This window comes from Fulvia fulva, chromosome 3, assembly GCF_020509005.1.
Source record: "Fulvia fulva chromosome 3, complete sequence".
NCBI classification, from domain to species: domain Eukaryota; kingdom Fungi; phylum Ascomycota; class Dothideomycetes; order Mycosphaerellales; family Mycosphaerellaceae; genus Fulvia; species Fulvia fulva.
The window spans coordinates 4,482,384-4,760,922 of NC_063014.1; the positions used below are offsets into that span (position 1 = coordinate 4,482,384).

The 278,539-nt window shown below is 48.0% G+C and overlaps 66 protein-coding genes across 66 annotated transcripts; 28 read left to right on the forward strand and 38 right to left on the reverse strand.

The window, feature by feature from the left end:
• Positions 1-24,323: 24,323 nt before the first annotated feature.
• Positions 24,324-26,467, reverse strand: CLAFUR5_08397 (Heat shock protein 12A; the record flags this gene model as incomplete). The annotated part of the gene is made up of 6 exons (XM_047907545.1): positions 24,324-24,535; positions 24,588-24,723; positions 24,775-24,973; positions 25,026-25,132; positions 25,183-26,267; positions 26,323-26,467. 6 exons carry the CDS (start codon positions 26,465-26,467, stop codon positions 24,324-24,326), a joined length of 1,884 nt encoding a protein of 627 aa, XP_047759109.1.
• Positions 26,468-26,798: 331 nt separating this feature from the next.
• On the forward strand, positions 26,799-28,382 carry CLAFUR5_08398 (uncharacterized protein; the record flags this gene model as incomplete). The annotated part of the gene is made up of 2 exons (XM_047907546.1): positions 26,799-27,615; positions 27,667-28,382. 2 exons carry the CDS (start codon positions 26,799-26,801, stop codon positions 28,380-28,382), a joined length of 1,533 nt encoding a protein of 510 aa, XP_047759424.1.
• A 615-nt stretch (positions 28,383-28,997) lies between these two features.
• CLAFUR5_08399 (Vegetative incompatibility protein HET-E-1) lies at positions 28,998-30,635 on the forward strand (the record flags this gene model as incomplete). Its single annotated transcript, XM_047907547.1, has 1 exon — positions 28,998-30,635. The coding sequence occupies one exon, from the start codon at positions 28,998-29,000 to the stop codon at positions 30,633-30,635; it is 1,638 nt and encodes a 545-aa protein (XP_047759698.1).
• Positions 30,636-32,678: 2,043 nt separating this feature from the next.
• Positions 32,679-37,032, reverse strand: CLAFUR5_08400 (Chitin synthase 4; the record flags this gene model as incomplete). The annotated part of the gene is made up of 3 exons (XM_047907548.1): positions 32,679-33,172; positions 33,227-36,668; positions 36,745-37,032. 3 exons carry the CDS (start codon positions 37,030-37,032, stop codon positions 32,679-32,681), a joined length of 4,224 nt encoding a protein of 1,407 aa, XP_047759312.1.
• Positions 37,033-38,954: 1,922 nt separating this feature from the next.
• CLAFUR5_08401 (Chitin synthase regulator 2) lies at positions 38,955-41,154 on the forward strand (the record flags this gene model as incomplete). The annotated part of the gene is made up of 2 exons (XM_047907549.1): positions 38,955-40,857; positions 40,910-41,154. The coding sequence occupies 2 exons, from the start codon at positions 38,955-38,957 to the stop codon at positions 41,152-41,154; spliced, it is 2,148 nt and encodes a 715-aa protein (XP_047759843.1).
• Positions 41,155-44,883: 3,729 nt separating this feature from the next.
• Positions 44,884-45,570, forward strand: CLAFUR5_20259 (uncharacterized protein; the record flags this gene model as incomplete). The annotated part of the gene is made up of 1 exon (XM_059463095.1): positions 44,884-45,570. One exon carries the CDS (start codon positions 44,884-44,886, stop codon positions 45,568-45,570), a length of 687 nt encoding a protein of 228 aa, XP_059318939.1.
• Positions 45,571-45,766: 196 nt separating this feature from the next.
• CLAFUR5_08402 (TIP41-like protein) lies at positions 45,767-46,585 on the reverse strand (the record flags this gene model as incomplete). Its single annotated transcript, XM_047907550.1, has 1 exon — positions 45,767-46,585. The coding sequence occupies one exon, from the start codon at positions 46,583-46,585 to the stop codon at positions 45,767-45,769; it is 819 nt and encodes a 272-aa protein (XP_047759299.1).
• Positions 46,586-46,822: 237 nt separating this feature from the next.
• Positions 46,823-48,063, forward strand: CLAFUR5_08403 (Serine/threonine-protein kinase ark1; the record flags this gene model as incomplete). The annotated part of the gene is made up of 2 exons (XM_047907551.1): positions 46,823-46,924; positions 46,978-48,063. The coding sequence occupies 2 exons, from the start codon at positions 46,823-46,825 to the stop codon at positions 48,061-48,063; spliced, it is 1,188 nt and encodes a 395-aa protein (XP_047759301.1).
• Positions 48,064-49,071: 1,008 nt separating this feature from the next.
• Positions 49,072-52,743, reverse strand: CLAFUR5_08404 (Histone deacetylase HOS3; the record flags this gene model as incomplete). The annotated part of the gene is made up of 1 exon (XM_047907552.1): positions 49,072-52,743. One exon carries the CDS (start codon positions 52,741-52,743, stop codon positions 49,072-49,074), a length of 3,672 nt encoding a protein of 1,223 aa, XP_047759841.1.
• Positions 52,744-54,999: 2,256 nt separating this feature from the next.
• On the reverse strand, positions 55,000-56,207 carry CLAFUR5_08405 (uncharacterized protein; the record flags this gene model as incomplete). The annotated part of the gene is made up of 2 exons (XM_047907553.1): positions 55,000-55,568; positions 55,631-56,207. The coding sequence occupies 2 exons, from the start codon at positions 56,205-56,207 to the stop codon at positions 55,000-55,002; spliced, it is 1,146 nt and encodes a 381-aa protein (XP_047759012.1).
• An 816-nt stretch (positions 56,208-57,023) lies between these two features.
• CLAFUR5_08406 (uncharacterized protein) lies at positions 57,024-57,968 on the forward strand (the record flags this gene model as incomplete). Its single annotated transcript, XM_047907554.1, has 1 exon — positions 57,024-57,968. One exon carries the CDS (start codon positions 57,024-57,026, stop codon positions 57,966-57,968), a length of 945 nt encoding a protein of 314 aa, XP_047759422.1.
• A 527-nt stretch (positions 57,969-58,495) lies between these two features.
• Positions 58,496-60,183, reverse strand: CLAFUR5_08407 (uncharacterized protein; the record flags this gene model as incomplete). The annotated part of the gene is made up of 3 exons (XM_047907555.1): positions 58,496-59,233; positions 59,305-59,430; positions 59,497-60,183. 3 exons carry the CDS (start codon positions 60,181-60,183, stop codon positions 58,496-58,498), a joined length of 1,551 nt encoding a protein of 516 aa, XP_047759292.1.
• A 288-nt stretch (positions 60,184-60,471) lies between these two features.
• Positions 60,472-61,747, forward strand: CLAFUR5_08408 (uncharacterized protein; the record flags this gene model as incomplete). Its single annotated transcript, XM_047907556.1, has 2 exons — positions 60,472-60,591; positions 60,644-61,747. The coding sequence occupies 2 exons, from the start codon at positions 60,472-60,474 to the stop codon at positions 61,745-61,747; spliced, it is 1,224 nt and encodes a 407-aa protein (XP_047759844.1).
• A 233-nt stretch (positions 61,748-61,980) lies between these two features.
• Positions 61,981-63,004, forward strand: CLAFUR5_08409 (uncharacterized protein; the record flags this gene model as incomplete). Its single annotated transcript, XM_047907557.1, has 2 exons — positions 61,981-62,221; positions 62,244-63,004. 2 exons carry the CDS (start codon positions 61,981-61,983, stop codon positions 63,002-63,004), a joined length of 1,002 nt encoding a protein of 333 aa, XP_047759845.1.
• A 244-nt stretch (positions 63,005-63,248) lies between these two features.
• CLAFUR5_08410 (uncharacterized protein) lies at positions 63,249-63,974 on the reverse strand (the record flags this gene model as incomplete). Its single annotated transcript, XM_047907558.1, has 1 exon — positions 63,249-63,974. The coding sequence occupies one exon, from the start codon at positions 63,972-63,974 to the stop codon at positions 63,249-63,251; it is 726 nt and encodes a 241-aa protein (XP_047759956.1).
• A 308-nt stretch (positions 63,975-64,282) lies between these two features.
• Positions 64,283-67,678, reverse strand: CLAFUR5_08411 (Chitin synthase 2; the record flags this gene model as incomplete). Its single annotated transcript, XM_047907559.1, has 1 exon — positions 64,283-67,678. One exon carries the CDS (start codon positions 67,676-67,678, stop codon positions 64,283-64,285), a length of 3,396 nt encoding a protein of 1,131 aa, XP_047760042.1.
• Positions 67,679-68,619: 941 nt separating this feature from the next.
• CLAFUR5_08412 (uncharacterized protein) lies at positions 68,620-69,819 on the reverse strand (the record flags this gene model as incomplete). Its single annotated transcript, XM_047907560.1, has 1 exon — positions 68,620-69,819. The coding sequence occupies one exon, from the start codon at positions 69,817-69,819 to the stop codon at positions 68,620-68,622; it is 1,200 nt and encodes a 399-aa protein (XP_047759958.1).
• A 376-nt stretch (positions 69,820-70,195) lies between these two features.
• Positions 70,196-70,866, reverse strand: CLAFUR5_08413 (Bis(5'-nucleosyl)-tetraphosphatase [asymmetrical]; the record flags this gene model as incomplete). The annotated part of the gene is made up of 2 exons (XM_047907561.1): positions 70,196-70,735; positions 70,789-70,866. 2 exons carry the CDS (start codon positions 70,864-70,866, stop codon positions 70,196-70,198), a joined length of 618 nt encoding a protein of 205 aa, XP_047759957.1.
• A 2,070-nt stretch (positions 70,867-72,936) lies between these two features.
• Positions 72,937-73,773, forward strand: CLAFUR5_08414 (uncharacterized protein; the record flags this gene model as incomplete). Its single annotated transcript, XM_047907562.1, has 2 exons — positions 72,937-73,068; positions 73,117-73,773. 2 exons carry the CDS (start codon positions 72,937-72,939, stop codon positions 73,771-73,773), a joined length of 789 nt encoding a protein of 262 aa, XP_047759953.1.
• Positions 73,774-74,603: 830 nt separating this feature from the next.
• On the reverse strand, positions 74,604-74,945 carry CLAFUR5_08415 (uncharacterized protein; the record flags this gene model as incomplete). Its single annotated transcript, XM_047907563.1, has 1 exon — positions 74,604-74,945. One exon carries the CDS (start codon positions 74,943-74,945, stop codon positions 74,604-74,606), a length of 342 nt encoding a protein of 113 aa, XP_047759952.1.
• A 2,227-nt stretch (positions 74,946-77,172) lies between these two features.
• On the reverse strand, positions 77,173-81,033 carry CLAFUR5_08416 (ATP-dependent DNA helicase mph1; the record flags this gene model as incomplete). The annotated part of the gene is made up of 1 exon (XM_047907564.1): positions 77,173-81,033. The coding sequence occupies one exon, from the start codon at positions 81,031-81,033 to the stop codon at positions 77,173-77,175; it is 3,861 nt and encodes a 1,286-aa protein (XP_047759911.1).
• Positions 81,034-81,406: 373 nt separating this feature from the next.
• CLAFUR5_08417 (uncharacterized protein) lies at positions 81,407-82,124 on the forward strand (the record flags this gene model as incomplete). The annotated part of the gene is made up of 2 exons (XM_047907565.1): positions 81,407-81,867; positions 81,929-82,124. The coding sequence occupies 2 exons, from the start codon at positions 81,407-81,409 to the stop codon at positions 82,122-82,124; spliced, it is 657 nt and encodes a 218-aa protein (XP_047759954.1).
• A 243-nt stretch (positions 82,125-82,367) lies between these two features.
• Positions 82,368-83,027, reverse strand: CLAFUR5_08418 (uncharacterized protein; the record flags this gene model as incomplete). Its single annotated transcript, XM_047907566.1, has 1 exon — positions 82,368-83,027. One exon carries the CDS (start codon positions 83,025-83,027, stop codon positions 82,368-82,370), a length of 660 nt encoding a protein of 219 aa, XP_047759961.1.
• A 253-nt stretch (positions 83,028-83,280) lies between these two features.
• Positions 83,281-83,976, forward strand: CLAFUR5_08419 (uncharacterized protein; the record flags this gene model as incomplete). The annotated part of the gene is made up of 1 exon (XM_047907567.1): positions 83,281-83,976. The coding sequence occupies one exon, from the start codon at positions 83,281-83,283 to the stop codon at positions 83,974-83,976; it is 696 nt and encodes a 231-aa protein (XP_047759317.1).
• A 475-nt stretch (positions 83,977-84,451) lies between these two features.
• CLAFUR5_08420 (uncharacterized protein) lies at positions 84,452-85,033 on the forward strand (the record flags this gene model as incomplete). Its single annotated transcript, XM_047907568.1, has 1 exon — positions 84,452-85,033. One exon carries the CDS (start codon positions 84,452-84,454, stop codon positions 85,031-85,033), a length of 582 nt encoding a protein of 193 aa, XP_047759214.1.
• A 1,606-nt stretch (positions 85,034-86,639) lies between these two features.
• CLAFUR5_08421 (uncharacterized protein) lies at positions 86,640-88,825 on the forward strand (the record flags this gene model as incomplete). Its single annotated transcript, XM_047907569.1, has 4 exons — positions 86,640-86,882; positions 86,936-87,256; positions 87,458-87,878; positions 88,563-88,825. 4 exons carry the CDS (start codon positions 86,640-86,642, stop codon positions 88,823-88,825), a joined length of 1,248 nt encoding a protein of 415 aa, XP_047759215.1.
• A 36-nt stretch (positions 88,826-88,861) lies between these two features.
• On the forward strand, positions 88,862-89,344 carry CLAFUR5_08422 (Putative ribose 5-phosphate isomerase; the record flags this gene model as incomplete). The annotated part of the gene is made up of 1 exon (XM_047907570.1): positions 88,862-89,344. One exon carries the CDS (start codon positions 88,862-88,864, stop codon positions 89,342-89,344), a length of 483 nt encoding a protein of 160 aa, XP_047759216.1.
• A 479-nt stretch (positions 89,345-89,823) lies between these two features.
• CLAFUR5_08423 (uncharacterized protein) lies at positions 89,824-90,238 on the forward strand (the record flags this gene model as incomplete). Its single annotated transcript, XM_047907571.1, has 3 exons — positions 89,824-89,901; positions 89,956-90,083; positions 90,145-90,238. 3 exons carry the CDS (start codon positions 89,824-89,826, stop codon positions 90,236-90,238), a joined length of 300 nt encoding a protein of 99 aa, XP_047759217.1.
• A 2,263-nt stretch (positions 90,239-92,501) lies between these two features.
• Positions 92,502-92,756, reverse strand: CLAFUR5_08424 (uncharacterized protein; the record flags this gene model as incomplete). The annotated part of the gene is made up of 1 exon (XM_047907572.1): positions 92,502-92,756. The coding sequence occupies one exon, from the start codon at positions 92,754-92,756 to the stop codon at positions 92,502-92,504; it is 255 nt and encodes an 84-aa protein (XP_047759209.1).
• Positions 92,757-93,190: 434 nt separating this feature from the next.
• On the reverse strand, positions 93,191-95,773 carry CLAFUR5_08425 (uncharacterized protein; the record flags this gene model as incomplete). Its single annotated transcript, XM_047907573.1, has 1 exon — positions 93,191-95,773. The coding sequence occupies one exon, from the start codon at positions 95,771-95,773 to the stop codon at positions 93,191-93,193; it is 2,583 nt and encodes an 860-aa protein (XP_047759211.1).
• Positions 95,774-96,669: 896 nt separating this feature from the next.
• Positions 96,670-97,884, reverse strand: CLAFUR5_08426 (UPF0744 protein; the record flags this gene model as incomplete). Its single annotated transcript, XM_047907574.1, has 1 exon — positions 96,670-97,884. One exon carries the CDS (start codon positions 97,882-97,884, stop codon positions 96,670-96,672), a length of 1,215 nt encoding a protein of 404 aa, XP_047759212.1.
• Positions 97,885-98,657: 773 nt separating this feature from the next.
• CLAFUR5_08427 (DNA-dependent metalloprotease WSS1) lies at positions 98,658-100,097 on the reverse strand (the record flags this gene model as incomplete). The annotated part of the gene is made up of 1 exon (XM_047907575.1): positions 98,658-100,097. One exon carries the CDS (start codon positions 100,095-100,097, stop codon positions 98,658-98,660), a length of 1,440 nt encoding a protein of 479 aa, XP_047759213.1.
• An 822-nt stretch (positions 100,098-100,919) lies between these two features.
• Positions 100,920-104,415, forward strand: CLAFUR5_08428 (Hybrid signal transduction histidine kinase J; the record flags this gene model as incomplete). The annotated part of the gene is made up of 2 exons (XM_047907576.1): positions 100,920-102,538; positions 102,612-104,415. The coding sequence occupies 2 exons, from the start codon at positions 100,920-100,922 to the stop codon at positions 104,413-104,415; spliced, it is 3,423 nt and encodes a 1,140-aa protein (XP_047759779.1).
• A 1,241-nt stretch (positions 104,416-105,656) lies between these two features.
• CLAFUR5_08429 (uncharacterized protein) lies at positions 105,657-106,991 on the forward strand (the record flags this gene model as incomplete). Its single annotated transcript, XM_047907577.1, has 1 exon — positions 105,657-106,991. The coding sequence occupies one exon, from the start codon at positions 105,657-105,659 to the stop codon at positions 106,989-106,991; it is 1,335 nt and encodes a 444-aa protein (XP_047759780.1).
• Positions 106,992-107,631: 640 nt separating this feature from the next.
• On the reverse strand, positions 107,632-109,467 carry CLAFUR5_08430 (Choline transport protein; the record flags this gene model as incomplete). The annotated part of the gene is made up of 3 exons (XM_047907578.1): positions 107,632-107,858; positions 107,909-109,013; positions 109,144-109,467. 3 exons carry the CDS (start codon positions 109,465-109,467, stop codon positions 107,632-107,634), a joined length of 1,656 nt encoding a protein of 551 aa, XP_047759768.1.
• Positions 109,468-111,214: 1,747 nt separating this feature from the next.
• On the forward strand, positions 111,215-112,440 carry CLAFUR5_08431 (putative alcohol dehydrogenase; the record flags this gene model as incomplete). The annotated part of the gene is made up of 2 exons (XM_047907579.1): positions 111,215-111,248; positions 111,308-112,440. The coding sequence occupies 2 exons, from the start codon at positions 111,215-111,217 to the stop codon at positions 112,438-112,440; spliced, it is 1,167 nt and encodes a 388-aa protein (XP_047759119.1).
• Positions 112,441-112,713: 273 nt separating this feature from the next.
• On the reverse strand, positions 112,714-113,946 carry CLAFUR5_08432 (uncharacterized protein; the record flags this gene model as incomplete). Its single annotated transcript, XM_047907580.1, has 1 exon — positions 112,714-113,946. One exon carries the CDS (start codon positions 113,944-113,946, stop codon positions 112,714-112,716), a length of 1,233 nt encoding a protein of 410 aa, XP_047759763.1.
• A 615-nt stretch (positions 113,947-114,561) lies between these two features.
• On the forward strand, positions 114,562-115,704 carry CLAFUR5_08433 (Decarboxylase yanB; the record flags this gene model as incomplete). Its single annotated transcript, XM_047907581.1, has 2 exons — positions 114,562-114,711; positions 114,817-115,704. 2 exons carry the CDS (start codon positions 114,562-114,564, stop codon positions 115,702-115,704), a joined length of 1,038 nt encoding a protein of 345 aa, XP_047759762.1.
• Positions 115,705-116,512: 808 nt separating this feature from the next.
• Positions 116,513-117,961, reverse strand: CLAFUR5_08434 (Acyl-CoA desaturase; the record flags this gene model as incomplete). Its single annotated transcript, XM_047907582.1, has 1 exon — positions 116,513-117,961. The coding sequence occupies one exon, from the start codon at positions 117,959-117,961 to the stop codon at positions 116,513-116,515; it is 1,449 nt and encodes a 482-aa protein (XP_047759123.1).
• A 1,323-nt stretch (positions 117,962-119,284) lies between these two features.
• Positions 119,285-119,806, reverse strand: CLAFUR5_08435 (uncharacterized protein; the record flags this gene model as incomplete). The annotated part of the gene is made up of 1 exon (XM_047907583.1): positions 119,285-119,806. One exon carries the CDS (start codon positions 119,804-119,806, stop codon positions 119,285-119,287), a length of 522 nt encoding a protein of 173 aa, XP_047759122.1.
• Positions 119,807-120,610: 804 nt separating this feature from the next.
• Positions 120,611-121,255, forward strand: CLAFUR5_08436 (Chromatin modification-related protein EAF6; the record flags this gene model as incomplete). The annotated part of the gene is made up of 2 exons (XM_047907584.1): positions 120,611-120,964; positions 121,040-121,255. The coding sequence occupies 2 exons, from the start codon at positions 120,611-120,613 to the stop codon at positions 121,253-121,255; spliced, it is 570 nt and encodes a 189-aa protein (XP_047759121.1).
• Positions 121,256-121,899: 644 nt separating this feature from the next.
• CLAFUR5_08437 (Feruloyl esterase B) lies at positions 121,900-122,790 on the forward strand (the record flags this gene model as incomplete). Its single annotated transcript, XM_047907585.1, has 1 exon — positions 121,900-122,790. The coding sequence occupies one exon, from the start codon at positions 121,900-121,902 to the stop codon at positions 122,788-122,790; it is 891 nt and encodes a 296-aa protein (XP_047759120.1).
• A 1,166-nt stretch (positions 122,791-123,956) lies between these two features.
• Positions 123,957-125,231, forward strand: CLAFUR5_08438 (uncharacterized protein; the record flags this gene model as incomplete). The annotated part of the gene is made up of 1 exon (XM_047907586.1): positions 123,957-125,231. One exon carries the CDS (start codon positions 123,957-123,959, stop codon positions 125,229-125,231), a length of 1,275 nt encoding a protein of 424 aa, XP_047759293.1.
• Positions 125,232-126,001: 770 nt separating this feature from the next.
• CLAFUR5_08439 (uncharacterized protein) lies at positions 126,002-126,688 on the reverse strand (the record flags this gene model as incomplete). Its single annotated transcript, XM_047907587.1, has 1 exon — positions 126,002-126,688. One exon carries the CDS (start codon positions 126,686-126,688, stop codon positions 126,002-126,004), a length of 687 nt encoding a protein of 228 aa, XP_047759291.1.
• A 604-nt stretch (positions 126,689-127,292) lies between these two features.
• Positions 127,293-127,643, reverse strand: CLAFUR5_08440 (uncharacterized protein; the record flags this gene model as incomplete). Its single annotated transcript, XM_047907588.1, has 1 exon — positions 127,293-127,643. The coding sequence occupies one exon, from the start codon at positions 127,641-127,643 to the stop codon at positions 127,293-127,295; it is 351 nt and encodes a 116-aa protein (XP_047759627.1).
• Positions 127,644-127,940: 297 nt separating this feature from the next.
• CLAFUR5_08441 (Peptidyl-prolyl cis-trans isomerase-like 1) lies at positions 127,941-128,819 on the reverse strand (the record flags this gene model as incomplete). Its single annotated transcript, XM_047907589.1, has 4 exons — positions 127,941-128,106; positions 128,198-128,339; positions 128,482-128,557; positions 128,622-128,819. The coding sequence occupies 4 exons, from the start codon at positions 128,817-128,819 to the stop codon at positions 127,941-127,943; spliced, it is 582 nt and encodes a 193-aa protein (XP_047759628.1).
• Positions 128,820-129,690: 871 nt separating this feature from the next.
• Positions 129,691-131,775, forward strand: CLAFUR5_08442 (Fumarate reductase; the record flags this gene model as incomplete). Its single annotated transcript, XM_047907590.1, has 4 exons — positions 129,691-129,724; positions 129,787-129,855; positions 129,914-130,151; positions 130,212-131,775. 4 exons carry the CDS (start codon positions 129,691-129,693, stop codon positions 131,773-131,775), a joined length of 1,905 nt encoding a protein of 634 aa, XP_047759625.1.
• Positions 131,776-132,092: 317 nt separating this feature from the next.
• CLAFUR5_08443 (uncharacterized protein) lies at positions 132,093-132,824 on the reverse strand (the record flags this gene model as incomplete). Its single annotated transcript, XM_047907591.1, has 1 exon — positions 132,093-132,824. The coding sequence occupies one exon, from the start codon at positions 132,822-132,824 to the stop codon at positions 132,093-132,095; it is 732 nt and encodes a 243-aa protein (XP_047759626.1).
• Positions 132,825-133,035: 211 nt separating this feature from the next.
• On the reverse strand, positions 133,036-133,734 carry CLAFUR5_08444 (uncharacterized protein; the record flags this gene model as incomplete). The annotated part of the gene is made up of 1 exon (XM_047907592.1): positions 133,036-133,734. One exon carries the CDS (start codon positions 133,732-133,734, stop codon positions 133,036-133,038), a length of 699 nt encoding a protein of 232 aa, XP_047759631.1.
• Positions 133,735-137,524: 3,790 nt separating this feature from the next.
• On the reverse strand, positions 137,525-137,722 carry CLAFUR5_08445 (uncharacterized protein; the record flags this gene model as incomplete). Its single annotated transcript, XM_047907593.1, has 1 exon — positions 137,525-137,722. The coding sequence occupies one exon, from the start codon at positions 137,720-137,722 to the stop codon at positions 137,525-137,527; it is 198 nt and encodes a 65-aa protein (XP_047759632.1).
• Positions 137,723-137,809: 87 nt separating this feature from the next.
• On the reverse strand, positions 137,810-138,409 carry CLAFUR5_08446 (putative enoyl-CoA hydratase 2, mitochondrial; the record flags this gene model as incomplete). Its single annotated transcript, XM_047907594.1, has 1 exon — positions 137,810-138,409. The coding sequence occupies one exon, from the start codon at positions 138,407-138,409 to the stop codon at positions 137,810-137,812; it is 600 nt and encodes a 199-aa protein (XP_047759629.1).
• Positions 138,410-196,169: 57,760 nt separating this feature from the next.
• CLAFUR5_08447 (L-galactonate dehydratase) lies at positions 196,170-197,571 on the reverse strand (the record flags this gene model as incomplete). The annotated part of the gene is made up of 2 exons (XM_047907595.1): positions 196,170-197,471; positions 197,527-197,571. 2 exons carry the CDS (start codon positions 197,569-197,571, stop codon positions 196,170-196,172), a joined length of 1,347 nt encoding a protein of 448 aa, XP_047759630.1.
• A 687-nt stretch (positions 197,572-198,258) lies between these two features.
• On the forward strand, positions 198,259-198,972 carry CLAFUR5_08448 (Mitochondrial inner membrane protease atp23; the record flags this gene model as incomplete). The annotated part of the gene is made up of 1 exon (XM_047907596.1): positions 198,259-198,972. One exon carries the CDS (start codon positions 198,259-198,261, stop codon positions 198,970-198,972), a length of 714 nt encoding a protein of 237 aa, XP_047759622.1.
• A 19,245-nt stretch (positions 198,973-218,217) lies between these two features.
• Positions 218,218-218,558, forward strand: CLAFUR5_14689 (Ecp24-1; the record flags this gene model as incomplete). Its single annotated transcript, XM_047913837.1, has 2 exons — positions 218,218-218,373; positions 218,436-218,558. The coding sequence occupies 2 exons, from the start codon at positions 218,218-218,220 to the stop codon at positions 218,556-218,558; spliced, it is 279 nt and encodes a 92-aa protein (XP_047759856.1).
• A 689-nt stretch (positions 218,559-219,247) lies between these two features.
• CLAFUR5_08449 (uncharacterized protein) lies at positions 219,248-219,784 on the reverse strand (the record flags this gene model as incomplete). The annotated part of the gene is made up of 1 exon (XM_047907597.1): positions 219,248-219,784. One exon carries the CDS (start codon positions 219,782-219,784, stop codon positions 219,248-219,250), a length of 537 nt encoding a protein of 178 aa, XP_047759623.1.
• A 531-nt stretch (positions 219,785-220,315) lies between these two features.
• On the reverse strand, positions 220,316-222,559 carry CLAFUR5_08450 (uncharacterized protein; the record flags this gene model as incomplete). Its single annotated transcript, XM_047907598.1, has 4 exons — positions 220,316-220,795; positions 220,859-221,175; positions 221,341-221,969; positions 222,042-222,559. 4 exons carry the CDS (start codon positions 222,557-222,559, stop codon positions 220,316-220,318), a joined length of 1,944 nt encoding a protein of 647 aa, XP_047759064.1.
• A 427-nt stretch (positions 222,560-222,986) lies between these two features.
• Positions 222,987-223,664, reverse strand: CLAFUR5_08451 (uncharacterized protein; the record flags this gene model as incomplete). Its single annotated transcript, XM_047907599.1, has 2 exons — positions 222,987-223,268; positions 223,320-223,664. 2 exons carry the CDS (start codon positions 223,662-223,664, stop codon positions 222,987-222,989), a joined length of 627 nt encoding a protein of 208 aa, XP_047759063.1.
• A 363-nt stretch (positions 223,665-224,027) lies between these two features.
• On the reverse strand, positions 224,028-224,666 carry CLAFUR5_08452 (uncharacterized protein; the record flags this gene model as incomplete). Its single annotated transcript, XM_047907600.1, has 1 exon — positions 224,028-224,666. The coding sequence occupies one exon, from the start codon at positions 224,664-224,666 to the stop codon at positions 224,028-224,030; it is 639 nt and encodes a 212-aa protein (XP_047759066.1).
• Positions 224,667-224,714: 48 nt separating this feature from the next.
• On the reverse strand, positions 224,715-225,143 carry CLAFUR5_08453 (uncharacterized protein; the record flags this gene model as incomplete). Its single annotated transcript, XM_047907601.1, has 1 exon — positions 224,715-225,143. One exon carries the CDS (start codon positions 225,141-225,143, stop codon positions 224,715-224,717), a length of 429 nt encoding a protein of 142 aa, XP_047759065.1.
• A 633-nt stretch (positions 225,144-225,776) lies between these two features.
• Positions 225,777-226,055, reverse strand: CLAFUR5_08454 (uncharacterized protein; the record flags this gene model as incomplete). Its single annotated transcript, XM_047907602.1, has 1 exon — positions 225,777-226,055. One exon carries the CDS (start codon positions 226,053-226,055, stop codon positions 225,777-225,779), a length of 279 nt encoding a protein of 92 aa, XP_047759068.1.
• A 2,385-nt stretch (positions 226,056-228,440) lies between these two features.
• On the forward strand, positions 228,441-230,399 carry CLAFUR5_08455 (uncharacterized protein; the record flags this gene model as incomplete). The annotated part of the gene is made up of 3 exons (XM_047907603.1): positions 228,441-229,569; positions 229,616-230,256; positions 230,313-230,399. The coding sequence occupies 3 exons, from the start codon at positions 228,441-228,443 to the stop codon at positions 230,397-230,399; spliced, it is 1,857 nt and encodes a 618-aa protein (XP_047759067.1).
• Positions 230,400-230,551: 152 nt separating this feature from the next.
• Positions 230,552-231,946, reverse strand: CLAFUR5_08456 (Outer mitochondrial transmembrane helix translocase; the record flags this gene model as incomplete). Its single annotated transcript, XM_047907604.1, has 1 exon — positions 230,552-231,946. One exon carries the CDS (start codon positions 231,944-231,946, stop codon positions 230,552-230,554), a length of 1,395 nt encoding a protein of 464 aa, XP_047759070.1.
• A 198-nt stretch (positions 231,947-232,144) lies between these two features.
• CLAFUR5_08457 (Thymidylate synthase) lies at positions 232,145-233,161 on the forward strand (the record flags this gene model as incomplete). The annotated part of the gene is made up of 1 exon (XM_047907605.1): positions 232,145-233,161. The coding sequence occupies one exon, from the start codon at positions 232,145-232,147 to the stop codon at positions 233,159-233,161; it is 1,017 nt and encodes a 338-aa protein (XP_047759069.1).
• A 227-nt stretch (positions 233,162-233,388) lies between these two features.
• On the reverse strand, positions 233,389-234,724 carry CLAFUR5_08458 (uncharacterized protein; the record flags this gene model as incomplete). The annotated part of the gene is made up of 3 exons (XM_047907606.1): positions 233,389-233,590; positions 233,651-234,509; positions 234,574-234,724. The coding sequence occupies 3 exons, from the start codon at positions 234,722-234,724 to the stop codon at positions 233,389-233,391; spliced, it is 1,212 nt and encodes a 403-aa protein (XP_047759062.1).
• A 712-nt stretch (positions 234,725-235,436) lies between these two features.
• Positions 235,437-235,823, forward strand: CLAFUR5_08459 (uncharacterized protein; the record flags this gene model as incomplete). The annotated part of the gene is made up of 1 exon (XM_047907607.1): positions 235,437-235,823. One exon carries the CDS (start codon positions 235,437-235,439, stop codon positions 235,821-235,823), a length of 387 nt encoding a protein of 128 aa, XP_047759061.1.
• A 25,232-nt stretch (positions 235,824-261,055) lies between these two features.
• CLAFUR5_08460 (uncharacterized protein) lies at positions 261,056-261,495 on the reverse strand (the record flags this gene model as incomplete). The annotated part of the gene is made up of 2 exons (XM_047907608.1): positions 261,056-261,367; positions 261,418-261,495. The coding sequence occupies 2 exons, from the start codon at positions 261,493-261,495 to the stop codon at positions 261,056-261,058; spliced, it is 390 nt and encodes a 129-aa protein (XP_047759675.1).
• Positions 261,496-278,539: the final 17,044 nt, after the last annotated feature.

Sequence of the window (278,539 nt, forward strand, 5' to 3'; positions counted from 1 at the left end):
CTTAGTAGATTCAATGTTAGAACATTAAGACCTATATCACCTCTAGGCTAGTCCTTAAAGAAGTCTATATATATGTGTTGCTTAACAGCTCTTATGTCTGGTTCCTAAAAGAGCTAGGCTTTAGCTATGTTTTTAATATACCTAATAAACACTACTTCTTTACCCCTATTTATCAGCTTGTTACTTCTTACCTATTAAGGTTAGGATCTTATGTCTATATAGACAATAGCTTTTTATCCCCAAACTTTTAAATGGTTGATAGTCGGTTTGATACTATTAAAAGCCTTATCTAGTAAAACCTTGAACCTATCGTAATCTAGGCCATTTAGTAGTTTGTTCCTTATATAAGTTTAGGCCTCTAGTCCTTTAGGCCAAAATTCAACCGGCATCTTAGCCTCTTTAAGCATTGCCCTTATAGAGTCCTCTAAGGTTTATATTGACCTCTTAACTAGTCTATTCTATAGAGAGTTGTATGCCTTAGTCGGCTCGAGCCTAATCCCTAAATCCTTCTCCTACTGCTTTACTAATGTAATAAGTTCTTTTATATTGTCATGCCTTACTACTTTTAGCTACGCTAATAATTTCCTGTCTGCTTTGATCTTCTAGTTCTAGAGAGCAACTAGAGCATCTCCTCTTTTCCTAAGAGGAAAAGTCCACTTCTTCCTAGAGAAGTTGTTAACAATCTTAAGGTAGCATTTGAATCCTAGTCTTAAGATCAGTAGCGGGCCATATATATTAATAGATACAAGGGCAAGTCTTTTAGGTCTTCTCTCTATAACTTTGCCTTTATACTTCTTCATCTTTACTATTAAACATACTCTGTACTAGTGAAAGCTATCCTTAGGGATAGGAATAGGTTCTTTTAAGTCTATTACCTTATAAAGATTCTAGAGCAAATTCTTCCTAAAGTGTACAAATCTTCTATACCAAAGCTCCTACTACTTTAGGTCGGTCTCTAATTAAGTAGTCACGAAGGAATTCTCTATTAGTAGTGCATATAATGAGTAATGTTACCGTTCTTATAGGAGAGGAGAAATCTCATTATTGAATAGAACCCCCCTAAGGAGCTTTGTCTAGACAATAGTCTTACTAGAGGGGGAAACAAGAGAAAATGATAGAGGTTAAACACTAAACTACTTGCTAAACTAGTTCTATAAAACCAGGTTTACTCCTAGCTTGGGTACAAGCAGGACATCTTCTAAAACAACTTTCCTACTAGCTCTCCTACTTATCTCTACATTCCTAATATAAGTGGCCAATAAAAACCTACCTCCTACTTTGATCTATTTCTTCCTTATTAAGGGAGTTATAGATCTAAAGAGGCAGCTTTAGTCAGTTATATAGGATAAAGCATAGGAGTTAAGTAACTACTCTAACGAGGGGAACTTGCCTTAGACTTCTATAGTTAAGTAAGCCACTTTATCATACTCATTATCATTAGACATTGTCTCTAGGGATGAGCTATATAAGTTACGTAACTCTTAGGCAGAAAAACCTTTTCTAGTCTTCTTTACTTTAGAGGTATAAGACTAGGCCTAGTTCTTCTAGAGTGACAGTATGTTAGAGCTAAGTTTCTTTACCATTTTCTTAAGTTCTTCTATAGAGGACTTCTCTCTTAGTGTCCTCCTTAAAGTGGGTAGTAGAGTTCTCTTCTTCTTAACATATATAATATTCTAGGAAGATAGTAGTTAGGAATAAGATCTAGGGACCTTTCTTGCCTTAGGTAGACTAGGGCAGTCCTTGATTAGATGATCCTTCTTATAGAGAAGGCAGGAGAGTGGTCTTGCTAGACCTAAGGGCTTGACCTAGGTGGCTACTATACTATACTCAGCCTTAGAGGGATCTAACCTAGCTTCTTAAGCTTTAAGGATCTTTAAGGTCCTTTTATAATCTATCTTTAGCTAAGCTATGATAGTATCCCTAGCTATATAGTAGTTAGGTAGTAGTGAGCTTAAGAGCTAGGTCATCCTTACATTAGCTTTTCTATAATACTGACCCTCTAGGTTAACATTAGTAATCCTTTTTCTAAGAGAAACTAGGTGTGTCTATATAGATCTAATAATGAACTCTCTACTTATCTCAAAGGTCACAAATTGCTTTATAAGCTTATATATATAGGTTAATAGCACCTGACTATACTTATTCTAGAGATATACCTACATCTTAGCAGCTCTTCTAGATTTATATAAGCACTTAAGCTCAAATTTATCTTCTCCTATAATCCTACTAAGGATACTAAAGTTGTATACTATATTATGTCTTGTCGATATTAGCGTATTAAGGATCTCTTTAGTTATAGCCTCTTAGAGTTTTAGAGTCTTACCCTTAATGTTGTCAAAAGACACTTCTATTAGGTCATCAATTGTAAAGAATGCTGATTAGCTCTCTATCTTATATCTCTAAAGGTTAAACTATCTCTTCTAATTGTCCCTCCTAAGAATTAGGATTTTGCCTCCCTTCTCCTCTATCTTCTCTTAGTATAAATCTATAATAAATTGGATGTAATGAAACAAGGTGTGTATGTTCCAAAGTAGTGGCTTAGATCCTACTAAGGCTTCTAGTATAGAATAGGAAAGTTCGTAGGTATAGATACTAAGGCCTACTTAGTAAAGTAAAGAAGGAGCGGTATAAGGTCACGGGGCTAGGACATAGGTCTGTCTCTCCTAGTAGAGCTTCAAATAACTTACTTAAAGTCCTTCTTAATAGTATCTCGATATAGTTCTGCCTATAGAGTATCTTTAAGGTATTGGCTTTAAGTAAGCCGTATAGAGTCCTTGTCTAGGTTACCTATTACTTAGTATCGAACTAAGCTCCTTAATAGGATAGACGGGGTAGACTTCTGATTCCTAGATGTTTTCTACTACGATAGTAAGGGAAATAAGTAACCTATACTGATATAGGTTGCTCTTATTCCTATATAAACCCGGGCTTATAACCTGTTAAATAGATACGGGTAGAAAGTAGCGGAGTGGAGTAAGAGATCAATCTTTAACTGACTAATAGTACGAGCATATAGCAATATATCAGGAACTAATATGTTGATTATGTTAGATGTCTATCTAAGCTAAAGGGGAGAGAAGGTGTCTCCCTATAAGCTAAGTTATCGTAGATACCTTAGGCTACTAGATCACTTCCTAATTATTAACTCCCTTTAAGATGCTATATCTTAATAATAATATCTATTACTACTACCGCTACGACAATAAGATAGTTACTACCTATACGAGTACTTATATTTTATACGTACTTTACGCTATCTTTACCCTCCTCTTAGAATATCGTATTCCGCCGAACGACTACCCGCCGGTACCTACCTACGTAGGGTACCTCGTTATACGAGCCCGCTATCGATAGCCCTACGACCGACTATACTTATCTACCTATAATTTAGTATTAGTTAGAGAGGGTACTAGTCTGTAGTAATAAGCTTTAATTACGTAGTAGTAAAGATATCGTATATCCTATTAAGAATATATAGGCCGTAGGACAAGTATATAGGTGTAGGTATGTTATGTAACTAGATTACGTAACTAGGGTTTACTAGCCTATAGGCTAGCAAACATCCGGATACCTAGCATCTACCTATACTAACACTAGCGATACTATATATAGATATATACTATCCTATTAGGTCCTTCTTCGTCTTTTGTATAATCCGCTGTCTTCTACTACTACGTAACTCGTACCTATTTAATAGGTTATAAGCCCGGGCTAGTAACTCGGTGTTTTACCCTCGACAAAGTCGTATTAGTGTTATTCCTCTTTAGAACAAAGGGAAGGTAGACTAGAGGCCGCACCTGCCTTATATAGGAAGCTATAGCCGTACTATAGGTATATATAAGACGTAAAAGAGCCTAGTAAGGCACTATTAGACTCCGAGTTAGGGAGCCTATACTAATACCTTAGACAAGTAGGCGAGCTTACTAAGAAGAGTCGCTCTCCGGACATCGCGTTCGTACCGACTAACTGTTTATTCTAAGAGAGCCGTAGTGTCTTAGAAACCCCCTCTACTAAGAGAGTTACGCTATAGTATCTTAGTACTAATATAATATAGTGTCTTAGTACTAATACGATCCTTACCGACCGACTTTCCTCCTCTTCCCGGCGGATAGCTATCCTCTCCGCTATTAACCTCCCGTTCGGTTTATCCCATTTCGATCCGATCGCGTACGACCGAATATATCCTTTTACCTAAGGGTAGCTAACCTGTCCCTTAACTTATAAAAAAACAGAGAACGAGACTAGGTTTATAAGAAAGAGAGTAGTACCTGTTCTAAGAAGAGAGAACTACGAAACATAGTTCAAGCTAATAAGAATACACCTAGTATTAAAGTAGCTTAACTAGGTTCTCGAAGACATTATTACGGACATTCCCGCTACAACCCTATCTATAGCGACACCCTCTATACTATCGGAGTCATCCCTTCCTTTAGATTAAGCGATAAGGAAGGCATCGTATAGACGGTATAATATAACGGCCCTATATAAGATGTATATCTGTCTGTCGATAGATAACTAAGAGATAATATATAAGATCCGGTATACGAAGGAGTTATAGGAATGGGCTGAAGCCAAATATAAGAGAAGACTTCTCGCTACTGGAAGAAGTTTGCTTCAGCAATACACCAATTTCGTGATGACAGAGGACCAGTCAATAGATGACGCCTGGCAGGAGCTTAGCTCAATTGCAAGGAGGGCTGTTTCAATCTCGGCTCAGTTCCAAGACATCAAGACTGAGGACAGAAAGATCCAGCAACTCTTAGCAGCTCTGCCAGACTCATTTGGCTCAATTCGCGATGCAATTGATGCCCAGGTGAATCTCTCACCACAAGACATTCTTGCAATCCTTAGGGAGAAGCAAGAATCAATGATTCATCAAGGGACAGCTATGTTCGCTAAGAATGGTTTCTAGGGCAAGCTTACGTACTATCTCTATAATAGTGACCATTTTATAAGCAAGTGTCTACACCTTTCTATAGCTTAGTAGGCTGTTAGGAATAAGGACAAACTAGCTAGGGTTACCTACCCTACTAAGAGACAACCGTTACTACCTCGTAGGAGGTCATTATTACCAAACCTTCGTAATGTCCTTAAGGTAATAACGGACCTTATAAAGTAGATAAAGGAGAGCCGTAAGCCAAAGGCCTCCTATAGTAAGAAGCCTATAAGGGCCTATACGACCTAGGAAGACGTATTAGACTCTAAGATACTATTAGAAGATAATGATATTGATAAGGTTGCCTATTCTACTATAGAAGCTAAAGGTAAGTACCCCTCGTCCGAGTAGTTACTTAACTCTTATACATCATTATATATAACTGACTAAGATTTACTGTTTAGGACACTAAAGCCTCTTTAAAAGAGGAAGTAGATCAAGGTTAGAGGTGGCTATCTACAAGCTATATATATAGGAAGTGTAGTAACAGGTGGTCCTTCTAGAAAGTAAATTGTCTTAGAAAATGTCCTGTTTGTTCCTAGCCTTAGAGTTAGTCTTGTTTCGTGAAATTAGTTTAGCTAACAGTTTGCTATCTAACTACCTAGTTTCACCCTAGAATCCTTGTCTAGTAAACCCGTTATCTAGACTAAACTTCGAGGAGGAGTACCGTTAATCTACTCGGTCTCGGAAATTTTTAAGCTATAGTATACTAGTATACTCTCTTAAGAACGTAACGGCACCGCTATAGCTAATACTAAGTCCGAAGATTAGTAGGAGCTATAGTATAGAAGATGTATACACCTTAGTAAGGGACTGCTAAGAAACCTATATAGAGTCACTAATAAGAAAGATCCTATTCCTATTCCTTCTAAATACTAGAACTACAAGGTCTGCTCCCTTATAAACATAAGGAAGTTTAAAGGACCTACTATAGAGAGGAAAGGGGAGAGGCTGGCCCTCATCTCTATTAACATCTATAGGCCTTTTTAGGGCGTAGTCTCTAGGCTAGGATATAAATATTAGCTTAAGATTGTAGACAACTTCTCTAGGAAGAAGTAGGTAATCCCTTTAAAGGCTAGGAGCGACGATCCTATAGCCCTACGGGATTAGAAGGTCTAGGTAGAATAGTAGTCAAGGTGCTTTCTGTCTACGATCCGTAGTAATAGTACAAAGGAAATTCTCGCCTTACTAAAAGAGTAGTAGAAGGAGTTTAGCACTTAGATAGACATAACTAATGCCTATAACTCCCTTCAAAATGAACCTATAGAAAGGTCAATTCAAGCCTCTAAGAACATAGTCCGGGCTATACTTAAAGACTCTAGTATACTAGTTGAGTTCTAGCTAGAAGCTCTATAAGTACAGACTATGATCAGAAACAGACTACCTAATAGTCCGATCATTAATAGTATTGCTCTTTTACTAGAAGAAGCCTTTACTAGCTAAGTACCGTCAGTCGACTATTTCCGCGTCTAGAGATATAAAGCTATAGTCTATATAGACCTAAGAGCCTAACCTTAAGGCTTAAGGAGAGATAAGTTAATAAACCGAGGAAAAGAAGCCGTATTTATAGGCTACTTAGAAAACACTACAAAATAATAGCTATTCTAGGATCCGACATAAAAGCTATAAAAGCGTATAGTAACGTCGACTAGTTTAAGAATAAGAAGGGAGGAGATATAGATCTTGATATCACCTTTACTAACTAGCCGAGTCGAGCGCCATAGCGTAATCCTATTAGAAGGAAGCCCTTAAGGGCGAAATTTTCCGATAGGGGATTATTAGAGACACCGTTACGAAGGCTAGGAGAGAATATTAAGGCGGTTTTAATACTATCGAAGGCCGATAACGGTAGATCTATATAGAACCTACCTAAGTTATTAACACTATAGTAACCGCTGTTTATATAACTTCCCCCTCCCCTAAAGGACATTAGGGAATACTAGAAGTTTAGAGACTAGGGTACTCTAATAAAAGAAAAAGAAGATGTCGTTTAGTTCGACCTATCCGAACACCTAGCGCTACCTTAGGTTATAGGTAATAAGAGGTTAAGGGGGGACGGAGATAATAACTCTAAAGAGTATAAGGCTAAATACTATAAGGATCTTATCGCCTAGATGTTCTATCTAGACCCTATAATAAGCTAGGTAGAGGAGATTCTAAACGACGTAGAAGAATATATATTTGCTACTATTAGGTAGGCTATAGCCTATTAGTAGGAAGTGCTAATCCTAAAGTCCTATAAGGTAGCCGTAGGAGACCCCGAATAGGGATATATATAGAGAGAGGCAATCGAGAACAAACTTATTGCCTTAGTAAGCAATAATACCTAGGAAGTAGTTATACCGCTAAAGGATACAAATCTAATTACTTCTAGGTAGGTCTTTAATATGAAAAGAATAATTAACGTACTTTACTACCGAGCGGGCTATACTACTAAGCGGGCTACTTTTGCTAAGAACTATACTACTTCTACTTTAATTACGACGGTATCTTAACACGACGACATCCTATAGAATAGTTACTAGGAGGACAATTCCTCTTCAGATTCTTCGCTATCTAGCGAGTCTACTTGATAAGTACGTACGTTATACCCCGACTCGCTATATCGCTTATAGCGTCGTAGCCTTAGTACTAGCCGAACACTATCTAGCGACTCTCTACTCACTTCCTGCCTCCTAGTATCCTCTAGAGGTATTAATTGCGACGCCTTATCGAAGGTTAGAGACCCTCTAGACTAAATGTACTTGCGCTTTCGTGCTTTCCGCTATATAAGGGCCTCGTTAGACTTAGGTAGCTTACTAATCTTGCTTTATATAAGAGCTATCTAATACGCTATCTCTCTACTCCCTCTCTATTGCCCTATTAAACGACCTTCCTCTTTCTACTACGCCTTTCTAAACCCGTAATAACGCTCTAAGACGTAATGACACCTATTATAAACCCTATCTCGTCGAAGTTATAGGTGTCCTAGTTAAGGATACTATACTTCTCCTTTATATTACGTATAAGTAAGAACTACCTCTCGATAACGTCTAGATCTTCTATTAGGGCTCGCTAACGATCATATCTACGTGTTATACGAACCTTTAGCTCACGATACCGCCTAATAAACCTGTCTGTCTAATTAAGACTAGCGGGCTTAAGACCCTTCTCTTATAGTAATGAATCGGCTATTACTCGTATACTAGCCTTTAATAGCGGGAAACCTCTAAGATCTAGCTCGAGTATATACTTAAGTATCACCCTCTCTTCTAGCTCTATAAGCTTCTTCGAATTAGGCTCGTAGTCAGCCCGAGGAGGTCGTCTATTCAATCGATACCCTAGTATAGTTCGAGACGCGTCGTATACCTTTATAGCAAGTCGATTCGTAATTATCGCGTCGCGTTTCGTAGCCTAGACAGCTAAGGTCAGTTTGGCCTCGTTAAAAGACAATATACGCTATAATAGTAGTTATATAGCTACATCTATAGAAGTGGTACAGTTCTTAGCAAAAGTGGCCCGCTCGGTAGTACAGCCCGCTCGGTAGTAAAGTACGTTAGTAGAGCTATTAAGAAGTTCAAGGCAAGACTAGTTATAAGAGGGTTTTTACAGAAATATGGGGTTGACTTCGAAGAGACCTTTGCACCTACTGTTAGACATGATACTCTCCGAGTATTGATAGTAGTAGTGTGTAAGAGAGATCTCGAGATGTACCTAGTAGATATAAATAATGCTTTTACCTAAAGTAGCCTTCTTAAAGACATCTTTATAATCCTACCCCTAGGAGTTAAAGCACCTCTAAACATAGTGTTCAAGGTCCTACGAAGCCTTTATAGGCTTGAGTAAGTAGCTAGAGACTGGAACAAGCTCTATATTACGAAGCTAGAGAAGATTAGATTTACCTAGTCCTAGGTAGATCTATGCCTACTTATCTATACGGATAGAGACCTTATAGTCCTTACCTATATAGATGACATACCTATTATAGCTCCGAAGCTATTAGATGTTTAGTAGTTTAAGGCTAAGCTTAGAAAAGTGTTTAAGATTAAAGATCTTAGTAAACCTACGAAGATCCTTAAAATAAGAATTATAAGAGACAGGTCCTAAGGCACTTTGAAGCTTAATCAAGGACACTATGTCTACGCTAACTTAGCCAAGATGAATATAGCTAGAGAGAAGGCTACGCTAACCTACTCACCTATAGAGAGCTACGAGCATTTAGTGCCTACGGCTCCTATAGATAAAAGGTGTAACAAACAGGATTACTAGAGCTATAATAGTACCTAGATATAGCTAATGACAATGACAAGGCCAGACTTAGCATTCCCCCTTAGAAGAATTAGCTCATTTGTTACTAATCCCTCGTAGTAGTATATAAAGGCTTTAAAGAAGCTCTCCCGATACCTACGGTTGTACCTAGACCTAGGTCTTATATATAGAAAGGGAGGGGGCAATCTCTAGGGATGCTCGGACTATAACTACGCTATAGACAAAGTGGATAGAGTCTCAATTCTAGGATACGTATAGTTCCTTTATAGATCACCTATGTCCTAGATAAGTAGGAAGTAGAAGTCTATTACAACATTAACAATAGAAGCTGAGTTTATAGCTATAAACGTAGCCGTAAAGTAGTCACAATTTCTTGCTACTGTCCTTAGGGAAATGGGGTGCCTAGAACTAGTAGAAAAGAGCTCTTTCTAGCCGAGTATAAGGGCAAGTAAGGGCACTGTTAACGAGCTAAGGCTAGTCAAGCTTATAGGTAATAACTAAGCCGCTTTAATACTTATTAAAGATGCCTATATATATAAAAGGTAAAAGCACATTAATGTTATATATAACTATATTAGACATCTCTAGTAGTAGAAGAAGATTGTAGTGGACTACTACTATATAAAGGACATAGCTACTAATAGGTTAATAAAGCCCCTTAATAGCTAGTAGTTCTAAAACTTTATAAGGTAGCTCTAGCTTACGTAAAGGGATCGTAGGAGACTATGTGGCCTAAGTAGGAGTGTTAAGAACATATAGGCCGTAGGATAAGTATATAGGTATAGGTGTATTATATGACTAGATTACGTGACTAGGGTTTACTAGCCTATAGGCTAGTAAACATCCGGACACCTAGTATCTACCTACACTAACACTAGCGATACTATATATAGATACACGCTATCCTATTAGGTCCTTCTTCGTCTTTCGTATAATCCGCCGTCTTCTACTACTACGTAACTCTTACCTATTTAATATATCTATTACCTTCGGTCTACGTCTATTTACCGTAGCTTAATAAGGTCTCTCGCTATAGCGTCTCCTACCGTATACGCTTATTAGATTTCCTTAAACGTTAAGTAAGTAGGCTCTATTAGCTCGTTACTTAGTTAATAAGGATCTATATACTTCTAAATATTTAAAGACTCTATATAGAGCTCTAGCTAACGGTTAAACTTATCCTATTATATATAGCTCTTTAGAACTACGGTACTCTAAGGTAGGGTACTAGTTACTCCGTTTTTAGTAGTTACTAAAACTACGGATAGGGAGGCTAGTAAAAGTTCTACGCGGGTTTACTAGGCCTAGGGGTACTACTATACCGGTTTTAAAGTATTTTAACGATATAAAATCTGATTTAGGGCTTCCTTATCGTAGCGAATATTAGTAAGCGCTAGTCGGACTTATAACTATTACCTTATTAGTATAGAAAGTTATTTTACGGGCTTATATAGGGTGTTTTAAAAGTAGGTTATATATAATATATATCTATCTAGAATAGACGAGTATTACTTCTAAAGAGACTATAGGTAACTAATTCGTTATCTAGTTCTTAGCGTACGTAGCCTTAAGTTTTAATAATAGGCTATATAAGGGCGCGTATACTATAGGGTCCAAACGAGAGAGTTGTTGTTCTACGAAGCTACGAAAGAGGAGCGCGAGGCGCGGCAAAGTTTTAAAGTAAAGCTAAGCCGCGCTAACCCGATATAGAAGGTCCGCGGTTTACCCGGGCCGACGTAGCTATAGTAAGGGGTCGCGGGCTGCCCGTAATAGTACCCCCTCTCTTAAAATGCGTCTTAGTCCTCTAAGCGTTATCTATCTTATACGGCCACTTGCCCGTACTACTCTATAACCGTACGAAAGTCTAATTATCCTCTAATGCCTTGTTTTCGTCTAGTAATATTTCTATATCCTACCTATCTATAACTAGCCTATCCGCGACCGGCTCTCTTTAAGAAATATACTACCTAGTTAGCTAGCTTACCCTAGACCTAAGTCTATCTTCGGCTAGTACTCGCGTATAATCCTTATAGCTAAGGTTAGGTATTATTATAGGCTCTATAGGGTTTACTTGAGTATCGGTATAACTACCGGTACTATCGTAGAGCTAGGGGTAGTAGGTAATACTAGAGTCCTTAGTTAAGATAGTAGGCTTTCCCGTAACCTAGCTAGTATAGCGGTACGTAGTAAATATATACTAAGTAGATTCTATTAGAGGTATAGCTCGAGACAACTTATTCGTAACGGTGTTACTATTAACCCTAATCGTATTAAGCCCGAGTACCTTATTACTTAGGAGGACCTAATTAGATAGAGCTACGAAGCCTATAGGCGTAGACAACTCCGGCCGGTTATAGTAAAAGTCTATAATAGCGGCGGCCGTATGTTTAAACATATTCTTAGCTGGTCACTAGGTCTTACTATCCTCCTTATTCTAATATCTAAGCCATTTCACCTTATACTAAGTGTCTACTTTGCGCTTCTACCCCTTCTTTACTTTACCTACTCGCTTACGGGTATATATATCTAAGATCTTCTCTACCCTTTATATATATAGGTATTACGACTATATTAGCGACTATATCGGCTTCTATAGTATCGGGCTCGATAGTTATCGGCGGTAGTAGTACTAGATACTAGCCTTCGAGTAGTAGGAAGTCGGGATGATCGGCTCGCTAAAGTAACGAAGTATAAAAGTAGTTATCGAGTCCTACTATAGCGTCCGACAATCTCAGTTTATATAAGAGCTTAGCTAGTATAACTTCTATAATCTAGTACGGGCTAGCGTATCTTCTATCGAGCTTCTTAGATAGTCGAGTCGTACGGATATTCTTAGTACTTAGGTATACCTAGTCGCCTACTTTATAGTCTAGTAGGATGCTTCGGTAGCGGTTTACTACTTTAGCTTAGAGAGCTTATAATATCCGTATATTTTCTTAAAGGTGCTTATAAAGGTCGTAAATCCGGCGTATAAAGGCTTTAGCCGATTATATATCTAGTCGCTAGAGAGTAGTTAGTCCTCCCTCTTTTCTAGTACTTAGGTCTACGCGCTCTATAAACTTAGGGTTATAGCCTAAAGTAGCGTAGAATAGCGACACACTAGTAGTTTCAGAAAGGTGGTTATTGATAGCGAACTGAGCTAGACAAAGCTATTCTACCTAGCCATCTTGTGCCTCGTTAGTAAATATACGGAGAGACTATTCTATTACTTAGTTAGTACGTTCCGACTGTCTATTAGTTTCTAGGTAGTATAAAGAACTTAGCTTACGACTTGTACAAAGTATCTTATAAAGGTTCTTCTAGAAGGTAGTAACCTATTGTTTGCCGCGGTCTAAAGTAATAGTATTAGGAAATCCGCGTCGGGAGAATATATACTTAAGGAAAAGTCTTGCCGTATTCTATATAGTTATCGCTCCGATCGGAATTAGCTCGACTTCCTTCGTTAGCCTATCTATTACGGTCATAATATTATTATAGGTTATACTATCGAGGGTGCTATTAGGAAGTCCGACTACGAAGTCTACCGCGATATACCTCTAAGGTCGGTCCGGTACTAAAAGTAGGTATAATAATCTAGGTAGCTAGGAGTATAGAGATTTTGTCGTACGGTATATACGGTAATTCGCGGTATATCTACGTACTGATCTTACTAAGTCAGGCTAATAGAATTCTCGTACTACGAGTCTATAGGTTCGAGCTCGTCCTAGATGTCCTACTACTAGAGCGTTATGATTTATTCTAATAAGCCGAGTCCGTAGGGCCTAGTTATTAGGTACCTATAGGCTCTAACTATCGTACTAGTTTCGTATATACAATGTATTACTATCTACCTTATAGTACGTAGGGTGTATCTTCGCTTTCTATAAGAGTAGAGAGATAGTACTATCTTTCTATAATATCTTAATTGCCGCCTTAAGTTCTTAGTCTAGGGCGTAAGTAGTCGTTATACGGTACTCGAGTTTAGCTTCGACTTCGGCTTTATTCGTAGTCTATACTTCCTAAGCTAGTACTAGCTATATTTGTAGTACCTATTCTAGTTCTAGAATGAACTCGATTGCTTTAGGATTTAGGGGAGTCGTCTCTTCTTCTTCGGGCGTATCTTCGATAGTAGCTCGTATAGAGTCGATCTTAAGGAATCGCTCTAGCGGAAGCAATGTCTAATACTAGTACTAATTTCTCGGATCGTCTACCCCCTACGGAAGGTCCTAGCTAAAGCTCGTTAGGCTATCTAGCTTCGTTCCTTATATATACCTAGGTGGTATATAATTTAGAAGTTAAATTGTAATAGAAATTCTACCTATCGCGCTTATCGGCAATTTAGCTACTTCGTAGTTATAAAATATTCGAGGTTCTTATAGTCTGGAAACACTTTGACTAGATCGCCGTCCTCGTCTACTTCGTAAGTAAGCTCCGGGCGCTACTCTTTAAATACTTTAATAATCGCGAGGAGTTCCTTATCGTAGATCTCGTAATTATACTCCTAGGGGCTCAGCTTCTTCGAATAGAAAGCTATAGGATGTAACACTCCCTACTCGTCGTATTATAAGAGCATACCTATATTAATAAAGTCTAAGGAGTGAGTCTCGACGACGGTCTACCTACCCGATATATAGTAGACTAGTATACCCGCCTTACTAAACGCTACTTTTAACGCCTCGAATGCCCTCTAGTAATTATTAGTCTATATATTCTACGGTTCTTATGATTACTAGGCCTATCTAACTTTGTCAGGTTAGTCAATAGGGATGTAATACGAGAGAAGGCCTCGATTAACCTACGGTAGAAGTTTACGAATCCTAGGAAGGCTTAGATATCCTTAAGATTAGTTAGTACTTCCTCGGTCTATATACATTCTAATTTCTCCGGGTCTATCTCGATGCCCTAGGGTGTAATAATAAGGCCTAGATATTTTATACGTTCCTAGTAGAACTCGGATTTTCAATATTAATAGTAAGCCCGGTATCTCGTAGCTTAATTAATATCTTTCGTACGTATTCGACGTGTTCCTCTAGAGTGTCGCTAAAGATAAAGACGTCATCTAGATATACTAACACAAAGTTATCTAGATGTTCCTATAGAACCTTATTAATGTATAACTAAAGGGTTACGGGTCCGTTATAGAGGCCGAACGGCAATACGAGGCATTCGTATATACCGTAGTGTATTACGAAAGCTATTAGCCACTCGTACCCTTCCGCGATACGTAACTTATTAAAGGCTACTATAATATCTAGTTTCGTAAAGTACTTCTTTCCGTATATACGGTTAAGCGTTTCCTATATTAATAGAATAGGATAGCGATTCTTAATAGTAATAGCGTTTAGCCTACGGTAGTTAATATATACTCGTAGCCCTCCTCTAGGCTCTCTTACTACTAATACCGGTGCCGGTGACTAGCTTGTTTTCTAACCGGCCTTACGTACCTTACCTTTTAAAGTCTATTCGAGTAACTATTTCTTAACGGCTTTATTCTCCTTCTCGGCTAGTCCGTATAGCTTTCGATATAGCGGTTCTTAAGGTCTACCGGGTTTAATATAAATCTCGTAGTCGATACCTAGTCGGTAAGGTAGGAGTTCCTTATAGTCCTTTACTAAGAAAGTATCTATAATGTCGTAGTATATAGGCGGGAGCTTCTCTTTAGGATTGTAGTTGAACTGCTTATTTAAGAACTAATCTAGGTCATTAGCTACTATCGCGCTTAGTTTAAGGCCATTATCGTTATTATCGTTATCCTTGCGCCCCGTAGGTATAATATAGAAGTACTCGGCCCTAGGCCGGTACGCGTACATCTCCTATACGCGCTACGAGACTTCCTAGTAATCCACCTCTTTATCTACCTCTAGAGCGGACATATTTAGCTCCGCCCCTCCGGCTATAAATCCTACTAATTCGCTAGTAAAGGGCTTTAGTCTATATTTCGTTTACTAGGTTCTACCGATATAGTTTAGAGATTGTACTATTATCGATGTCTTATTATATAGATAGTGACCGAAGTAGTAGTTAGATCTAAACGCTACCTCGCTAGTTTCCTAGAAGATGTTCGGGTTATACGCGGAGAGCTACGGTAGTCTAAAGACGATGTCGTATTCGAGGTCGGTAACGTAGTATAGTATTTGCTCGTAATAACCGCCGATAACTACGTCTATAAGGGCTATATATATGATCTGACGCGCCGTAGCCGATCTATCTCCTAGTATTAATCGTCTGTTCTTTGTTAAAGGGATTAAGGGGGTTATTTATTTACGTATAAATTTCTAATTAAGAAAGAGAGAGGTAGAGGTAGAATCTATAAGGCCGCGAGCCTTTTTATATTATATTATTACGGGTAATACTATATAAGGGTGTATAGCTAGTTGTTGTTTATCTAGTATATATATCGATATCTTAAGCTCCTTACTATAGTCTGTCTCTTATATTCTATATCTCTTAATCTTATACTCTTTCTGTCTTAGAAAGTTCGGTTACTAACCGCTATATACTACGCTTAGGCAGCGGTCGTGCCATTTCCCTATTACTATAGGTCGGTAGTAAGGGAGCTAAGGTTCGGGTTAGCGTTCGCGTTATTTCGTAGACGTAGAGGGCGGTAGTCGCCGTCGTAACTATATATCGGGTATTCGGGGTTCGTTAATACGTACGAGCCTATACGGTAGCGGTAGTACTTACCCTACTTCTTAAGGTCCTTACGCTACTTACGGTTTAATAAAGGCAGGTTCTATAAGTAAACCGGTAGGTCCTCCTTCTTCTTTATACCTACGTATTATAGTAGTCGCTAGACGATTATAGCGGTCGTACTAGTAGCTACGGCGCCTACGGTATTACTACCGCCCTATACGCCGTTATTGTTCGAATTAGGGTTACTACGTAGACGCTCCTTCTATAGATATAGTCGGTCGGTCTCGTAGAAGCTCTTATCTAATACTGTATATTCCTTAATAACATCCTATATATCGTATAAGCGTCTATCTACTTCCCTATTACCGAAAGTCTTAATAAAGTACTTACGGTTTAGGCGGTTACGAAACAGTATTAGCTTAGTCTCGTCGGTCTACTCTATCTAAGTATATAGATTCGAGTAGCGAGCGTAGAAGGTAATAAAGGTCTCGCTCTACTCCTACTCATAGGTAGCGATATTAACTATAGCCTTAGTTCCTTCGTTACGGGTACCGTACTAGCGCGTTATCTAATCTAGTAGTTCTTTACTAGTCTTGAACTCGTTAAACAATTGTTGTCTAGGCACGGGAATCCTCGGCTTAATACTTTTCTAAGGGTTACCCTATATCTATCTATATATAAAACGTAGGCCGTCTACCTCGGAGCGGAAAGTAGTTGTTGAGAATATGCAGGTCATAGGGTCAACATTAGGTGCTTAGGGGGATTAGTAATCAGGGCTTGCTAGTCAAGTCCTGAGTATAGCTGTCCCTCCTAAAACACCTACACCTACACTAACACCGGCGATACTATATGTAGATACACGCTATCCCATTGGGTCCTTCTTCGTCTTTTGTGTGATCCGCCGTCTTCCACTGCTGCGCAACTCGTACCTGTTTAACAGGTTATGAGCCCGAGTTAGCAACTCGGTGTTTCACCCTCGACAAAGTCGTGTTAGAGTTATTCCTCTTCAGAACCAAAGGAAGGCAGACTGGAGGCCGCACCCGCATTGCACAGGAAGCTACAGCCGTGCTGTAGGTGCATATAAGACGTGAAAGAGCCTAGTGAGGCACTGTCAGACTCCGAGTCAGGGAGCCTGTGCCAATACCTCAGACAAGTGGGCGAGCTTACTGAGAAGAGCCGCTCTCCGGACATCGCGTTCGTATCGACTAACTGTTCATTCTGAGAGAGCCGCAGTGTCTCAGAAACCCCCTCTGCTAAGAGAGTTACGCTATAGTGTCTCAGCACCAACACTATCCTTACGACCGACTTTCCTCGCTTTCTAGTGGACAGCCATTCTCTCCACCATCAACCTCGCGTTTGGTTCACCTCCTATCGATCCAATCGCGTACGACCGAATACATCCTGTTACCTAAGGGCAGCCAACCTGTCCCTCAACTTACAAAAATGGAGAACGAGACTGGGTTCACAAGAAAGAGAGCAGCACCTCTTCTGACAAGAGAGAACCACGAAACATGGTTCAAGCTGATGAGAATACACCTGGTATCAAAGCAGGTTGACTGGGTCCTCGAGGACATCATTACGGACATTCCCGCTACAACCCTAGCGACACCCTCTACATCATCGGAGTCATCCCTTCCTTTGGATCAAGCGATAAGGAAGGCATCGTACAGACGGCACAATGCAACGGCCCTGTATAAGATGTACATCTGTCTGTCGACAGATGACCAAGAGATGACATACGAGATCCGGCATGCGAAGGAGTTGTGGGAATGGGCTGAAGCCAAATATAAGAGAAGACTTCTCGCTACTGGAAGAAGTTTGCTTCAGCAATACACCAATTTCGTGATGACAGAGGACCAGTCAATAGATGACGCCTGGCAGGAGCTTAGCTCAATTGCAAGGAGGGCTGTTTCAATCTCGGCTCAGTTCCAAGACATCAAGACTGAGGACAGAAAGATCCAGCAACTCTTAGCAGCTCTGCCAGACTCATTTGGCTCAATTCGCGATGCAATTGATGCCCAGGTGAATCTCTCACCACAAGACATTCTTGCAATCCTTAGGGAGAAGCAAGAATCAATGATTCATCAAGGGACAGCCATGTTCGCTAAGAAGGGTTTCCAGGGCAAGCTCACGTGCCATCTCTGCAATGGTGACCATTTTATGAGCAAGTGCCCACACCTTTCTGCAGCTCAGCAGGCTGTTAGGAACAAGGACAAACCAGCTAGGGTTACCTACCCTGCTAAGAGACAACCGTCACCACCTCGTAGGAGGTCATCATCACCAAACCTTCGTGATGTCCTCAAGGTGATGACGGACCTTGCAAAGCAGATGAAGGAGAGCCGCAAGCCAAAGGCCTCCTCTAGTAAGCCTGCAAGGGCCCATCCGACCCAGGAAGACGCATCAGACTCTGAGATACCATCAGAAGATGATGATGTTGATGAGGTTGCCCATTCCACTGTAGAAGCCAAAGGCAAGTACCCCTCGTCCGAGTGGTTGCTTGACTCTTGTGCATCATCACATATGACTGACCAAGATTCACTATTCAGGACACTGAAGCCTCTTCAAAAGAGGAAGTGGATCAAGGTTGGGGGTGGCTATCTACAAGCTACACATATGGGAAGTGCAGTAATGGGTGGTCCTTCTGGAAAGCAAATTGTCTTAGAAAATGTCCTGTTTGTTCCTGGCCTTAGAGTTAGTCTTGTTTCGTGGAATCAGTTCAGCCAACAGTTTGCTGTCCAACCACCCAGTTTCACCCTAAAATCCTTGTCTGGTAAACCCGTTGTCTAGACCAAACTTCGAGGAGGAGTACCGTTTATCCACTCGATCTCGGAAATTCTTGAGCCACAGCATGCTAGCATACTCTCTTAAGAACGTGACGGTACCGCTATGGCTAACACTGAGTCCGAAGATCAGTGGGAGCTATGGCATAGAAGATGTGCACACCTTGGCAAGGGACTGCTAAGAAACCTGCATAGAGTCACTGACAAGAAAGATCCCATTCCTGTTCCTTCTGAACACCAGAATTGCAAGGTCTGCTCCCTTGCAAACATGAGGAAGTTCAAAGGACCTGCCACAGAGAGGAAAGGGGAGAGGCTGGCCCTCATCTCCATTGACATCTGTGGGCCTTTTCAGGGCGCAGTCTCTAGGCTAGGATACAAATATTGGCTTGAGATTGTAGACAACTTCTCTAGGAAGAAGTGGGTAATCCCTTTGAAGGCCAGGAGCGACGCTCCTGCAGCCCTACGGGATTGGAAGGTCCAGGCAGAACGGCAGTCAAGGTGCTTTCTGTCTGCGATCCGCAGTGATGGTGCAAAGGAAATTCTCGCCTTGCTAAAAGAGTGGGAGAAGGAGTTTGGCACTCAGATGGACACAACTGATGCCTACAACTCTCTTCAGAATGGACCTGTGGAAAGGTCAATTCAAGCCTCTGAGAACACAGTCCGGGCTATGCTTGAAGACTCTGGCATGCCAGTTGAGTTCTGGCCAGAAGCTTTGCAAGCACAGACTGTGATCAGAAACAGACTGCCTAATGGTCCGATCATTGATGGTATTGCTCTTTCACCAGAAGAAGCCTTTACTAGCCAAGTACCGTCAGTCGACCATTTCCGCGTCTAGGGATGCAAAGCTGTGGTCTATATAGACCCAAGAGCCCAACCTTAAGGCTTGAGGAGAGACAAGTTGATGAACCGAGGAAAAGAAGCCGTGTTTGTGGACTACTCAGAAAACACCACAAAACAATAGCTGTTCTGGGATCCCGACATGAAAGCTGTAAAAGCGTATAGTCACGTCGACTGGTTTGAGAATGAGAAGGGGGGAGATATGGATCTTGGTATCACCTTCACTAACCAGCCGAGTCGAGCGCCACAGCGCAATCCTGTTAGGAGGAAGCCCTTTGGGGCGAAATTTTCCGATAGGGGATTATCAGAAACACCGTTACGAAGGCTAGGAGAAAATATTGAGGCGGTTTCACCACTGTCGAAGGCCGATAACGGTGGATCTATACAGAACCTACCCGAGTCATCAACACCACAGCAACCGCTGTCTGTGCAACTTCCCCCTCCCCCAAAGGACATTGGGGAATACCAGAAGTTTGGAGATCAGGGTACTCTAATAAAAGAAAAAGAAGATGTCGTTCAGTTCGACCCATCTAAACACCCAGCGCCACCTCAGGTTGCAGGCAACAAGAGGTTAAGGGGGGACGGAGATGATAACTCTGAAGAGCATGAGGCTAAACACTATAAGGCTCTTATCGCCCAGACGTTCCATCTAGACCCTACAATGAGCTAGGTAGAGGAGATTCTGAACGACGTGGAAGAACATGCATTTGCTGCTGTTAGGCAGGCCATAGCCTATCAGCAGGAAGTGCCAATCCCAAAGTCCTATAAGGTAGCCGTAGGAGACCCCGAATAGGGACATATGTGGAGAGAGGCAATCGAGAACGAACTTATTGCCTTAGTAAGCAACAACACCTAGGAAGCAGTTGTACCGCCAAAGGGTACGAATCTAATTACTTCTAGGTGGGTCTTTGATATGAAAAGAATGATTAGTGGAGCCATTGAGAAGTTCAAGGCAAGACTAGTTACAAGAGGGTTTTTACAGAAATATGGGGTTGACTTCGAAGAGACCTTTGCACCTACTGTTAGACATGATACTCTCCGAGTATTCATGGCAGTAGTGTGTGAGAGAGATCTCGAGATGTACCTAGTGGATGTGAATAATGCTTTTACCCAAAGCAGCCTCCTTGAAGACATCTACATGATCCCGCCCCTAGGAGTTGAAGCACCTCCAAACATGGTGTTTAAGGTCCTACGAAGCCTTTATAGGCTTAAGCAAGCAGCTAGAGACTGGAACAAGCTCTGTGTTGCGAAGCTAGAGAAGATTGGATTTACCTAGTCCTAGGTAGATCTATGCCTACTTGTCTATACGGATAGAGACCTTATGGTCCTTACCTATGTGGATGACATACCTATTGCAGCTCCGAAGCTGTTAGATGTTCAGTGGTTTAAGGCTGAGCTTAGAAAAGTGTTTAAGATTAAAGATCTTGGTGAACCTACGAAGATCCTTAGAATGAGGATTACAAGAGACAGGTCCCAAGGCACTTTAAAGCTTGATCAAGGACACTATGTCCACGCTAACTTAGCCAAGATGAACATGGCTAGAGAGAAGGCTACGCCAACCCACTTACCTATAGAGAGCTACGAGCACTTAGTGCCTACGGCACCTATGGATGAGAGGTGCAACAAACAGGATTACCAGAGCCACAATGGTACCTGGATGTGGCCAATGACAATGACAAGGCCAGACTTAGCATTCCCCCTTGGAAGAATTAGCTTATATGTTGCTGATCCCTCGCAGCAGCATATGAAGGCTTTGAAGAAGCTCTCCCGATACCTGCGGTCGTACCCAGACCTAGGTCTTATGTATAGAAAGGGAGGGGGCAATCTCCAGGGATACTCGGACTCTGACTACGCCATGGACAAAGTGGATAGAGTCTCAATTCTGGGATACGTGTGGTTCCTTTGTGGATCACCTGTGTCCTGGATGAGTAGGAAGCAGAAGTCTGTTGCAACATCAACAATGGAAGCTGAGTTCATGGCTATGAACGCAGCCGCAAAGCAGTCACAATTTCTTGCTGCTGTCCTCAGGGAAATGGGGTGCCCAGAACTGGTGGGAAAGAGCTCTTTCCAGCCGAGTGTAAGGGCAAGCAGGGGCACTGTTGACGAGCTAAGGCCAGTCAAGCTCATGGGTGACAACCAAGCCGCTTTGACACTTGTCAAAGATGCCCATGTGCATGAAAGGTCAAAGCATATTGATGTTGCATATAACTATGTCAGACATCTCTGGTGGCAGAAGAAGATTGCAGTGGACTACTGCCATACAAAGGACATGGCTGCTGATAGGTTAACAAAGCCCCTCAATGGCCAGCAGTTCCAAAACTTTGTGAGGCAGCTCCAGCTTGCGTAAAGGGATTGTAGGAGACCATGTGGCCTGAGTGGGAGTGTTGAGAACATACAGGCCGCAGGACAAGCATGTGGGTGTGGGTGTGTCATGTGACGAGATCACGTGATTAGGGTTTGCCAGCCCATGGGCTAGCAAACATCCGGACACCTAGCATCTACCTACACCAACACCGGCGATACTGTATGTAGATACACGCTATCCCATTAGGTCCTTCTTCGTCTTTTGTGTGATCCGCCGTCTTCTACTACTGCGCAACTCGTACCTGTTTAACATATCTTAAGGCTATATTACTAGATTAGGCCTTATTCTATCGCTAGATCCGCCGCTTTCGCGTCTTATAGCTATACTATTAGCGCCGAGGCCTTCTTACCTTCTAGCCATTTCCTATAGAGCCAAGTCGCCTTCTAGATTAGAGAGTTAAGAGTGACCGGGTTATCCTCTTAGAGAGTACGTAGGTGACCTTAGTTAGTTAGGTCGAACTCCTTAGGTATATCGTAGACTAGGATCGTAAATTGCTTTGTTAAGACCTTCGCTAATGCCGTAACCTTAGATACCTACTATAGCTATACCTCTAGGTACCTCCTAGTAGTAGTAGAGCTAGTATAGATCTATAGAGTACCGTTAGACTATTAGTTCACTACGACTACCCCTAGTTAATTAATTCGTTAGGCGAGCTCCTTATTTGATAGCTTCGTAACGTCGGCCTAGTCTTCCTTTGCTATAATACGGATCGTAACTATATCGTACGTTAGGCGGGGGCCTAGTATCGATACCGCGACCGATACCTAGCTATAGGGGTGTTGATTCCGGGTGGCCTTATTAATCGCCTAAGACGTCGTCCTTATTTCTTATTACCCTCGGTAATACGATAGTATAAGCGCCGTATGTAGCTAAGTGATCATCACCTATAGAGACCGGTATAGGAGCTAATCGTTAGTTTCTATACTTTTTGCGTCCTCTATAAGTTGCTACTAGTTGTCTTAGGGGAGCTTCGCCTATAGAGCCGTAGGCGCTAGTAGTGCCGTAGCCTAGGCTACTATTACCTAGGAGTTGCCTAATGTAGCTAGGCACCTCCGCGGCGTTTAGAGCTAAAGAAATAGGGTGAAGAGAACTTTAAGCTATCTAAATTAAATAAGGTAGAACTCCCTTAATTCTAGGGGTAGTGGCCTACTTTATAGATCGTTAGAATGGCCTTAATAAGAGCTTTCGAATGTGTCGTGTTTAGCGATATAAGGCGAAAATCCCTCTTTAGCTCTCCTATATAAGGCAGATCGAGATGTACTAATACTTCCTCGTAGCTATATACTTATACGCTAGTTACTACGCTTCTTATCTATACCGTATTCCTTAGGGAATAAGACTAGCTACCGATAGTAGTTATTAAGGAGAGGTAGGATATTAGTAATCTTTAGGTTCTTTTTATCCTATTAGTATAGTATACGCGCCTTCGTTCCTAGGTATATATTAGGGGGGCCGAAGTACTATTATCGATCCTTAGGGTCGATATAATAAAGCCCTCGTATAAGGATAGATTTCTAGGCCTAATAGTCCTTACTTATATAATCCGAGTCTCCGTAGTACTGATAATACCTATTTATACTCGGAGCTATATTAGTTATAGATATTATTAAATAGGTACGGATTAATAGTAGCGGAGTAGAGTAAGAGATCGATCTTTAACTAACTAATAGTACGAGTATATAGTAATATATTAGGAACTAATGTGTTGATTATGTTAGATGTCTATCTAAGCTAAAGGGGAGAGAAGGTATCTCTCTATAAGCTAAGTTATTATAGATGCCTTAGGCTACTAGATCACTTCCTAATTATTGACTCCCTTTAAGATACTATATCTTAATAATATACGCTATATTCGAGTATTTTAAGGAGTAGGTTCTTCTAAAATAGAGTCGTATCCTCTTTCCTCGAGCTTATCCGGTCGTAAACGCGCTCGTATATACATATTACGTAATATATATTATATTAATATAATAACTAACGTTATATAGATTAGAAGTATATATCTTCTACTTTATTTAAGCCGCTATAGATATGTTTAGGTGGTATATAACATATAGTAAGGTTGCGAAGATTTATTCGAAGAATTAGTAGAGTAAACCCTAGTTGCTGTCTCACCCTTTGTTTGTCAAGGATAGTAATAGGAGACTCTCCTTGGCAACAGCTTACACTCGGCAGTCATGCAGCACTGCCGCGTGATAATCGTCTCACTTCTGACCCGAGAGACGGTGTCGAAGCATCTCAGCAAGGGAGGGAGAGCTTCTTTGCGGGCATGTTGGCGTCTGCACAACTAGCTCACCGAGCGTGTTGGAGGGTCGTTTCATGAGCCAAGCTCTTCAAGGTGGAATATGAGCCATCATCGCTAGGAACATGGAGGAGGAGAAGATATTGAAAGAAAGGACGTTGACGATGTTGTCCATTTCATCTATGTCAACAATAGCTTAACCAACCGGACATTCTGGCTATACCGCCCCTTTGGCTCCTTCATACCCGCAAACGCCATATACGCCACGTTGGAACGCTTTCAAGAGAATGGACACAAGCAGCATTAGTCGAACTTGATCTTGGCTGTCCCAACGACTGTGCCATGGACAAGAACGCTCGTTTCGATGGTCCCGCTCTTAGCACCGAAGTTGAAGTCGACGTCGAAATCCACTTTCCACTCCTTCGAACCCACCCAGCCATATTTATGACGGCTGTCCATCCTCTCGAGCTTCTGCTTATCGAGCACAACTTTGACTCGACCAACTTTGTCGACACCTGATCTCCAGTATTAGCAACATGTACTTCATGTCGACGTTGGACTACCCACCTTCGGAGAATGTCCAGTCAGGCGCTTCATCAGCGGGACAGCTGTAGAGATTGCATGTCTCCCGAAGTTCTGTACCCTCTGGGAACACACGAGAATATTGCGTAGAGCGCTTTTCATCTGCGCCGAGTGCGGTGCCCTGTGCAAAGTCAGCATCGCAGTACGACGTGGCGAAATACCCAGACGAGACCTTGTCTACCAGCCAGTGTACCCGGTCCTTACACATCTTGCTGCGGTCCCAAGGCCATGTGACAGATCGATCTTCCGGATCAACATTTTCGCGGAAAGGCAGGGCCAACCCAATACCATAGTGGCGGCGACACCTGCGCACACGAGGCGCGGTGCCTTCGAGACCGCGTACCGCTGCGCCGCGCAGGATAGCTGCTTGACTGCAACAACATCAGCGAAGTCTTCAGAGTTGTCACGACTGGATTTGCTCACGGATTCGCTCCCACCAGTACACTAATGTCGTCCCGCGATCTGCACCACTCCTTGATGGTTTCCTGCAGATAGTGCGACTCTGCAAAACCGCCTACCAAGATCAGACGCTACACATGATGTTAGTGCTGACACATTGATGCGAAGATATTTCGCTTACATTTACTCGTTGTTGCTTGGAGGCAACCTGTTGCACCTGCTCGCTGATGAGGCCGATTATGCTCTGCACGACTGGCGCAAATAGAGATTCAATGTCTTCACTGGTCAGGATGACACTACCTTCCCCGGGGTCGTACCAGTCAGGCTTGTCGACACCAGTCATGTGAATCGGGCTGAGCTCTTCCACTGGCGCCTGGCTCAACGAGTCGAATCGATAGGAACGTTTGACACGGTCCCAGGCGGCCAGGAAGAGCCCGCGACGATGTAACGGAACACTCTCGTATGCGTCACCGAAACGCTTGACCATGAGGAGGTGAAGGTTCCTGTCGATGAAAGTCGAGCCACATTTGGCTCCTTGTCCAACTACGACCTCATCAAACATCAACGACGGGCTGGTCTGTACGATGTTATAAGTTGTGATGTCGACTGTACCGCCGCCACAATCGCAGATCAAGATGTTCTCGCCCTGGCTGGGCGGGTTGGGTGCATCGGGCTTGATCCTTTCTTTGAAGGTCGCTATTGCCGCTGCTTCTGGCTCCGTGATTATGTCGATGGTGTCGCCAGATTTCGAGCCAAACCCGGCGAGCTTGGCCGCCGCTCTGGTGTCCATCTTTGCTCTCTCAGACCAGGACGCAGGTACTGTCAGCCAACATCTCATTGGTGTAGCGGCGAGGAAGTCGCCTCCCATCTGGGCAGAGACTTGCTCCACCATATGAGCATAAAGTTGGGCAAGAAAGTCCTGGCAGACCTCTTTAGGTGCTCGACGAAAAGCGCCATCAGGGATGTGCAGGATTCCGCTGTCAATGGCACTCTGCAGGTAAGGGTCATCGTGAGCCATGCGCTCTGATTTGGAGTCCAGTAACAGCTTCGTCCAGGCACATGAGACCATATCTGCACCGACACCGAAGCCCCAAGCATCTCTCGAGGGCAACTTGGGCGGGTTCAGGTTTTTCTTGTGCGGGTTCTCCTTGCCGTAAGCCACTCGTGTTGGTACTTTCCATGAGCTCTGGTTTGGATTTGAAGGCCAAGAAGATATCACCTGAACATCATCGATACTGGACTTGTCGGTTGTGACGAAGCTAATGCCTATGGTTGTGTAAGCAAGTGCTCGGCAGCTCGGATTACCATCAGGAGCATCTACCTGAGAATGTTGTGCCATAATCGATACCAACGACAAGTCTGTACCTGCTGTTCTGTTGCGGTTGCGTCGATCGTTTACTTCCCGTGGCAAAGGAGACATGTCGATTCCCATCCGAACGTTGCATGGCACTCTTCGTCGGTCGCATTGTCCAACACTAGCAGCGAAATGGTCGAAAACAACGAATAGGAGACAACTCAGTCGTGGCAGACGTCGTATGGTTCGAATGAAAGTCAGGCAGCATTCAAGTGCGATCAAGCTCATGTTTTGCAACAGGTATTGGGGCTGAGCGCCTGAGGCCGCCCGCACTCCACGCTAAGCGCTTACAGTCGAACAGCTGAACAACCGGCCAGGGCTTCATGCAGCAGCCACTCTAAGCGAGCGAGCTCAGCCTCCTGAAGTCGCCTCCACGTTGACAATCAAAACGAGGCGCTTCGCCCTCTCGCTTTTGGGGCCGTACGCACGGCTCTCCACCTAACATGTCTGTCAGTAGGAGTCCTAGGCCTCCCTTAACGAGCAGCCCATCAGGATCAGCACAATATGAAGTCAACACCCTTGATACCGTCATTCACCAGGAGGGACAGACGCGAAGGACCTACCAGTACCCATCGGACCCACGAGCAGTCGTGATCAACCCTCGCGCAGAACGCACATCAGCTCCATCTAGTCGGCATGGTTGGAGCAGCAGCAGGAGCGCCAGCCGCAAAGGCTCTGCTCACTCTGATGGCACGATCATCATCGACCACAACCGGAAGCATGATCCGCGAGTGGTAGAGATGCACCAACACACTCGGAGCCTGGAAGAGGAGAACCTGAAGCTTAGAGAACACGTTTTCGAGCTAAGCGCCAAGAACGACCAGCTCGAACAAGAACTGCAGTACCTGCAGGAAAGTCGCTTTCAAAGGATGCCTGACGCACGTTATACACCGATCGAGGACTCCAAGATCCAGCATGAACTCGAGACCTTGCGCGCTTCTGTGACCAGGACTGGCAAACGCTACGGGCTCACAAAGGTCGATCGGTCCAGCTTCAAGTCCAGAAATGACTTACAAGATCTCTTCGAGGCTGTCACGGACGTAGCCTCGACAGCAGGAGGATTGTCTGATAGCGTGGCGTTACTAGAGGTTATGGAGCAGGATGCAGCCCTTCCGAGGCTGCTGTTCACAGCTATGCTCTCGTGGTTTGTACATCACGATTTCATCCAGGATCCATTCTTTTTCGCCAGCGAGGACAATGAAGACGATAGCACAGACTGGGCCGACTTCTTGTCCGATGCGTTGATGAACGGATGTAAAAGTAAGTTGGCATCTGCCCTGCCGGACAGATTATGCCAACTAACGCGTTCAGCAAACCTCTTGCAGGCGAATGTCTGGCGATCAGACACATTACGTCACTTATTTCCAAGTAACGACACCGACAGAGGCTCGCAGCGCCTCCACGAACAAGGCGACGCTCTCCTAAGACAAGCAGCTCGATCAGCTGCGGTCACATTCGCGCAAGGTCCTGCCAGACTTCTTCTGCATGAGATGAGCGATGCCGCAGCCAAAAGCTATCAAGATGAACTGGTGTGCCTTTTCGACAAGGCCGCCAGATTATCAGTGATGCTCTGGCGCGAGCGGCTCGCCTTTGAATGTCACTACCTTCACGACCTCGCGACGCAGCGCTTCAGCATCGATGGCAGGGAGATGCAAGCCCATCCCAGGCACCTCCTCGACGATCCGACTGATCATAGACTTGATGGAAGGCGTGTTCAGATCGTGGTACACCCTTCCGTGGTGGGCCTAGGTACTCATGATGGTGATCGATATCAGACGACGTCGAAGGTACTTGTCAAGGCCGTTGTCTGCCTCGACGAAGCAAGTGGCGACGACGAGCAAGGGGCCAACAGCACCCGAGCTGAGGGAATTCCCGCAATGCCTGTGCCAACGATTGATCGAGCGTCATTTGTGAGGTCTCCTCCGCCACTGCCGATGTACGAGTTAGATACGGCCCAGGATGAGTCAGATCGTTGGTGGTCACTGAGCAGCAGGAAGGAGAAGAAGAAGAAGAAGCGACCTACGTAGTCAATATCGATGACAACTTCTTTCAATCGACACTTTCAGCATACATGTAAATTCATGTGTTGGTTCTCCCCTCCGGGCGGAGCTACTAGCACAGCCACGAGCAATATCGGGAATGCCTGCTATCTCGAGACTCGCCATCGAGATGTGAATCTGTGAGATGGCACATGCATCGAGTTTGCCGACATCGTTGTAGACCAGAGGCATCGTGGTAAGTAATGAACGAGTTCGTGACTATCGGCGAGAAGAATGGTCCGGTTGGAAATGCCAAGCAAGCACCGGAGCTCGGCAGAGGTGAGTTGGCAGTTGGCTTGCTTCACCACTTCTTCTTCTGGTGGATACATGCACAACATGACAATGTTCTTGTCCCAGCGTGAGAGGGAAGGTGTACGTCTCTGATCCGATCGTATCGGAGCAGCACAATGATGACCACGATCCCATATCTGCACGTTATGTCCGGCTCGAAGATGGCCCCACAGGCTGTGCATGACCATGAACTCAGCCGCTCGGTAAGATGTAGGATGACAAAAGGTAGGAGACGGGACAATGGCTGTCAGTTGCACGATGATACTTGACCTGGGAACGATTCTTGACCATAGACCATAGACCATCGCGACCATGTGGCTCCTCAATGCCAAAACACGAGAGCTGGAACAGGTCATGGATGACAGGCTGACCATCAACAAGTACGCGATCCTTTCACACACATGGGAGGATAGACAAGAGGTCCTGTTCGAGGAGATCGGTACGCCTGCAGCGAAAAGCAAGGCAGGACATCAGAAGATCGAGTTCACCTGCAAGCAAGCAGTGCGAGACAACCTGGACTACGTTTGGGTCGACACCTGCTGCATCGACAAAAGATCGAGCGCCGAGCTCTCGGAAGCCATCAATTCCATGTACAGATGGTACAACAACGCCAGGAAATGCTATGTCTACCTCGCGGACGCTCGACTCCCAAACCTGTCCGACGATGAGAAGCTTGGGCGGATCTTTCAGGACTGCAGATGGGTCAAGCGAGGCTGGACGCTACAAGAGCTCATAGCTCCCAAATATATGGCCTTCTACGATCGAAGATGGAACTACATGGGTGACAAGGTCTCCAATGCAGAACTTCTCTCTCGTGCCACTGGCATCGATGTGAAGGTCCTGCGAGACAGAGATCTACTCCCACACACCAGCGTTGCAAAACGCATGTCCTGGGCAGCCCGACGTACGACAACAAGGGTAGAAGATGAAGCATACAGCTTGCTCGGGCTGTTCGGCGTCAACATGCCTCTACTGTACGGCGAAGGTCGACGATCATTTCAGCGGTTGCAAGAAGAGATCATACGGACGCAGGCTGGTGAAGACCACTCCATCCTGGCCTGGCGAAGTACCAACGGCGATCTACTTGCGCCATCGCCTGCCTCTTTTGGCTTTGCGAGCAACATGAGTAGCTGGTCACTACCACAAGGCGGGACGTTCGAGCTATCGAACAAAGGTCTTCGCATCGGCGCTCTCGTGAAACCACAAGAGGATGGCGATGAAGATGACTGCATGGTCATGGCATTGGAGTGTACAGCATCCGAGAGACGCGGCACACAGCAAGCGCTGGCCCTGCGTCGACGCCCGCAAGTGGTGCATCCAACGCAGGTTCGCGCGGCTACAGTAGCGAAGCAAGCTGCAATATATGATCGGCTACCGACTCTCCAAACTATCACTCTCGACGACATGGAAGAGTTCGAGAAGCAGGAGATCACGATAGGCAGGACAATGTTCCACTTCCCTCGAAGCCCGCAAGTCCGTATCACACACTCCGCTGACCTCACAACACGGCACAAGCGGACCATGCCCACAGACAGCGCCCTCTGCGTACCAAGAGGAGACTGGAACGCCCAAACCCAGATATTATACTTGCGTCCAGCGACTCGTAGCTTTACAGCAGGCTACTATGCGTGTCTCGAGCTCTACAAGCCTGGCGCGAGGCAAGCTCACTTTCCTTTAGCCATGAAGCTAGATCTATCGAATCCTGGCGTGGACAGCAATGCATCGCCAAAGCTTTATGCGGAGAAGTTCAATGCGTTGCGCCATCTGGACGAGTTACAGGCTTTGGTGGGTGAGGCGAAGAGTCTTCGAAGTGGTGATGTAAGAAATATCGATGTTGGGGATGAGAGGATGGTTCAGGTCATTGCACGCTATGTGATGGTAGCGGGTGAGGTCATGTGGAACCTGCACTTTTCGTTCAGTAAGACAGAGATTGTGGATCCGGTTGTATGAAAACAGGAAAGGTTCGCCGCAGCATCTTGCGTTCGAACCATTACGATGCAAGGGTGGTGAGCTGACCTGTCCCTGGGTATGGCAATAGCTGTTTGCAAAGCGCCTCCCTCGCTCGTACTGCCACTTTCTTCTCAAAGCACTTGCGCGTGGTTGGGTTTGAGCAAACGCCACGAAGCGTGCAGCAGCAATGGAGATTCCCGCTGTTCATCGAGCAAGAAGGGGATTGTGGACTTTGCATCTCCGGATTCTAGGAGCTCTGCTATGTGACCAGGTCTGAACACTTGACGTACGATGAAGCCACCACTGCAAGATCTCGCGAGTACTGAAGAGTGTAGAGACAGAACGACGCGATGTACCGGCCACTTCTTCTGGCCACATGTGATGGTGAAGTCGGAGAGATCCGCGCTGCCGGCAAGACGTGCGAGGCCATCGCTGAAGGCCACCTTCGGACCAAAGTCTGCTTGTGCCGCCATCGTGCTCCGGACGGTGGTCGTGCTATTTGAGTTGATGTGGTCGCTTTCGTTTGTTAAGCACAAGTGTAGGGGTCTTTGGAAAGTGGAGAAAGAGCTCAAAAGTCAGGGGTCTGCGCTAAGCGAAGGGCAAACGGTGTATGAGAGCCAAACGCTCACCAGGAAAGCAAGCTCTTGCCCACTGTTGAACCATGCAGCAGTCCATCACCACACGACGCGCTACCACAGAACATAGCAGCCCACTCAAGCACCCCATCCGCTCATCAAGACGCACGTATGTGTGGTGGTGTATCACTGTTGGTGGTGGTGATGGATGTTGTTGTCGTCGATCTTGAAAAGCATCCAGGTCGAAGCTGCTAGATACACGCACGTCAATCGTAGTGAGTGCGACCAAGTCGCAGCCAAAGGGATCGACTTCGCCATGTGATTGATCACAATTTTCGAAGTGAGCACCGTCTATACGACATCCAACATGTGATAGCGCGTGGCCTGAAAGCATGATCAACTCTGGAAGTCAAACTTCTTCCAGGCACCCTCCGGACAAGCCATATAAGCCACCTCCAACCTCCTGTCCTTCGAGCAATCAGTGCCAGCCCAACAGCCTCCAATCTGTCCCTCCATGGTGCAGTGGTATGAAAAGCAGGTGCCGACAAACTCTCTTTTGCAGGCCAACTTCGAAAGGCCTGGCAAGGCGAGTTCATAGATATCTGAGCATTGTTGGGCTGGCGTCGATTGTTTTGCTTTTTGTTGGCCTTGGAGCCACATATCTTGAGGAATGCATACACCCACTTGGACCAACCCATAGTCAGACGATGCGTGATCTCGTGCCAGCAGTGTAGACGACAGTATGGTGGAGAGGCAGGAGCTCAGCCCTTTTTGATCCAGTTCCGACTCCAAGCAGCATGTGAATGTCTACGCCGGCCTGACACCACACGAGTACTGATGAGCTTCCGTCGATGATTATGCTCCACTCTTCTTTGACGTGGTCCTCCTGAGCAAGGTATATAGCCACTGCCACTTTAAGCACCATTCGATGATCAGTGACATCTCAACAGCCGGCAAGTCTGTCACCATGGGCGGGTTAGTCGTAAAGCCAGCAGTTGCGACGGCAGACTGAGACCAAGTCGAGTCTCTGCGTCGTGTGTCGTGTAGCTTAGGCGCTGTTGAGCTGTCATCAATCGTTGTTTGCCATTCCAAAGGCCTTAGCCACACTAAGAAATGCATATGTCTGCGCGAAGATGTCGACCAAATAAAGACATACTATCATTAAGCCCCTACGGGCTACCACACTCGCGCTCGTGCATCAGCAGCTTCCTAGCCGTGCCCAAATTTTCATCTGTCGAATAATGCACATAGAACCCTTTCTGCTTTCTCTGTCTAGGACTTGTAACCCAAAGCCCAGGCCAAAATTCCGTAATCGCCATTGATGCAACCATAAAGATCAATAACCATCATGAACCCATGTCTACAACTTCACTGTTGAGAAGAGTAGCAATACCAAAACATCAACATGCATACCTGCATACCCTCATACGACGCCCTGTTTCGCGCCCATCCCTGTCTCTAATCTCACTCAAAGCACCAAACTGCTCGGTTTCCTCTCATGTCCCACTCCATACACTCCAACCGTGCTCGCATCTGTCTGCTGTGGACTGCCGTAGCCTCCCGCGCCAGGACCATAACTTCCATAACTAACATTGCCACCCCACTGTGGACCCTTCAGTCGTCGTTCCTGCTCGAAATCGTGCCACCTCTTCATCGTAATCTTACTACTGTCGAACTCGCCCTCGCCGCCGTGACCGCCTTTGTCAGCACCCTTCTTCTCGCCGTCGGCTTTGCGGGTGTCGCCCCAGGAGAAGTCGTCGAAGTGCCAGAAGGCGTATATGGGGAGGACGAAGTTCCAGACGGGGAGGGAGAGCAGGTAAATGAACATCCAGGCGACGTAGGAGACGCGGTGGGCAGTGACGACGATCAGGACGCCGGGAAGACCGAGGATGAGGGCGAGGAGAATGAGGGGGATGACGGGGGCGGCGGTGTTGGTTATGGCGGCTTTGATACCGAGGGCGACTGCAGAAGTGTTAGCGGGCTGACATGCGGTGCAGAAAATGGCTGTTGACTTACTGACGTAGATGGTGAAAGCGATGGCTGCTGGGAGCACCAAGGTTCCGACCAATTCAATGAACAGCACGAACTGCATGCTGAAGCAGAAGGTACCGCAGAGGTCCCGAACCAAGATCAGTTCCATGAGGTTGTGCACTGTCGAGTTGATCCATCGTCGGCGCTGCGAGAGCAGAACCTTGAAAGTGTCGGGTACTGTCGTCTTGCAAACGGCTTGCGGAATGAACATCTGCTTTCGCTTCGGGAAAGTCTTCAACATCAAACTAGAAAGGTATCGATCCTCTCCCAGTAGTAGCAGGTTCTTCTTGTGTAGGGTGTCGACGACGTTCTCCGAGTAGTGCTCGACGATGTCCGGATTGGCGAGGATTGGCACCCAGTAGTTCTGACCACCCTTGGGCGTCTTGATGCGGTACATGCAGAAACATCCTGGTAAACAAGTGACACCACCAAAAACGGATTCGAAAGCCTTGGAAGAGTGATGCGAGATGAAGTACTCGAAGACCTGAATCATGGACACCCAAGAGGCAGTCTTGTTGGCGATTTTCGTTTCACCACAAAGACCCATGATTTCGGGATCCTTCACCATGGCAGAGACCATGTGGGTGAGTGAATCAGGGAAGACCTTGGTGTCTGCGTCCACCATGAGCACAATCTCGTAAAAGTCCGGTGAGATGCCGGTAAGCTTCCAGATTCCGTTGAACATCTCGTACTCCAGCTCAGTCATACGCTCATCGAACATGACCTTTTGCAGGAAAGACATCAGGATGATCTGAGAGTCGCGCTTGCCTCTGTTACCTGGCTTCGCTGCGTTGGCTTCGGCAGGAGACCCGCACTTGACCACGGTGATCATGGGCACACGTTGCTGCTTCTCGAGAGGGATGATGCTGTCCGGACCGTAATCGTAGAAACCACAGTAGACCTTGGCCATGTTGTGACGCTTGCTTCCGCTTGCAACAGCAACATAGGAGAAAGGCTGCACTTCTTCCGGTGCGATCGAGAAATCCTTCATCATGCTGACACAGGCCTCCGGCGTGGTGAGCTTCTCACCGGCACCCTTGACGAGGCCGTCACAAACCATGTAGATCAGCTTGTGGCTGTTGGGATAGTCGGTCATGGCGATGGAGTCGAGTGTGGTGCGAATACCGTCCGGACCTTCTGAGTAAGCTGTGACAAGACATATGGTGTGGGCGAGAGGAAAGCCGAAGGGTTGCCACTCTGGCGGCGGTTGAGGCACGACCGACTCGTGGATGAAGCCTTGCGGTCCGCTGGCATCGGTTTCTGGGTGCATCCCACTGCTGTAGCGATGCGAGCCAAAGTTGTGAGAGTCCATCAGGCTAGCGCGGCTTTCGTTACCCATCGCTTGCAGAGTGGCCTCAGATCTATTGGTGTGTCCATACATAGCGGCAGGGTTGAGTTTAGCAGATGAGTGCTGGGAGACCATGGTCGTGGGTGGCGCTCGGTCTTTGTTCATGGTCCTCTCGATGGCATACGGGCTCGTGAATCGTGAAGTCGTTGGCAAGAAGCTACCACGCTTGCTGGTCCGATCACTACCACTGCCACTTACCGACGCCGGGTCAGTGATTTTTGGTGGTGCGCGGTAGATATCGTCTGACCACTCCTCGATCTGCTGTTGTCGCTTCTTCTTGTCTTTGGTCATGCTGGTCTTTGGCGCAGCATACTTGCGACATAAGAACCACTGGAAAGCCAATGCGAGGACGAACTTGATGAGTACGATGCCCAGAATAAAGATCAAGGAGACATAAAGGACGACCTTGGAAGCAATGCAGCCGACAGTCTCGGTATCGATGGAGCCGACCTTGATGATCTCCTGGAAGCACTGAGCAATTTGCTTGTCCTGACCAGATGAGAAGGCGAGGGTGACATCCTTGCCCTTGACAGCAGTGTTTTCCCAAATTTGGTCGAACTTGCTAGGATAGGCGACTTGGCTCTGGTTGAACCACCTTAGAAGGTCGAGATCAAGAACGTCTCCAGAGTACACCATAAGATTCCTGGACTGGTTCCTGATGTCGTCCCAGGTGAAGAAGACATCTCCGGACGATCTGAGACCGTAGAAAGCATCGCGAGCATTCCTCGAAGTATGACATGCATAGCCCAGATAGTAAGGGATGGACATGTTGGGCTGTGTGGATCCATCCTGCGCAAACATGTTACACGGGAAGTACCATGCCAGATCGCCATTGTTGTCGGTCACAACATCTGAGTTCGGCTGAGCGGTGATGAGTCCCTTGCACGCTCCGTTGACGTTCTGGAACATGAAGCTGCCGTCCATACCCTTTCCAGGCGGGTCAGGGTCGAAGAGTACATTGCTGTTCTCCGGCACACCTCTCGCCAGAGGATGTTGACTTCTGGTGAGATCGTATGCCTTGCCGTGGAAGATCATGTACCCATCTCCAACGTTGTTGATGCGCAATCTGAGCGGACCTCCCTGTGGGCAGACGGTCTGCGTGAAGCCGAAAGTGAGGTATCCGACGAATGTCATGATGAAGGCAATGACCGAGATCAGACCAATCTTCTCTCGCCACGCGCGCTGCTGCTCCTTCTGCTTCTTGCCAAAGCACGCAAGGATCACATTCGGACACCAGAAAGTGATGACATGGCAGTAGGTGCTCCAGAGACTCGGTGTGCCACTAGCTTCCTGGATCTTTTGTTTTCTGCGCTCCTTCTCTTCATCCTCGCGGACCTGCTGGGTCGCCTTGCGCGATAGCTTGTTCGGATGCTTCTTACTGCCGCTTCTGGTCGCTATGCTCTTGCCGCGCTCAAGATTGGCCTTTTCCTGCAATGGGTCTGATCCATGTTTCGTCGCATCTGAGCTCAACGTCTGAAGATCGTCTTCGACCTGGGGATCTCTTCCGGTCGTCGAAGGCATGACATTCATGTTCTGCGCATGCTTGCGGTAGTAGTAGTCAGGTTCGTCGGGATCATTGCGCCTGCGCTCTGGCCTGACCAAGCTCTTCTTCCGATTGAGATCGGCGTTCCTGCCTGCCTCGAGCATTGGATCACGATCGTTGGCCGAAGGCGTGTAGGGTGACGTCGCGCTGTCCCCGTAGCCGTCTGCTGACAGTGGCAATTGGGTCACGCGCACTTCTGGACGTGTACTGTAGCCCCCTCCCGACTTGTCATCAAGTGGTCGCTCGAGCCGACTCGCCACTCCCGGCGTTCTATGCGAAGAGCTCCGTCTGCGAGTGCGCTGCGCTGCGTGGCTGTGAAGATGTCGTGGGTTGCGACCGGACTCATCCCGTTCTCGCCGAGCGCTGCTGTTTCGTCGCGGGCGATGTGGGTCTGAGGTGTGTTCGCCGGAAGATGCAGGGCGATGTCGCGAGCTGGACGAAGGACGACCAGACGATTGGCGGCGGCGTTGCGGTGTTCGTTCGCCTGTTGGGGCAGGATCCCGTCGATTCTGATTCGAAGACATGGTGGCGTTTGGCTACCTATGCAACAGTCAACACTCACATTCCAGTGCAAGTCCAGGTCTCGGGATATGTTTCGCCGTTTCGCCGCACCTTTGATCTTCTTCTGTTCCTCCAGGCCACCCGGCCGACTCTCACTTTCGCCCAATTACTTCCTCTAGAAGATGATGTTACCAATGGTGCAAGCAATGGTGGGGCACAGCAGTTTTGTGCAACCAGAATGTGTCGAAACAGCGGCACAGCGGTTTGGTGGGTTGGTACTGTACTGCGTTGCTCAGGCCCACGCCTCTGGGATGCTTCCACGCGGCGCTGCTGCAGTCGCGCCTTCTGTCGGTGGTCTATGCGATGCTCTAGCGAACGGTCGTAATCAACAAGTGCCATGCATAAGCGAATGGCACAATCAACACAGCGAGTGACTGGAAACAAGATATGCACACTGTGGCAGACTGGCGGCAGTGGCTGTCCGTCCGTGTGGTTGCTGGGACGAAGCAAACGAGTGTCAGGCGTCCAGGATCAGCGGCGAGCGCCCGCCACGAGCGACCCAAGCGCCTCTACCACATCAGGGGTCAACATCTGCGGCTCAGGGCTGGCCGACTGCGGCTAGATGCTAGTGCGTTGACGTCGCTGGGCTTATTAGCGTTGAGAGAGCGCGGCAGCGACTTTTCCCTCCTTGTCCTATTTTTGGACCTGCATAACGACGGTCGAGAGGACAGCGCGCACACGATGAGCCTCACATTATTGCGCCACCTTCACGTCTGATTCACTTCTTGGACGGTGTTTCTAGCGATGCTCATCTGTTTCGGGAGGCTGAACAGCTCCCCTGCCTGGTCTCTCCACACTCCTGGTGAAGATCGAGGTCTGTGACACGCCTGCTGACATCTCCACTCAACCCAGCACATGCGCCGAACATTCGCTCTTCCCAGCAACAACATGATCGATACACTCGATATCGTCACCCAGTCGCACAAAGCAATTGCCATTGCATTGATGCGCTGCTGTGCCATCATCACCACGTTGTCTACATGTATGTATGTTGCCCCGGATCTGTCGGGACGAGGGTAAGCAGAACGTGCGCATGTTGTTAGACGCCCGTGGACCGTATAAACAGTAGAACAGCATGGACCACACCTTGATATTGCCTCCCTGTCTATCGATTGAGCAGGATGCTAGCAGCTAGCCTATGCTCCATCAGCAACCATGCAGCTGTCAGGTGAGCAGCCGAGCCTGTCGCGCACCCATGTCGCACTTGCATCGGAAGGACTACATACCTACGTAGGTGCCTTATTGGCGCACAAGCACAAATGCACATCTCGTCAAAGTTCGGTGGAAAGAACTAGAGTGTGTGCATAAAGTCATGCATCCCTTTCAATCTCACTCATCTCGATTCTCAGGAGTCAGCAGATGAGGCTCCATCGACGAGGTGGATCTCCGAGACCCTTCCTCTTCCTTCAAACTCGACGAGCGTGGGCGTACGTAGTCCGGCGGCATGAAGCTGCGCTGCCCTCGTCCAACACCTCCCTCATCACACTGCCCGGCCACGTCCATACATGTAGCCCCTCCTACCACATCATCACCGATACCCACCACTTTAATAGCTCAACCACCCATCGATTCGGCCAAGCGTCACATCAAACTCTGCGAGACTGCATGCACTGATTCGGTACGTAAGGTTCGCAGCTAACCGCATCAGGGATCTCAGGAAGAGGCCCAGCAGTTTGGCGCCTGCTCACTGTCATGAATGCTGGGCTGTTGCATAGAAGTGCTGGGCGGACGGCGACGTGCTGTTTCATAGTTTCATACTGACCCATCCACCCATCGCGTGCAGCAACAAACAAAGGAACAAGCATTACCGTCATTCGTACTCGGTCGTGTACGGCACAGCACATCCCGGGGCCGTACACCGTCGCCGTCGACACGAAGAGCCTTCCACATCCAGCTGAATTCCAGCAGTTGCAACGTCCCAAGGAGCCGTGCCGTCCGAGACGCTGACGCTGACGCCCTCGTGCTGCCAAACGCCGATCAAATACATGTATTTGATTCATCAGTCGCTAGACGCTGTCCCTGCGTCGTGCCGAACGCTTTATTGCATCTCTGCATGCATGCCACTCTTTCCCCACGTGCCCAGCTAGAAACACATTCCGCAGACTCTTGGTGGTACAGTACGGGCCTTCTGCCTTTGTACCATCGTTCTATCGCTAAGCGGGGTCAGTGTTAGTGATAGCCAGCGTCACCTCACCACACAGAAACATACCACCGCTCGCTGTGAAGGCAAAGGTCACATCGAAGCAGGCGTCACCGTCACCATGGCGCAAGCAGAGCATGCCCCTCACAAACAGCACTCCTTCACACACTCGCAACCACCCCATCTACCCGTCAGTCCGACATCGCCTGGACAAGAGCATTGGGATGGTACATGTAGGCAAGAGGCATGGCAGGCCAAACAACCAACACGGCCAGCACCCGCGACACCGTCGAGTGATGTCAACGCCCAATTCGACCACAATCGAGAGCTCTCCGAAAGCAGCATCCAACAATCGCCCAGCAGTTCACCTCCACGCGTGTCCGGATTAGCCAAGAGGAAAGCAGTGCCTTCGACTCTCATACAGCATGGGCCAGAGGTACGGGTGCAAGGAACCCCGGCCAGTCCCGTCAGCATAAACCCGCCACACTTTGGTCTTGTCGAGGCTGAGACGGCATCCATCAACCAGGCTCTTGAGGACGAGTCACGGCGGAACTCCAGACACTCGCAAACACCAGACTCTGCGCGTATGGGACATTCCGTCGCCGCACTACCCATCCGGACCGCAAGCAAGCAGCCTCATGGGTATCATGAATACAGCAACTCGCACAGTCGGCACTCGTCCTTCAACAAGTCACGAATAGACGAGGATGTTGAGTACCATACGCCGCAAGAAGGACTACCAGAAAGTCCAGGACTCCAGTACCATCATGCGAACGAAATCAGGCCGAAAAACCGCGTCTCGCAGATGACAACGCAGTCGGGTTCGAGCTCGTCCAGCGACAATCATCGTCGCTCACAGTCGGGCTCGGACAAGCTTGGTGTTCCAGCACGCACTGGACTTCAAAGGCCTGCTTCTGCGTATACCCTCGGCTCGGATCATCGCGGTCGCACCTTATCACCATTTAGCGCACAAGGTTCAGATCAATCACCTGGCCCTTATGGTCGAGATTTGTCCTCGTCCCGGAGATCACCCTCTGCCAGACCAGTCAGCTATGTCGACTTGCTCAACAACCTGCCATACAGCCAGCAGATCGCACCGGGGCCCCCGCGCAACAATGCCTCTCTCCAGAGTGCTGTCGGTAGTGCAGCCAGTCTGCTGGACACGAAGAAGACGCTTGATATGTATCGAGCGAATGTGAAGAAGACAAAGGATCCGGCCATTCAATATGAGTTTGCTATCTTCATGATCAACGCCGCATCAGAAGCAATGCCCGGGGATGAAATCGATCCGACTGAGCTGCAAACCGAAGCCAAGCACATCTTGCAAGGACTGGCTAATCAAGCGTATCCTTTCGCGCAGTACTATCTGGGAGATGGCTACTTTTCAGGTATGTTCAACAAAGGCAAGCCAGATTACGATAAGGCGTTCCCACTTTTCGTAGCTGCATCAAAACACGGACACGCCGAAGCAGGGTATCGTGCAGCTTTGTGTTACGAGTTCGGGTGGGGCACAGCGAAATCGTATCCGAAAGCTGTTCAGTTCTACCGTAACAGCGCGTCGAAGAACCACCCGGGTGCAGCCACGAGATTAGGACTGGCATGCGTGAATAACGACATGGGCTTGAAGAACACATACAGGGAAGGGCTCAAGTGGTTGAGGCGAGCGCAGGAAAGTGCGGACTTTCAGTACAATGCGGGACCGTTTGAGCTGGGAAAGATGCATTTGAAGGGCTTCGGAGATGACATCTTCAAGGACGAGGCGTACGCGGCACAGCTGTTGACACAGAGTGCGGAGCTTGGGCACGTACATGCCAACTTCTTGATGGGACAGGCGTACGAGAACGGGCTATACGGCTGTCCTCGCGACGCGGCGCTCAGTGTCCACTTCTACAATGGAGCAGCGACAAGAGGGCACGTCGGTGGTATGATGGCACTTTGTGCATGGTACATGATCGGCGCAGAGCCAGTGCTGGAGAAGGACGAGGCAGAAGCTTTTGCGTGGGCGAAGCAAGCTGCTGAAACAGGTGCGTCGTGACATACATGCCACATTCGTAACGTCTACTGACATGACAATAGGCGACCCAAAAGCTGAATACGCCGTCGGATACTTCACAGAAATGGGCATCGGATGCCGCCGGGACCCTCTCGAAGCAAATATGTGGTACGTCCGCGCCGCAGACCAAGGCAACGACACCGCAACGCAACGTCTCGCCATCATCCGCGCAGCCGCATCCGGTGATCCAGGCATCCCAATGGGCAAGACGGAAGCGCGAGCGAAGGAGCTCAATGGCGGGAAGAAGAAGTTTATGGGAATCTTTTGAACGCTAATGAGGAAACATCGGAATCGACCACGGCTACGACTACGACATTCGAAGAAGGATATACTTACACATCGCGCATCGGTTACACGCCGGAAACGACCAGCTACTTGGCATGAGACTAAAAGGAGGCTTTCGGTCAGGCTGGATGATATTTTCAGGGTGGCTACAACGGCTTCAAAAACATCGCCTAATGCGAGACCGAAAAGCGTGCATTTGATGCAGCGTGAGAGGGAGCCGTATAGGCGTCAGGAGGTGCGTTTGGGAGATGGACAGACTGTGTCCATCATGAAGTGATGCATTTGAGTTTGAGCGATGGAGAATGGTGTCATGGTTGATGGTCCCGGGTGTGACTAGGTAATGGGTGCATGATTGATGTTTGCGAGCGAGTCAGTCGACAGTCAGTCACTCCGGTGGGGAAGTGCATAGCGAAGAAGTTCTTTTTGAGCCAGCATTCATAAACTATATGTTAGACTTTACAGAGTACCTAGGTCCATCGTTTCGTAAGGGCTGCAAGCCAGTGCATATTCTAATATGAAAAAAAAACGCCTGTGAGTTGAAACCACAGCCGATGGCTGGTGACAAAGTTGATCGCCGTTATGCGCTTCGGCTGATTATCGAGGCGAGGGCCTTTGCTTGAGCACACTAGCATGTGACTAAGTGACGAAGTTATATCGACACAGTCGAGCTTATAGCAAGTTGCCGTATGTTCAACCCACTCATACGCTTCCCGCCAGCAGCTCTTCAGAAGCGAAGGCGACATTCACGCCAGCGATATACGTCGGGTGGTATACCAAGGATCGGGACAGAGCCTCGTGCTCTCATTCCAGTGGCGAGAAGTAGGAGAACGTTTCTGCCATGATATTGACGCCATCGTACACCGCGACAGTTCCCATGGTGGAATGCGAGACATGGTGAAAAGACTGCAGGGTGTTCGTCTCTGCAGGGTGGTCGTGATCTGTGCAGACGGACTGAAGTTGGTATGTATGTGCGAAGGTATCCTCGTGAGGGTGTCCGGGTTGGTCCTCACAGGGGTTGTGATTGATACACTTGGGCCGCTTGCCTGACAATGGCTTAATCGATGATCTTTTGAGTGTCTTCTATGGCTGATGTGACAGTCCTATCTACACTATTGTGACACTGATGAGTGAACGGTCTTTTGTGGAGATCCTTGAGTATGACACCTGTACTATCCTGAACTTGTCCTCGGCGGTAGGCACTGGTCGCAGATAAGTTATGGTATTATTGATGCATTAGTCCTCGGCCCGTAGCAAGGCACAGATCACGTCGCCCTCGTCAACGTTGTACAGTGAGGTTTGCTCATTCGCGGCTGTGGCCATGCTACCTGGAAACGGGTCCTGCAAGGTTTCGATGACAGAGGTCTCGTGCTCGTCGTCGTTACGGAGTTGATCGAGCGATGTCCCCAAGAACAGTACTTCCGCACATATTTCGCAATCGGCTGCGATTGTTATTTGGACAGGAACCTGTACACACTCGCTAATGTGGTCACATTGAAGCTTCAAATCAGGTACCCACGAAGGAAGCCCACTCGCTCGCGGTGGTGCGATTGAAGGGTCTTGGTATTGATGCGACAAGCTGTAAAGGACATCCAGGAACTGATCTTGCTGTATCAGCCATTGAGCGAACCATACACAAGTCTGCTCGTACGTCAGGCTATACGCGCAGGGGAGCTGTAGATCAGGGTCGAGGCTGGCTAGAGCATGTAATCTGTCTCTTGGACCAGAACACTCGAGGTGGTGGAAGTGCCCCAGCAACTCCAGTATTGTTGGGCGGTTGGTCGGAAATCTTGCCTCATATATTGATTGAGTGTACGACCACTTGAATTTCCTTGTCATTAGATCTGCAACATGTGTTGCTGCAATGCGAGTCTTTCTGAAGATGTATTGCGTGACGAGCACGAACGAAGTGTCGTTCTCTGGAACGGGGCGCCAAAGTCTGTCCTCCACCCCTTCTAACTGTCGGAGGATGAATGTTTGAAGTTACTTAAGCTGTCGAGCCATTGGGGTAGCGATATCGTGTACGGTCCCCATGAGATCTGTATATCGTGTGGTAGGCCAGCTGCAGCTCTTGGACAATCCAGCGTCTCGAAAAGTATCTCCTTGTTAGAAGGGATATCAAACTAGTGCAGAGCCGCCACAGATCACTATAGAGCTTTCTGTTACGCGGTACCATGATGCAGTCATTGAAACAGTCTCTCTTGCCTATCAATGACAACAAAGTCACTGGCGCTTCGCATCGAACACATCCAGATCCTTGGCATGTACAATTCTCTCGTCTCGACCAGTGGATTTGATTGACGGTGGAACGTGTTGGTATTGCTTTCCATATGAAGGATTTCGTCAGATTTTGCAATATTTCGTTGCCTGACCGTCGGGCAGAGGCCACTGCACATGGGCTCAGCATGACACTTGGAGCAACAACTGACCATCCATTCTGTAGACGAACCCGCTTGATTCTCTGGGTACGGTGCAGATTCGCCAAAGTATCTTTATCGTTATTGGCATGGAAGTGCTGCAGGACCTCGTAAGCTTCTCGATCATGTTCCTCGGTAGCGCCTTCGCCTAGCCAAACGATGACGGATCTAGCAAGAGAATAGATCGAAGCCATGCAGGTAACCTGGGCGTTTCGCTCTTCGGTGTCGTTCTGATTGATGCAGATAGCATCAACCCAGATCCTCACGCTACCAGTGGCCGATCTGATTCGCTTGAGGCCTTCGAAGAGGTTCCTGGACACAGCCAGAGACCTTCCTTTCACCGAGATTGAATGGCACTGAGATACGTCTCCATTTTCGTTCATACTCCAGCAATAAGACAAGGCCCTGTAATCTGAGGTGTTGTCAAGCAGTGCCGTCTCGAGACGACAGTGCAGCGAGTCTCCATAGCGCTGACTCGGATGTAAAGTCAGGATGCGAATGAATTGTGACCCAGGCAGTCGCTGATATTCATAGCGTGCCATATCAGAGGTCTGTCGACTGAGAATGAACCGAATGTTGCTTCCAAAGGTCCCATACGACTATCAAGCTTCACAGCCGGGTCGTCACCATCAGATATGTTGGAGTTGCTTATCGCTACACGAAGGTAGCGGTGCAGAGTCTATGCTCAACGATTTGCCTTGTGAGACCATGTCAAACAGAGAGGTGGTGTTCGCCTCGGGGAGGGACATGGGCGACAGGAGATCCGCCGCTGCGAGACCAACAGGAAGACGTTCAGTTGTATGAACGCCTTCTGGCTGCAGCTGAAAGTTGCCGGCAGATACCCTTGTGCAGATAGCACGACACCTATGCAAGAACGTATAGGTGATTCTAAAGCCTGCGATCCCGGTGTACAACCTAATTTGAGCCTTTCAAGCGCCCGTGTAGCCCGTCTGCAGCACACCAGGTGGCTAGGCGAAAACAGCAAGCAAGAAAGAGCAACTATGTTGGCGAAGATCCCTGGTAAGGAGCAGTGTGACTTCTTAGTCACCAGCAGCGAGTAGATACCACGATGGCCGGTCGCCAGAACCCTTGGGTTGCGGGACTAGGGCCAGGCGCAAAAGGCTGTATTCCTTTAGTGGTGACGTTCGCGACATGTGATCCGCGCCTCCATATACGCTGAGAGTGAAGTGAAGTCACCGTGCACAGGATGGACAGCACCACGACAAGTACCCAAGACCTCATCTTTTGTTGCTGTGAGAATTACTTTTAATCCACTCCATCAGCATCCATTCCACATGATGGACGAACACCACCGCAAACTCCTCGAAGCCGCTAACGAAGGCTGTCTACTGCGCCAACTACCAGCAGAACTGCGCAACGAAACCTACTACCTCGTACTTCCGACCAACACTGTGATCGACACACGAGGCGTGAAGACCTACGAGAAGCCAGACCCGGAATACCTAGACTGTCGGCATGTCGAGGCTAAAGAGGGCTTCAGTGAGCCCTATTGGAACCAGGTTGGCATAACTCAAGCATGTCGCGCACTCCGCGGTGAGAGTTTGGGCATCTATTATGGCACCAACACGTTCGTCGTCCACATTGGGTTCCAGGGAGGGTACACAACTTCATGGCAGCTTGACGAGGCGAAGTACTGGATCCGGAGTCGACCACAATTGGGCATGGCCGCGTTGCAAGAGGTTGTCCTGAGTGTGCCGCGTGTCAACAGGCATGGACCGCGCGACATGAGGCACGATCCGTTGGAAAACGAATGCTGCAACAGCCCGATTCGTGTGAGCATCAGCGCCTGGAGCGCAGAGCGGAACCGCTATCAAAACACGTGCGATGACTGCATGATCGGGTACAGCGAAGACTGTAGCAAGTACTTCGAAGGCGCGAGAGGTTCCGAGGCAGACAAGCTCATGCAGTTCATCTCAGCTCTAAAGGCGGATGTAGGTGCCGTAGATTCTAGCACATCGCGATAGATGATCGGTCCCAGTATCATCAGGATTTGATCGCTGCAGCCTAGATAGCAGCATGCATGGGATCGGGCTCAAAGGAGACCACAGAATCAGCTGCAACGCCGATATGTACTTGGACGAAGCCGTTAGGTGGTAAGAGGTGCGCTTGTTGGACTTGGGGTTTGACATTCATCTAAAGTCAGGCCAAGTCGGTGGGAGCTCAGTCCACCTCGAAAACCTCGACCTTGTCTTCGACTGTCCTCAACATCGGCGCCAGTAATGCAGCATCTCGAAACGCTTCCGGTACATTCTCTCTCCTCGTCTCCAGCTCTTTCTTCAGTACCTCATACTTCTCCTCTTTCGCGGTGTACTGCCGCACGATCTTCTTCCCGCTGTGCTCCACATACACCCGCGTGTCTCGTATCCTGACAATCACTCCATCCAGTCGCAGGAAGAATCTGCTCAGCACCAGCAACCTCTCCGGCATCATGCGTACTTTGATGTTGACCAGCGCAGTACCGTTATCCGCCAGCTCATCCTCGTACAGATCCACAGCATCGAAGAATAAGATCGGGTCTTGCCTTGATAGTAGATCTGTTCTGATGACCTCCTCCTTGCCAGCCAGTCTCCATGTGCCATTCTTCGCATGTGTTGTGCCAGCGTAGTCTGTACTGTAGCTCCAGTCAAAGGGCTTCACCACACCCTTGACGCCTAGTCCCAGCACTGCATCGGCATTGCCATCGAGTTGTCCCCGGCGATCCTTCTTCCACTCTTCTGCGACTGCCACCTGGAGCATTCCTTCTTCATTCTTACTGACTCGATCTAGAGCATCTCTCGCATTGAAGTCCAGCGTCCATTGTGTAGGCAGATGTGTTACTGCAACATAATTGTCACCAAAGATCATCTCAGGAATCGGGATGCCGATGTCATTGGAAAGTGCTTCGATCGGTTCTGCTTTGAGGATGGGCTCCTTCCGTGTTGTGATTCTCCATGCCAGATTCGGCGAGGTATGTGACTTTGTGCCATACTGTTGCGCCATGGCTGGCGATGTGCGGTTAACTGGCAAAGTGCACGTGAAGCTGTCGGAGGTGGATCGATGAAGTGGGGCTGGCGGATCGAGATTGTTGCTGTGGCGATGAGTCTGAATCTGAATCTGTTGACGAAGCTTTCCATCCCTCAGCTTCATGTTGCTTCTAACCACTTTCGCAGCCACCTCACTCCGCATACTTCACCACTGCTTGCACCTCTCGACATTCATTGGCAGTAGCGGGACATCATGGCAGACATACAGACGCTTGAGCAGCGCTTTGAGGGCATATCGGTGCAGGATGAGAACCATGATAGTGCTGCACCACCACAGCCGAAGCATCAGCCAAAGGTATGCCAAAGCAAGTCATGATGGCGGCGACAGAGTACTGATCTGCTGTGAAGAGCTCTCTCAGTCATGCCATCTCCCTATCGAACCTCGGCGCATCAACGACCACAGCGCAATCGCGCATGAAGCTGCCTCTGCAAAAGCTTGCACCTAACGCTGGCAGCAAACCAACACAGACAGTCCTCACCAAGATCACTCTCCCATCACAAGCCGCACAACGACCCTCCACCGAGTCAAGACCTTCGGACCCGCAATCGGCGATACAGCGAGAAGCACCAAAGCCAACACCCAAACAATGGCATCTGGGCATGTTCGAGATTGGCAAGCCATTGGGCAAGGGCAAGTTCGGTCGCGTCTACCTCGCACGAGAACGCTCCTCAGGCTTCGTTTGCGCTCTAAAGGTGCTACACAAGTCAGAGCTGCAAGCCGGCAAGGTCGAGAAACAAGTCCGCCGCGAGATCGAGATCCAGTCCAACCTCGCCCACCCAAACATCCTTCGCCTGTACGGCCACTTCCACGATACGAAACGAATCTTCCTGATCCTCGAATTCGCCGGCAAGGGTGAGCTCTACAAGCACTTGCGAAAAGCACAACGCTTCCCCGAACCACAAGCCGCCGGCTACGTTGCGCAGATGGCCAGCGCGCTGAAGTATCTACACAAGAAGCACGTCATGCATCGGGACATCAAGCCCGAGAACATCCTCGTAGGCCTCCACGGGGAGATCAAAATCTCCGACTTCGGCTGGTCAGTCCACGCACCCAACAACAGGCGCAACACAATGTGCGGTACTCTCGACTACCTTCCACCCGAAATGATCAAGCCCGGACGGGAGGAGAACTGGTACACCGAAAAGGTTGATCTCTGGTCGTTGGGAGTGTTGACATACGAATTCTTGGTCGGAGAGGCTCCTTTCGAAGACACGCCAGTTATGACCCAGCGAAGAATCGCGAGAGGAGAAATGACAGTGCCGAGCTTTGTCAGCCCTGAGGCTAGGGACCTCATTAAGAGACTGCTCGTGCTGGATCCCGAGAGGAGGTTGAACCTGGATGAGGTGGAGGTGCATCCGTGGATTGTGAAGCATTGTGCTGGGAAGAAGGAGAAGAAGCAGAGTAATGAGGGTGTGCAGTTCGTTAGGGGTTGATGTTTAAGTGGTGATGGCTTGGGATGACAGCACGAGTTTCGTATCTTCTTTTTGCTTCGTGTGATGTTTTGAGAGCGGGTAACGAGCGGTGCATTGGGCGGAGTCTGGAGCAAATGGACAGGATGTACCATGGTCCATACAAGAGAGAGAGAGAGGGAGCAATACATGCAAAAGCCTGCGCGGCGTACTACAGAGCCCTGTCCGATCGATGTTGACAGTGTTGCAGGACACGAGTCCCGGCGACGCTGATTGGTCGAGATGCACACCACGCTAGCTCCCGGCTTCACAACCTTAACCCTCCAAAAAAGCAACTTTCGCTGGAGCCACAACTGTCGACCATCACAACGAAGGAAGAACAATATCTCAACACGCCAAACTCTCGCGATGGATGAAGTTTATCAGGAAGATGCTTGGATAGCTTGAAGAGGTGATGACAAAGCGGACGAAGGAGGCAGTGGCGATGCCGAGGTGGCAGATGAAGGATATCTCAGCTTTCGGGCCCGCCGGCACGGCTGCTCTGAGTATTGAGACAGGGCACAACACTGGCCTCATTCTGCGACGACATTGCTGTCGACTGCTTCGATGGCACGGCAATCAGCGAACGTGCGGCGGTACGATGTGTGCCCATTCCAACTTAGAGTCCTGCTACGCCACCCACAGAGTGAAGGTCGATTGATTGTTGATCTGTATCGATCTTCAATTCTACGTCATCATGTGCAGGTCCCGTCCGCCCGACGCCCTGACAAACCCAATTGCAAGCTCTGTCAGCTAGCTTTCTGACGGCACCTGCAGGGTTGTGCGGTGAGAAGGTACTGTTGACAAAGATGTATTCCGAGAAGTCATGGTATCACAAACACTACTCTACAAAGCACCACTCCAAAACAAGTAAAGGGACTACGCGACACCAATCGTCTATGGGGTATCTTCGTAAAAGCATCCATGATCCAACTGAACGCCATCATTTATAATCAATCAACGTAAAGAAAGGAAAGAGAATGTGCGTGATGCTCATTTCGCTGGAGTTTCCGGGACGTCCCATACGCTCTTCACGTCGTCGGTGCTATCGTGAACGTTAGCATGTTGTGAATCGAACATCGACTGACCAGTACCATTGCCGTTACTGATGCCGTGTTCTTCGTGTCGGTCGTGCTTCCAGCTGGGCTTGGGCGGACCTTTCGGGGGCTTGCGTGGGCTTGAAGGCAATTTGCCGAATGGTATAGGTCCCACGCTGCTCCACACAGGCAGCGTATTGTTGCCGGACTTGCTTGGCGACAGTGGTGCTCGCTTCGGTGTAGCTGAGCCAGTATCGGTGTCGGGCAGTGATGGAACACATTGCATCTCATCAAGCCCTGGCTTTTCAACCCATGAAGCAGAATGATCTTGTGGCCTGGATGACGATGATGGTGCCGTGGATGCGATGCTTGAGCCGGGATATGAAGTAGTCTCCGACTTGAGCGTGGGCGATACGCTGCCACTACCGGTGGTGCCTACATAGTCGGATAGCTCAAGGTCATTTGTTGTGGCGCGGATTGGGACAACTTGTTCGGACTGTTGATTTTGCAACGAGGATAATGTTGCCGGATCATAGGCCACGGGCTGTTGTGGGGGTTCCTTGGTTGTGACAGGGACAGCAGGCGCCGCTATAATCCCATGGGCACCGACAGGTGGACCTGTCATGCTCATGGAATGATGGCGGCTTTGCGCACCGGACGGGCCTTGTGCTACTCCAGCAGGCGGGGACACTATCGCAGTTGGGGCCTTCTTCGCAGCAGCATTCACTTTGCGCGTTGCCGCAGCTTTGACGGCTCTTGCGCTGCGATCGGCGGCCAGCTTCTCCCTCTGCTTCCGGTCATGCTCTTCCTTGGAGTCGCTGACCTTCAGTGTGATCTTCTTCATGCCCGAAGTAAGATTGTCAAGATCAGATGTACCCGGTGGCGGTACAGGAGTAGGAACACCACTTCTCGCTGTTGAGGAAGCCATGGGTGCCCTAGCTGATGTTGCTGGTCTGGCAGGTGCGGCAGCTGTGACAGTGGTCCGTGGCTTAGAAGGTGCTCTGGTCTTCTTGTTTGCTAGGGCACTGGATGCAGGCACAGGAGGAGGCTTCATCACGCCGGTGTTGCTTGAACCGGCGGTAGGCAGCTGTGGAACTGGAGGCACTTCAGCGTCGACTGAGCGACTCGAAGACAAGTTCAGCGCGCTTCCTGCGCTCAGACGTCGGCAAACTCGCCTCTGCTGAGGGTCTACGTCGTCTGATGGCAACACGTCTATTGTCTCTCGCCGGCTGGAGCGACTTTCCGCTCGACTGACAGCGCGAGATTGTACAGTCTCGTCACTGTGCGCACTTTGAGCATACGCGGGCACCTTGGCTTTGCGATCACGCAGCTGCCTCGGCTGACCAGCTGCTTCGGTCGAGATTGCGGACACGCCGCTCTCCCGCTCTTTCTTGATACGAGGGACCGCAAGGTCCTCCGCTGTGCAGCTCTTCGTCTGCCTGTCGAAAGGTATTAAGAGCCGAGACAGCTCCTGTGTGGCCACTACCCAATCAACTTCTGGCGGCGGAGGTGTCGGTGGCCGCGTCGGCATCTGTCCTTCCCGCATGGTACCTGAGATGTTCAAGGCGAACCTTTGCGGATCCACAACCTTGTACGCGAACGACTCGGTAGGCGTAGCATAGGTCGGCCTAGGTCCAGTACGGACCTTCTTCGATTGCGGTGGTGGTGGTGGAGGATTGATCTTGTGCTCCAGTGCAGTGAGGTTTGCATCGGACCACCAGTCCTTGTCGTAGTGCAATGATTGTGGTTTGTTCATGCCGCCGATACCAAGTCCGCGCATTTGCGAGCTCAGGTCGGCAAGAGCCTCGACAGCATCTGTCTTCGTGCCTACGGGTGTCGCGCATAAGCCTGAGAGATGGCTAAGAACACCGCTGCAAAGTGCTCGGTCACTGTAGCCACCTTCGAGCACACTGATGACACGCCCTTCGCAGCCGTCAATGCTCTTTGCCAGCTCAACGACATCTCTCGTGAATCTCGCATAGAACTCGGTCGGCACGCTGACCTTGTGTCGCTGCATGCCCGAACCTTCCCACTCGCTCGCATCGAAGCCTGCAGAGATGAAGATGGCTGCCTTGGGTTGTACTTTGCCCTCAGCTCGGATTCTCTTAACGTGGTGCTCCAGAAAGTGCTTCGCCTTTTCCAGCAAAATACTGTATCGAGTATCGTAGAGGTGCCAGAACTCGTCTTCAGTCTTCCATGCCTGAAGATGTACGTTCCATATGGATTGTCCATGCGCATTCTCGATACAAAGACTGGCAGCTTGCAATTTCTCATCATCTCCCATCTCGCATGGGTAGCTGTTGATGTCGTGCAGACTATAGTAGCCAAGATCAGGATTCAGCTTCAACTTGCTGTTAGGCTTGGCATTGACCCGCTTCTCGTTGTTCTCGCTGTTTCGTGCCCATGTGATGGCCTGGCTGCCATCTCCGTGATGCAGATCGAAATCCAGCATAGCAGCGTGAGTTAGTCCGTAGGTCTGCGCAGCGTACTCGATGCCCACATGGACGTTGTTCAGCCAGCAGAACCCACTGGGATGACTCGCCGAGCAATGGTGACCAGGAGGCCTTACAGCTACGAAGGCTCGTCTGGTGGTTGTATCAGGCGCGAAAACAGCATCAACAGCTTCTGCAACACCTCCAAGTGCACCCTCAAATGCATTCAGAGACTCGGGTGCGAGGTACAGATCACCTTCGTGCAACTGCTGCTTGTCAGGCTGGCCCGGAACATTCGAACGACTTAGCTCCTTGGTCCCTGCCGCGAGCTTCTCGGCTGCGGTGTGGCACATGCCTTGGAGCTCAGCCATCCATGCAGTGCCGTGAACGTTGGTCACAAACGGAGAAGTAATGTCCATACTCCGGCCAGTCCGGCGAATCCTGAAAGGTGGGTCTGATAGCTCCATGTGTTCAGGATGGGGTGGTCTCTTCCCTTCAGCATGATGTCCACCAAGCCGCACGTACGCTGTCGATGCACCAAGTACAGTGGCATGAATCCGCTCAGGCCGCTCGACAATCATCGACAGGGTAGTTTTGGTAGCCTTCAGCCGCGAGTACCTGTGTCCATAACAAGCATCATGCAGGATGACCGCAGTCTCTGCCTCTGAATCCGTCCGCGAATGACTGAGAAGTTGCCTGGTGAAGTGATCGGTAGCGATCTGAGCGGCAGTGAGCGGTATGGGCTCTTCAATCGACTCCATAGTCGACTGCGCCTCTCTAAGGCCCGATATGAGATTGGAGATGGAGCGCTTGGGCGTTGGCCGCTTCTCTTGCTCCTCGGACGTGCCGCCAAGCGACGAGGGCGAAGTCTTGCGCATGAGCCTAGGCGAAGGCGGGGGTCTGTTCAGGCTGGCAGAACTGGAGGCGCGACGCGATGGTGCATGTTGCTGTGGGCGCGGGGATTCCCTGCCGATTAAGGGGGAGGTCGGGGGTTGTGAGGTCCGTCGCGCGAGTGGTGTTGGAAGGTTTGGTGTCGCAGGCGCCGAAGTGTGTTGAGTGCGTGTGTCAGAGGTGGCAGCCGTTGCGACCGACATGTGTTTCATCGCGTTGTGTAGGTCGGTCGTGTTGCGGGAGATGTTCGCGTCGTGTCGCGCATGCGCCGGCGGTTCCTGCGTCTGCCCGGATGTATTGTCCATGATTGCATTTGTTCGTGGAGTATTGTGGATCGGTCTCTTGCGTGTGGTTGTCGACTAGCGAGCATTCACTTGTGTTACTCGGTCAGGTGTTTGTTGATGTATGTCTGAACGCGGACCAGGGTGAATAAGCATAATGCGCGGTGATGTCCTGCAGTTGTTTCACGACATTCGCACGGTCCAGTCCAGAGCCGCGAAATTGACCGCTAAGCTCGAAACAGGCTCCTCAGCTTCGACAGTGCTTTCTGCGTTCGTGTGGTCGCCAGAGATGGCTGTGACTGGTCGTGTGGGTTGTCAATCCGCAGCGCGTCAAAGTCGAAGTCTTCCACGGGTCGAATGCGATGCATCGCCGCTCGCTGCGTCGTCTCGTAGTAGGCCGATCGTCGCTTGCGCGCACGCTCTGCCGCGGCCAGATGCGTAGAAGTATGCATTGGCGATGCAATACAACCCATCTTTTTCCTCCTGCTCGTCTCTCGCCGACTGTCGCTGTGACTCGTGAGAAGGCACCCGTCACGCGGACGCTTCAAGCCGAGTCCACTTGCAGGTGCTTTGCGAGGTGCTGCAACGACGGGACCGATCGAGTGCTCTTCGTCCTGCCCATCACCGCCGGCCGGCACGCTCCAGTCTTCTTAACAGCTCGGCCTCTTGCTCCGCCAACGAGCCTGCTGATGTCATTCAATCTATTGAAAATGCCCGATCCAGCCAGAAAATGTTAGTGGCCGTCGACTACACTGCATGCAGACCGGAGCTGCGAGGCGGATGCGCAACACGACGACGTTATCAAATACTTTCACGCACCACTTGGCTGAGGGGCTCATCACTTATTACTGTACCTCTACTGTACATCCCCCAACCCAACAAAGGCTCGCTCCCTACGCTACAGTAGCTTCACCGACTGTTTCTGACACCACACGACCCCTCCCGATGCCGCCCGACCAACACTTCCTTGCAAACTATATCAACCACAACCATATCATCCATATCAGGCCACACACTCACACACGAGCAGCTCACACGACTGCCACTCGCTTCGCTTCAAGCATGGCTATAGTTGATGCTGCACACTCTGCAACACGTCTGGAACACACTGATCGGCGCCACTTGTCGGTGCCACCTGGGTCCTGACTCGAGCACGGCGCCCAACTTTCACTGCACAATCTTTCAATCCATACTACTATTATTGGGACGGCCTGCAGGAACGTATCAGGTACTCGACTATCGATTGCTATATGCATCGCATTCATCCGAGCAGCCTTGAACTGACACTGCAATTTACTCACCAGCCCTGCTGGATTTCATCAAATGAGATACCTTCTTGAGAAGACCATCCAGATCGTCGGGACTGGCAGAGCTACAAACAACCAGACCGGACATTACGCCTAACCTAACCTGCTGCTGATCGTCCTGCAAGCGAGCCGTTGGAGGCTGCAATACAGTTTGCAACGGCCAAGATGGCTTGCGCGGCCCAGAATATTGGGTCCGCCTAACCACGTGCGGTCCACAGCTCGAACATCACACTCAAGCCACGTCCGATGGCTGCGGCAGTGTGGATGCCACATTCTTCCCATGTCTACGGTCCACACGGCGAGAGATGTATCGAGGGGCAGTTGAGGCGCTGATGGCTGATTCCATCAGGCTTCTCATGATGATCACGTCCTTCCTCACGGCTTCTCTGAGGCAAGTCACCGCTAGCTGTGCAAGCCTGTTGAAATGCATCGCTGGGCATGATACTTTGTTGGTGATGACCGGCACTGCAAGATATGCATCTTCATTCGTAGACCCACGTTGTTCACTTCGAATGGCTCCAGGATATGCTTGCGATTGATTAGACCTACGCTACTCTGGATCACCGGGTCATTGACTGCATACGCAGCAATCTTTTGATACCCAGCCGAGGTTTTGGCATGGTCTGGTGTTTTCCATGCCTCGATGACAGCTCTTCTGCACCCCAAGTATGCGGGAGGATAGCATACTCAGGCAATGACTGTCCATATCCGACGCCAAGCCAAGGTTGAGGAAGGGGCGGCTTCAGTATACGTTATCCTCATTATGAATCTCTGTGGTGCTATGGGTAGTCTTGTAACATTATACACTTTTTGAACCAGAGACCGTCGTTACTCATACTTTTTCTGCCGCAATTGCCCGTCCTCGCGTCACAACTGCACATGATTCCCATCCAACGCCTTCGCCATGTCGTACGAACGTCTATTCTGAAGAGCGAGAAATTCCAAATGAACGGCAGAAGATGGCCTGGATCGCCTAGTTGTAGTCGGGAGGCGATGCGGCTCCGGCACTGGTGGGCACCTGGCCGTGTCCGTTGCCCTCACGCATGACTTCCAGAGTGTTGGGAAAGTATGGCTCAACGCCCCAATTGCGAAGGTATGCGCCCGTCTTCTCGATGCGCTTGATCTCGCGTTGTACGCCCCAGCTGTCGCCCTCCTCTCTGAAGCGGCCCTTAGCCACATCAACCATGGCGTCGTCCAGGCGACCGTAGAACGCTCTCCGCTCACGCAAATCTTCCTCGTCTCCATTCTCAAGCCCTCCATGTGAGTTGAGGTTGCCTCCCAGCTTCAGGAGCAGATCGAAAGCGTAGCGTGGTCCTGATGGAAGAGAGCTCAGTCGGCCAATGTCTGGCAGGAACTTGAGCATGCATGCTGAGAATGAGGGCGTAGGTAGCGAGTCGTTGAGGTCATCTTGTAGACGGTGGAGGTCGAAGTTCACGATCGTGATCTTGCGGTCGAGCTGTGCGTTCAGTGTCGCGGCGGCGTGGGTTGGCGAAGCTTGGTGAGAGGATTGGTCCATCACTTGCGCGATGCTGGCCGGGACGTCTTCGAGCGCATTAGTACAGACCCACCAATGAACGGTATCAATGCTGAAGATATGATCTTACCTGGCCTCAGACCTCGCTTGTCAATCCACGCATGCACTTCACCCCGCTGCCTCTCCAATGCATCAATGTACGCCTTCAGGTCCGCGACCTCGCCTTCCAAATTCTCAATCTTATCAGAGTATGGTCGGATGGCCTGGTTGAAGGCCTGCAGCAACAGATCTGGTGCGCCTGCGGTGCCTGTCTTGTGCGCACTGCTTGGTGCACTGTCGTATCCCCCACCTGCGCTGGCTCCGTAGCCGTTCGACATGTTCTGTCTTCCTGTTGACTGATCCCGATACTGATACCGGTCCTGGCTAGACACTTCTGTTGGTCGATCTCGCCTCGCGTACATGTCCTGCGACTGCGACGTATCCTTTGGCACTGGGTCGGCCAGTTGCGGCGGTGCGGCGTTGCTTGCGCTTCTGATGGGTACACCTTGATCGTGCTCGAGATCTGTGGGACTCTGTACCTGCGGTGCGACGGCGTACTTGTCGTCGTAGGACGCTGAATTGGTCTTGGAGTCGTGGCGGGAGTCGTAGCTGTCGACGTAGGATTGGCTGTTACTGCGGCTGCGGGAGAGGCGTTTGAAGAAGACCATACTGATGGGAGGAGAAGGAGGGAACAGGAGCGGAAGTATGCGGGCAATACCATGAAGCGCTTAATAGTTTCGGTGGTAAGAAAGGATGTTGGCGTGCTCTGACCCAGCCGTCAACTTGGAAAGTGGTATATGGGGTGGTTGGTGTAATTTGAAGCTATCGTCTAGTTCTAGCATTGCGTGGCAGCGTGGGAGGCTGGAGAGGTACATCCTAGAGCACTTGAACGCCTTCCCGGCTCGTGTCACGTCTGTGCAACCACGCATCGCTGTTTCGAGACATGACGGGATACAGGAAGACGCTATGCAGTACCTCTGCAGCCATACGAATTAACGAATCTGGATGGCTGGCAGGAGCCCCAACTTTTCATCTCAGTTCCCTGCTCCTCTTCTGCCATGCACAATTCGATTGTTGGCACTTCACTATACAACAGCAGACTCCTGCGTGTTTATCATAGCACTCTGGCCGTTCTGCTGACCTGCTGCCCGCTGGGGCATGTCCATCATGTCCGCCAAACAACAAGTATTCTCCAGACAACAGCCGTCAAAAGCAAGCTATGCATACCTGACATGCAGAGTTGACATATGGTACGGACTGTGTGAACGACTACTCAATCTGTATCAGTATCATCTGTCTTCTGTTACTCATGCTTCGCTGTCAAACTCGTTGGTCAGAAGCTCTCGCCTGTTTCATACCGTACGCAAGTCTGAGGACAGCGACATGTTGAGGACATGTCCAATCTCTACACATGTCTCCCGCTCTTTCCCATCCATCATGCCTATCACACAGCCAAAATCTCCCATGCATATCACACAGCCAAAATGTCTACACCAAGCTTCAGAGCCGAAGTACGCACACCATACCGCTCATACACCACTCTCCGTGAACCACCAACCCCAATCCGAATCCCAATTCATAATGACGCCAGCAAGATGGCGCTCCCGGACAAGAAGACCTTCCTGGACCGACATATCAAAAGACTGGGTCGATCCGTGCCCGACCTAGACGACTGCTCCATCTGTAGCGAGGAAATGTGCTTCCCAGCCGAGCTACCCTGCGGCGGCAAGCACGTCTTCTGCCAAGACTGCATAGAGCGCTGGTTCAAGCAGGCTACCACGTGTCCGCTCTGTCGACAAGTACTATTCAGACAGAAGCTCAGGCTCCCATTTGGTGTCCCGTTGGAGATGCCCAGGCGCCCCGGCCCGTCCACGATTGAGCTCCGGGAAAGCCTCCGGGTTCCGGTCGGAGAGACCGACCCAATCTTCACGCGTCGGACAGGAGATATGCAGTACTCACAGGATCGTCCGCCGCCGCCGCCGCCGTTTAATCATGTCACGGAGATGCGGCAGCATGTCGAGGAAACCTTTGAGCCGAACGTAGCCGGCACTATGCTGCGAATCATTGACGCAGCCGGCGAGGCGGCCATGAGGCTAACAGAAGGCTTGTGGCCAACAGAAGGCTTGAGGCCAACAGAAGGCTTGAGGCCGACAGAAGGCTTGAGCAGACTGGAGACGGTGCATGAGGAGGATGAGAGTGAGCAAGAAGAAGAACAGGTCAGGAACTGGGACGGAGGCCTTCTCGGTCCACTTACGAGGGCGTGGGAGTCTGCTGCCGAAGGAGCGGTGAATTTGTTCGAGTATGTGCGCGACACTGGCTTGCACGAAGACCAGGTAGGTGATGACGGAGATGAGGCTTTCGGAGGAGGATGGATGTGGTTCCTGTGTAATCTTCCGCGGCCACGATATCATCAGTCACGGCTCATGTGAGGGAGAAGGGAAAAGAAAGAGGTCGGTGCAGAGAGCCAGAAACATCCGCTTCTCGGTCGCAATACCTTTGCGTCCCTCATCTACCTTTGAGGCGACAGGCTGCGTTGCAATGCACGTTTTGCCCACCCGTCCTCCCTGAGAAAGGGGGACCTTGGATGTTGGATTGGATATATTGGTGGATTTGGATAGCTACATAGACTGCTGCTACTGCCAAGCAAGCGAGCAATTTAACACGTGTGCAGTGACTCTTGGGTTGGCCCTGGGCCTTTTTGCAACCCTACAGGCTCGCTGCTACGCGCTTTGCAACCCCCAAACATTCTCATTGTCTGACAGTGTGCAGAGCGAAGAAAGCACAGAGAGAACTTTATACAACGTCTTCCATTACCAACCAATTAGACAATCCTGATGCGCATCATGTAGCGCATTTCTAGCAGTCCTGTACACCAAGCGCGGCAAACCTCATTAGCAGCGCGGTATCCATCAACTCCAGCGAAACCCAAGTACTTTTCTTTCCAGCCTCTCCCATCTCAAACAAACTTCACCTTGTTGCAGTCCTTGCACGGCCGCAGAGCCCCCATGTACTGCTTCGACTTCTTCAATTCATAGACGTAATCAGCCCACCTCGCCGCACTAGCAATCCTCAACGCCATCAACCCACATCCCTTCGTGGAGCCATGTCCATACTGACTATTGTGTCCGTTCAATCCAGCCACCATCTTGACAAGCTCACACTGACAGATAACCTCTACCGTAACAGGTGGCCGCACCGCCGCAACAGCAGCAGCAAGCTCGTCACTCATCGTGAAGTCCTGATGTAGCGCCCACTGTCCCGTTGCCGAAGCGGCAGGCGTAGTGAGGGTGAAGTTATACGTGGCGTACCCCAGAAACTGCACCCCAGCCCAGCAAGGACGCACCATGTCGAACTTGTACTCCTGAATCAGGTCGATGTAGGAGCCTAGAGTGGAGAGGTAGCCGACTGTGCAGCGCTCGGCGACGGTGCGGTGGTCGAAGTGGAAGGTCTTGTTCTCGGCGCAGAAGATTGGCATGATTTCGTGGCGGAGTTGGCGGCAGGTGTTGGCGAGGCCGGGGACGATGTTGGGAGCTTCGCGGTGGGTGCATTTGCCTTGGTCACATTCGCCGGTCTTGAGGATGATTTTGATGGAGCCGGAGGGGTTGACTGCTACGAGGCGGTATATGGTGTTTCGGAGTTCGCCCGGCAGCTTTTGGAGGGTGCCAATGTCTGATACTGGAGCTTGGTCGAGGGACTGGATGGGAGGTCAGTACAGAGGCTGGTATGATTGAGGGTGCAGCATGTGTGATAGGGTGGGACACATACCTCGTGCTGGGCGGACAGCGTTACTCCGAGATCACCCATGGAGAGTACTGACGTCCAATCGTCTGACTCTTGCTTCTTCTTCTCACGCTCAGCTTTGATCTTCACGACAGCCGTCTCAGCAGCTTTCTGCGATCGTGTTAGCTCACACTCGAGTAAAAAGGTCTTCCCAAGGCGAGTGCGAGTTCGACTTACACTCGGGAAGTCAGGGAAGACTTCATCCATGTTGTCCATATCGCGTCTGACGAAAGCGCTCTTGGCGGCTTTCTTGAAGATGTCTGGTGTAGGAATGCGTCCCAGACGGGCTCCACCATCATCATACTGCGGTTGCTTAGAGAAGTACTGCTCGACCGAGTCGAGTGAAATTGATGGGTCAAGCGGGATCTGGAAGGTGCCCATCTGAGGCACGCCACGACGAGGCGCGATGTTGGGATGGATCTCCGCCAGTGGCTTGCGGTGTTGTGGGCGGTGGCCGCGGTCTTGCGGCTTGAACGGATGGAATGCTAGTGGAGCGGGCATAGCATCAGTGACCAGTTTGTGATTGTTGTGCTGGTAAGACGGACGGGAGGCTGGGTGGTCCTGGTGAGGTGCTCGAGTGGCGAAGGGAGCTACCACGCGGTCTGGAGCCATGTCCGGGACAGTCGGTGGTGGCGGTTGACGGGACAGTGGAAGCAGTGGTGGTGCTAGAAGCGCCCGCAGTGGTCGAGGGGCGGGATTTGGTGGTTGAGGGAACACTGGCGGAGGATGTGATGGCGGAGGATATGCTGGCGGTGGCGGCGCGCTCTCCTGCTTCTTCTCGTCTTCGCGATTGCTCTTGATGGCCTTCATCTTGTCGTGTAGCTTGTTCACCTGCTTTTTGATCATCAGTATTGGGGCGTTCATCCCGAGCAGGAACTATCTAAGGCGGGCGGGACAATGGCTTGGGCTTTTCTGCACGGGCAGTTTGCAGCTTGTTGTGAGTACGAGTGAAAGTGAGAGCAAACCCGAGCTTTTCTCGCGCAGCGGAAGCTGTCGATATAAGGTTCCGCTAGCCGTTATTTCAGATGTTAGCCGAGCGTGCGTGCGGATCACGAGATTCTTCTCCCAACAGATGAACAGATCAACAGATCAACCACTTCTGTTCACTGACTTCTGCTCGAGACACCAACCCGCCGGAACAAACACGACAGCATGGCAGACAATGCAGCTCTTGCTGCGCAGCTAGCGCAAGTGCAAAGGAAGAGGCAGCAGCTTCAAGAGCTGATGGATCTTGAACGTCAGGAAGCTGACATCACCGCTGCATTGCAAGTTGTAGGTATATCAGAGTCTTGAGGCATGACATACGCTGACGACTTTCGAGCAGCCGGCGCATCACACGGGTCGAAATTTCTTCAACCCGCTGCCAACACTGCCAGCGCCACCAGCTCAGCCTGCGTTCGTGCAAGACGCAAAGCCCCACCTAGAAGGCTCAAGAGAACAGCCCATTGCGCTTGATGAGACCCCGCCACCATCGCCACGCACAAGGATCAAGCGTGAGGAAGAGGAGCATTTGGCCCTTCTGGGTGAACTCGACTCCTATGTACAGCAGGTCAGGTCCCCAGACATGGTTCTTGAGAATGGGCCCATTCCCAAGACCGAGGAGCGCAAACGTGGCAAGGCTTGCGCCGAGTGTCGAGCACGCCGAGTGCGTTGCAAGCACAGGAATCGTGAACCGATTTCTCCAGAAGCAGAGACCATTGCACCAGTGTCCCCTCGTAAGGCAAAGTCCAAGGCCAAGGCCAAAGCCAAAGCCAAACCACTCGACCAGGCGCCAAGTAAAGGACAGTACAGCTCAGTCAGTGAAGACGCCAATTACGAGAGCATCATCAAAGCAGTCGACAGCGATGACTACGTTGAGCTAGCATGTCCTTTTTGCCAAGCTAATTGCTACATCAATCACCGAAAGAACCTGTTCTTTTTTCGAGGAGCAGCGGGACTTGTGGGCCATATCTCCATATGTCATGCATCGCAGAAATGGGAGGGATTCAGAAACCGCTCAGTCGCCGAACGCTGCGTTCGTCGCACTCTAACCGCCGAGGAAGCCGATGCTGTTCGCAACGGTCGGCACGATGTCTTCGTGGTAGACCAAGTCTTGGCGAGCGGTGCTGAGGAGGGCTCGCACGTGAAGAAGGAGCGTCGAAAACGGAAACGTGGAGAGATGGGAGGCCGGGTACTTGACGACACTATTGCCGGTGTAGAAGAGGACGAAGTGGCCGCGCCACCCATCAGCACTGAGCGGAAGTCGCCGTCGACACGAGCGAATTCCACCAGGCTGGTCAAGGAGCCAAGCAGTGGAGCTGAAGATGTTGCAAAGCTCAGACATGGCCATGCCATCCCTGGGCCAGAGACGAGAGCGAGCAGCATGGTGACCGACAACGGCAAGCGAGCGCGAAAGACTGCTCCCGGAGGACCTCTGGGTCATAGGTAGTGCACCCCTCACTTTGGGTGCGACTGGGCTTCACATGCTCGTGCAAGTAGCAGCTCGTGCCTCCCCTCATATGTAATGCAGCCTTTCCTTGGTTACTTCTCTTTCTTCCACCTCTTTGAGACACCCTTTCATCACTTTGAGACATACATCCACCACGTGGGTGAGATATCCACCACCACAATCCATCTCACCACATCATTCATATCATCTGGGTCATTGACAACAGCACCACCATGGCCGATTACAATAGACAGCAACTGAAGCGTCGGCTAGACGCTATCGACGAGCAGCTCGAGCTGATGAGGGAACGACGGCGCATAGCTGATATGCTCGCCGAGGAGCCGGAAACAGTGCAGACAGCAAAGTCGGAGTTGCCTATCGCAACAATCTCACTTCTTGACGCCGACGATGAGGATTTGATTGTGGTACAGAGCCCAATCAAGTGTGAGGAGGATTTCGAAGACGCCAAACCACGTGTCACATGCGCCGTTCCCAGCTATGCCAACCTCGATGCCCTTTGGTGGTTCGGCAGATCCGCCTGTGCACGGCATCTGCCAGACTCAAGCTGGCCACGCTGTTCTTACGAATGCTGTTGTCCCGGCTGTGGACTCGACAGCGCCAGCACCTGCGCTGGTGCTAACGCCGTCTCCAGTCCAGGTACAGCAGCAGAAGGCTCCAGCTCATCCCGCTGCTTACAGAGACATCAGCATAACTCACCATCCAAAATTCCTGACTCTTGTCCAAAAAGGCAATGGCAACGGCTATTACGAGCTCCGCTGCTGGCACTGCGGCGGGAACTGGAGTCCACTTAGAAAGAAGTTCCTCGATGGGGTTGGGGGCATTCGACGCCACGTCACTAGTTGCCACCAGGGACAAGCTCCGGCGAGTGGCATGACAGATCGTCAGATCGTTGAGTCGCCCAAGGTGCGCGAGCTCACCGTCATGGAGGTGGACGACATGGTTAAGCGAAAGAAATGCGCCTATGTCATCCCGGAAATGCCACTTGCTCGTATGCCAGTATCCGCGGAAGGCAGACCCAGAGGAAGGCCAAGGAAGTCTGTCGAGAAGAATGGCAAAAGTGCACGCAGTGCGTCAGCCACTGTTGTCCAAAAGCGCGACAAAGCCGGGCGCTGGAGCAGACCTGCCAGCGAGACAGAGTACCATCCGAGAGACACGGATGATGAGGATCAGCCGCCACGCTCCGGTACGTCGATGGCCAGACTGGAGGCCGCGAAGAAGTATCGACGTCTCAAGTAAGAAAAATTCGAGAGCATCGAGCCGGCCTCCAACGTCGAAGCTCTCCATCACACGAAGATCTCTCGGCCTGCGACCTTTCCACCAATCCAGCAGAAACTCAGATGTACGATATAGCCTTTGCTTTCGGCTTCAGCGGCATTCGACTCCCGACGATGTTTCTGGTTCCGGTTTGATGCTTGAGCGTGTATCATAGCGTGCGACTTAGTCTTAAGCAGCAATGCATCTCTGGGTGCCTTCTACCTTCTCATCTTTCATTCTCAAAGTTTGCAGCCTGTCTCTCTGCCGTCTCTTGCACTCGTTCATGCCGAATCTCGTCCTCCTCCTCCCGGATATACTCCCTCAACACCTGCTCAACATACTCCTTCGGCATACCTTCCTTGACGGCATCTGCAATGCCCTGGTTCATTCTGTAGACATACTCCTTCTTGATGTCGCCCACCTTCTTCAAGTTCCGATTGATGTAAAGCAACATATCTATTTTCTTCGATCTCTTGCTGGGATCTGGTCTTCCCTCTTTACTGTCGTTATGCTCAGCTTCTGCAGGCCAAAACTCACACCCGATCTGCTCTTTCTGGTAAGAAACCGGCACACCCTCATTCCGGTCAAGTCTCTTCTCATCCTCTGTCTCTAAGCTGTAGACAAGACCCCAGACTTCGTTACTGTAGTCGTGCTTCTTCTTTCCGTCTGCCTCCTCCTCGATCTTGCGCCCATCGTTCGTATGCTCCTTCTCAATGACATTCGCATAACCTCTCTCGTAAATGATCCACTCATACCCCTTGAGCCTCGCAAGACCCCAGTATCTCGAAGTGGGACAACGCGTTCGCATTTGTTCGCGCCAGAGATTCGAGCCGTAGGCGAAGTAGATGGTCTTCTTTGTGGAGGATGAGGAAGGTAGAGGCATTGCAGGGAAATGGGGATTGGAGGAGCAAGAAAGGCTGATGTTGAGGGAGGAGGAAGGAGAAATATCCATAACGCTGGTGGTTGACGACTCAAGGCTGTGATCTTGAGAGGAGAGTGTATGTCTTACATTTTGTCTAAGGTGTATGTTGTGAATGAAAACGCGATCCGATGTCGTCAAGCACGTCACGTCTCAGGTCCGAGGTTACACCACAATACGCCAAGACAATTACATTGACCAGGAACTTGAAGGCAAGAAGGGGATCCTGGTTGAACATTATAACGCTCATATACATCATTTACCGCATGCACGCTCATAGCTCTATTCGTACCGATACAGTCATGACCCTTCAACGCCTTTTACCCAACGTCAAACATCAGCTATCGTCCAAAGTTGCTGCCAATACTGCTCGGCGTCCAACTGCTCGCCTTGCTACTGAGCCAGCTCCCTGTACTGCTCATCCAGCTCGGCGTACTCAGTTTACTACTCCAGCCTCCTACGCTTCTGCCTCCACCAAGACTCTTATTGCTTCCGCCAAATGCAGACGATGCTTTGCTGGACCACTTGAGCTTGCCGTCCATGATCGAGTGGATCATATTGATGATCAGGAAAGCAGTGCTACCAATGGCACGGAAGAGCGCAAGACATGCTACACTCCACAAGATGAATTTGAGGTAGTAGTTGTCAGCGACGTGCGTGTTGCTGTAGATCTCGCTGACGCCCATAGCCAAGATTGCGTTCATTGCCATCCAGACGATGACGACGTATGTTCGCACAGACTTGTAGTAGTCCTCTTGCATTTGACTCTCTGATACTCCTGGTGCTGGAACTTCGATTCTGTCTCGCAGATTCCGTAGTGCCTCGTCGTACCCAGAATCGATGTCGAGCTGTTCGGATGGCATCTCCAGTTCCACAGTCCCGTTCTTGTTGATCTTCGCCACACCCAGGTCCTTGTTGATAACATTGTCACCCTTCGTACCCCATGTAACATCGTGAGCGTTGCAAAAAGCGTAGACCTGAAGGGTGCAGACGTATGACGGCAGTAGTGCGAAGTACTGCGCTGATGAGGTAAACATGTGCCACGGGTCCAGGTACATGAAGCTCATCAGGAAGTACAGTCCAACGGTCGATAGCGTGGAGACAATCAGGTTCGTGAAGACATTGTTGCCGAAGCTGATATCACTCCCCTCACTCAGTTGTCGCGCGACGATGTAGATTGCTGCAAAGGTGTTGTAGACCATGATGATCGAGAAGACGATCAAGGAAGCCAAGAACATCTTTTTCGCTCCTTGCGGTCGATTACCCATGGATAGGATGAACTGGATCATGATGGTGAGTACACACGTGTACCGTAGCACAATGAAGATGAAATTTCCGATGCCGTGTCCGAAGGGGTCGACTTTCTTGTCTGCGAGCGAGCCAGCGATGAAGTAGAAAGTCAGGTAGAAGTTGCCAAGCGAGAAGAAGGTGAACAGTAGCTGCACAAACTGATACAAGAACTCGACGTGCAGGAGAACCTTGCGGGCAATGGTGTGATCGGTCGTCCAGATTTGCTTGAAATGCAGGAGGGAGTACACAGCGGCGAAGAAGGCTCCGTTCAGCCATCGACGACGTTGTGAGATGAACTCTGGAACAGCATCCGGCACATCGGTCTCTCCGGTAGCTGTGCGCACATACTTGAGCACCCATCGCTCGTTACGCTTTGCAACAAGCTCCCAACAAAGAATACGATCCTCAGCAAGATACATGTTTGCGGTGAAGACGTCCGCATCTTGACCGTGTAGTGTCTCGCCCTTGAAGTACTGGCTAAGCGGTCCATGGCCAGTCTCGTCGTTCTGCAGGGCGTGGTACCGGTATGCGCTGAGTGCACCAGGCAGGACGGTGATGTATCCGAAGACTGACTCTAGGGGCTTGTCCAGAATATTCGACATTTTGTATTCGAAATTTTGCGATGCGACGAGCGGGTTCAGCAGCGATAGACCCATTCGTCCTTTGGCAGCCTTGATCTCTCCTGCTGCACCAGCCACGTTCGAGTCTCGATCGAATGCCTTCCACAAGTGATATAGCGAGTCATCGCCAGGCCTTGTACCAACATCGAGCAGAATGCAGACGTTTGGAACTAGAGCTCTGCCAAAGGCATTGAAGAACCAACGATGACTGTTGAGCTTCTTTGCATTCTTCTCCTTCAAACAAAAGATCATCTGACACGGGACAATACCCTTCTCAGCGCCTTTGAACTTGAGGTCGGAGTCGAGTGAGACCTGTGTTGTGTACTCGTAAACGTGGGCTGTAACTTCTCGCTGGTTCACCAAGTTCTTTGCGATACCAGATTGGTAGCAGCCCATTGCTGCGAGTGCGTCAAGCGTCCTAGGATGTACTTTCGCTCGACCGTCGGAAATGACACAGACGACTATCTTTTGCCAGCCATCTTTGCCCCATGTCCTTGACTTGGCTCGACTGCAGAAGTGTGCAATGTTGCGCATCACACCATGCATGGTGCGGGTGAAATCTATCTCGTTCTCGTTGTACATTGTCACGCAGATGAACAGCTCCGTCTCTCTCGCTGTCTGGCCGATGTTCTGTCGAAGCTTGTATCCACGGTCCAGGAAGTCATCCGGATCGCACGTCACGGCTGTGTACCGCATGTGCGTGAACTCGACATCATCGCGTCGAGGTAGGAAAGAGTATAGAATTGTCGGGATCTTGCACTCTAGGATCAGTTCGCCGTTGATCAGTCTGACCTCTTTCTTTGCCATTTGTGCTTGTCGTGCTCCTCGTCGCTCTTGCTTTCCTGACGGTGCTGGACCGTACAGATCATCATCGTCTTCCAATTTCGCTGAGTACATCCCATCACCATCTGTGAGCGTCGAATCCGACACGAAACTATCGCGCGATTCGAGCACAGGGCGTTCATCGGTGATCTCGCTCTCGCCTGTTGGCAACCCGAACACATCATCAGGGCCATCGATCGGAATCTCGGTCATGCTAGGCTCTTTCTCGCGATCAATGTCCATTGAAGGAGGTCGCCCTGCAGCGAAGAGTGGTGCTGGTGGCAGTGGTCGCTTCGGCGAGCCACCATATTGTGATGAAGGTGTACCTGGCCGAGGACCACCGTTGATATCTGCTGGCTCGAATGGAATGTTCGTGGCCGGCGGTCGTGCATATTCTCGGGAGCCTCGCGGTGTACCGAAGTGCTTCGATGGTGACTGCGAAGATCGCGATGATGGTCGATATGGATCGTAGTCGTTACCTGGAGGAGGCATACCAGGAGCACCGTCCAGAATAGAAGGTCCTCTGCTCCCAGGTCTGATGGGTGACGGTCTGATTGGCGAGGGTCTGATCGGACTCGGCGGTCTGTTGAAAGGAGGTAATGAGCCTAGATCACTTGCAGGAGTTGCAAGGTCGTGTATGTTGTCTGTACTTCTGTCGCGGAAATGGACTTTGTATCGCTTCGTTCTGGGGGCCGAAAGTCGGGAGGAGGCAAGATCGCTCTCGACATCACGCAACAGGGAATTGAGCTCATCTTGGCTCTGTGTATGCTCAGGCTGGATCTGAGTGGGTGAAGGGGGAGGTCTCTGGTGTGCGCCGGATCTCAATCGCTCCTGTGCTCGCTGAAAGAGTTCCTGGGGAGACGCTCTGGGAGGCTCTGCGTAAGGAGGTACTGACGCTTGATATGAGAGGTCATCTGTGCTCGCGAGGAGGCGCATTGTTGCGCCATTCTGTGAAGTATCGTCATCGTAGCCCGGCGGTGGCTCATAGCCATTAGGCGCGGCCATGTCGTGATCGTTTACTGTCGTAGCGAGCGGAATGCAGACTCGAGGAATGCAATCTTGTTGTTGATCGTGTCTCGTCTATGCGCCGAGCATATTTCGCAGCGACTACTTATGCAATAGCCCAGGCCGCAGAATCAGTGCGAATTGGAGCTACTGATGAGTATGATGTGCAGTAGTTCGGCCGTGCAGTGGAGATACCTGTAGATTGCTTGACGTGAGAAGCTGGTTGTGGTGATCCGGGCGTTGTGTAGAACTAAGATCGTCCAGGTCGTCTCCCCAGCAACAATCAAGATCCGAGGTCCGAGACGGTTCACTTTCACTTCTTGGAGTGTTTGTTTTTGAGATGGATCAGCAAGGAACGGTACTAGTCGTTACCTTGGTTTTGATAGATGCTCGTTGACGCGCCAAGTACGTTGGTAGACTCCATGACCGCTGCCAGCCTCCAAGCAGAGACTGAAGTCGCACGACAGGCCATCTTGCGACAGGCTCCGTCACATCTCCTGCCATCTTCTGCTACCACCCGCAGAAGGCTACTGTATGCCTCACTGTACGGTCGGCGGCAGAGTCAAAGATGACGGAAATATTAGCGAGATGATGGTGTGCTGTGAAAGAAGACGATCGATGTCCACCGCAAGTTCTGCCAGGCGCCAAGCCATTCTCACCCACGATTGAGGACATCACTACACATTGCTCTCGACCATGTACCATGTGCGAGAGTCTTTGAGGCGGCCGGACAGTTACGAGCAGCGAGCTGCAGTTATAAGCACCAACAATAAATTTGACAAAACTACATGTAGTCGTAGCTCCGAACCCTTCCGAGAAGGATCCGCGGCCAGAGCATCCATAGTAGAAATAACGCCCTTGCCCTCACATGTCACGCCCATCCAACAGCAACACCCTCAACCACCCCTCTCGCAGTAGCAACTAACTCCAGGAAGCTCACCCTAGTTGCGCCAAGATGCTCCGACATCGACGTACTGCAGCCCGTTGCATCGCGTGTTGCACCATCCATCCCAAGCCGTGACCGGGTAATCGACAGTCCTCTCGCACAGCTTCTCACACTTGTCCTTATTTCCCCTGATCACCGAGTTCAGTCGGGGCATTCCATCAAAAGGTGGGAGACTGATGCCGTAGTCATCCTCAGCCTTGACCTGCTGGGCAAGTCTGTCGCATCGGAGACCACCATCGCCGCACTCATTGCAGTACTGCTCGCGAACTTTGGACATTTCCATTTCGGGGGAGGAGTAGCAGAGTCCGTCATCAATCACTCCGGATCCCTTTGCCTCGTCGTTGGCGGGAAACCCGGTGGACGTGAAGACAGGTCCGATAGATCCGACCGAGGGCCAGGCCTTATCGTCACGAATCTGGTCTAGGTAGAGACTGCACTGGACGACCTGCTCAGAAGTGAGAGTGCCATCTGCAGCGCCGGGACATTTGTCGCAGAAGTCGTGCCGCGCGCCTGGCCAGACTTGCTCGTGGTCGCGGAGGCACAATTGGTTGTAGGTACCCATCGGCCAGAAATCATCAGGTGCCGTAGTTATCGGGGGAAGAGGCTCGTGAGACATAGTCTCGACATCGCGTTGGACGAGCTTGTCTTCGAGGGGATCGAGCTCGGCTTGGACGTGAGGCATATCCTCAACGTCGCGTCGTCGCACCGAACTGAACGCATCACGGGCCTCTTGATAAAGGTACTGGGTGTACTCGTTGTCGTTGTCCTTACACAAGGCGGCAACGTACTCGCCTACTTCCTTGACTTCCCATCCCTTATCGCATTTCTTCCTGCTGTCGTAGTAGCTTCTCACAATGTAGTAGTTCTGCTCGTGCACTGCATCAGAGCGCCATTCAGCGCACGCGGGGGCGGCGGTCTTCTTGATAATATCGGTTTTTGGCACCGTCCACTTGTCGCAACGTTGTCCAGACCCGTTCAGAACGCCCTCGGCCCAGAAGAAGATTCGCCCCGCCTTCCTCTTCTCGAGGCTCTCGTGGCCAGTAGCTGTGTTGAGAGCGGTGGGATCGACCTTGGAGTTGAGCATCTGGAAATCTACAGCTTCAGTCGCATCTGGGCCAGCCTGGTGTGGCACATAGGCAGCGTTGACAGTGGATGTCAAGGCTACCGTAGCAGCGAGCGCTTGTCTGGCCTTCATGGTTGGTATGGTGGTCGTCGATAGTAAAAGGTGATTGGGAATAATAGTACTAACACGAGGGATGTGAGGAACTTGGGAAGGAAGAAGAAAGGCATACCTGGAAGGGATATATGAAGGGATTGCGATTCCATGCTGAGGACCGATTTGAGGACGGGTGGACACCCATGTGGAGCACAGAAGACGGCATAGCCCTTCTAATCACATCTTGACTGCAGCTACTCAGACTTCTGTGGCTCCCGAGTGGCGATGGTCAGCATTGTGTGAGCGGGAAAAATGAGGACAAGCTGAGCAGCTATCAAAGTGCAGCTTACCAGCGACAGCGAAACACCGGACCAATGAACAACGCATAATTACAGCGCTTCCCCTTGCCAGCTGCTCAATGATACTTCTCCATATACCTCAGCGCCTGGTCGTCCTCGTCGATGCCTGCGTCTTTGGCAGCAGCCTTAGGGTCCAGCTCGTCCTTCTCAATCTCCTCTCTCAACCAACGCGCCTCCTTGTCCATATCTTCCTTGCTGCGTGGCCTCCTCTCTTCATCCTTTGCCCACTCGGCCGCCCTCTTCGCTGCCTCTTTCTGATGCTTCCCAACATTTCCCTCCTCACCCTCGAGCCACTCATGCACCTTGTCACCCTCGCCCGGGTCACCTTTAGTCCTCGGAATCACATGACAATGTACATGCGGCACACTCTGTCCCGCTGCCTCTCCATCCTGAACTGCAACGTTGAAAGCTTCAGCTTTGTAGACGCGCTTAAGTGTGCGCTCGATGCGGGTGACAGTGTTGAAGAGATCGCTGATTTCGTCCTTTGTGAGATCTGCGAGACTAGGCTTGACGCGGAGAGGAGAAACGAGAATGTGGCCCGGGAGGAGAGGTTTGAGGTTCACGATGGCGAAGGAGTACTTGGTGATGTGAAAGACCTACCGTTGGCTTAGCCGGGGTGTGATGTGGGCCGCATGTAGGAGAGCTGTACTTGAGATGTTACGTCGAAAGCTGCGAACTTGATAAGATGGCCCGGGAAGGACATGGTGTCCGATGGTGGGGCGCTCATTGAGGGTGTTGGACGGTGCTGTAGAAGGGACGATGTTCTGCTGTTCCGCTGTCGAGGTGCATGTGATCTTCGTCTCGGTATCGGGTCATGACGTAGCTGACAGGGGTACCACATGGAATGTTTATGCACATGCATATCTCGATATCCACGTCTACACCTTACAACATTATCCACCATCTCACCAGTGAGGAGGACAGGCGTCGTTACAACACCTTCGTCTTTGATCTGTGTGTAAAGAGTTTGTCTTGTTCATGGACATTTGGAGGAGTCTATACACGCTTTTGGAAAGCCCTTTCGAACGCAAGAGCGAGCCATCATGCTCAGCCCGGAATGCAAGCGTACTCGACGCGATGCAAGGCAGCCTTGATCACGAGTGATGGAGATGTTTACCAGATATCTCGAAAGTCCGTGACATCGCATTGGTCGTTGCAAAATGTCCCCGAAATTTGCTTGCTCAGTCATCTAGTGTTGAGGTAGTGTGCTAGAAAAAGCACTGGGACGACGACAACATCGTCGGTAATCCTCTGTAGAGTCTTTACAACACAGTTCCAGGCTTCATATGATAGTAGAATAAGTTTATTGGTGATTTGTAGCGGCAATACGCTTCTGGTGACGAGACCACCGCTGACGATGTTCGAACTCGTCGGTTTTCGACGCTCGATCGCTTCAACTTCAACTCTCAAAGCCACAGCTTGGACAGTGACAAGACGCAGCGATCGCACGAACATGAGTCGGAGGGGAGGTCTCAGCTTGGAACTGATGGGCCGTCTTCTCACACGCAGAATGTCATATTGCCTCGTTGGAGATGTGAGACGGCAGACCAAGAAGTAATGTTCTGGAGTGTGTGTAATGAACGCGCCGTCACCGCAAGAGGCACTTCGGTAGTGACCATTGCACCTCTGCTCGTCTGCTTCAACCAACGGCTGTCATACGTAGAGGTACTCACAAATCACCTACCCGTGAAGTGCTGTATGCTGCTCATGTGAAAGGGCACCAAATGTTCTTCGCAAGGCATCAATTCGATCGTCGCAAACGTCCCACGAGATTTACAGTCGAGTGTCTCCATCGATTGGGTGGCAAATTGCACATGTTTGCCACCGAATTTTCATTCACTCCGGTGACTCCGCACCTTCCTCACTCTCAATCTGTCACCTTTCTCGCCACTATTGCGACTAATAATGCTGGTCTTGTAGGGCACAGGCCAGCGGCGCGCAGACATAAACCTCCAGACTGATTTCTCCACGCGTCCTCTCCCTTTCTTTCCTCTCTATACTTGTGAGCATTCCACCTCCCCACCCCTAACCTTCACTCCAACTGACATCTTCTCAGACCTTGTTGGCCCGAGGACGCTCACGAATGTCCAACGGTACATGGACCGGCTGCATTGCACATCGCGGACCGGGACATGTATGCCTCTCCTTCGGGGGCGGCACTGGCGCAATTTTTGCTGGCAACCCTTTTGCGGACATGTCCTGCAAAAGCCTTTTCATCAGACATCAAGCTCGAGGGTTTGACGCTGGAGAAGAGTATCGAGTTATCATCATCGCCATCACCACGACGCTTCATCGTGTCTCAGTCGTCGCATCTCCTCGATATCGCGCCCTCCGCCCTCCGCCCTCCGTGGCACGACCGCTCAGATCTCCGAAGCCGACTCGATGCGCACACCTGCACTTCTGCCATCTTCACCACCTTCAATCGCCGCGCACACGCATTTACGATCGCAAGGTGGGAGTTGATGGTGCTGCGCTTCCGTGACGCGACTGCACTCTTGTCGCGTGTCCGGCCCACCTTTCAATTCGACCACCTCGGCCAATTCCATGCCAACACCTGCAATACTCCTGTCTTCACACCTCCGATCGCCGCACGCGCGCCCGTACGACAGTGATGATGCGTCGGCCGCCTCAGTGGCATGGAACGCAAATAGAACCGGGCGCGTCAGCTGGGGCTGAAAGATGCATCTTGTGCGATGCTGTCTTCAGCGCTTTTGCTGCGCCAGCATAAGCTCGAGACGTTCAAGAGCATGGAGCAAAGTGAAGCGAGAGACATTGTGGTCTGTTGACTACCCCGAAGATGTTCTGTCGCGGATACCTGCCCACCGGCTTGAGCTGTAACGGCGTCTTCTACGACTTCAAGTACGACTGGCTCAACGAGAAAGAGCGGGAATGCGCTGAGCTGTTTGATGGAGATATTGCTGGCATTGGTGTGCGTATACAATCAAGCATGAGTCGGAGCTTTCCTCATGATACCTAGGTCATCCTCTCGGTCGTCATTACCACGACAGCATCAATATGCGCCGCGTTCATCGATTCCCGGGTGGGCACAAAGACCGGGCTGATACCACTGAGTTCGCGGCTTCTTCTCGCGACAGAGGACCGACGCGTCTTGCGACTGAGGATGTGGCGCAAAGTACTGGACCGTCTCATTCTGGGCTTCGCAGATCAGCAAATTGTGACCGGCTTTGCGCTTCTCATTATCGCCTACATCAAACTCACTCCACGGCATTACAGATTGCTAGGCAGCGGGAACGAATGGCTCGAGATGGCTAATGGCAACTTCGCTTTGGTCGTGTTTCTGTGCATCGCATCAAGCAGCTCGCACTTGGCCTGTCTCATGGTCCTCAACGACTACTTCACCAAGCACAAAGCGATGGCGTATCCGAAAATCGTTCTCGTCGCATGCTTTTCGGTACTACTGACAGTGGCAGTGGCTATCGCATCGAGCTTCACAGGATACCTTTATATGATCGCATACTACGCCGTTACCTCGTTGCCCGGTGATACTTCCAAGAGAAACATGCGGTTGATCATCGATGTTGTGTTGGGTGTTCCGTTGGCCACAATGTTCTACCTCTTCTGGATATGCACTTTGCAGCTGCTTCCTGATGTCCGTGGGTGGCTTCGACAATAGTTGGCAACGAAGGTCTACGCTCCTCTGTACCGCCGGCTACGACTCGGGCGGGCATGGCAATGGGCGACGACGAGACTGGTGTCTTCCAAACGTGCATCGTTTGCTCATAAGCTGAAGTTCATAGCATGGACTTGCGTTCTAGGCAACCCACTATTGGTCTACATCATCTAGCTGGCGATGGCTGTTCTGTCTGTGACTGGGAGACTGCTTCAGCGATTCTCCGGTGTCCCGCAAGGTCATGACGAATACAAGGAGCTATGCTCGATGAGCGAAACTGCCCGATCACATGAAGTGTGGTCTTTTGTGCAAATGCTACCGCTCTTCCTTCTGTCGCTGCCATTGCTAGCTGCATGGGAGCTTTATGTTGGTATATCGCAAAGCTGCCTCGCTAGGGACGATGTACTGATCTGTTGCTTCAGAAGAAAGAGAGAATTTGCGATTGGAGCTGCTCATTCAGGATACTAATCACCCCGCACATTCGAACACACCTGGGATAAGCTCGCAGGCTCTCGGTGCTGGTGTACAGCTAAGCGCGTTCGCGTCGGCGTCCGATCAACATCGCAATATCCTCGGCGGGCCTATATCAGTGGTGCAGAGGATACCAGTAAGAAGAGATGGGGGTGCCAACCATAAGAGCCATGATCATCCCGATGATCCCGTCTAGTATGATTACCTTGGCCATGAAGAAGTGTGTCGAGCGTTCCACGACACCTCATGCTCTGCTGCCGGCAACAGGTCCTCGAGCACACGGACTTCAGCACATGGAGCAGACAACACGACTGGAAGTGCCATCGATTAAAGCCTGCACCGTCAACTCTCCTCGGATGCGATCATGCACGAGGGTCCTCCGGCCTGCGGTCAAGAGTCCGAGGATCCGGGGACGGCGTGATATGGAATATGCCAAGCTCAAATCCCTTATGAGTGAGCTCTGCGGCTCTTGCAACAGCCATGTCGTACAGAGCATCCCAACTTTTGCAGACGTGAGTGACGCCCCAGCCTCGAGTGCCATTGAGACCTGCGTCACCAGGATCTGCACCCACGAGGGCTGTATCTCCATAACACATCAAGGCCACTCGAACATAGTCGAAACAGTGCAGGATATGCTCTTCATCAACGTTCTCGGGCTGATCGCCATCGTACTTGTATGCCAGGTACGATCGAACCATTTGCATCTTTGCTTAGGCTGTTCCGAAAGTGTCCCCAAGAGCTTTTCGTCTTCATCTGAATGAAGAGAGCAAGAGCGCAAAGGTCTATACATTTTCTCGTTCTGTGCGCCAAAGATTGAGGTAGAGATGCAATGCGACTACAGCTACCGCTCTATGCCACTACCCAATAGGTTCTGCGCAGCTCAAGGGCAGCAAGCAGTGTGCCTTGGTATATGGTGGCAATTGTTCGGAGCTCTACGGTCCTGGTAACCGACTGACTCGAGTAATTGCACACATAGAGCATGTTGGAGGTCATAGTGGGGCTGCATGCTAGCAGCACCATACTGGCACCCAGCCAGTGATGTAGTCAAGGCGGATAACCCTACCTTGGGGGTCTAATGTTGAGTAAACCCACGGCCGGTAGGCTGGACACGGTGGGGTCGGCAGTCGATTCTCTTGGGCATACGACCACTGGAGGTCTGGCAGGTATTCACTGGTCAGGCGAGTTCTGCGTGACTTCCAAGTCTCGTCAATGCCAACAATGGTATTCTCCGACAGCCTTCTACCAAGAGCAATAATGCCGGCAGCCGAACAGTGGCAACGGCCGACTATACGAGCATGTGCGTGCAGCCTAACTCCATAGTATGAATGGATCAGAACTCTCACGACAGCTCACTTTCGTGACCCTGTTATGGGCAGCAGTTGAATCAGCAGATTCACACGAAAACGCAGGAAGTAACGACAGAGTTAGGTTCCCTGGCGCATGCCAGCCGTGGACAAAGCCACAGCAACCAGGTTGGTCCTAACTCGGGGAACAGCCAGCGATCCAAATACGCGTCAGCGGATCTTCCGCGATTCATTGAGAAGTCTGAAGTGCCGAAGCTGAAGCAAGCAATACAAGAATCCTTCACTCAGTGGAAGCAGGTAGACAATGATCGTGTCAGAGCACAGATTGTAACGAGTGGCATTGGTACCAAGCGACTACACCCTAAACTAGTCCCCTCCATCAGGTTCGATGCACTTTATCGTCAGCCATCAGGTGGTCGCTGTTATCGTTCAGCCGGAGCTCTGACATATCGAAACATGCGGACCTACCTTCAGTCACACCCACTTTCGCCGCTTCATCAGCACTCCAGATCCAGCCTGCGCCCCAGGTCTTTGTATTGATGGCTACGATATGTCAGTATCTGTGTCCCAGCAGCCATGAATAATGCGATGAACTTGATGAGCTGCATTGTTACGGCAGCAAGTCGTTGGATTTGTTGAAGGTGTTTGAGATTGAAGAATTGAACTTCGAAACGGCAGCCTCTGCTTTTACGTACTGCTACGCACCATCTTGAGGTCCTGGACAAGACACTCGTAAGCATCGTGTTACCTTGCCGGGCATACTTCGACCCAACAAGTGTCTTGTAGCAGATCGTCACGCCATTGTGGAGGTTGATGGGACGCGTGAGGAGCAGAGAAAATACAGTGCACCCTCGTAGAATTGAGGAGGCTGGCACTGCGTCTTCCGTGCGTTGCAATCGTATTGACCAAAGGCGCGGACTGATTACCAACGGAATTAGGATTGTAACAAATCGGTCAACGTCCACGAAGTGATTCTAACGCACAAAGACGCTGTGCAATAGACTGGAGTAGTAGGAGACTTTGAGCTCCTTGCCATCCTCACATTAGGCTCAGCTGGAGACACTCGGCTGCCAAGGCCGTGCTAAGAGGAGTATTCCCTTTTGACCTATCACAAGGCTACCGACGTTTGCTCAAGGTTGTACATGTGCATTGTAGTCTCACGTCCTACATCTCCATCCAAGGTGTTGGTAGAACTGAAGCCTCAACGGCAGCGACCATATTGACAAGGCTCATGGCAGCAGCCCTGTCACTGTCCTTGATCCCATGAAGCACCTCCCCTAGCAAGCTAGCATGATGCCTGAAGAGGCATCCTTTGTGCTTAGCCCAAATCGAGCGGTGGGCAGTGGCGAACACATGGCTAGGATTGGACAAGGCTTGCCGAAGCCCATTCGGTACTGCTCCTTGGAACGAACATGAATGCAACAAGAAACTTCCATTCAGTCACTCGTATGCTGGTTCTCAGCGTCTGCTTGCTCCGATGCTTCTGGAGGTGAGTGACTATATTTCATTCATGTATGGTCGACCTTGCCTATGATTCAAGGCAGCTAAAGCTAGAACTGTCTGCTATGTGTGTACTCGCGAGGTTCTGTGAAGCAAGCGAGCAAGTAATTGCATTCGTGTCAAGTCATTACTCATCTGAATCATCACTGTCAGCCACGACTCTTTTCCGCCTTCTGACCACAGGCTCATCGTCGTCATCTACAATCATGGCAGACTCCTTGTCACTTTCATCGATATCCTCTACTGGAAGTAAGGTTGCTGCTGGAGGCAGGGTTTTCTTCTTGAGACCACGTCGCTTCTGAGTGGCGGGAGTGGCGGGCTGTGAAGAGCTTGCCATCTCAATAGGGTCGCTAGTATGTGCCATGAAAGCCAAGTCGTCGCTGTCGGGTTCTTCCTCGTCATCCTCGCCACTCGTGTCGTTAGAGCCAAGGTCTATGCCTTGTGTGCCAATACGCATATCCGCTGGTGTTGGTTCAGGACTCGAATCGGCGCCTTCGCCAGCAGCAGAGCCATACGACACAGCGCGCTGTAACGGTTGCTTCTTCCTGGGTCGGCCTCGGGGTTTCTCGACCTGTATTGCAGGCGGTGCGAGTGGAGGTGGTCGTGGTAGCTCGGGTTCTGAGTCCGATGCCGCTGGATCTGGCGGTGGTGGAGGAGCCTTCCTAGGTCGACCTCGAGGCTTTGGAGCAGTGGCAGACAGCCGTACACGAATAGGTGGTTTCTTCCCGGCTGTGATGTCTGGCACGATGCGAGCTGTAGCGGGTCCCTCGGGCTCTGGACTGACTAGACGTACACGGGCGGGTCCCGCATCTTCGAGATCACTCATTTGCAGAGCTGCCTCCATGCGGCTCACACTTTCGGCATCAACGCCGTGTATTGCCTTCATTGCATTTTCTACAAGTCGAGCGGCACGGCCATGTCGAACATGCTTGGTGGGCCCAAGACTACGATACTTCTCTGGGAAGCGCAATGCGTTCGGGGGCGCGATAATGCCATCGCCCTCCACCCCAGCTGTCTGAGCATATCGTTCCAGAAGCTCCTGCAGCAAACCATCCTCCAAGAAGACGCTAGGAAGAGATGGCAGTGTGGCAGCTTCTGGCTCAGGTGATGGCGACGGCGAACGAACCTTGACGAGGACTGACTTCTTCCTCACCACCTTCTTCCCCGGGACAATGAAACCTTTCCCCGGCTCATCACTCTCCGAGTCCAGCTTGGAGGCGGTCACAAAGCCTGTTCGCACGTTATCAGGCATGTGGAACTTCTTCGGCGGACGCTTTGCTTTGCGTCCACCTTTCGCCCGTCTACCCTTCTCGTTCGGGTCTACTGCTTGGCTGTTCTCGACCGGGATCTCGACAGGTCTCTTATCGCACACTGGCTTAACTTCCCTCGGTAGGATGCGTGGGCTTTGGTCATCGCGATATGCGTACTTTGTTGCATCCGCGATCGACTTTTGGATGTATGCGTAATTGTCCTGAGCTTTGGCATAATCGTTCTCTTCCTTCTCCTTCATCAAGAGAAGCACTACACGCCCAACTCGCTTGCGGCCAGTACGGCCAATACGCTGCAGCATTCGTATTGGTGAGGATGATGCATCGTAACACACAATCAAGTCGACAGTTCCAATGTCAAGACCTTCCTCGCCAATGGATGTAGCCACCAGAGTGTTAAACTTGCCACTCTTGAAGTCCTGAATCACAGCATTCTGCTTCTTTTGGTCCATGCCTTCGGATCCTTTGGAGGCTGCTTGACCAACAAAGACGTGTGGTCGTATCATGGGTTCGTTTCGCTTCAAGACGCGCACGATCTCCTCCACACTGTCACGATAGCTGGCGAAGATCATCACTCTGGTCGCACTGGGAGGCACATCGCTGCCCTGTCTTCCTTCACCAGCGTCCAGGAAGTGATTGAGAACGACCTCACGGACATATTCCAGCTTGGGATGGCCAACGAAGTTTGAATCATTAGTCCATGTTCGCATCGTCGTCATCATTGTGCTGAAATGTTCGGAATGGGCAATGCCAGTAGCGGTCTTGCCTTTGGTCTGGCCACTCTCTACCTCCTTTTGAAATGCTATCACACCGGAGTAGAATGGACCAATGCCGTGGAACTTGAGCAGACCAATGCTGTGTGCCAAGCTGGACAGCACAGTAAAGATAGCGTTCATCATACCTTTGACCGGCTGCGGCGCCTTTCGGCCTGCGTCTGACTGCATCCATTTCTGACGGGCGGTCGTCAATCCGTAAGCAGTGAGCTTCATCGGATCCCTCGACCAATATGCGTTTTGACTCGAGAGCTTATCCACTGATGGTTTCAATGCTTTTGCGAACAGTTCCATTATACGTCCCTGCTCAGGACTGAAGTCAAATACTTCCGTCTCGGTCTGCTTTTCATGTGTGTACTGTCGAATGTCGAGTGATTGTTCCGTCCGTAGTTCCACGCGAGCAATGCCGAGGTTGTCAATAACAGCCTGGACAGCCTCGACCTTGGAGCCTGGTGTAGCGGTCAAAGCGAGTACTCGAAAACTGCTGTTGAAGCGTCGCATGAACGCAATGACCTCAGTGTACGCGTAGCCTCCAGTGGCTTTGTGAGCTTCGTCAACCACGAGCAGTATGAGCTTTTTCGGGTCGCAAATGCCAGTCTTGAGATCGTTGATCACTGTTTGAGGCGTCATGAAGAATACTCGCTTCTCCAGCCACTCATCAGCACGCACTGCCGGCGTTGTCTCTCCCGTCATCAGTACTGTGTCGCGCTTTGGGATGCCAACGATACCATAGCAAGCTTCCATCTGTTGAGCAATCAACGGCTTGGTGGGCGCCATGAACACTATTTGAGCGTTCGTAGTCCAGCGGTAATAGTTGAGCATGACCGTCGCCGCAATGAACGTTTTTCCCAAACCTGTGGGCAAGGCCACCAAAGTGTTGTGGAACAAGCTTCGTGATACAATATTGTGCTGGTAGTCACGGGTAGTGCCAAGATTCGTTGGATACACCCACGACTTCATGGCTTCTTGGTCGAGCTTGTGATGGGTAGGGGCCTCGTCTCTCGCTGCCAATGGCCAAGCGTGTCGTTTTGCTGCTTGCTGCGAAGCAGTCAGATCCTGTGTAGCAGGCTGGCCAAATATCGTCAATTGCTTGAGCCCAGTCTGCGGCCCACGAAGGCCGGCCGGTCTTTGGTAGTGCGCCTGCGTAGGCTGAGACGATAGCTCTATTGCGTTCTTCCTGGGCGACTTTTCGGGGGATGAGGATGAGAAGGCATCGGAAGGCAAATCGTCCAGATCCTGGGTCATGTCATAAAGTGGTCTGTTGTCGTCTCCTCGCCGCCGGGCCAGAGCATCCTCCTCTGCCTGCAATCGGGCAGCAAGTGCAGCATCGTCCTCTTGGCCAGTGTGCGCCGCGCCTTGAGCTTGAAAGTAGCTGCCAATGTTCTTGAGTACTGGTCGTGGTGCGACCGACTTCGCAACGCCATTTGCATTTGCTATACCGCCGAGATTCTGCTGGACAGGAGCAGGAGGTCGCTTCCAGATGGCGCCGCGGAACTTGGTGGGATCTTCGTCGAGGCCATGTTGAGTCTGGGTGAAGACCATATCGGGATATTTGCGACCGTTCTCAGGAACATGGATTCGGTACTTGGACCGCTTCGATGTATTCTCTTCGACGGCGAGCTCGCCAGGAAAGTACCGATAGTCCTCGCCGGCTTCGTCACTGGGTTTCTGGGTCGCATCTGCCTGGTCGGGTGCGGCGGTGGACTGGATATGTGTCGAAGACGAAGACTTGGGCGGACTGGGAGCCTCATCGTCCGTCTCGGAGCATTCCACTTCCCGAGAGCTCGCCCCATCGAGGTGTGGTGGACCTTTCCTTCTCACTCGCCGCCGCTTGGTAGGGCGGGGAGATGGCGCGAAGCCATTGTGCTGAGATGCCTCAACTTGTGTAGCTGCAGCCAGAAACAGCGTGTCGTCTTCGTCGATACCGAAGTCGTCGCTGTGCGGCATTGTATGCAGCGTCATGCATTAGGTGTGTCGAAAGTCGCGTACATGTAGTCCTACATGCGAAGTCGGGTGGCAGACACTTGGATGGAGCACGCGACGGCCTTCAACGCCAGAACACGTGATCAAGAGAGTGAGTTCCACCCCACCTGAAACCTGAACGACACCATCTCCTCAGCAGCTCAGCAGCCATGACAACGATCGCGTCGACGCAGTGATATGAGCTAAGTTATGTAGCTCGCCGACGATCTGTCAGCACTCCCGCAGCAGCCACTGCGTAGCCGCTCAGAGTCACATCAGCTCGGTGAGGAAGAGGTCAAAGGGAAGATGAAGTGCGGAGCTGGAGGTCTGGAGCTGCCGTGGTGGTCGACCTACGTCAATGTGGCCGACATCGTCACGATTGCTCTTCACTTCGTCTCATATCATCACGCTGACCCTACAGAAGACTTACTTGAACAGCTCACCAAGGATCCTCGACACCCAGTACTGCAACAAGCGCCTCCTCACCTCAACACCACCAGCCACAATGCCCAGAGACCCCACTGGCGACCCGAAGCAGCAGAGCGAGGACAAGTTCAGAGATGGCATGTCAGGCTCCTGTCTTTGCGGCAGCATCACGGTCCACATCAAGGATTCCCAGCTCTTCTCCAAGAAGCGCGGACATCTCTGCCATTGCCAGAACTGCCGCAAAGTAGCAGGCTCGTACGTAGCGTCGAACTTATTGATCGAGCAAGAGAAGGTCACGATCGATGATCGCGATACAACGTTGAAGACATACGAGGACTACGAGACCTTGAGCGGGAATCCGGTGTACAGGAGCTTTTGTGGCAAGGATGGCAAGTAAGTGCAATCACTACGAGGTAAGTCATGGTGGGCAAAGAGCTGATCATGATACTATCAGTCCGATCAAATCCGAGACTGCAGCATATCCAGGCAAGGTCATTCTGAAGATGGGCATTTACCCTCGGATTCCACAGCCGGAGGCAGAAGGGTTTGGGCTGCATAAGCATCAATGGCAAGGGCAGCACAATGATGTGGACACATATGAGATCAAATGGGCTGGACCAGACAAGAAGTTGTTGGCGAAGGGCGCATAGAGCAGTAAGCTTGGCTTTCTCGTATACATCGACTTCAATGAAGTCCCAATAAGCATTTCCATCTCGATGACCTTGATGGTCAATCCGCTGTCTGCTGATGGAATCGTCCAGTAGTTTTCGATCCTTAGCTGCTCAACCTGATGCATCGTTCTCATGCACTGCCAAAGCAACCCATGATCCACAGCTCGTCCGGACTCGCGATCCTGCCCCTCAATTTAGGTGGTTTGCTTCTATGGCCTCCCGCTACCTCGCATTCCACTGTGCATCGATGATCTGCTGGGTGACTGTGACTGCACCTGATGGCCAGACCCCCGGTGCCATCTCTACGAATAGCGCTAAAACCTCCTTGATATATCTTTCCATCGAAGCGCTTCGTGTTGGCAGGTGGAAGCTGAGGGCGCCAGCATGAAATGATAGGTCCACTAAAACGTGGCAAGCTGGTGCCATCTGACAAATCCGATCCGCGCCCCTGCTGGCAATGTCGAGTTGGTTCTTGGCTTCTTCAGCCGATTCCTCCGATCTTGGGTGTGGTGGACCTGCATAGACGGGCGTTCGTCTGTGACTTTCGATGTGGATCTCGCGGACTGCGAAAGCATTGACTTCGCCGATGCTCTCCAGGAACCCGAGTGCGACGTTCAGTGGATTGCCGAAAGCGGTCTGACCGGGGCCGGCGAACGTGAATAAGTTGAAACCGTAGAACATCTTGGTAGACTCTTGTCGGAGAAGGCGGCAGGTCTGGGTGATAGCGATCTCGAGTCGACGCGAACGGTGTGGATCTTGTTTGTATTTGCCATATGCGCGGCTGGTCTGGATGATGTATACTGGCTGGTCTTGTGCTAAGACAAGCTCATAGATGCGGTTGCGCAGCTCCGGTGCGAGGCTTCCAAGCGGCGATTTGTCCATGGTGATAGTGGCGGTGAAGAGGTTGTGTGATGTTCTGGTAGTTGGTAGTGTGTGGTCGTTGGTAGTGTGTTGGTGAGAGGCGACGGCAGCTTGAAGTAAAGACAAGGCGCAAGTTTCGCGTCGCGCTAGCGCTGTCGCTAGCTCACGGACATGGATGCCGTCTGAAGCACATGCAAGCACGGCAGACTTTGCCTCGCTTCACTTCACGCACGCGACAGCCACAACACAATCGCGTCAAGATCACTCGAAAGACATGGACAACTCGCGCCTCGCAAAACTACCGGCTGAACTACGCAATCGCATATTCAAACTCGTCTTCACATGCGCCAAGCCTGTGAACATCATCGTCGACACTTCTTACCCAGGCTCGTTCAAGCAAGATGCATCCACCTCACAGACGCTACCTATCGCCCTGACACAAACATGCCGGACCCTCCGACAAGAGACGACGAAGATGTTCTACGCCAATGTGTCTTCCGCTTTCTCTGTGCCACCAGGCGCTCAAGGCGTTCACATGTGGCCGGATATTACAGCACAAGCTTTCCTCCTCCACCTGGATACCACCCAAGCTGCTGCCGTACGGACGATCATGCTCGGCTCAGCACCAAGTCTCACCATGGTATGCGCCATGCAACTCCAGGCATTGGAGGTGACAACGAAGCAGGCACTCGCGGCTCAGCTGCAACATGGACGTACGGTTGCAAGACATTTTCAGGTGGAGTCGCCATTCTGCAAGGTTTGCATGGAGCTCTTGTTCCGAGACAAAGTTGAGGGCGATGCCACCTTGCGGTTCTGGTTCAAAGGAGATGAGATTCTTTGGGACAAAAGCCTCGACGGTGTTGAGGAGATGATTGCACTGGCTGAGGAGCAAGGACAGGCAGGCACGGTTGGTCTCTATCGATGGTTGCTGGGTCTGACAAGGGAGGTGAGGGATGAGAAGCGTTCATGAGGTGGCGGATCGACTTGTGTCAGCGAGAGCGATCAGAGCCTTCGAGTGCGTGGGTGCCTGGACGTCAATGATGCCGTGGCGTCGAAGAAGATGGCTGCCACATGCACAAAGCAGGGGGTCTGTGGCTGCCAGTTCGATATGGTCTCGACGATGCCTGTGAAGCTCAAATGGATTGATCAAACGTTCAAAACGTTCAAGCATTGGGAGGTGGAAAGTAGTAGATGCTCTGCTTGGAAACGTGAGGTCTAGAAGTTGAACAGCAGTGTAAGAATTGTATCTTACTCCAACGTGAGGCTTGGAGAGTCTGGTCATTTCCTGCCCCTTCCTCACACAATGAGCCATGTTTGCTGGTGGTTGGCGGATCAATCTGGTTGCCTCTGGTCCGCCAGGGAGTCACGTTATATAACTTTGGCACCCGTAATGTTCTCCGGAGGCTTCACAGAGGAGTGGCACGATAGCGTCAACAACAGATAACATGGTCGAAGAAGGACTTCTCAAGATCACACCAGGGCTCATCCAAACCCTCCAAACAGCGCGAGCCAACTCCCATTACTTGAGAGGCATGTCCACGTATGCAGCTTATCCTCACGTGGATAGAGCAAGCCGCTTCCAAGTGGCTGCAGGGATGATGGTCTCTATCGAAGTCCGTGCAATGGAGCACGAGATCGAGCCATTTCGTACGAAGTACTGGAAAAAGTCCGTCTTGGTCCTCCCACACGATTTCCCAGCGGGCGAAGTCCTGAATCACTTCAAGGCGCAATTTGAGTGCGTTGCTGATACGGACTTTGATGCCAACGCCGTCTATAGCGATATCGCAGCTGCCGCTGAGGACAGTATAGGTAGCTTGCCGGAACACAGCCACAGGGCAGGTGAGGCATTTGATGTTATTGCTGTGGCCGGTTCGATGAGCTCGAAGGACGATGCGTGGCTCGCTAGAAAGCAGCTGGACAGAGACGCGGGTTGGGGCTGGGTATGTATGCAACATTGTGTTGTGCTTGAGGGAAGTGGATGGGATAGAGAGGAAGTAGGGAAGAACCACTTAGTCGAGGAGAGATGATCTTTACAGATGACCTTGTTGTTTCAGACATTGAGGCACACGCAAAGACCAGTGCTCGTGTATACAAAAATGATACCGTTGAAAGCCGGCAGAGCCTTCTTATGAGATGAGCGAAAGGCGCCGCACCCGTCGCTTGTGCGAGTAATCGCTCTCGTCGTTGTTGCTGCTTCACGTGCACGGAGCAAGATTTACCGATCCGGAGCTAGCGGGCTGTCCTAGCCAATTGCGACTTTTCTAAACCTTTTTCGACCAATTAGCGATCGCCTCGAATTTGGCAGCGATGCTCGTTATTCTAAAAGCCACCCTTACTGAGCACAGGCCACCCGGACGGGGCGCAAGCGCATTCACCTCTAGGGCTGCACCTGCATACCAATATTGGAAAGGCTGATTGTTATTCTCGCTCCGGGGCGCTTAGAGGGTCTACGCTCGGGTCTCGCAAGCTCGCACGTCGCTTTGACCCTCACCGCGCGCCCTTCGCTCAATGATCTGATTCCACCTATGGCCAGTCAAAGTCTGCCCCAGTGCTGGTGACAAAGCTGATTGCCACCGAGCGCTTCGACTTGTTATTAGAGCAAAGACCTTTGCTTGAATACACTAGCGTGTAGCTTAGTAGCAAAGTCGTAACGATGTAGTCCGGCTCTCAGCGCGTCGCCGTATGTTAAAACCCCAGATGGGGCCTTTGAACAGCATTCTAGAAGTAAATTCGACATCCAAGCCGGCAAGACACTTTGTCATCAGACTCTACATGGCACTGATGTCGACAGCTGCTTGGATTGATCATTCGTCCTAATGCTGTCTTCATCACCCACTCACAGACACCCCATTCCAGAACTTGACCTTTGAAAACGCACGCGCTCTTCCCACTATTCCACTTTCTAAGTCTGCACCAACGCACAATGCTTCTCCCAGATCCAGTCACACTCTTTCCAAGTATCACCCGGACGCTTCGCCAGCCAGACCTGAGCGCCATTCGAGGGAGGCCACTTCGCAAAGGCAACGACCTCGAACACGTCGCCTGGTGCATAAGTCAGCCACCTGAATGCTCCGATGGTGTCTTGATAGTTAGCATGAGCAAGCCACTGTCTGTTCGGAAAGGTCTGGAAAGCGACTACAGCGACGCATTTCGAAGTGTTCAATGTAGTCCAGTGCAACGTCACCTGGCCATGTCAGTGGTAGACTTAGCATCGTCCACCTAATGGATCTGGAATCGCCATATCTCCGTGCTCCTTCGGGCAGGGTTTCTACCAGGTGGGATTCCTCGCCGGCGTGCTGCACTATGTCGTGGATGATCTGCTGATCCGGGATGGTTCAGGGATGGAGGAGTTTGTGTTGATCGATTTCGCGTTGCAGTGATACTGTACTCGAGCCTTGTTGATGAGTCCGTGGTCGATTGAGCCCATGATCGCTGGTAGTTGTAGATCTGTGCTCGGTGAGATGTTGCTGCAAAAGTCATCCGCTGTCATATGTGGGCGCTGTAGCAATGGACAAAGAACAGGCGTGGTTTGCTGCCAACATTAGGCTCATGGTCATGTCGTTGGGCCTACCGGGTAGATGTTCAAGAATCCTGATGGCAACGGTGCTGCAGCCTGCAAACTGCCGCTAGCCGATGATCCATGCTCGAGTGCTTGCCTTCACTTCTTCCACTCACCGATACCACCACACACCTACTCTCGCCATCACCGCCAACATAACGTCCGAACGCGATCTGATTGCATGCCTCGAGCAAAACCATAAGCTGATGAGCGAAAAAGAGCGGCTCGAGAGCGACATCAATACACTCAAACATGAGATAATGGACAAGCAGATGAAGCTCCGCGATGTGGACGACAGGATCGCTCGCAATAGAGAAGTGCATTTTGCAAGCCCGACACGCGTATCGCACCTCCGCTGACCGTGTCGAAGTCGTTGCTCCTGCGATGCTCCTCGACTGGCTCAGATAGCTCACACGCTGGATTCATCGCCACACCAGCTATCTCCGGAACGCCCGTCCCCAGACACAGCGTACCATACTCGGTAGCTACAGCTCGTCGGCTTCGTGGTCGTCCTGCTGAAGTCAAGGATGCTGCTGCACTGGAAGATGCAGCCGGAAGCTCCCAGATGACGAAGAAGTCGGCTCGCTTGACGATGCTCACGGATGAAGCCTCTAGTGTCGTCGAATTCGAGGAAGGCTGGGCTGAAATCTCCTGCCAGATCTGTGGTGCCAATGCTGGTCGCCAGACCGGCGTCTACTTCTGAGGCACTCCTGGTCTGCACAAGCATGTCTTAAAAAGCCATCCGACCGTCCACATATCAGAGCTGGACGTTCTAGCTCAGTGCAGCCGTCGATATCTTCGCGATAATGAGGTACGCACCCTTCAGCGTGGCATCAGTCAAATCGAGAAGCGCTTTGGACCACCAGCTGAGGGAGTTTTGATTGCCGGACAGGACGCCTATCAAGAACAAGCAGACGTACGATACAATGACTCTCATGTCGGCAAGATCGAGCCTCCAGTGCTGAAGAAGGAAGCGCCCGACAACGATACCGGGTTCACGGTCGCCTCGCGCTGCTCATGCCCGGCTGGGATGGAAAATGTCTCGACACCATCATATCCTAGCATCGAGAAACGCCAAACCAGAGGCCTTGCTCTTCCACGAACACGATCGCCGCTGGAAGAGGTCAAGAGCGGACTCATACTGCCAACCGTCAACAGACCTGAGCCAGCTATGATACAGGCTGTAACACAGCGTAAGCGGAAGCGTACTCCGTGGAACGAGTTCGATCCAAACGCATTGGCGAATAAGGCATCCCGGATCAAACGCACGCCCGACACACTGAAGGTGCAGGGCTCGCTGGAAGATGACGATGGTACGGGCGCTGCTCTGCCTGCTGGGAAGGACGATGAGATCGTCCACGTCGAGAGATCAGACGATGAACAGGCTTAGAACGTCTCTCCTCCTTCGATGTCTGTGCGATCAAGCGAGAGCAGCATTGCTAGGGGTATGCACGAGGCATTAGTGGACTTGCTAATCCTTACGTGAGGGAAGTCGTCGTACATCTGTGTGGACGCACATCGGTCTGGGACCATATCATCAGCTCACGAGAAGCAATTAGATGCGAAACATCCTCCCATGTATTGCCTAGGTACTGCAATATATCAACGAGACATCGACATCTTGCAATGCTTGCATATACTTCGCGTTGCCTGTTCTCAAGCGGTATGTATACGCATTGTACTGTCGAGCACTTGAACGCACCTTGCTGTTCAATGCATCTGGCTTAATGCATCCGCCCTCACGCGATGGCGTTGCTGACCTCTTCAGCGATGGTCGTCCGTCAGGTGAGGTCTCGTTGAAGAGAAGAAGACCAGCAACTCCAAGCCTCGTCTCGAGGTTGTGGACCATCTGGAGAGGCGAGATTTACCCAGAAAGGCATCCCGGTGTCAGCTTTCACTCCCCTCTTCCAGCTCCGAATGACGCTCCCAGAGTCTGTTGGCTAAAGTGCTTGCCGCCCCATCAGTCGCCGAAGATGGCGTCTAACAGGCGTATAAAGATCTCTTCGAGCTCGACTATCCAGTCCGAGAACTACCCCTCTTCAAAGTTACCAACCACAAAACCGGCAAAGCGAAGATCGCTGAGAAGCAAGAGCCAGCCAACTGGGAGAGTACGAAGACGCTCATCGGCAACCCAGAAGACCCTGAGAACTACCACAGCTCGACGAAGAGCAAGAACGAGCCACCTGTGAGAGAGTTCGAGATTCCAACGAAGCCGATCGTCGCAGACCCATCTGAAGAATACGATACCAGCCAGCTTTGAGCCACCGCACCAGCCAGCGTACCAAACATCACCACAATGTTCCAACAAGGCCTCCGAATCGCCATGGGCTGCGACGACGCCGGCGTAGGCTACAAGAACAAAATCAAGGCCGACCTCGAAGCCGACCCGCGTGTCGCAAAAGTCATCGACGTCGGCGTCAACGACTCCTCCGACAAGACCGCATACCCACACCCCGCTGTCGACGCAGCCAAACTCATCAAGAAAGGCGAGGCGGATCGTGCGTTGTTGATCTGTGGGACGGGGTTGGGAGTGGCTATAAGTGCGAACAAGGTGCCTGGGATCAGAGCTGTCACGGCGCACGATAGTTTTAGCGTGGAAAGAGCTGTGTTGAGCAATGATGCGCAGGTGTTGTGTATGGGGGAGAGGGTTGTCGGGGTGGAGTTGGCCAGACGGTTGGCGAAGGAGTGGGTGGGTTATAAGTTTGATCCGAGTAGCGCGAGTGCGAAGAAGGTGGAGGCTATCAATGAGCATGAGAGGAAGAACTTCGAGTTGTCGTGAAGGAGGGATGTGTTCGTGAAGATGGAGGAGACCGAGTCCACTGCGAAGCTACAGTGGTCATGTCGATCATGATATGGAATTGAAGGCACTGCCTGAAGGGATTCCTTCCAGCTCACCATTGGGGGGGTTTCGACTTTTCTTGCGAAAGTACGAACGAGGGGCTGCAAACGCCGACACAACGATCGATCGTGTGTTGGTGCCGGCAAAACTGACGACGCGTGTCGCATGACAGCCACGTTGGACTGTTGTATGGTCTGGTAGTAGTACGTAAAAGGCGTTCCATCGGTGTTGGTTGCACCTGCACATTCCAGCCTCGCACGTGGCTGCCATGATCGTCAACAAAGCTCCTTCCCTTTGGAACAAGGCAGGTACAATAGGTAACCACACCCACCTACGCAAATTCCTCGCCTTTTATCCCACACACCTCACGACCACAATCACGTCTCGCAATACATGTAACACCGCAACACCTACCAATCATGAAGTTCACACTCATCATCGCGAGCCTGATGGCAATCATCACATACAGTATGGCAGTGGCACCTGCTGTTCTCTTCGTAAGTCATCGCTGCCGATCTCCACGATCTCAATCGCGCTGACTGCCATGGCAGCAACGTACACCACAACGCTTCCAATGCTACCAAGTCACCTGCTACAAGCCGAACTTCGGAGACGATCAGTGCAAGAGAGACTGCGGAGGCATTGAGTGCTCGGCGCAGACCAACAAATGCGTGGCTGGGTAAGTTCGCCATCAGCGGTATCACGGAGAGTAGATGACTAACAGTAATTGACGAAGATAGTTCGAAAAACGGCACCAGCACCAGTACGAGCACCAGCACGAGCACCAGGGCGAGCGTCAGGGCGAGCACGACATGCAACGACATGCTGCTATGAAGTCCACGGCCGAGATATGATAAGACTACCTTAGTTCCTCTGTGTTGCACTGTAACGACTTCCGACACATCACTCTTCTCTCATAGCGACCCTTCTGTTTTGACCCTCATCCGACACCACCAGCCAAGGTGCGCACATACAACCATGACGCCGGTAGCCACACTTCCGATGAAGTTGACCCTTTGATGTCTCTGGTTGTGCGTGTTGGTTGCTACGTTAATATGAGCATCATCGAGATGCAGCTGTATGGGAGCACTGACACAGTAGAGAACGTTCCCGCTATCTCCTATATCAGACCGCTGCTGCACTCGGTGCGATGTGGTGTTGAAGTGAAGCCACCACCACTCCGAGCTTGCGAGGTGCAAGCTACTGCACGGAGTGAAAGCCTGACTTGGGAGGTAGCGTTCCCGTGCATGCCCATGAGTTATATCAGGGCACGTCCGATGGCCACGAAGAGTGAGACTGAGACTGAGCAGCAGAGGCAGGAGATGGGCATCGCGCCGTCAGTGTCTTCCAGTGTGCCGCCATGTTTGACACCACGATTATCTGATGTGCTCTACAGATCCCTCGAAGCTCTACACGGTCCCGCAGACCATCATCACCCACCGAGCCCCACCACACAGACTCCTCAGTGCGCCATGCAGTGATACTCCGATCATCGCTGGCTTCTCGTAAAACGCCCAAAGCATCCTTCCGCCATCCCGTCCGTCCCCTTGCGCGACATGCACGTGAGCGCGAGCTATTCCAACAACAAAACACATCCGGCAAGAAAGCGATCATGATACTTGCGACCTGTGGCCTTTGTAAAGAGTAACGCTATCATGAGAGACTAGTGGACGCAATCGACTCCGAGCCTACGCCAGCTCTAGCCTTCCACTTAGTGTTTCGTTTCCGCTCCCAACAAAGATTGTGGAAATCAAAGTCCCATTGCTTAACCCGAGTTTTAGCCCTGTAAATCTGTACACTGTCGAGTGTCTTGAGGAACTCCCAGGCCTTCGAGTTGAGCTCTGCTCGAACTTCAGTCGCGAATTCCTCCAGATCCACAACGCTGCCACGATCCCAGCAATTGATGCGTAGTGTTGAGTGCTGGAGACTATGCATCCTTCTCACGAGACCTTCCATCAGTGGCCTAAAGAAGATAAGATAAAATCCAAGAGGAGCAGCGATGTTGATCTGTAATCGAGCCACCTGATATGCCGCACTTCTGAATTCGAGCACGTTTGGGCTAGCACGGCACGAGCAACGAAAGAACTCGTGCCAGGTTATGCAATGAACAGTGCCCTTCGTAGGACAGGAGCGACCGATCCCGCTGATTGTCATGAAGGTGCGGTCATGGTACTCGCTGCTGAATTGTTTCGATACCTGACGTATTTGCCATGGTATGCTCCCGACTTGTGCCTTAATGCAACAGTACTGGGTATCGCGAATTGTGAGTGCATGGTCATAGATCAGATCTCGGAGCTCACGAGGGAGATCGAAGAATGGGAAGATGTTGGATTTTGTTGTCGCCATGTTGTAGTTGGTAATCTTCGTTGGGAGTATGGGTTGAAGCGATTTGTCCTGATAGCCGGGTGTGGTCAGATGTCAGAAAAGGACCGCAAGAAGCGTCCGGTCTGGAGCATATATAACATGTAGGCGTACCCTCTGGTGAGACAGACCCGAGACAGTAACAAGGACATTCGGCGGAATCGGCGAACTGGTGAACTTCAAGAAAAAATGTTTCCAAACAACAAAGAGAAGAAAGGACCTAGTCCAAGTTCCAGAGTGCCAACGAAGACATGTCGATAGCCTTGAGTTGATCATGTCTGGAACATCGCATTCTTTCATCATCTCGTTGAATGTTTCGAGAATCTCTTCGGACCGTCTCGACCGGTCCACTCTCGTGTGAGTACCTCGCATGCAGTACACGCTTCTCGAACCTCCAATCAGTAGCGCCTCTCAGGGGCACAGTCAAGACCCCGAGCTGTATCAGGCGCGGATGCTTGGTCCAGAAGCTAGCATTGAGAGCCTCGCGAATGAATTCCGCACGATGGACCACCTCTTGAGCCTGGTGTAAAACCATAGGCAGTGCGAGGTTGTTGAATTGCATCTTGACCTCTCCGACCGCATCCAGGCTCTCCAACAGTGGCTCAACCCACTTAGCATGCAAGATGAGATGCAGTGGTAGTGTGACCATGAAGTTGAGCTGCAAGGTTGCGAGGGTGCGCGCGGATTACGGAAGCTGGCGCTCGCAGTGGTATGGGTCGTCGAGTGCTCGTTTGATTCATTTCTTTTCCTCGGTGATGGTGATACTGGTGTGTTTGGTCGCATGCGCTCGGCATTCGTCGCTGAAACGTTTCGAGACTGACAGCAGACTCAGTACCAAGAGTTGACCTTCTAGCTTGAGACAGCGGTGGTTGGTGTCGACCACGATCAGGGCCTCGTCGTAAACCAGGTCTCGAAGCTCCGCGGGAAAATCGAAAAAGGGGAAGATATTACTCTCTCGCAGAGCGGCGTTGACGACAGTGGTGTCGCTCATCTTGCTGTCAACCTCAGCTGGTGTGAGTAGACAGAAGTTTGCAAGGGCGGGCAGGCGGAGGTAGTTTACTGCAATGTTCGAACGCACGCGAGTCCCGGATCTGCTACACGGTGCCGAGTCAGAAGTCGAGATGACGGGCTCATTCACTTATGGAGATGGCGGTGCCTTATTTTGAGCTGAACCCTGGAAGGGCCACGCCGAAGACACATTCACATGATGCTAAGATGCCTTTCTTTCTCGGATGGCTATCCCGAAAGTCTCCCCAACTGCCAAAGCTAACACGATACAACGTACAGTAGAGACTATGAGAAGCCTTCAGATAGTATTCGTGACAGCCGATGCGGCTTGGCCATCAAAACCATGCTCTCATCGGTGCAACGTTTCCGTATCCCGTATCTGGTCAAAAAGACCCAACTCCGATACGCTGTGTCATTTCATCTCAACCTGAAATATCTCAACTCCTCTTCTCCATCTTTCAAAAATCTCAATCCGCACTCCAAGTCCCTCAAATACTTCTGCCTGTCCTTTGTGAATCCATCCATCTCATCTTGCGTGTACACAACCATTTCTGGGATCAAATACTCCGTCAGAGTCAGGTGGCACATGTGACGCAAGCCCATCGCCATCACTTCGACCTCAAACATCTTCTGAATGTCACGTAAGGCTTGCTTGACTTTCTTCATGTTCCAGGGGCGGGTCATGAAAGGTTCGTGGTATCTGAGGACAGCTCTAGCAATGGCGCAGAGCAATGTTGGTGAGAATTCCGACTCTGGTATGATGTGGCTTGTGTATTGATGCTCAATGATCTGGCGGCTTGGGTATCTGTCGTTGGAGGCAAGTGACGGAATGGAAGGAGAGGTCTCCCTAGCCTGCCAGTATTTAGCGTAGCCTAGCGAGAGCTCGTGAGCCATGCTCGTTGATGTACCGCCATTGGTGGAGATGATATCTTGCAGTTCGAGGCCGATGGCATGTAGTACTGTCGACTCTACTTTGAGTCCACGGGTCTGGCTGCCGGCCGCTTCCCACAGCATCTCATTGATCAAGAGATTCGGCTGTGGGTATTCTGTCTTGAGATGGGCGGGCACTTTTGCTTTCGACTTGGTCGCGTAGTAACGGCTGACGCTGGACAGGATCAGATGACACTGTCCGACCAGTCTGTCTGCCGCCGTGATCTGCCGGACCACACGCAATAGCTGGCAACTGGTAAGTCGACCCGTCTTGGTCCAATGTTCAATCAGCGCATTATCTTGAAGTTTCCCACCTAGCCTGGTGTAACGCCGCATGCACTCGTAGAAGAAGGTGCTTTGAGGCTTGCTGATCAGTTGGCGCCTGTCGGAGTTCCAGCAAGCATCCATCTCCGCCAGCGCGAAGACGGAGCGATCGATCAGTCGATAGGCCTTCTTCATGCTGACTGAGTCTGCCGGACGCTTTGGATGGTGCTTCTGGGCTACTTGTGCTAGCGGCACACCCATGGCAAGACAGTAGCGCTTTGCAACATCGCGAACAGTGTTCTCGCCCTCGCGATACATTGTACCCTCTGGTCTCACTTGACGGGCAATGGCAGTTTCCATGTCTAGCCAAGGTTGGTTGAAGGGTGATTGCACGGCAGTCGCTTTGTAAAGATGGGCGGTCGCCAGGACCGTCGAGTTGCGATTGGCCAAATTTACGCCACAGCTCTGCCAGTCTGAGACGACGTCGAAGGCCAGCCTACCACACAAGATCGGTAAGGTGGCAAGCACATTGGCAGGGACGAATTGTGGTCCGAACGAAGCGCTGACGCGCTTTATGCCGTGGGCTTCTGAAGCGTCCAACAGCCAGCCTTCTCTACCATCAACCTGATGTGGCTTCGGCAGGGGGCACAGCATAAGTGCGGTGCTCGAGAGTGGCGAACCCATGCGCTGTCGTACTTTTACGAAGTCCTCCAGCGAGTCTTGAGTCATGCGGTAGGCGGCAGTCAATTCACGCAGGCCCTGTTCCAATTCTCCATCCAAAATATCATAGATGTCCATGTAAAGTTGGACAGAGAAGACTTGCGGCGTGGTGAAAGAGGTTCCTCCTTGCGCAAGCCACAATAAATGCTGGCCCAAAGTGTCGGCGTACGCAAAGAGTGCCTTGTAATCGCTGCCTTTCTGAACCATGGAAACAAGATCTGCGGTGATATTGAAGAGGGCTTTGGCGAATGGGTGACGTGGATGGACCACAACAGGCCTGTAGTCTTTGCTGTCAGGGAGCATGTCGTGGCCTTTCGTGAGCCAGGTGATAAGATCTTCCATGTCGTGTAGCGGCGACCATGCTTCGAGCATCATCGTGTTGGCGAAGCATCTGGGCGACGGTCCATCGTGTGTATGATCTGGTGATGTGCAGTAGCCGCGCCCTCGACTTCCACATACGCAGATTTCCCGTCCCACGAGGTCGATGATGGCCTCGTGCCCGATACATGTAGGATGATCCTCATGGAAGGATATCAGCGCAGCGTTAGCTAAGACAGCAGTTTTTTCAGTGACTTTACAGGCGCCGACGACGAAGCTGATCTCGCCTCTCTTGTATGCGAGCCAGGTCTCGCGTGACTCCTGGCGAATCTCCTGCAGATCTGACAGGAAGCACCACACAGCGAAGCGCAGGTCATCTTCTGGGTCGGTGTCTAGCTCAACCCGCTGTGTTTTCTGCACGGGCTTAGAGCTCGTAGATGCCGGGAGATTGCCACCGGCCTCTTGTTCGATAGTCGTCGGATCTTCGAGCTCCAGATGCCTGTACAAATTGCTCAGGTCATTGAGATCTGTCGCGAGCTCCACCTTCTTTTTGCGCTTCGGTAGGCGGCTCTTGTGCTCTTTTCTCAGCATCTCGAAGATTTTCTCCAATACTTCCAGGAAGTACACGTGAGTTTTGTCCGACTCTACGTCGGCGGACGGCGCACCTGCGTACCAAGCTGCGCATTTGCGTCGCCCTGCGATCGTGTCCTTTGCAACATCCAGAATATCAACAGGAATGTCAATTCTCGGATCAGTCGCATTGACCATCGCCTGTATACACTTGAGGAGTTTGTCAGTCGTCACCTTCTTGCTTGGTTGTCGCTTTGTCGTATGTCTTGTCCGAGCGCTGCCCTAGGTGGAGGTCTTCTTTGTCGAGGGTGCCGAGTCGTGAAGCCATTGCACTACCTTCGAAGTGCCAGCTTTATATCGCTTATATGTCTCCACGAGAGGGGTGCCTTCCATCTTGTCTGGCTGTACGAGTGGTGATTCGGTGCTGTCCTTATGTGCGAAGTACAGAAAAATGGTCGGGGGACGATGCTGTGACGACTTGGCGAGGAGGCTTAAAAGGGCGACTTCGAAGTGTTGGTGTGACTCGGGCGGGCCGCTCCGTCACAACACATGGTGAGTGAATGGAACAGCTTCGAGTTCATCTCGAGCATGCGAGGGTGTGAACGAAGTAATTTGTGATCAAATAGCTCGTGATCAGGCAGATCGCCGCTCACGAGACTGTAATGAGCAGCTACATAGCCTTTGCTACCCGAGTTCGATCAATCCAGGCTCGATGGGATCCCGCAGTGCGCTGGCGCCTCGCGCAAGTCGTTAGACTCTACACATCGCCCAAGCCCGCTGCCAGGTTCAAGCAACAACGTTTGTAGCGGAGAAGGCGACGCGCTCGGCGGCAACGAGCTGCGTCCACGGCCCTAGGTCGAAGTCGTGGCCTGAACTTTCTTCCCGAGAACAACGTCCTGGGCCAACAGTCGAGCCAGAATGCTAACATGTACTGTACGAGACTGAATGAACGTGATGTCGCAAAAGTGGATAGCAGCATGTCGAGCAATAGTCCGGTCGTTACCGTCGAAATCGAGATCTGTAATGCTGCTGTTGATGAGTGTGGTATCTTCCGAAAACGCCCAAGGTCATAAAGTCATCAACGAAGCCACACCTCACTCCTCTTCGATCTTCTCCCACGTAATGCTCCCAGCACTCGCGCTCAAACTCTCATCGCTAGCATCTCTCACAATCGTCGGCCTCTTACTCGCGCCCATCATCCACGCAATGAAAGTAGGCGGCAGCAGACTCCCTATCAGATCATAGGCCAAGCTCCCCCGTCCCGCCCGAATCGTCCTCCACGGCCTTCGTGCCGTAAGCGTATCGAAGACAGTATCATGCAGCTGCCTCAACGGCGTAGGCTTCAACTTCGGCAGCGGCACTCCATCCCTCCTCTGCCTCGCCGTCACAGCTGGGATCTCAATATGTCCCAGCTTAAGATGGCTCACCCGCACCCCATCCTGCCTCAACTCCGCCTCCAACGTCTGCACAAAGCCCTGCAGCGCTCCATAAACCGTACTCTCAATCGCATGCATCGGCAGCCTCAAAGCCGGCGTCACACTCGGCGTCAGCATCAGAACGTTCGCCTTGTGTTCAATGACAGCCGGCACAAGCATCTGCGCCGCAACAATCGTGTTCAAGACCTTCGCATTCAACGCATCGCTCCATTCCCCACTCGTGATGTCCTCTACCCTCGCCGGCGCAGCCTTCGTGTCCGGGACAAGGACCAATCCTTTCAACTGTAACTTATGCGGCTCCGCGCCATCGAAGGCAACATGTGGCCTGCTCAGCAATGTCTGAAGTTTCGCAAGCTGCTCTTGAGCTCTGAATGGATCTGACAAGTCCAGAGATAGAGGAATGAGATCCGCGCGACGCTGAGCGCGGACGTAATGTTCATCCTCCCTTGTGCTGGCCACGACGTACACCACAAACCCCCTTCGCTCGAGATCAAGGTACAGCGCGCTCGTGAGCGGATTCGCAACTGCACCTGCAACAACCACAACATCAGTCCTCGCGCCCGACGCCGACTTTCTAGCTCTCCGTTTCCTGTTCAGGCTCTTGCTTCGGATGTAAACGAACGTGCCCACCGAGCCCGTCACCACGAACGCGACTATCGCAGCTGTGAGAGCTTTGTTTCGCGAGACCCATCGTTCGACCTGTTGGAAGGTTGTAGGTGGAGGAAGGCGGCGTTTTGGCGGGGGGAGAGGTGCGGAGGAGTTGAAGCGGTCTTTGAGAGTTCCGGCGACTTGGTCGAAGTGGCGTTCTACGTCGGCGGCGATGGCGTCGAATTGAGTGCGGGCGTAGTTGATGAGGTGTTGGGCGTCTGTCATCGTTACGCTGCAGCTTGATGAGGAGGTGGAGGAAGAGGGAGAGAGGATTGTGGTGGTTGTGGTGGTAGAGGTCAAGGTATGATGAGGTGGGGTGGAAGCGAGATCGACGAGATCCACTTCGCGCTGGTCACGCGCTGCACGTGTATGTCCTTGTACTGTTCAATGCTGCTGATTCAAGGCACAGTCGACGTTCGCTATGGTACGATGCTGAGCTTTGCGGTCTTGACAGCTGGTACATGTAGTCGCTTGGTCAAGACTCATGGCTTGCTCTATGCATGCTGCAGCGCTAGCTAACCCATTGTCGAAAGCTTTCCACATGTATCTTCCTTGCGCGGAACCAGGAGCGTCACCCTCTCGAGACAAGACACCACTGGTAAGATACCGTCATGCTATCCCCTGCTCTTCGCCTCCGTTCTGTTCGCGTCGCTCCCAGGAGGAGCATCACACTGCTTGGGAACGAACGACCCGAGACTCTCCCACTCGCTTCAGCTTCGCCAGAAGTCTTCTTCACCGGACGGCAGACTGTTGATCTTGAGCCTCTCTCCGATCCTGCACAGCCGGAGCCCTCTTGATCGGAGGTATAATCCGTCGTTTGGAACTATGTTGCGTTACGGCTTCCTGAAGGACCCACTCTCTGGTTGACTGCCCAGTAGGCGCGGTGCCCCTATCTTGGCAAGCCTTTTAGTGGTGGCTGCCAGCTAGATCTGCGTCGCATGAAGTCGGGTGAAGATGCAGTACTCTTTGGTCTTCGTTGACAACATTGGCTTGATGTGTCACGACGAAGGCTTCATGTTACCACAAGCTGAGCAAGTCCACCACTTATGTTCCATAAACGCCCCGCAACGACATTTCCAGCCTAGACTCTTCTTCTGTCGAGTTGAAGGTGGTGGTACCTCAGATCGCACTGGTTTCTTCAGGTTTGCAGGCTCCGACTTGACATTCTTTGCCTTTCTTTGCGGTCGTTCGACACCACATGCTTCGCATTGGAGATATTGGAGAGGGTTAATGCAGGTGCAGATCTGACATGCCCACTGGTCGTCTGTCACGCTGTCCGGAGGTCCTGATATTGTTGAGAGATCGATGAGTGGTGGCGACTCTGCTTTGATGCTCTTGCTGGGAATCATTTCGTGCTTGATAGACTTGACCGGCATCGTGCTGCTTGAAGGTGCTGCATTGCGTGTGCTCTCTTGCATGGCCCACCTCAGCTGCTCCTCTTCGCTGGGTTGAGGTTTCGTGGGTGGCATGCTCATGTTGGAGTCGTATAACCCCTTCTCTGGACTCCACGAGAGACCAGCGCCTGGCTTCGAAGCGCCCTTGAAAGTTCCGTTCAGCTTTTCAGCTTCTTCTTCTTCCATAAGTTCGTACAGCGCCTGGGCGATAGCGCGGTTGTTAGCATCGTCCTCTTCGGCTTTCGTGGAGAAGGTGTTCTTGGCTGCATCATCAGCAAGTTTGCCAGCATCCTTTCTGCCTGATCCACATCCTTCCTCGTTCATCGTGTTGCGGCGAATAACTTGGTCTGCAATGATACTCCGTACATCGGCACCGCGATGGAGTGGAGTGCCACCGAGCTTTTGACCAGAGCCATGGAAGAGCGTGCCTTGGTTCTTGCGCTTCTCTGCACTGGCTCGTGCACGCTGACGCATTTCGTGAAGTGGTGGAGGTCGCCCGTAGCCACTCCCTCCAAGCTTCTGACCTTCACCCAGAAAGCCTTCACCGGTGTAGCCCTTGCGAATGAGTGCTTCGTGCTCATCGCGTAGCTCGTCCCATAGCTTGTGGAAGTTCGAGTCGTGTTCGCCCCAGACATTATGAGAGAGCTCGTGGAGCATTGTGTCACAAACTTGCTCAAATGGCAGAAAGAGATGCGGGTTGTTGTGGTAGCGTAGTCGAATGCAGATCTTGTAGCCTTTGTTGATATTGATTCCTAGCAAGCTTTGGTCCGTCGGCAGGAACTCTGCTAGTACTTGCACGCGCCACCCGCGTTTCTTCATGATGGGCTTCACAGCAGAAGCTACTTTGCGTAGAAATGTGAGGGCCGAGTCAGTTCGAGGAAGTCCTTGCAGGTGCTCATACGTCGTGAACATGGGCTCATTCTCCTTCAGTTGAGTGGCGGACGATCTCTGCACACCCGAGGGGCCTCCATTTGCAGCTGGCCGATTGCGACCAGAGAGATCAGCGTGTGGGTTGTCCATGGGGCCTCCGGGACGGCACGACATGATGGACGTGTGGTGGTGATAGACCTTCCGTCCGGTGCTTGGTGGTGATGGTTATGATGGCCGATGCAGTCGTCTTCACATGAAGGAGAGCTAGTTTGGTGAAGTTGTGCTAACGTGGCGCGCCACAAGCACCAAGCTAGGTGATCATCTACGAGGAAGTGTTGTGCTTACAGTGAATGCAAATCGTCTACTTGTGTGCCATGAAGATGGAGCTGCTGTGGTCATGTGCCCGTGTTGGGTGGCGACTGACTTTTGATCCTCTGCGCTATTTTCGACATTCGACATTCGACATTCGACATTCGACATTCGACATTCGACATGGCAAGGGAGGGCCAGCGCTGACATGGCCAGACCTACAGTAGCCTGTAGGGGCACAAACCCTCGAGCTTCTTCCTTCCACGAGGAACTTCCCGTCTTCTTCTCTCCTTCTAGCGCCAAACCTTCGCGGCCACGCGTCCTGCAGCCCTCGAGAGAAGGCGTGAGGCGCTCTCAAACGCCTTGGGAAAAGGTTCAATATTGTCATGCGTTCGCGGTCCTGCTAATACTCGACTTTTCACATTCGAGTGCCCCCTGGTCAACGATATCATTGAATTTGCAGTAGACATTGTGTAACACAGGCATTCGGTAGTTCTACCACCGCTTGGCGCACCATACCTGGCATCATACAGCATACCCACCCGAAGAACAGCCTATACAGCTTCCCAGCCCCGGCTGCTGCAGCTCCTCTTGCGAATGCCGATCCGGACTTGGCGTGTGGTCGTCGTTGCGGTGCAAGGCGAAGGGCAGTGAGGTCGCGGTCCGCTTGCTGGACTCGCGGCCGCCATGGAGCATCAGCCGAAGCGTCAGCCAGCACGCTCGCGCGTGTCGTTCCAAGAGCTGCACCTGCAGAGAACATGCTCGGGCACAGATCATTCGCGCGACGACTACTTCTCGGCGGATGGCAGCGAGGACGAGTTCGAAGATGGGACGGCCTCGACCATTTCGAGACGTCGCGCGTCCCTGTCCATACGCATACCTCCTTCGCAAGCCAGAGCTGACATGGCCTTCACGGCGCTGCAGTACCTACCCATGCCAGTATTGGTCCTATCGAGCGCAAAGACAGTCGTACTCGCCAACGAAGCTATCGGCAGGCTGCTCGGCATCGACCCCGAGATCGAGCACGACGAAACTGACGAGGGAACGAGCCCTCTCGAAAGATCGGCAAGCCGGGAGCTCAGGACTGCAACAGACGCTCTGTATGGCGTCACACTAGGTCAGCTGGGTCTCGACCTGTTCTCGGGCGGCAATGCTGTGTTCATGGCTTGGGAAGAGTTCTTGAGTACTGTCGTAGACGATGCTGCCAAGGCGCAAAGCAGCACGACATGTTTGAATACACATCTTGAGAAGTCGCGCGATCAGGATTCAACTCCCACTGGCTCTCACCACAGACGTTCCGTGTCCACCAGCAGCTCCTCGCAGTGGAGCTCTTCCACCGCTGGGACGCGCACCGAGGTCCACGACGCTATCGTGGATGTTGTCTTCTCGACACACCGTGATGCAAAGACTGGTCTCCCGCTGACAAGCCGCACGCAGTTGGCGGACCATGTACAGGCGCAGATGATCGTGTCCGTATGGGCTGCGGAGGACGAGCAATACTTCACTCTCACGTTCACTTCTACATCTTCGAGTCCGCCATCGTCCGAAGGTAGCAGCACGAAGACTACCAGCAGAACCGTGTCTAGAACACCAACTAGCTACTCCAATAGCGTGCCCTCTGGCCTTAGTTCTGGATCCAGCTCGTCCTCGCACCACACTGGAAGACCACAGTCTGCCCATGTACGAAGCCCACCTATCTCAACTTATGCCAGTCCTACCACAATACCTAAGATGGACTTTCCACCTCGGGGACCGCCCGCCAAGGCTTCTCAATCATCAGCGCCCACCATCTTTCACAAGACCACGAAGCTCAAAGAAGCTTTGTTGAACAGCATGAACATACCGGCTTATGCTATGTGGAAGGATGAAACTTTCGGAGTCCCCAACAAAGCAGCCATCAAGCTGATCTACCCTTGGATAGAAGATGGCAACTTCGACTCGAATGAACAGGCACGCGACTTCTTATCACGGTACACACTTTACAGGGGAGACTTCTCGGAAGAAGTGCCTCTTGACGACTTTCCCATCATCAAGCTGATGCGGGAGAAGGAGCGCTTTGAGGGCTACCGTATTGGGATGTACAGCGTAAAAGACGGAAGCCGAATGCTGTTCGACGTGAGTGGCGAACCCATTGTGGACGATAAAGGAGAGTTCCTCGGTGGTCTGGTTTTGTTCCACAACGTGACCGACTACGCACGCATCATCTCTCGGCAGCAACTCCAGAATGAGCATCAGTTCGAGAACATCTGCAACCTCATCCCTCAGATGATTTGGAGGACCACTCCTGAAGGAGCCCACGACTACTAGTAAGTGAAGTTCGCAGAATCTTTAACGCCTCTCTCCTTAGATTCAGCTCAAAGCTAACACGACGATATTCAGCAATGACCGATGGTACGACTATACTGGTCTCACTGTAGAAGAAAGCGGAGGCGAAGGCTGGCTCAACGCCTTCGATCAAGATGATCTTCAGGTAGTCGCTCCAATTTGGGAACACAGTCTCGCCACTGGCGACGAATATCGAGTCGAATACCGCTGCCGGCAGTACAACGGGGAGTATCGATGGATGCTTGGCCGTGCAACACCGATGAGGGATGAGAATGGCAAGATCGTCAAGTGGTTTGGAACATGCACAGACATCCACGAGCAGGTCGTCACACGCGAAGAAGCCAAGCAAACTCAAAGCCAACTGTCACAAGTCATCGAGCATGGTCAAATCACTCTTTGGGCCGTCGACAAGGAGCACAAGTTACTGCTGGCCGAGGGAAAGCCCATGCACACGAACGGTGCGGTCGATTCCTACCATGGCAAGAACGAGTGGGTGGGCAAGACCATGTGGGACATTTTCGATGCTCAAGGCCGCACCAGTGAGCGTGAAAGCTTTGAGCGTCCTGTCCGAGACATCATTGCTGGGAAGATTGCCGAGCACACGTTTGAATCGCAGATTGTCACAACGGGACGCTGGTACAGGACCCGAATGTATCCCTTGTTGCGACAAGAGCGGACAGGCGGCATCGAAGGCGAGGACTACATCGATGGCGTGGTGGGTGTCAGTATGGATGTCACCGAGCTTCGCGATGCAGCAGTACAGGTTGCTAAGCGCAATGAGGAGAACGCTAGACTCATGGCCCAAAGCGTTGCTGCCAAGGAAGCAAGCAAGATGAAGAGTCAGTTCTTGGCTAACATGTCGCATGAAATCCGGACCCCAATTGCCGGTGTCATCGGCATGTCGGAGCTACTTCTGGACGACGACTCTGGCGAGCTCACCCAGGAACAGCGCGAATGTGCTGAGAATATTCAACGAAGCGCGAACGGCCTTCTCACGGTGATCAACGACATTTTGGACTTCTCCAAAGTTGAGAGCGGCCGTCTAGATATCGAGGAGGTCCAATTCGATCTTTCCGTTGTGATTAGAGACGTCAACAAGATGTTGAGCTTTGCCGCCGAACGGAAGGGTTTGAAGTACATCGACGACATTCAGCACCTGAAGTCGTGGAAAGTGATGGGCGACCCTGGTCGTTTGCGACAAGTCATGACGAACCTGTTGACGAATTCGATCAAATTCACGAGCGAAGGCAGTGTTGCCATGAAGGTCAAGGCACAAAAGGAAACCAGCGACATGGTGGAAGTGCGTTTCACTGTTGAGGACACTGGCATTGGTATAGAGGAAGAGGTGCGGAAGAGGTTGTTCAAGCCATTCTCACAGGCTGATAGCTCGACTGCCCGAAGATTCGGTGGCACAGGGCTTGGATTGACCATTTCAAAGAACTTGGTGGAGCTCATGCACGGCCAGATCTCGCTGACGTCAGAACTTGGTTTGGGCACGAAGGCGACCTTCTCGATACCTTTCAAGAAAGCGCCGTATCAGAGCAGTCAATCGCCGCTGGTTGAAGTGGGTTCGATTCCAGACAGGCTACAGTCTGAGGTTTCTGTCTCAAGGCCAGCCTCTGACCACAGTGCGCCAACAACACCAACAACGCCCAAGCTGCAGCTTCATCGACGAGAACCATCCATACCTGGCATCCCTGGATTTTCCTGGCCAGCAGGTAGGTATACGGAGCAGCAGTACCTCACGGAAGAGGAGCGCCAGTCGGTGAATGTCTTAGTCGTTGAAGACAATGCCATCAACCAGCAGATTGCGCTCAAGACGATCAAAAAGCTTGGCTTTCCGGTCAGAGCGGTGTGAGTAACTCTGAAGGGCAGAAGGCATCATCTGTCTGGAACATGCGCGCAGCATCCCTAGCTTAGTCGCGGTTGCTGAGACAATGCCACGTGGTGTTCGAGTATGGCTAACACCCTTCTGTTTAGGTGGAACGGCCAGGAGGCTATCGAGTATCTAACGGCACCTCCCGAAGATCAACCTCGACCAGATATCATCCTAATGGACGTGCAAGTAAGTCTACGACTGTCTACTACCCTCATCAGATGTATGCTAACAGTGTTAGATGCCTATCATGGACGGCTACAAGGCGACGTATACTATTCGAAATGCCCAGCCATTTGTTCATAACCCAGACATGCAAGGCACACCGATCGTCGCCATGACAGCGTCCGCCATTCAAGGTGACAAGGAGAAGTGCCAAGCTGCAGGGATGGACGACTACCTCGCGAAACCGGTGAAGAAGCCCAACCTGGAGAAGATGCTGGTCAAGTGGGCTATTGAAGGCAAGAAGAAACGTGCCGAGCTGAAGAAGAATCCACATCTTATGAGGACACCCAAACGGCCGGACAATCCTCGCCATGGCTCGTCATTCACATCCTCGGCCACCTCAGAAGTACCATCCCAGGAACTCTTGAGCTCCGAGCTAGACAAGCTTGAAGTGTACGCCAGAACTCTGGAATCCCAAGCTGAGAGCACAGCAGATCGCGCAGATCGTCAACAGCGAGCTGAAGAACAGGCGATCGTTTTGCGTGACCATGAACTGATCGAGGCAGGCGAGGATCCGAAGACAAAGCTTGGGAGAGGCTTGAGCGATGAGTCAAGCCCGGCCAAGCCCGAAGAGCCTGTGGCAGCACTCACGAAAGAAAATATGGAACGCTTTGCAAAATCGGATCGGGTCGCAAAGTTGAAGCGTGAAGGAAGCGGTCTACAGGACGAAGATGACTCCAGCGCAATGGCGACCGTTGCCGATACAGCAAAAATTGAAACAGCCAGCATGGCTGTAAACAGAAGTAACGCGCCGAGTCCGAGCCCCGGTGGCTTATCGGAGCCTACTAGACATATACATCGACGGAGTCAACATGGCAGCAATTGATAGACGACCTGTAGAGGACACCTAATGCATAATGGTTATGATCACCATCCACTTTGTACCACATCGTCGGAATGTAAGTCGCGTCAAGCAAGGGGTGAGCGCGTCTCTTACTCTCGGCTTAATCACCTTCCTCCATCCCGACCACGACGATGGAGATGCAAATCCCACGAAGATGCTGATCACCAAGTGGCAGATTCTCAGGAGCCAGCCGACACATGTGTACCTAGTCCTTGTACTCGTCACTGCACTGCCACTCTACTATGGCTCCTACCAATACCGTCTCCGCCATCCCTACGGCTCCCCCACACAGTCATCTGGAAGGATGCCAACAGGAAACTTCGTCGCGGACTGGACGGACACTCAGGTCGTAGCACCCTTCAACCAATACCCAGTCGCCTCCTTCTGTAATCGTACCACACATTGGCGGCCCAACCTCGTCTTCAATTTGGCCAATGCCGATGGCCAGATCGCAGATGTCCGAGGCAATGTCCTTGACTTCCTATTCTACGCGATCGAAGCCGGCGCCAGCATTATGCTTCCTGGAATTCCACAGCAGAACGAGGGTGGCACGGGTAATGTCAACGCGAGGAAAACGGACTTTGCAGAGTTCTTTGATGAGAAATGGTTCCTGAAGACCATGGAAGAGACGTGTCCGCAGATGCAGATTTACAAAATGCAGGAGGGACAAGAGTTGAAGGCTGCGTTGCCGGACTACTACAAGCCAAGGACTAGGAGGATGGATGAGGGCTTCAACAACAATCGCAAAGCCTACCTATCAGACCTCGAGAGCTGGCTCCAAGCCCGCAGAGTCCTGGACGATAAGTCTACAAAGTTTACAGTCGTGAATGTCAAGCCCACACTCTACAATATCGACACCCGCAGCCTACCCCACGGCCTGCGTCGTAACTTTGGTCAAGTCTTGCGCGTGAATCCAGAAATCAGACGACTGGCCGCTATGGCCGTAGAACAGCTCCGCATCCAATATGGCCTCGAGATCGATTCGACACAGCCCATCCCACGCAACGCCTTCTACGCCGTCTACCTCCCTGACCCCTCCGACACCAATCTCACAACCGCCTACCTCTCCCACGCCAAAGCCCACAACCTAGACACCCTCTACATCGCAACCCCCGACCCCTCCGACCTCTCCCACCTCAAGCTCCTCGGCCTCTCCCAACCCTCCCCGCTCACCCTCCTCTCTGCCTCCGACCTCCTGCCCGAAATCGAACAACCTCTATCCCCCGCGGAGCAAGCGTTAGTTGACTACTCCATCACCCTCCGCGCCAGCGTTTTCGGCGGGATGGTGAAGAGTAGTCTTAGTGCTCAGGTGGCGATGACGAGGAACCAGTGGGTAGAGGATCGGGGTGTTGTGGTGGATCCGGAGAGGGTGAGACATGCTGAGGAGGGGATGTGGTGGGATGATGGGTGGAGTCGGGTGGTGGGACGGATTGATGAAGATGGGAGTAGGGAAGGTGCGGAGGGCTGGGGGAGGGGGGTTTGGCCTTGATACGGGGAAGAGATGCATGGGATTGAATTTGTCGAGGAGGAGGGAGGACCGGAGCAGAAGTGGGAGAGGATGTGATTCCCCGACGGTATCAGATAATGAAACTTTGATGACTCTCGAGTTTGCTGTCGAAAGAGTGCCGTGTGCCATGGAGTGATAACGAAGGCATCGGTAGCTTCTTCCGTACCTGCATAGCATGGGTCCGCAACTCCCACATGGAGGGCTCGGAAGGGCGGCATTCTGATTGGTAGCAATACACACAGCATGGGACAACAGTCACAAGCCTAGCCAGAAGCAGATATGAAGGACGAGTATAGGCGACGAGACGTCTCGGCTGTCACGATCATCAGTTGTTGTGGATGCTCCTCGCCTCATGCGGTCTTCAAATACGTCGTAAATCTCGCCAAGACTGGCGGAGAATCCTGGTCGGGGTTGCATGCGAGGTGAGACCATGCATCTTAAGACCATAACCTGTTCCTGCTGGGTTGCTGGACTCTTTTGCTTCTGTCTTCTTTCACAATCCCCAACATTCCTATCGGATCATATCATGGCAAAGGTGGTATCACATTTCGAAGCTGGTACGCGCAAAAAAAAAAGGTACATCTGCAGGCATTCATCTGGCTACCTCGTCTTCCATGCGCACTTACATCTGCCTCGTAGCGCTGACCGTACTTATCCTCCTCGCAGTCATCTCCTCAGTCGCTTCGGTGACCTTGGGCCCGGCATAGTTGCTCCTTCCCCAGACGACATACCAGAATCCAGCGATTGCGAAACCGCCGACGAAGACGCATGAGGCATAGTTCATTGAGCTCATTGTTACTGGTAGGGCCGAAGGCATCGAGAAGAGGGGGATGGCAAAGGCGCACCATGCTGTCAGGAAGTTAGCAGGCCATTCAGGATTCGAGATGGGGCAAACTTACCAATGGACACGGCATTGGCGAACCAGCCGAAAGCTCCAAGGTTGAACTTCCCAGCACTCAGTCTCTTCCTCCCACCAAAGAACGAAATGGCCACAGGGATGACATAGCTCAATGTCAAGAAAATGACGCCCGATCCGTTGAAAGCGTTGAACGCCGCGCTGGAACCAAGGTAGATCAGTCCAAGGACCGCCTGGACGACGAAGCAGAGCAACATGGCGTTAAGCGGCAGGCCGAACTTGTCGTTGACGGTGTCGAAACCAAACTTTCTCGAGCCTGGAATAGCGCCATCACGGGCAAACGCCCATGTGCATCGTGACGCTGCAGTCGTGCAGCCCGTACCGCAGAGGATTCCAAGGATGATGATTGGGACCGTGAGCACGAAGGCACCGACTTCATTGCCAATTGCGGAACGGAGGATGACTGGTAGCGGCTGGCCGGATGGATCGGTAGCGATGACTGTCAGATCCTGGATAACGAAGCAGACTGGGATGAGGAAGACCAGTCCGCATGCCATGTTCATGAGCAGAGCACCGACGATGGCTTTGGGGACCTGAGTGGCCGGCTGCTGTACTTCCTCGCACATGGAGACGACCATACCGGTGGCGGAGGTGGCGTACGCGCCGTGGAGCAGACCGATACAGAAGGCCCATCCTGGTGGGTTCCATCCGGATGTTACCTCGAATCCGCCAAAGACCCAGCTCGCTCGTCTTCTGCCTTCGGCTGCGATGGCGAGGATGCAGACGATGATCGCGATCACACCGAGGAAGGTCCAAATGACAGCAGCAGTGTCGAGGTGATGGAGCCACTTGTTTCCGAAGCACGAAATGCACGTGCAGAGGATCGTGATGCCCAGGAAGATCAGGTAGGTCTGGTATGCTTCGACCTGGAAGATCCCGACAGTGGCGCCGGTGCCAGTACCGTCGTCGACCTGGAAGACGTTGATGCAGCCGATCAGGAAGAGGGTGGTACCGAAGTTGACAGAAAGAGTGATGATGATGTTGCCGAGGGTGAAGGACCAGCCCGTCATCCAGGCTGCGAGTTTCCGCCATCTGGGTGAGGCCAGCATGAATGTTTGGTAGTAAACTCCTCCTGCAAGGGGGTACACCTGTGAATGGTAAGCCTGACATGCTTCTGAGTCTTGCTGAAGACAGGCGCAGAGGTGAGAGGGCAAGGCATGTCGCTGCCAGACGAAAGCGTCATGTCATTCAACACAGCACACGAGTGAACCAACGTACCGAGGTGATCTCACCAAGCGAAGCGGCGACACACAGCATCAACAGACATACGGCGACCCATCCCCAGATGATGGTAGTTGGTCCACCTCCAGTCAGAGGATATATCAGGGTCGTGGCCAGTCCATAAGGCACCGAGGCCAACACGAACGACATGAACATGACATTGAGAGTCGATCGTGAGCGCGCTAGCTGCTGTGTATATCCGAGCGCTTCGAGAAGGTCATCAGCTGGTTCGGAAGATCGTGAGTCGCGTGGCAAGGATTCCTTGGTGTTGTAAGCGTCGACCTTCGACTCTCGTCGGTAGGTGCCATAGTTGTCCGCCATGGCTGAGCTGGATGCCAAGGCAGTGGTTGCGGTTGCTGAAGAGGTCCTGCTGTGTTGAAAAGTAAGTCGTCTCTCACTTGCACCAGTACTGTGTTGAAGGGCTGGTGTGGCGCTTTCGGTGATGGTTGCTGTGGGCTCAAGGCACTGGTCCACGGTCTCGGCCTATCTCTCAAGGATGTCGCGTAGGGCTGTTATCGTAGGTCGCTCTGGGAATTACGGCTGTTCTGAGGTACCGAGTCCCGAGCGGGCTGTCGATGATGATGTCGCTATGGGCTCGAGTGTGGTGTTGTCGCTTTGGGGCGTGCAAAGGTAGTCAAGATGGTGCTCGTGGGGCCTCGGTCGATGGTTGACAAGAGATGGTAGGGATAGCTGAGGGGCACTGGCACTGCAGGTGGCACAAGAAAGCTTGGTTTCCTTTCTATACAGCTGCTCGGCGGTACACGCAGTAGTGGAGGATGGGATGGGATGTGCGGATGGTGCGGCAGGCGTGAAGGGAAAGAAGCACGTGAAGTCGTCGGCAGGAAGGGCGTGTCGCCGGTGTCGCGAAAGACGGGGGTTTTTTGTTTCGACGACGCATTGTTTCTCATTAGTATGGGTAGCAGAACAGTCCCGTGGGCCGTCGGTCGGCCAGAGATGGGACGCCGTCACGTAACGTAATGAGTCGCTTCGGCTACATGCACTGATGGAGATCTGCTGCCAAGCAGCAAGACAGAGACTTCTTGCGCTAACAGGGTTTGGCAGTCGCTCCGTTGCATGCTGGCGGCCACAATCGATGAGAGTGGTTGCAGCTCCGTTCGCTCCGATGAAAAGGCTTCTCGCCTGGCTCTGTGCAGCAATTCCATGCGGTCGTAGACCAGGTTGCGATCCATCGCCACGCGGGCATTGGCGGGTTCCCACGAACAGGATGCAGCCGGCGTTCTGGTACTACCGTGACTACCTCCTACTATCTCACACCTTGTTTCACGATGGTTCGCTGCGATAAGATCCGTTGAGCATCACTGCATGCGAGAATTGCTGGGCATCATCTCCTGAAGGCTGAATACCAAGGACGGCATCTCGAGTGGTCTACCTAGGTAGGCTTTTGGAAGCGACGCCTGCTCGCTCCAATAGCCACGTGCACCTGCCACCGCTCCAAGAAATGGGCGACACACGTGACACGGGAGACTGCTGCTGCAGGTCTGCAGGTGCCCTCGGTGGTTCATGCATGCACCTGATCTGATCTCACCTTGCCATCCATGATCCATGTGAGTAGAGGTGCACCGTGCGAGAGCTGCGGCATGGCATTGAACTCGACTTGCAACACAGCCATGGCCCACATGCATCACACATGGGCCATGGCATCACCACGATGCTTGGCAACACGTGCTCGCGCGCAATGAGGCTTCCATGCCCGCCATATACTGATGACATTACTCACCTACGCGGCGTGAACATGAAGCTCATTCCCAGCCCCACTCTTGGGCACTTCTCGGACAGTAGCTGAGTAGGTCATCATACTCCATACCTCTCTCACATCAGCCAACGTCACAGCGACAGCGACAGTGCAGAGCGATGTCAGGCACTGCGCTGCTACATGTATGCCGGTCGCAGCATCACAGCGGCTGTCGGCCGTCATTGCGTCACGTATCGCGGGGCTTGATTACATGTACACTGACAGCTCAATGTCCCTCTATGCGAAGGTTAGCTATCACCACACGGGAAACAAAATCACGACAGTTACATAGCATACTGCGACCCAACACCGGCCATGACGCACTTCGACTCCATAATCGCTTCCGTAGGTCAGTACCATCCCTCGACGTTGCCCGCGAGACGAGACGATACAAATCCAAAGCTGTAGAATCGTCCCAGAACCCACTCTCTGGTCTGTGGAAGCCGACACACCTCCGGCGGCTGTACTATGGCCCGAATAGCGTGAAGGAGCACCTGCTTGACTGCCTTCCTACCGAAACATCCAAAGCCTTCATCCTCACCGGTAACTCGCTGGCCACCAAGACTGGCTTGATCAAGCAGGTGGAAGAGCAGCTCGGGCCAAGGCATGCAAGCACATTCAGCAAGATCGGACAGCATGCGCCGGTAAAACAGCTGGACGAAGCCACAGAGCTCGTGCTCAAAGATGAGAGCATTGACACTATCATTAGCGTTGGAGGCGGATCACCTATCGATTCAGCCAAAGCCATCAGCTATCGTCTGAATGAGAAGAAGAAGGGGAGGTGGTTGTACCACATCACGATGCCTACAACTCTTAGTGCTGCCGAGTGCACATTGGGCGCAGGCTACACCAACGAAGATGGCATGAAGACGGGAGTCGCTCACCCCGAGCTCGCACCTCATGTCGTCATCTACGACAGCAAGTTTGCGCTCGAGACACCACCTTGGCTGTGGATGAGCACCGGAATGCGGTCGATGGACCACGCCATGGAGTTGATGTACCACCCCACATCGACGGAAATGCCATGCCGCCAGCTGGCGCTCTCGGCTGCAGCAGGTCTATTCGAGAATCTGCCCAAGTACAAGCAGAACCCCAAGGACGAGCAGATCATCACCAAGCTCCAGCTGGCGGCTTTCGCTTCACTCGGCTTTCTCGCATTGAACATAAAAGGAGCCCTAGGTCTGTCTCACGCCCTTGGCTACGCTCTCGGCTCCCCCTACCAAATCCCACACGGCATCACATCATGCTTGACACTCGGCCATGTCGTGAAGCTGAAAGCGCAAGCTTCAAACGACGATGCTGCACAGCTTGCCCGGATGGCGCCGTTCATTGGAATCGCCAAGTCTGGTGATGACAAGAAGGATGCTGTGGCTGTTGGAGATGCGATCTTGAAGCTTGTCGAAGATCTTGGCCTCAAGACGACGTTGACGGAGAAGAATGTTGGGGAGGATCAGGTTCATACTATCACGAAGCTGGCGACGAGGCAGGAGTCGGGGCCGCAGTATGATGCTGTTAAGCAGCTTGTTGAGAATTTGTACTAGAATGGTTAAAGCCCCCTACTTGCAGTGCATTTATATAACAGGAGAGAGTCTCAGGACTTGCGGATGTATGCTCAAGGGTATGAGAGACGTAAGATTGCAAGCAAGGCGAGTGCCCAGATCTCATGATGACACCGGATTTGCTCTCGCTCCAGTTCATGTGCCTCGATGCGGGAGCGAATGCACCGCCAGCATCACGCCTCTTGCACATGGACGTACCGCTTCTTTCAACACATCCCATCACCTCCCCGTCGTCGCATCTACCCTTCCACATCCCTATACACACCACAGACCCTCCCCTCCGTCCACACCCCCCCTCAAATCCAACATACACTCCAACCCTTCCAACGGATTCCCCTCAACAAGCACCAAATCCGCCCTCATCCCAGCCTTAATCATCCCCCTATCCCCAAACCCAAACCTCTCCGCATTGACCCTCGTCGCCGCCTCAAGCGCCTCCTTGGGCGTAAACCCACACTGCTCCACGAGCAACGCCATCTCTTGATGTGTCGAAAGACCGTAAGCGGTCCCCACCGCTGGACCAGCAGCGTCGGAGCCTACCAGGATCGGAACGCCGGTTGCTTTGAGTTGGCGCACGGTTTCGTAGGCGTTGGCGCATTTGGAGCTGGAGGATTTGGCGAAGGACATGCAGTGGCACATTTGCTCGCGCCCTTCTGCGGAGATGAGGTGTTGAACTCGTGGGTCGTGTGCGAAGCGCTCTTGGGTTGCTAGGCCTTCGGATGTGCCGGAGCCCATGGCTGCGAGGGTGGGGTTGCAGTGTGCGTTGTTCTTCGTGTAGGCGGCGATTAGGTCGGGGGTTGGGGGCTGGTCGATGAAGGTGTGCGTCAGACCGTCGACGCCTAGGGAGAGGATTTCTAAGGTGTCGGAGAGGCAGGTGGCGTGGGCTACGACGAAGAGGTTATGGGCGTGGGCTTCGTCTATGAGGGCTTTTTGGAGGTCTAAGGTGGGTTTGTTGAAAGTCTGACCCATGACTGTGCCGGATTCGTGCATGAGTTTGATGTAATCGACGCCTTCAGCTAGCCGGTCGGAGATGTATTGCTTCGCGTCTGCAGGAGTCTTGAGTTTTGGCCAGGTTGCGACCTCGGCTTGCGTTTGGGGTGACGGATCGTGCATGAGGACAATAGGCATCGGCCAACCCATATCGATCGTTGCGGCGAAGCTGGTCGTTTTCAGGTCTGCACAGTCACCCCCCTCGCGTTGTTTGTGGAGCTTCTGGATGTTGTACCATTCGTTGTGCATGTCGCAGACTGTGGTGACGCCGAAGCGGAGAGCTTGAGGGAGTGCCACTGGAGTACCGCCATTGGCGTGGATGTGGACGTCTATGACGCCGGGTAGGAGGGTGTGGCCTGGTTTGGATATGGTGGTGCCGGAGAAAGGAATTGGGGACGGGGAGACGTGGGCGATTTTGCCATCCTGAACCAAGACTGAGCCATTCTCGATTGTAGACTCGCCATCGAAGATGCGCACGTCTTTGATGAGGAAAGGCATCTTGGCAAGAGGGCTAAAGGTGAGCAATGAAGGCAACACAATGAGAAGAAGAAGAAGAAGAAGAAGAAGAAGAAGATGATGATGATGATGATGATGATGATGATGATGATGATGATGATGATGATGATGATGAGGATCTTCCTGCGCAGTCCATGGTGGAGAGCCGGAGGCCATGTACTTACGATGCAGCGGCGATCTCGTACTGTATGTTGAAGGCGTCGCAGGGCATGGAGAGTGTGGTCGCGCTTGTGCTCTGGTGCGCCGAGAATCCCAAATCCTTCGCAATGGTGAAGGTGTATAGGGTCGCAAAGTGCAACGACCTCACCAGTAACAGCGTTGAAGATGAACCATGTCGTGATCCTGACTGACACGCTTCGAGCGACACTTCGGCCCCCCTTCTGTGCCCAGCTGCTTCCACCGAGCAGGATACAGCTCCGGGCGGAATCGGGAATCTGCAGCGTACAGGTCACCTTCGAAGCGGGAAGGTTGCTAGCTATCATAAGGTATCAGCACGAACGCCTGCTGATCCGCCGGCTCGGAGTCCAAGCTACCTTAGGCTTTTCGTCGACTCATGTTATTGTTATGCTTCTTCACGTTCTTTTCCTTGCCACTGCCATGGCTTCCCACATGCCCCCAAAGATCGACGTCCACTCCCATTTCCTCCCCGACTTCTATCAAGAAGCCTGCCGCAAACATGGCCACGCTAATCCTGATGGCATGCCATATCTCCCACGCTGGAACGTGACCTCGCACCTAGCCCTTATGGTATGTAAGGTACTGAACAACACTAAACGACAGCAGCTGCGAAGACCTACCTGACCACGTGGCTCTCGAAGTATATCCAGCTAACACCCTTCTGTCTTACAACAGGACGAACTCGGAATCCAAAAATCCATCCTCTCCATCTCCTCCCCAGGAACACACCTAGTCTACAACAACAACACCCTAGCCCGCTCCCTAACCCGCCAAGTCAACGCCTTCGCCTCCTCCCTCAAAACCCGCCACCCTACCCGCTTCGGCTACTTCGCATCCCTCCCCCTCCCCGACATCGAAGGCTCCCTCGCCGAAATCCCCAAAGCCCTCTCCGAAGGCTGCGACGGCTTCGTCTTCCTCACAAACTCCCACGGCACATACCTAGGCGACTCCATCCTGGACCCCATCTTCGATGAACTAAATCGTCAAAAAGCGCTAATCTTCATCCACCCCACCACGCCCAAAATCTGCCCTCACTCCGTCTCTGCCGCCGCCGCAAATGCCAGTCCTGAAATCCCCACTGCGGCAACCCCGTTCGCAGTCCGTCTGCCAAACCCCATGCAGGAATTCCTCTTCGACACCGCCCGCGTTGTCGCAAACCTCTTCATGTCCGGCACCATAGCACGCTGTCCCTCGCTCAAAATCATCCTCCCACACCTCGGCGGCGCCTTTCCTCCTTTACTCTCGCGCTGGACGGGGTTCTCAGAGCTCGTGCCAGGGGACTGGGAAGGCGTTGCGGAGGGCGTGGTGAAGGAGGCGATGGGGAAACAGATCTGGTTTGATATGGCGGGGTTTGCGTTTCCGGGGCAGATCAAGGGGTTGATGTTGGGGGTTGGGGTGGGGCATGAGAGGTTGATGTATGGGAGTGATTATCCGTTCACGCAGGCGGAGGGCGTGAGGGGGTTGATGGGAAAGATGGATCAGGGGGTGAGGGCGTTGTTTAGTGAGGGCGAGGTGGAGGATTTGTATTGGGGCAATGCGGAGAGGTTGTTAAGGATGCGGTGAGGATGAGAGCTGTGGGAGGGGGATCCTACTGTACCTGCCTACGAGTTGGTGGGGGTTGGATGATAGCCTTTACCTTGCGCGATGAACCACACCGTTTGATCTTTCTCAACCCCTTTCTGCCAACAGCCGCATCCCATCCCATCATCATTCGCCATGCAACGCAAACTCGAAGCAAAGATCATCAGCATCAATATCTCTTCTAATCGGACTGGCAGCCCCGAAGTCTAGACCCAGGCCGATTTATGCCTTTCACAAAGATAATACCTTACCTTACGGATCCTCAATCTGACGTGGCCCACCGCTCACATCGACCACCTTCCCGACCGGGTGGTGCCTATACATTCTGTATTCACCATCATTGCGTCCTTCTATCTCTACATAGCGGTACTTCGCAGAGTCTTTTGATGCCGGGAGACGTTGATGCTGGATCACTATCGAACAACTTCAATCGTTTGTGCTTCGTTGTCCTTTCCCGGCGTTCCCCGTGGGACGGCCGCAGGGCGTAACCACACGTCATCCCTCGTCTGTACCAGCAATGCAATTCGGGGGTAGTGAATGGCGCATGAGGTAGAGTCGTTCGTCTGTACAGGTGGTACATTTCGGGTTCCTTGCTAGCTAACTATACTGACTGTATACAGCAGCTGCATGTGCTTCGACCTCGCCGTCTACGATATATTGCACAGCGGTCGTGAGAAGAAAACCCCAATCTCCATCCACTTGATGAAAACTCCTCCCATCCTCTAGGATCGCTAAAACGCACCAAATTGCTAAACGCTCATGTTCGCATCACACAAGAGTGCCGACAGATCTATGCCGCATCGGCGCTGGCCGGTGGGTTGATCACCTTAGTGACCTGTGCACCAGCACGGACGATACGGTTGCCCTTCTCGTCCTTGTAGATCTGCGAGCCTTGGCTCTCGGATTGGCGCTTCCAAATTTCGACCTCCATGCCGCCACGGATAACACCGATTCTCATGGTCGAGAGCAGGTTGTGCGCGGCGTTGCTGTGAAGGTAGACACCGCCGTTGAACATGGCGGTTGCGTCTTTGCCAATTCCGCTGCGGATCATGGCCTTGCCTCCCGGGTGGTCGTTGACGAAGTCGCTGACATCGTGGACGATACCGGCGACTGCGATAAGGGAGCGGCCGTTTTTGGTCTGGTCGACGTAGTCATCCCACTCCATGACTGGAAGCTGCTCAAGTGGCACACCCCAGTCGAGCTTGGAACGCTTCTGGTCGAGCTTCTTCTGTTGTTGCTGGAGACGACCCTTCTCGATCTCGTTGGAGCGGAACTGCTTCAGGTCGTAGGCAAGGCCGAGCTGCTTCATTGTCCAGATGAACCACTTGGTTGGGTCGTACTGGTGCCACTCGATGGCATTGCGGTAGTCGGATGGGAACTCGTGGTGGAAGTTGTGGTAGCCCTCGCCGAGCGTGACCAGAGCTGTTATGACATGGTCACGAGGAGAGTTGCGGTCATCAAATGGCTGGTCGCCGAGCCAGTGAGCCAAGGAGTTGACGCAGAAAGTGGCCTGCTGGACGAAGAAGATACGGAGGATACCGGCGTAGATGAAGCCACCAAGCCAGTCGCCCCAGCCGAGACCAGCAACGATGCAAGGGAAGATCAGACCCATGAAGAGGACAACCTTGAGGTAGTTCTTGTGCTGCCAGACGACGACAGCGTCATCGTTGAGATCGGAAATGTCGGTGCGTCCAATTCTCTTTGGGTTCTGCTTCATCAACATCCAGCCAAAGTGTGAGTAGAGCAGTCCCTTGCGGACGCTGTATGGATCCTTGTCGGTGTCGGTGTATCGGTGGTGAGCACGGTGGTCTCTGGCCCACCATCTGACGGAGCCCTCAACGGCACCGCCGCCAACGGCAGCAAGGAAGATCTTGAGGGGTGTTGACGCGGAGTACGACGTGTGTGCCCATAGTCTGTGGTATCCAGCTGTGATTCCCAGCCCCGTGGCGAAGTAATACAGCACTGCAAAGATTGCCGTTGGCAGTCTCAGTGGTGTCCAGACGGCGGTGATTAGACCCATGACCGGAATGCCAACAATGAGCACGACGTTCAACCAGTTCACGTGCTTGTACCAGTTCTTCCTCGTCAAAGGTGTTTCGGTGATATGTGGCTTCTTCGGGTCGTACTTGGTGTTTCTCACCGGCTCCTGGGGAGCTGGGTTCGACATTGGATCGGGCTGAGTCGACAGGAACTCCGGCTTGACTGCGGGCATGCCGCTCGTAGGCTGATGCGAAGGCATGTCGGCGGGTAGGTGTGCCTGTGCTTGTGCTTGTGCTTGTGCTTGTCGCTCTCGGCGATGTTCTCGAGGGCAATGGCGGTCACGGTCACGCGGAGGTGGTGAAGCTCGTTGCGTTGAGCTGTGGCTGTGAGCTACCTCTCAGTGAAGGAGAACGAGAGTCTGAGGTGGATGTGTGAGGAGCCTGCGGCTTGGAGGTGAGATGGTCGAGTGAGCGGGCAGGCGGCGGTTAGAGAAAAGGCAAGTGTTATGTATGTACGGAGCCAAGGAGCGCGAGAATGTGTGAAGTGTGAAGGCGATTTCGTTGTGGGGTTCACTTCAGACCTAAGCTTCTCAACGACAACGACGGACAACAAATAGCAGCGAATGGCAACAGCCAATGCATTCCTACTTTTCACGATTCGTCTGCAGTCTGCAGACCGTCTGTCGCTCTCGCTTTTGCCGGCTGCGCTTGCACAAAGCCGTTACATGATCCCAGCAGCATCATAGCATGGCACGACAGCTCCACGCGCCACCTGCAAGTGCATGCTTGAATGCAGGCCGTGCAGGCGTGGCAGGCACCGTACAACATGGAGCATCATCTCAACGAGAACGACACCTGGGCAGCGTACAACAATCGTCTCGCTCGCAATGCTCGGTGTCCTCCTCCAACGCCTCGCCTCCATCACAATACATCTCCTCACCGCTCGCACGACCACGATCATCTCGGAATCTCTAGAGTCTAGCCGAAAAAGATAGACTTCCAGGGAATGCGTCGAGACTCGAGAAACGCTACTAGTACCTAGGTACCTAGCAGAGCCCCTGCCAGGGACCAAGCTCGGCACACGGCACACTGCCGAACGCTTGCTCGTTATCGCATTCGACGTCTCACACCTTCACACCCTCTCATCCGCATTCCCGAACCACATCGCCGTGCTCTCAGCAAACAACAACGTCAGACGTCGTGAGAGCGAGCACATGGCTGCACATGCGTGCGAGGGGCCCTCTTATGTGTCTTCAAGCAGATCTGAAGGATCCTCAACCACATTCTCACCATTCATTCTGTCAGGGGGAGCTGTTTTGTGTTGGGAGCGAATGACGTCGATGACGTTGGCGATAAGCTCCATGTCTTCGACGTGCGTGACGGTGCAGGAGCCATCGACCACCGGCCGAGACCAATGTCTAGAAGGCCTCTGCTGCTCAGCCTGCTCTGCATTCGAGGAGTAGCGTGGCACGTGAGATGAAACGGCGCGGCATTGCGAAACTTGTCAGCTCATGTGATGGCAACTTCACACAAGCATGATTGATGGTAGGTAATGTCATCATAACATCGTTACATAGCCATACTCAAGCAAACGCCTTCAAAGCCTCCTCAAAGTCCGCGTCAACCTTCGCCATAACCTCCTCACCACTCTTCCTAGTCCCCTCCGGCGACTTCGACAAAAGTACCTCCCCAAGCTCCCTCGTCAACTTCCTCAAATCCGCCATATCACCACTGACAGTCCCCTTCAACCCCGCCTTCTCCAGCTCTGCCTTCTTCTCCTGCAACGCCGTCATCGTCGACCTGATGCTAGGCTCGATCGTATCGTTCAGATACTGAATGATCTCTTTGGCCTCATCCTCCGTCACGACTTGAGCGGCGTTAGCGTCGGCGATGGTGTGGCGCATGTCGATGCTGAGCTTGGCCTGGTCACTGGAGATGCCGGAGGCGGCGAGCAGACCACCGGCGTAGGCTTTGAGCGTTGCGGCGAGTTTCTCGACTTGAGTGTTGATGGTTTCGAGATTTTGCTGGGTAGAGGCGGCATCTCGAGACGTGAGGGCATTCTTTGCGTTGGCCGCCATCTGGGCGAATTTTGAGAGACGGAGCATGTTGAAGGTGTTGGTCGGTCGTCTTGTTGGTTGGTTGAGAAGCTGGTTGTCTCTGTATATGCCTTGGGTAGTGTTCTGCTCTTGCTGATATGTGTGGTTATGGGAGAAGCTGTGACAAGTAATGGCTCGTACGGTGCTTGAATGTGTTGAGGAGAGTTAATCGTCCAGTGGTTACACCTACCTCGCCTATAGGTATACCATCGCTATGCACATGATATCTCGCTGCCTGCGACCTCAAAGAGGAACATCACCATCTCCGAGGCATGCCAATGGTATAGCCACCACACCGAGCACGTCTGGGGTGAAAAGCTACCAATCTCAGGCAGTACTTGCAGCCTCACGGCACAAACGTCTCCAGGCTACAGAATTGTCGCAGATGGAAGTTGGGAGCGATTGCAACGTGCCGAGGTTTGGATAACCACACTTCACGTGCTGTGCCGTCGGCACGTCCCCCTGGGCTGTGTCTTATGGCTCCTTACTCCTCTTTCATGCGGCACGAGAGGATATTCAGTAACGTTGGAGGACACGATGTTGGGAGTGGAGGATGTGTGTCATCAGCATGCCCGGGGGACATTGTGGTCGGTGTTGTTGACAATGTAAGCAGCAAGAAGGAGCGAACGACTTGAGACTTGAGACGGTGTTTCCGCTCAGCTCAGACCCCGATCTGCCTAAGCCAAAAGCGCTTGAGCTGAGGCCTCAGAGGTAAGTCTTACGTGATTGCTCTGTGCTCTGAGATGATATTCGCGACCGAGAGAGCGATAACACGCGACTCGCATGCAACAGGATCCGATCGCGCGATTGACCATGGCGCAAGAAAACGAAATCGTGGCTCCCGGATCAGCGCAAACAGCGAGTGCTTCCGCGACAGCAGACCAGCCCGGCCGACCATACTACGAGTCTCTTCGAAGCAGCCTCAGGCAGACGCTCGAGAAGAAGCGACGGCTCGACGAGCAGCTGGCCGCTCTCGAAGAGCACATCTATAAGCAGGAAGGAGCGTATCTGGAAGAAACAGCCAGCTCCGGCAACATCGTCCGTGGATTCGACGGATGGGTCAAGGGCGTGTCGGTGGGGAGGAATACAACCGACGAAAAGCGCTACAGAGGCAGAGTGAGGGATGAGGATCGTGTCTTTTCGCGGAGTAGCGTGGGCTGGATGAGGGCAAGTCGTCCACGTCGTCCAAGTCGTTCCGGATGACTACATTCCGCGCATCGACACTAATACCATCATGTGCAGGTCCAAGAAGGCACAGAATCGAACACTCCATCACATGCCCCAACACCAACACCAACGGGCTCCTTCGCGCCACAGCTTGCAGCACGCGAGTCGAATGCGGGCACACCAGCCTCCACCGGCCTCAAGGCCCCGAACAAGAAGAAGCGCCCTGCCGACAAGGACGACGACGACGACCCCAAGACGAAACGAGGCAAGATCTCATATGCGCGAGAGTAACGTTTGACAAGTACGACATTGCATTGCATGATTCGGAGCCTTCAAGCAGGGCGTCGGGGAGTGACAATGCGACATCTGCGCGCAGGGCATCACAGTACCTGCGGCCGCTCATCGTTCTTGCCAATGCTTAACAATGCTTTGATCACGGTGACACGATGGCAGAGAACGTCTACAACTTGAAGACTTGCGTGCTGTGAAGCGAGGGCGCGACACTCTTCCCACCCACAGGAGCACATTTCTGCCTCTTCACCACCTCGACGCATGTTGTTCGATGGACATCGCTTCATTGTTGGGTCCGTGGTGCGCGCGTCTCATGAGAATCCTATCAACTTGGTCGGCATATCGCGGCAACAACTGCAGTCCGTTCACTGACGAAGTGCTGTAACGTGGTCTCACTTTCTGCAATCTTATCCTGCATCTAGCGCCTTATCAACGTGTAGACGAAGATCTTCCGGTGGCAGAACAACACAAGAACAGGCACAAGGCGGGATGGCGCCGTAGCACATGACTCTCACCATTGCACTTCAGCCACCTTTCGACCGCTCACACTGATACTCACCAGCGCGCAGGTTCTATTTCGTCTCCCGAACCAGCATCGATCCAAGCGACGGCCTTGAAAGCGAAGGCAAATCGAAAGCGCAGTCATGGCGGCAGCTCCTGGAGTCTTCGCATTCCCGCAAGACACCTACACGACATCTCTTAACACACTCGCGAACATATTGGCCCCTGCAGCGAAGAGCGCAGGATGTGGCGCAGATCTGCCCAAGGATCTTACACCAGGTGGCAGCTCAGTCAACATCACCATCCAGTCGCCGCTTTCTCCACCAAACACCACTGTGCACCAAAGAGAGTACCTGATCCACATCCCGGAATCGTATCCCGAATCGAACGACAATCCACGCCCTCTAGTTCCTACTTTCAACGGCCAATATCATTGGACAGAGTCCATCGAGCGCTACACTGGCTTCTCGACATCCGCCTTCAACCCTCATAGCATTGCTGTCTACCCTGCAGGAGTCGGCAATCAATGGCTCGGCGATGTGCTGGCACCAAACTCAAGCTATATCAACGATATCCAGTTCGTAAGTGATGTGCTAGACGACCTGGAATCCAAACTATGCATCGACAAGAACAGAATATACGCGGCAGGCCTATCGAATGGAGGAGGTATGACTGGACTTCTCGCATGCAACGGTACTGTAGGAGGACGCTTCGCCGCGCTAGCAGGTGTAGCTGCAGCATACTATCCCGACAAGTCTCTACCAGAGCACCTTTTTGGCGAAAAGTGTGGTCTGGATCGTGACGAGGGTTCGCAGATCCCTTACCTCGAAATCCACGGCACAGAGGACCAAGTCGTACGCTACAACGGCAGCAACACGCCAGACCCCGATACGTACAATATACCAACATTTCTGTCGAAGATCGCGAAACTCAATGGCTGTGCCGCGGATGCAGAGCAGAAGTCGGGATTGAACCGTTTGGAGACCAACTCTACTCAGACCCTGAACGGCGGCAATGTAACGAAACACAGCTAGACCTGCGCAGGAGCGCAAGACGTTCTTGTCCACTACAAAGTTGAAGGCCTAGGGCACGGCTGGCCAAGTACCGTAGCCGGTGGCGGTATCTTGGATGGATTCCGACTCGGGCCAACAAGTTGGAACGCAAGCGAGGTAATTGGGGAGTGGTTCGGCAGGTGGAGTAAACAGGGAGCACAAGCAGATGTCTCTGCAATTTTGACCACCTTGACAGGAGCCTCAAGCACGGATTGAGAGGGAAAGCATAATCCAGTAAGAGTCATGCGAGAAGCTGCCGTTCAAGGTCAGTGTTCACCGAATTCGACAGGTCGGCTAGCAGAAAGTTGAGTGCGCTGCACTGTTTATAACACCCCTGTTGCTATACTACTCCTTTTCTACGCTTACTTGACCCTGCATGTCCTGGTTGTGCGGCTCCTGGAGTTGCCTCCCATGCCTGGAGCTGTCTGCGCTAGCAAAGTCAATGGCCGTTCCTCATGAAGGGATATCCTGGCTCAACGTGCTGCTTTTGCACTTTGCACGCCGCATGCTTTTCGTGCGACTATTCTCGGGCTACGAAAAGAAGAACCGCAGCAAGAAGCAAGAACTGTAAAATGATCGGGCATACACTCGTCCAAGGAATCAGAAGGACATTTACATTTGGAGAGCCATCGGTCGATGCATCGAAGCACATGCTGAGCTTATAGCGTCGTCAGCACCAACCCGTCGGTTCCCGGGTGAGTTCTCGTCGGCACGTTGTCGACGACCAGGAAGGCTTCAGGTTGCGCTGCCACTGCAAGATTATCGGCAGCGTTCAGCAGGCTTCTTGCTGTTTGTAACCTCGTCTCTCCGCATCTTCCCACCTGGCGATGCTTGCTCTACCTTTCTCTGACAGGGCGTTACACCACACGGGACCCAACAGCAGGTAGCCTTTAGCGACGATGGGCTGAACCGCAGGGCTCCGGTACGAAAAGACAACCACGCAGCAAGTATACTCAAATGAGGGGCGCCGAGCCTATGCAGGCCTGAGCGAGAAGGGCGACTGTTCTTTTCTATCATTCTTACTATACCGTACTCCTGTTTTCGGAATTACTACAGGCCATTCGTTCGCATCACCCTGCTGTACCAAGAGGTCACCAAGAGAACACCAACTGCTAAGGCGGTCGAGCCTTGCTCCAGGTGTACGGAAAATGTCCAATGACATGCTGAGCGCCATGGCGCAATTCACAGACAAGACTGGAACATTAGCACCGCTCGAAGGCGACATCCGCCGCGGCCTGAAAGCCATCGCAGTAGCGGCCTTCATGTCCATCTCGAGCACCGTCTTCCTCTTCGGCTACCTCTCCTGGCGCCTGATCACCTGGAAGCAGAGAGGCTACGCCCATGTAAATCAATACGTCGCCATCCTCCTCAACCTCGTCTTCGCCGACTTGATCCAAGCTATCGGTTTCTCCCTAAGTCTACACTGGCTCCGCGACAACAGCATCACTGCCGACACATCTGCATGCTGGACGCAAGGCTGGTTCATCAACGCGGGCGACGTCGGCGCCTGCTTCTTCACCCTCGCAATGGGCGTGCTCCTCTTCTGCGACATCGTCCTCGAACGCCGCATGAAACGCTATCCGGTCTTCCTCGCCATGATCGTCGGAATCTGGACGCTCGACTTCTTCCTCGCATCCATAGGCGTCGCCCTCCATCCCGCAGACTTCTACCGCCGCGCCGGGATGTGGTGCTGGGTAAACGAGAAGTACCTCGACGAACGCCTCGCGTTTCACTACATCTGGGTTCTCCTCACAGAATTTGGGACCGTAGTTCTCTACACCATAATGTTCATAACACTCTGGCGCCGGGTGCGGCAAGTTCAATGGGACGGCGAAGACGTGCGCCTTAGACGACGAGCACAATCTGCGGCATGGAGCGTCATCGCCTACCCAATCGTCTACGTCCTCTGTACCCTTCCCGCCGTCATCGCCCGCTTGGGGATCATGACAGGCCGCAAAGTCGGCTACATCGAGCTCTCCGTCGTGGGCTTCATGCTCACATCCAACGGATGGCTGGACGTAATCCTCTACACCACCACCCGCCGTAGTCTCATCACGGGCCCTCCTATGCGGGACCAGGAGCTCCATGCTCTGGATACGTTCGTGATGTGTCGTGGCGACGGCGGCACCGCTCCCAAGAAATCAGCAGACCAAATGAAAAAGTCGGAAATCATCGAGACAGAACGACATGATGTCTCAGTTGGCGACTCCTGGAACGACGACGATATCAGTCGTGAAGTCATCATTGAGAGCAAGACGAGAGACTTCACCGCGGAGCTGGATGCAGTGTGGAGGCCGCAGAGTATGGAGCCTCCGCCAGGCGTCAGGGCGCACCAGGCGTTAGATTGGGAGACGTTTGAAAGGGTATGTAATGAACATGGCAAGCACCGCGAGGCCTTTGAAAAGATTGGTGAGGCGAAGTGATTTGGTCCCTGGTGCTTGTTTGTGAGTGTGAAATGATGTTGTTGGTGAATGAGTAATGACATCTTCTTCTTCGCGGTAAAGATTTCGGCTGTGAGCCCGACGAATAGCTACTGCCCGCTCAAGAGGAAGGGGACGATGTAGCTACGCCTCGGCAACGCTGAGGAGGATGGAAAGAATAGTGTTTTACAAGAAGCCGCCAACGCTACACACAAGCCGCTCGAATATATCGAGCGCCCAAGAAGACTTGCCCTGCCCGAACAGTGCCCGGATAGACGAAAAGTGAGACCTGACTTCTCTGCCTATTAAGAGAAAATGTTTCAGACTGCATACTTTACTCCAAGGACAACGGCTTCGATTCATTTTGTACATACCGAGAGTCTATCAGTATCCTCGCAAAGCAAGCCAAGCAACATCAAAGTAACAATGCTTCTCTCTCTCGATGACCACCTTACCGTGGTAGCAGTGGCCTTGGAAACGATCTGTGGTCGCCACTATTCGCTAAAGGTCGTGCTATACACTCGCTCGACGACAGCGTAGGGACCTGCGCTGGTCGAGTTCGGCGCAGGCCGTTCTGTCGAAATCAGGAATAGAGCCCCCGGTAGCCGCACGCCGAGTGCTTCTCCTTTGCCGTTGGGGTGAAGAGTGGTGAGGAGTTGAGCTCTTGATCGTCAGATTCCCTGGCCAAGACAGACTTCCCGACCAGCGTTGTATACCAGTGACACGTCGGTACGTCGATACCTCGACAGTCCAAGCTTTTATACCTGGCCAATCTACCCAGTCATCTCAACCTCATCCACCCCAGAAACTGCAACGATTGCACCGACCAAAGCATCGGCCGTCTCCTCTGTCAAAGCCTCGCCATTGTCTTCGTCGTTTCGCAGCATAGTCGAAACTCGTAGGTACTGGCCGACGGCTTGACACAGCGCAGTCGATTTCCTCGCCGTGTACATGTCCATACCGCCCTCTTCGGCTCCCGACACACCCTTACCAGTCCCCTCGACTCCGTACACAGGCGCATCCAGCTGCCTGAGATGTCCTCGCCCATTCACATCCGCTGGCCAAATCCTCTCCCCAAAAGTCTCGCCGAAGTTGACAGCGATGTACTCCAGAGTATCCCGAACATTGAGATCAGGAAAAGACTCAGCACCAATGAGGGCTGCAGTCTCCGCCCTTTGGTCCTGGATACGGTTCATCTCGTCGCCGAGGAAATGTCGCGCGAGCAAGTAGAAGTTTTGATGACGATCCTCGGTCATGACGAACCCTAAGTCTGCGAAGACTTTGACAAGGTCGGCTTTGGCGTGCATGTCCTTAGCAGATAGGGGTCGCACTGTCGAGAGCTGCAGGCCCTCGAGGAATGTTGCCAAGAACGCAACATTGGGATTGCAGACTGGGGTCTCGGCGTGAAGTGTCGAGTGTGTGGCCGAAGGCATCGTGCTCTGCTGGCGAAGTCCGAGCATTGTCGCGTAGCTAGGCCGGTGTTGTTGTGATGGAGAAAGGTGCTGGTTGAAAGTCGATATATATTCTGTTTGGTGATGCAAAAGGCTCTCGTGAATGCTTCTCGCTTTTATCTTGTCGTTATCCTGGTGAGCCCGGATCAAAGTGTCGCGAGTGGTCAAAGCGCTGAAAATTGGTTCACTTGCTGTCTGGGTGTGGAAAGCTCGGTGTGGTTTACTCGTGATTCGGCTTGGTCGTGATGATTTGGAAATCTGTCCCGGTATGACATGAGACACGCATGCTAGGTATGACATGAGACAAGCATGCTAGGAGAGGCATGCGCATGCAGTCATGGTTGTCGACTTTCCTCTGTCCTTAGACTGCCTGTGCCACGAGTGGTTCAGATGTTTCACTCTCAGGACTCCATGAGGCCGGCCACCTCGAAAGATCAGAGGAGCGCAAACCTCAACAGCGCCAGCGCAGGTCTCGCACAAGAGACACCATCTCACACCCCTCTGACACTCGAGAACCTCGTACAAACCCACGCTCCCTTGAACCAAATAAACTCTAACAAACTAACCATCTCCATCACCACCCCCTCCGGAAACCCGCGACACTCATGATACATCAACACCCTCCCGTCATACAATACCTATCAACCTGTGCCGTCACATCAATGACACGCTCATGGAAGGTAGGACTGCTCTCTGCATAGTGCTGAAGCCGTTGTCGAAAGACGTCGCGGCTGATGGGCTTGTCGTGGCCGGCGGGTGGGTGCGCCATGACGACGTTGAGAATTGTGCTGAGGAAGGACCAGCCGACGGATTCGGGGTTGAAGTCGCGGGCGTTGATGGCGGCGGTGAAGGAGCGGGCTAGGTGTTCGAGGTGGGTTGCTGCTTTGGTTTGGGCGGATTCGCCTGCGTCGTGGGGTGGGGTGGTGGGTGGTTCATTTTGGGGGAGAGTCAGTACGTGGGACATGGTTCGGCTGGGTTTGTTGTTGGTGAGTGTGCTGTGATCGGTGAGAATGTGACAGAGGGAGGTATGGTTGCGAGCTGAGGTGCCACCCTGACGTGTGGGTCTTCAGGTTCAGCTCGGTCAGTCAGCTCGCGAGATGGCCTAAAAGCTTGTCAAGGTGGTGAAGAACCACGAACAAAAGATGCTTGACGGTAAGCACGCAAGATTGTCATTCCGGGTATACATCATTAAGGCTGCGAGAACTTGCATGTAACAACAATGGGCATAAGCCACTGTAGGGACGGTCGCTTTGCTGCAAGATCAGTTGACGGTTGCGTTGATGATCTTGACCTCACTCTTTGGTCGATCACCGCTGTCTGTAGCGACAGCACCAAGCTTGTCAACTACATCCATGCCATCGGTGACACGGCCAAAGACGGTGTGCTTGCCATTGAGATGGGGTGTTGCTGCCAAGGTGATGAAGAACCTGTGAAAGTGTCAGTCTCGTGGTTGCCTGTTTATCTCATACATGTACATGACTATGCGCAGTCAAGAATGACGAGGTTGAGAAGACATACTGGCTGCCATTGGTACCTGGTCCAGCATTGGCCATGCTGAGTGTACCCTTGCCCTCATGCTTGAGCGAAGAGACGAACTCATCCTCAAACTTGGCTCCGTAGATAGAGCTTCCGCCACGTCCAGTACCGGTTGGGTCACCACCTGCGAAGGGTGTTAGTATACGTGTGGTGGTTTACCTTCCGTTCTTGCAAAGAAGACGCATACCTTGGATCATGACTACAAGCCAAGGGTTCAAGGTCAGCAGATGTCTCACAGACACGCAAAGATGCCTGGCACTGCTTACAGTTCTTGATGATGCGATGGAAGATGACGCCGTCATACTTGCCAGTCTGAGCGAGCGTGGCGAAGTTCTTGCAGGTCTAAAGCCATATAGCATCAGCGACGCTGCCTACATGTATGGGGCCATTCTTTCGAAAGACTTGCCCTTGGCGTCAGGTCGGAGTACATGATGCAAGTAATATCACCTAGAGTGGTGTGCAAGACGACATTGTTTGGGTGATGCGCGTCAGAACTACGGGAGGCAGCGCTTGCCGATGGTGCTGCTGCTGCGCTGGACGAGCGGGTCGCTGCTGGCTGGTCGGTGTGCTTGTCACCACCGAAGAGTTTCTTGAGCTTGTCCATGGTTGTTGGCGGGTGATTGTGATAGTGATTGTGTTGGTTGGTGGTGTGATGTGTGATGTGTGATTGATGGGATGTTTCATGTTTCAAATGGCAGACTCGCAATGCACTGGACGGTGCTCGGTGCTGCCTTGAATCTGTGCAATCGTCGTCATGGCTCTGTGACGCGCTAGTACCCCGAAAACATGTGACGACGAATCTATAGCCTGAGGCATCGGCATCGACCATTGTGCCGTCTTTGCCGCAACATGCTAAGCCTATTGCCGCTTCATTTCCAGCTTCGATGGTTCCTCAATATGTTGACATTGCCAGATCGAGTCGGCAGTGTGCGAGCGAGAGAGTCTGGCCACAGATGATGATGCCTCAAGCAATATGGAATAATACATGTACTATCATGTATGCAGGAGACGTGTCAGCATCTCGTTCGGCATGTGATTGGCGTGGGGTTTCAGTGTGGAAGCTGACATTACAAAGAGCTGTGATTCGCTGATGGGATATACTGTACCCCATGGGCCATGGGCATAGCGCAGGCGTTTGCCTCGGATCTCTTTCACATGCATGTGGTTCACATGTCAAGCGGTAATGGGTACCGACACGACTAATTGATTATGGAGCTCCAGCCTCTGCTCGAAAGCTACATGTATAGTGCAAGCTCGTCGTTGCGTTTTCGCTGCATGCGTCCAAGGTGCAACTCGTTGCCACAGTGAAGCTACAACTAAAGCACACTCTCGCCGAGGTCCATTCTCGGAAGCAAAGACGTCGCGTCGCCGTTTCTTCTTGCGACCCCCGACCCCCGACTCTCCCATCTTCCTCACACACTGCTTGACTGCCTGTTGTCCAGCGAGCGAGCGTATCCGTCCTCGTCACCGTCATCATGCCGCAGAGAATCATTGTTGTTGGCGCCGGCCGTGAGTATCGCGAGCGCATGGAAACAGCAAGCGAGCATTGCCCGTGGCTGACCAAGACACAGTTTCCGGCCTGAGCGCTGCTCACACCATCTACCTTGCCGGCGGCAATGTTGTGCTTCTCGACAAGAACAGTACCATCAGACGCTACTGCCATGTGCGCTGACAGGTGACGGCTGACGCTTTCGGCAGACTTCATGGGTGGCAACTCCACCAAGGCCACCTCCGGCATCAACGGTGCCTTGACCCGCACACAGACCGACCACAAGATCGCCGACAGCGTCAAGCAATTCTACGACGACACCATCAAGTCGGCACGAGACAAGGCCCGACCAGATCTCGTCAAAGTCCTCACATACCAGTCGGCGGGTGCCGTAGAGTGGCTGCAGGATGTCTTCAACCTCGACCTCACCCTGGTTTCGCGCTTAGGGCATGTATATTGGGCAGATACCCGACATTTGCGTGTACACGACCGCTGACAACCCCCCAGAGGCCACTCCTACCCACGAACGCACCGTGGCCACGATGCCAAGTTCCCCGGAATGGCCATCACCTACGCCTTGATGCAGCGATGGGAAGAGCTATGTGAGAAGGAGCCGGAGCGAGTCGAGCTGGTCAAGAAGGCCAAGGTCATGAAGATCAACATGGACGGAAACAGGGCGACTGGTGTTACGTACAAGTTCGGCCATGAGGACGTCACAGTCGATGGCCCAGTCGTGCTCGCGACTGGTGGCTACGCCGCTGACTTCGGCGAGGACTCGCTCCTCAAGAAGCACAGGCCAGACACTTTCGATCTGTCGACCACCAACGGCAACCACGCCACTGGTGACGGTCACAAGATGCTCATGGCCATTGGCGCAAACGGCGTCGACATGGAGTCTGTCCAGGTCCACCCAACTGGTCTGGTCGACCCCAAGGACCCAACCGCAAAGACCAAGTTCTTGGCAGCAGAGGCTCTCCGTGGCGAGGGTGGTCTCCTGATCAACAGCAAGGGTGAGCGATTCGTCGACGAGCTGCAGCACCGTGACTTTGTCTCCGACAAGATGTGGGAAGAGAAGAAGAAGGGCAACTGGCCAATCCGCCTTTGCTTGAACAGCAAGGCATCAAACACCCTCGACTTCCACACTCGCCACTACTCTGGCCGTGGTCTCATGAAGAAGATGACTGGAGCCGAGCTTGCCAAGGACATCGGCTGTGGCGAGAAGAAGCTCGGCGAGACATTCAAGGCATACAACAAGTACGCAAACGGCGAGGAGAAGGACCCATTCAACAAGAAGTTCTTCCACAACTTCCCCGTCGAGGTCAACGATGACTTTCACGTCGCACACATGGAGCCCGTGCTCCACTTCACCATGGGTGGTATCGAGATCAACGACAAGTCAGAGGTCCTCAACTCAAAGGGCGAGCCTTTCGAGGGACTCTTCACTTGCGGTGAGCTGGCAGGTGGTGTCCACGGTGCCAACAGACTCGGTGGCTCATCTCTGCTCGGCTGTGTCGTCTACGGTCGCGTGGCAGGTACCAGCTCGAGCAAGTACCTCTTCCAGGAAGTCCTCAACAGCGAGGGTGGCCAAGCAGCATCGCGTGCCGGCCAAATTAGCCTTCACATCGACCCCAGCACACCAGGCAAATTCACCGTGGAGTGGGGCACCGGCTCGGGCGCAAGCTCCGGCTCCAGCGACAACACCAGCAAACTGCAGCAGCACGGCCAGAAGTCCGCGGCTCCAGTCATGGACGGTAAGGGCGGTGACCCAGGCAAGAAGCAGGAGACGAACGACGTCAAGAACTTCAAGGTGCCAGAGGACGAGTACTCTCTCGAAGAGGTCGCGAAGCACAACAAGAAGGAGGACCTGTGGATCGCAGTCAAGGGTGTCGTCATGAACGTCACCGACTGGGTTGACGAGCACCCAGGTGGTCCACAAGCGCTTTTCTCACACATGGGCAAGGACGCGTCGGAAGAGTTTGAGATGTTGCATGATGATGAGGTCATTCCAAAGTATGCTGCTGGTATTGTGATTGGCAGAGTGAAGGGGCAGGAGATTACGTTGGAGTACTAGGAAGGGAGGATGAGCATATGAGCATAAGAGTTCTTTCTTCTTATCTGGCGTTGATGCGGCACGAAACTACCTATGCCACGAGGTAGGATGTGCGCTTTGCATGTACTTGTGTATAGTCTTGTTCTATGGAGTGGTTTTGATGAAGCCGCCATCTCACAGTCTTGCTATTAGTCTGGTACACCCAGCAGTACCAGCCACGCCAGACACCTTCGACCACGCCATCACCAGAAGTCAAACTTCCGCATGTACTGGTGTACGGCCTTGTTCTATCAAGCCACTTTACGAGCCCGCATCACCCTATCGACCACCAGCTCGATCTACTCAGCAGTCCCGTCACTCTCCTCTGGATCCTGTGCAGGCTCGACCCTTCCAGTCTTGTTCGACCAAGCCATAATGAGGTTGCGAGTCTCGAAGTCTGGCAGTGCGTCCTCCTCTCGATCCACATGGAGTTCCAGACCCTGCAGATGCGGCAATACGGTCCAGCAGCCAGCATTGAGCTCCTGCTGGATATCAAGTGCACGCTCTTGCCATCCTTGCTCTACAAAGAATTGGTCCATGTGGCGCTGTCGAATGTTGAAGCGGAGGGTAAACTTATGAACTCCGACCATGTTACCCGTCAAGCGCTCCAACCATTTCTTGACTTGTGCCAGGTCGGTATGAGATTCGAGGTTCATGTCGAGATGGAAGCTTTGGAGTACTATTGCTGGAATTTGGATCTGGCGGATGACGTGGTGTGCAGCCCAGAAGTCGCGAGGACAGAGTCTTCCTTCTGCACTATGGCTTGGAATGAGCATGCGAGCGTCTCGATATTTCTCGGCTCCGAGTTCGGTGATTGTCACGGTGGGTTCTGCCCGTGAACTGTACTCAGCGCTGAACTGACGCGATACCAGTAGAGGGTTGACGGTTGCTACCTTCGAGACAGTGATCTTGAGGCAGCATCGGCGGTACTTTTTCGTGTGGAGCGAGTGGTCATAGATGTCGTTTCGAATCTCGCCGGGAAGATCGAAGAAGCGGAAGATGTTGCGATTGAGGGCAGGAGTTGCTTCCATGGTTGGGGTGGTCGTGTTGCAAGTTTGGTATGCCATGGATGGTGCTGGAAATGAACGAGAGAAGGCGCTGGTTTTATCGTTGGCAGAGGCATGTGTCGAGCCTTGGATGTGCACAAAGCGGATGAGTGAATGACCCCCGCGTGAATGCGCTTCGACTCGCTGACGATGATGTAGCATTCACTTGGCGTCATGCTGTGTGAAAGCCGTGCCTTCACGCAGTCATGTGGCAGTCGCTATCGTGGGCTGATGCACACCTCGTCACAGCTATCGCACCCTCGTCGCAGTACTCCACTTTGCCTGTCTCAGCAGAGAGACTCATATACAGATTATCGAAGCCAAAGTTACGGAACTCCGCCTCGTTCTTTGCGTAGTGCACGTCCAGCGTGGTCGTGCATACCAGTCGCATCCAGGTTATCTCGTTCAGCTCGAGGCGGATCTGCTCGATGGCATTCAATGCGTCGCTTTTGTTCTGGTTGAATATCCGGACGTTGACCCGAATGTCGATTGCTTGCTTGAGTCCTCGCATATGTGGGACCAACCTGGCCAACCATGCTCGATGCGCATGAATGTGCGCGAAAAGAAACGCTGTGAGGTTCAGCTTGAGGTGCGTGGCAGTTGTAAACAGGCGAGACAGATCCAGCTGCTTGTGGCCCAGAAAGCACGGTATGGCGTCTTTCGAGCGACCTTTGGCTAGGGTCTTTGTTATCGTGAGCCGAGATACTGATTTTGCGCGACTCTCCCGATACTCTTTGGCGAACTGGCGCGATACTGTGACAAGGTCTTTGGCGAAAGTCTCGAGGTAGATATCCATGCAGCAGGTTCTATCATCCTGTCGCTGAAGAGTATGATCGTAGATCATGTTCCGAAGCTCCCCTGGGAGGTCGAAGAATGGGAAGCTCTCGGCCATCATAAATCGATGATATCTGAGACGCTCGATGAAGTATTAGAGCAGTGTATCAGCTTTAGCAGTCTGTGCTATGTAAGAATCTGCGAAGCGGAGGAGCAAAATTCGCTGCTGGCAATGTGGGCCGGTGGTGAAACTATTGACCACTCGAGTTCAAGCAATAGAGCTATGGCAATGAGCAGCTCTTGCTTGAGTCACGACTCTCGCCGGTTCCGGTCTCAAATCGTTTGTGTGGTGAACTGCGTTGTGGCCCGCCTCTAGGTCGCAGATCACCAGCTGAGGTATGGCATGGTCCCGAATGGTTCTTGTGAGACTCTGGCAGATGGTTCGATTTGACCTTTGAGGCTCGAGTTCAGACCTTTTCGATCATCCCGGTGGCCTGCTTTCTCTCTATGTACATACTCTCAAAGCCAAAGTCCCAGGATGTTGCCAGACGGCCCCCATGAGATTGAGGGGAAAGGAGAACGTCGGCGAGTTGATACGAATCGAAAGTTTCTCGAAATATCGCATGCTCTTCGACCCCTGCAGTAGTTTGAACACGAATGGCTCGTATTGAACCAGATCTGTAGTTTGACCAGCCAGCATATTGATCTGGAGCCGTACGACTTGATACGCGGCCAGCGGCAGGCGTAGTGGGACTGGACAATAAGGACATCCGCCACAACGACATGACCAGCACGTATGTCGACTCGCACACTTCGGCTTTGGCCCAAAGAGAGATCTCTCTGAATGCCAGTCTCAGTCATAGTTAGAGAGGTGTGAGGAGACGCGCTCTCGCGAGATTCGGCCCCAAACTGCCTGCACACCAGCAGCAGATTCGCTGGCATCGTCTCAGCCCGCATCGTAATGCAGCCGGTGAAATACCCCTATGTCCCTTATTGTGTCAAAAAGTACCGCCACGTCCCTCTTATGTTAAAAAGTTCTCCCGTAGCCCTTACATTGTTGCAAAACTACTGCGATGTCCTTCGTCTATATGTAGTAGTCGCAGCATCGCGGGAACAACGCTAGGGTGCGTAGAATATACGTTTTAGAGGTTTTGCGAGAGGTAGACCTAAGAAAAGTATATAGTAATATAACGTGCTTCACCACCGAGCGGGCCACCTTTGCCAAGAACTGTACCACTTCCACAGATACAGCTATGCAACCACCATTACAGCGTGTATTGTCTTCAAACGAGGCCAAACTGACCTTAGCTGTCCGGGCCACGAAATGCGACGCGACAATCACGAATCGACTTGCTGCAAAGGTATACGACGCGTCTCGAACTACACTAGGGTATCGATTGAATAGACGACCTCCTCGGGGTGACTGCGAGCCCAATTCGAAGAAGCTTACAGAGCTAGAAGAGAGGGTGATACTTGAGTACATACTCGAGCTGGATCTTAGAAGTTTCCCGCCATCAAAGGCTAGTGTACGAGCAATGGCCGATTCATTGCTACAAGAGAAGGGTCTCAAGCCCGCTGGTCTCAATTGGACAGACAGGTTCATTGGGCGGCATCGTGAGCTAAAGGTTCGCATGACACGAGGATACGATCGTCAGCGAGCCCTAATAGAAGATCTAGACGTTATCGAGAAGTGGTTCTTGCTTGTGCGTAATATAAAGGAGAACTATAGCATCCTTGACTAGGACACCTACAACTTCGACGAGACAGGGTTCATAATGGGTATTATTACGTCTCAGAGCGTCGTTACGGGTTCAGAAAGGCGTAGTGGAAAGAGGAAGGTCGTTCAACAGGGCAATAGAGAGCGAGTAGAGAGATAGCGCATCAGATAGCTCTTATACGAAGCGAGATTAGTGAGCTACGCAAGTCTAACGAGGCCCTTATATAGCGGAAAGCACGAAAGCGCAAGTACATTCAGTCTAGAGGGTCTCTAACCTTCGATGAGGCGTCGCAATTGATACCTCTAGAGGATACTAGGAGGCAGGAAGTGAGTAGAGAGTCGCTAGATAGTGTTCGGCCAGCACTAAGGCTACGACGCTATAAGCGATGTAGCGAGTCGGGGCATAACGTACGCACCTGTCAAGTAGACTCGCTAGATAGCGAAGAATCTGAAGAGGAATTGTCCTCCTAGTAACGATTCTGTAGGATGTCGTCGTGTTAAGATACCGTCGCAATTAAAGTGGAAGTAGTACAGTTCTTGGCAAAAGTGGCCCGCTCGGTGGTGTGGCCCGCTCGGTGGTGAAGCACGTTAGTTATAGATTCAAGAGAAATTAAAAAAGTCCAAGAATCGCAAGTTTAGATTATGCTAGGGTTATAGCAGTACTTTCTAACACAATAAGGGTCATAGGAGTACTTTCTTAACACAATGTAGGGACATAGCGGTATGCTTTTGCTATAAAGCGACACGGTAGTATTTTCCGACACAATGAGGGACATGGGAGTATTTCACCGGTAATGCAGCAGTTGCGTGATTGGTGTTCCATCAGAGGTATGGAGTCGTAGATCATGTCTCTCAGCTCGCGAGCCAGCCTGAAGAACGGGGGGAGGTTTGCGTCGGTCGACTCCATGACTGCCGATCTGGTGAAGTTCTGTCGTTCAGATACAGGAAGTCGTAGGGAGTCGGCGTTTGGACGGTGCTGCGATTTCCATATGATCTTGAAGAGGCCACGGTGTCTCAATCGATGAGCAAGTGTTTCTTGAGCCATTGGTTCGAGCGGCTAAGGGACTGTCGCTGTGGACGATCTCGGCCCGATCATTGGGATCGCAGCCTTGCCGGAGGCAAGATATTGGCAGCCCCTGACACTGGCCAGCGCCACTCAGCACAGTCCAGGGTTACTGCAAGCTGTGGATCAAGAGTGGTCGTAAGACCAGTTCCTTCGATGGCAGTGGTCAGCACAACCTAGCATATTCCAATCACATTTGCAGCAGTGGATCGAGAAAAGCACGCAAGACAATCATCTCCTCCAATGTCACTGGTCAGAAGAGCTCCACAGACAGCTGGTCATACAGATCATATGCGACTGCAGCATTTCGCCAGCTGGCCCGTGCTTCAGCTCAAGAATGACCTGAAGTTCTCGTCCCTCTTTCTTCCTCTTTCCTTTCCTCCACTGCAACAACCCGACACACCTGTCGCCTGACATATCGTCCCGAGAAGACGCTAAACTCGCTCCGGCGAGTCTAAGTAGTCGTGATGATGCGAGGGGGCAGGACAGGAGGAGGTATGCTGTAGGCAGGGAAAGTTCGAAAGAGGAGGCCCATCAGCTCCTAGGCCTTTGCGCCTGGGACTGGAGGGCTTCCTGTTGTTGTTGTCGTCATCGTCCCGAGAAGACGCCAAACTCGCTCCGGCGAATCCAAGTTAGTCGTGATGATGCGAGGCGGCAGGACAGGGGGACGTATGCGGGCGGCAGGACAGGAAGAGGTATGCTGTAGGCAGGGTCAACAGAAAGAGGACGCCATCAGCTTCCGGCGCCTACGGGCCTGGGACTGGAGGTCACCGCTGCTTGCAGCACATTCTCGGAGAGGTCGTCCAACGGTAGGACACTGAGGAGCCCAATAATATTGTCGCTCGTTTGACATGCCAAGGGCGGCAGACTCGTCATGCCTGCCAGTGCCATTCAACTCAGAGACGGAGGTTCAATTCCTTCCCAGCTGCCTCCTCCCGTCGCTGCCGTCGCGTCCTATGCACTTGTCACGCTTGTTTCTGTCTTCCAGTTGTCGTCGCCGTAACCCGCAAAAATTCTCATCGTCGCCGCCACCCCCTTTTTGTGATGCATGCCTCTCCCCACACCCTCATCACTCGTGATGCCAAGCAACACCCCCTGCCTCCCACCTTCCCGCCCATCTTCCGCCCCTTCTCAATACAGCTCCTCGATAATGTTATCGCTGATATTCAGCTCCCACTCCCGTGACTGATCATGCGACACTTTCACTATCTCTTGCACATTCGATGCAACGAACGGCAACGCCGCCAAGTCGCTGAACCTCTTTCGATCTCGTGCAAACACTCCCTTGCTCGGTGCCTGCTCAGCAATACTCTCCTTCGTCGCTCGCATCGTCTCGACATGGAACAGCGCAATCCCTTTCGCCAGCCCATCAACGTGTCCCCTCAACGCCACCTCCGTCGTGAATGCTCTATTTACTCAGCCAATGCGCGCAGCCTCTTGAGCATCGACTTGAGCTGATGAGAGCATGTACTCCGCAGCGAGTCCAGGACCGACAAGCTGCACGAGCTGCTGCAGGCCGCCGACGTGAAGTACGCCGAGCGATGCTTCTGGCGCACTGAATTGCGCGTCTGGTCCTGCAAAACGCATGTCCATCCGCAGGAGGTGCTCATCGCCGCAACCCCAGGTTCGACCGTTGACTTCGGCGATGAAGATGGTTGGTAGAGACACCAGGAGTTCGATGTTGTCGTAGTACTGGTCAAGGACTGCAGTACTGTTAATCGCAGAGGAATTTGTACTGCCGTCCAGGAGGTGTAGGTCGAGATGAGAGCCGAAGAAGCCTGGCACGGAGCTTGAGAAGACAACGACTTTGGTGGACGTGTTGGTACCACGGAGCGAGGTGAGGAAGGCGTTGATTTCGGAGATGGAGGGTGCATTAAAGAGATTGATGGGAGGATTGTCGAAGGAGACTCGTAGCGCACTGCAGTCTTTGTTGATGCATGAGCGTTGCAACAGTCCGGCGAAGGCGAGAGCGAAATATCCGGAGACTAGGAGCAGGAAGCTGGAAAGACGATGCATCTTGTTGACAGATGATGCCACATAGACTGCGCTAGCACCGTCTTTAAGAGCGTGCCGGAGACATCAGCACGTTGCATAGCACGATCACTGATTAGAAATAGCTGTTGGCCATGAGATGCGACAGTCAACGCCCTATGCGATTGACGGCAGTGAAGTATACACATATCGAGCTGAGCGGCGGCATTACTACTGCTAACAACATAGCCAGACAGGATGTCTATAAAAGCTGACAGCTGACGTTCGATGGTACTATGCCTAGTATGATTACTAATACGCACGATTCTTAAGATGAGCTGACTGCGTCACTGGCCGTCTAACGGCTCAGGCGGCGTCAGAAAGACATTTTGATGCCGATAGGTAGAGTCTACTAATATTAGAGCACATATCGAGCAACAGCTACTAAGGCTAGATATAGGGCGACAATGTCCCCCGAAGGGTAGATAATAAAGACTTCGTCCATTTACTTATATAAAGCCTAGCCCGGTATAAGCTATTCGAAAACGCCTACAAAGGCCGAGCCTTTAGTATTAAGCACTAGGGTAGGCCTGTACTTCACCTTAGCGTCCGACTACTCTAAGTCGGCCTACGCTAAAAATCTCTATACTTCCGTATCTATTAAATAGGTACGGATTAATAGTAGCGGAGTAGAGTAAGAGATCAATCTTTAACTAACTAATAGTACGAGCATATAGTAATATATTAGGAACCAATATATTGATTATATTAGATGTCTATCTAAGCTTAAGGGGAGAGAAAGATCTCCCTATAAGCTAAGTCATCGTAGATGCCCTAGGCTACTAGATCACTTCCTAATTATTGACTCCCTTTAAGATACTACATCTTAACACTCCTACTTATCTCGTATAGGAGGTTATAGTCTGCTCACTTCCTATTAATAGTACTTAGACCTTTTTATAACAGGTTAAGCTAGCTTATAAACCTCTAGAAGTATAGACTAGTCTTTAGTTTTATAAACCCGTCTATAACTATCTTAGAGGTTAGGGTGTACTTAATAGCAATAAGCCTCCTCTACTAAAGTTTCCTAATAGCGTTATAGGCAATATTAATGTGCTTCGACTTGTTATGAATATATACATCTTTTACTAGGGTAAGGATAGCTTTATTATTACCTCTTAATTAGACTAGTCTCAAATTTGATATAGTCTCCTAGTTTCTAGTGATTCTTAGTTAATAGGAACAGTCTCCTACTAACTCTAGACAATCTATTTCTCTTAGTAGTGAAGCTAAGAATTAGGACTACTTTGTACATATATTTATAGCTATAATTATCGTTCTTAGACGTTATCGGCGCTATCGCTAAATACGACATATTCGAAAGCCCTTATTAAGACTATTCTAACGATCTATAAAGTAGGCTACTACCCCTAGAATTAAGGGAGTTCTACCTTATTTAATTTAGATAGCTTAAAGTTCTCTTTACCCGGTTTCTTTAGCTCTAAACGCCGCGGAGGTGCCTAGCTATATTAGGTAACTAACGAAGAATCATCGCTACTATCGACGAGGATTATCTATTCGACAGCCCTTATTAAGACGAGCGATCTACTTAAGTAGTAGCGACCCGCCTACGCTAGCGGCGGCGTAATCGTAGTATAAAGAACCCTAAAACTAAGGTTCTGTTCCCCTAACGGTAGACCCTAGAGTTACGGAGTTACGGAGGATAACTACCTAATTAGGAAGCGCGACCTCACCCCGAATAGTAGCGAAGGATAGTAACTAACGAGAGCTATAGCCTTACGAGGCTAACGATAAACAATATAGCGTAGATGACCCTATATACGGAGGCGGAAAACTTGCTAGGGGATAACGAATACCTAGCCCAGGTATATAAGAATACTATAGTATAGCTACTAGGAGCGCTAAAAGCGCTATTATACCAAATCCTAAAGACAATCTAATAAGTAATATAGAAGGTAGCCTAGAGACTAACTATATAGGTAATAGTAGTAGTAGGTAAGAATTAACCCCCTACGAAGGTAAGTAATACGGTACGCCTATATATTACTAATCCGGCGGAGAAACAAAAAATCGTAGCCCTAATAAGCAAGGAGATTGTCGATAGAATTGGCTAAAAGGAGGTAGTTAGAGCGAAGGTAGAGGTAATAGGCGTAGTGAGACTCTTTACTATCGTATAAGAGTCTAATAGACGAAAACTAGAGACCTATAAGGAGTAGACTACTAAAGTCACGAAGTCGGCGCGAGTCTCCTACTAATAGTATACCGTTATTACTTACGGGGTCCCTAGGACATTTAAGGTCGAAGACCTTCCCTAACTCTAAGTATAGAACTAGAACATATCTCTAGGAGTACGACTAACGAAGGCGGTATAGTTATATAAGATAGTAGACCGAGAGAAGACGTATTTATCGCTTATTATCTAGGTAGAGACAGCGGAACAAGCTAACTAGATACTAGACAATAGGCTATTCTAGAACTACGAGAGAATGGATACGGAGATCTATTAGAGTAGCTATAGGGTACTATAGTGCTTCTAATACTAATAGTACGGTTATATAGCCCTAAAATACGGGGAGAAGACCCTAAGGTGTCCTTACTACGTAGGCCTATACTAGGGAAGGGAATGCCTAAAAAAGGAGAGTAGGTATATATACTATAGTAGAAGGTACCTAGCGTACTTAAACTAATGCCTAGCTAGAATAGTAGTATAAGAACGAGCGAGATAAGTAAGGATCTCTATACTAGCTAGGTACCCCTAACGATAGTAGGAGGGACCTACCGTATATAAGGGCTTCGAGCCGAGTAAGAGGAAGAGGGTAGAAGAGACGAATAAGGGAACCTAACCCTAAACGTATCTACCTCCCGGTAGGCCTCGACACCTTAACCGGGCTACTAACAAACTAGGCTAAATACGAATCTTTAGGGCGCCCTAGCGGCCCTAGGGCTAGCCGAATAGCGGGATATAGGCTTAGGAGATATAGTAGGCTAGTACGGAAATAGACCTTACGGATAACAAATAATACTATACGACGACATTACTATCGTATAGTATAACGTAATTAAAAGTAGGGACAAGGTCTAGCGCCACTTTCTATAAGAGCTAGACCCGCTATAGTACTACGTTATTACGGTATAGGAACTATAGATCAACCTCTACGTAGGACTCCTAGCTACTTATAATGACTAGAGATACTATACCGTAATCGCGGGCGAACGAGGCGTTATCCCGAGGACATATATATACGTAAGTAAGACTATAGACCTTAAGTCGTAGAAGGTTATACTACCGTAATAGGGTAACCTAGGAGACATAATATTAATCTAGATCGATACTATATAAGGCTCTATCTAGATCTATAACGTTTATAACCCGCTATAGCGGGGTCGGACGAGTAGGGAACTAGGAACCCTTGTCTACCTAGAGCGGACCCTAAGCTAAGACACGAAGTAAGTACTCCTCGGCAACTTTAACCTCTACTACCTATAGTAGGGATTCGACTTCACCCCCCCGTACGCGTTTTTAGGGGGAAAGCTACTAGATATAACCGTACGCTACGGAATGGCCTTAGTAATACTAAAGGGAATAGAGACGTAGAAGGCCCGTATAAGTATAAGTATAATCGACCTATACTTTCTATTACGAGAACTTAAAGAGAGACTAGTCTTATACTAACTAAACTACGCGCTAGAGGCCTCCTTAGACTATATCCCTATTTAAACGATACTAGAGGTAAAGGCGATAGAGGAGCTAATAAGCGAACTACGCCGTAACTAGAAGAAGGTACGCTAGGACAATATAAGAGACTTCCTAATAGCAAACCTACCGTAGTATAGGGAACTCGAGACGACAGCTTAGCTAGACTAAGTAGCGGAACAGATTACCTTAGTTATATAGATAGATAGATATTTCATTAAGCTGTTGTAGTGCCCTTTGGCCTATGCAGCTATGCTATCTTGTTTTTGTATATATAGAGGGGAAACCGTGTTGGTGAAAACCCCTCCTCCTTCCCGCCTGTCTTTTCCTCCTCGTTGTCGTCTTAAATTTCCCTTGTTAGGGGTACGCTAGTGTCATGGGCCTGCCCTGATGACTACCCTATCTGCAACCCCCCTCGCTTCCGCCTCTTGTCTATCCACTCCTCCGTCTCGCTCGCGAGGCTAAACTGCTGGAGGTATCCCTGCTGTAGTATCCACCGAGAGATTCGGCGAATGTTGCCTTTGTCCCTAATAATTGACTTGTAGTCTCTCCTTCCCGCTTGGTGCCTCCAAGTTCCCCTGCCTCTCGCCCACTGCGGGCATCGTAGTAGCATATGTTCTGGGTTTTGCGATGGGTAGCCACACTGGCAGGCTGGGCTATAGATGTCTAGTGCGCGTCTTCTGAACAGGTAGGCCCTTAATCCAATGTGTTCGGACCTGATTTGGATCGCTATGCTTGCTTCGGCCCTTGTCAGGTCCCTATATAGCTGGTAATTGTGTCTCTGGAAGGCTCGGAGCGCTATCGGGCCTGTTGTCTTAGGGGGCTTCCTTTTCCAGTCCTGCTCCCATAGGCAGCTCGCTATCTGTTCCGCTAGGTTTTGGGTCTTAGCCTTGCTCCCGCCGGCCTGGCGAGTCCTACGCTCCTCCTCCTTTCGTGCTAGCCATTCGGTGCTTGTCTGTACGGCCGTAAAGGTCGTAAGGTCATCCTCTTTTTGGCTTGTCCTATATCCTGCCCCTCTCCGGTAGCGGCTTTCTATCTTATTCTTTGCCTCCTGGATCGTGGTTTGTGCTAGGTAACCTGTCGTCTTTGCCGCGTATTGAATTCTCATTCCCCGGATGTACTGGCCGATTGGTGGTATTCCTGTCTCCATTTCTACCGTGCTTGTTGACGTTGTCTTGTATGCGCCTAGTACCCTACGTAGGTTGCCTGCCTGTGTCCTGTTTAGGGGTTGCTCTATCCGTTTCGGGATCGGCTTGCCTGCGCCTCCTGTTCCCCAAATCTGTGCCCCGTACAACATAGCTGGTCTGACGATCGCCTTATACATTACTCTTGCCTTGTCGAATGTTGCTCCCCATGTAGATGCCGTAAGCCTCTTTATCGAGGCTTCATTGACTTGCGCTCGACTCTGGGCTTTCTTAATCTGTACATTCCAGCTTAGCTTCGGGTCGAGCCAGATCCCTAGTACTCGTAGCTCCGCTGATGGCTTGGTCTCGTAGCCTTGGATTCTTACCGCCGCCTTCATATTATGGTGTGTTCTCGCTTTACTGAAGTGTATAAGTTGGTACTTTTCAGGGGCGAACCGGGCACCATGCTTCTTTGCCCACTCCTCGCATTTCTTGTGCCTATCTTCAAGGAGGCGACAGTTCTCTTCTGTCGAGTCTGACCAGGCTAGGATGTTTGTATCGTCTACGAACCCCGATGCTGAGGTTTGCGGAGAGGTGAGTAGGGGGATTAGATCCGACATAAATATTAGAAACAGGATAGGGGAGAGAGTAGATCCCTGAGGTATTCCAGTCTCTGCCTTCACCGGGTCGGACGTGTACCTTCCTAGGACTAGGTATGTCGTCCGTTCCTGGAGAAAGGAGAAGACGAACGACGTTGCCCACTGGGGGATGCCTTTCTGCTGTAGGATATGTATTAGCCTTTGGTGTGAGACGTTGTCGAAGGCCCCTGCGATGTCGAGGGATAGTAAGGACGCCGCTCGGTTCCTGCCGTAGTGCCAGAGGGTCTGGATTTGCTCCGTAATTAGCTCCATTGCTGTTAGTGTCGATCGCTGGCTTCTTCCCCCCATCTGTGTTGCTGGGAGTACGTGGTTGTCCTCGGCAAGCTGCGTAAGTCTCTGGGCTACTATCTTTTCTAGGACCTTCCCTATCGTATTTAGAAGTGCTATTGGTCTGTACGACTTGGGCTGAGTATAGTCTTCCTTCTGTGGCTTGCGTAGCACTACTGTCATAGACTCTCTGTACGGCTTCGGGTGATACCCTAGCCGTAGGCACGCGGTAAATAGGTTTGCAAGGCTCGGCGCGATCTCTTCTCTACACTCTTTTAGCAGTACGTTTGGTATCCTGTCTGGGCCTGGGGCTTTTCGTCCCTTTAGCTTACTTATGACTCCTGTTACTGTGTTAGGGCTAACCGCCCAATCCATGTCCAGGGGTTCCGGGTATGTGCTCGGGTCGATGTCCGTAAGGTCTGCCTCTACTTGCGTCGAAAAGAAATGGTCGGCTAACGCTTTTGCCTTGCCCCGGGGCGTAGCCTGGGCAATCCCTTCGCGGTCTACGATTGGGGGGAAGTGAGGGGCTTGTTGCTCTTCAGGTAGTCGTGCCCATTTAGCAAGTCTCCACATCTGTTCCGGCAAGGAAGGAATCGTATTTAGCAAGCTAGCTACGAGATAAGGTGACAAGTCTTAACCGCGCTTTCCCACTCATCTAGCACCACCGTGTAGCCTCGTTTCGAGAGGTTAGCCCGGAGCAAAAGCTTCCCTCTACGCCCTCCCTCCCTGTTTGCTCCTTAAGCCAATATCCACCTCCATAGGCCTAAGCCCTTTAGTGCTCTCTATTGACCGACATGCGCATCCGTCCTCTCGGGCTGTACAGACAGTGTCAGCCGTCGCTGCCAGTGTACACCACGCCCCAGGTTTTGACGCCCTTCGCGTTACCGCAGCCTATCTCTAGAAAGCGGCCGTCCATGCCTCGCAGGTTTGCTCGGGGCACACACCACGCCGGGCAGCGTACTCCTTGCGTTTCCACCTACTAACCAATATGAAGTTCCTTATCACCCTGCCCTCGATCCTCCCCGATCACAGAACTAATCCACTTGCATTGTACGTCTTTTCCCCGTCCTAACAGCCGTCTTTTCCTTGCTCAGGCTATCGTCTTTTCCTCGTCGCAATCTACCATGTCAGACTAGGTGCGTTGTGTAGCGGGACAGGCAGTGCCTTAGGCAAAACCCTCGTTCCCATACCGGGTGTTCAACAGGCCCTTATAGGCTTCGTCGCGTGTCCACCTACCCACCGCATTGCCCGCTGGCAAACACCAGATTGTTTCGTAGTCCGCTCGACGCCGTTGCATAGTCCGCTCAGTTGTTGTTCTGTAGTCCGCTCGTCCAATGTTCGTCGCTCAGCCCGCTCGGTTTGCGGTCTCCGGAGGTGAAAATTCTGCACTCATACCAGAGGTGTCCTGTCGAGCGTATAGGCCACGGTTCCGCGCCCTTCTTACACGTAGAAAGAAGAGGGACTCGCTCCCGACACGAGTACACGCTCGTCGGATGGTTTTCATACCCGTTTTGCTGGTAGTCCTCTGTTCGCCGCGGCTTCGCCTACGTTGCGCGCCCGCCGCGCCCACGACGCTCCAGCGTGAGAATACTTGGCTCTCTCGTAGCTAGACGAGAGGTTCGTAGCCGACACCACGTACAGGTGATTCTCGTCGTCGACCACCTTAGTTATATAGTAAGTAGCGGAATAATATACGCCGTTACTCCGGCCCTTAACGTAGTAGAAGGCCTTCTAGACCCCTAAATACTCTACGAAGGTAAAGGAGGCTAGAAGGGTAAGGCGATAGTAGACGAAGGAGTATACCTAAGAGACGTAGGAGCAATACTATCGCGCGACATAAGAGAAGAAGGTATAGATAAGACGCGATAAGCTATAGGACTAGAGAGTAACGATCGGGCTCGTTATAGAAAACCCGGAATAGATATAGAGACTAGCTAAATAGGTACGACTACCTAAAGAGCAACGAACCCCTTACTTCTCTTTAATCGTAGACCGCGAAGGGATTGCCTAGACTACGCCCCGGGGTAAGGTAAGAGTATTAGCCGACTATTTCTTTTCTACGTAAGTAGAGGTAGACCTTACGGATATCGACCCGAGTATATACCCGGAACCCCTAGATATAGATTAGGCGGTTAGCTCTAATATAGTAAAAGGAGTTATAAGTAAGCTAAAAGGACGAAAAGCCCTAGGCCTAGACAGGATACTAAATATAATACTAAAAAGTATAGAGAAGAGATTGCGCCGAGCCTTATAAATCTATTTACCGCGTACCTACGGCTAGGGTATCACCCGAGGCCGTATAGAGAGTCTACAACAGTAGTACTACGTAAGCTATAGAAGGAGGACTATACTTAGCCTAAATCGTATAGGCTAATCGTACTTCTAAATACGATAGGGAAGGTTCTAGAGAAGATAGTAGCCTAGAGACTTACGTAGCTAGCCGAGAATAACTACGTACTCCTAGTAATATAGATAGGGGGAAGAAGCTAGCGATCGATACTAATAGTAATAGAGCTAATTACGGAGCAAATTCAGACCCTCTAGTACTACGGTAGGAACCGAGCGGCGTCCTTACTATCCCTCGATATTGTAGGGGCCTTTGATAACGTCTTATACTAAAGGCTAATATATATCCTATAACAGAAAGGCATCCCCTAGTAGGTAACGAAGTTTGTCTACTCCTTTCTCTAGGAACGGACGACATACCTAGTCCTAGGGAGGTATACGTCCGACCCGGTAAAGGTAGAGGCTAGAATACCTTAGGGATCTACTCTCTCCTCTATCCTATTTCTAATATTTATGTCTAACCTAATTCCCCTACTTACCTCTCCGTAAACCTTAGTATCGGGATTCGTAGACGATATAAACATTCTAGCCTAGTTAGACTCGATAGAAGAGAACTATCGCCTCCTTAAAGATAGGTATAAGAAATACGAGGAGTAGGTAAAGAAGCATAGTGCCCGGTTCGCCCCTAAAAAGTACTAGCTTATATACTTTAGTAAAGCGAGAACATACTATAATATAAAGGCGGCGGTAAGAATCTAAGGCTACGAGACTAAGCTATTAGCGGAGCTACGAGTACTAGGGATCTAGCTCGACCCGAAGCTAAGCTAGAACGTATAGATTAGGAAAGCCTAGAGTCGAGCGTAAGTTAACGAAGCCTCGATAAAGAGGATTACGGCGTCTATAGAGGGAGTAATATTCGATAAGGTAAGGGTAATATATAAGGCGATCGTTAGACTAGCTATATTATACGGGGCATAGATTTAGGATATAGGAGGCGTAGGTAAGCCGATCCCGAAACGGATAGAGCAACCCCTAAATAGGACTTAGGTAGGTAACCTACGTAGAATACTAGGGGTATATAAGATAACGTTAATAAGTACGGTAGAAATAGAGACGGGAACACCTCTAATCGGCTAATATATCCGGGGAATAAGAATTCAATACGCGGTAAAGACGACAGATTACCTAGTATAAACTACGATCTAGGAGGTAAAGAATAAGATAGAAAGCCGCTACCGGAGAGGGGCCGGATATAGGATAAGCTAAAAAGAGGATGACCTTACTACCTTCGCGGCCGTATAGATAAGTACCGAATAGCTAGTACGAAAAGAGGAGGAGCGTAGGACTCGCTAGGCCGGCGGGAGTAAGGCTAAGACCTAAAGTCTAGCGGAATAGATAGCGAGCTACCTATAGGAGTAGGACTAGAAAAGGAAGCCCCCTAAGATAACAAGCCCGATAGCACTCCGAGTATTCTAGAGACATAATTACTAGCTATATAGGGACCTAATAAGGGCCGAAGTAAGTATAGCGATCTAAATTAGGTCCGGATATATTAGACTAAGGGCCTATCTATTTAGAAGACGCGTACTAGACATCTAAAGCCTAGCCTACTAGTATAGCTACCTATTAAAAAACCTAGAATATATACTACTACGATGCCCGTAGTAGGCGAGTAGTAGGGGAAATTAGAGGTACTAAGCGGAAAGGAGAGACTATAAGTTAATTATTAGGGACAAAGGTAATATTCGCCGAATCGCTCGGTAAATACTATAGTAGAGATACCTCTATAAGGGCGCGCGTACCGTAGGGTCTAAATAAGAGAGTTATTATTCTACGAAGCTACGAAAGAGGAGCGCGAGGCGCGGCGAAGTTATAAAGTAAAGCTAAGCCGTACTAACCCGATACGGAAGGTCCGCGGTTTACCCGGGCCGACGTAGCTATAGTAAGGGGTCGCGGGCTATCCGTAATAGTACCCCCCCTCTTAGAACGCGTCTTAGTCCTCTAAGCGTTATCTATCTTATACGGCCACTTGCCCGTACTACTCTATAACCGTACGAAAGTCTAATTATCCTCTAATACCTCATTATCGTCTAGTAATATATCTATATCTAGTCTATCTATAACTAGCCTATCCGCGACCGGCTCCCTTTAAGAAATGCTTAGGGGGACCTAATTAGACAGAGCTATAAAGCCTATAGGCGTGGACAACTCCGGCTAGCTATAGTAAAAGTCTATAATAGCGGCGGCCGCGTATTTAAATATGTTCTTAGCCGGTTACTAGGTCTTACTATCCTCCTTATTCTAATATCTAAGCCATTTTACCTTGTACTAAGTGTCTACTTTACGCTTCTACCCCTTCTTTACTTTGCCTACTTGCTTACGGGTATATATATCTAAGATATTCTCTACCTTATATATATATATAGATGTTACGACTATATTAGCGACTATATCGGCTTCGGTAGTATCGGGCTCGATAGTTATTAGCGGTAGTAGTACTAGATACTAGCCTTCGAGTAGTAGGAAGTCGGGATGATCGGCTCGCTAAAGTAACGAGGTATAAAAGTAGTTATCGAGTCCTACTATAGCGTCTAATAATCTCAGTTTATATAAGAGCTTAGCTAGTATAACTTCTATAATCTAGTACGGGCTAGCGTATCTTCTATCGAGCTTCTTAGATAGTCGAGTCGTACGGATATTCTTAGTACTTAGGTATACCTAGTCGCCTACTTTATAGTCTAGCGGGATGCTTCGGTAGCGGTTTACTACTTTAGCTTAGAGAGCTTATAAGATCCGTATATTTTCTTAAAGGTACTTATAAAGGTCGTAAATCCGGCGTACGAAGGCTTTAGCCGATCGCGTATCTAGTCGCTAGAGAGTAGTTAGTCCTCCCTCTTTTCTAGCGCTTAGGTCTACGCGCTCTATAAACTTAGGGTTATAGCCTAAGGTAGCGTAGAATAGCGACATACTAGTAGTTTTAGAAAGGTAGTTATTAATCGTATTATAGTCTCCCTATAGAGTATATAGAAGGTAGGGACAGAAGAGCCTTAGAGTGCTTAGAAGTCGTTAAGAAGTGAAAGTCTAGCTTAGTATATAAGCGCTAAGAATTATATACCCCGTAACATTTACTACGGGACCTAGCCCTCCAAATTTACTACTCTACTAAACCTTAACAGATTCACTTCGGCTCGTAGCTATATAACTTACGGCACTCCCGCTAGCACCCGCGACTACGCTAGACCCTAGAAGAAGTACGTAGAAGACTCGGAACGTAGGGTAGGTTAGAATAAGGTTTTGAGCAAAGCTACTAAGCGCGGCTTCGTATAGGTTAGCCCTATTAATATAGGGACACGTACTCGCGAGGGTCTAGCCCTATTAATACGGGGACACGTACTCGCGAGGGTCGCGTATAAGTATCCGGCCTTCCCTAGGCCTCTCTTACTTTCTTCGTCTTTCGTTTTATATAGTAATTATACTATACCCTTTATATCTACACTTCGTACCTATATTCTCGCTTTTACTCTTATATCTTATAGGCTAGGCTCTCGCCCTAATATTATAAAAGACTAACAAACTATTAACTACTCGAGTCATCCTTATAGGTGACTACGCTACCGATAAAGGTGTTAACCTCGATAACTAAGACACCCTATTCCACTTTAGTAAGTAGGCTAATATCCCCTTCTTAAACGCCGCTACCTTCGATACCTAGGTAAACGCTAACCCCGATACCGCCTACTATTACGGGTCTAGGCTACTCTTAGTAGGTAAAAGGGTGTCGTAGCTAAGTAATCGAATAAGTTCTACGGAGAAGAGAAGTTCTAGCTAAGGCGCGTATCGAAGATAAGCGCGACGTTCGCCGAGCCGAGGCGTTACGTCATATTCACGAAGTCACGTAACTCGTAGGCCGTAGGCCGTAGGGCTGTACCGTGACACCACTTCCCTTCTTAAATCGCCTTAAGCGCCTACGAGGCGGTATCTATTAATTCAAAATAAGCAACGCTCTATAGGGTATATCTATCTAACTCTATAATCTAAAACTCCGGTATATATAAAGATACGACTATAGACGAGCCTAAGCTACGAGCAAAGCGACGTTACTAGCGGTAGCGAGTCCTAGGCGTAGATCGTAGAAATGAAGTGACTGTTTATTATGCCTTAGTACGCCTTAGGTTGTATCGTGACTAGTACTTAGCGTCGGCGGTAACGGTCGCGTCGTTATTAGTATCGCTAGTACTGTCCGCCGAGTCTATTAGCTCGGTTATATCAGGCTCTAGTGCTTGCTATCCGCATAGAGGTCCTAGAGCGCGAGGGTTCTTATGATAGTAGTCTACTACAAGTTCGTCTATAGTGCCTTTCAAGTTGATATAAGGTTCTTTAGTATATAACCTATCTACCTATTTAATAGTATAGCTAATACTCTTCTTTACTTTTCTAGTCTAGCGACTATCTACTACTACTACGGCATCGTACTATTCCTCAACTTCGCTATCGACTTCGGTAAGCGTAGGTTCGTACGTCTATAAAGGGAACGGGTCTTCGGCGGATAGTCGTAGTATGTCGGTATAGAACACGTAGTATATTCTTATGCTCGTAGGTAGGTCGAGTTCGTAGACATCGGTCCCTACTTTCTTTATAATCGTAAAGGGGCCTACGTTCTTATGATCAAGCTTCTTCGCTAGTCGTTTAGTACAAATATTACGTAAATTGAGCTAAACCTTGTCTCCTACCTTATAAGACCGCGTAGGTCTCCGGCCATATTGCTAATAGTCGGCTTTAAGCTATGCTTATATATACTTAAGGTAGTTAATACAATATATATATACACGGCTTATATAAGTTACGAAAGCGTCTATATCTTGTTAGCTAATTTTCTACGTAGCTAGTAGTACGTCCGTACGGGTAGGTCTACTAAGAACTTCTATTCTTAGGTTTCTTCCTAAGGTTACGAAGAACGGTAACACGCCGGTAGTACTTTTTATGTTGTTCAAAGCAAACTCCGCTATTAGTAGCTAGTCGTACTAGTTGTCTTAGGCGTAATTAATGTATATACGTAGGTACTACTCTATAACTTAGTTTATACGTTCGGACTAACTATTAGTCTAAGGGTGCTATGCCGTCGACATCTTATACTTAATGCCTAGGCGTTTATAAAGCGTCTTCTAGAAGCGACTTACCTACTACGAGCCGCGGTCTAAGTAGATAGAGCGGAATAGGCCTTGATCCTTAATAACGTAGCGGATGATTATATCTATAGCTGTCTCGGGCTCTATGTCGACGACTGGCATAAGGTACTTGCGCTTTGTAAGACGATATATTAAGGTAAGGATATTGTTGTACTTGACGCCCTCCGGGCTATAGCTGTCTAGAAGTGCTATAACATAGTCTAGGGCCACTTCCTCGAATATACCGTTAGGTATTAGGATTTGCTTAAGGTTGCCCTAGTACGTATTATAGAAAGCCTTGGTTCTAGTATATATATAACAGTTCTTTATATATCGTGCGATGTTAGCCTATATACTAGGCCAATAGTACGTACGAGTTATTAGCTCGTATATCTTCTTACGCCCCGGGTAGCCGGCTATAGGGGCATTATAACAAGCGGCTATAAGTTCTTTACGGATATTACTACTATTAGGCACGTAGAGGCGGCCTTGAATATAAATCAGGTCGTACTCTAGTTCGTACTCGCTAAGATTGATATACGTGTTTAATTTCTACGGTAGCCGACTGTCGCTAGCTTATAGGCCTTTCTTAATTACTACTACGAGCTCGTCCTGATCGTAGGCGTTCTAGATCTCTTCCTTAATAGACGCCTCGTTCGCGTTAAGTACGGTAAGCGCGAGCTAATATTAGTCGCGAGCGTTCGTATACGTTATTATTACTAATACTCTAAGAGACTCCTATACTTTAGGGGCGAGGTTACGTTCCTTTAAGACCGTTTGTTGTCTATTCTTGATATCGTCTATTACGTCTATGTCCTAAGTACGGCGTATTAGGGCATTAGGCTTACCGCCTAGCTTACCTAGTCGGTATTCGATCTAGAAATCGAATCCGGATAAGAATTCACTCTATCGTACTTGTCGGCGATTTAGCTACTTAGTGGTTATAAAGTATTATAGACCGCGGTGATTAGACAATACCCTAGTCTTACTACCTATTAGCTCTAGCCGCTATTCCTCAAAAGCTCGAACGATAGCTATAAGCTCCTTGTCGTAGATCTTATAGTTATACTCGGCTAGATCTATCTTCTACGAATAGTATATAACTAGGTAAAGCTGTCCGTCTTCTCCGATCTATAAAAGAACGCTACCGGTATATCTATTAGAGGCGTCGTATTCGATAACGTAAGGCTTACTTAGGTCAAAGTGCTATAGTACTAGTTACTTCGTGAACTCCGCCTTAAGCCTATTAAAAGCTTACTAGTACTCTAGTGTCTAGTTCTAAGTGTATTTCGTAGGTCGCTTTGACTTGTCCTTACTACCGACCCCCTTCGTAAGAGTAGTTATAGGTAGTACGATATTCGAGAAGCCTTCTACGAACCTTCGATAGAAGTTCGCGAGGCCGAGGAAGGAAAGGACGTCCTTTACGCTTCTAGGTATCTCCTACTCGAGGATCGTCTTGATCTTCTTTAGGTCTATCTTGATACCTTCGGTAGTAATAATTAGACTAAGGTACTTGACTTCCTTCTAGGAAAACTTGCTCTTCGCGATGTCTAATAGTAGTTTAGTATCGATGAAGTAGTCTAGCACCTTAAGTATATGTTCTATATACTCCTCTCTTATGCTACTAAAGACGATCGTATTATCAAGGTATACGGTGACGAAGTCGTTAAGGTAAGGCCTTAGGGCTTTGTTAATATAGGCCTAGAAGACGCTAGGAGCGTTATATAATCCGAAGGGCACTACTAGGTACTTAAAGGTCCTATACCGTAAGGTGAATATAGTCTTCTATTCGTCGCCTACTCGGATACGTAGTTTATTAAAGGTAGTAACGATATCGAGTATAGTAAAGTATTAGTACCCGCTTATTCGCTATAGTATCTCTCGAACCTACGGGATAGAGTATCGGTTCTTGATCGTAATAGCGTTGACTGCTCTATAGTCTACGTAGACGCGTAGTCCACTACCTAGCTTTCTAATAATAATGACTAGCGATATGATACGTAAGGTGCTTTCTCTAATTTTGCCTTTCGTTTTCAAGTCGTCGATATACTTCTTTACGACTTCGAGCTCCTATAGGCTCATTAGATATAGTCGAGCGAAAGGCAGCTTAGCACCTAGGTCAAAGTCGATAGCGAGGTCGTCTCCTTTACGGTAAGGAGGTAAGGTATCGTCTCCTATACGTAGAACGAAGGCCTTACGTCGCGACTTAAATTCACGCGGAAGCGATATATCTAGGTCTACTTCGTCTTTGCCTTTTATATATTATTAGAAGTCGGACGCTACTATAGCGCTGAGCTATATACTAACTTCTTCTATAGCCTCCTCCGTAGTTATAGGTAGCGCGTCGTCATTCTACTCCTAAATTAGGTAGCCTTCTTATAGTTATTAGCCCTCTTTAAGCTAATCTTCTAGACATTCTACGGCCTCCGTAGTACTTATAGACGAGATGTTAATGCCTATAATTGCCGCTACGTCTGTCCGATCGGTACGCTATTACTACCGAGCTTATACTTGTTTTTCTAGTTAATAGCGCACCGTCGTTAGTATTCTTTCGTAATAGTCTCCGTAGTAAGACGTAAACGTAACGGTGTCCGTCTAGTTCCCGAAGTCTAGTAGGTGTTTCTATACCTACGGTATACTAAGAATAAAGTTATACTTAATACCGGTAACAAAGTAGTTCAATTCTTCGACGTGACCGTTTAGGTCTAGAGTCGCTTTTACGTACTCCGTAGCTTCGTTCTTCTTAGACGGGTCTACTATACCGATTCTAAATAGAGTAGACAGCTTTGTCCGATTATAATCCTTTATAAACTTCGTGCTACAAAAGATCGACTATACGCCTAGATCTACTAGACATCTAGTAGGCTTGCCTTTAACGGTGCCGTATATAATAAGACGATCACTACGTAGCGGGATATCGACTTTAATTGCTCCGACCTTTATAGTCTCGATATCTATGACCTTAGGTATGTCTACCTCCGAAGTCTGCCGCTATAGTAGGTTGACCTTTTTGTTTTGTTACTAGGGCATTAGCGTAGGTTCTAATATCCTTAGCGGGCCTTTGCCTAACGGATATATGCTCGGTTCTTCTAACGTAAGGTGCTCGTAGATGTTCTAAGGAGGATCTTTACTAGGCGCAATGTTAGCTATAGTAATAATAGCTACACTCTAAACTATACGCCTTAGTCTAGAGTTGCCCCGTTTCCCTATTATTAGGGTTCGAAGTCGATAAGGTTCTAGTCGACCGTAGTAGCTACGTTACCTCTAGTATTACCCTTACGGAACTAGAGCTATTCGTAAGATCGGTACTACTAGTTATAGTCCGGGCTCTTATATACGTAGTAGAACGTCTTATCCTTCTAGTACGCCGCTTTATCCTTCGTAAGCTTACGATATGTCAAGCTAGCACGCTTAGCGGCTACTATATCGTACTATTAGTACACCTTCTCGTCTATACGCTCGCTACGCGGCTTGCCTTTAGGTCCTCGACCGCCGCCGCCGCCGCCGCCTCTAGTACTACCGGAGGAACCTAGTCGCGCGTTACCTTAGCTACCGGTCTGGCCTCCTCTACTTAGCTTCTTACCGGGTGGTTACTACTACTAGCGCGGTATATTATCGAGGTCGATCTCGATATTACGGAGAGTATCTTCTATCTCGGTTAGGCTCCTAAACCGTATACCCGTAATCTTCGCGCGTAGACGTAGAAGAATCTTCTCCTTAAGGTTCTCTATTAGTTCTTCGCGCCCGTCCTTAGTAGTATGCTTCCTAAGGTAGTGCGTATACTCGGAAAACTTCGTATAGAAGAGGTCAAACTTCTTACCCTACTTCTATTCGAGTTCGTAAAAGGCCTTACGGTAACGACGCTTCTCGAAGTAGTCGCTATACGATGAGTCGAGGATCTCGAGAGCCTTATTCTAATGCTTAATAGTGGGCTTATAAGGTCGAATATAGCTAAGAGCGTTCGTACCTACTAGGCCGTAGAACATAATATACAATTCGGTATCCGATCGATTAGGTTCTATAAGTAGGTACTCGCTAACCTTCTTACGCTACTTAATGTAGCTGACCTTGTCTTCCTTTAGGTCGGCGTAGAAGACAGGTAGGACCTTAATAGGGTTCTTCTAAGATGTGTTAATAGACTTTATAGACTACGTACCTAGAGTTAGGGTAGGGGTGAAAGGACGCGCGTATAGATTAGGCGTATTATTAGCGTCGCCGAACCTACCGAGACCCCCTAACATAAACTAGTATAGAGTCGATGTACGTATATTGCGGATGCTATCGTTATAAGCGGTCTCGAAGTCATTAATACCTATAAATTCGACTTCTTACCTACGCCCGCCTAGCGCGCTAGCCGTACGTTATAGTAGCGTAGTTCCGAGCCCTCGTAGTAGGACTTTCTCTATATACGTATTGACGCGAACACCTAGAGTATTTCCTACGTCCTTCTTTCGTGAATCTAGGAGGGCGCGTAGCTTAGAGGGCTGGCGAGCTAGTACCGTTAGTCTCTCCGGCTATTACTATTACTTCTAAAGTACTTCGAGCTCCTTAATACGCTACTTTAGACTCTCGACTAACCTACGCTAAGTATTATTATCCTCTTATAGGCTCTCGATTTCTGCTATAGTATCTTCCGTATCGCCGTCCTTAGTCTATACCTTAGCTTCTAGTTCTTAAATTCGCCTATCCTTTTCCTCGTTCTGAACGGTCAGACCTTTAATAATACCTACCGCTTCTTCCAAGTCCTCCTTTTCTTACTAAAGGGCTACCTCGAGGTTGAATTTCTTACCCGTTAGGTTAACAACTCGGTCGCGAGAGTTCTTAAGTAAGGCCTTACTATAAGTATATATCTATATCCTAAAGTCGAGGACATTAAGCTAAGCTTTAGGTCTCTTTTTAACTAACGCCGCTAACTCTTCGTAGGTATATAGCTTGAATGCTTATAGATCGTATCGGAACTAAGCGCCTTTACTATCTTCTATAGGATCTAGGGGCATAGTATACGATAGGTCGAGCGGCGCGTACTAGCCTCCCTACCTATCTACTCTCGACGATATACCCTGTCCTCTATCTTATTAGTAAATACGCTCACGCCGGTCGTACTTAGTCTTAAGAGTCGTGTACGTGATTTCCGTCTTCTACTATTAACCCGCCGTCGCTTATTATATCTAGTAGGTCTAATCTTAGCTATCGACTATAGTCTAACTTCTGTTATTCTATTAGGTCTACTACGGTTACGGTTCGTAATTGTCGGTAGCTATAGTCGCGGCTATCTCGAATCCTCGACGGTTCGGCGGATATTAATATTAATCCTACGTGTCTCGACGAACCCCTACGAAAGTGTCTACGACTAACTATATCGTATCCTCCTCTTCTATACACTTCCTACGTATATAGGACACCCGATTATACTACTATAATCCGCCTCGAACTCGGGGTCTTATTCGCTAACTCCTATTAAAGTGTCGTAAACCGGTCGGTAATGTCGCCGATAATACGCGTACTTACTATAGAGGGATTTAGAGTAGTAGAACTTAATGTTACGGGTCTAGGCTACTCTCGGTAGGTAAAAGGGTATCGTAGCTAAGTAATCGAATAAGTTCTACGGAGAAGAGAAGTTCTAGCTAAGGCGCGTATCGAAGATAAGCGCGACGTTCGCCGAGCCGAGGCGTTACGTTATATTTACGAAGTTACGTGACCCGTAGGCCGTAGGCCGTAGGGCTACACCGTAACACCTACGCTCTTATTAACCGTACCGTCTCCTCTTTCCGCGAGACCGCCTAGTAGGTCGAGTAAGCAAACAACTAAGTAATATACCTTTAAGGTATTATAAACACCTTCTAGAACCTTATACCGTACGCCGACGATAACCGCCGCTAGCACTTCTCTAAGAAGGTTAATAACCTAGACGAGTTCGACGGTAATAAGAGTAAGTTCGAGGCATTTAAGATTTATTAAACTTTTTAAATACCAATGCTATACCGTTATTTAAATTAGTGCTTATTAACTAAGCTTCTAAAGTTTTATCGAAAAACTTATGTTCTATACTATTAGCTTTTTTTAGTAAACTAACTATTTTGGATTTCTATATTAAATCAATGTTTTCGGCACTAATATTACTTATATTACTATTACCCTCCTCTTATTGATTATTTTCGTAATAACCCTCAATTATTTCCTTGTTCTATAGATGTTTATCACTTAGGTTGTTATATAACTAGTTTTGCTATAACACGTGTATCTGATGTAGACATGTTTACTACAAAATTAGTTAGCGGTAGGTCTAGGACGATAGCCCCGCTAGACCTTCTAAATACGAGACGATGCCTATATCCTATCTCTCTACTATTGTCGCGCTATACGATCTTGCTACGCCGACGCGACCGCCTACTACGCTCTACTACTACCGGACGCGGTTATGCTATTAGCGAATAGGTTCGTAGGACGACCGGACAGGTTAACTTGTCGCGGACGCCGCCCGGATCCTATAAATGTCTAATACATCGCGGTAATAGCGGGCGGGTAGCTCACTATTAAGCTATTAGCTAATGCCGACCACTTTCCGTAAGAGAAGGATAAGGTTACGTACGTCTTCTCCCTCCTTCGGGGAGACGCCGCGGCTTAGGTATAATACTATATCGATAACGCTACGTAGACTATCGGCTACCCGGACGTCCTTACCTTAATATAGGACCTCCGTGCTACCTTTAGTGATCTAGACCGTAGAGCTACCGCCTAGAACGCTATCTATAACCTCCTCTAGAAGAACAAGAGCTTCGCCGAGTACCTCGCGGCCTTTAACCGTAATATTAGGTTTACCGGCTATAACGAAGAAACTAAGAAGAGTACTCTCCGCCGTAGCTTATTAGTAGAGCTTCTTCGAGCCCTCGAGGACAAGGACGTCGGTACTATAAGCTTCCGTAAGCTCGTCGAGACCTACTAGCGCCTCGACTCTAATATAAAATATACCGCCTCTCTCCTCGCTTCCCGTTCTTAAGGTCGTTAGCCTCGTAGTCCCGGAAGCTACTTCGCTACTCTACTAGGCGCCGCCGCTCCTACGGCTCTCCCTCCCGTCTCTATAGGTAATACTATAGATCTTAGCGCTAGTACCGCCGTCTCTTAAGTCTAGGGCCTCGTTAACGGTAAGCTTACTCCCGAAGAGAAGCTTCGCCGTCGCTAGGCCGGACTCTATACCTACTACGGCGGTCTAGGCTATATCGTAGCTAACTGTCCGTAGCTCGCTACCCGTAACGCCCGTAACCCGGTTCGCGGCGCTATCGGCGCTATCGAGCCTACTCCTACTACTCCCGCTAAGTAGGAAAAAGCCTAGGTCTTCCTTATCGACGCGATAAAGACTAAGAATAACGTTTACCGAAAGTAAAGAGAGGAAAGAAGTTAAGGATCAATATAGTATAGCTAGACCTATACGACGAGACGGGTAAGGACTACGCTTATAAACCGTTCGTTATAAATATAAATATCGGCTTAAAGAAACTCTCTTCTTCCAATCTTACTCTTATAGACACTAGCGTACTAGGCGAGTCTTTTATAGACTATAAACTCGCGACCTCTCTTAACTTCGAACCCTAGGAACTAAAGTACCCTCGTACCCTTGAACTCTTTAACGGTACGGAGACTACTACTAGTAAGATTACTTATGTTATACACACGTTAATCACCCTCGGAGGTAAGCGTATGTCGATTACTAGCTTCCTTACGTCCCTACCGTATTAGAAGTTTATCCTCGGCCTCCCCTAGTTTAGACGATACCGACCTATTATCGACTAGACTTCCCTTACTATTAGCTTCCCTCTAGAAGTTCCTCCGGTACCTCCGCCTTCTCCGCCGCCTTAGCGCGGTCCTAAGTATACTAAGATCTTCTAGGTAAACGCCGCTACCTTCACTACTACTACTAAGTAGCCTAAAGCTTAAGTCTTCGCCGCCTCTCTCCGCGATATCGATATCGCCCTCGAGAAGCTCGATAAGAAGCGTATACCTACCGACCCTACTACGAAGGTCCCTCCTTAGGCACACTATATCCTCTACGTATTCGATACTAAAGCCGTAGACGAGCTACCTCCTTATCGCCCTTACGACTATAAGATTAAGCTAGAAGAAGGTGTAGAGATACCGTTCGGACCACTATATTCTATGTCCCGAGAAGAGCTTATCGTCCTTAATAGATCCCTTAAAGAGAACCTAAAGAAGGGGTTTATTCGAGCGAGCCGTTCTAGCGCTAGTAGTCCCGTTATGTTCGTTAAGAAGCCCGGCGGTAGTCTACGCTTCTACGTAGACTACCGAGGCTTAAACGCTATTATAAAGAAGAACCGCTACCTAATACCGTTAATTTAGGAGACGCTCGAGCGCCTCTCTAAGGCTAAGTACTTCACTAAGCTCGATGTTATCGCTACGTTTAACAAGTTACGAATAGTAGAAGGACACGAGTATCTTATAGCCTTCCGTACTCGCTATAGGCTATTCGAGTCGCTCGTTATACCCTTCGGCGTTTGTAACGGGCCTAGTACCTTCTAGAACTTTATTAACGACATCTTTTAGGAGTTCCTCGATCAGTTCTATACTACCTACATCGACGACATCCTAGTCTATAGCGAGACTAAGGAGGAGCACCGCGAGCACGTATATAAGGTCCTTTAGAAGCTCGTAGACGCCGTCTTATAGCTCGATATCGACAAGTACGAGTTTAAGAAGACCGAAGTCAAGTTCCTTAGTTTAATTATTACCGTAGACGGTATTAAGATAGACTAAGAGAAGATCGACGCTATCGTCGAATAGGATACTCCTACGAACGTTAAGGAGGTCTAGGGTTTCCTAGGCTTTACTAACTTCTACCGCCGCTTTATCTACGCATTTTCGGGCGTAGTACGCCCTTTAACAAAGCTTACGCGTAAGGGTAAGAAGTTCGCCTAGACCGACGAATACTAGGAGGCTTTTGACTTGCTTAAAGCGAAGTTTATTAAGAACCCGCTTCTATAGCACTTCGATTTCGAACTAGAGACCCGTATATAGACCGACGTATCCGACGGCGTAGTAGGCGGTGTCCTACTATAACGCCGCTCGCCTGAATCCCTATAGTTACCTATCGCCTTCCTCTCTAAGAAGATGACCGCTACGGAGTATAACTATAAGATCTATAATAAGGAGCTTCTCGCTATCGTTAAAGCTTTCGAAGAGTAGCGCCCCGAGCTCGAAGGCTCTACTATACCCGTCTAAGTAAGCTCCGACTATAAGAAACTCGTCTACTTTATAAAGAGCAAGCTACTTAATTGTCGCTAGGCCCGCTAGAGCGAGTTCCTCTCCCGGTTCAACTTTATAATCTCGTATACGCCCGGTAAGGCTAACTCGATAGCCGACGCCCTTACCCGCCGCCCTAGTAACTCTCTAGTTGATCGAAGAGGGGGCCGACAAATCGTAGAGTAACAAGTTATTAAAGAGTATAACCTCTCTTCCGAGCTTCGAGAGTACCTATCGAACGGCTAGCCTACGCTCGCCGCTACCTTTACTACTCTCGTACTCGCTCCTACCTACCTTAACGAGAGTAACGATAAATCCGAGCCTAAAGAATACGCCTCGGACGCTAAGGACTTAAACGACGATAAAGAGGGCTTAGTAACGATCGACGGCTTATTCGAATTAGACTTTAAGGGGTTTAATAATAAGGAGTAACCTAAGGGCATTATAGCACGAGTACAAATAGCGTACGATACCGACCTAGACGCCTAAGAGTTAGTTTAGGCCCTTAAATCTAGCGCGAGGACATTCCCGGGCTTCTCGCTATCTAAGTACGAGCTCTAGGAAGGTGTCGTCTACTTCTGTAAGAAGCTTTACGTACCGTAGCCCGAAGGCTCTAATATCCGAGCTAAGATTCTTTAAATTGTCTACGACTCCGCCTCTAGGGGTTACCTAGGCGTAGCTAAGACCTATAAGCTCCTCGCTAGGTATTACTAGTAGCCGTATTCCTAGAAGGACGTCCGCCGCTACGTACTAAACTACGCTACTTATCGAAGAGCTAAAGCTAACCGCTACCGCCCCTACGGTCTCTTATACCCTCTCCCGGCTCCTAATCGTCCGTAGAAGCACATTACTATAGACTTTATTACCGATCTTCCTTACGGCAAGACCTTTAGCGGCGTAAAAGCAAAGGCCCTTCTAGTAATCGTAGACCGTTACTCTAAGGACCGGTATATAATCCCGTACTAGAGTATAACCGTAAAGGAGACTACTCGCTTATTCTACGAATTCGTCTAGCGCTTTTAAGGCCTCTAGGATAGTATCACCTCTAATAGAGGTACCTAGTTCATCTCGTACTTCTAGAAGCGTCTATATACTATCCTAGGTATTAAGTATAACCTCTCGACTAGTTTTTAGCTATAGACCGACGGCTAGACCGAAATTACGAACGCTATCCTCGAGTAGGTCCTTCGTTACTTCGTCGACTACTACTAGAAGGATTGGCCTTAGTATATCCCTACGGTAGAGTTCGCTACTCGTAACTAGGACTCGGAGACTACTAGCTACTCTCCCTTCTATACTACGAGAGGTTACTACCCTCGTATAGGTATAGAACTAGAAGAGCCTCTCTCGCCTACCGAAGACGTAAACGAGTAAGTAGTAGACGAGTTCGCTACTATACTCTTATAGATCTATAAAGAAGTCTACGACGAGATAGTATACGTATAAGCAATCTACGAGGATCAAGCTAATCGTCGTCGCTAGCTAGCTCCCGACTACTAAGTAGGCGATATAGTATACCTTAACTCTAAGAACATTAAGACGGACCGCCCCTCTAAGAAGCTAAGCTAGAAGAACCTAGGTCCTTTTAAGATTACCGAGCGTATTAGTTTATACGCCTACCGTCTAGCTCTTCCTACGAATATAAAGATCTACGACGTCTTCTATCCCGTACGCCTTCGGCCGTCGGCTAAGGACCTATTCCTAAACTAGAACTAAGATATACTAGGTCCTCCCGATAAAGTAGAAGTCGACGAGCCGGTTAACCTACGTTCTAACGACTATACCGTCCGTAAGATCCGGGGAACCCGCGTAGAGCCTAACGATATTAAAGGGCTACCGCCGATTAAGTATAAAGTCGAATAGTAAGGTTACTCTAAGTAGGATACCTTATAGGAACCTATCTAATATATTATCTTTAATCGTTAAGCAATCGAAGAATACTACGCCCGCGTAGACGGCCTAGAGGTCAATATCGGTAGGCTTTTCGAATCTAAGCTCTTCGACGGGGCTTACTAATAGTATATCGACTATAACATTAGGCCTAAGCCTAGTACTAAAGCTGAACATCCTCGATATATAGAACTACTACGGCTTCGTAGGAGCTTAGCTTTGTTCGGGGGGGCTACTATTATAGTCTCCCTATAGAGTGTATAGAAGGTAGGGACAGAAGAGCCTTAGAGTGCTTAGAAGTCGTTAAGAAGTAAAAGTCTAGCTTAGTATATAAGCTCTAAGGATTATATACCCCGTAATATTTACTATAGGACCTAGCCCTCTAAATTCACTACTCTACTAAACCTTAATAGATTTACTTCGGCTCGTAGCTATATAACTTACGGCACTCCCGCGAGTACCCGTAACTACGCTAGACCCTAGAAGAAGTACGTAGAAGACTCGGAACGTAGGGCAGGTTAGAATAAGGTTTTGAGCAAAGCTACTAAGCGCGGCTTCGTATAGGTTAACCCTATTAATGCGGGGACACGTACTCGCGAGGGTCGCGTATAAGTATCCGGCCTTCCCTAGGCCTCTCTTACTTTCTTCGTCTTTCGTTTTATATAGTAATTATGCTATACCCTTTGTATCTATACTTCGTACCTATATTCTCGCCTTTACTCTTATATCTTATAGGCTAGGCTCTCGCCCTAATAGATCGCGAACTAAGCTAGACAAAGCCATTCTACCTAGTTATCTTATACCTCGTTAGTAAATATACGGAGATACTGTTCTATTACTTAGTTAGTACGTTCCGACTGTCTATTAGTTTCTAGGTAGTATAAAGAACTTAGCTTACGACTTATACGAAGTATCTTATAAAGTTTCTTCTAGAAGGTAGTAACCTATTATTTACCGCGGTCTAAAGTAATAGTATTAGGAAATCCGCGTCGGGAGAATATATACTTAAGGAAAAGTCTTGCCGTATTCTATATAGTTATCGCTCCGATCGGAATTAGCTCGACTTCCTTCGTTAGCCTATCTATTACGGTCATAATATTGTTATAGGTTATACTATCGAGGGTACTATTAGGAAGTCCGACTACGAAGTCTACCGTAATATACCTCTAAGGTCGGTCCGGTACTAAAAGTAGGTATAATAATCTAGGTAGCTAGGAGTATAGAGATTTCGTCGTACGGTATATACGGTAATTCGCGGTATATCTACGTACTAATCTTACTAAGCTAGGCTAGTAGAATTCTCGTACTACGAGTTTATAGGTTCGAGCTCGTCCTAGATATCCTACTACTAGAGCGTTATAATTTATTCTAATAAGCCGAGTCCGTAGGGCCTAGTTATTAGGTACCTATAGGCTCTAACTATCGTACTAGTTTCGTATATACAATATATTACTATCTACCTTATAGTACGTAGGGTATATCTTCGCCTTCTATAAGAGTAGAGGGATAGCACTATCTTTCCGTAGTATCTTAATTGCCGCCTTAAGTTCTTAGTCTAGGGCGTAAGTAGTTGTTATACGGTACTCGAGTTTAGCTTCGACTTCGGCTTTATTCGTAGTCTATACTTCCTAAGCTAGTACTAGCTATGTTTATAGTACCTATTCTAGTTCTAGAATAAACTCGATTACTTTAGGATTTAGGGGATTCGTCTCTTCTTCTTCGGGCGTATCTTCGATAGTAGCTCGTATAGAGTCGATCTTAAGAAATCGCTCTAGCGGAAGCAATGTCTAATACTAGTACTAATTTCTCGGATTGTCTACCCTCTACGGAAGGTCCTAGCTACGTCTCGTTAGGCTATCTAGCTTCGTTCCTTATATACCTAGGCGGTATATAATCTAGAAGTTAAATTGTAATAGAAATTCTACCTATCGCGCTTATCGGCGATTGAGCTACTTCGTAGTCATAAAATATTCGAGGTTCTTATAGTCTATAAACACTTTGACTAGATCGCCGTCCTCGTCTACTTTATACGTAAGCTCCGGGCGCTACTCTTCGAATACTTTAATAATCGCGAGGAGTTCCTTATCGTAGATCTCGTAATTATACTCCTAGGGGCTTAGCTTCTTCGAATAGAAAGCTAAAGGATGTAATACTCCCTACTCGTCGTATTATAAGAGTATACCTATATTAAGAAAGTCTAAGAAGTTAGTCTCGACGACGGTCTACCTACCCGGTATATAGTATACTAGTATACCCGCCTTAATAAACGCTACTTTTAACGCCTCGAATGCCCTCTAGCAATTATCAGTCTAGTTAATTCTACGGTTCTTATGATTACTAGGCCTATCTAACTTCGTTAGGTTAGTTAGTAGGGATAAAATACGAGAGAAGGCCTCGATAAACCTACGGTAGAAGTTCGCGAATCCTAGGAAGGCTTAGACATCCTTAAGATTAGTTAGTACTTCCTAGGTCTATATACATTCCAATTTCTCCGGGTCTATCTCGATACCCTAGGGTGTAATAATAAGGCCTAGATATTTTATACGTTCCTAGTAGAACTCGGACTTATTAATATTAATAGTAAGCCCGGTATCTCGTAGCTTAATTAATACCTTTCGTACGTATTCGACGTGTTCCCCTAGAGTATTGCTAAAGATAAGGACGTTATCTAGATATACTAACATAAAGTCATCTAGATATTCCTATAGAACCTTATTAATATATAACTAAAAGGTTACGGGTCCGTTATAGAGGCCGAACGGTAATACGAGGCATTTATATATACCGTAGCGTATTACGAAAGCTATTAGCTACTCGTACCCTTCCGCGATACGTAACTTATTAAAGGTTACTATAATATCTAGTTTCGTAAAGTAATTCTTTCCGTATATACGGTTAAGCGTTTCCTATATTAATAGAATAGGATAGCGATTCTTAATAGTGATAGCGCTTAGCCTACGGTAGTTAATATATACTCGTAGCCCTCCTCTAGGCTTTCTTACTACTAAAACCGGTGCCGGTGACTAGCTTGTTTTCTAACCGGCCTTACGTACCTTACCTTCTAAAGTCTATTTAAGTAACTATTTCTTAACGGCTTTATTCTCCTTCTCGGCTAGTCCGTATAGCTTTCGGTATAGCGGTCCCTAAGGTCTACCGGGTTTAATATAAATCTCGTAGTCGATGCCTAGTCGGTAAGATAGGAGTCCCTCGTAGTCCTTTACTAAGAAAGTATCTATAATGTCGTAGTATATAGGTAGGAGCTTCTCTTTAGGATTGTAGTTAAACTGCTTATTTAAGAACTAATCTAGGTTATTAGCTACTATTACGCTTAGTTTGAGGCTATTATCGTTATTATTGTTATCCTCGCGCCCCGTAGATATAATATAGAAGTACCCGGCCCTAGGCCGGTACGCGTATATCTCCTATACGCGCTACGAGACTTCCTAGTAATCTACCTCTTTATCTACCTCTAGAGTAGACATATCTAGCTCCGCCCCTCCGGCTATAAATCCTACTAATTCGCTAGTAAAGGGCTTTAGTCTATATTTCGTTCTACCGATATAGTTTAGAAATTATACTATTGTCGATGTCTTATTATATAGATAGTAATCGAAGTAGTAGTTAGATCTAAACGCTACCTCGCTAGTTTCCTAGAAGATGTTCGGGTTATACGCGGAGAGCTACGGTAGTCTAAAGACGATGTCGTATTCGAGGTCGATAACGTAGTATAGTATTTACTCGTAATAACCGCCGATAACTACGTCTATAAGGGCTATATATATGATCTGACGCGCTATAGCCGATCTATCTCCTAGTGTTAATCGTCTATTCTTTATTAAAGGGATTAAGGGGGTTATATATTTACGTATAAATTTCTAATTAAGAAAGAGAGAGGTAGAGATAGAATCTATAAGGCCGCGAGCCTTTTTATATTATATTATTACGGGTAATACTATATAAGGGTGTATAGCTAGTTATTGTTTATTAAGTATATATACCGATATCTTAAGCTCCTTACTATAGTCCGTCTCTTATATTTTATGTCTCTTAATCTTATACTCTTTCTATCTTAGAAAGTTCGGTTACTAACCGCTATCTACTACGCTTAGGTAGCGGTCGTGCCATTTCCCTATTACTATAGGTCGGTAGTAAGGGAGCTAAGGTTCGGGTTAGCGTTCGCGTTATTTCGTTAACGTAGAGGGCGGTAGTCGCCGTCGTAACTATATATCGGGTATTCGGGGTTCGTTAATACGTACGAGCCTATACGGTAGCGGTAGTACTTACCCTACTTCTTAAGGTCCTTACGCTACTTACGGTTTAATAAAGATAGGTTCTATAAGTGAACCGGTAAGTCCTCCTTCTTCTTCGTACCTACGTATTATAGTAGTCGCTAGACGATTATAGCGGTCGTACTAGTAGCTACGGCGCCTACGGTATTACTACCGCCCTATACGCCGTTATTGTTCGAATTAGGGTTGTTACGTAGGCGCTCCTTCTATAGATATAGTCGGTCGGTCTCGTAGAAGCCCTTATCTAATACCGTATATTCCTTAATAATATTATATATATCGTATAAGCGTCTATCTACTTCCCTATCGCCGAAAGTCTTAATAAAGTACTTACGGTTTAGGCGGTTACGAAATAGTATTAGCTTAGTCTCGTCGGTCTACACTATCGAAGTACGTAGCTTCGAGTAGTAAGCGTAGAAGGTAATAAAGGTCTCGCTATACTCCTACTTATAGGTAGCGATATTAACTATAGCCTTAGTTCCTTCGTTACGGGTACTATACTAGCGCGTTATCTAATCTAGTAGTTCTTTACTAGTCTTGAACTCGTTAAATAATTGTTGTCTAGGCACGGGAATCCTCGGCTTAATACTTCTCTAAGGGTCACCCTATGTCTATCTATATATAAAACGTAGGCCGTCTACCTCGGAGCGGAAAGTAGTTATAGTTAGCTTAAGAAGTACGCTACTATACTAACTGTCGAAGTTAGGGTCGTTATTGTTCTTAAAGTACTTCGGGTTAGGTACGCCCTTACTAACCTCGATTCCGCGTATTAGAGTACGGTTAATAGTAAATAGGCGTTCTAAAAGTTCGGTTAGGGGAGTCTATATACGGGTATTACGCGCTCGAGAGTCGCGACCGTTATTGTTATTAGGTCGTAGACGGTTTCTATTACGTCCTCGGTCGTTATTACTATTACCGTCATTATTATTATTACTACTACCTCCGCCGCCGCCGCCTCTACTAGTAGCTTTACGATACTTACGTATTAGCTACTCGAGTAAAGTCTCGCGCGGAGGTAAGTAGGAGGGTCGGCGACTAGAGCGGCCCCTACCTCTATTCTATATAGTATCTTTAGTAGCTTAGAGTCGAGTCTTTAGATCGTTAACCTCCTTCTTTAGAGCCTAGTTCTTAGCTCCGGCATCCTATACCTTCTTCTTCTCCTTTTCGTAAATCTTGCTAAATTGCTTATATAGGTTATTAGCCTCCCTATACTTCTTCTCTACCTCTTATAACTTTGCTAGGTTATAATCCTTCTTACTCTTTAGGTCTACGGCTATCTTCTATATTATAGCCTCCTCGCTTCGTAGTATCTTATAGGTACGGTTATACTCGGTATATAGCGTAGTATACTAAGTGTTCTAGAGGTTATTAGCTCGCTCTATTATATAGTATAACGTGAATAAGAGTAAGTATAAGGTATAACGCTACTTCCTATAGGAGCTCGACGTACTATAGTACTACGTTATTATAATATAAGAACTATAGATCAACCTATATATAGATAGATAGATTTGTTACTCCCCTATTCTAGGACCCTATTCGGCCTATATAGGTATATATCTATTGTTATATATAAAGGGAAACCCGAATAGGTAAAAGCCTTTCCCGCCCCCGACTTCTCCTTATCTAGATTAGCTTTCCCTCTAAACGTACGTAGTCTATATTACTACCCCGTTAGCCCCCGCTCCTAGCCGGTCTCGTCGCGCTACGCCGTATCCTCTCTTCCTATACTACTTCTACTAGGCGGTACTGATCTAGCTAGCCCTTCTCTAGTATCTAGTTCGTAATACGCCGTAGGTCCTTAATATTATTAAGAAGTGCCCTAATCGTCCGGTTCCTCGCCTTTACTATCTACTCCCCCCTTCCTAGCGACTACCTCGGATAGACGAGGAGTACGTACCGTACGTTCTAGGAGTGATAGCCGTAGGAGTAGCTAGTATTTATATATTCTAGGTCCTTCCTCTATAATAGGTACCCCTAGAGGCCGATATATTCACTTTGTAGTTAGGTTACTATACTACTCTATACCCTCGTAAGGCGGTAGTAGATAAGCTTCGGGGGGTACTTAACCGCGGATTTCGTAGCTAACTATTCCTTAGGTTGTCCCGCTAGCTAAGGGCGTCTACTATACCCTACAACCTAGTTGTTCTACCTCTCTTTCTATAGTTGCTCTATAAACGATTTCTTACCCTCCTATTATATTACTAGCTATTCGTCCCTTACCCGGTAGTTCGGCTCGTTTCCGGGTCGAATGCCCTTATACGCTAGTATTAATTCGCGGGCCCTTACGACTATACTAGCGATAACCTTCTATACTAGGTACTATACTAACTGACCTAAGTAGGAGGTCCGTAGTCCCTAGATATATAGGTCGATCGGCGGTATAGCGGTCTCGTACTTAAGTATCCTTATTAGTATCGACTTATATACCCCGGTAACCTTCCTTAGGTATTAGTTTTAGATCTTTACTAACGGCGCGACGAGTCCCTTTAATAGGTAGGCCCTCTCGCCTAAGGACTATACCTAGCTACTATAGATAAGGACTAGCCGTATAAAAGCCGTATATAGAGGTCGTAACTACCGGAAGTCCGCCCCCTATATAGATGTAGTAAGCCTCTAGTATAATGCTATATTCTATTTAGCTTTCCGTAATATTACCTATACGTACTTCCTCTACCGTAGCGCCGGGTCTACCTATAGTCCGAGGATCCTAAGCTAATTTACCGGGTTAGTCGTATACCCCTATATCTAGATAGAAGTATATATATTATAGAACCGTGGCCGGCGCGTAAAGAGTATATTGAGAACATATAGGCCGTAGGACAAGTATATAGGTGTAGGTGTGTTATGTAACTAGATCACGTGATTAGGGTTTGCTAGCCTATAGGCTAGCAAACATCCGGACACCTAGTATCTACCTATACTAACACCGGCGATACTATATATAGATACACGCTATCCTATTAGGTCCTTCTTCGTCTTTCGTATAATCCGCCGTCTTCTACTACTACGCAACTCGTACCTATTTAACAGGTTATAAGCCCGGGTTAGTAACTCGGTGTTTCACCCTCGACAAAGTCGTATTAGAGTTATTCCTCTTTAGAACTAAAGGAAGGCAGACTAGAGGCCGCACCCGCATTGTATAGGAAGCTATAGCCGTGCTATAGGTATATATAAGACGTAAAAGAGCCTAGTAAGGCACTATTAGACTCTAAGTTAGGGAGCCTATACCAATACCTTAGACAAGTAGGCGAGCTTACTAAGAAGAGTCGCTCTCCGGACATCGCGTTCGTATCGACTAACTGTTCATTCTAAGAGAGCCGTAGTGTCTTAGAAACCCCCTCTACTAAGAGAGTTACGCTACAGTGTCTTAGTACTAACACTATCCTTACGACCGACTTTCCTCGCTTTCTAGTAGACAGCTATTCTCTCCACTATTAACCTCGCGTTCGGTTTACCTCCTATCGATCTAATCGCGTACGACCGAATACATCCTATTACCTAAGGGTAGCTAACCTATCCCTTAACTTATAAAAATGGAGAACGAGACTAGGTTTATAAGAAAGAGAGCAGCACCTCTTCTAATAAGAGAGAACCACGAAACATAGTTCAAGCTAATAAGAATACACCTAGTATTAAAGCAGGTTGACTAGGTCCTCGAGGACATTATTACGGACATTCCCGCTATAACCCTAGCGACACCCTCTATATTATCGGAGTTATCCCTTCCTTTAGATCAAGCGATAAGGAAGGCATCGTACAGACGGTATAATGTAACGGCCCTATATAAGATGTACATCTGTCTGTCGACAGATGACTAAGAGATGACATACGAGATCCGGTATACGAAGGAGTTGTAGGAATAGGCTAAAGCTAAATATAAGAGAAGACTTCTCGCTACTAGAAGAAGTTTGCTTTAGCAATATACCAATTTCGTGATGACAGAGGACTAGTCAATAGATGACGCCTAGCAGGAGCTTAGCTTAATTGTAAGGAGGGCTATTTCAATCTCGCCTTAGTTCTAAGACATCAAGACTAAGGACAGAAAGATCTAGCAACTCTTAGTAGCTCTACTAGACTTATTTGGCTCAATTCGCGATGCAATTGATGCCTAGGTGAATCTCTCACTACAAGACATTCTTATAATCCTTAGGGAGAAGCAAGAATCAATGATTCATCAAGGGACAGCTATGTTCGCTAAGAAGGGTTTCTAGGGCAAGCTCACGTGCTATCTCTACAATAGTGACCATTTTATAAGCAAGTGCCTACACCTTTCTACAGCTCAGCAGGCTGTTAGGAACAAGGACAAACTAGCTAGGGTTGCCTACCCTACTAAGAGACAACCGTCACCACCTCGTAGGAGGTCATTATTACCAAACCTTCGTGATGTCCTCAAGGTGATAACGGACCTTATAAAGTAGATAAAGGAGAGCCGCAAGCCAAAGGCCTCCTCTAGTAAGCCTATAAGGGCCTATACGACCCAGGAAGACGCATCAGACTCTGAGATACTATCAGAAGATGATGATGTTAATAAGGTTGCCCATTCTACTGTAGAAGCCAAAGGCAAGTACCCCTCGTCCGAGTGGTTACTTGACTCTTGTGCATCATTATATATAACTGACCAAGATTTACTATTCAGGACACTGAAGCCTCTTCAAAAGAGGAAGTGGATCAAGGTTAGGGGTGGCTATCTACAAGCTACATATATAGGAAGTGTAGTAATAGGTGGTCCTTCTAGAAAGCAAATTGTCTTAGAAAATGTCCTGTTTGTTCCTAGCCTTAGAGTTAGTCTTGTTTCGTAGAATTAGTTTAGCTAACAGTTTGCTATCTAACTACCTAGTTTCACCCTAAAATCCTTGTCTAGTAAACCCGTTGTCCAGACCAAACTTCGAGGAGGAGTACCGTTTATCTACTCGATCTCGGAAATTCTTGAGCTATAGCATACTAGTATACTCTCTTAAGAACGTGACGGTACCGCTATAGCTAACACTGAGTCCGAAGATCAGTAGGAGCTATAGTATAGAAGATGTGCATACCTTGGCAAGGGACTACTAAGAAACCTGTATAGAGTCACTAATAAGAAAGATCCTATTCCTGTTCCTTCTGAGCACTAGAATTACAAGGTCTGCTCCCTTACAAACATAAGGAAGTTCAAAGGACCTGCTATAGAGAGGAAAGGGGAGAGGCTGGCCCTCATCTCTATTGACATCTGTGGGCCTTTTTAGGGCGCAGTCTCTAGGCTAGGATACAAATATTGGCTTGAGATTGTAGACAACTTCTCTAGGAAGAAGTGGGTAATCCCTTTGAAGGCCAGGAGCGACGCTCCTACAGCCCTACGGGATTGGAAGGTCTAGGCAGAACGGTAGTCAAGGTGCTTTCTGTCTACGATCCGTAGTAATAGTACAAAGGAAATTCTCGCCTTACTAAAAGAGTAGGAGAAGGAGTTTGGCACTTAGATAGACACAACTGATGCCTATAACTCTCTTCAGAATGGACCTATAGAAAGGTCAATTCAAGCCTCTAAGAACATAGTCCGGGCTATGCTTAAAGACTCTAGCATGCTAGTTAAGTTCTGGCTAGAAGCTTTACAAGCACAGACTATGATCAGAAACAGACTGCCTAATAGTCCGATTATTGATAGTATTGCTCTTTCACTAGAAGAAGCCTTTACTAGCCAAGTACCGTCAGTCGACTATTTCCGCGTCTAGGGATGCAAAGCTATAGTCTATATAGACCTAAGAGCCTAACCTCAAGGCTTGAGGAGAGACAAGTTAATGAACCGAGGAAAAGAAGCCGTGTTTATAGGCTACTCAGAAAACACTATAAAACAATAGCTGTTCTAGGATCCCGACATAAAAGCTGTAAAAGCGTATAGTCACGTCGACTAGTTTAAGAATAAGAAGGGGGGAGATATAGATCTTGGTATCACCTTTACTAACTAGCCGAGTCGAGCGCCATAGCGCAATCCTATTAGGAGGAAGCCCTTTAGGGCGAAATTTTCCGATAGGGGATTATTAGAAACACCGTTACGAAGGCTAGGAGAAAATATTAAGGCGGTTTTAACACTGTCGAAGGCCGATAACGGTGGATCTATACAGAACCTACCCGAGTCATCAATACTATAGCAACCGCTGTCTGTATAACTTCCCCCTCCCCTAAAGGACATTAGGGAATACTAGCAGTTTAGAGATCAGGGTACTCTAATAAAAGAAAAAGAAGATGTCGTTTAGTTCGACCTATCTAAACACCTAGCGCCACCTTAGGTTATAGGCAACAAGAGGTTAAGGGGGGACGGAGATGATAACTCTAAAGAGTATAAGGCTAAACACTATAAGGCTCTTATCGCCCAGATGTTCTATCTAGACCCTATAATGAGCTAGGTAGAGGAGATTCTGAACGACGTAGAAGAACATACATTTGCTGCTGTTAGGTAGGCTATAGCCTATTAGCAGGAAGTGCCAATCCTAAAGTCCTATAAGGCAGCCGTAGGAGACCCCGAATAGGGATATATATAGAGAGAGGCAATCGAGAACGAACTTATTACCTTAGTAAGCAACAATACCTAGGAAGTAGTTGTACCGCCAAAGGGTGCGAATCTAATTACTTCTAGGTGGGTCTTTGATGTAAAAAGAATGATTAGTAGAGCTATTAAGAAGTTTAAGGCAAGACTAGTTATAAGAGGGTTTTTATAGAAATATAGGGTTGACTTCGAAGAGACCTTTGCACCTACTGTTAGACATAATACTCTCCGAGTATTCATAGCAGTAGTGTGTAAGAGAGATCTCGAGATACACCTAGTAGATATAAATAATGCTTTTACCCAAAGTAGCCTCCTTGAAGACATCTATATAATCCCACCCCTAGGAGTTAAAGCACCTCCAAATATAGTGTTTAAGGTCCTACGAAGCCTTTATAGGCTTAAGTAAGTAGCTAGAGACTGGAACAAGCTCTGTGTTACGAAGCTAGAGAAGATTGGATTTACCTAGTCCTAGGTAGATCTATACCTACTTGTCTATACGGATAGAGACCTTATAGTCCTTATCTATGTAGATAACATACCTATTACAGCTCCGAAGCTGTCAGATGTTTAGTGGTTTAAGGCTAAGCTTAGAAAAGTGTTTAAGATTAAAGATCTTAGTGAACCTACGAAGATCCTTAGAATAAGGATTATAAGAGACAGGTCCTAAGGCACTTTAAAGCTTAATCAAGGACACTATGTCTACGCTAACTTAGCTAAGATAAATATGGCTAGAGAGAAGGCTACGCTAACCTACTCACTTATAGAGAGCTACGAGCACTTAGTACCTACGGCACCTATAGATAAGAGGTGTAACAAACAGGATTACTAGAGCCATAATAGTACCTAGATGTGGCCAATGACAATAACAAGGCCAGACTTAGCATTTCCCCTTAGAAGAATTAGCTCATATGTTGCTGATCCCTCGTAGTAGTATATAAAGGCTTTAAAGAAGCTCTCCCGATACCTACGGTCGTACCTAGACCTAGGTCTTATATATAGAAAGGGAGGGGGCAATCTCTAGGGATACTCGGACTCTGACTACGCTATAGACAAAGTGGATAGAGTCTCAATTCTAGGATACGTATGGTTCCTTTATAGATCACCTATGTCCTAGATAAGTAGGAAGTAGAAGTCTAATGTAACATTAATAATAGAAGCTAAGTTCATAGCTATAAACGTAGCCGTAAAGTAGTCACAATTTCTTGCTACTGTCCTTAGGGAAATGGGGTGCCTAGAACTAGTAGGAAAGAGCTCTTTCTAGCCGAGTATAAGGGCAAGCAGGGGCACTATTGACGAGCTAAGGCTAGTCAAGCTTATAGGTAATAACCAAGCCGCTTTGACACTTGTTAAAGATGCCTATATACATGAAAGGTCAAAGCATATTGATGTTGCATATAACTATGTCAGACATCTCTAGTAGTAGAAGAAGATTATAGTGGACTACTACTATATAAAGGACATAGCTACTAATAGGTTAACAAAGCCCCTTAATAGCTAGCAGTTCCAAAACTTTATAAGGCAGCTCTAGCTTACGTAAAGGGATTATAGGAGACTATGTGGCCTGAGTGGGAGTGTTGAGAACATATAGGCCGTAGGACAAGCATGTGGGTGTAGGTGTGTCATATGACTAGATCACGTGATTAGGGTTTACTAGCCTATAGGCTAGCAAACATCCGGACACCTAGCATCTACCTACACTAACACCGGCGATACTATATATAGATATACGCTATCCTATTAGGTCCTTCTTCGTCTTTCGTATAATCCGCCGTCTTCTACTACTATATAACTCGTACCTATTTAACAGTATATTAGATTATACTTTTCTAGGGCAAACCGAGCCCTATACCTCCTAGCCTAGTCTTTATAGATCTTATACTTCTCTTCTAGTAGCCTATAGTTCTCCTTAGTCGAGGAAGACTACGCTAGGATGTTCGTGTCGTCTACGAAGCCGCTCGTAGCGGTGTTCTAGGATTCTAGGGCTAGGAGTAGCGTCGCTATAAAGAAGAGGAATAGGATAGGTACTAGCGTTAAGCCTTACGGGCTTCTAGTATAGACTACTTAAAATAGGCTTTTGTACTAACCGACTAGGATCGACGTACTACGGTTTTAGAGGTAGGACCGTACGAAGTTAATAAGCTACTTAGGGAGTCCTTTCGACCTTAGGATATAGAGTAGCCGCGGGTATAATACGTAGTCGAAGGCTCCCGATATGTCTAGACTAAGTAAGGATACTACCTTGTCCCTATACCTATACTAGATAGCCTTTACCTAAGAGGTAATAAGTTCTATCGCGGATAGCGTCGATCGCTCTAGGCGCGTACCTATCTAGGTATCCGGGAGTAGGGAGTACTCCTCTACCGCCTCGGAGAGTCTCGTTATAACTAGCTTCTTAAGCGCCTTCCTAAGAGTGTTAAGGAGCGTAATTAGGCGGTACGACTTCACCTACGTATAGTCTTCCTTCTACGGCTTACGTAGGACTACTATCGTCGATTATTTAAATGCCGTTAGGTAGTATCCGGTCTATAGGTAGGCGTTAAAGATCGCTACGACTACTAGGGCTAGTTAATCTCTACACTTCTTTAGTAGTTCATTTAGGATCCTATCCGGCCCCGGGGCTTTCTTCGCCGGTAACTTCCTAAGTATAGCGGTAATATCTCCCTCGGATATATCCTATTAGACCGCTATACTAGGGGCTATAGGAGTAGAGCTATTTATGTCGCTTAGATTAGCCTCGACTAGGAGCGGGAAGAACTTACTAGCTAGTAGACGCGCCTTAGCCTCGGGGTCGCTAACCGGGCTACTAGGCGATTATAGCGCTAATTTAGAGAAGGAGGGGCCCTATATAGGGTCCTATCGGGCCTATTTTACTAGATTCTATATCCTCGCTAGCTTACCGGCGATTTCTTCTACTATAGCTCTCTAGCCGACTACTTTCTCCCTCCGTATTATAGCTTTCTTCTATTAGTATGCCGCTCTATATACGTTCTAGGCCTCCTCGCTATAGCTACTCGTCTATACCCGGCGGGCTCTCCTTACTTCTCTTACTACCGTAGTATACTTCGGCGTCTAGTATAGTTTAGACTACGTTATTAGTTAGGTAAGCGGAATGTAAAATAAGGTCGCTTTTCTTATTATATCTATTGACCCCTAGACTACCTCGTCTATCTCGTCTTTACTATTATATTACTACTACGCGATCTAGACTTATTATAGTCTCCCTATAGAGTGTATAGAAGGTAGGGACAGAAGAGCCTTAGAGTGCTTAGAAGTCGTTAAGAAGTGATAGTCTAGCTTAGTATATAAGCGCTAAGAATTATATACCCCGTAATATCTACTACGGGACCTAGCCCTCCAAATTCACCCCTCTACTAAACCTTGACAGATTTACTTCGGCTCGTAACTATATGACTTACGGCACTCCCGCGAGTACCCGCGACTACGCTAGACCCTAGAAGAAGCACGTAGAAGACTCGGAACGTAGGGCAGGTTAGAATAAGGGTTTGAGCAAAGCTACTAAGCGCGGCTTCGTACGGGTTAGCCCTATTAATACGGGGACACGTACTCGCGAGGGTCGCGTATAAGTATCCGGCCTTCCCTAGGCCTCTCTTACTTTCTTCGTCTTTCGTTTTATATAGCAATTATACTATACCCTTTATATCTACACTTCGTACCTATATTCTCGCTTTCACTCTTATATCTTATAGGTTAGGCTCTCGCCCTAATAAGTATAGAGACGGGGCTCCGGTTTATCCTCTATAGTTACTACCGGACGGAAGGTTTAATACGTCTATATAGGCTACTTTCCTTTACTATAAACTAACTGTACCTATACCGGCTTGCCGTCCTATAGGCATAGCTCGTTATAGCGCTCCGAGTCGAGGGTAAGCGTCCTAGATTCGTAATAGATACCTAGCTAATATACTATACTCTAAGGCCTACCGAGGACTATATTATATTCGAGGTCGGCGAGCTACGTACTTATGACTTCCTTATAACTATTTAGGTCTAGTTCTATCGTTATCTATTCCGTAATTTCTACTCCTAAGGTAGAGCTATCCGCTAGCGTAAGGAGTAGAGGCTCTAGTAACGAATAAACCTTAAAATTATTATATATATATATATATATATATGTTCGGTCTATAAACTTAGAGTTTGTACCGATATTAAAGAACGACTAAGATTTGATACTATTCGCTATACTAGGCATTACTAAGTATATTACTACCTTAGGTTACTATTCTTATTCCTTTCGAATCGTTCTTAAGGAACGCGAAGATACCCTTAGCCCTTTACCTAGTAGCGGTAGTAGCTCTAGTTCTTTTAGACTTCTAAGAGGCCTAATACTTACTACGCTTAAGTACTAGCCTAACTATTCCCCCGCTATTATAGAGTAGGTAGACGGGGTAGTATCTCGTAGTCGAAGAGCTTATATACTCGATTAGTAAGGCGGTGTCCGGTCTTACGACACTTCTTATAGCGGCCTTCGTTTATATATCGGGTGTTCTTAGTGTTATCGAGAGGACCGATATTAGCGGCCTATATACTAACTTCGCTACGATTCGCCTACGCCTTACGGGTACGTCGAGAGCGTCCTCCGCTACCGCTACTACCTCCGTTATTATTACTAGAACCGGCGGTAGGTAGGTCGGTCTTCTCGTCCTTCTTACTATCCTTCTTATTATTCTTCTTAGTAGGCTACTTTCTCGGGTATATTATATCGACTAGGCGGAATCCTCCTTAGCTCGATATAAGTAATCTTCTATAGCTTTAATTATCTATAGGTCCTTAAAGATAAACTTCTAGAGATACCGGTAATTTAGCTTACGCTTAAGTATATCGACGTAGTCCTCTTAATCGCGGTAAAGCTATATAATGTTCGTACTCTTTCTAAAAAAGACGTTAAACTCGGTAAAGGAGTCGTTACGTCTATCTACTTACTTTAAGGCGGCTTTATCGTCGCGTACGCGAGCCTTCGCGTTACGCTTACTATGGCGCTTATATAAGTCCTTTATAAGCTTATTAAGTATCTTATATATACGGTCGCCCTTTACGCTAGTAAGGGACGGGATCTAAGGTCTAATTAACTAGAACGCGCTACCCTTAGTATAGCTATATACGAACTTTAACGTAGCCTTTAAGGTATAGAACGTAATATTCTATAGCTTAGTTTCTAAGGTGTTCTACTATACCTCGAACGTTAGCCTAATAGACGTATTGTCCTTATTCCTATTACCGCTAAACTTCTTCACCTCCGTCTTATCTATCTTAAATATAACGTTAAGGTTTAGATCGACATTAAGTATTATATCCTAGTCCGCGTCGAGCTCCTCGTCCTTACTCTTACCCTTACTCTTCTTAGACTTCTTCTTACGGTACTTACGGCGATCTTCGTCGTCGCTAGGCTCGGAGTTAGAATCGGAGTCGGACGAGCTCGAGCTATCGGAGCTATTAGATAGGTTATCGTCTTAGGTACTATCCTTACGCGATCCGCGGCCGCGACGTCCTTACTTAGGCTTCTCGGTAAGTCACTTCTTTAGGTCTATAATTTCGTCGTCCTTAGTCTTCTTAATATACTCGATCTCGTAGGTAAAGTCCTTAGCGGTAGACTTATAGTTAGAGAGCTTATTATCGACGTCGCTCTATTAGTTCTCGAGATCCTAGATATAATTAACGTGCTCTACGATCTAGGCGTTAAGTTTAGAGAGCTCTACGTTCTTGTCTTAAATCTATAACATAGCGTTAAGTATATATTTGCGGTTCTTAGCTATCTCCGGCGTAGGCGGTAGTTTCTTAAAATCGTCGACCTACTATTAGAGTAGATCACGGGCTACTATTAGCTAGTCGCGATCCTTTACGGCGGTGTCGCGTTCCTTAGTCGTATTATCTAAGCTCTTCTAGATATTATTACGATCGGCTATAATTACCTTTAGATCGTCCTTTACTTTAGCGGTATCCGGCTCGTTCCTCTTATACTTATCGACCTTATTCGTAAGATGCTTAACCTACTTATCTACCTTCTACTATAATATCTATATATCTAACTTCTTCTTCTTAAACTTGGCCTTGTCCTACTTTAGCTTATCCTAGGCTATCCTAACTACTACTCTCTTATCCTAAAGCTTATTATACGCCTAGCCAAATATCTTTAATAACTCGGTTATATTATAGTCGTCGGCTTAGGCGCGTCGAAGTAGGTAATAGATCGTAGATAGTACTTTAGATATACTAGCTATAAGGGCTTAGAACTCCGTTATATCTAGGTTCTTTAGCTCCTCTAGATTATAGCGGAAAGTCTTAGCTACCTATTACTCTCCTTCTCCTTTATCTATTGCTATATTATTGTTATAATTAAACTCGACATCCTATCTAGTCGTATATTCTTTTACTTCGTCGTCCCGGATATAGTCGGAGAGGTTAATTGTCTTAGGCGGTTCGGTAACTAGTTATATTAGTTACTTAATACGCTGCTATATTTGCTCGTTAGTTAGCTATTAGGGTTAGGTTTAGTAACCTTAAGTCTAGCTACTATTAAATATAAGCGACTCGCGGCGGATCCTAGGGCGACTAGTAAGTAGAGAGTGCCTACCGCCTATACTCTTAGCTAGTATCTTATTAATAAAGGTACGATTGTTCTTATTGACTTAGACCTATCACGTTTATCGCGCGATTAGTATAGAAAACTCGCGATAAGTATAGTTTCTATATCTTTAACCTATTACTTTTTAGGTCCTTTATATTACGTATTCTATAGTTAGTAAAGGAGGTCTAATAAAGTATAAGGGAGCCGTTCTTAATATAGGGCAAATAACGAAGTTATTAGACAGGCTATCTAAGAGGAGTACGAGGTACGGAAAGTGAATAAATAAGCCGAGGTATACGGGCCGGCCCGTACCGAGTTACGTAACCGACTACTATTTACTAGACGTCCGCCTAGGCCTATAATACTCTCTCCCCTATCCTATTCCTTACCTTTATAGCGGACCTTATCCTACTACTAACCTCCCCGTAGACCTTAGTATTAGGATTCGTCGACGATACTAATATCCTCGCCTAGTCTAACTCTATAGAGGAGAACTACCGCCTACTCGAGGAGAGATACTAATAGTACGAGGAGTAGGTAAGGAAATATAGCGCCCGTTTCGCTCTAGAGAAATACTAGCTTATATACTTTAGTAAGGCAAAGACGTACTATAATATAGAGGTAGTAGTAAATATCTAGGGATACGAGACGAAACCTTCTAGCGAGCTTAGGGTTCTTAGGATCTAGCTCGACCCGAAGCTAAGCTAGAACCTATAGATTAAGAAGGCCCTAGACCGAGCCCGGACTAACGAGGCTTTAGTAAAGAGACTAATAGTATCTACCTAGGGGGCGACGTTTAAGAAGGCGAAGGTACTATATAAGGTAATAGTAAAACCGGTAATACTTTACGGGGCGTAGATATAGGCTACGGGCGGAGCGGGCAAACTAATCCCGAGGCGGATAGAGTAACCCCTTAACCGCGCGTAAGCGGGTAACCTACGACGGATACTAGGGGCCTATAGGACGATACCGACGGATACGGTAGAGATAGAGACCGGAACACCCCTAATAGCCTAATATATAAGGGGAATAAAAACCTAGTACGCCGCGAAGATAAGTAACTATCTAGTATAGACTACTATCTAAGAGGTAAAGAGGAAGATCGCGAACCGCTACTAGAGAGGACCTAGATATAGGATAAGCTAAAAGGAGGACGACCTTAAGACCTTCGTAGCCGTATAAGTAAGTACTTAATAGTAGGAGCGGAAAGTAGAGGAGTAGAGAGTCCGCTAGGCCTATAGAAGTAAGGTATAGACCTAGAGCCTCGTAGAATAAGTAGTAAGCTACCTATAGGAGGAGGAATAGGAAAAGAGACCCCCTAAGACAATAGGCCTAATAGTACTTCGAACCTTCTAGAGATATAACTACTAAATATATAAGGACCTTACTAGGGCCGAAGTAAGTATAGCGATCTAAATTAGGTCCGAATATATCGGGTTAAGGGCCTACCTATTTAGAAGATATATACTAGATATCGAGAGCTTAGCTTACTAATATAGCTACCTATCGTAAAACCTAGAGTATATACTACTACAATGCCCGTAGTAGGTAAGTGGTAGGGATACGTAGAGATATTAAGTAGAGAGAAGGGACTATAAGTCCCTTATCGAAGACAAAGGTAACATCCGCCGGATTATACGGTAGATACTACGATAAGGTTTCTTCTAACAATTTAGCCTAGTAAAGAAGACGGAAGAGTAGATAGATAAGAGGCGGTAGCTAGAGAGGTTATAGATAGGGTAGTTATTAGGGTAGGCCTATAATACTAGCGTACCCTTAATAAGGGAAATCTAAGACGATAACTAGGGGGGAAAGACAGGCGGGAAGGAGGAGGGGTTTTTACTAATACGGTTTCCCCTCTATATATATAAAAACGAGATAGTATAGCTATATAGGCTATAGGGCACTACAACAGCTTAATGAAATATCTATCTATCTATATACGCTTCTTAGATTTCCTTAAAGGTTATATAAACGGGCTTATTAGCTTGGCATTCGACTAATAAGGGTCTATATACTTCTAGATATTTAGAGACTCGGTATAGAGCTCTAGCTAATAGTCGAATTTATCCTATTATTTATAGCTCTTTAGTACTACGGTACTCTATAGAAGGGCGCCTATACTAGATATATCGGTAGTAGCTATAACTACTAATAGGTTAAGCCTAGTAAAAGTTTTACGCGGATCTACTAGGCCTTAGGATACTACTATATTACTATATAGTAATACTTTTAATAGAATAGTATCAAATCCTACTAGTTATTAAATAGGTACGGATTGATAGTAGTAGAGTAGAGTAAGAGATCAATCTTTAACCAACTAATAGTACGAGTATCTAGCAATATATTAGGAACTAATATATTAATTATGTTAAATGTCTATCTAAGCTAAAGGGGAGAGAAGGTATCTCCCTATAAGCTGAGTTATCGTAGATACCTTAGGCTACTAGATCACTTCCTAATTGTTAACTCCCTTTAAGATGCTACATCTTAACACTAGTTTTTGATAATAATATAAAATCTACTTTAAGGCTTCTTTATAGTAGCGAGTATTAGTAAGCGCTTATCGGGCTTATAACTATTATGTTAGAAGTATATAAAGTTATTAAACGGGCTTATAAAGGGCATTTTAAAAGTAGATAGTATATCGTATATATCTATATAGAATAGAAAGGAGTTACTCTTAGAGAGGCTATAGGTAGCTAATTAAGTTACCTAATTCTTAGCTTATATAGATAGATAGATAGATTATTCATTCGCCTATTCTAGTGCCCTATAGCCTATACAGGTCTCTCACTATTTAGGTCTATTTATATAGGTAGGAAACCCGATTAACGGATAAAAGCCTCCTCGTCTTTACCCTCCTCGTTCTTTCCTATCTTGTCCCTTCGTTCTCCTTCCTTTAGGGTACGCTAGTGTCATAGTTGTTACCCTATAACTACCTTGCCCGTAACTCTAGTGATGTCCTCCTCTCGATTCCCTTTCTCCCTTCTATTTCTCCCGCTCTTCTATCTCTCTCCCTCCTCTCTATCTACCTTTCCGTTTCTACTACTAGAGAGAATTACTCTAGGTAGTCCTCGTTAAGGATCTATCTTATTACTCTCCTTATATCTTGTCTGTTCTAGATAATAGCCTAGTATTGCCTATCTCTTACCTTCGCCCTCTACTAGCTTCTACCTTTTACCTACTTAGTACAGTTTAGTACTATATACTCCGGGTTTTAGGATAGGTAGCTATAGGGGCAACGTTTAGAATCGTATCCTAGGACTCTTCTTTAGTATAAGTATGCTCTTAGCCCAATGTGCTTAGAGCGAATCTAGATAGCTATACTTGCTTCCGCCCTCTTTAGGTCTTTATAGATAAGGTAGTTATACCTCCCGAAGGTCCTAGCCGCTAGTAGGGCTCCTAGCCTTACCGGTTTTTAGTTCTAATACGTTTCCTATAGGTGACCTACGATCCTTTCTACTTCGCTTTGCTTCTTTTTCCCTTTGTCCCCTATATTAGCTTGCTCCCTTAGAGCTTCTCTCTATTCAAGGGCTACTAGGATTTCCTATAATGTTTTTAGGTCTGCTTTCTTCTATAGGATTATATATAGCCGGTTAGGTCTTCTCCTCCTCTCCTACTAGGTTCTTATCCTTTAAGTAGCTACTAAGATAGTTCCCTAGGCTAGGTATACTAATGTCTTCTCTACGTATTAACACCTTATACCCTAGAGGTACTCCCTAATAGGGGCTATACCTAATTCCATTTCTATTGTTCTATAAGGGGTTGACTTATATACCCCTAGTACTCTCTTTAGGTAAGCTACCTACGCTCTATTAAGGGGATCCTTAATTCTCTTCGGAATGTGTTTTTCCGCTACCTAAATTGCTACTCTATATAGCATTACGGGCTTAATAATAGCCTTATATATAGTCTAGGCCTTTATAAAGGTTGCCCCCTAGGTTAACGTAGTAAGTCTCTTGATTAATTATCTATTAGTTATTACGGGTAGCTCGCGACCCCCTACTATAGCTACGTCGGCCCGGCTGAACCGCGGACCTTCCGTATCGGGTTAGCGCGGCTTAGCTTTACTTTATAACTTCGCCGCGCCTCGCGCTCCTCTTTCGTAGCTTCGTAGAATAATAACTATCTCGTTCGGACCCTATAATACGCGCGCCCTTATGGTTTGTTCTACCTCCCTACCTAGATCGCGGATCTAGGTAAGGGACGCGTAATAATAGGAATAGACAGAACCGTAGAACTAGAGAACGCGTAGAGTCGTATTAGAACATAGAACACGGTAAGGCGTATAGCGCGTAGATACCTAGAGAACGTAACGTAGCGACATTATTAGTAGGTAGTCGCGCGCTCGTAGACAGTTAGGATATAGGCACCGTTACGCCTCCCCCGAATCTAGACAACATAACTTTATAAATAGCGAACGGCGGTATACTACCGCTACCTAAGCCTAAGGGCAAAAGTAAGTAGCGTATATCTCTTTTCCCCGACCTCTCCTCTTTCCCTTAGAGTTAGATATAGGACGACAACCGGCGGGTTATAGTAGACACTAGTGTCGCGCTATAACAAGAGATTAATAAAGCTTACTAGAAGGCCTTCGAGCGAGAAGAAGGTAGTAAGATTGACTTTATAGAACTGTTCGAGTTCAAGCTCGAAGAGAACCTAGGCGGCGACCTAGACGAGGTATATCTATCACTCGACGAGGTAGAACACATTCTCGTATCCGAATACTAGAATGTCACCCTAGACAACCTTACGACCCTTACATCCTAACACCCGAAGACTACCTACGACTTCGTGCTATAAGTAGTTAACACGGCGATTACTAAGGGTAGACAACTCGATATAATAGAGCGAGCTAACGACCTCTAGAACACCTAGTACACTACGCTATATACCGAATACGACCGCATCTATAAGATACTACGAAGTGAAGAGCTTATTATATAGAAAATGGTAGTAGATCTTAAGAGTAAGAAGGATTGCGACCTAGCTAAGTTATAAGAGCTAGAGAAGAAATATAAGGAAGCTAATAACCTATATAAGTAGTTTAGCAAGATCTACGAGAAGGAGAAGAAGAAGGCACAAGATGCTAAGGTGAAGAACTAGGCTCTATAACAAGAAGTCGATGACCTAAAGGCTCGGCTTAAGGCAGGAGACACTATATAGAACGGAGGTAGGGGCCGCTTAGGCCGCCGACCCTCTCGTTCCCGCCTACGCGAGACCTTACTCGAGTAGCTGTTACGTAGGTATCGCGAAGCTACTAGTAGAGGTGGCGGTAGCGGTAGTAGTGATAACGATAGAGACGACTATAACCGTAGTAATAATAGCCGAGGACGTGATAACGACCGTCCGCGACTAGGACCTAATAATAGTCGTGACTTAAGAATACGTAATACCCGTACCTAGATACTACTAGTTGACCTTCTAGAACGTCTCTTTACTATTAACCGCACCCTTACTCGCGGTATAGAGATCGGTAAGGGTGTGCCTAACCCTAAGTACTTTAAGAACGATAATGACCCTAATTTCGATAGCTAGTACAGTAGTGTTCTCCTAAAGCTAACTATAGTAACCTTCCGTACTAAGGTAGATATTCTACGCTTCGTATATAGGTAGACTTAAGGTGATCCTTAGCGAAGCATTAAGCCGAGGATCCCTATGCCTAGACAGTAGTCCTTTAACGAGTTTAAGACTAGAGAAGAGTTGTTAGACTAGATAATACGCTAATATAGTATACGTAATAAAGGAACTAAGGCTATAGTTAACATTACTACCTATAAGTAAGAACAAGGCGAAACCTTTATAGCCTTCTATATACGCTACTCGAAGTTGCGCGCCTAGATGTTATAGACCGATAAGACCGAGCTTATACTGTTCCGTAGCCGACTAAACCGTAAGTACTTTATTAAGACCTTCGGCGACCGCGAAGTCGACCGCCGCCTAGATAGTATATAAGACGTTATCGAGGAGTATACCGTACTAGACGAGAGCTTCTACGAGACAGATCGACTATACCCGTAGAAGGAGCGCCCCCGTAGTAATAGTAACTCGAACGGTAATAGTAGCTAGAATAACTAGAATAACGGTAACGTAGTTACTAGTACCGCTACCGGTATAGTAGGTGCCTTAGTATAGCGCCTACTATAGTACGCTAGTACTAAGAAGAAGGAGGATCTACCGACATATCTATAGAACCTACCTACGCTTAACCGTAAGTAGCGCGAAGACCTTAAGAAGTAGGGTAAGTACTACCGCTACCGTATAGGTTCTTACGTATCGACTAACCCTAAATACCTAATATATAGGTACGATAGCGACTATCGCCTACCGCGTCTACGTAATACTACGCCGAATCTAAACGCGAACCTTAGTTCCCTAGCCGCCGATCCGTAGTAGGGAAATGGCACGACCGCTGCCTAAGCGTAGTAGATAGCGGTCACCCGAACTTCCTAGGACAGAAAGAGTATAAGATTAAGAGACACGGAATGTAAGAGACGGTAACAGACTATAGTAAGGAGCTTAAGATATCGGTATACGTACTAGATAAACAATAGCTAGCTATATACCCTCATATATTGTTACCCGTAATAATATAATATAGAAAGGCTCGAGGCCTTATAGATTCTGCTTCTACCTCTCTCTTTCTTAACTAGAAATTCATACGTAAATATACAATACCCCTGATCTCTTTAACGTAAAGCCGACGACTAACACTAGGAGATAGAACGGCTACTATACGGCAGATTATACACGCGGCCCTTATAGACGTAGTTATCGGCGATTATTACGAGTAAATGTTATACTACGTTACCGACCTCGAATATAACATCGTCTTTAGCCTACCGTAGCTTATAGCGTACAACCTAAACATCTTCTAGGAGACAGGCGAGGTGGCATTCAGATCGGATTACTACTTTAGTCACTGTCTATAGAATAAGACATCGATAACAGTACAATCCCTAAACTATCGCGAGAAGAAGAAGTAGGCACTAGTACGGTACGGACTAGAGCCCTTTACTAGAGAAGTAGCGAGCTTTATAGTAGGAGGGGCGGAGCTGAACGTCTTATTATATAACCTAGAAGACATAGACGATAAAGAAGTGGACTACTAGGGCGTTTCTTAACGCGCGTAGGGAATGTACGCGTACCGGCCTAGGGCTAAGTACTTCTATATTATGCCTACTAGGCGTAAGAGCGACGACGGAGAGCTTAAGCTAAGTATAATAGCTACTAATAATCTAGACTAATTCTTAAACAAGCAGTTCAATCACAACCCGAAGGAGAAGTTACCGCCGATATACTACGATATTACGGACGCTTTCTTAGCTAAGGATTATAAAGGACTCCTACCTTACCGACTAGGCGTAGATCATAAGATTCACATTAAGCCTAATAGTCTATAAGAGCTACTATACCGTAAGCCCTACGGCCTAGCTAAGAAGGAGAACGGGGTAGTTAAGAAATAGCTAGACGAGTAAATATCTAAAGGGAAGGTACGGAAAGTAGGGCAAAAGACGAGCTAGTCTCCTATACTAGTACTAGTAGTACGTAAGCCTAGAGGTAGGCTACGTGTTTATATCGACTATAGAGGATTAAATACGATCACTATTAAGAACCGGTATCCGATTCCCTTAATATAAGAGACGCTTAACCGTATATACGGTAAGAAGTACTTTACGAAGCTAGACATTATAGTAGCCTTTAACAAGTTACGGATAGCTAAAGGGTACGAGTAGTTAACGGCGTTTACGACACGATACGGTATCTACGAGTGTCTAGTACTGCTATTCGGCTTATATAACGGACTAGTATCGTTCTAATTATACATTAACAAGGTCTTATAAGAACACCTAGACAACTTTGTGTCGGCCTACCTAGATGACGTACTTATCTTTAGTAACACCTTAGAGGAGCACATTGAACACGTATAGAAGGTTCTTACTAAGCTACGCGATATAGGACTTATAGTAGATATCAATAAAAGCGAATTCTACTAATAGAAGGTAAGGTATCTTAGGCTAATTATAACCACTAACGGTATCGAGATAGACCCCGAGAAACTCGAATGTATTTAGATATAGGAAGCTCCTAAGAACCTGAAGGATGTCTAGGCCTTCCTTAGATTTACTAACTTCTATAGGCGGTTTATCGAAGCATTTTCGCGTATAGCTACTCCTCTTACAAACCTGACCAAGTCGGACGGACTAAGTAATCACAACAACAGAAGGATTCAATAGTCACTAGATTGCTAACGAGCCTTTAACAATTTGAAAGCTGCGTTTAGCAAAGCCGGTATGCTCGTATATTATGTACTAGGTAGGGAAACGGTAGTAGAGATAGATTCTTTAGATTTTGTAAACGCCGGCGTACTTTCGTAGTATAACGAGAAGGGTGTGCTACATCCTATAGCCTTCTACTCGAAGAAGTTAAGTCTATAGGAGTGTAATTATAAAATCTATAACAAGGAACTATTAGCTATTATTAAGGCTTTTAAGGAATAGAGACTCGAGCTCGCCTACGAAGTAGATAATAAGGACTTATAGCTAGTCAAGATTTATACCGACTATAAGAACCTAGAATACTTTATAAAGACAAAGTAGCTAAATTAGCGATAAGCGCGTTAGGCTAAGTTCTTGTTACAGTTCAACTTTAAGATAATATACCGTCTAGGACTTTAAGGTATAAAGCTAGACAGCCTAACGAGACGTAGCTAGGACCTTCCGTAGGGGGTAAACGACCCTCGGAACTAGCATTAGCATTAGACATTGCTGCCTCCTAAGCGATTCCTTAAGATCGCCTTACTATAGGCAATAGTAGAAGATACGCCGGAAGAAGAGGAACTAGTATAGCTAGACCCTAAAGCTAAAGAGTTTATGCCTATAGGACGAGATGCGCCTACTAAACAACCGGCGACGCGTAAAAGTCAACGGGAAGCCGAACTCGAGTATCGAATGTCGACGGCGTACGTAACCGATAACGAGCTTAAGACCGCGATTAAGGACCTATAGAAAGACCGTACTCCTACACTACTATAGAGAGCGAAGATTCACCTAGTACACTATAAAGTAGATAGCGACCTGCTATATGTTCGAAATCAATACGACGGCTAGAGCTTATAGGTACTAAATAACTAAGCCTTATAGACTAGGATAATTAAGATAAACTATAACGCTCTAGTAGTAGGCTATCTAGGACGAGCTCGTACTTATAAACTCGTAGTACGTGAATTCTACTGGCCTAGATTAGCGAGATCCGTACGTAGATACACCGCGAATTGCCGTACCTACCGTATAACAAAATCTCTATACTCCTAGCCACTAGGATTATTATAGCCACTTCCTGTTCTAGATCGGCCTTAGAAATATATTGTAGTCGACTTCGTTATCGGACTCCTAGACAGTACTCTTAACGGTATAGTCTATAAAAACATTATAACCGTCACTAATAGGCTTACTAAGGAAGTCGAGCTGATCCCTATTAGCGTAATAATAGCACAGAATGCGGCAAGGCTTTTCCTTAAACATATGTTCTGTCGGCGCGGGTTTCCTAACACTATTATATTAGACCGTAGTAAGTAGTAGGTTGCTACCTTCTAGAAGAAACACTATAAGATGCTCCGTACAAATCGTAAGCTAAGTTCTTCGTATTACCTAGAAACTAATAGACAGTTAGAACGTACTAACTAGGCGATAGAATAGTATCTTCGTATATTCACTAATAAGGTATAGGATGACTAGGCAGAATAGCTATGCCTTGCTTAGTTCGCGATTAATAATCACCTATCCGAGACTACTAGTATATCGCCGTTCTACGCTACCTTAGGCTACAACCCTAAGTTTTTAGAGCGAGTTGACCTAAACGCTAGAAAGGAGAGAGGACTGACTACTCTCTAGCGACTAGATACGCGATTAGTAGAAACCTTTGTGCGTCGAATTTGCGAGCTTTATAAGTACCTTTAAGAGAATATACGAATATTATAAGCTCTCTAAGTAGAAGTAGCAAACCGCTACCAAAGTATTCCTCTAGACTACAAGGTAGGTAATTAGGTATATCTTAGTACTAAGAACATCCGTACGACTCGACTATCTAAGAAGCTAGACAGGAAATATGCCGGCCCTTACTAGATTACGGAAGTTATACCGGCTAGACTCTCTTATCGACTAAAACTATTAGACGCTCTAGTAGGACTTAATAACTGCTTCTATACCTCACTAATATAACGAGCCGACCACCCCGATTTCCTACTACTTAAAGGGTAGTATCTGGCGCCGCTACTACCTATAAGTATCGAACCTAACACTACCGAGGCTAATATAGTAGCCGATATAGTAGTAGTACCTACGTATATATATAAGGTAGGAAAGATCCTTGATATATATACCCGTAAGCGGGTAGGTAAGGTGAAGAAGGGGCATAAGCGTAAGGTAGATATATAGTATAAGGTGAAATGGGCTAGATATTAGAACGAGGAGGATAGTAAGACCTAGTAACCTATAGAGGACATACTTGAACACGCGGCCGCCGCTATTATAGACTTTTACTATAACCGGCCGGAGTTGTCTACGCCTATAGGCTTCGTAGCTCTATCTAACTAGTCCCTACTAGCTACTAAGGTGCTCGGGCTTAATACGATTAGGGTTATTCCGAAAGACACCGTTACGAATAAGTCGCCTCGAGCCTTACCTCTAATAGAATCTGCTCCGCATATATTCGATACTTAAGTAGAGCCTATAGAGCCTATAATAATACCTAACTTTAGTTATAAGGATTATACGCGAGTACTAGCCGAAGATAGACGTAGGTCTAGGGCAAGCTAGCTAACTAGGTAACATGTTTCTCGAAGGAAGCCGGTCGAGGATAGTCTTAATAGAGCGAATGCGATGTTATCGGATAACGATAGGGTACTAGAGGATGATTAGGCGTTCGCGCGATTATAGAGCTCGATAGGTAAGTGGCCTTATAAGGTAGATAACGCTTAGAGGACTAAGGCGTGTTTTAGGAGGGGGGATACTATCACGGGCAGCCCGCGACCCCCCACTATAGCTAAGTCGGCCCGGCTAAACCGCGGACCTTCCGCATCGGGTTAGCGCGACTTAGCTTTGCTTTATAACTTCGCCGCGCCTCGCGCTCCTCTTTCGTAGCTTCGTAGAACAACAACTATCTCGTTCGGACTCTATAATACGCGCGCCCTTATATTAGTGTCCGCTCTCGCTTACGCCTTCTTTACTTATAGTCCCTAGCTAAGTTTCGGGTCTAGCTATATCCTAAGGACTCTAAGTTCCCTTATAGGATAGGTCTCGAACCCCTAGATATTTACTAGTACTACTAAGTTATATTTTAGCTTTACCTTACTATTAAGAATATGTAGGTCATAGGGTCAACATTAGGTGCTTAGGGGGATTAGTAATCAGGGCTTACTAGTCAAGTCCTAAGTATAGCTATCCCTCCTAAAACACCTATACTAATACCGGCGATACTATATATAGATACACGCTATCCTATTAGGTCCTTCTTTGTCTTTCGTATAATCCGCCGTCTTCTACTACTACGCTACTCGTACCTGTTTAACACTTACTAAAATAGATAATTTAGTACTTGTCCGGTACAAATTTCGCCCTATACTCTCTTACCTACTTTTCGTATTATCTATGTCTCTCCTCTAGGATTACGTAGTTTTCCTCTATAGACCCCGACTACGCTAGGATATTTATATTATCTACGAACCCCGATACTAAGGTATTTACTGTTTCTAGGAGTAGGGTCAGGTCGGCTATAAAGAGGAGGAACAGAATTAGGGAGAGTATAGAGCCCTATAGGATGCCCGTGTTCGTAATTAGGGTCTACGGGGCTTTAAAGGATCCTAGGAGGATCTAGATTGTTCTGTCCTTAAGGAATAACTATATAAAGTATACTATCTAGGCTAGGATACTTCTTATTCTAAGGATATATAGGAGCCTTACGTAAGACACGTTATCGAAAGCCCCTAATATGTCTAGTAAAAGTAGTAAGGCTACCTTATTATTACTATAGTACTAGATATGTCTAATTTGCTCTATAATCAGTTCGACTACTATAAGGGTAGATCTCTTTTGTCTCCCCCCTATTTACGTTACCGGGAGGAGGTTGTGTTCTTCTACGATTCCGGTAAGCCTTATAGCTACGACCTTCTCTAGGAGCTTCCCTAGTATATTTAGTAACGCAATTGGTCTATATAACTTCAACTTAGTATAGTCTTCCTTTTAGGGTTTCCTTAGGACGCAAGTTAGTAATTACCTAAAGGCCTTTAGGTAATACCCCTACTTTATATACTAGGTAAAGATTAGCGTAAGTACTAGAGTAATAAGGCTACTACTAGCTTTTAGGTAATAGTTAGGGATCTTGTCTAGGCCTAGGGCTTTATTGCCCTTTAGTTTCTTAATAATGTTTCCGATCTCTATAGTAGATACTTACTAGTTAGCCTCCCTTAGCGGAGGAATATATATTCCTAGGATGTTACTTAGGTCTACCTCTACCTAAGTCCTAAAGAAGTAGTCTACGAATGCTTTCGCTTTCCCTATCGGAGTAGTTTGCGTTTCCCCGTCTTAGTCCTATATTAAGGGAAACTAGGGCGGGGAGTTTCGTTCCTCGTCTAGTTTCCTAGCCTATTTTGCTAGTCTCTAGATTTGTTCCGAGTGTTCTATAATTATCCCTATAGTTGACCTCTACTCCTACGTCTTGTCTACGCCTTCCTTGCTTTATACGCGTTATTATAGGCTTCCTAGTTTACTTAGGTACGTCGTTACTCCTATCTCCTTCTTGCTCTCCTTGCCTCCTTAACTTTAGCTATACACTCTAGTGTCTAGTATAGCTTCTAGTATAGCGACTATCTCTTCTTAGGTATATAGGCCTAGGCTACCCTTTATATAGCTTCTATTAGCTACTCTACTACTTAGTCGATCCCCTCCGTTATATATATATCGTTAATGTTTACCTATTCTAGTTCGCCTTCTAGCCGCTACTATACTAGTGTCTAATCGGCCTGCTTCTAGTAGAGCTTCCTCTTAGGTTCCCTCTCCTCCTTAACCGTAAGTTGGATATTAGTTTAAATTAGATAGTGGTCCGATAAGGACTCTAGTTAGTCATTAACTATATAGCTTTCTACCCGTCTTATTAAGGCGTAGGATATAAAGTATAGGTCTAGCGTACTAGAACTATTGTTTCTAGCCTAAGTTTCTATTCCCTTTAGCGTGATTAAGTATATTTAGGCTGTTTCTATCTAACTAATGAGCCTCCCTACTAAGAAGTAGTATACTAGGGTGAAGTCCGATCCCTACTTTAGGTAATAGAGGTTAAAATCTCCTATTACGATGTTGTGGTTTTGTTAGTCTATTACTTCCGGGAGCCTTCCTAGCGTATATAGTTATGTACTACTTCTAGACTCTAGAGGTAGGTTGTATACGCTATAGATTAGGACCTAGCCTTAAGTTGTTTTAAGCTATACTATAGTAATATCCTTATTGGTTCTCGGCTAGGCTTACTAGTCCTCTACTAGCACCTTCTTACTAATATAGATATATGTTCGTAGGACTCCCTCGGTTCTGTTTATTACTACGTAGTATCTTGGGTCTCGTATAGTTAATAGAATCCTAGAGTATAGGTTGATCTACGGTTCCTATATTACTATAATATAGTGTTCCTCCGGGTCTAAGGCTTATAGAAAGCTCCTTTAGACTTTGTCTTTACTTCTGTTTACATTATACTAAATGATTAATAGTCTACTAGTATAAGGTATTAGGACATATTTGTGTCTAGGTCCGTTTAGTCTTATTATTAGTCTTGCTATTAGTTTTCCTGTCCCTCCTCCTGTTCTTCCCTTTAGGGTTAGCTCCCTATCATTTAGTTAATTCTTATTTGTCTATTGCTCTACGCTACCTTATATAGGAACGTTAGTCTCCCTATTACTAGCACTTTTTCTAGCTCCTCTTATAGCCGGGGTCTCTTATTCAGGTGGATAGTTCTCTCTAGTTGTTTCTATTTACCTACTAGGAACCTAGTTAGTATTATTACCCTTACTTCCCGCGCTCTCTACTAAGCTATTAGTCTAACTAGGCATTAGTTTGACTATGCCGGGTATTTTCTCCTATATACTACGTATCTTATGTCCTCCTTCCGTTTTTGGCACTCTTAGGTCACGTGATTACTAGTATAGTAGGAGCAGACTAGTATAGCTTTACTATACTTTAGGGCAATATGTCTATACTATTAACAGTTAAAACATTAAAGGATTCTATAGTTACTTTAATAGATTTCTATATATAGCCTCTTAAAGTCCTAGTATAACCCTTAGTCTAAGACCTTATTCGCTTACTCTAGTGTTATAACCTATAAGATTAGCGAGGAGGCCCTCTTGCCCTCCTCTATCTTCTTCTTAACCTACGCTATCTTTATGATCTATAGTCCTAGTACTGTTCCCTAGTTTTGCCTCTAGAGGTTTAGTATATCCCTTTATATATTAAAGGTTTATAGGACCCTATACGTAACTACTATATACTATTAATAGGAGACTTTCGCTATACTCCCGATCTTTAGTATCTACTCCTTATTTATCTCGAGGGCCTTCTTGTCCTATACGTATACTATAAACAGCTTAACCCCTTTATTATCTACCCTTACTCCTACTATTCCCTTTACTCCGATCTTCTCGACTATCTCCCTCTCGGTCATCTTTCCTATCTCTTCCTTCTCTTTCTAGTCCGTAATATAAACTCGTAGTACTATACTCTAGGGGGGGGGTAGGTTAGCTCGCGATTGATCCCCTAGGTCGTTAGGCCCGAGGTCTATCTCGGGTCTCTTTAAGGGTTGTTTCTCGCGTTTTGTGTTACTATCTCAATTACCCTATTAATCGTAGTGCTTGTTTATCGTTTAAGCGCCTTTAGTCCCCCGGATAGTTCGCTTATTACTCCTTTTAGTACTCTCTCCGGACATCTCCCTTCTTCTACCGCTACTATCTCTTCCGCCTTCTTATAGAGCGTCCTCTACTCGTCTCCCCCTTGCTCTCGGTCGTCTACTACCGTCGTCGTCGCTATCTCCGTCCCTCCTTAGAATCGAATCGAGTGTCGTTCTTACCCGGTAGTAGATATACTAACCTTTGTAAGTATCTCTTAGCTTATATAGCCCTAAGTTTTAATAGGCTACTACCTATATATATACTTAGATTGCGATATAACGTAAGTACCTTCTTATTAACGACGAGAAGAGAAACTAAGTCTCTCCTACTCGAAACGCGCCTTCTTAGCGCTAAAATAATATATATAAAAAGCGAGTTTACCGTAGCTACGAGAGGATACGTATACGACGACCCTAACTTTAGGAAATAAGCCGCCGAGTAGTAAGAAATATTATAACTACGAGATACTATTAAAGGGGCGGTTTAAACTACGAGGAAGGACCTAAAGTTTAGTAGATTTTTAGGTCTAGACAACTTGCCTAAGCTAGCTATAGCCGAGCCTAATACCCCGGGAGGCGGCTGTACTTCTAGGAGATAGAGTAGCCGCTACTACTAGTAATTAGGTACTATACTCTAGAGGGGACTTTTTCCCTAGGCACTTAGGTGTCCCTTAGTTTTAGGAGGTTCAGATTTTAGAAGGGAGGCTTAGCGTATAGATAAAATCTCTGCACTTAGCGAGATCCACTGCTTTGTTTTAGACCCGGGGCAATGCGACAATAACAAACTCGACACGATACGATAACCGGGTTACGCGGCTGGCTACCGTAGCAATATATTCGACATCTCTCCCGCAAAATAAATCTCGGAGGGTTTTTATGCCCGGGCTCGGCGGGCTTTTCCCTTTGCAACTCGAACTTGGTCTTTGTCTTACGATAGAGACCCGTGTTACATAGTCTAGAACTTAAATAGCACGTTAATGGAATAATCAATCAATCAATTCTTCTCTCTCGAATTCGGTCTCGTTTCGAGACCTGTGTTACATAGTCTAGGACTCAAATAGCACGTAAATGGAATAATCAATTAATCAATCAGTGTCACAACTCGATCACAGTGTGAGCTACACGACTCAAATCCTCTCCGCCTCCAAAATTGGCCTCGCCTCCTCACTCTTCCACCAGCTCACGCCCTCCTTACCAGGAAACTCATACCGATCCATGCTATCCGACTTCATCTCGACAGAGTAGCCAGCATTCATCGGGGTAGTGTAGTACCCATCCTTGATCACAGCAGGGTGCAAGAAATGCTCATGCAGATGATCCACATACTCCAGCACCGACAGCTTGCCACTCACGACGACATAGTCGATGGTGCTAAGATGCTGCGTATACTCTGGCAACCCCACACCACCAGAATGCGGTACAATCGGCACGCCGTACTTCCTGGCTATGAGCAGGACAGCGAGAACTTCGTTGACACCACCCATCCGGCAGGCGTCGATCTGACATACGTCGATGGCGCCTTGCTGGATGAGTTGTTTGAAAATGACACGGTTTTGGCACATTTCACCGGTTGCCACGCCAATGTTGAGAGGCTTGAGAGCATCGCGTATCGCTTTGTGCCCGAAGACGTCGTCTGGCGAGGTGGGCTCTTCGATGAACCAGGGCTTGAACTCTGCTAGCTCTTTCATGTACTCGATTGCTTCAGGGACACTCCAGACTTGGTTCGCATCAACCATCAGGACGTTGTCCTTGTCGTAGCCGATCACATCCCGGGCGGTCCGCAGACGCTGCTTGTCTTGCTCGAGGGACGTGCCGACTTTAAGCTTGAAGTGTCGGTAACCTTGGCTGACGGTCTCTTGTAGAAGAGACTTCATCTTATCTTCGCCGTACCCTAACCAGCCGGCAGATGTGGTGTATGCCGGCACTGCACGGTGTTCAAGTGCTTCCTGCCGGCGCTGTGCTTTTGTTGGTTCTTGCTCTTTCAGCAACTGCACCGCTTCCTCTGGTGTGATGGCGTCCGTGATGTAGCGGAAGTCTATGCACTTTACAACCTCCTCTGGAGTCATGTCTGCTACAATCCGCCAGACCGGCTTGTCCAGAACTTTGGCCCAGAGATCCCAGATTCCGTTGACCAATGCTCCCAATGCGAGGTGTATGACGCCTTTTTCGGGCCCGATCCAGCGAAGGTGGGAGTCTGAGACTAGATAGCGCCAGGTCTTGCCCCAGTCCTCGACGAACGACTCCAATGTTCTGCCCTTCACGCGCTCACCGAGGAGTGCAATGGCTTGACAGACGAGCTCGTTGCCGCGGCCAATTGTGAAGGTCATGCCGTGGCCCTCATGATCAGAATCAGTGCGGAGGATGCAGTAGGCGGCGGAGTAATCCCCAGCGGCGTTCATAGCATCGCTGCCGGTCTTGTCGAGGGACGTCTGGTGTGGTGGTTAGGTATGAGGTCGGGCTGCTGGGGTGATAAGTTCTGCTCACTGGAAACCTGACATCTCTTGTTGTTACTCCTGTGATGGTGACCATCTTGCTGCTCTACGTTATGTGTTCTTGCTCGTGTGAGGATGATAGGAAAGCGAAGATGTGTTGTGACGAACGATCTGCTCAACTCAACTTCTTGCTATGATGGACAGGGACATGTGAAGTTAAGCAATGCCAATACAGTCTGCATCGGACCGGGAGTCCACTGGCGAAGATGGATCGCGGGAAAGGTATATACGATATACGAGAAGCTGGTTCCTGAGGTTCCATTGGCGGAAGTGCGAGCAGGAAGAGGCAGGTGGCAAGGTGGTACTGTCGGCGTTTGGGGGTCAGCATGGTAGTTCTAGTTCTATCCGTGATCGCTGCAAGACTTCATCCGGCCGATTTAGCCGTTTGCTTGGGGAGCACGATATGCCATCATTACCACGGATGTGACCCAAGGCCACGATACGGTGACCGTCGTGGATGCTGTAGCATAATGAGATGCACATGACGGGAGTCAGTGAGGGACGAAGTGCGGTACATGTAGAGGTTGAAGATGAGTAGAGTGTACTGTGTGTGCATGGACGTGTTTCAGATCCCTCGGCGAGACCATCACCGAGCCTCGGAGCATCGTCGGCAGTGAATCTCGAACTTCGAGCATTGTCATTGTCATTGTCATCAAGCATTCCAGTGTAGCACTGCTCTTCCTGTCCGTCCCTACCACGACCGATTGCATCTCTCTCCGCCACCATGACCGAACGATCCTCCATCCCCCCATCCCCCTCACCATCACCCGACGCCGCCAACGACAACACCTTCCGGACGTGGTCCAACTTCTTCTCCATCCTTACTGGCCGCGCAGACCAGACCACAAAGCAATCATACTTCCACGAACGCGACATCCAGAACGAAGCAGCCGACATTGCCCGCGCCGAAGAAGACGTCAAATGGCTCTTCAAAGCGTCCCCCATCATAACCTTCCTCAAACACAACATCGACATCCTGGGCCCAGCCGATGGCAGCGCATCGATAGGACCGCACAACGTGAGATGTAGACGCTGCGACACCCAGCAATCAGGCGGCTTCTCCCCCGAGCACGGAATACTTCTTTGCGCAAACCAATTCCGCAATCGCGGACACTTGGAAGATACGTTGGCGCACGAGATGGTGCATGCGTACGATTACATGAGGTTCAAGATCGATCCCTTGGACTTGAGACATGCCGCGTGTATGGAGATTCGGGCGAGCACATTGAGCGGGGAGTGTAGGTTTGGGAGGGAGTTCTTTACTCGAGCGCAGTTTGGCATCACGCAGCAGTTGCAGGAGTGTGTGAGGAGAAGAGCGGCGATCAGTGTGGCGAATCGGCCTGCGTGTAAGGATGATGTGCAGGCAGTGAGGGTGGTGAATGAGGTCTGGGACAGTTGCTTCAATGATACGAGGCCGTTTGATGAGATCTACAAGTGATGTGTGCACCGCACATTTTGCATCTACATCGGCATCGGAATCAAAAGAAAGCCCAACCGAGGCGCCATCGAAGTGGGCAACACTGGGCACGGGTGCTTCACGGAAGCATGACCTCTCTGCTCGGCCGCGATGCGAGTTAGTGCAGGACCATCATAAACTACGGACGTTCGTCGAGTGATCCTTCACACCACCAGTTATGCACACACGGCACAGTGGCCAAGAACTACCACAAATGGAACTCATTCGTCCAGAATGTCGCGGCAGCTCCAGGCGACTCCATCGAGGAAGTCCCGCCAGCTATTGGCACGCAGATGATTTTCACGAACATCTTCCCGCCCCCTTGGTGTAAGCTTGCCATCTGTTGAAGAATTCTCGTTCGACGAGTTGAACGTGCAGGACAATCCTGGAGTCGCGATCAATGCGTGGAAGAGCTTTGAGGCGGCGGAGCACCCCAACATCTTGACGGATCTCGGCGATGGGAGGACGAGATGTCAGGCATGATTCGTTCTACAGTCTGCTTGGAATTGCAATTCTGCTGGGCAAGAAGACGCTGTATAAATTGTTCGAGGAGCAGGGTCAGGATTAGAAGAGATATGTGAAAGAATGATGAGGCTGATCAAGAAGTGTAAGAGCTGGGGTGGTATTGTGAAAAGATAGCATAACCTTGTGATAGCATAACCTTGTGACGTGAGATGAGATTACAGAGGTGAAATAACTGTTATAGAGTACAAGGATATAATAGGTATTAGTTAAGGAGATTGTAATAACTAAGTTTATGTAACAACTTGCCCTATATAAGGGCTGAGAAGGCACTACTTTTGAATAATATAGTTTTTTATACCTTAACTTATAAGTTAACCTAACTTATACCCTATACTTTTAAATCGAGATCCCTAGTTTTATAGTTATAAGCCTAAATTAAATATTTAGAGTTACTATATATATTGTTTCTAACGTGCTTTACTACCGAGCGGGCTATACTACCGAGTAGGCCACTTTTGCTAAGAACTATACCACTTCTATAGATATAGCTATACAACCACTATTATAGCGTATATTGTCTTTAAACGAGGCCAAACTGACCTTAGCTGTCTAGGCTACGAAACGCGACGCGACAATTACGAATCGACTTACTATAAAGGTATACGACGCGTCTCGAACTACACTAGGGTATCGATTAAATAGACGACCTCCTCGGGGCGACTACGAGCCCAATTCGAAGAAGCTTATAGAGCTAGAAGAGAGGGTGATACTTAAGTATATACTCGAGCTAGATCTTAGAGGTTTCCCGCTATTAAAGGCTAGTATACGAGTAATAGCCGATTTATTACTATAAGAGAAGGGTCTTAAGCCCGCTAGTCTTAATTGGACAGACAGGTTTATTAGGCGGTATTGTGAGCTAAAGGTTCGTATAACACGTAGATACGATCGTTAGCGAGCCCTAATAGAAGATCTAGACGTTATCGAGAGGTAGTTCTTACTTATACGTAATATAAAGAAGAAGTATAGTATCCTTAACTAGGACACCTACAACTTCGACGAGATAGGGTTTATAACAGGTGTCATTACGTCTTAGAGCGTCGTTACGGGTTTAGAAAGGCGTAGTAGAAAGAGGAAGGTCGTTTAACAGGGCAATAGAGAATAGGTAATAGTGATTAAGACTATCTATATAGACGGAATAGCGCTCCTACCCTACGTCATCCTTATAGGCAAACAGCACATTAGTACCTAGTACTAAGACGGCAACTTAGGTCTAGACTAGACAATCGGGCTAATAGAGAACGGCTAGACTAATAATAAGTTCGGTATACGGTAGCTAGAGCATTTCTAGAAGTATACTATAGCTCGTACGACTAGGGTATAGAGACTACTTATTATCGATAGCTACGAGAGCTACAACTCGAAGGTATTCTAGAATCTATATAAGGAATACAAGATCTTGGCCCTATATATACTATCGTACGCCTCGTACTTACTCTAGCTATTAGATATAGGTTGCTATTCGCCTTTAAAGAAGGTATACGGTACTTAGCTCTCGGGCTTAGTACGCTAGCGTATCACTTATATCGATAAAGTAGAGTTCCTACGCGCCTTCCGGGCAGCCTATAACGCTATATTTAGATAGGAGAATATCCTATCGAGCTTCAGAGGCGCTAGTTTGGCTCTATTCAATCTATAGGTAGTAATAGACAAGCTTAATATCAAGCTACGTACGCTAACCCCTCTAGCTCCGGACTCTACCCCTTAGGAGTCGAAGACACTACGAACTACAAAAGAATTCGACTCTCAATCGACACTAGTAACGAACAAAATGCGTGCCCGGGCAGGTTTATCGCTAAACTCGTTATAGGAAGGGGTATATTAGCTTATAAAAGGGAGTAGAGAGATAGCGTATTAGATAGCTCTTATACGAAGCAAGATCAGTAAGCTACGTAAGTCTAAAGAGGCCCTTATATAGCGAAAAGCACGAAAGCGCAAGTATATTCAGTCTAGAGGGTCTCTAACCTTCGATAAGGCGTCGCAATTGATACCTCTAGAGGATACTAGGAGGCAGGAAGTGAGTAGAGAGTCGCTAGATAGTGTTTAGCTAGTACTAAGGCTACGACGCTATAAGCGATATAGCGAGTCGGGGCATAACGTACGTACCTATTAAGTAGACTTACTAGATAGCGAAGAATCTGAAGAGGAATTGTCCTCCTAGTAACGATTCTATAGGATGTCGTCGTGTTAAGATACCGTCGTAATTAAAGTAGAAGTAGTATAGTTCTTAGTAAAAGTAGCCCGCTCGGTAGTATAGCCCGCTCGGTAGTAAAGCACGTTATACCTTTTAGAACACTATTATAGACCTTAAAAAGTATATTCTAGATAACCTATCCGCTATAATATTAAAGAAGCTAGATTGCTATAATAGTAGCCTTAGTATAAGGCTGTCTATATATAATATTAGGGTCTTTCGGACTATACCGGACGTAGGGGAGCCGTACGTAATATATACTACGACTTATATACGAAATACTAGTCTTAAGAAATAAAGTAAGCTATTAAGAATATATAGGTTATAGGGTCAATATTAGGTGCTTAGAGAGATTAGTAATTAGGGCTTACTAGTCAAGTCCTAAGTATAGCTATCTCTTCTTATTACGAGATAGCCCTTTTTATAAACTATCTCGTAATTTAGTATCGTCGGCTATACGCCCGCGCGCTAGCGGCCGCTAGTACCCGCTAGCTCGATTTGCGCGACTTTATCTTCTCGTGCTTCTCGCGCTCTCTTAGATAGCTCGCGTAACTATTATATCTTTACCCGACCTAATTATAGTACTCTCGTACGTAATAGATAGTTACGCCTACCTACGAGTAGAGAGCTAACCTCTACGTACAATACCGAGACCGCCCGAGATAGTATAATAGTACTAGACCGTACGATCAATTCGCGATAATAGAGAACGCCGACGAGGCCTCTCGACGCCCTCCTCTACGACCTTTAAGTATACGACCTACCGCCGCTACTTAGCGATAGTAGTACCTATATCGTACGCCCTCTATCTTAGCCGAGTTACTAACCGGAGACCCTTAGAACCTAGAGATTTAGAACTAGCTCAACTCGATCCTTAGCGATAGTATATATCCGGACCGCGTAAGTAGGATATAGTATAAGTAAGAAAATAGAATAGGTAGGGACATACCGCCGTTTGGTATAGGTAGGTCTACTCTCTCTTATCTTTTTGTACCCGATTTATAAATCCCTATAACTAATAATACGCCTTAGTCTTTAATACGATACAAGGGTAGTAGGGTAGAGGGTAAGAAGCTAGTACGACTAGATATCGAAGACACTCGTCTCTCGTCTTACGAAGACGATAGTAAAGGTATCGACTTTATATAGTTTTTTAATAGTATAGCGCCTCCTCGTATAGACTAGATCGACTTTAACGATATAGACTTCGAGTACGATCTAATAAACTATAAGATCGCCGATATCGAAGTATTTAAGAGAGTAGTTACCTTACGGCCTAATACTATATCTCTTAAATTTAAGAGAACTATAGATAGGTACGCCTACTAGAAGGTCATACTCGACTACTCTCGAGCCTAGGTACGACGATATTACGAGGAACGCGATCAAGTCGACTCTAAACTCGCGAAGCTCTAAGAAGAATATAATGTCGTCTTCGAAGACCGATAGGATATAGCGACCGAACGAGATAAGATATAAGCCGATACTATAATATATTAGACATCCCAGGAAGACGCTAAGGCCCGTATCTAGACACTATAAATAGCCTTAGACAATACCGTAACTAAGGAATACTATAAGAAGATTACCGATGAGCTAGTAGGCCGTATTAATACTACTAATAGCTATCTCGAGTAAGTAGAGGACGAAGTGGACTAACTTAAGCCCAAGATTATATAGTAGGACACTAAGATCTCGTAACTTAAGATATAAGCCCGGCTTACCGCCTTACTAAGCGAGCGAGACCGCCCGCCTACTTTCTCTAAGTAGTTACGACCCTAGTAATAGCCGTAGTAGTAGGAATAGTAGACTACTAGTCTAGAGGGATTCCTATAAGCTAGTACCCGTCGTTCTTAGACTCTAGTAGGTAGCGGCTATCGGGCCCGTACCTATAACCGTACTACCCGCGCCGGTTCTCTCGTACCCTTAGTAGCCCGTACTAATAGTACTATAATATTTGCCGCCTAAACCGACTAACGTTTCCCCTATCCTAAAGAGTTCGACCACTTAGGCGAGCTCTCCTATATCGACTAGAAAGAGAGATATAAGGACTCTATCGCGGTACGATATACTATATAAATACCTTGCCTTAATATCTTTAACTACGTTAAGCGTTATACTCTCGGTATCTCTAGGGATATTATCCGTACGGCTATTAAGAACGACGAATATATAAGCCTCGAGGACATATAGGACGAGTTAGACGATAACTTCGGTAACAATCCTCGAGACATTAAGCTTAAGGCTAGACGCGACCTATACTAGCTAAAGTAGAAGTACGGCTAGGAGTTTAGCGGATATATTGTCGAATACCGCCGCCTTAGCGCTAAGGCCGGTAAGCCTATAGTGTCGTACGAGCTATAGATTAGCCTAAACGAGTTCTAGATAAAGAAGATAGAGGACTACTAGCTTATAGACCCCGTTAGCCAGTTTATTCGTATCGCTAAAGATAAGGAAGAGGTATATAATACCGTAAAGAGTATATATAGTAAGAGGGATAAGGATAAGGACACCTAGTAAGGCGGTAACGGGCGTCGTAGTAGTTAAGGACAAGGCTAATAGGGCTATAGACAATAGAGTGCTAGTAAAGTAATACGAGCCGCGCCGCCTACTATAAATAATACGCTTACGGTCTCTACGCGTACCTAGAACGCTAGCCCGGCCGTACGCCTTATCCCCTAGCGTTATACTATACTACCTAAGCTTAGAGACGAACTCCGTAACTAGCTACGCTAGTAAGGCCGCTACTTTCGCTATCGTGAACCTAGATATACCGGCCTCGACCCCGTATATATTCTTTATAACTCCCGCGGTAAGTAGCGTACCGGCGACGTTAACCGCGAGATACCTATCGCTCTTAACGCTATAACCGACGCGCTAGCCCTCTAGATCGAAGTACTACCCGTTTAGGGAAATTCCTAGCTCCTTAGTACCGTCGCGCTAAAGGAGTAATATACGAATCTACGAATTATAAACACGAAGAACAAGACCACGAGATATATACCTAAGAGGAAGAATACCTATATATAGTAATAGCTAAGAGAGACACCTATATACGTATATATATATAACTAACGTATAGAAAGTATATAGTATATACTAGTACTATAACTAGTATATTAGGTAGAAAAGCAAACGTACTTACCCTCTCTAATACTAGCGCCTCCTCTAAGTTTATTGACCTAAGATTCGTTCGCGTAAACAAAGTCCCTACCTTTAAGCTAGAAAGGCTAAGACGCCTACGTATAGCTAACGGAGCGGCTATACGACTGCTCGAAGTAGTACTAATAGACGTTACTATTAGTAGCTATACTAGTTAAGAGCTATACTACGTTACTAACCTCGATAAGTACGACCTAGTACTAGGTATCTCCTAGCTTAAAGAACATAACCCTTTGTACAGCTTTAAATATAAGACTCTTAGCTTTGATAAGCCTACCTACTACTAATATTAGTACTAGAACGGTATGCCTTATACGATAATAATAGAAGGTAGTAAGCCTAAGGCGCCGAAACTAGTACTACCCGAGCTAGAACCCGATATCTATTTTATTAGCGCGGACGCCTATTATTATATAGCAAAGCAAGCCTAGAAGCGATAAGACTAGCTAGACGCTAATAAGCTCTTCGTACTATAGCCGGAGGATTTCGACGACGAGGAGTACACCTCTACCTTCGCTATATCGCTAGATAATTTAGAAATCTTTATAAATAGGAATAAGGTATAGGACCCGAAGGCCAAGCTACCGCCCGAATATCACGACCTAGCCGATACCTTTAGGTATAAGAGCGAGTTTAAGCTACCTAAGTACAGCCCGTCCGACTATACGATCAACTTGAAACTAGGATCAGAAGGGTAGCGACCCTATAAGAAGGCCTTTAGTATAAACCCGGATTAGCTAGTAGTCGTCAAGAAATTTATTAATAATAGTATAGCTAACGGTACGGTTGAACTATCTAAATTAGACATATCATCTCCCGTGTTAATTATTAAAAAGCTAGGAGGCGGGCTCCGCGTCTATATCGACTACCGCGCCCTAAATACTATTATAGTTAAGGACCGATACCTAATACCTCTATTAAGGAAGACACTTAAGCGAGTTTCTAAGGCCAAGTGGTTTACTAAGCTTAATATCGTCGCTATATTTAACAATATATATATCCGTAAGGGGGACGAATAGATAACCGCCTTTATTACTAGGTACGGATTATACTAGTTTAAGGTCCTTCCGTTCGGCCTCTATAATAGCCCTAGTAGTTAGTAGCGTAAGATTAACGACATCCTCCGAGAATTCCTAGACGACTTCGCTATAGTATACCTTAATAACGTTCTAATTTATACGGACGGCCCCTTAAATAATTATAGAGCTTACGTACAAAAGGTCCTATATAGACTACGGGATATAGGGCTACTAGTAGATATCGACAAGTATGAATTCCACGTCAAACGGATTAAATACCTAGGCCTTATTATTACGACGGAGGGCGTTAAGATAGACTCTATAAAGATTGAAGCTATTATAAACTAGGAGGTGCCTCGTAACGTTAAGGACGTTCTTACGTCCCTTAGCTTTACTAGATTCTATAGGAAGTTTATCCACGCCTTCTCTAAAGTAACCGCGTGCCTTATAGACCTTACGAAGATAGGTAAAAAGAGCAAAGTCGACGGTAAGGTAGTTAAGAAGCTAACCTTCGTATAGACCTAATAGTATAATATAGCCTTTAAGAAACTTAAGTAGCGCTTTAGCTAAGTAGGTATACTAGCCTATTATTAACTTAGCGAGCAGATTTAGGTAGAGATAGACTCTAGCGACTAGGTTAATATAGGGGTACTGTTATAGATAATTAACGGCGTCCTTAGACCCGTAGCGTTCTACTCGAAGAAGCTTAGTCCGTAAGAATATAACTACGACATTTACGATAAAGAGCTACTAGCTATCGTTAAGGCGTTCGAGGAATAGTAACCGGAACTTATCGGCGCTATAGACAATAAACTAGTTCGGGTACTTACCGATTACCGTAATCTTAAGTACTTTATAACTACTAAGTAGCCTAACCGGCGCTAGGTACGCTAGGCTAAGTTCCTGTCCTAGTTTAACTTCAAGATTACCTATCGCCCGGGCGCCTAAGGAACGAAACTAGATAGTCTTACCTATCGCTCTTAGGACATACCGGCGGGGGTAGACGATACTAGAACGTAGTATTAATAGTAGACTATTCTAAAACCCTATAACCTAGATATAGTTACTTAGTTCGCTATATAAGTATAGGACGACCTACTAATAAACAATTAAGTACTATTAATTTGCGACTCGGACGATAAATAAGAAGACTACTATACTAGCGATATCGCTACCCCCTGGCGACTAACCCGCCCCGCCTAGCGAGACGTAATATAGCCGTTACTCGAACTAAACGACGCCGAAGTACGTAGTAACGTCGACTCGGAACTAGATAATAGAGTCCTAGTCGAAGAGATGCCTAGTAACGAGCAACCTATCGAAGGAAGTATAGAGCCGTTAGACGAACCTATACTACTAGAGGAACGGGAGTAAACGGAGTTATATAAAGAAAAACTATATATAGAAGTATATAATAGCCGGTCTATAACGACACGTATACTTAAACTAAAGTCCGATCTCTAGTAGGGGATCGCTAACGTATAGCTATAATAATAGAAGATCGCCGCGTTAGATTATAAAATTATCGCGGATCGACTATACGTCGATAAAGCCTTATATATCCTAGCCTTTTAGAACCTCCGTACCCGGATAGTACGTAAATACTATAATAGTAGAGCAGCTAGCCACTAAGGTATAGCGAGGACTTTTAATCCACTATAACGGCAAAACCTCTTCTAGCCTAGTCTAGTAAGTAACGTCGTAAGATACGTACAATACTACCTAATATATAGGCGCTCGACTCTATTAAGACTAATAAAGCAAGGCACCCTATTCCTATACTATACGCCCGGTTACGAATAGAAGTATATCGTAGTAGACTTTATCGTCGACCTACCCGCTAGTAAAGATCCTAATACTAGACTAATCTATAAATATATTATAATAGTTACTAATATACTAACTACACGCGTACGGCTACTCCCTACTAATAACTTAAACGCTAAGCATACCGCTACCTTATTCTATAAGTATATATTCCCCGTATACGGCCTACTAGAGGTAGTCGTAAGCGATAGAGGTACGTAATTCGTTAGCGCGCTCTTCCGTAGACTCTACGTAAGGCTTAGTATCTACTAAAATCTTTCTATAGCCTTCTATCTAGAAACGGATAGGCAATTAGAACGTATAAACTAAGTACTCGAATAGTATATCCGCGCCTATACTAACTATTAATAAGAGAACTAGGTCGAGTTACTACCCAACGCCGAGTTCGCCCTTAATAATTACGAGTCTATAAGTACCGGAATAACTCTATTCTTTACCGACTCTAGCCGCTACCCGCGGATAGAGTTTAGTAGCCTAGCTAAACTATAAGTTATAGCTCGGGAAGTACCTAACGTCGAGGCCACTAACGCCTTAGTTAATAATATATAAGATACTTAAGTATAAATACGGCGGGTACTCGAGTCTATACGCCGCGACCGCCTAGACGAGCTACGCGACGTATATACTTTTACGTAAGTACGAATAGCTAACGCCGTAAATACTCGGCAAGCGCTAGCGCCTACCTACTAGCCTAACGATATAGTTCTACTAGATGCCTATAATATTAAGACTATACGCCTAAGTAAGAAACTCGATTATAAGTTCCTTAGACCGTTTCGAGTCGTTAGGGCCGTAGGTAGACGCTCGTATAAACTCGAACTTAGCAATAGGATATAAATCTATAACGTGTTCTATACGAGTAAGTTACGCCGCGTAGTAACTAAAGAGATGCCTAGATAATATAAACTACTACTAGCGCCCGTAATCGTGGAACGCAAAGGCTAGGTATCGGAGGAACACGAAGTAGAGGATCTAGTAGATTCTAAGATTAGGTATAACGATATATAGTATATAGTTATTTAGAAAGATCGTACGCGGAGCTAGGCTAAGTAGTTAGCCGTACTACCTAGATATAAGGAACTCGTAATCGCGTTGTACTAGCGACACCTAGATAAACCTAAGCCTACCTTCGACGGACTCGATTAGCCGGTAACTAAATACGGGCTAGCGCTAATCCTCGGACCGTATATATAAACGCGGGATAACTATAGCTTCCTCGATAAAGCTCTTAAAACTAGTACCGGTATTAGTACTAGTAATAGCCCTCTATACGCTTCGAGTATTAAACGTGTAAATGTCGTAGGAGCTCCTTATTCGAGGAGGGGGGGTACTATTACGAGATAGCCCTTTTTACGAACTACCTCGTAATATAGTATCGTCGGCCGTACGCCCGCGCGCTAGCGGCCGCTAGTACCCGCTAGCTCGATTCGCGCTACTTTATCTTCTCGCGCTTCTCGCGCTCTCTTAGATAGCTCGCGTAACTATATATATCTTTGCCCGACCCTATTATAGTACTCTCGCCTATAATACTCCTAAAACACCTATACTATTAACTATCGATACTATATATAGATATACGCTATCCTATTAGGTTCTTCTTTATTTATATAATCTATAATTTCTATCTTCTACGGCTACGCAATTCGTGTCCTATTTATAATAGGTTATAAGCCCGGGTTAGCCTTTAGGTCTTATAGATTGACGTCGTAGTAGTTATTCCTCTATTATACTAAAAGGAAAGGTAGACTAGAGGCCGCCTCCGCATTATATAGGAAGCTATAGCTCGCTATAGGTGTATATTAGCCGTAAAAGGGCCTAGTAAGGCACTGTTAGACTTTAACTAACTTAGAGGGTTAGAAGAGAAGCCTATACTAATACCTTAGAAAGGTAGGCGAGCCTACTAGGAAGAGTTGCTCTTAGGACATCGTATTGTCCTTACTAACTTACTGTTCCGTCTAAGAGAGCCGTAGTGTCTTAGAACACCCTCCCCTAAGAGAGCTATAGACAGTGTCTTAGAAATACGATCCTTACGACCGACTTTCCTCGCTTTCTAGTAGATAGCTATTCTCTCTACTATCAACCTCGCGTTCGGTTCACCTCTTATCGATCCGATCGCGTACGAACGAATACCTTTCTTCTATAGGTAGCCATCCTGTCCTATATATAAAAGTATAGAGGAAACTAGATACAGCACCCTTAGTAGGAGGAGAGTAGCACCTATCGAACTAAGGACAACTAGAGGACATGGTTCTCATTAATGTAAGACTATCTTGAAGCTCAAGATGTGCTTTGGGTTGTAGATAGAAGCCATCTATTATCAAGCACACCTAGCTCCTTAACACTATCTGAGTCATTAGATCCCTTACCTAGACTTGAAGAGTCAAGATACAGTCTAGTTAGGAGGAAAGCAAATGTAAAGGCAAGATATAAGATCTTTATCTACCTTTCACAAGATGACTAAGATGAGGTGTTAGAGATGAGACAAGCTGGAGAGATCTGGCTCAAGATGAGGGCAAGGTACAGCAAGGTTCATGCTGCATATGCAATGACAGTTGTTCAAGAATTGATCAACTTCAGAATGATAGATGGCATAGCCATCAGACAGGCCTAGGTCCACCTTAGCAATCTTGTAAGAAGGATTGCTGAAGTTGACCCAGCAGAGGCTCACTACAGAGAGCCTACAAGGAAGCTGAAGCATCTGCTTCAAGCCCTGCCTAAGGTGTATCTTAAGACCAAGAACACTATCCTGGCCTAGCCAGGACTGTCATATAAAGATTGTCTACAACTGCTTGAGTCATATGAATCTAGGCTGGAAGTTGTATCTAAGGAAACAGCAATGTTTGTAGGAAGAGGTTTCTAGGGCAAGATCACCTGCCATCTCTGTGATGGTGATCATGTGATCAAGGATTGCCCACACCTCTCTAGAGCGAAGCATGCTGTCAGGAAGGACAAGCTCAACAGAGGAAACACCTCTGTTGCAAAGAGACAATCATCACCACCAAGAAGGAGGTCCCCATCCCCAAGCCTGAGGGACATCCTAGTGGTGATGAAAGACCTTATAAGGAAGGTGGGTGACAGCCAGAAGAAGAAAGCCTCATCTACCAAGAAGCCTGTAAGAGCCTATGCAACCTAGGAAGACTCATCAGACCCTGAGACACCATCAGAGGATGATGAAGTTGATGAGGTTGCCTATTCAACTGTGGAAGCCAAAGGCAAGTACCCCTCCTCAGAGTGGTTGCTTGACTCTTGTGCTTCATCCCAAATGACTGACCAGGATTCACTTTTCAGGACCCTGAAACCTCTTCAGAAGAGGAAGTGGATCAAGGTTGGGGGTGGCTACCTATATGCCACACATGAGGGGAGTGCAGTGATGGGTGGTCCTTCTAGGAAGCAGATTGTCTTGAAGAATGTTTTGTTTGTTCCTGGCCTTGGAGTTAGCCTTGTTTCTTAGAATCAGTTCAGCCAACAGTTTGCTGTCCAACCACCCAGTTTCACCCTCAAATCACTTTCTGGAAAACCTGTTGTCTAGACAAAGCTGAGAGGGGGTGTTCCATTTATTCAAAGTGTTTCAGAGCAGCTTGAAGCTATGCCTCAAGCATATGCCTCTCTACAGGAGCATGACTTGGATCTGTCCAAGTTAGGTACACATTTTGAGTGTGAATTAGAACAGGCTATGACTGCCACTGAGTCGCAGGACCAGTGGAAGCTATAGCATAGAAGATGTGCATACCTTAGCAAGGGACTGCTAAGAAACCTATATAGAGTCACTGACAAGAAAGATCCTATTCCTGTTCCTTCTAAACACCAGAACTGCAAGGTCTGCTCCCTTACAAACATGAGGAAGTTCAAAGGACCTGCCACAGAGAGGAAAGGAGAGAGGCTAGCCCTCATCTCTATTGACATCTGTAGGCCTTTTCAAGGTGCAGTCTTAAGACTTGGCTTCAAGTACTGGCTTAAGATTGTAGACAACTTCTTAAGGAAGAAGTGGGTAATCCCTTTGAAGGCTAGGAGTGATGCTCCTACAGCTCTAAAGGAATAGAAGGTTCAGGTAGAGAACAGCTCAAGGTGTTTTCTATCTGCAATCCGTAGTGATGGTGTAAGGGAAATTCTTTCCTTACTAAAACAGTGGGAGAAGGAGTTTGGCATTTAGATGGACATAACTGATGCCTACAACTCACTTCAGAATGGACCTGTGGAAAGGTCAATCTAAGCCTCTAAGAACACAGTGAGAGCTATGCTTGAGGACTCAAATATGCCAGTTGAATTCTGGCTAGAGGCCCTTATTGCTCAAACTGTGGTCAGAAACAGACTTCCAAATGGACCAATGATAGATGGTACTATCCTTTCACTAGAAGAAGCCTTCACTGGCCAGGTACTATCAGTTGACCATTTGAGAGTCTAGGGATGTAAAGCAGTGATCTATGTAGACCCGAGATCCTAACCTCAAGGCTTGAGAAGTGACAAGCTCATGAATAGGGGTAAAGAAGTTGTCTTTGTTGGCTATATGGAGAACACCACAAAGTAATGGCTCTTCTGGGAGCCTGACATGAAAGCCTTCAAAACACACGGGCAAGTTGACTGGTTTGAGAATGAGAAAAGGGGTGATATGGATCTTGGCATCACCTTCACAAACCAGTCAAGCAGAGCCCTAAAGAGAAACCCCGTTAGAAGACCTCCTGCTCAGGTCTCCAGTTCATCAATGCAGCCACAGCAGCTCCAGGTAAAGCCTCTGTTTGTGCAACTTCCCTAACCTCCAAAAGACATTAGAGAGTACCAGAAGAGTGGAGTAGAGGGGACTCCAAGAAAAGAAAAGGAAGAGGAACTTGTTCAGGAGGATCAACCTCAACAGCCACCTCAGCTTATAGGCAACAAGAGGTCAAGGGGGGATGAAGATGATGGCTCTACTAAGCATGAAGCCAAGCATCATAGGGCATTGATTGCTCAGATGTTTCATCTTGATCCAACTATAAGCTAGGTTGAGGAAATCCTGAATGATATGGAGGGATATGCATTTGCTGCTGTTAGGCAGGCTATAGCCTACCAGCAGGAAGTGCTAATCCCAAAGTCCTATAAGGAGGCAGTGGGAGACCCCAATTAGGGACATATGTGGAAAGAGGCAATCCAGAAAGAACTTATTGCCTTAGGAAGCAACAACACCTTGGATCCAGTTGTACCACCAAGGGGTGCAAACCTGGTTACATCTAAGTGGGTTTTTGATGTGAAAAGAATGATCAGTAGAGCCATTAAAAAGTTCAAGGCAAGACTAGTTACAAGAGGGTTTTCATAGAAATATAGTGTTGACTTTGAAGAGACCTTTGCACCTACTGTTAGGCATGATACCCTTAGGGTCTTCATGGCTGTAGTATGTGAGAGTGATCTTGAGATGCACTAGGTGGATGTGAACAATGCTTTCACCGAAAGCAGCCTTCTTGAAGACATCTACATGATCCTACCCCTAGGTGTTGAAATTCCACCAAATATAGTCTTTAAGGTCCTTAGAAGCCTATATAGACTGAAGCAAGCAGCTAGAGATTGGAACAAGCTCTTTGTTGCTAAGCTAGAACAGATTGGATTCACCTAGTCCCAGGTGGATCTATGCCTACTCATCCACAGAGGAAGAGACATCATGGTCCTCACCTATATAGATGACATCCCTATTGTAGCTCTAAAGCTGTCAATTGTTCATTGGTTCAAGGCTGAATTTAGAAGAGTGTTCAAGATCAAAGATCTTAGGGAACCTGAGAAGATCCTTAGAATGAGGATTACAAGAAACAGGTCCTAAGGTACTTTGAAGCTTGATCAAGGACACTACATCTAAACTAACCTTGCCAAGATGGGCATCTCTCCAGAGAAGGCCACACCCACACTCTCACCTATAGACAGCTATAAGGATCTGAGACCTTTAGCTGCTATAGATGAGAGGTGCAACAAACAGGAGTACCACAGTTGTAATGGTACCTAGATGTGGCCAATGACAATGACAAGGCCAGACCTTGCTTTCCCCCTTAGAAGAATCAGCTTATATGTTGCTGACCCTTCAAAGTAACATCTTAGAGCTTTGAAGAAACTCTCTAGATATCTGAGATCATACCTAGACCTAGGCTTAATGTATAGAAGAGGAGGAGGTATTCTCTAGGGATACTCAGATTCTGATTATGCTATAGACAAGGCAGATAGATTCTCAATCCTTGGACATGTGTGGTTCCTTTATAGATCACCTGTGTCCTAGATAAGTAGGAAGCAGAAGTCTGTTGCCACATCAACAATGGAGGCTGAGTTCATAGCTATAAATACAGCAGCCAAGCAGTCACAGTTTCTTACTACAGTCCTTAGAGAGATGAGGTGTCCTAACCTAGTTAGAGAGTGTTCATTCTAACCTAGGATCAAGGCAAGCAAAAGTACTGTTGATGAGCTGAGACTAGTAAAGCTTATAGGTGACAACTAAGCAGCTTCGACCTTTATTAAAGATGCCTATATCTATAACAGGTCAAAGCATATTGATGTGGCATACCACTATGTTAGGAATCTCTAGTGGTAAAGGAAGATTGTAGTAGATTACTACTATACAAAGGACATAGTTGCTGATAGGCTGACTAAGCCCCTTAATGGCTAGCAGTTTCAAAACTTTGTAAGGCAGCTCTAGCTTAGATAAGGGATTGTTTAAGACCTTCTGACCTGAGTGGGAGTGTTAAGAATATATAGGTCATAGGGTCAACATTAGGTGCTTAGGGGGATTAGTAATTAGGGCTTGCTAGTCAAGTCCTAAGTGCAGCTGTCTCTCCTAAAACACCTACACTATTAACTAGCGATACTGTACATAGATACACGCTATCCTATTAGGTCCTTCTTCATTTATATAATCTGTAATTCCTATCTTCTACGGCTACGCAATCCGTACCTATATAATACGGGCGTATACCCTTCGTACCTCCCTTAAGACGGTCACCGGCTCTCTAGTACTACATCTCTAGTGCCTCTTATAACGCGCCTTCGGCGCAATTAGTATGCTTAGCATCGTATACGCGAATACGCGTACGATTAACGTTATTCGTACCTACTAGCCGTGTCGGTCCCTATATACCCGCGAAGCGGGTATTAGACAACCTAGTAATATTAGACACCTTAACAATATCAATAAGGTGTATTCAATTATCTATTAGCTATATCGCCTATATAGACAAGCTATATTAGCATAATCTTCCGTCTCTCTACTAGATAAGCAGGTCTGTTATATATCCCCTTAATATAGCTTATAATCTTACTTATCCGGTGTCTTAATTCACCTATTCTTATACGTACTAGCTAGGCTTTAAGCTGCTTTACTGTGTTCTCTTCACGTTCTTATATAGTAGCTCTTACGTTAATAGCCTTCATAACACCTCTACGCTAAAGGTGTTGTCTCTTCTAAGTATTACGAGCATTACGAGCGTTCTAGCGGACCGTAGTATTATTCAATTTAGCTACTACTTTGGCGCCCTTAACGATAGTAATCTAGGCTCTACGGAAGAGTAGCTCTAGTCGCTACTTAATAGACTTATCTATTAATAGATTAGCTATTAGCGTAGTAGTATATCGACCGAAGGTCCTTACTATTATTAGAAGCTACTTATCGTTAATAATCGGCTCCGGTGTTAAGACTCGTTTATTCGATTAAAGAGTAGCTAGGTCTTACCTTATACAAGCTAATATTAGCTCCGGATTGAAGGGGTAGATACTACACTTCTCGAAGCCGCTTATAATAGTTGTTAGCTTTATTACTTGCCTTCTAAAGGCCTCGAAGTTATATAAGAGCTCGAGCTTGTTATAGTCGCTATAACTATAGCGAGAAGCTGAATCTATAGCCTCTACGTACTAGTGCTTATAAGGCTAGAATACGACTATATCTAAGGGCTATAGAAAGTGTATTGTATAGGCTAGTAGTGTAAAGGGGATTATTAGATGCTCGTTATAATATTCAATAAACTTAATCGTGAAGTGAGAGCCGTACCTATCTATTAATAGCAGCCTATATACACCTCGCTATGTCTTTGTAGAGTACTCGTTAAAATGTCGTAGCTATTCTAGTATAAGTAGGTCATTCGTGTATCTAGAATCACTAACACCTATAACCGTGTCGTCTTTAAGGTATTAGTACTACGTATTTAGGTGCATCTTCCCTATCAAGATAAGGAAGGCTAGAATCACATACCTAGCTACTAAGACAGCAACAATATCCGTATAGCTCTTACGGTTAGTAGTAGGAAGGAAGTTCTTCCTCTTCGGATATTACGTAAGAACGTACTAGTTCTTCGCAATACTAATGCGGAAGCCAGTCTCGTCCATATTCCACATGTCCTTAGGCAATATGCCATGCTCTTGACAGGTCTCCTACAGCTTGCTATACCACTATTTAAGGTCACCAATATCCTATGCCGCTACTCTTGCTACTTCTAATAGTTGTTGCTTCACCTTCTTCTATTCTAGATGTCGATTGAGCCATCGTTGTAGCCACTTCGAGCTCACAATTGGAGGTGATCTAGGTCTAGTATAGTATCGCTTAAGGATCGAATTTGCGCTGATCTGGACTATCCGGAGTCGCGCGGATACGCCTATCTTGTCACACCTCCTCAAGTAGGTTGCAAGAACAGCTTCTTGATCGTCTGTCAACACCGTGTGCGTACGCGGCCGTGTGCTGCGTGAGTTGTGACCGAGAAGTCGTCTTCTGAAGCGTTGGTAATCGACACCCCAGTTGGCGGCTACCTGCTTAATAGGACCTGGATTTGACGCGTCGCAGTACCACTGCACGGCCTCACTGATGAGCTCCTCTTCTTCACGATAGATGGAAGCAACCATATTGATGAGATAACGCGTGTTGAATGGAAGATACGCGTGTTGGAAAGCGTGGTTTTATTGAGGTGTCCAATATCACTGGGTTGTCCAACACCCGCTTCGCGGGTGCATGGGGACCGACACGGCTAGTTATCTTAGATTCAGACTCCTATAGCGAATTCGGACGACCTGACTTTGTTAGCGTAACGCTAAAGCCCAGCCGGTCACTTTAAGCGACTGCCGACGAGTACCGATCACGCTCCACACTGACCAAACCGCCCAAAACAACTGGTGGGATTATGCTCATTTCTGAAGGTGTTGTTCTATCTCTCTATTCACATCCACACCACCTTGTTCTTCGTTCTGCTGCGTCTATAGTCACAATGTGTATCTACTGCGTTCTTCTGACCCCTGCTGAATATGATATTCTCCAATCTCTCGGGTGATATGGCTGTCTTGAGCCTGCAGTGTCCAGAGCATTGCGCACCTGATGCCTTGTGGGTGCGAAGAGCGGTTTGAAGGTCTTAACAAGGTCTCTTTGCGAGCACTTGATGCCCTTAAGTCTGCAGTAGTGATAGGCTCCTACTATCTGATTCTTTTGAGGTGTTGAAAGGTGTTTGGTCATCTTGCAGTAGCTTCTCCAATCCAAGAAACAGGTGAAAAGTTTGCGACGGTAGCATGCGACAACAACACCACATATAGCCAATCCAAGCACGACAATTTGTTCAGTGATGTATCCAGATACGTATATAAATTTGCTGGTTGCAATGGGCCTGATATTGGATAAAGAAAACACGATTGAAGATGTGGTGTTGTTTTTTGGTGGAGGTAGGCGCTTTGGTCCGTATGACGCGTGCCGATCAATCAGAGGCTTAGAAGAGTCGTCAGGGGTTCAATTTGCGCACATTGGTCGAAACTCACCGGTTCCCGCTTAAAGTCACTAGCGTCGGCACGACGCACTTCCGAGCCTTCGCAAAACGCCCGAGCTCGCTGAGGTAACCTGTACCAGCTCCACCCTCCCCATCAATTCCCCGGACCCCAGCTAGCCAATCGGACCCCAGTGACCCATCAAGCTCCCAATCAAGTTCCATTAAATGTTGACAGTCTTGCACGTCGCCGTTACGCCTCGGGGAGGGCACATCGGCGGCGCCCTTACCCCTGCCTAATGAGGGCCCCCCCTCCCACTCGTTGCCGGCTCGAGTGCGCGGAAAAGATAGATTCTAAGCGGTTTTCAAGGTGTAGCTTAGAGTTGTAGTAGCAAAAGCTCAATTCATATAAGCGGTAAATAATAGGGTTCGGTCGGCTAGCTAGGGTCCGGTAAAGTGGTTAGGCTCTACCCTACTTAAGACGTTCCTTTAGAGTTGACCTTATTAAAGCTATTAGACGACAGACTAGCTTTCTAAGAGTACTCGAGCCGCTAATAGGCCTAACACCCCTACTTTTTATCTCCTCAGATCCCTACTACGAATACTTAATAACTGCCGTAGGATAGATCCCTATTACTAACATAATACTACGATATAAAGAGAGGGATCCCTTACCTTCCGTCGAAAGGCCGATTCTATAATTACTATCTAAGCACTTCTAGATTTAGCTATCGGCCGTTACTTCCTATACTTACAGTGACCGCGCTCGAGCTTTCTTTATATCCTCTCCAGATATTATACACAACCTACTACTACTACAACTACTACTATGCGTCTTCCTTGGGCTTACCAGATTCCTCTGACTATTTTTCTTGCAATACCTGGAGGTTTCTGCATAGATGCCTCCCGCCCGGCCTGGACTAATCCTGAAGGAGACTCGACCCCTATCAAGTTAACGCCGCCACCAGGCTATCACCAATTCTGTGTAAGTAAAGGCTAATAGAAATGCTTTCTACACATACGTTCGAACGGCTAAGATATAACTAGGGCAACATGATTCATCAGGGTGGTGTGCAAACGTTTGAGTTCTCAATATACCGAGGACAATGTACCTTGGTTCCTTCAACACCGTGCCCTCCAATGGGGAACGTTTTGTTATGCAAGTCATAGGACGCCGCTACAGTATGTTTGCGCGAGATCAATGCTGTGGATACCCTCCTGTGGGCGCAGGCATAGGGAGGCGAGTTCTTCAGCCCAGGCGAGAGCAGTCTTAGGAGATGGGGGGGCGAAGGTCCTGTGAAGATGTTAGTAGGGCCCTTCGGGGTTGTCGTGGCCATTAGCCTAGCATCGTTAGAGGATGTACATCATAAAATGTATCCCGATGGCACCGCGTTGCTAATGGAGTGAGCGGAGGGTGCCACCCGGAGCGACAATACAGATCTCAATTATGTGAACATGTTGAAGTCAACACTATGTAACGCGATACGATATGTCCAATCCGGATCAACTACCCAGTTAGTCTATGAACGCCTACCCCTTTACATTCGTCATCCATCAACGCCCACTCTATATTATTCGTCATCCATCTTCACTGAGCACATCGACTACTGTTGATTGCAGTTCTTATTCTGTGGCTGTTCGCTTGCCTGGGTGGGCGCTTGTGTCTGCTGAGTAGGCTAGGGCAGCTGATTACCATCATCCATCGATATGTCTGGCTAGATCTAGTGTCGATCAATGTCCTCAATTGCTGACCTATATCGTGTTGCAAGCTGGTCAACCGTGAAGTGACCCCACTAAGGGTTGTCAGGTGTACTCATGTAGTATGCAGCTCGAAGCTCTTCCTCTGAGAATCCAGTGCCCTAGCGGACTGCACGTTGAATTATAGACCGAAGCTCGCCCTCAGTAGCTGGCATAGGCTCGCCATCCGAGAGTGTACGATGCACAGGATCTAGGGCTCCATGTAGGAAGCGAGAGCGCTGATGTTGTAGTATAGCAGCCACGGCTTCATCAATCGAGTCCTGCATCTGCTGGGCATACTGTCTCTGGCGCTCGTCTTCAGCTTCTCTCTCCATGATGCGAACTTGAGCAGGACTCAACGACCTCATACGCGAGACTCTCTGGCGCTCGGCTTCCGCTCGCTCGGCTTCCTCTCGCTCGGCTTGCGCTCGACGATGAGCAGCATCAATAGCTGCTATCTGAGCAGTAAGCTCTGTGCCGTCGATACTGTATTCTTCTTGGAGTCGAAGTGCGTACTCACGATCTGCAGAAGTCTGCGTCTCTCGAGCACGCTGCTTAGCGGCAAGAGCAATGGCAGCTCGAATCTCTTGCTGGCGGCGGACCTTCTCGATCTTATTAAGAGACTTCGGGTGCTCTAGATGTGGCGGCGTCGATGACATCTCTCCGCCTTCGACCATAATACGCTATAGGCGGCGACGATTCTTATCACCCCAGCGTTGAATAGCAAGCGACGATGGCTTGCCCTTGAAGCGATCGAATGAGAATGGCTCTTCAAACATAATGTCCTGTAAGCTGCGTACTCGTGACATTGCGACGTAAGTGAGCCCTGGGGAAAAGTCCTTCGTGATGTTGAGAACGACCTTAGGCAAGGTCATGCCCTGACTCTTGTAAATAATGATGGCGTACGCGATTGTAAGAGGGAACTGGGTCCGGCTGCACATGCCGTCCTTGCCACGCATCTTGTAATTGTGTCGCACTGGAAAGATAGGGACCACCCGAGGCGGAAGTCCTGCGCCAGGGAAGTGCTGCGTGTCGTCCAAAGTCGGGCCATCGTACTGATCCAGCTCAACCAAGATAGCTGCTGGCAGGAGGTCTAGAATCTCGTCGTTGTTTCTGCCATCGAGTGGATTGCTAGTCTAAACAACACCTCGGACAGTACCAAGTGAGCCGTTAACTACGCCTTTCTCAACCTATAGGTTCTGCGTAATCATGACTCGACTGCCAATGCATAGAGGGAAAGCCTTGTGAAGATTGCTACCCATGTCGTAGGTAGCAGATGAGGCATTGCTTCCAGTATGCTTGGCCTCGATGATTCTCACTAGATTGTTTAGGCGAAGAAGGGCCTGCTGGTTATAGGCGTTCACCTTGGCCTTGGTAGCATAGATGCGGAGCGCAGTATCGAACTCACGCTGCTGTTGGGCTGTAAGCTTCATACTTACACGAGTGACGAGTAGCTGCCACTGCTCGAGGGTGAGGTTGCCAGGACCAGCACGGACTGCACCTAGAACTTGGCGGAAGGCATCACCAGTTGGATCATCCTCTGTACGGCGCTGAATGGTCTTTAGTTTTAGCGTAGTAGAGAAGGACGTCCACAGCTGACGACCAGTAGCTTCTTCGGCAGTACGCAGACCATCCTTGACGTATACAGCATTGCCACTGACGGGCGGTAACTACCAGAAGTCGCCGATCATGATAATTAAGAAGCCGCCAAATTCGATGTTCTTGTCTCCAACCTGACGAAGACGTCGATTAATCCAAGAGAGCATCATCAGGTTGACTATTGACTTCTTATTAATGACGATGTAGACGACACCCTGCATGAATATCTCAAAATCGCGGAGTCCCGTGCCATCAAGTGGGACATACTGACCTATATTGATTGGCAGACGGAGAGCCGAATAGATAGTGTACCCACAAATGCCGTGAGCGGCGAGTCCAGTAGGTGCAAGTCGCAACACAGGATTACCATGGAACATAGGCTCGCGGACTTGCTCGCCATTCTCATCGAACAACGGCAGGCCAGCCATGTTATACATTGGCTTGCCCGATGCTGCGCGGAACTCTAGCTCAGAAGACACGTAGCGAATAAGGTACGACTTGCCAACGCCCGCTTAACCATCGGTGTTGACACGTATCGGAGCTGGCCTTGGATGTGGATTGTCAGGGCTGTCAAACTCGCTGAGAACGAGAGCCTTGAAATGATCTATAACCTTACCAGCGAGTGTTTGCTGCTCTGGTGACATTCCATCCAGCACAGCTTGGGCAGCAGCGCTATTAGGGGCCCAGCCGTATGCTAAGCGCTTAATAAAGTCTCCACGTAGATCTTTCCACCAATCTGTAGGCATATCTCCTGGGTGGAAGCCGTACATGCCGATATGAGAAGCCCAGTTATATGCATCAATCTCGCGGGTTCCAAGACCTTCGAGAGCCGCCGCTGATGCACGAGTAGGCAGTTGGTTGGCGATAAGTGCAAAACCTGGGTTCTCAACAGACTCGGGGTGGAATTCTTCCTCGAATTCGGAATCAACAGGCGCATCGAGTGAGAACCCATAGTAATCATCTAGATGATTCCACTCATCATGATACGACAGCTGCTGCTCTTCGTCCGAATCGCTCTCCTCGTGCTGCACAGGCGGGTCCGGTACTTCGTGGACGTGAGCAGTGCGGCAGTACGCTAATGCATCGGCGTACGTGTCGAATGCGAGTACCTCTTCATCATCCTGAGAATCTTCAAGGCTCTCGGAGAATATGTACGGCAGGCTGGGGTACTTGCCATGGAAGGCATGATGAAAGCAGATCTCCGCCCGGGCATACTGCTCGTACGTCTCGCTGCCTGGGACTGGGCTGTAGCGTGGAAAGTAATTAATGACGCGAGTCTTCGCCTAAGGGCGCGGACGTAGCAAAGCAAAGTCCCACCGAATAAGCCAGTCGTAGAGGGTGCAATCGATGACCTCCTGTAGTCGCTCCATGTGCTGTTCGTCGTGTTCATCGTCCTTGTTGACTTCAGTGAACCGAGACACGCGGCCCATGTACTTCTGGAGAGATGACTGGCCAAAGGGAACCATCTGTCCAGAAGTCTGGTCGAATCTCAGCGCAGTACGCTGGTCACCTGGCTCCCTACAATCGAAGGAGATGATAGTGCGTGTACTGTTGGTCATCGGCAGCTTCAGCAAGACATAGCACACCTCTTGAGCTCCAACATCGCGCTCACCAACTAATTGATTCAACATCTTAGCCGTGAAGGACACCATTAGGTTGACATGGCTGACCTTCGGCAGCACCTTGGTCGCGATCTGAGTGAAGCTTTCTGTCGGTACTTCCTGCTTGCTGACATACTTGGCCAAATAATTGACAGTAGCCCCAATATTTGTGCATAGAGTGATGTCGGTGTTGCCCATCCAGCCAAGACTGTTTAGACGATTCCACTGGTTCATGCGGTCGTCGTTACGTGGGCTATCGTACATGTCATGCGATGCATTAATCGCCCGAGTAATAATAGCTTCGTACGGGTATAGCGGACGAGGGTAGTGGAAGCGGCATTGACGGGTCTTGGTGACTCTGTTGAAGCGCTCACAGTACTTGTAGGTACAGTTGTGGCGTTGAACGCGGTTGACAATGAGCATTAGCTGGTAAAGATTGTTCTCACGCTGATCGTGCGGCAAGGACAGTATAGCAGGCTCTCCAGGTTCTGGTCCGGATCGCTAAGGAAGTGGATTGCTAGCAGTAATGTGCTTGCTCCAGAAATTCGTCATTGCTGCACTCTGCGCCGGTGTGGACGTCGCGGGCTCTGGTGCAAGCAGTCCGGGAGTGTGTGCGTCCTTTAGCCAGACCAACTTGTGGCAATGTACACTGCCGCGCATCTTAGAATTCAAATCGCTCCCATGAGTCATTAATGCCCAAGATCGGCTCCATGACCATCTTAGTGAAGCCAGTGTAACGGTGGTAAAAGCTGTACGTAGCGATGTGTGGGTTATCGCGGACGTTCTCCTTCGCTAGCCGCATGCGCTGATCCTCCGTCAGATCTGGCGTAGGCGGGTTGGGCATATAGCGGTGAAGGTCATGAGTATAGTAGTCCGGTGCACTGTATGTCATGAATGTAGTAGGGCAATCCAGGAAGTGTACGGTGTTCTGCAGCTGATTGCCCTTGCATCTCCAGTAGGCGCGTGTGCCACGCAAAGTGTTGCCCTAGCGGACAACGGCATTCAGTAGACGCTGGCCATCAAGATCATCGTCATCACCTTCTAGGGCCGCACGGAGATCCTCGACGGTGATGTTTTGATACTGATTGTTGGCACGCACAAAGTGCTTCGACTTCGCCATCGACTGACGTCGCATAAGCATGTTGTAAGCGACGTAGCGAAAGCGAGGGTGTTGCGCAAAGCGTCCATCTTGGTACTTCATCATATGGTCGATGTAGTCGTCAAAATTGACCTTGCGCTGTCGCAGGGGCTCTACGAAGTCTGCCTCACCGCATGGATACAGCGACGGGAACGCTCTAGACAGCAATGGATATGAGCTGTTAAACTCATCCAGCGGCATCGTGTGAAACTTAGGCATAGTGAAATGGCGTTGCTGCTGAAGCTGTTAAGACTGAGACGACTGAAGATCATCGAAGTCTCCTGACAGCAGTAGGGGTGGTGACGATGTTCCGTCAAGCTGCGATATGTCGCTGAACTGGGCATATTGCTGAGCCTCTGCAGCAGCGGCGGTCCGCGTTCGGTTCTCGAGCTGCTGAGCATCATATTGCTCGACAACTTCGCGCATAGCGTCAAGCTGCTTCTGTCCATACTGTACTCCAGGAATGCAACCGTGCGTGATCTCATACTCGTCATCCTCACCGGCTGGTTCTTCTGTAGTATGATTATCGCTGAGACTTGGCTCAATCACATCGGTGCGCTAGTTTTAGGAGGTGTTCATTGCTGGGACCTCATCGTTATCGCCATCCATAGCAGATGTGTTGCATAGTCCCATCTCCAGCACGTTGCCATCTTCGGGTAGTTCGCGGATGCGGTCGGGGTTAATAACCACATCTCTGTACAGCGGATGTCGATTCTTGAGGTGGTCAAGCCACTTAGCAACAACGGCACATCGGACTGTGAACTCGCGAGCGAACATGCGGCCTTGAGCCTGATCGGTCTCTGATGGACGAAGGATAACGTCGGTGACCTCTGTAGGGATCAACGGCAGCTCCTTGTATACACGACCAACCTCGCGGAGGAAGTGAATCACATTGCCTTTGTACTTGTGCTGGCCAAGGGGTCCACCAACAACCCAAGTTGTGCAGAACACATGTACGATTGCGATAAGCTGTTCCTCAATCTGCGTGATAGCTGGTAGATCCCAAGCAGCTGGGCCAAGGCTTGGGTTCATGTGATTTGCCGCGGACATAAGGAAGGGATCTCCCAAGCCCTTCGCACTATCGCGACCGTGACGACAACGCTTGCAGACCTGGTGCTGATCCGATGGCTCGAAGGCATCAGCCATCTGCGCATCTCCATCAATGTCGTCAGGCTCATGACCGGCATCGTAGATAAGCTGCATGTTGAACCACCGCTCGAAGCAGCGCATACATGTTTCCATCTTCTGCTTCTACATAGCGGCAAGCCACTTCTGGATAAGCTTCCAGTACGCAGGGTGAACCGCTTCTTGTGTCTCGAGGAGTTGCCGAGACATAGGTCCAGGTGGGAATGGCAGCTCAGGTGGCGCATCTCGTAGGAACAGGTCACGCAGCTCTTCAAGCCCACGCTGTGCAGTCTCACGAGCTCGTGGGCCTGACTTTCGAGTAGCAGGCGCGTCTGGCTCCCTGTCGGTCCGATGAGGCTCGCAATTCCAGTCAAACTCGTCACCAGTCTCATCGTTGATGAACTGTATGCGGTGCTCTTCATGCATTCTGAGAATACACCACTTCTTCTGCTGGGTAGGATCCGTGTTGCCAGCTACGCAGTACTCGCAGATCTCTTCGCCACCAATTGGCACCAAGCGTGAAATAGCGCGAGGGTGCTGGCACATGACGCACATGAACCATTAGCGTGTAAGAATGGGGGAACCTGGAGGATCATCGCCTAAAGCACCGCCGAGATCTTCTTCGTCTTCTTGTTCTTCTTGGCGATAACCTTTAAAAGGTGTGCCAAAGCCTGAAGGCTGACTCGGATCCTCTTCACCCTTGTTGAGGCGGGCGATAAGCTCCTCAAGACTCGGTGTCACAGATCGCTCACGGTCCTCTCGATCTGCAACGCGGTGGTTGCGGCGTATGTTGTTTTGCTACGCTCGAGCGCGCGCAGTGACCTCATCGTCATCACTGTGCTGACCACGTGGGAAGAACTGGCGATCAGACAGCGGCGTGCCTGATGGCAGGCTGCCAGTATGCTGTGAGGATCGTCGAGGCTGAGAGGAAGGAGGTGGCGGCGGTCCTATGTTGCCTGAAGGTCGACCTGCAACAGTAATATAGGATAGGGTTGAGGTAGTCACGGAGGACAGGCCGGAAGAGGATGGTGATGGCGATGGCGCGATATTGATGGGCGTTGCAGGGGCTGGTGGAGCCAGGCCACGAGCCTTTGGACGGCCTCCAGCATGCTTCTGGCTTGGTTCGTCGGCTGACGGCGATGACACGCGCTTCCTCTTCTTCTCCATCTTAGTATTCAACAGCTTATCTTATTTGACCTTGTTAGATTGTCCTCGACACTTCTTACAATTAGCAGTGCGGTTCTGCGTCTTCTTGGTCTTGCGGATTAGTGTGAACTTGGACTTCTTCTTGCACCGCTTGCATTTGCCGCAATAGTATTTGTCCGAGTCGGCGTTCTGGCTGGCCTCAGAGTCACTGCTGGTGCCTTCTTCCGGGTCGAGTGCACGAGACGCCGGCAGCTGCTTGCCAGGTAGGATAGGTGGTGGTGGAGGGTCCATGCCTCCGGGAGCAGACATGACATCTGCCATGTCGCCGACTGAAGGTATGAGGTATGTAGAATCTGTGTTTGCGACAGAGGGTGTTTGCGACGGAGGGTGTTTGCGACAGTGTCGGTGGTAGTGACGTACGACAACGCCGATGCGGTTGACAGTGCTGGTGGTAGGACTGGTGATGGCGGAGGCGAAGTTGCAGATGCGTTGCAGATTGGGGTTAAGTATCCGGCAAGAAGGAAAGAAATAAGAAGGCAAGAGAAAGGTGGCCTGCAGCTTTACGGGAAGAAAAGTAGGTCGCATTGATATGCAAACGCGTTGTGTAACACCACGGTTACCAGACACTACGTTCACCATCAAGGCCTTATGCGAGCAGCCGACGTCACCACGTCACCGCCGGACAGCTGCACTCGTTAGCCTTGGCACATGTGACAGACTGGGGCAAAGGAGGACTTATCTAACATCCGCACAACGCCTGCGGCGTGCTTGAAGGCGCTCCGCGAGGGGCGCAGCAAGCTGCGCGGTGGGCCACTCACTAGCTGGCATTAATACCTGACGGTGTTGCTGTCCAGCTGGCGAGTATCGATACCTCCGGCGGCTGGGGAGACCCCAGACCCCCTTTCTTGGCTCTTGCGGAGCGGCATTTTCACATGCTTTGTGCCGACTCATCATGTCAGTGAATGCTTGGTGTGAGGTTTGGGTGGCTGGGACTTCCCTAGGCACCTCACCCGCCCCTCACTTTCACTGAAGCTATATCAATAGTTAACTTTGCACACCCATTGTCTCGCGAGCGGCGATATGGTCCTTAGTGTGCTATCATATCAATGTGAGCGAGACATATCATGGCGGGGGGCCAGGGAATCATTTCCCATAACCACCATTCAAATCCAACTCGCTATCTTGTTGGTCTCAGCAAACCGTCGTACAGGTCTGAAGTAGACAGTAGGTCCTCGGCGCGCAGTTCGTTCAAGCCCATCAGTTCTTGATGGCATTGGCCTATCGACGCTTTAAAACTTATCTTCCGAAATGTATTATCTGTCCCGAGCGGGTATCACCGGTCGTGGCCTCCGTAGGATGCGGTATTCGTTACCTTCCCTATTGTTGCCCGGGTGCGCCTGCGCCTCGCAGTGATGTCTTCGGGACACTTGCGGGATGACTCGATTGAAGTTCATTATAGGTATGAACAGTCGGTGTGGGTTCGTCCCTACCGGCGATAATGGGGTGTTTGGATATGCTGTAATGGTCTCACCTCCGTCGAGGGGGCGTTGTAAAGGCACCTTCGGGGTGCCTTACCTTCTGCACTTTAGAAGGTCACCACCTTACAAGGTCACTAGTTCGAGCGTCTCGTCTGGTGTCCATCTCTCTTTGCCAATGCTTGAAGGGTGAGGCAGGCGTAAAGGTCGCTGGTTCGAGCGTGTTCGATTGCCGTATCGTCGTCTCTTTTTGTCGCATAATGGCACGGTGTGACAGTGTTTCTCGTGATCTGATTGGCTGTGGCTATCTACCTCCATGGACGCCGTAACACTGCTACGAACAGGCTCGTTTCTTGCCGTTTGATCGTTAGCCAATAGGGGTGCGAGAAACACCTTGCACATACCGCCAGCACACCCTGCAGCAGGACGCTGTCGCTATCGTTGTCCTTGGTATCCACCTCCATTGTATATATGTCCGTCGCGTCCACTGCTGCTAGTGGTTGTGATCGTTCGTCCGGCTCGGGCGCAATCTGTTTCCTGTCGCAATCTGTTTCCTGTCGCAATCCGTTTCCTGTCGCAATCTGTTTCCTGTCGCAATCTGTTTCCTGTCGCAATCTGTTTCCTGTCGCAGTCTTCTGTTCCTGTTGCAACACACCCCTTAGGTTATTCTATCTCTTTTCTGCCACTGCTGCTTCTGCCGCCGCCGGTCGTTCTGGTCATTCTGGTCGTTCTGGTCGTTCTGGCCGTTCTGGTGGTGGGTCGGGGTTTGCCTCGCTCGTTGGTGGGGCGGTCGCAATCTGTTTCTGTTACTGCCATTACCACTGCGCGATCTCTCCGAGGGCGCCTGCGCGGCGGGCGTGGCCTGCGGCGCCAGTGAGGTGTGTGTCCGTTGTTGCTTAGATCTATCTCTTTGTTGCCGTGAATGCTGAAGTCCGCGGATCCACTACGGCAGCGGCAGCGTCCAGCAACTCACGTTGTTGCTGCGCTGTTCGAGTTTGGACCAATGAGAGGCTGCTTTGATTTAGTACTGGTCGGCGGTCATCCTTTTACCTCGTGCTCTATCGCAGTGCACGCCAGGCACGTACTGTGACGATGCTCTCGTTCTATCGACCATACAGGGCTTCTCCCAAATCGCCCCGAAGCCTTCTTGCCTCGGACGACGGCGACAACGCGTGTGAAGATGACCATTGTGCTTACTTGACTTTTCGACGCCTGTCGTACAGCTGAGTACATGGAAAAGATACCGGTCGATGCACTCATTGGCTTCGCACAACAGATCATCGACGGTGACCCGAAGATCACCATTCCGCTGGAGATACTCAATGTCACGAAAGACACCATAGATGGGAGAAGAGCATGTGCGGGGTGGTACTCCGGCTTTGAACGCGACCAGGAATTGCCTCGAGATGTTATCGACTCCAATACAAAACACCGATACTTTCTGCTGCAGCTGGAAACGGTTTTCGAAGCTCGCCGCAGAGAAGTGAAGAGTCGTAGACCAAAGCGGAAGAAGAAGATCGAGCTCAGTGGTGCGGAACATCTGACCAATCTGTACCAGCATCTTCAGCTCGAAGAGCCCAGCAGCAGCGAGAGCAGCAACCCGTCAAGCTCGAGTACGAAGCCCAAAAAGCCAGTCGTTGAGGAGCATGACTACTCATTGGCGGACAGCGAGGAAGACGACAAGGCCTTTGCGGTCTACTGCATGTTCCAAGATCTTTGGGAGCTGAGGATGCAGATCGGGCAGCTGTGGCATGACTATCATACCGGCAAGATCAGCTTCATCGCAGCATCTCACACAACAGAGAGCGCAATCCAAATTGCCTTTCTTTTGGCCGGAGATTTTCACAGCACCCACTCAGACCTTCAAAACTTTGACCAGATTGTGGACTACTTGGGCCACGAGTCATACATCAGTGTCGCCAGATACTGTGGCGGCGGTCAAGTTGAGGCCGGTTCTAGTGACCCAGCCTCAGCGTCGGCATTGGAACACAAGGATTCGTTCTTGTTGATGCCGGCTTGGTGTGCCATCAACGATGTCCGGCAGCTCGCACTAGACCTTCACATCCAGCGTTCAAGTGTACAGGCGTCGAGACCTACAACAGTATTTCCTGGTCATCGTTTTTTGCTGAACATAGTGGGCGATCTGGGAAAGCTGGCAGGCCTACCCTGCCAAGAGTACACAGAGGAGTTCCGGACCCAGCTAGACGGCCCTTGGCTGATGCCCTACTGCGATCACTATACCGCCCGACTTTTCGGACTGGTATCAGCACCCACGCCTTTCGGTGCCGGCATACCTGCGGCGACCGCCATGTATATGAATGTCTACGATGTGCTCGAGGGTGACCTTGAACGCGGTCTTCGTGAGTGTATGCCAAATGCTCGAGCGACTCCCCGGCCTGCTGAAAGAATACAACTACTGGTGTGAGCAAACATCTGAGTACGCACGATCTGACTCAGGCGGGACGCTGTTTGACACCGCGATCGCCATCGTCCCTACTTTCGAGGCAGCGAGCGCTCAAGGCTGGCTGATGCATACACCCAAACGCTCTTTTGACCCCATGAACCCTGACTATCTTAGGAGCCTACGGGCCCAAGCTAAGCAGCGCTACTCGTCGGTCGCGAAACAAGTCGAGTACCTGCAGGCCAACGCACCTTGTTTAATTAGGAGACCAATCCTGATGCCAGCGAATGTTCTGGCCGCGTTGCCGCTCCTCGCGGGACAAGCCACTTGGACAGCACTCATGCAGTACGAGACCAGCACGAAGAGCTTCATTAACTTCCACCAGACCGTACTTGCTTCGATGCATCTGCATAACACAACAATGCTCCAATATAGCTGCAGTGAAGAGTGGCTAGACATGGACTTCGCCCTCAAACAAGAGCCGAGAACGTCTCAGCTGCTGCATGCTGGCGATGGTACCATCGCCTCAGCTGCCAAGCAATACGCTTTAGCTATGGGTGTGAGTCCCCAAGATGTCATGCGCAAGCAGGCTCCCAAACTTCCCCGTCACCTAACTTCTGCCACCAAAGCACCGAAATTGGCTCAGGTAACATACTTGAGCTCTTCCAAGGCCGATGAAGAGAACACCTTCTCGAGCCGAAGGAAGCCGATCTCGTTGAGAAGGAAGGACTTGGGGTCCTGCTCAGGGACCAGGATATCGTTGACACATACATGGAGGTCGACATATAGAACAGGATTTGCTTTGGTGCTGTCGCGCGTGAGCTTGTGGGGGTGGCTCAGGTGTTCAGAAACCCTGTGCTACGAAGCAGACGGGCATATCGCTAGGAGCGCGGGATGATCACACTTCATAGTTGCAAAAGCTGAGACTTGATTGCGCGGTGCTATCTCCTCGTGGAATTAACGACCTCTTCCACATCATCGAAATTGTCCACTTCCTCCGTACTCCCACTGCCCTGACTCCTCGCGTCTCCATCTTCACTCGCCTCGATGCTGAGAGGAGGCGCGGAACTCTTCTCAAGCTGTCCACCCTTTCTTCCAAAGAAATCATCCGTTTGCAATCCTCGGACAGCATCACTCCTTATGCTCTTCTTCATGCTCCCGCCACTCAATCTCGCATACTTGATCGCTTCCCGTACAGGCACCATCGCCGCATCTCGACATGCTTCTTTGATGTCGCTTCCTGACATACCAGCAGACACTCGCACCAGAACATCGAGGTCGAAGGCTGGCCGGCGGTTACCTTCGGAGTATCCACTGGAGCTCTGGAGACCCCGTAATGCTTCGAAGCATCCAGTGTCGATCTTTGTATCCCTCAAAGTAAGCTCAAAGATCTGGCGCCTCTGTCCAGCGTTCGGCAGTGACACTGGGAACTTCTTTGGCATTCTCCGTAAAATTGCGTCGTCGATGTCCTGGATCCGATTCGTTGCGCCCAAAATGCATATCCTCTGCATTCCACTATCTGTCGTTGACGACGCGAGACCGTCCCAGTGCGTCATGAACTCTGCTTTCACCATCCCACTAGCCTCGTGCTCTCCACTCCTCCGTTGTCCCAGCACTGCGTCGATCTCATCAATGAAGACAATTGCAGGTTGAAGCTTTCGCGCTAGGGAGAAGACGGCTGCGACCAGTTTGTTGCTGTCGCCGTACCATTTCTCGGTCAGCGTCGAGATGTGCAGGTTTATGAATGCGGCACCAGATTCGCGGGCTAGGGCTTTCGCGAGCATGGTCTTACCGCAGCCAGGAGGTCCATATAGCAGAACACCGCTTGGTGCCGTGAGTAGCGAGGAGTGGTTGGCATACAGGTGAGGCATGGTCAGAGGGTATATCACGGATTCGCGCAGCTCTTCAATGATGTCGTCGAGTCCTCCAATGTCTTGGAATGTCACGGGTATTTCTGTGGGTTGGACAACCTCCATGGCGATTGTCTGCTCGTACAGCGTGAGGACAAGCTCTCGTTTCCGTGGCCTGGTGTTGTCTTCATCGTCGTCGGCATCTTCGTAGTCGTCTTCGCGATCTCTGTCGTGGTTGGAGAAGATGTTCGATAAGCGTCGAGTGGCGGCGAGCTTCTTTTGCTCGGCTTCGGCTTTCTGTAGGCGATCGGGGTCGAGTTGTCTGATGATGTGCTGGGCGGCGTACCAGGCGGCAATGGGCTGGGTAGCGATGAATGTCAGTGTTTCGAGGATACGAGAGAGTGCAATAGTGTAGGCGCCTACTGCAGCGATTGCGAGGACGACATCTCCTATGTATGTGTACCACCGCCGGTCGCCGTAGGCCATGTTTCAGGGTCGACGTGGTTGTAAGTGAATGCAGTGAATGTTGAAGACAGACTGCATGATCATGTGCATGTGGCCGGTGCTGGCGCCACGTTGTGCCGATGCCGTCATGCCGTCATGCCGAGTACCGACAGGGCTCGATCACGCTAGGAGCTAAGAGGTACAGATACAACATCTTCAACTTTCGGCCATATCACCGCCATGTCTCGTCCCAACGGCCTCGAAAACGAGCCGGCTCAGGCGCAGTCCACAACGACAACATCCGGCCAAGTGGTTCAACCTTCCATCACGACTCCCCACGAAGAGTTCCAATACCTCAACCTGATCCGCAACATCCTCGACAACGGCGAACACCGTCCCGACCGAACGGGCACAGGAACATTGTCCATACCCTTTCCGGCACAACACAAATACACGCTATCAAGACCCGACGGCAGCCTGATCCTCCCCCTCCTCACAACCAAACGCGTCTTCCTCCGTGCCGTCCTCGCCGAACTCCTCTGGTTCGTCGCCGGTGACACGAACGCAAAGACACTGCAAGACCAGAATGTCCACATCTGGGACGGTAACGGCTCACGAGAGTACTTGGACTCCGTCGGACTGGGACACAGAGAAGTCGGAGACCTGGGCCCCGTCTACGGCTTCCAATGGCGGCATTTCGGCGCCGAGTACAAAACATGCCATGACGACTACATCGGACAAGGACGGGACCAATTGGCTGAAGTCATCCACAAATTGAAGAACGACCCGTACGATCGGAGGATCATACTGAGTGCATGGAATCCAGCGGACCTGAAGAAGATGGCTCTACCGCCCTGTCACATGTTTGCGCAATTCTACGTCTCCTTCCCGCCATCTGCACCTACGCGAACTGACGGCACGAAGCGCGGGACTCTACATACACTCCTCTACCAACGATCGAATGACATGGGACTTGGGGTCCCTTTCAACATCGCAAGTTATGCGCTCTTGACACATATGATTGCACGAGCGACCGATTTGCTTCCGGGGAGTCTGACGCACACGATGGGGGATGCGCATGTATATCTTGACCACCGGCAAGCGCTCGAGGTGCAATTGACAAGGCAGCCGAAAGACTTTCCAACCTTGGAGATTAAGAGGGAGATCGACTGCAGTATTGACGGCTGGATGCCGGAGGACTTTGACGTGTTGGCGTATGAACCGCACGGGAAGATTGATATGAAGATGAGTGTTTGAACGCGTATGATCTCGGAAACGAGCAAGACTTGATATGTGCCGCACCACGCGACCGTGTACAAAGATCATGCGCAAGCTCATGTAGACGCCTGGCTGTGACGTTGAAGGAAAGGACATAGTCATGACGGGCTGATGCATACTCACTTGGTTGTCCAACCTATGTTTACTCGTGAAAGGCCAGAGCTCGAAACGCCATGCCCTTTGGTAGCTACAAGCCGCTTCATACATCAGTCCTTTTGGTATTCGTCATCGTCCACCGCCGTACCCTTGCCGTACCGCGCAAAGAACAAACGGTAATCGATATCCTTCCTCGAATACCACTCCGTTTGCTCTCGCGCCGTCTTTTCATCTATTCCACGCAATACATGGCCGAATCCATTCTCAGAGACCCTCCTCCAACCTTTAGCTCTGGATGCGGCGAGACACTTCCTATACGCTAGTCAGCCTGCCGCATTGTACAATCCGTGACACGATCAGGATTTGACTTACGCAGCTCGACCGTAGAACTCGCACAGAAAGACAGCGAGCTCTTTCTCGTACCCTCGTTTGCAGTGTCTCATGAGAAGCAGGCACGGCACGAAGAAAACCAGGCGGAAGAGAAACTTCGTGATGAAGTGAAGGTTGAAGTCCCAGTCGAAAGCCCAGCGTGCGATCTGAGAGGTGCCGTCGACCAGAAGGCTTTCCATGATTTCTGGTAGACCCTCGTCCCAGTTGGCGAACTGACCATGATACTTGGCGTCATCACTATGCAAATCATGCCCGGGCCTTCCATCGGTCAATAGTCGCATTGGATCTAGAGATTCATGGAAGCGTGCTCTCCACCAGTCTTCTCCCAGGATATGGGTGTTGCCTGGAAAGTGGAAGGCGACTTTGCAATTTCGGGCCTCGTTATCCCGGGCAAGGAATGTGCTTAAGGAGTAGACGGTGTTGGAGAGCGCGGCGAAGCTATTGCCTGAGGGCAGGATGTTGCGCGACTTGATAGCCCTCCAGCCCTGGTCGCGTGTTCTGACATTGAGGTGGTAAGCGCGCCGTAAGAAGTCGGGCCATGTGATAGTGGTGAAATCGAGGGCTTTCTTGGTCAGGACCCCATCGGATATCTTGGTGGGCTGGTATTCGCCGCATCTGATACCGTTGGCGAAGACGCCATCTGGAGCGAGTCTGATTTCGATCTTGTTCTCGCCGTAGAGAATGCTGGTAGCCTCCTCATTCACTTGCTCACATGTGGCCAGTATTTGAGGATAGCATGTGATAACGCCCTCATCGTCCTTTGGGCTTGTGAGAAGGTATTCGTATATCGCGTTCCGCAATTCACCTGGCAGGTCAAAGAAGCGGACTCGGAAGTTTGCATCTAAGAGCGCGTCAATCACAGTACATCGATGATGGCGCATCGTCTCGAAGCGCCTCGTACTCACCAGACTGTTCCAACGCATCGAGTAGACCTCTGCGTCTTCTGGCATGAGAGGCCTTCTTCGGAAGCGACACTGACAAACCGCGGCGCGCTACGAACTTCGCAAGCTGCGCGGTAGTGTAATGCCTGTATGGCAATGCTAAGCTGCCCGGCATCTTGGTGCTGTTGGTCACTTTGGTGGTGAGTGTGGGTCGCGCAGATCCTTGTTGTGCAGCAGAGAACGGAAGGCGCTAGAAGTCGTATTTGTGCGAACGGCTCGGATTACCTCACGTGTCGAGTGAATGCGTGACCGCGGGCGAGTGGTCTTGAACAAGAATTCACCCCATCCTCATGACCGTATCATGCCTCATATCGCTATCCTATGTTACCATCACGGCGAAGATCGTCGCTCACCCTGTTTTGCAATGCCACTACTCTCCGTGCAGGTGTCGTCCACAAGAACAATTAGAGTGGCTGAACTTGTAGCTTCAGAGGCACTCTGCTTCACATTCGACAAGTCGCTTGTACTTTCTATCGTGGTCGACGTAAGAGACTTTTGCATTTTCGAATCGATCCTGGTGGCATCGCTTGGACATGAAGTCAGGATACCGATACGAGGCTCCGGCTGCTCTTCGACGATGATACTTCGAGCCTTCGGCCTTGGCCAGCGAATGCGTGCAGATTGTGCTGTTCATGGTAGTCGTGGATTCAGCCAGCTCCACAGGATGGGCATGTTCACGGCAATGATGCCAACTGTTGTCTCCCGTTGACACCACCCGGGTAAGTCAGCTCGGTCCGAAAATACACGTAGAGCACATTACATACTTGTTCAGACTCACGCTCGTAGAGCCGATGATCGTGAAGCCAAAGCGTATGACAGCAGCAGACATGACGAAAAGGCCGGAGCAAAGCAATAACGTCAAGCCTATCTTCCTGCCAGTCGTGAAGCTCGAAGTCCAGAGTGTGGGGATCGGAATAGTGAGAATCAGCAGGTCTGTGGACACATTGAGTACCGTCGAGATCCAGACATCGTGCATCCGCATCGAGCACTGCGCCGGTGGAGGAGGGCTGACCTGCCAGTTTTGCGCCAATGGCAAGCAGCCGAGACAGACGGTTAAGAAAGCACGCGATGTCGCCGTCCTGGCCTTTGAGTTCGCAGGTTTAACGTGGTTATCATATGCATCAGCATCGCGGTGCCGGGGAAGTGCCGTGGATGTTGAGGCGTACGCGCCTCCGCGACAGCGCGGGTCTCTCAAGAAGCTGTTAAGCTGTTGACGTTTGTCTTGCTGGTACATACCATAGTTGAGAGAGATATCGTGTCGTGATGAGGGCAGGGAACTAGCGCCGGGTCAGAGCTGTCCGACGGGAGCTTCTTTTCGATGAGATTGCACATGAAAAACATGCCCAACATGGGACCATGCTCGAGGGATGAACGGAGTGCGGCACGATGATGGACATGGGTTGCCGAATGTACGAGACCACTTCGTCACGTCGTCACCTCAATCTTACATAGTCTCAGCTACGGCTATCTCCCACATCAGACCGCGGGCAAGGCCACCAAATTTTTGACGCTAACCTTATTAGATTGGATGCCTTGGGTGTTAAAGATTTGAGTGGCTGTCAGGGCGAGAGCCTGGCCTGTGAGATGTAAGGGTGAAAGCGAGAATGCAGGTGCGAAGTGCAGATGCAAAAGGGCATGGTATGATTGCTACACAAAACAAAAGACGAAGAAAGCAAGAGAGGCCTGGGGAAGGCCAGATATTTATACGCGACCCTCGCGAGTGCGTGTCCCCGCATCAACAGGGCTAACCCGTGCGAAGCCGCGCTCAGCAGCTTTGCTCAAAACCTTATTCCAACCTGCCCTACGATCCGAGTCTTCCACGTGCTTCAAGGTTTGGTAGAGGGGTGAATCTGGAGGGCTGGGTCCCGTAGTGAATGTTGCGGGGCATGTGATTCTTGGCGTTCACACACCAAGCTGGACTGTCACTTCTTGACGACTTCTGAGCGCTCTGAGACTCTTCTGTCCCCACCTTCTGTACACTCTGTGGGGAGACCATGACAGTGGCTTGCCACGGGTCTAAAAGCTTTCCGCACTAAAGAGCCGGATTGTCGTATATAGAATACCAACTTTCTATAATATAACGACAGATTTACTAATAAATAAACGGAAACTTAGAGGTTAGAGAGGGTACAATTTAAAAGGGCCCTATATATTATAGTGTTTATAATGTGCTTCACTACCGAGCGGGCCACACTACCGAGCGGGCTATACTACCGAGCGGGCTACTTTTACTAAGAACTATACTTCTTCTACTTTAATTACGACGGTATCTTAATACGACAATATCCTATAGAATCGTTACTAGGAGGACAATTCCTCTTCAGATTCCTCGCTATCTAGTAAGTCTACTTAATAGGTACGTACGTTATACCCCGACTCGCTATATTGCTTACAGCGTCGTAGCCTTAGTACTAGCTAAACACTATCTAGCGACTCTATACTTACTTCCTACCTCCTAGTATCCTCTAGAGGTATTAATTACGACGACTTATCGAAGGTTAGAGACCCTCTAGACTAGATATACTTACGCTTTTGTACTGTCCGCTATATAAGGGCCTTATTAGACTTACGTAGCTTACTAATTTCGCTTTGTATAAGAGCTATCTAATATACTATCTCTCTACTCCCTTTTATAAGCTAATATACCCCTTCCTATAACGAGTTTAGCGATGAACCTACCCGGGCGCGCATTTTGTTTGTTACTAGTGTCAATTAAGAGTCAAATTCTTTTATAGTTTATAGTATCTTCGACTCCTAAGAGGTAGAGTCTAGAGCTAGAGGGGTTAGCGTACGTAGCTTAATATTAAGCTTGTCTATCACTACCTATAGATTGAATAGAACTAAACTAGCGCCTCTAAAGCTCGATAGGATATTCTCCTATCTAAATATAGCGTTATAGGCTACCCGGAAGGCGCGTAGGAACTCTACTTTATCGATATAAGTGATACGCTAGCGTACTAAGCCCGAGAGCTAAGTACTATATACCTTCTTTAAAGGCGAATAGCAACCTATATCTAATAGCTAGAGTAAGTACGAGGCGTACGATAGTATATATAGGGCCAAGATCTTGTATTCCTTATATAGATTCTAGAATACCTTCGAGTTGTAGCTCTCGTAGCTATTAATAATTAGCAGTCTCTATACCCTAGTCGTACGAGCTATAGTATACTTCTAGAAATGCTCTAGCTACCGTATACCGAACTTATTATTAGTCTAGCCGTTCTCTATTAGCCCGATTGTCTAGTCTAGACCTAAGTTGCCGTCTTAGTACTAGGTACTAATATGCTGTTTGCCTATAAGGATAACGTAGGGTAGGAGCGCTATTCCGTGTATATAGATAGTCTTAATCACTATTGCCTATTCTCTATTACCCTGTTAAACGACCTTCCTCTTTCTACTACGCCTTTCTAAACCCGTAACGACGCTCTAAGACGTAATGACACCTATTATAAACCCTATCTCGTCGAAGTTGTAGGTGTCCTAGTTAAGGATACTATACTTCTCCTTTATATTACGTATAAGCAAGAACTACCTCTCGATAACGTCTAGATCTTCTATTAGGGCTCGCTAACGATCGTATCTACGTGTTATACGAACCTTTAGCTCACGATACTACCTAATGAACCTGTCTGTCTAATTGAGACTAGCGGGCTTAAGACCCTTCTCTTATAGTAATAAATCGGCTATTACTCGTATACTAGCCTTTAATAGCCGGAAACCTCTAAGATCTAGCTCGAGTATATACTTAAGTATCACCCTCTCTTCTAGCTCTATAAGCTTCTTTGAATTAGGCTCGTAGTCACCCTAAGGAGGTCGTCTATTTAATCGATACCCTATCATAGTTCGAGACGCGTCGTATACCTTTATAGTAAGTCGATTCGTAATTGTCGCGTCGCGTTTCGTAGCCTAGACAGCTAAGGTCAGTTTGGCCTCGTTTAAAGACAATATACACTATAATAGTAGTTATATAGCTATATCTATAGAAGTGGTATAGTTCTTAGTAAAAGTGGCCCGCTCGGTAGTATAGCCCGCTCGGTAGTAAAGCACGTTAGTCTTAGACTTACATAGTATAATAATAGATCAATTAATTAAAAATTCATTAATTAGAAGTAGTTTTCTAGATTAAGAATTAGTACTAATTTATAGTATTAAAAGAGTAGTTATAGAAGTAGTAGTAGATTAAAGATTATTTATTAGATCTATAAAACCTACCTTACTAATACTACGACGCGTCTATAGATATAGTTTCAATCGAAATTTTGCGTAGCTATAATACTCCTATACCTAGGTATATATACTAGCGTAAATACGATTAATACTATTTCTTTATATACTAAAGGTCTTCTTATAAGTACGACTATAAGTACTAGTATAAAGTTAGCTATAGTAACTACGGCTAATATTAGTCTCGTACTCTATAAAGATACTACTGTTATAAGTTTATTCGAGATAATAGACTTGACCTATTATTATCTAATAGTCTCGTATATACCTTTTATTATCTACAATAGTATAATATAGTTAATACTCTTCACTACCTTTAACTTACTAGTAATAGTTACGCTAATACTTCTAGAAACTTTGAAAGTATAGTTAATTCAATAGTTATAGTATAATTAGCGATAACGTAAAGCACTAGTAAGCTAGGAACACTAGTAAGCTAGTAATTTTGTCTTAGTATAATCAACTTCTTAATTATCGTACTATATATTAATAACATAATATATAATTATCTAATAAAGAAGGCAGAATTGCTCTTGCCCTCTCTACCTTTCGTTAGGGCTAGTTTCCGAGTCTCCTACGCGTAGCTATAGTATATTACGTATCTTATTTAACGCTAACTAGCCGGTAATATAGAATCACTCCTCGCGTCGATACTCGCCCTATCTAGTATAAACTTATATTAACCGAAGAACAGACGATTGTTCGATATATCCTCGACCTCGATTCGTAAGGATTCGCGCCTACCCTTAGCGAGGTAGTAGATATAGCGGATAAGCTACTCGGTAAACGCGACGCGGATCCGGTAGGTAAGAACTAGGTAGAGAGATTCGTTTCGCGCTCTACCGAGCTCAAAACGGCCTTTAACCGAGCGAAGGACCATTAGAGAATACTCTAAGAAGATCTAGAAGTTATAAGCGCCTAGTTTAAGCTTATATAAGAGACGATTACTAAGTATAGTATATATAACGAGGATATCTATAACTTCGATAAGACGGGCTTTTAAATAGGCGTGATTAGCTTTATAAAAGTCGTTACTAGCTTAGAAGGACGCTCTCGCCCTACGGCTACTTAGCCTAGTTATAGAGGGTAGGTTATAGTTATTTAGAGTATCTATACCGCTAGCTACTCGACCCCGCCCTTTATTATCTATAAAGGGCGTATTTACATTTTAGTATAGTATAAAGAGGTAGATATACCGCGGAATTAGAAGCTTATAGTCTCTAAGAATAGATAGATAAATAACGTACTTAGTCTCGAGTAGTTAAAGCACTTTAACGCGTATATAGATAGATATTTCATTAAGCTATTATAGTGCCCTTCAGCCTATATAGCTATACTATCTTGTTTTTGTATATATAGAGAGGAAACCGTATTAGTAAAAACCCCTCCTCCTTCCCGCCTGTCTTTTCCCCCTAGTTATCGTCTTAAATTTCCCTTATTAGGGGTACGCTAGTGTTATAGGCCTGCCCTAATAACTACCCTATCTACAACCCCCCTCGCTTCCGCCTCTTGTCTATCTACTCCTCCGTCTCGCTAGCGAGGCTAAACTACTAGAGGTATCCCTACTATAGTATCTACCGAGAGATTCGGCGAATGTTACCTTTGTCCCTAGAAATTAACTTATAGTCTCTCCTTCCCGCTTAGTGCCTCTAATTTCCCCTGCCTCTCGCCTACTACGGGCATCGTAGTAGCATATATTCTAGGTTTTACGATAGGTAGCTATACTAGTAGGCTAGGCTATAGATGTCTAGTACGCGTCTCCTAAACAGGTAGGCCCTTAATCTAATATATTCGGACCTGATTTGGATCGCTATGCTTGCTTCGGCCCTTATTAGGTCCCTATATAGCTAGTAATTATGTCTCTAGAAGGCTCGGAGCGCTATCGGGCCTATTGTCTTAGGGGGCTTCCTTTTCTAGTCCTACTCCTATAGGTAGCTCGCTATCTATTCCGCTAGGCTTTAGGTCTTAGCCTTGCTCCCGCCGGCCTAGCGAGTCCTACGCTCCTCCTCTTTTCGTGCTAGCTATTCGGTGCTTATCTATACGGCCGTAAAGGTAGTAAGGTCATCCTCTTTTTAGCTTGTCCTATGTCCGGCCTCTCTCCGGTAGCGGCTTCCTATCTTATTCTTTATCTCCTAGATCGTAGTTTATACTAGGTAACCTATCGTCTTTACCGCGTATTAAATTCTTATTCCCCGGATATACTAACTAATTAGTAGTGTTCCTATCTCTATTTCTACCGTGCTTATTAACATTGTCTTATATACGCCTAGTACCCTACGTAGGTTACCTACCTATATCCTATTTAGAGGTTACTCTATCCGTTTCGGGATCGGCTTGCCTACACCTCCTGTTCCCTAAATCTATGCCCCGTATAATATAGCTAGTCTAACAATCGCCTTATATATTACTCTTACCTTATCGAATATTACTCCCTATATAGATACCGTAAGCCTCTTTATCGAGGCTTCGTTAACTTACGCTCGACTCTAGGCTTTCTTAATCTATATATTCTAGCTTAGCTTTAGGTTAAGCTAGATCCCTAGTACCCGTAGCTCCGCTAATAGCTTAGTCTCGTAGCCTTAGATTCTTACCGCCGCCTTTATATTATAGTATGTTCTCGCTTTACTAAAGTGTATAAGTTAGTACTTTTTAGGGGCGAACCGGGCACTATACTTCTTTACCTACTCCTCGCATTTCTTATACCTATCTTCGAGGAGGCGACAGTTCTCTTCTATCGAGTCTAACTAGGCTAGGATGTTTATGTCGTCCACGAACCCCGATACTAAGGTTTACGGAGAGGTGAGTAGGGGGATTAGATCAGACATAAATATTAGAAACAGGATAGGGGAGAGAGTAGATCCCTAAGGTATTCTAGTCTCTACCTTTACCGGGTCGGACGTATACCTTCCTAGGACTAGGTATGTCGTCCGTTCCTAGAGAAAGGAGTAGACGAACTTCGTTACCTACTAGGGGATGCCTTTCTACTATAGAATATATATTAGCCTTTAGTATAAGACGTTATCGAAGGCTCCTATAATATTAAGGGATAGTAAGGACGCCCCTCGGTTCCTACCGTAGTACTAGAGGGTCTGAATTTGCTCCGTAATTAGCTCTATTACTATTAGTATCGATTACTAGCTTCTTCCCCCTATCTATATTACTAGGAGTACGTAGTTGTCCTCGGCTAGCTACGTAAGTCTCTAGGCTACTATCTTCTCTAGAACCTTCCCTATCGTATTTAGAAGTACGATTAGCCTATACGATTTGGGCTAAGTATAGTCCTCCTTCTATAGCTTACGTAGTACTACTGTTATAGACTCTCTATACGGCTTCGGGTAATACCCTAGCCGTAGGTACGCGGTAAATAGGTTTATAAGGCTTGGCGCGATCTCTTCTCTCTACTCTTTTAGTAGTATATTTAGTATCCTATCTAGGCCTAGGGCTTTTCGTCCTTTTAGCTTACTTATAACTCCTGTTACTATATTAGAGCTAACTGCCTAATCTATATCTAGGGGTTCCGGGTATATACTCGGGTCGATATCCGTAAGGTCTACCTCTACTTATATCAAAAAGAAATAGTCGGCTAATACTTTTGCCTTGCCCTAGGACGTAGCCTAGGCAATCCCTTCGCGGTCTACTATTAGGGGGAAGTAAGGGGTTTGTTGCTCTTTAGGTAGTCGTACCTATTTAGTAAGTCTCTATATCTATTCCGGGTTTTCTATAACGAGCCCGATCGTCGCTCTCTAGTCCTATAGCTTATCGCGTCTTATCTATACCTTCTTCTCCTATATCGCGCGACAGTATTGCTCCTACGTCTCTTAGATATACTCCTTCGTCTACTATCGCCTTACCCTTCTAGCCTCCCTTACCTTTGTAGAGTATTTAGGGGTCTAGAAGGCCTTCTACTACGTAAAGGGCCGGAGTAACGGCGTATATTATTCCGCTACTTACTATATAACCGAGATAATCTGTTCCGCTACTTGATCTAGCTAAGCTGTCGTCTCGAGTTCTCTATACTATAGTAGGTTTGCTATTAAGAAGCCTCTTATATCGTCCTAGCGTGCCTTCTTCTAGTTCCGGCGTAGTTTGCTTACTAGCTCCTCTATCGCCTTCATCCCTAGCGTCGTTTAAATAGGGATATAGTCTAAGGAGGCTTCTAGCGCGTAGTTCGGTTAGCATTAGACTAGTCTCTCTTTAAGTTCTCGTAATAGAAAGTATAGGTCGATCGTACTTATACTTATACGGGCCTTCTACGTCTCTATTCCCTTTAGTATTACTAAGGCCATTCCGTAGCGTACGGTTATATCTAGTAGCTTTCCCCCTAGAAACGTGTACGGGGGAGTGAATTCGAGTCCCTACTATAGGTAGTAGAGGTTAAAGTCGCCGAGGAGTACTTACTTTATGTCTTAGCTTAGGGTCCGCTCTAGGTAGGCGAGGGTTCCTAGTTCCCTACTCGTCCGACCCCGCGGTAGCGGGTTATAAACGTTATAGATCTAGATAGGGCCTTATGTCGTATCGATCTAGATTGATGTTATGTCTCCTAGGTTGCCCTACTACGGTAGTATAACCTTCTACGACTTAAGGTCTATAGTCTTACTTACGTATATATATATCCTCGGGATAACGCCTCGTTAGCCCGCGATTACGGTATAGTATCTCCGGTCACTATAAGTGGCTAGGAGTCCTACGTAGGGGTTGATCTATAGTTCCTATACCGTAATAACGTAGTGCCGTAGCGGGTCTAGCTCTTATAGAAAGTAGCGCTAGACCTTGTCCCTACTTTTGTTTACGTTATACTATACTATTACGGGCAGCCCGCGACCCCTTACTATAGCTACGTCGGCCCGGCTGAACCGCGGACCTTCTATATCGGGTTAGCGCGGCTTAGCTTTACTTTATAACTTCGCCGCGCCTCGCGCTCCTCTTTCGTAGCTTCGTAGAACAATAACTATCTCATTCGGACCCTATAGTACGCGCGCCCTTATAGTTTGTTCTACCTTACTACCTAGATCGCGGATCTAGGTAAGGGACGCGTAACAATAGGAATAGACAGAACCGTAGAACTCGAGAACGCGTAGAGCCGCATTAGAATATAGAACACGGTAAGGCGTATAGCGCGTAGATACCTAGAGAACGTAACGCGGCGATACTATTAGTAGGTGGTCGCGCGCTCGTAGACAGTCAGGATATAGGTACCGTTACGCCTCCCCCGAACCTAGACAATATAACTTTATAAATAGCGAACGGCGGCATACTACCGCCACCTAAGCCTAAGGGCAAAAGTAAGTAGCGTACATCTCTTTTCCCCGACCTCTCCTCTTTTCCTTAGAGTTAGATATAGGACGACAACCGGCGGGTCACAGTAGACACCGGTGTTGCGCTATAACAAGAGATTAATAAAGCTTACTAGAAGGCCTTCGAGCGAGAAGAAGGTAGTGAGATTGACTTTATAGAACTATTCGAGTTCAAGCTCGAAGAGAACCTAGGCGGCGACCTAGACGAGGTGTATCTATTACTCGACGAGGCAGAATACATTCTCGTATCCGAATACTAGAATGTCACCCTAGACAACCTTACGACCCTTGCATCCTAATACCCGAAGACTACCTACGACTTCGTGCTATAAGTAGTTAATACGGCAATTACTAAGGGCAGACAACTCGATATAATAGAGCGAGCTAACGACCTCTAGAACACCTAGTACACTACGCTATATACCAAATACGACCGCATCTATAAGATGCTACGAAGTGAAGAGCTTGTTACACAGAAAATGGTAGTAGATCTTAAGAGCAAGAAGGATTACGACCTAGCTAAGTTATAAGAGCTAGGGAAGAAATATAAGGAAGCTAATAACCTATATAAGCAGTTTAGCGAGATCTACGAGAAGGAGAAGAAGAAGGCACAAGATGCTAAGGCGAAGAACTAGGCCCTATAACAAGAAGTCGATAACCTAAAGGCTCGGCTTAAGGTAGGAGACACTATATAGAACGGAGGTAGGGGCCGCTTAGGCCGCCGACCCTCTCGTTCCCGCCTACGCGAGACCTTACTCGAGCAGCTATTACGTAGGTATCGCGAAGCTACTAGTAGAGGGGGCGGTAGCGGTAGTAGTAATAACGATAACGATAGAGACGACGATGACCGTAGCGATAATAGCCGAGGACGTAATAACGACCGTCCGCGACTAGGACCTAATAATAGTCGTGACTCGAGAATACGTAATACCCGTACCTAGACACTACTAGTTGACCTTCTAGAACGTCTCTTTACTATTAACCGCACCCTTACTCGCGGTATAGAGATCGGTAAGGGTGTGCCCGACCCTAAGCACTTCAAGAACGATAACGACCCTAATTTCGATAGCTAGTATAGTAGTGTTCTCCTAAAGCTAACTATAGTAACCTTCCGTACTAAGGTAGATAGTCTACGCTTCGTATATAGGTAGACGTAAGGTGATCCTTAGCGAAGTATTAAGCCGAGGATCCCTATGCCTAGATAGTAGTCCTTTAACGAGTTTAAGACTAGAGAAGAGTTATTAGATTAGATAACACGCTAATATAGTATACGTAATAAAGGAACTAAGGCTATAGTTAATATTGCTACCTATAAGTAAGAACAAGGCGAAACCTTTATAGCCTTCTATATACGCTACTCGAAGTTACGCGCCTAGATATTATAGACCGATAAGACCGAGCTTATACTGTTCCGTAACCGACTAAACCGTAAGTACTTTATTAAGACCTTCGGCGACCGCGAAGTCGACCGCCGCCTAGACAGTATATAAGACGTTATCGAGGAGTATACCGTACTAGACGAGAGTTTCTACGAGACAGATCGACTATACCCGTAGAAGGAGCGCCCCCGGGGCAATAGCAACTCGAACAGTAATAGCGGCTAGAATAACTAGAATAACGGTAACGTAGTTACTAGTACCGCTACCGGTATAGTAGGTGCCTTAGTATAGCGCCTACTATAGTACGCTAGTACTAAGAAGAAGGAGGATCTACCGACATATCTATAGAACCTGCCTACGCTTAACCGTAAGTAGCGCGAAGACCTTAAGAAGTAGGGTAAGTACTACCGCTACCGTATAGGTTCTTACGTATCGACTAACCCTAAATGCCTAATATATAGGTACGATAGCGACTATCGCCTACCGCGTCTACGTAATACTACGCCGAATCGGAACGCGAACCTCAGTTCCCTAGCCGCCGATCCGCGGTAGGGAAATAGTACGACCGCTACCTAAGCGTAGTAGATAGCGGTTACCCGAACTTCCTAGGACAGAAAGAGTATAAGATTGAGAGACACGGAACGTAAGAGACGGTAATAGACTATAGTAAGGAGCTTAAGATATCGGTATACGTACTAGATAAGCAATAGCTAGCTATATACCCTTATATAGTATTACCCGTAATGATATAATAGAGAAAGGCTCGAGGCCTTATAGATTCTACTTCTACCTCTCTCTTTCTTAACTAGAAATTTATACGTAAATACATAATACCCCTAATCCCTTTGACGTAAAGCCGACGACTAACACTAGGAGATAGAACGGCCACTACGCGGTAGATTACACACGCGGCCCCTATAGACGTAGTTATAGGCGATTATTACGAGCAAATGTTATACTACGTCACCGACCTCGAATACGACATCGTCTTTAGCCTACCGTAGCTTATAGCGCACAACCTAAACATCTTCTAGGAGATAGGGGAGGTGGCATTTAGGTCGGATTACTGCTTTAGTCACTGTCTATAGAATAAGACACCGACAACAGTATAATCCCTAAACTACCGCGAGAAGAAGAAGTAGGCACTAGTACGGTACGGACTCGAGCCCTTTACTAGAGATGTAGCGAGCTTTATAGTAGGAGGGGTAGAGCTAAATGTCTTATCATATGACCTAGAAGATATAGACGATGAAGAAGTGGACTACTAGGGCGTTTCTTAACGCGCGTAGGGGATGTACGCGTACCGGCCTAGGGCTAAGTACTTCTACATTATGCCTACTAGGCGGAAGAGCGACGGCGGAGAGCTTAAGCTAAGTACAATAGCTACTAATAATCTAGACCAATTCTTAAACAAGCAGTTTAATCACAACCCGAAGGAGAAGTTGCCGCTAATATACTACGATATTACGGACGCTTTCTTAGCTAAGGATCATAAAGGACTCCTACCTTACCGACTAGGCGTAGATCATAAGATTCATATTAAGCCTAATAGTCTATAAGAGCTACTATACCGCAAGCCCTACGGCCTAGCTAAGAAGGAGAACGAGGTAGTTAAGAAATAGCTAGACGAGTAAATATCTAAAGGGAAGGTACGGAAAGTAGGGCAAAAGACGAACTAGTCTCCTATACTAGTAGTAGTAGTACGTAAGCCTAGAGGTAGGCTACGTGTTTATATCGACTATAGAGGATTGAATACGATCACTATTAAGAACCGGTATCCGATTCCCTTGATATAAGAGACGCTTAACCGTATATACGGCAAGAAGTACTTTATAAAGCTAGACATTATAGTAGCCTTTAACAAGTTACGGATAGCTAAAGGGCACGAGTGGTTAACAGCGTTTGCGACACGATACGGCATCTACGAGTATCTAGTGTTACTATTCGGCTTGTATAACGGACCAGTATCGTTCTAATTATACATTAATAAGGTCTTATAAGAACACCTAGACGACTTTGTGTCGGCCTACCTAGATGACGTACTTATCTTTAGTAACACCTTAGAGGAGCACATTGAACACGTACGGAAGGTCCTTACTAAGCTACGCGATATAGGACTTATAGTAGACATCGACAAAAGCGAATTCTACTAATAGAAGGTAAAGTATCTTAGGCTAATTATAACCCCTAACGGCATCGAGATAGACCCCGAGAAACTCGAATATATTTAGATATAGGAAGCTCCTAAGAACCTCAAGGATGTCTAGGCCTTCCTTAGATTTACTAACTTCTATAGGCGGTTCATCGAAGCATTTTCGCGTATAGCTACTCCTCTTACAAACCTGACTAAGTCGGACGGACCAAGCAATCACAAGAACAGAAGGATTTAATAGTCACTAGATTGCTAACGAGCCGTTGACAATTTGAAAGCTGCGTTTAGTAAAGCCGGCATGCTCGCACATTACGTGCTAGGTAGGGAAATAGTAATAGAGACAGATTCTTCAAATTTTGTGAACGCCGGCGTGCTTTCGTAGTATGACGAGAATAGTATACTACATCCTATAGCCTTCTACTTAAAGGCGTTAAGTCTATAGGAGTGTAATTATAAAATCTATAATAAGGAACTATTAGCTATTATCAAGGCTTTTAAGGAATAGAGACCCGAGCTCGCCTACGAGGCAGATAATAAGGACTTATAGCTAGTCAAGATTTATACCGACTACAAGAACCTAGAATACTTTATAACGACAAAGCAGCTAAATCGGCGATAAGCGCGTTATGCTAAGTTCTTATTACAGTTTAACTTTAAGATAATATACCGTCTAGGACTTTAAGGTACAAAGCTAGACAGCCTAACGAGACGTAGCTAGGACCTTCCGTAGGGGGTGGACGACCCTCGGAACTAGTATTAGTATTAGACATTACTGCCTCCTAAGCGATTCCTTAAGATCGTCTTACTATAGGTAATAGTAGAAGATACGCCGGAAGAAGAGGAACTAGTACCGCTAAACCCTAAAGCTAAAGAGTTTATACCTATAGAACGAGATGCGCCTACTAAATAACCGGCGACGCGTAAAAGTTAGCGGGAAGCCGAACTCGAGTATCGAATGTCGACGGCGTACGTAACCGATAACGAGCTTAAGACCGCGATTAAGGACCTATAGAAAGACCGTACTCCTATACTACTATAGAGAGCGAAGATTTACCTAGTACACTATAAAGTAGATAGCGACCTACTATATGTTCGAAACTAATACGACGGCTAGAGCTTATAGGTACTAAATGACCAAGCTTTATAGACTAGGATAATCAAGATAAACTATGACGCTCTAGTAGTAGGCTATCTAGGACGAGCTCGTACTTATGAACTCGTAGTACGTAAATTCTACTAGCCTAGATTAGCGAGATCCGTACGTAGATATACCGCGAATTGCCGTACCTACCGTATAACAAAATCTCTACACTCCTAGCCACTAGGATTACTATAGCCACTTCCTGTTCTAGATCGGCCTTAGAAACACATTATAGTCGACTTCGTTATCGGACTCCTAGATAGCACTCTTAACGGTATAGTCTACAATAACATTATGACCGTTACTAATAGGCTTACTAAGGAAGTCGAGCTAATTCCTATTGGCGTAATAATAGCACAGAATACGGCAAGGCTTTTCCTTAAACATATATTCTGTCGGCGCGGGTTTCCTAATACTATTATATCAGACCGTAGTAAGTAGTAGGTTACTACCTTCTAGAAGAAACTCTATAAGATGCTCCGCATAAATCGTAAGCTAAGTTCTTCGTATTACCTAGAAACTGATAGACAGTCAGAACGTACTAACTAGGCGATAGAACAGTATCTCCGTATATTTACTAACGAGGCATAGGATGACTAGGCAGAATAGCTATGCCTTGCTTAGTTCGCGATTAACAATCACCTGTCTAAGACTACTAGTGTGTCGCCGTTCTACGCTACCTTAGGATACAACCCTAAGTTTATAGAGCGAGTTGACCTGAACGCTAGAAAGGAGGGAGGACTGACCACTCTCTAGCGACTAGATACGCGATCAGTAGAAACCTTTATACGTCGAATTTGCGAGCTTTATAAACACCTTTAAGAGAATATACGAATGTTATAAGCTCTCTAAGTAGAGGTAGCAAACCGCTACCGAAGCATTCCTCTAGACTATAAGGTAGGTGATTAGGTATATCTTAGTACTAAGAACATCCGTACGACTCGACTATCTAAGAAGCTAGATAGGAGATATGCCGGCCCTTACTAGATCACGGAAGTTATGCCGGCTAGACTCTCTTATCGACTGAAACTATTAGACGCTCTAGTAGGACTTAATAACTGCTTCTATACCTTACTACTATAACGAGCCGACCACCCCGATTTCCTACTACTAGAAGGGCAGTATCTGGCGCCGCTACTACCGATAACTATCGAACCTAACACTACCGAGGCTGATATAGCAGCCGATATAGTAGCAGCACCTACGTATATATACGAGGTGGAAAAGATCCTTAATATATACACCCGTAAGCGGGTAGGTAAGGTAAAGAAGGGGCATAAGCGTAAAGTAGATATATAGTATAAGGTGAAATGGGCTGGATATTAGAACAAGGAGGATAGTAAGACCTAGTAACCTATAGAGGACATACTTAAACACGTAGCCGCCGCTATTATAGACTTTCACTATAACCGGCCGGAGTTGTCTACGCCTATAGGCTTCGTAGCTCTATCTAACTAGTCCCTACTAGCTACTAAGATACTCGGGCTTAACTCGATTAGGGTCATTCCGAAAGACACCGCTACGAATAAGTCGCCTCGAGCCTTGCCTCTAATAGAATCTGCTCCGTATATATTCGATACTCGAGTAGAGCCTATAGAGCCTATAATAATACCTAACTTTGGTTATAAGGATTATACGCGAGTACGAGCCGAAGACAGACTTAGATCTAGGGCAAGCTAGCTAACTAGGCAATATGTTTCTCGAAGGAAGCCGGTCGAGGATAGTCTTAATAGAGCGAATGCGATGTTATCGGATAACGATAGGGTACTAGAGGATAATTCGGCGTTCGCGCGATTATAGAGCTCGATAGGCAAGTGGCCTTATAAGGTGAATAACGCTTAGAGGACTAAGGCGTGTTTTGGGAGGGGGGTACTGTCACGGGTAGCCCGCGACCCCTTACTATAGCTACGTCGGCCCGGCTGAACCGCGGACCTTCTATATCGGGTTAGCGCGGCTTGGCTTTACTTTATAACTTCGCCGCGCCTCGCGCTCCTCTTTCGTAGCTTTATAGAACAACAACTATCTCATTCGGACCCTATAGTACGCGCGCCCTTATATATACGATAGTAATGTCGTCGTATAGTATTATTCGTTATCCGTAAGGTCTATTTCCGTACTAACCTACTATGTCTCCTAAGCCTATATCTCGCTATCCGGCTAGCCCTAGCGCCGCTAGGGCGCCCTAAAGATTCGTATTTAGCCTAGTTCGTTAGCGGCCCGGTTAAGGTGTCGAGGCCTACCGGGAGGTAGATACGTTTACGGTTAGGTTCCCTTATTCGTCTCTTCTACCCTCTTCCTTTTACTCGGCTCGAAGCCCTTATATACGGTAGGTCCCTCCTACTATCGTTAGGGGTACCTAGCTAGTATAGAGATCCTTACTTATCTCGCTCGTTCTTATACTACTATTCTAGCTAGGTATTAGCTTGAATACGCTAGGTGCCTTCTCCCGTAGTATACGTACCTACTCTCCTTTTTGGGCATTCCCTTCCCTAGTATAGGCCTACGTAGTAAGGACACCTTAGGGTCTTCTCCCCGTATTTTAGGGCTATATGACCGTACTATTAGTATTAGAAGCATTATAGTACCCTATAGCTACTCTAATAGATCTCCGTGTCTATTCTCTCGTAGTTCTAGAATAGCCTATTGTCTAGTATCTAGTTAGCTTGTTCCGCTGTCTCTACCTAAATAATAAGCGATAAATGCGTCTTTTCTCGGCCTACTATCTTATATAGCTATACCGCCTTCGTTAGTCGTACTCCTAGGGAGGTGTTCTAGTTCTATACTTAGAGGTAGGGAAGGTCTTCGACCTTAAATGTCCTAGGGACCCCGTAGGCGATAACGGTATACTATTAGTAGGAGACTCGTACCGACTTCGCGACTTTAGTAGTCCACTCCTTATAGGTCTCTAGCTTTCGTCTATTAGACTCTTATACGGTAAAGAGTCTTACTACGCCTATTGCCTCTACCCTCGCCCTAACTACCTTCTTTTAGCCGATTCTGTCGACAATCTCCTTACTTATTAGGGCTACGATTTCTTATTTCTCCGCCGGATTAGTAATATATAGGCGTACCGCCTTACTTGCCCTTAGAGGGGGTTAATTCTTACCTACTACTACTATTGCCTATATAGTTAGTCTCTAGGCTACCTTCTATATTACTTATTAGATTGTCTTCGGGATTTAGTATAATAGCGCTTTTAGTACTCCCAGTAGCTATACTATAGTGTTCTTATATATCCGGGCTAGGTGTTCGTTATCCCCTAGCAAGTTTTCTGCCTCCGTATATAGGGTCGTCTACGCTATATTGTTTTTCGTTAGCCTCTACTTTCTATATAGTAGGCCTTAGCTTATGTCCTAGGTTTTTTCTTAGTTTGTTCCCCGGTTTAACTCTTAGTATAGAATGTTCGTAAGGCTATAGCTCTCGTTAGTTACTATCCTTCGCTACTATTCGGGGTCGCGCTTCCTAATTAGGCAGTTGGCCTCCGTAACTAGGTAATTCTAGGGTCTGCCTTTAGGGGAAAGGGACCTTAGTTTTAGGGTTTTTTATACTACGATTACGCCGCCGCTAGCGTAGGCGGGTCGCTACTACTTAAGTAGATTGCTCGTCTTAATAAGGGCTGTCGATTAAATAGTCCTCGTCGATAGCTTAGTCGACTTTAATTAGTCCTTAGGTAGTTCTTCCTTATATTATTAGTAATATATAGATAGATAGATATTTCATTAAGCTGTTGTAGTGCCCTTTAGCCTATATAGCTATACTATCTTGTTTTCGTATATATAGAGGGGAAACCGTATTAGTAAAAACCCCTCCTCCTTCCCGCCTATCTTTTCCTCCTAGTTGTTATCTTAATTTTCCCTTGTTAGGGGTACGCTAGTGTTATAGGCCTACCCTAATGTCTACCCTATCTGCCACCCCCTAGCTTCCGCCTCTTGTCTATCTACTCCTCCGTCTCGCTAGCGAGGCTAAACTACTAGAGGTATCCCTACTATAGTATCTACCGAGAGATTCGGCGAATATTGCCTTTGTCCCTAACGATTGACTTGTAGTCTCTCCTTCCCGCTTAGTGCCTCCAATTTCCCCTACCTCTCGCCTACTACGGGTATCGTAGTAGTATATGTTCTAGGTTTTGCGATAGGTAGCTATACTAGTAGGCTAGGCTATAGATGTCTAGTACGCGTCTTCTAAACAGGTAGGCCCTTAACCTAATGTGTTCGGACCTAATTTGGATCGCTATGCTTGCCTCGGCCCTTGTTAGGTCCCTATATAGCTAGTAATTGTGTCTCTAGAAGGCTCGGAGCGCTATCGGGCCTATTGTCTTAGGGGGCTTCTTTTTCTAGTCCTACTCCTATAGGTAGCTCGCTATCTATTCCGCTAGGCTTTAGGTCTTAGCCTTGCTCCCGCCGGCCTAGCGAGTCCTACGCTCCTCCTCTTTTTGTGCTAGCCATTCGGTGCTTGTCTATATAGCCGTAAAGGTAGTAAGGTCATCCTCTTTTTAGCTTGTCCTATGTCCGGCCCCTCTCCGGTAGTGGCTTTCTATCTTATTCTTTACCTCCTAGATCGTAGTTTGTACTAGGTAACCTATCGTCCTTACCGCGTATTAAATTCTTATTCCCCGGATATACTGGCCGATTAGTAATGTTCCTGTCTCTATTTCTACCGTGCTTATTAACGTTATCTTGTATACGCCTAGTACCCTACGTAGGTTACCTACCTATGTCCTATTTAGGGGTTGCTCTATCCGTTTCGGGATCGGCTTACCTACGCCTCCTATTCCCTAAATCTGTGCCCCGTATAGCATAGCTAGTCTAACGATCGCCTTATACATTACTCTTACCTTATTAAATGTTGCTCCCTATATAGATGCTATAAGTCTCTTTATCGAGGCTTCGTTAACTTGTACTCGACTCTAGGCTTTCTTAACCTATACATTCTAGCTTAGCTTCGGGTCGAGCCAGATCCCTAGTACTCGTAGCTCCGCTAATAGCTTTGTCTCGTAGCCTTAGATTCTTACCGCCGCCTTTATATTATAGTGTGTTCTCGCTTTACTAAAGTGTATAAGTTAGTACTTTTTAGGGGCGAACTAGGCACTATACTTCTTTGCCCACTCCTTACATTTCTTATACCTATCTTCGAGGAGGCGACAGTTCTCTTCTGTCGAGTCTGACTAGGCTAGGATGTTTATATCGTCCACGAACCCCGATACTAAGGTTTGCGGAGAGGTAAGTAGGGGGATTAGATTAGACATAAATATCAGAAACAGGATAGGGGAGAGAGTAGATCCCTAAGGTATTCTAGTCTCTACCTTTACCGGGTCGGACGTGTACCTTCCTAGGACTAGGTATGTCGTCCGTTCCTAGAGAAAGGAGTAGACGAACGTCGTTACCTACTAGGGGATGCCTTTTTACTATAGGATATATATTAGCCTTTGGTATAAGACGTTGTCGAAGGCTCCTACGATATCGAGGGTAAGGAAGGAATCGTATTTAGTAAGCTAGCTACGAGATAAGGTAACAAGTCTTAACCGCGATTTCCTACTTATCTAGTACTACCGTATAGCCTCGTTTCGAGAGGTTAGCCCGGAGTAAAAGCTTCCCTCTACGCCCTCCCTCCCTGTTTACTCCTTAAGCCAATATCTACCTCTATAGGCCTAAGCCCTTTAGTGCTCTCTATTAACCGACATGCGTATCCGTCCTCTCGGGCTATATAGATAGTGTTAGCCGTCGCTACTAGTGTACACTACGCCCTAGGTTTTAACGCCCTTCGCGTTACCGTAGCCTATCTCTAGAAAGCGGCCGTCTATACCTCGTAGGTTTGCTCGGGGCACACACTACGCCGGGTAGCGTACTCCTTACGTTTCTACCTACTAACTAATATAAAGTTCCTTATTACCCTGCCCTCGATCCTCCCCGATTATAGAACTAATCCACTTGTATTATACGTCTTTTCCCCGTCCTAATAGCCGTCTTTTTCCTTGCTTAGGCTATCGTCTTTTCCTCGTCGCAATCTACTATATTAGACTAGGTACGTTGTGTAGCGGGACAGGTAGTACCTTAGGCAAAACCCTCGTTCCTATACCGGGTGTTTAATAGGCCCTTATAGGCTTCGTGTTAGGAACCGCTGTACGTTATCCCAACCGGGCTTGGATCTTTGCAATGATGTCTCTGACTCGTTGAGAAGGTAGTGGTCCCAAACAGTATATGGTGTATACTTGAAATGAGTTGAGCACGAGGCTCCTATCTACTTGCAAAAGAGCGTCGTCTATATAGTGCCGTGTCTTGGCGTAACTGATCAAACTGATCAGACTGATCACTGAGCATACTGATCAGACTGATCACTGAGTCATACTGATCAGACTGAGCGCTCAGTTGCCAAGGTCTCTGAGCTGATCAGTTTCGGATTCTCCCACTAGTGTCTAGGCATCGATTGGTTGGCTGGAGCTTCCCCATACCGATCCGTAACACCATCCCCCTTCTAGCTTAGTTCCGTCCCGGAACTTCTCACATAAGCCCGCTGTTCTTCATCGTTTGCCTGGGCATCGCAATGTCTCCTCCTTCCATTTCTTCCAAAAGTTCCCTCCGTCGACAAGCCCTTGCTGTCGACATACAACGATCCGGTATCGAGATGGCCCCCTGCCATCACTGTCGGTCCGCTCGAGTCGCTGCCACCGAGCAGCGCCCAAAATGTGTCGTTTCGCCCCGGTCGGGAAAATGCTCGGAGTGTGTGAGGAAGGGTTACTCTGATTGCGACGTGACCTTATCCGCACCCGAGTGGACGAAGTTTCGCGACGTTCGTGATGGCCTCCAGCGAGACCTCGAGCGTGCGGAGGAGAAGGAGGTGGAGCTTCTCCATCAGCAGGCCGAGCTCGCTCAGCGCATTATTCGCCAAAAGGCGAAGAAGATCCGTCTTCGCAAACAGCTTCGCCTCGCGTCCGGCAAGGCCGACGACGCCGTAGCGAAGGAGCTCGAAGATCTCGAGGCGGCGGAGGAGGAAGAAGTGGAGGAGTCTGCTGGGGTGGAGACCGCGTCGTCGTACAAGGAATTCGATCCTTGGCAGATGTCGGTCCAGGATTGGAACCAGCTGTGCGATCCTTCTTTTCCTTGGGTCGTGCCTCCTCTGGCCTCATCGTCGTAAGTTATTGTTCCAGTAGTCTTTTATCCGTTGCTGTTGTTGACTTCTGTGTCCTAGGTCATCAAATCAAGAAGCCGCTGTTTGATGCCTTTGTCGTCAGGTCGTTTCTGCTAGGCAGATTTCGAGAAGAAATCCTCGCATTCCTGGTACGTCTTTGTCGCTGTCGCCCGATCCATCGCATTGAACTCGCGGCTGACAACATTCTTCTTTGGACAGTCTCTAGCATAGTGGCCTTTCTTTCCACATGCATAGCAAGTTAGATCTCTTGTTAACTGCTTGCTTCGTCCGCGCCTTTCCGTGGCGTCGAGTTCCATTGGATCTCCATAATCAGGGTCGTGACTTCTGGCCTTGAAGCCCCCTCTTCCGCCTCTCGCGGGTCTCTGGAATCCAGGCTGTACGAATCGGTCGTACTTCAATTCCTGGAGTCTCTCGTCGATTTCCTTTGCAGCCTTGACCATCGCGGCCAAGCTGGTGAGACTGGAGTTTCGAGATAATTCGGCTTTGACGTTGTCCTTCAAGCCTAGGTAGAACTGGGAACGAAACGCTGCGTCGTTCCACTCGAGGTCGGCGGCATATCCTTGGAACTCAGAGGCGTATACGGCGACTGAGGTGTTTTGTCGGAGTTGTCGGATATGTCGGTCGGCATGAACCTCCTCGTTAGGTACCCCGTAGAGATCATTCAGTTTGATCTCGAACTCATCGTAGTCGGCAAATATCTTCCGGGTTTCTGTCTTCGGGTTGTCTCCTTCGTCCTGGTTGTTGAGCCAGTCTTTGAGGTATGGTCTGAATCCCCGGGCTGCCCTGCCCCTTAGGAAGGATGCGGCGTACAAGACCTTAGAGGCCTCGCCATTAAACTGTTGGGCGTTGAAGTAGAGGTACAGCTGAACCTGCAGCTGAAAAGCCTCCAGCTTCCCTTGTGTCCCATCGAACGTCTCCGGTGGTGACACCTTAGGTGCCTTGGTGAACTCGTGCATGCTGTTCGAGCTTGCAGAGGGTGTTGATCGTTTTCCGCTTCCAGTAATCGACATTTCGCTCATTCGTTCCGTGATGCCAGTTGACTGTGGCTGTTGTCGTGACGGACTCCGGGTAGCGTCTCTCCCAGACATATACAAAGGGCCCTGGTGGTGGTGCTCAAAGTTGTTAGGAACCGCTGTACGTTATCCCAACCGGGCTTGGATCTTTGCAATGATGTCTCTGACTCGTTGAGAAGGTAGTGGTCCCAAACAGTATATGGTGTATACTTGAAATGAGTTGAGCACGAGGCTCCTATCTACTTGCAAAAGAGCGTCGTCTATATAGTGCCGTGTCTTGGCGTAACTGATCAAACTGATCAGACTGATCACTGAGCATACTGATCAGACTGATCACTGAGTCATACTGATCAGACTGAGCGCTCAGTTGCCAAGGTCTCTGAGCTGATCAGTTTCGGATTCTCCCACTAGTGTCTAGGCATCGATTGGTTGGCTGGAGCTTCCCCATACCGATCCGTAACACTTCGTCGCGTGTCTACCTACCTACCGTATTGCCCGCTAGTAAACACTAGATTGTTTCGTAGTCCGCTCGACGCCGTCGTATAGTCCGCTTAGTTGTTGTTCTATAGTCCGCTCGTCTAATGTTCGTCGCTTAGCCCGCTTAGTTTACGGTCTCCGGAGGTGAAAATTCTGTACTTATACTAGAGGTGTCCTATCGAGCGTATAGGCCACGGTTCCGCGCCCTTCTTATACGTAGAAAGAAGAGGGACTCGCTCCCGACACGAGTACACGCTCGTCGGATAGTTTTTATACCCGTTTTACTAGTAGTCCTCTATTCGCCGCGGCTTCGCCTACGTTACGCGCCCGTCGCGCCTACGACGCTCTAGCGTAAGAATACTTAGCTCTCTCGTAGCTAGACAAGAGGTTCGTAGCCGACACTACGTATAGGTAATTCTCGTCGTCGACTATTAGTAATATATAGGCGTACCGCCTTACTTGCCTTCGGAGGGGGTTAATTCTTACCTACTACTACTATTGCCTATATAGTTAGTCTCTAGGCTGCCTTCTATATTACTTGTTAGATTGTCTTCGGGATTTAGTATAATAGCGCTTTTAGCACTCCTAGTAGCTATACTATAGTGTTCTTATATATCCGGGCTAGGTGTTCGTTATCCCCTAGCAAGTTTTCCGCCTCCGTATATAGGGTCGTCTACGCTATATTGTTTTTCGTTAGCCTCTACTTTCTATATAGTAGGCCTTAGCTTATGTCCTAGGTTTTTTCTTAGTTTGTTCCCCGGTTTAACTCTTAGTATAGAATGTTCGTAAGGCTATAGCTCTCGTTAGTTGCTATCCTTCGCTACTATTCGGGGTCGCGCTTCCTAATTAGGCAGTTGGCCTCCGTAACTAGGTAATTCTAGGGTCTGCCTTTAGGGGAAAGGGACCTTAGTTTTAGGGTTCTTTATACTACGATTACGCCGTCGCTAGCGTAGGCGGGTCGCTACTACTTAAGTAGATTGCTCGTCTTAATAAGGGCTATCGAATAAATAGTCCTCGTCGGTGTTCCCGTCTAGGTATATCGAGCTAATACTAAGTTAGATATATAGATATTATAGTAGAAGTAACGCGTATATAGAGGCGTATTCTATAGATAGCTATAGGTTGCTTATTTTAGACGGCTATAAGAGCTATTTAAACTAGGGTTTTAAGGACTACTATCTAGACTATAAGATCCTTACGCTCTATATACCGGCGTATTCGTCGTATATCCTATAGCCTCTTAACGTAGTTTGTTTTACGCCGTTAAAGCTAAAGTACTTATAACGCGTATAGGACTTAGCGCGTTACCTCGTCTTCTATATTAATAAAGAAACCTTCCTTCCGGCGTTCAAAGACGCCTTTTTCGACGTATTTACCGCGTTAAACTATAAGAAGGCCTTTAAGGCTATAGGGTTAGTTCCTATTAACGCGTAAGATAATATTACGGAAAGCTAAACAGAATATAGCATTATACTAGAGGCTTACTACGTCTATATAGGGGGCGGACTTTTAGTAGTTATAACTTCTATATACGGCTATTATACGGCCAGTCCTTACCTATAGTAGCTAAGTATAGTCCTTAGGCGAGAGGGCCTGCCTATCGAAGGGACTCGTCGCGCCGCTAGCGAAGATCCAAAACTAATGCCTAAGGAAGGTTACCGGGGTATATAAGTCGATACTAATAAGGATGCTTAAGTACGAGACCGCTATACCGCCGATCGACCTATATATCTAGGGACTACGGACCTCCTACTTAGGCAAGTGGGCATAGTACCTAGTATAGAAGGTCGTCGCTAGTATAGTCGTAAAGGCCCGCGAATTAGTACTAGCGTATAAGGGTATTCGACCCGGAAACGAGCCGAACTACCGGGTAAGGGACGAATAGCTAGTAATATAATAGGAGGGTAAGAGATCGTTTATAGAGTAACTATAGAAGGAGAGGTAGAACAACTAGGTTATAGGGTATAGTAGACGCCCTTAGCTAGTAGGACAACCTAAGGAATAGTTAGCTACAAAATCCGCGGTTAAGTACCCCCCGAAGCTTATCTACTACCGCCTTACGAGGGTATAGAGTAGTATAGTAACCTAACTACGGAGCGAACATATCGGCCTCTAGGGGTACCTATTATAGAGGAAGGTTCTAGAATATACGAATACTAGCTATCCCTACGGCTATTACTCCTAGAATATATAGTACGTACTCCTCGTCTATCCGAGGTAGTCGCTAGGAAGGGGGGAGTAGATAGTAAAGGTAAGGAACCGGACGATTCGGGTACTTCTTAATAACGTTAAGAACCTACGGCGTATTACGAACTAGATACTAGAGAAGGGCTAGCTAGAATAGTACCGCCTAGTAGGAGTAGTATAGGAAGAGAGGATACGACGTAGCGCGACGAGACCGGCTAGGAGCGGGGGCTAACGGGGTAGTAATATAGACTATATATATTTAGAGGGAAACCTAATCTAGATAAGGAGAGGTCGGGGCGGGAAGGGTTTTCACCTATTCGGGTCTCCCTTTATATATAATAATAGATATATACCTATATAGGCCGAATAGGGTCCTAGAATAGGGGAAAAACAAATCTATCTATCTATTAACGAGTAATTAGTACTTGATCGCCTTGATATAAGCCTACGAACTCTACTAGGACTACCCCTACCTTAGACGACATTATAGTAGTCTTAAACTCCGAGCAATTTAAAGGAGTTTACGTCGTGATCTAAGCTTATATACGACGCTATACTAAGCAACTCTAAAACAGCTTATAATAGCTTCTCTCAGCTTATAAAAGGCGGCGAAGTAATACTATAAGAGAATACGCTTCTTAGAGCTTGTAACTCTAAGCTTAAACGATAAGTTAAGATTCTTATAAAGCGTCGATCTCGTAAATAAAAGCGTCTCTAGTACGGCGGGGTCTTAGAGTATAGAGTTGGCTCGTTATAGGTAGTCGTCGAGTTGTCAAAGGCTATAGAATAGTTAAAGAAGAGTCGTAGGTTAGAGGGTACGAAAGAGGGCTAGCTAAGTAGACGGCGGTATAGTAACTACGGTCGGACTAGCTATAACGTACGAACGTGCTAGGAAGAGAAAGAGAACAATTCTGAATCGGATGAGAGTATTGAGTTCACTAGTTCCCTAATTAATAGTAGTGAAAACGATTAATAAAGAATGCGAGTTAGTCGTGCCAAGACAAAACTCCCAGCTCACTAGTGCTTTACGTTACCTATAGCTAGCTAGTACTTCTATGTACTATCATATTTACTAGGCCTTGATTTATATGATGACAAAGCTTTCTTCCATAACTATAGTATGGCATTGGGCAGCACTATCGAAACGTGGGCCAGGGCAAAGATACACCAGACAAGCCATGTTGTATATCTGCTGTCGGTCTGTTACTTTGATTTCATTGCCACAGTCTTACCGCTGCCGGTACTACAAAGACCTGTGTCAAGGACATTACGAGCTTGGCACCGACGACAATGAGAGACGTTTCCGGCGTTTACGTTGCTCCGATCGCTAGCGCCACTCTTAAAGATATGCCCTCCCAACAACATGCAGAGCCGTTCTCGTGACGCTCGCCGCGAGCCGTCTCCGCTGCGCACATATGCCCCATCTCAGCACTTCAATAGTAGTCGATAACGTAGCAAAGGATGGCGTAAACCCCAACCGGCTTGGTACCAAGATTCAAGTCGTACGTTTCGTTGAACGGTACACCGACCGGGATGGTGCCCTCCTTGTTACCATAGGCACGGCACTGGACGGCAAAGATGTCGACATTCCAAGCATCACCGGCGAAACGAAGGCTGGTCAGAAAAGCCTCAGTCCCTTCCAGGGCAACCAAGAGCTTGTTGATGTTGGCGGCAGTGACAGCACAGGCTTTTGGATCTGCTGGACTGGAGCCGCAGATTTCGATGGCGACGCCCATGCGCGGTGGCTACGGAGACGATGAGCAAGGGCCCATGTAGTGCTATGGACTGTACTCACTTCTGCGGCAGCCCGGAAGGCTGCGGACGAGACGGCCAAAGAGGCGGCGAATAGTGCTGCGAGCTTGGAAATGTACATTTTGCTACTCTGTAGACTTTTCTCGATCTGTTGATGCGTAGATGTTGGTCTTGTCGCGAGGTCGTCTGGTAACGGGACAGACTTTCCCGGAGGAGCACTCCACAGATATATCGCTGGTCTAGCAGAGCCGCTCGACGTTCCATCTTGCCTGGTTTCATCGTCTCCCTGGTGGTCGTGCTGATCGCAAATTAAACCACCGGGGCCTCGTTCAAAGCGGTACACTGATGTCGGTCTCCTGCTTCAGATAGATTCTGTGACTGGTGGGTTTCGTCGGCCGGGAAGGTAGTGACTTAGCAAAAGATGGCAAACTTGATGCTGTAGCATAATCAAGCTACATTTCGCTTTGCAAATCATGGGCCCTTGCAATGCAGCATCGGCGTACTGTGGGTGACTGCGCATGACCACGTACGATGGTCGTAGCCAAGTAGGGTTCACAATGGGCACAAACATTTGTGTGCTGCGCTAATGGGCCTGTCATATTGTACACTGCAGTTACCAAGACGGCAGTTTTGTGATGTGATTCCGCGCGTTGTTAGTACCCTGCGGAGTCTTAAAGCGAGCATAAGGCAGAAGGCTTCGAGCACGAGCGCTGGCCGAGAGAAGAGCAGGGACTTCCAACATGGAAGCTGTCACACAGGGTCGGTAGCAGTGACAGAATGTAGTCGGTGACAAACACTGCGTGCTGTGCTCGCATGTAGGGCTCGATTTGTCAGGGCGACACCATTTCTGTTGCTTTGCAGCAATGCTTGGCGATGTTCCCGCGGATCACAGTGCCATCTTCCCAAACAATGATGTTTTGCAGCGAAGGCCGCGGACGCTGCGATGGTTGGTGATGCGGTGCCTCTGGTAGAAGCGATGGTATACTCAGTCGACCTCGGACCTGCATAGCCCAAGGCCGGAAGCAACAATGAGCCATTACTGGCACAGTCGACTGCTGAACCACAGCTCGTGAGTTAGAACGCTTGCAAGAATACCGGACCCAGCTAGGATTCTCGTCGTCGCGCATCTTCGCAACATTTTGTATCTGCCCAATATCTAGGGGCAGTACCATCGGACAGTGCCCTCGGGAAGGCTATTGATTGCCCATTAATTTTGAAAATGTGCTGTTGGCGGTTGTGAACCTCCAAGAGTAAGCGCAGCGGTGTGAAGCTCTATTGACTAGCCCGGCCTTCGAGGAGGGCGTGAAACACACGCCCGACTTACTATCCGAGTTTAGCCAACAGTATACTCTACGACACACTAGCATATATAGTCTTGATTACGAGTTCGCCAACAGGCACAGCTCGGTAGGTCCTACCTCCATTATCAGACCAGGTGGGTTGCACAAGCCATGAAATGTTCATGGAAGCTAGCTTGCACCCCACGGGTCTGACAGCTGAACGCGCTTTTCAGGGTTGCCTACAAAGTTAGCTACTAAAACGACCTTCGAGTCGCTGTCGCGATCCAAGCGTGCACATGGGCAACAGCCTATCATCAAAACTTGAGGCCACGTACGCTAAGAATCAGGTGACTGATTAGTCACCTATAGCCTCTTTAAGAGCAACACTCGTCTGTTCTAGATAGACACATATAATATATAGATAGATAGATAGATATTTCATTAAGCTGTTATAGTGCCCTTTAGCCTATATAGCTATACTGTCTTGTTCTCGTATATATATAGGGGAAACCGTATTACTAAAAACCCCTCCTCCTTCCCGCCTATCTTTTCCCCCTCGTTCTCGTCTTAGATTTCCCTTATTAAGGGTACGCTAGTGTTATAGGCCTACCCTAATAACTACCCTATCTATAACCCCTCTAACTTCCGCCTCTTATCTATCTACTCCTCTGTCTTACTAGCTAGGCTAAACTACTAGAGGTATCCCTACTATAATATCTACTAAGAGATTCGGCGAATATTACCTTTATCCCTAATAATTGACTCATAGTCTCTCCTCTCCGCTTAGTGCCTCTAATTTCCCCTACTACTCGCCTACTACGGGCATTATAGTAGTATATATTCTAGGTTTTACGATAGGTAGCTATACTAGTAGGTAAGGCTTTAGATATCTAGTACGCGTCTCCTAAATAGGTAGGCCCTTAATCTAATATATTCGGACCTAATTTAGATCGCTATACTTGCTTTGGCCCTTATTAGGTCCCTATATAGCTAGTAGTTATGTCTCTAGAAGGCTCGGAGTACTATCGGGCCTATTGTCTTAGGGGGCTTCCTTTTCTAGTCCTACTCCTATAGGTAGCTCGCTATCTATTCCGCTAGACTTTAGGTCTTAGCCTTACTCGCGCCGGCCTAGCGAGCCCTACGCTCCTCCTCTTTTCGTACTAGCTACTCGGTACTTATCTATACGGCTATAAAGGTAGTAAGGTCATCCTCTTTTTAGCTTATCCGATGTCCGGCCCCTCTTCGGTAGCGGCTTTCTATCTTATTCTTTACCTCCTAGAGAGCTCGAGCTATTAGAGCTATTAGATAGGTTATCGTCTTAGGCACTATCCTAACGCGATCCGCGGCCGCGACGTCCTTACTTAGGCTTCTCGGTAAGTCGCTTCTTTAGGTCTATAATTTCGTCGTCCTTAGTCTTCTTAATATACTCGATCTTACGGTTATAGTCCTTAGCGGTAGACTTATAGTTAGAGAGCTTATTATCGACGTCGCTCTATTAGTTCTCGAGGTCCTAGATACGATTAACGTGCTCTACGATCTAGGCGTTAAGTTTATAGAGCTCTACGTTCTTGTCTTAAATCTACGATATAGCGTTAAGTATATATTCGCGGTTCTTAGCTATATCCGGCGTAGGCGGTAGTTTCTTAAAATCGTCGACCTACTATTAGAGTAGATCACGGGCTACTATTAGCTAGTCGCGATCCTTTACGGCGGTGTCGCGCTCCTTAGTCGTATTGTCTAAGCTCTTCTAGATATTATTACGATCGGCTATAATTACCTTTAGATCGTCCTTTACTTTAGCGATATCCGGCTCGTTCCTCTTATATCTATCGACCTTATTCGTAAGATACTTAACCTACTTATCTACCTTCTACTATAATATCTATATATCTAACTTCTTCTACTTAAACTCGGCCTTGTCCTACTTTAGCTTATCCTAGGCTATCCTAACCGCTACTCTCTTATCCTAAAGCTTATTATACGCCTAGCCAAATATCTTCAACAACTCGGTTGTGTTATAGTCGTCGGCTTAGGCGCGTCGAAGTAGGTAATAAATCGTAGATAGTGCTTTAGGTATACTAGCTATAAGGACTTAGAACTCGGTTATATCTAGGTTCTTTAGCTCCTCTAGATTATAGCGGAAAGTCTAAGCTACCTATTATTCTCCTTCTCCTTTATCTATTACTATATCATCGTTATGATTAAACTCGATATTATATCTAGTCGTATATTCTTTTACTTTGTCGTCCCGAAAATAGTCGGAGAGGTTAATCGTCTTAGGCGGTTCGGTAACTAGTTATATTAGTTACTTAATACGCTACTATATTTACTCGTTAGTTAGCTATTAGGGTTAGGTTTAGTGACCTTAAGGCTAGCTACTATTAAATATAAGCGACTCGCGGCGGATCTTAGAGCGACTAGTAAGTAGGGAGTACCTACTGTCTATACTACTAGCTAGTATCTTATTAATAAAGGTGCGATTGTTCTTATTAACTTAGACCTATCGCGTCTATCGCGCGATTAGTATAGAAAACTCGCGATAAGCGTAGTTTTGTTAAATAGGTATAGTATATATATATACGGAAGTTAGGACACGTAATAGGAAAGGAGGAAGGACTAATATAGTATACGAAGGTATATAGTAGAACAGTATTTAGTACTAAAGGTGTCTCTACTATCGGTATAGAGACTACGTCTCTTATACCTATATAGAGGGATATTGCTCTAGTCCTAGTTCTGTTTCACTACGCCTTATCGGTTTTACCTATATCTTATCCTACGACGGTAGTTCCTCCGACAGTCTCGTACTAACTAGCTAAGTAACTTTAGGTCCTCTAAGTCGCTCCTACTATTCGGACGGTATCTTAGTAGTATTACCGTACTATTATCTCGACTAGCTTAGTATATACTAAGTTAGTCTTAGTACCGTATAATATACCTACTGACCTATACTCGTAATACTCCTACTTAGGTCGTAAGGTAAGGAACGATTGTTCCTACTATACTAGCTATAGCTATTATACGAAGGTCTAGAACTAGGGACCGGCTAGCGGTTTAGTCAAACTATCTGCTACTATCTCCTTAGTATAGTAGTACTCCACTTTGATCTTCCTCTACTACTAGAGGTGCCTAATATAGTTATAGGTGTTAAATAGGTACGGGTAGATAGTAGCGGAGTAGAGTAAGAGATCAATCTTTAACTAACTAATAGTACGAGCATGTAGCAATATATTAGGAACTAATATATTGATTGTGTTAGATGTCTATCTAAGCTAAAGGGGAGAGAAGGTATCTCCCTATAAGCTGAGTCATCGTGGATGCCTTAGGCTACTAGATCACTTCCTAATTGTTGACTCCCTTTGAGATACTATATCTTAACACTCCTACTTATCTCGTATAGGAGGTTACAGTCTGCTCACTTCCTATTAATAGTACTTGGACCTTTTTATAACAGGTTTAGCTAGCTTACAAACCTCTAGAAGTATAGACCAGTCTTTGGTTTTGTAAACCCGTCTATAACTATCTTAGAGGTTAGGGTGTACTCAATAGTAATAAGCCTCCTCTACCAAAGTTTCCTAATAGCGTTATAGGCAATGTCAATGTGCTTCGACTTGTTATAAATATGTACATCTTTTACTAGGGTAAGGGCAGCTTGATTGTCACCTCTTAATTGGACTGGTCTCAAATTTAATATAGTCTCCTAGTTTCTAGTGATTCTTAGTTGATAGGAACAGTCTCCTACTAACTCTAGACAATCTATTTCCCTTAGTAGTAAAGCTAGGAATTGGGACTGCTTCGTATATATATTTATAGCTATATATTTAGCCTCTATTATAGATGTTGCTACAGACTTTTACTTCTTACTTATCTAAGAAACTGGTGCCCTATAGAGGAAAAAGACATACCTAAGAATTGAGACTCTGTCTGCTTTGTCTATTACATAATCAGAATCACAGTATCTAATAAGGTGTCCTTTTCTAGACTTTAAGAACTAAAGTCCTAGATCAGGGTATGATCTTAGGTACCTAGTGATCTTCTTCAAAGCCTTTATGTAGTAGGTGGATAGGTCACTCACAAATGAGCTCATCCTTCCTAGGGCAAAAGTAATATCTAGCCTTATAATTGTTACTAGCTATATCTAAGTACTATTAATACTCTAGTACTCTGCCTTGTCACACCTCTTATCTATATAGCTTAAAGGTTTAAGGGCCTCATAGCTATCTATAGGTGAGTATATAGGTGCTACCTTCTTATAGTTCATTCCTATCTTAGCTAGGCTGTCCCTAATAAAGTGTCCTTAGTCAAGTTTTAGTATTCCTCTCTTCCTGTCCCTTATAACTCTTATACTAAGGATCTTTTTAGGTTCACCTAGATCTTTGATCTTGAAGATCTTGCCAAGTTCTCTTTTGAACTAGAGAACATCTATCAACTTTAGTATAGCAATTGGAATGTCATCCACATATATAAGGATTATGATCTCCCTCTTCTTATAGATAAGTAGGCATAGATCTACTTCTGACTATATGAATCTAATCTCTCTAAGCTTTGACACATAGAGTTGATTCCAATCTCTAGCTACTTACTTAAGTCTATACAAGCTTTTAAGGATTTTGAACACTATGTTTAGTAGAAGCTTAACTCCTAGTAGTAGTAACATAAAGATGTCTTTATAGAGGGTGCTTTCTATAAATGTATTGTTCATATCTACTTAGTAAAGATGAAGATCCTTCTTATACACAATAGCTATAAACACCCTAAGGGTGTCCTGTCTTACTATAGGTGCAAATGTCTCTATAAAGTCAACACTAAACTTCTATAAGAAGCTCCTTATAACTAGTCTAGCCTTGAACTTTTCAATAGCTCCACTAATACTTCTCTTAATATCAAAGACCTATCTTAATGTAACTAGATTTGCTCCTTTTAGTAGAACAGAATTTTCCTAGGTGTTGTTACTCTATAGAGCATCTAGTTCCTTTTGGATTGCTTCCTTCTAAAGATGTCCCTATTTCTTGTTATTTATAGCATCCTTGTAGAATTTTGGAATTAGGACCTCTTACTTATATATAATAGCTTCTACAGTTGCTATAAAGGCCATTTCCTTAACTTCTTCTAGGAATTCGCTATCCTATAGTATTGAACTGTCTACTAAATGTATAGCTATGAAGAAAGCTTAGTAGAAAGTAGCAAGGTTCTCTAAGAGATCTATTACTTCTCCTACTTTAGTAGTTAGTTCGGGCTTAGGGACTATAGATTTTAGGGCTTTCTGTTTCGTATTATAGCCCTTAACATTATAGTCAGCCTTTCTCTTTCTAAGGGATGATTTAGGGACCGTCACTTGTGACCTAGTAACGTCTATTTCCTAGGGATCTAGGGAGCTTCTCTTAATTAGCTAATCGATTTTCTGAAATTCCCCTACGTTCTCCGGAGGTTATTAGAGAAGTTATATAAACAGCTTTCTCGGCTAAGCGACTTTAGGGCTCTCAATTAGCTAATCTTTTTCGGGGGGGCTCTAATAGACGCCTAAATAGTAGGTAGATTGTCCTAAGAATACGTTCTTCCTCGGCCTTTTTAAGGGCTTCCTAGCTAGTATACTGCTTAGTAGATTCAATGTTAGAACATTAAGACCTATATCACCTCTAGGCTAGTCCTTAAAGAAGTCTATATATATATATTGTTTAACAGCTCTTCTATCTAGTTCCTAAAAGAGCTAGGCTTTAGCTATGTTTTTAATATACCTAATAAATACTGCTTCTTTACCCCTATTTATTAGCTTGTCACTTCTTACCTATTGAGGTTGAGATCTTATGTCTATATAGACAATAGCTTTGCATCCCCAAACTTTCAAATAGTTGATAGTCGGTTTAATACTATTAAAAGCCTCATCTAGTAAAACCTTGAACCTATCGTAATCTAGGCCATTTAGCAGTTTGTTCCTTATATAAGTTTAGGCCTCTAGTGCTTTAGGCCAAAATTCAACCGGCATTTTAGCCTCTTTAAGCATTACCCTTATAGAGTCCTCTAAGGTTTGTATTGACCTCTTAACTAGTCTATTCTATAGGTAGTTGTATGCCTTAGTCGGCTCGAGCCCAATCCCTAAATCCTTCTTCTACTACTTTACTAATACAATAAGTTCTTTTATATTGTCAAGTCTTACTACTTTTAGCTACGCTAATGATTTCCTCTCTGCTTTGATCTTCTAGTTCTAGAGAGCAACTAGAGCATCTTCTCTTTTCCTAAGAGGAAAGGTCCACTTCTTCCTAGAGAAGTTGTTAATAATCTTAAGCTAGTATTTGAATCCTAGTCTTAAGATTAGTAGTGGGCCACATATGTTGATAGATATAAGGGCAAGTCTTTCAGGTCTTCTCTCTATAACTTTGCCTTTGTACTTCTTTATCTTTGCTATTAAGTATACTCTGCACTAGTAAAAGCTATCCTTAGGGATAGGAATAGGTTCTTTTAAGTCTATTGTTGAGAACATATAGGCCGCAGGACAAGCATGTGGGTATGGGTGTGTCATGTGACGAGATCACGTGATTAGGGTTTGCTAGCCTATAGGCTAGCAAACATCCGGACACCTAGTATCTACCTACACTAACACCGGCGATACTGTATATAGATACACGCTATCCTATTAGGTCCTTCTTCGTCTTTTGTGTGATCCGCCGTCTTCTACTACTGCGCAACTCGTACCTATTTAACAGGTTATGAGCCCGGGTTAGCAACTCGGTGTTTCACCCTCGACAAAGTCGTATTGGAGTTATTCCTCTTCAGAACCAAAGGAAGGCAGACTAGAGGCCGCACCCGCATTGCATAGGAAGCTACAGCCGTGCTATAGGTACATATAAGACGTGAAAGAGCCTAGTAAGGCACTGTCAGACTCCGAGTCAGGGAGCCTGTACCAATACCTTAGACAAGTGGGCGAGCTTACTAAGAAGAGTCGCTCTCCGGACATCGCGTTCGTATCGACTAACTGTTCATTCTGAGAGAGCCGCAGTGTCTTAGAAACCCCCTCTACTAAGAGAGTTACGCTATAGTGTCTTAGCACTAACACTATCCTTACGACCGACTTTCCTCGCTTTCTAGTGGACAGCCATTCTCTCTACCATCAACCTCGCGTTTGGTTCACCTCCTATCGATCCAATCGCGTACGACCGAATACATCCTGTTACCTAAGGGTAGCCAACCTGTCCCTCAACTTACAAAAATAGAGAACGAGACTGGGTTCATAAGAAAGAGAGCAGCACCTCTTCTGACAAGAGAGAACCACGAAACATAGTTCAAGCTAATAAGAATACACCTGGTATCAAAGCAGGTTGACTAGGTCCTCGAGGACATCATTACGGACATTCCCGCTGTAACCCTAGCGACACCCTCTACATCATCGGAGTCATCCCTTCCTTTAGATCAAGCGATAAGGAAGGCATCGTACAGACGGCACAATGCAACGGCCCTGTATAAGATGTACATCTGTCTGTCGATAGATGACCAAGAGATGACATACGAGATCCGGCATACGAAGGAGTTGTAGGAATGGGCTGAAGCTAAATACAAGAGAAGACTTCTCGCTACTAGAAGAAGTTTGCTTTAGCAATACACCAATTTCGTGATGACAGAGGACCAGTCAATAGATGACGCCTGGCAGGAGCTTAGCTCAATTGTAAGGAGGGCTGTTTCAATCTCGGCTCAGTTCTAAGACATCAAGACTAAGGACAGAAAGATCTAGCAACTCTTAGCAGCTCTGCCAGATTCATTTGGCTCAATTCGCGATGCAATTGATGCCCAGGTGAATCTCTCACCACAAGACATTCTTGCAATCCTTAGGGAGAAGCAAGAATCAATGATTCATCAAGGGACAGCTATGTTCGCTAAGAAGGGTTTCTAGGGCAAGCTTACGTGCCATCTCTATAATGGTGACCATTTTATGAGCAAGTGCCCACACCTTTCTGCAGCTCAGCAGGCTGTTAGGAACAAGGACAAACCAGCTAGGGTTACCTACCCTGCTAAGAGACAACCGTCACCACCTCGTAGGAGGTCATCATCACTAAACCTTCGTGATGTCCTCAAGGTGATGACGGACCTTGCAAAGCAGATAAAGGAGAGCCGCAAGCCAAAGGCCTCCTCTAGTAAGCCTACAAGGGCCCATACGACCTAGGAAGACGCATCAGACTCTGAGATACTATCAGAAGATAATGATGTTGATGAGGTTGCCCATTCCACTGTAGAAGCCAAAGGCAAGTACCCCTCGTCCGAGTGGTTGCTTGACTCTTGTGCATCATCACATATGACTGACCAAGATTCACTATTCAGGACACTGAAGCCTCTTCAAAAGAGGAAGTGGATCAAGGTTGGGGGTGGCTATCTACAAGCTACACATATAGGAAGTGCAGTAATGGGTAGTCCTTCTAGAAAGCAAATTGTCTTAGAAAATGTCCTGTTTGTTCCTGGCCTTGGAGTTAGTCTTGTTTCGTGGAATCAGTTCAGCTAACAGTTTGCTGTCTAACCACCCAGTTTCACCCTAAAATCCTTGTCTAGTAAACCCGTTGTCCAGACCAAACTTCGAGGAGGAGTACCGTTTATCCACTCGATCTCGGAAATTCTTGAGCCACAGCATACTAGCATACTCTCTCAAGAACGTGACGGTACCGCTATGGCTAACACTGAGTCCGAAGATCAGTGGGAGCTATGGCATAGAAGATGTGCACACCTTGGCAAGGGACTGCTAAGAAACCTACATAGAGTCACTGACAAGAAAGATCCCATTCCTGTTCCTTCTGAACACCAGAATTGCAAGGTCTGCTCCCTTGCAAACATGAAGAAGTTCAAAGGACCTGCCACAGAGAGGAAAGGGGAGAGGCTGGCCCTCATCTCCATTGACATCTGTGGGCCTTTTCAGGGCGCAGTCTCTAGGCTAGGATACAAATATTGGCTTGAGATTGTAGACAACTTCTCTAGGAAGAAGTGGGTAATCCCTTTGAAGGCCAGGAGCGACGCTCCTACAGCCCTACGGGATTGGAAGGTCCAGGCAGAACGGCAGTCAAGGTGCTTTCTGTCTGCGATCCGCAGTGATGGTGCAAAGGAAATTCTCGCCTTACTAAAAGAGTGGGAGAAGGAGTTTGGCACTCAGATGGACACAACTGATGCCTACAACTCTCTTCAGAATGGACCTGTGGAAAGGTCAATTCAAGCCTCTGAGAACACAGTCCGGGCTATACTTAAAGACTCTGGCATGCCAGTTGAGTTCTGGCCAGAAGCTTTGCAAGCACAGACTGTGATCAGAAACAGACTGCCTAATAGTCCGATCATTGATAGTATTGCTCTTTCACCAGAAGAAGCCTTTACTGGCCAAGTACCGTCAGTCGACCATTTCCGCGTCTGGGGATGCAAAGCTGTGGTCTATATAGACCTAAGAGCCCAACCTCAAGGCTTGAGGAGAGACAAGTTGATGAACCGAGGAAAAGAAGCCGTGTTTGTGGGCTACTCAGAAAACACCACAAAACAATAGCTGTTCTGGGATCCCGACATAAAAGCTGTAAAAGCGTATAGTCACGTCGACTGGTTTGAGAATGAGAAGGGGGGAGATATGGATCTTAGTATCACCTTCACTAACCAGCCGAGTCGAGCGCCATAGCGCAATCCTATTGGGAGGAAGCCCTTTGGGGCGAAATTTTCCGATAGGGGATTATCAGAAACACCGTTACGAAGGCTAGGAGAAAACATTGAGGCGGTTTCACCACTGTCGAAGGCCGATAACGGTGGATCTATACAGAACCTACCCGAGTCATCAACACCATAGCAACCGCTGTCTGTGCAACTTCCCCCTCCCCTAAAGGACATTGGGGAATACCAGAAGTTTGGAGATCAGGGGACTCCAATAAAAGAAAAAGAAGATGTCGTTCAGTTCGACCCATCTAAACACCCAGCGCCACCTCAGGTTGTAGGCAACAAGAGGTTAAGGGGGGACGGAGATGATAACTCTGAAGAGCATAAGGCTAAACACTATAAGGCTCTTATCGCCCAGATGTTCCATCTAGACCCTATAATGAGCTGGGTAGAGGAGATTCTAAACGACGTGGAAGAATATACATTTGCTGCTATTAGGCAGGCCATAGCCTATTAGTAGGAAGTGCTAATCCCAAAGTCCTATAAGGCAGCCGTAGGAGACCCCGAATAGGGATATATATAGAGAGAGGCAATCGAGAACGAACTTATTGCCTTAGTAAGCAACAACACCTAGGAAGCAGTTGTACCGCCAAAGGGTACGAATCTAATTACTTCTAGGTGGGTCTTTGATGTGAAAAGAATGATTAGTAGAGCCATTGAGAAGTTCAAGGCAAGACTAGTTACAAGAGGGTTTTCATAGAAATATAGGGTTGACTTCGAAGAGACCTTTGCACCTACTATTAGACATGATACTCTCCGAGTATTCATAGCAGTAGTGTGTGAGAGAGATCTCGAGATGCACCTAGTAGATGTGAATAATGCTTTTACCCAAAGCAGCCTCCTTGAAGACATCTACATGATCCCGCCCCTAGGAGTTGAAGCACCTCCAAACATAGTGTTTAAGGTCCTACGAAGCCTTTATAGGCTTAAGCAAGCAGCTAGAGACTGGAACAAGCTCTGTATTGCGAAGCTAGAGAAGATTGGATTTACCCAGTCCCAGGTAGATCTATGCCTACTTGTCCATACGGATAGAGACCTTATGGTCCTTACCTATGTGGATGACATACCTATTGTAGCTCCGAAGCTGTCAGATGTTCAGTAGTTTAAGGCTGAGCTTGGAAAAGTGTTTAAGATTAAAGATCTTAGTGAACCTACGAAGATCCTTAGAATGAGGATTATAAGAGACAGGTCCCAAGGCACTTTAAAGCTTGATCAAGGACACTATGTCCACGCTAACTTAGCCAAGATGAACATGGCTAGAGAGAAGGCTACGCCAACCCACTCACCTATAGAGAGCTACGAGCACTTAGTGCCTACGGCACCTATGGATGAGAGGTGCAACAAACAGGATTACCAGAGCCACAATGGTACCTAGATGTGGCCAATGACAATGACAAGGCCAGACTTAGCATTCCCCCTTGGAAGAATTAGCTTATATGTTGCTGATCCCTCGCAGCAGCATATGAAGGCTTTGAAGAAGCTCTCCCGATACCTGCGGTCGTACCCAGACCTAGGTCTTATGTATAGAAAGGGAGGGGGCAATCTCCAGGGATACTCGGACTCTGACTACGCCATGGACAAAGTGGATAGAGTCTCAATTCTGGGATACGTGTGGTTCCTTTGTGGATCACCTGTGTCCTGGATGAGTAGGAAGCAGAAGTCTGTTGCAACATCAACAATGGAAGCTGAGTTCATGGCTATGAACGCAGCCGCAAAGCAGTCACAATTTCTTGCTGCTGTCCTCAGGGAAATGGGGTGCCCAGAACTGGTGGGAAAGAGCTCTTTCCAGCCGAGTGTAAGGGCAAGCAGGGGCACTGTTGACGAGCTAAGGCCAGTCAAGCTCATGGGTGACAACCAAGCCGCTTTGACACTTGTCAAAGATGCCCATGTGCATGAAAGGTCAAAGCATATTGATGTTGCATATAACTATGTCAGACATCTCTGGTGGTAGAAGAAGATTGCAGTGGACTACTGCCATACAAAGGACATGGCTGCTGATGGGTTAACAAAGCCCCTCAATGGCCAGCAGTTCCAAAACTTTGTGAGGCAGCTCCAGCTTGCGTAAAGGGATTGTAGGAGACCATGTGGCCTGAGTGGGAGTGTTGAGAACATACAGGCCGCAGGACAAGCATGTGGGTGTGGGTGTGTCATGTGACGAGATCACGTGATTAGGGTTTGCCAGCCCATGGGCTAGCAAACATCCGGACACCTAGCATCTACCTACACCAACACCGGCGATATCATATATAGATACACGCTATCCCATTGGCTCCTTCTTCGTCTTTTGTATAATCCGCCGTCTTCTACTACTACGCAACTCGTACCTGTTTAACATCTATTACCTTATAAAGATTCTAGAGCAAATTCTTCCTAAAGTGTGCAAATCTTCTATACTAAAGCTCCTACTACTTTAGGTCGGTCTCTAATTAAGTAGTTATAAAGGCATTCTCTATTAGTAGTATATATAATAAGTAATGTACCCGTTCTTATAGGAGAGGAGAAATCTTATTAATGAATAGAACCCCCCTAAGGAGCTTTGTCTAGACAATAGTCTTACTAGAGGGGGAAACAAGAGAAGATAATAGAGGTTATACACCAAACTGCTTGCTAAACTAGTTCTATAAAACCAGGTTCACTCCTAGCTTAGGTATAAGTAGGACATCTTCTAAAACAACTTTTCTACTAGCTCTCCTACTCATCTCTATATTCCTAATATAAGTGGCTAATAAAAACCCACCTCCTACTTTGATCTATTTCTTCCTTGTTAAGGGAGTTATAGATCTAAAGAGGCAGCTTTAGTTAGTTGTATAGGATGAAGTATAGGAGTCAAGTAACCACTCTAACGAGGGGAACTTACCTTAGACTTGTATAGTTAAGTAAGCCACTTCATTATACTCATTATTATTAGACATTGTCTCTAGGGATAAGCTACATAAGTCACGTAACTCTTAGGCGGAAAAACCTTTTCTAGTCTTCTTTACTTTAGAGGTATAAGACTAGGCCTAGTTCTTCTAAAGTAATAGTATGTTAGAGCTAAGTTTCTTTACTATTTTCTTAAGTTCTTCTATAGAGGACTTCTCTCTTAGTGTCCTCCTTGAAGTAGGTAGTAGAGTTCTCTTCTTCTTAATATATGTTATATTCTAGGAAGATAGTGGTTAGGAATAAGATCTAAGGACCTTTCTTGCCTTAGGTAGACTAGGGCAGTCCTTAGTTAGATGATCCTTCTTATAGAGAAGGTAGGAGAGTAGTCTTACTAGACCTAAGGGCTTGACCTAGATGGCTACTATACTATACTTAGCCCTAGAGGGATCTAACTTAGCTTCTTAAGCTTTAAGGATCTTTAAGGTCCTTTTATAATCTATCTTTAGCTAAGCTATAATAGTATCTCTAGCTATATAGTAGTCAGGTGGTAGTGAGCTCAAGAGCTAGGTCATCCTTACATCAGCTTTCCTATAATACTAACCCTCTAGGTCAACATTAGCAATCCTTTTTGTAAGAGAAACTAGGTGTATCTATACAGATCTGATAGTGAACTCTTTACTCATCTTAAAGGTCACAAATTGCTTTGTGAGCTTATATATATAGGTTAGTAGCACCTGGCTATACTTGTTCTAGAGATATACCCACTTCTTAGTAGCTCTTCTAGATTTATATAAGCCCTTAAGCTCAAATTCATCTTCTTCTATAATCCTACTAAGGATACTAAAGTTATATACTACATTGTGTCTTGTCTATATTAGCGTATTAAGGATCTCTTTAGTTATAGCCTCTTCTTAGAGTTTTAGAGTCTTGCCCTTGATGTTATTAAAAGACACTTCTATTAGGTTATTAATTGCAAAGAATGCTAATTGGCTCTCTATCTTATATCTCTAAAGGTCGAACTATCTCTTCTAATTGTCCCTCCTAAGAATTAGGATTTTGCCTCCCTTCTCCTCTATCTTCTCTTAGTATAAATCTATAATAGATTAGATATAATGAAACAAGGTGTGTATGTTCTAAAGTGGTAGCTTAGATCCTGCTAAGGCTTCTAGTATAGAATAGGAAAGTTCGTAGGTATAGATACTAAGGCCTGCTTAGTAAAGTAAAGAAGGAGCGGTATAAGGTCTCGAGGCTAGGACATAGGTCTGTCTCTCCTAGTAGAGCTTTAAATGACTTACTTAAAGTCCTTCTTAATAGTATCTCGATATAGTTCTGCCTATAGAGTATCTTCAAGGTATTGGCTTTAAGTAAGCCGTATAGAGTCCTTATCTAGGTTACCTATTACTTAGTATCGAACTAAGCTCCTTAATAGGATAGACGGGGTAGACTTCTGATTCCTAGATATTTTCTACTACGATAGTAAGGGATATAAGTAACCTATACTGATATAGGTTGCTCTTATTCCTATATAAACTCGGGCTTATAACCTATTAAACAGGTACGGGTAGATAGTAGCGGAGTGGAGTAAGAGATCAATCTTTAACTAACTAATAGCACGAGTATATAGCAATATATTAGGAACTAATATGTTGATTGTATTAGATGTCTATCTAAGCTAAAGGGGAGAGAAGGTATCTCCCTATAAGCTAAGTCATCGTAGATGCCTTAGGCTACTAGATCACTTCCTAATTGTTGACTCCCTTTGAGATGCTACATCTTAACAATAGGTAACATTAATATACTTAGATCTTTCGTAGATATAGGCGTCCTTAACTAAGGTTAGAGCCGCCTAGTTATCTCCTATAAGCCGTACTAGTCTTAGTCCGTCGACGGTGCTCTTATTAGCTAGGACTATTAGTTAGAAAGAGTAGTCTCCTACTAGCCCCGGGCAGTTTATCTCTCGGAGGATAGCCGCTAGGAACTAGAATTGTTTCGCGGCGGCGTTTATCGCTATAAACTCTACCTCTATAGTAGAGGTCGCTATAGACTTTTGCTTCTTACTTATCTAGGATATAGGCGTACCGTATACTAGCTAGACATATCCTAGAATTAAGACCCTATCTACTCGATCTATCGCGTAGTCGGAGTCTAAGTATCCGGTTAGGGTACCGCTACTACGTCTAAACATTAACCCTAGGTCGGGGAACGACCTTAGGTATCTCGAGACCTTCTTTAGTACTTTTATATACCGCTTTGTTAGATCCGCGACATATGTGCTAGTTCTCCCGAGTAGAAAGGCTAGGTCCGGTCTCGTTATAGATATTAGCTATATCTAGGTCTTATTATCGCTCTAGTAGTTATCCTTACTATATCTCTCGTCGTTCGGGGCTATAGGACAGAGATTATCGTAACTATCTATTAGCGAGAGTGTAGGGCTTACCTTTTCTTTTACTATGTCTATTTTAGTAAGGGCCTTACGGATATAATAGCCCTAGTCGAGTTTTAGGGTACCGTTACGCCTATCGCGAGTAATCTTTAGTCCTAGTAGTTTCTCCGGTTCCCCGAGATCCTTAATCTTGAAGTATTACGCAAACTGCTTCTTAAACTATTAGATATCGGCTAACCTTAGTACTATAATAGGTATATCGTCTATATAGATAAGTAGTATAATGTCTCTCTTAGTATAAGTTAGGAGACATAGGTCTACCTCGGACTAGTAGAATCCCACTTTGACTAACGTAGCGATATAGAGCTTATTCTAGTCTCTAGCTACCTACTTTAGGCTATAGAGACTCCGGAGTACCTTAAGGACCGTATTTAGTAGGGTTTCGACTCCTAGTAGGAGTTTTATATAGATGTCTTCGGCTAGGTGGCTTTAGGTAAACGTATTATTAACGTCGACCTAGTATATCTCGAGATCCCGCTTATAAACTACTACTATAAAGACCCTTAGGGTGTTATAGCGTACTATAGGTATAAATGTCTCTTCGAAGTTAACGCCGAATTTCTATAAAAACCCTCTTACGATAAGTCTTACCTTGAACTTTTCGATTGCTCCGCTAATAAGTCTTTTTACGTTAAAGACCTACTTAGAGGTGACTATATTCGCCCCCCTTAGAGCGATAGCCGTTTCCTAGGTATTATTACTTAATAACGAGAGTAGCTTAGTATCGATAGCGTCCTTCTATAAGTAGCCCTATTTGGGATCCCCTACCGTAGCCTTATATATCTTCGGGATAGGTACTTCCTATTAGTAGGCGATACCGGGTCCGAATATAGTAAAGGCGTGTTCTTAGACTTCGTTAGATAGTTCCTCTACCGTAGCTATAAATATACGTTCGTCGGTATCGGTAAGTCTATTATTTA